At 40.6% G+C, this 273796-nt stretch overlaps 4 protein-coding genes and 1 pseudogene across 10 annotated transcripts; all 5 read left to right on the top strand.

Annotated features, from left to right (window-relative positions):
- Positions 1–11179: 11179 nt before the first annotated feature.
- Positions 11180–20979, top strand: LOC126078824 (HLA class II histocompatibility antigen, DO beta chain). Of its 2 annotated transcripts, none has more exons than XM_049889647.1 (6): positions 11180–11371; positions 14100–14369; positions 14797–15084; positions 15809–15919; positions 16174–16205; positions 16389–20979. In XM_049889647.1, the coding sequence occupies exons 1-6, from the start codon at positions 11281–11283 to the stop codon at positions 16434–16436; spliced, it is 840 nt and encodes a 279-aa protein (XP_049745604.1). In that variant the 5' UTR covers positions 11180–11280; the 3' UTR covers positions 16437–20979. The 2 variants fall into 2 exon arrangements, with proteins under 2 accessions (XP_049745604.1, XP_049745610.1); XM_049889653.1 differs by having other exon boundaries at positions 11181–11371; positions 14797–15078.
- A 33524-nt stretch (positions 20980–54503) lies between these two features.
- Positions 54504–269920, top strand: LOC126078851 (HLA class II histocompatibility antigen, DQ beta 1 chain-like). Of its 6 annotated transcripts, none has more exons than XM_049889680.1 (6): positions 54504–54702; positions 56454–56723; positions 59727–60008; positions 60529–60639; positions 61103–61126; positions 269885–269920. In XM_049889680.1, exons 1-6 carry the CDS (start codon positions 54597–54599, stop codon positions 269896–269898), a joined length of 807 nt encoding a protein of 268 aa, XP_049745637.1. In that variant the 5' UTR covers positions 54504–54596; the 3' UTR covers positions 269899–269920. The 6 variants fall into 6 exon arrangements, with proteins under 6 accessions (XP_049745637.1, XP_049745644.1, XP_049745627.1 ...); XM_049889687.1 differs by lacking the exon at positions 269885–269920 and adding an exon at positions 208012–208045; XM_049889670.1 differs by lacking the exon at positions 269885–269920 and adding an exon at positions 158451–158819.
- On the top strand, positions 87031–102457 carry LOC126078922 (boLa class II histocompatibility antigen, DQB*0101 beta chain-like; annotated as a pseudogene).
- LOC126078840 (HLA class II histocompatibility antigen, DQ beta 1 chain-like) lies at positions 151223–158819 on the top strand. Its single transcript, XM_049889661.1, has 6 exons — positions 151223–151409; positions 153167–153436; positions 156507–156788; positions 157281–157391; positions 157826–157849; positions 158451–158819. Exons 1-6 carry the CDS (start codon positions 151304–151306, stop codon positions 158462–158464), a joined length of 807 nt encoding a protein of 268 aa, XP_049745618.1. The 5' UTR covers positions 151223–151303; the 3' UTR covers positions 158465–158819.
- LOC126078889 (HLA class II histocompatibility antigen, DQ beta 1 chain-like) lies at positions 262703–269959 on the top strand. Its single transcript, XM_049889708.1, has 6 exons — positions 262703–262849; positions 264603–264872; positions 267930–268211; positions 268719–268829; positions 269261–269284; positions 269885–269959. The coding sequence occupies exons 1-6, from the start codon at positions 262756–262758 to the stop codon at positions 269896–269898; spliced, it is 795 nt and encodes a 264-aa protein (XP_049745665.1). The 5' UTR covers positions 262703–262755; the 3' UTR covers positions 269899–269959.
- The last annotated feature ends 3837 nt before the right edge of the window (positions 269960–273796 follow it).

Genomic DNA, 273796 nt, shown 5'->3' with positions numbered 1-273796 from the left:
TTATGTTGCTTATTAGTCCAGTTGTGAGGATTTTTGTTTTCTTTATATGAAGGTGTAACCCATACTGAAGTCTATAGCCTTTGATCTTCATCAGTAAGTGCTTCAAATCCTCTTCACTTTCAGCAAGCAAGGTTGTGTCTTCCGCATATCACAGGCTGTTAGTAAGTCTTCCTCCAATCCTGATGCCATGTTTTTCTTCATATAGTGCAGCTTCTTGGATTATTTGCTCAGCATACAGATTGAATAAATATGGTGAAAAGATACAACCTGATGCACACCTTTCCTGACTTTAAACCATGCAGTATCCCCTTGTTCTGTTCAAACAATTGCCTCTTGATCTATGTACAGTTTCCTCATGAGCACAATTAAGTGTTCTGGAATTCCCATTCTTGGCAATGTTATCCATAGTTTGTTATGATCCACACAGTCGAATGACTTTGCACAGTTTAGGAGGCTGGAAGTTGTAATTCAGGGTGCTGGTTCTAGGCAAAGCATTTCTCTTTGTAGACTCTGGAGGAAGGTCCTTGTCTCTTTTTAGCTTCTGTTCCTTGGTCTCTTGGTGATCATCCTGTGGCCTGGCATCTGTCTTCCCCCATCTCTGCTTCCTTATCTGTGCCTATTCAGCTTGGTTTATATCTCAGAGGTGATTGGCTTAAGACACACCTTACACTGATATGACCTCATTAGCATAATAAAGAAAACCCTATTCCCAAATTGGATTACTTCCACAAATATAGGAGTTAGGAATTACAACACATATTTTTTTGGGACACAATTCAATCCATAGCAGTGACAATTATCTCTCTGTCTCTTTCACACACACACATACACACACTTTCATATAGTGCTTAGAAAATTGACTCAGGAATTCAGAAATATTAGCTATTATATTCTATAAGCAGGTCAGATTTTAGAGTTATGGGTCTTAGACATGTTCGCAACAGAAGTAAGGAAGAGTCGTCCTCTCAAGTTTCTGATCCAGCGTCCAAATCCTTTAACCTTCCCTCTCCATTCTCTTGCCATCTAACAACAACTTGCCTTCCCTCTAAATTCAAATACAAGTCTCCATTTAATCTATATTCTCTAGGCACCCTCTCTATCTCCTCTCCTGATTGTCTTTCCTTTATCTCTGAGAGAAGCTGCAGAAGTTTCATGGTATTGCCTACAGAAGAGGAGGAAAAGGGTCAGGCTTATGCCTCTTCTATCCTCACTTGATTTTTCTGACTCTGGTAATCTGCAAGTCACTTCCTCATTCACTCAGCCTCAAACAGGGTCTTTTCTCCATTTCCAAATGAGATAAAAAAACATGTAAAAGACGAGTGTTGTGTGGGTAGAAAGAAGGGAGGAAGTTAAAACTCAATGGTTTGGGCTCCCTCTGATTGCCACCTTCTTACTCAGCTCAACATGTACCCTTCCTGTCTTAGTTATCTAGTGCTGCTGTAACAGAAATACCACAAGTGGATGGCTTTACCAAACAGAAATTTATTCTCTCACAGTTCAAGAAGCTAGAAGTCCAAACTCAGGGTGCCAACTCTAGGGGAAGACTTTCTGTCTCTGTTGGTTCTGGGGGAAGGTCCTTGTTATCAATCTTCCCCTGGTCTAGGAGCTACTCAGCACAAAGACCCCATATCCAAAGGACACGCTCCACTCCTGGCTTTTCTTTGTTGGTGGTAATGAGGTCCCTCTCTTTTCTACTCACTTCTCTCTTTCATATCTCAGAAGGGATTGACTTAAGGTACAACCTAAGCCTACAGCTTATGTCCTGCTCATTAACATAACTGCCTCTAATCTGCCTCATTAACGTCATTGTTGTTGTTGTTATTAGGTGCCGTCAAGTCGGCTCCGACTCATAGCAACCCTATGTACGACAGAACGAAACACTGCCCGGTCCTGCGCCATCCTCACAATCGTTGGTATGCTTGAGCTCATTGTTGCAGCCACTGTGTCAATCCACCTCTTTGAGGGTCTTTCTCTTTTTCACTGACCCTGTACTCTGCCAAGCATGATGCCCTTCTCCAGGGACTGATCCCTCCTGACAACATGTCCAAAGTATGTAAGATGCAGTGTTGCCATCCTTGCTTCTGAGGAGCATTCTGGTTGTACTTCTTCTAAGACAAATTTGTTCGTTCTTTTGGCAGTCCATGGTATATTCAATATTCTTTGCCAACACCATAATTCAACTCTTCTTCGGTCTTCCTTATTCATTGTCCAGTTTTCACATGCATATAATGTGATTGAAAATACCATGGCTTGGGTCAGGCGCACCTTAGTCTTCAAGGTGACATCTTTACTCTTCAACACTTTGAAGAGGTCCTTTGCAGCAGATTTGCCCAATGCAATGCGTCTTTTGATTTCTTGACTGCTGCTTCCATGGCTGTTGATTGTGGATCCAAGTAAAATGAAATCCTTGACAACTTCAATCTTTTCTCCATTTATCATGATGTTGTTCACTGGTCCAGTTGTGAGGATTTTTGTTTTCTTTATGTTGAGGTGTAATCCATACTGAAGGCTGTGCTCTTTGATCTTCATTAGTAAGTGCTTCAAGTCCTCTTCACTTTCAGCAAGCAAGGTTGTGTCATCTGCATAACACAGGTTGTTAATGAGTCTCCCTCCAATCCTGATGCCCCGTTCTTCTTCATATAGTCCAGCTTCTCAGATTATTTGCTCAGCATACAGATTAAATAGGTATGGTGAAAGAATACAACCCTGATGCACACCTTTCCTGACTTTCAACCAACCAGTATCTCTTTGTTCTGTCCAAACAACTGCCTCTTGATCTATGTAAAGGTTCCTCATGAGCATAATTAAGTGTTCTGGAATTCCCATTCTTCTCAGTGTTATCCATAGTTTGTTATGATCCACACAGTCAAATGCCTTTGCATAGTCAATCAAACACAGGTAAACATCCTTCTGGCATTCTCTGCTTTTAGCCAGGATCCCTCTGACATCAGCAATGATACCAGGGATATTAACATCATAGAGGTTAGGATTTACAACACAAAGAATAATAACATCAGATCACAAAATGGAGGACAACCACATAGCCTAGCCAAGGTGACACACATTTCTGGGGGACATGATTCAATCCATAACGCTGCCCAACATGTATTTCAAGGATATCTACTTCTAGACATACTGTGGTCAGGCTTCTAATTAGTGAATCTTCAAATCTGCTTGTGGGATGTGGAGGGGGAGGGTGAACGTTCTTGCCCCTGTCTTATATTACTTAGGTTAAATTAGGCCAGGCTATAGTAACAAATCCCACACATCTGTCAGTTTGTTGTACTGTGGTGGCTTGTGTGCTGCTGTGATGCTGGAAGCTATGCCACTGGTATTCAATACCAGCAGGGACATCCATGGTGGACAGGTTTCAGTTGAGCTTCCAGACTAAGACAGACTAGGAAGAAGGACCTGGCAGTCTACTTCTGAACAGAATTAGCCATGAAAACCTTATGAATAGCAGCAGAACACTGTCTGATATAATGCTGGAAGGTGAGCTCCTCAGGTTGCAAGGCACTTAAAATATGACTAGGGAAGAGCTGCCTCCTCAAAGTAGAGTCAACCTTAATGTTGTGGATGGAGTCAAGCTTTTGGGACTGTCTTAGGCTGGGATCTTTAGAGAAGCAAAACTAGTACACTATATATCTATATCTACATATATTTATATATAATATAAATACATATATTTATGTAGATATCAAGGAAATGGCTCACATGGTAGTAGAGACTGGAACGTCCAAGTCCGTGGGGTCAGAATAGAGGCTTCTCCTGGTGAACCCAACATTGGCAGATTAGAGAGCAGGGCTCTTGCTCACAGGCTGCAAAGATCGACGAGTCCCAAGATCAGCAGGCACGACCGCAGGTAAGCTGCTAACTCAAGGACCTAGAACCAGAGGTTAGACGAACAGGAGCCAGCTGCAGGATCCAGAGCAAGCAAAAGCCCCCTAGCCTTGCCAGAATGTCCACTTATATTTGTTGCAGGCCACACCCCCAAGGACACTCCCTTTCTACTGATTGTCTACTCACAGCAGATCCCATCATGGAGGTGATCACATTATATCGAATCTCCTCATGGAAGTGATCACATCATATGACTGCCAAACCACTGAGAATCATGGTCCAGCCAAGTTGACATGCAACCTTAACCATCACAGGGGCCTTCATTTGCTGAAGTGGCATGACTTAAAATGAGAAGAAACAGCTACAAACATCCTTTAATAATTGGAGTGTGGGATTACGAAGCATGAATCTAGGAAAATTGGAAATTATCAAAAATGAAATGGAATGCATAAACATCAATATCCTAGGCATTAGTGATCTGAAATGGACTGGTATTGCCCATTTTGAATCAGACAATCATATGGTCTACTATGCTGGGAATGACAAATTGAAGAGGAATGGCATTGCATTCATTGTCAAAAAGATCTATCCTGAAGTACAACTCTGTTAGAGGTAGGATAATATCCATATACCTACAAGGATGACCAACTAACATGACTCTTATTCAAATTTATGCACAAATGCTAAAGCTAAAGATGAAGTAATTGAAGATTTTGCCCAACTTCTGCAGTTTGAAATTGATCAAACATGCAATCAAGATACATTGATAATTACTGGTGATTGGAATGCAAAAGTTGGAAACAAAGAAGGATTGGTAGCTGGAAAACATGGTGTTGGTGATAGAAACAATGCTGGAGATTACATGATAGAATTTTGCAAGACCCACTATATCTTCATTGCAAATACCTTTTTTTGACAACATAAATGGTGATTATACATGTGGACCTTGCCAGATGGAATACACAGAAATCAAATCGACTACATTTGTGGAAAGAGACAAAGGAAAAACTCAATATCATCAGTCAGCACAAGGCCAGGGGCCAACTGTGGAACAGACCATCAATTGCTCATATGCAAGTTCAAGTGGAAACTGAAGAAAATTAGTACAAGTCCACGAGAGCCAAAGTATGACTTTGAGTATATTCTACCTGAATTTAGAGACCTTCTCAAGAATAGATTTGACACACTGAACACTAGTGACCAAAGACGAGATGAGTTGTGGAATGACATCAAGGACATCATTCATGAAGAAAGCAAGAGGTCGTTAAAAAGGCGGGAAAGAAACAAAAGACCAAAACTGGTGTCAGACGAGACTCTGAAAGTTGCTCTTGAATGTAGAGTAGCTAAAGAAAATGGAAAAAATGATGAAGTAAAAGAGCCGAACAGAAGATTTCAAAGGGTGGCCTGAGAAGACAAAGTAAGGTATTATAAAGAAATGTGCAAAGACCTGGAGTTAGAAAACCAAAAGGGAAGAACACGCTCTGCATTTCTGAAGCTGAAAGAACTGAAGAAAAAATTCAAGCCCCAAGTTGCAATATTGAGAGATTCTACAGGGAAAATACTAAATAACTCAGAAGCCTCAAAAGAAGATGGAAGGGATACACAGAGTCACTGTACCAAAAAGAATTGGACAACATTCAACTATTTCAGGAGGTAGTATACGATCAAGAACCAATACTATTTATGGAAGAAGTCCAAGCTGCACTGAAGGCATTGGTGAAAAACAAGGCTCCAGGAATTGATGGTATGCTAATTGAGATGTTTCAACAAACAGATGCAGCACTGGAAGCAATCACTCGTCTATATCAAGAAATTTGGAAGACTGCTACCTGGCCAATCAACAGGAAGAGATTCATATTTGTACCCATTCCAAAGAAAGGTGATCCAACAGAACGTGGAAATTATCAAACAATATCATTAATACCACACACAAGTAAAATTTTACTGAAGATCATTCAAAAGCGGCTGCAGCCGTACATTGACAGGGAACTTCCAGAAGTTCAAGTTGGATTCGGAAGAGGATGTGGAACAAGTGATTTCATTGCTGATGTCAGATGGATCATGGCTGAAAGCAGAGAATACCAGAAATGTGTTTACCTGTGTTTTATTGATTATGTAGAGGCATTTCGACTGTGTGGATCATGACAAATTATAGATAACACTAGGAAGAATGGGAATTCCAGAATAATTGAGCTCATGAGGAGCCTGTACATAGAGCAAGAGGCAGTCGTTCAAACAGAACAAGCGAATACTGCATGGTTTAAAGTTAAGAAAGGTATGAGCCAGGGTTGTATCCTTTCACCATATTTATTCAATCTGTATACTGAGAAAATAATAAAAGAAGCTGCACTATACGAAGAAGAACAGGGCATCAGGACTGAAGGAAGACTCATTAACAACCTGTGTTATACAGATGACACAACCTTGCTTGCTGAAAGTGAAGAGGACTTGAAGCTCTTACTGATGAAGATCAATGACCACAGCCTCAGTATGGATTACATCTCTTCATAAAGAAAACAAAAATCCTCACAACTGGACCAATAAGTGACATCATGATAAAGGGAGAAAAGGCTGAAGTTGTCAGAGATTTCATTTTACTTGGATCCATAATCAATGCCCGTGGAAGCAGCAGTCAAGAAATCAAAAGATGCATTGCATTGGGCAAATCTGCTGCAAAAGACCTCTTTAAAGTGTTAAAAACAAAGATGTCACTTTAAGGACTAAGGCTCACCTGACCCAATCCATGGTGTTTTCAATTGCCTCATATGCATGCAAAAGCTGGACAACTAATAAGGAAGACCAAAGATGAATTGATACCTTTGAATTAAGGTGTTGGTGAAGAATATTGAATATACGAAGAACGAACAAATCTGTCTTGGGAGAAGTACAGCCAGAATGATCCTTAGAAGCAAGGATGGCAAAACTTCGTCTCACATACTTTGAACATGTTATCAGGAGGGACCAGCCCCTGGAGGAGGACATCATGTTTGGTAAAGTACATGGTCAGTGAAAAAGAGGAAGACCCTCAATGAAATGGATTGAAACTGTGCCTGCAACAATTGGCTCAAACATAACAACCATTGTGAGGATGGCCCAGGACAGGGCAGTGTTTTGTTCTGTTGTACACAGAGTCACTATGAGTCAGAACCAACTTGATGGCATCTAACAACAACATAGTAAAAAATAAGCCCTAGTGCTTATTTTTTATTTTTTTTTATTTTCTCCCTTATACACGACTTATTGCAGGTCTGGGTGATTCTCTAGGGCAGTTGCCCTCCACAGTAACCCATTTCATAAGGCTTCTTTCAGATTGTGGTTTCACTGTTTTAACACAAGACCCCCTCGTTGCTTTGGTAGAGGGAGAGGAGAGTCACATACTGGTAGTTAAATGCTTTGACCTGGAACTTTTTGTTTACATTGGTCAGAAAGTCACGTAGCCCCAGGAGATTAGGAAGTGTAGTGCCTAAGAAGTGGAGGATGATGGTGAATACTAGTGATGTCTTCCACACCTCCTCACATTTTTCTTTATCTGTTGTGCCTTCCCATGGAGGAAGAATTATTATTCTGATTGATCAGATTCCAGGCTTCTGAAGGCCATGTTTACTGAGGGTGGAAGTCATAGTGCATTAAAAGGTTACACAATTAGAACATTGTGATAAAAGATTCTATAGAAGAATCCTGATCAAAAGAGGTAAAACACAGAATGGAATTTCAGATTTTCATGGACTCCAGACTTTCTGGAGCCAAGGAAGCTGGATGAACCCCTGACACTTTTGCCCCGAGATAATCTTTAAACCTTAAACCAAAAATATCCCCTGAAATCTTCTTAAAAACCAAACAATAGTTTAGCTTAACTAGTGAAAAATGTCTTCCTTGAGCATTATGCTCTTTTTTTTTTCTTCTGGGTTTTGGTGTTTTATTTATTTATTTATTACTGTGCTTTAGATGAAGGTTTACAGAACAAACTAGCTTCTCATCAAACAGTTAGTACACACATTGTTCTATGACATTGGTTAACAACCCCACATGTCAACACTCTCCCTTCTCGACACTGGGTTCCCTATTACCATCTTTCCTGTTCCCTCCTGCCTTTCAGTTCCTGCCCCAGGGCTGGTGAGCCCCTTTAGTCTTGTTTTATTCCATGGGCCTGTCCAATCTTTGGCTGAATAGTGAACCTCAGGAGTGACCTCATTACTGAGCTGAAACTATGTCGAGGGCCATACGCTCAGGTTTTCTCCAGTCTCTGTCAGGCCATCAAGTTTGGTCTTTTTTTATTGAGTTAGAATTTTGTTCTACATTTTTCTCCAGGTCTGTCCCGGACCCTCTATTGTGATCCCTGTCAGAGCAGTCAGTGGTGGTAGCTAGGCACCATCTTGTCATACTGGACTCAGCGAGCATTATGCTTTTTTAAGAGTTGTCTAAAAATGGGGTCAAATAGACAACAGCAACTCAGAAGATTAGATAGAAACCTTAGGAAGTAGTGAGAGTATATTAATGGGTGAGGAACAACTCAGCAAAGAGCATGAGAATGGTTGCACAGCTGGAAGAATGTAATCAATGTCACAGAATTGTACATGTAGCAACTTGAATTGGTGTATGTTCTGCTGTGTATAGTCTCAACGACAACAATGAAAAAGGTTATACAATTGTATTTCATCTCTCTTTTCTGAATCGGGTTTCTGCCACCAATCTTTTGTCCCTCTTTCTGCCTGGAAGTTCTTAATACCTCAACATTTACAGCTGCCTGGTGGTGAAAGTGGAAACCCTGCTGGCGTAGTAGGTTAAGAGTTCTGCTGCTAACCAAAAGGTCGACAGAACCCACCAGGCAGGATCACCGGTTTGCAAAAAACTTACTGCCCATGTTATTTGCGTAAAAATATGGTATATCGTAAAAACCTCTATTTGCGGTACCAGGGGTTTGACCAGCCAAGAACAGAGTAAGCCTTTGATTTCCAATTTGCTCTTATTGCTTATGTTTAGAGACTTTCTTGGGCCCCACCATATTTGGTAAGGCCTAATTCAAGTATTTTTGGGTTTCCTGGTTAACTACCATCATTTCCCCACCTTACATACCCATCAAAGCATGTGTTCCTTTAGGGAAGTGAAGAATTAAGAAAATATCTATTGTATCCTTCCTATTCAATGAAGTATTGTTGATATGTTTATGTATTGTAGATAATCAGCATTTTAAAAGAGATCCAGATAAACATTTTGTTTAGCAAGCTGTCCACATGTCTTGGGTATTCTGAATTCTAAAATTCTCTGCTTGCTAAGCTTTGCAGGTTCTGCTTAAGAAATGGAGCATTCTGAACCATTTTAGGAAGGTGCACGTAGCCTATAGACATTGCCACACATAAAATGTCATAGCTCTGTGTGATTTGGATTGTGGTGTCTCTAATCATGGTTTGTCAAGATCTGTTTTTCTCCTTTTAGTCTGTCTGCATTATACTTTTCTTTCAATGTTTCGCTCAAATATCAACTTCAACATGAACTCTTTCTAGACTGTCTAAGTAAGACTTTACTCTTCTTGTGTGTCCAAACATTACAAAGTTAATTTCATTTTTTCCTGATAATTCAGTGGGTTGTTTCCCTAACCCACCTAGATTGGGCATTGACCAACCCACCCAGGTTATACATTTCTTGAGGACAAAGAACATGTCTGTTTCATCATTGGATGTGCCGTAGTACTGAGCATGGCTCTATGCTAAATAAATGATAATGAATTGGTGATTGTTGTACATCATGTACAGATTTGGCGTACTTAAATCTGTTAACACAAACCCTTTGTTGCTGAGCTGATTCTGACTCATAGTGACCTGACGTCTCTGAATTATATGTGTGAAAAATGTTGAATTGTGTTTTTGCAACAATAAAACAAACCCACTTATAGACTACTTTGTGAAAAATGAGTCTTGTTCTCCTTAGTTATTAAATATATTTTCTTCCAACTCCTTTTTAACAGAAGACCTTGCCTTGTTGTAAAGTGAGTCCTTTGAAGTTATCCAGCTTGGACTTCCTCATTCCCCTCTTCCCCACCTTAATTTTTCCTGTCACCTTTCCTGTATCTAAAGGTGTTCCTTTTCATTGCCAAGCCTGAGATTCTCTCTTCTTCTTTGGGTTCTATTTCATTCAACATTTTGGGAGAAATGTCTCCTTTCTTCTCTTTTTTATCTCTAATTTTTCCTTTCTACAGATGCCTTTCACTTGACCTAGAAACTTAACATTTTTTTCTATTTTAAATGTATCTTTCCCTTAGTGTTGCTTTTCTCTCAAATGAGAATAACATCTTTTCCCTTATTTTTACTTCCATAATTCTCAAAAGACTGTTTACACCTTTTGCCTTCATTTCCTCATTCCCAATGCAGTTTTTACTCTTTTGAAACATGACATCCACCTTTAACACTTTGTAGTGTAGTGGTTAAGAGCTTGGCTGCTAACCAAAAGGTCAGTGGTTCAAATCCACCAGCCGCTCCTTGGAAACCCTATGGGGCAGCTCTTCCCTGTCCTATAGGGTGGCTATGAGTCTGAATCGACTCGAAGCTCAATGGCAACATTTGTTTTTTTGTTTTATCTCATTGAACACCATCAGTGCTCCACTAATTACAAAACATAATAACACTTTCTTGTATTTTATCCTCTCAAGCATTGTATTTTTTTTTGATAATGCTCTCTCTGTGTTTCTCTCTCTCTTTTTTGTGGCCCTCTCTTGATTTACAAGGAATTATACTCCTGGTTATTCTGTGAAGTCCTGGTGGCCCAGTGGTTAAGAGCTATGGCTGCTAGCCAAAAGGTTGGCAGCTTGAATCCACCAGTCATTCCTTGGAAACCCTACAGGACAGTTCTATTCTGTCCTATAGGGTTGCTATGTGACTCGACAGCAAGAAGTTTTTTGGTTATTCTGTATCTCTTCTATTTCTTCTTTGATAATCCCTTCACTAACACATTTTAAGGCACATGCCTCAGAATATTCTTTTTTATTTACATACTCTCCATTGGCAATGTCATCCACCTGATGGGAAGGGAGATCCTATCGGTCACAACAGGCCAGGGACAGTGCTAAAGAGTATAGAGGGATACATAATAAACAATCTGTCAAGTTATTCTAAGACCCCATATTATGTTATATATATATATATATATATATATATTTTCCTTCTTCCCGCAGTCAATTTTCCATACACCTAAACTACTGTCAGTGATTCTGTGGCAAACAATTCTTGACTGGTATAACATGACTTTATGAAAGCATTCTACCCAGCACCTAATGATGCAAAACTCTTCTTTCTGATTGGTTATCAATCTGAGGAGTTTCCAATCCTGAAGAGACCAGGAAGATATCTATACTCTTCTTAATGCATATTTCTTGACGGAGTTGTGTGGGGACAAGCTCCATTCTGAAGGGGCTGGCCTGATTTTACTGTCTCATTTTTATTCTCCAGAATGGATTCTGGGTGGGTTTCCTGGGTGGTGGTTCTATTAGTGAATCTGATCAGGCTGGATTCCTCTGTGACTGAAGGCAGAGACTTTCCAGGTAAGAACAGAGAAATTTCTTTATTTGGTTCAAGAATTGGCTGGGGGAGAGATGCCTTTCCCTATAACTCTATGCCATGGCCCGACTGGAAGTGGCTTCTGGCTCCAGAGAGCAGAGTTCTTTGACAGAAAAATACTTCTCTCTCCTTTGCCACACACAATGGACTGCTGAGAAAAAGGACTTCCTGTGCCGAAGCCACAGATTCCAGGAGTAGGGAGGCAGGAAGAAGGGAAACATTTTGTCCTGTTTAGAGTCCTTACTGTATCATTCTCAGTCACTGAAAATCGTAAAACCTGGAGCCAGTCTGAGAGTAGCTACCGTTCTTCAGCCAGGAGTTTTCTCTGATGATTGTCACTGTTTCTGTATTTATCCAACTGACATATTCAACTGTGGGCAAAAGAAATTGAAAACAAACATTGTTTCTTCTGGCATTTATCAAACCCCTACTATATGGTCAGAGTCGTACTAAGCAGCTTTGAGAAGTAAGAGAAGTTGACAACATCATCCCTGTCCTCAGACTACCAGGTACATGTTATTTATCGCTGTTCTTTTTTGAGCTGCAGAGACAGGCCACGCAAATATGAAGCAATGTTAGACCACAAAAACACATTATTTATCAGCAGAAAACAGGATGTGATGTGCTGAGAACAGAGCCCACTTTGAATGTCAAAGTCTCAAAAATACAAAAGAGGAACAAACTTAGGGGGAGAGGAACATTTTTCTTAGAGAACAGAAACCACTCTGAGCTTATGACGCCCATTAAACAACACAACTGAAAAAAAAAAAAAAACCAGCACAGATCTTCAATGATGACTAAAAATTCTGGATTTTTTTTTTTTTCTGACTCAGAATGTAAAAGGAAATAGAGAAGAACATAAATGGCGAGGAAATGGAGATTGGAACTTTACCTGGAGATTGGAACTTTACCTGAAATTAGCTACTGAGTCAGAGATGAGTATGGCTGATCCAGGAAGGGTGCCACAGTCCTTATGATCTGCTCAGTAGTTCCTGGAGGGGGCCTCTGAACTTAGAAAGGAAAGTAAATTTACAACTTGAGATCAGTAGCAATTATCCTTCAAGTTTCAAATGCCATTTCTTTGAGGGCTCTTTACTGGCCAACTTGCATTATTAACTCCATTTAAATTTTCTTTTATTGTTGTTCTCAAGTGCACAGGAATTGAGTTAATCTTACCCATTGAGTTCACAGCACATTGTAATCATTGGTCAGTAAAAGGACTCTCTTCCGTTTTTTTTTTTTTTTTAATCTCCGCTCTTATTCCTTCCCCTCCATAGATATCCATTCTGAGTCTGGTATGTCTTTAAGTATGAAGGTGGCCTTTAAAAACATGTAGTATTGTTCTTCTGTTTGTATTTTAAAGTTTTAATAAATGTCATTGTGCATTGGACTATATTCTATATTTCTTTACACTTCACACCATGCTTTTTGAAAGTGATATGGGGATGTTTGTGGCATTGACGGAGCTTGGGAAGCCTGATGCTGTTGGATGTGAACTTAAACTCATCTTTATCAATGGGGAAGCAGGCTCAGGGAGGGGAAGTGTCTTTTCCTAAATAAAACTACTTGCTATAACACTAGAACTTAAATAAATTGAGACCTAATCCAAGACCACTTACCCATTTGTCTCTTAAAATTTTCCAGTTCTTCAAATCTAAGGCAAATTTTACTTATGCTATGGAAATAAGAATCATACTTTTTATTACTTATTAGGACTAGTAAAATAGCGTTGGAGAGTTAAACAACTTTGGGAAACATGAGCAGATTAGAAATGAGGCACAGGGTTTGAAAGTTAATATATAGTTCAAACTAATCAGTATCAATATTAGTAAGGTACTTTCAAAGCAGAAAATCATAATGGACAATGGAATTGAATTTTTGTTTATTCCATTTCAATGACAATGATAGAAAAGTCCTAGAAGGTTTAAGCTAACTTTACATTCCTTACCACCATGTTGTTGTGAATACTAGAATTGTAGGTATGCATGGTGATGGTAATGGTAACAATAATAATAACAAAAGGCATCTTCAAACCATGGATTAATATTAATTTTTTTCAGCATCAACAGAGGTAATGGTTAGCACCAAGGAAACGGATGAGGTCTCTGAGCAAGAGTGTAAAGGAAACAGCCTAAAGTAAAATTCTTGGAGAAAATTCATAGTGAGCGGAAGGTAGAAGGGTAGTTTCACACCTTCATGCACCTATTCTGTGTTTCTTTGCTACTCCCCTCTCCCTCGTCTGCTTTATTCCAGCTGGAACGTGTAGACTGAACCTGCCCAGGGCACTGGTGTTGTTGAATTATTTTATGTGAGGATGGATTATTCTGCCTTGGTAATAAAGGGAGCTAAAACCTTTGCCTTTTGAAAGCTTGGCTGGGAGGAGTCTAGCCCAGTGTCTGACATAGAACAGAGTCAGTAAATATTTGTTGAATAAACAAATGAATGAATGTTTATATCTCTTGGGACTCTCTCTTTGGGTTACATGTCTCCTGTTTGGCTGCTCTGGTAGGATGGGCCTTGGGCTTCTTCCCATCATGGGTGTCTTTTTGGTAAAAGGAATCAGGGTGGGGCATGGGGGAAAAGAGCCTACTTTGAACTATTTACTGAGAGCAAAAGTCCTCTTAAATCCATGTGCTCTGGTATAATTTACCAGGCATGTGTTTCCTAAAGATGGGGGCTGGCTCATGGTTCTTTTTTATTTTGGTTTTCCAGAAGATTTTGTGGTTCAGGCAAAGGCTGACTGTTACTTCACCAATGGGACAGAAAAGGTGCAGTTTGTCGTTCGATTCATCTTTAACTTGGAGGAGTATGCACGTTTTGACAGTGATGTGGGGATGTTTGTGGCATTGACGGAGCTGGGGAAGCCGGATGCTGAGCGATGGAACAACCGGACGGATATACTGGAGAGGAGCAGAGCTTCTGTGGATGCACTCTGCAGATATAACTACAAACTTGGTGCATCCTTCACAGTGGGGAGAAAAGGTGAGGTGGAAGATGGGGTTCGGTGGGGTTCAGGAAATCTCCCCCACGCAAACCTGACCATGGTTCTTCCTTATGGTAGGCAGTTGTCTGCTTCAGGATAAGTGGCCTATGAACAGGGAAGTCTGTGTGTATGTTTTGTTTTCGACAGTGACCCACTCATTATTCTCACAGATCAGGTCACTGTGGTCTTGATCCTAGACCTTTAAGTCTTCAGGGGCTTTAAGGACTAGTGTACTCTCATAGAAGGTGTAACTGTGGAAGTGTCTAATAAGGCTTAAGTCCTTCTTGGGACATTGGCATACACAGTTTCTGAGTCTTGGGGCTGAGGTTTTCCCACTGAGGTCCATGCAAGAGATCAGAGGCAGGGATTAGTCTTTAAGGAAAGCTGGTGGTTTTCTCTCACAATGTCTCATCTCTCTCCTCCTAGTGCAACCAGAGGTGACGGTGTATCCAGAGAGAACCCCATCCCTACAACACCCCAATTTGCTGCTTTGCTCTGTGACAAATTTCTATCCAGGGGACATCAAGGTCAAGTGGTTCCGGAATGGGCAGGAGGAGAGAGCTGGGGTCATGTCCACTGGCCTTATCAGGAATGGAGATTGGACTTTTCAGACTATGGTGATGCTGGAAATAACTCCTGAACTTGGAGATGTCTACACCTGCCTTGTGTACCACCCCAGCCTGCTGAGCCCTGTTTCTGTGGAGTGGAGTGAGAGTCAGCTTCTTGTACTCTCTGGGCCTGACTCAGGATCATACTGAATCTATATGGGGCCTGTGTTACCTCTGCACACTTCTTGGTCACAACATCAATTCTTTTCCCTGATCTGGGGGAGTCACAGAGATCTGGAGTCCTTGGGCTAGAGTGGGAGTAAACATTGCAGATATCTATCCCATACCTTCCAAGTCCTAGTGGTACAGTAGTTGAGAGCTCTGCTGCTCACCAACCAAAAGGTTGGCAGTTCAAGCCGTCAGTTGCTCCATGGGAGAAAGATGTGGCACTCTGCTTCTATAAAATCACAGCCTTGGAAACCCTATGGGGCAGTTCTACTCTGTCCTATAGAGTTGTTATGAGTTGGAATCGACTCGACGGCAATGGATTTTTACTTTCCAAGATTAAAGAGGTCCAAACACCTCATCATTTTCTTCCACCTTGGGAACTCCACGACCACCCATTGTACAACCAGACCTCCTCCCCGGGAACTAGTACCCTCTAATATTTTGGTTTTAGTATTTAGGGGCCATTCTTATAGGTTGTAAGAGGCAGTAACAGATGGGAGGTAACTCCATGTGTGCAAGCCTTGGCCTCAAAGAGCCATTTCTAAATTCATCCCTTCTCTAGGCAGCATTGGACATGACACCCAGTACAGGCTCTGGAATTTCAGGAAGATCCATCAAATACTGGGAGCTTTTTTACTAACTTTAAGACTTGTTTCCTGTAGGAGCTCAGTCTGAATATTCTTGGAGGAAGGTGCTAAGTGGAGTTGGAGCCTTACTATTTGGGATAATCTTCCTTCTGGTGGGGATTGTCATCCACTTCAGGGGTCAGAAAGGTAACAAGCCTCTGAGGAGTACCTGATACTTGCCATGTGTCTTCCCCCAGCCCTGACTTTCCTTAATGTCAAAGATCTGAGTCAGGGAAGACTGATTATACATCTCAGGAATTATTGGGATAGTCTTTTCTGAAGCCAGAAACATTGGAGGGTGTACATGAAGATGGAGTTCTGATATTGCAGACCATCCTCCATCCCTTCAGCATTATGATACTCATTTGGTCCTAATTTGGGCATTCTCTCTTTCTCTCCAGGTTATGTGGAGACCCAGTTGTCTGATGATGAGGTAACGTCTTTCCTTCCTTGCCTGTGGGTGGCAGATCATTCTGCTGGTCCTTTGACAAAGAGGAGACATCATTGGGATAAGGAGATATAGGGTGGCTTTGACTCTATTTGGGTGGTGCTATCTCCTGAGTCCCTGAAATGGAAGGGTGGGTGTCTCATGAGACCTTTACCACTGTCCCTGCAGGTCTCAAGAGGTGTTCTTCCACCACAGCCATACCAAGGTCCTAAGTGAAGCTTCTCTGGGATCCTGATGAAGTACTGAGTGGCCTGGGCCCCTAGACTAGATAAATGACAGTCATGAGATCAGCGTTCTGGGAGTGGCCCTTTTCCATAATCCTTAGGGAAATACTGGACTGATTCTACAAGATTTGTGTTCTGAGATCTTGCATATTCCACCCTTCTGCCCTTCCTCCTGCTACTTGTATGCTTTATTAAGTCTTCATTTCTAAGAAAACTCTCCAGAAATCCTCCTAAGACCTACCTCCTTCCAGTCCCAAACTTTTTACTTCTCTGTGGCCCAGCCCTGGCCCTATAAATTGTTATCCCCAAATCCTTCTCTGTTCCAACTGCAGTCTCCACAGTCTTCAGAAGACAAATGTTCAGCCACTATTTCCTTGTTTCTGTTTTTTTAAAACACTTTTTTAAAATCATAAAATAAAAGAGATACCTGTAAAAACCGGTTGCTGTTGAGTCAATGCCGACTCATAGCGACCCTACAGGACAGAATAGAACTGCCCCATAGAGTTTCCAAGGAGTGGCTGGTGGATTTGAACTGCTGACCTTTTGGTTAGCAGTTGTAGCTTGCCTTAGCTCTTAACCACAATGCCACCAGGGCTCCAAAAGAGATACAGATAACCACATAAAATGTATAATTTAATGAGTTATTTAAAGTAAAATCCCTGTAATCACCGCTCAGGTCAAGAAATAAAAGTTTGCCAGGCATCCCAGAAGTCTCTTAAGTGCCTCGTGTCAATCAAAACCCCTTCTCTCACCCCCAAACTAATCATATCCTGACTTTTATTGTAGCCCTTTTCTTGTTTCTGTATAGTCTATTCACCCACACTTGCATCTGTGGACACTATACCTTAGTTGTGCCAAGTTTTTTTTTTATGTCTTTTATGTTACTTATAATTTCTTTTCCTTATGATTAATCTGTTGAAAAAACCTGAGTTTCCCACAATCTACATCTGGCTGATTGCACATGCATGGTATAATTTAACACGTTTCTGTGTCGGCATTTCTTGCAAATTGGCACCTGGATTCAAGGCTGGATCAGACTTGGGTAGTACTGTCTTTCACTGTGAGGCACATAATTGTCTCTCTTTTATGATGTTATGTTATGTTGCCGAGGTCCATTCATTCACTGGGGATTGCAAAATGGTGATAATTCTATTATTCCTTCCTCATTTATATGCTCCATTATTTCTATAAAGAGATAGGTCTCATCATTTACTGTTGGGCTGTCCAATGGTATGGTAGAAAGGCGGGGTCAATGTTTCACTCTTTTTATTTACCAGTTTTCAAGATAATGAATTTTTTCCCTGCTGTCATTCAAAGGTGACCAATTAAGTTTTCCTCTCTTTTTTGGTATCGTGATGAAATCAAGGATTTAAATATTGATGGGTTTTAATCCATTTCAATTTTTATCCTCGTGGAAGCTCAAATGTTTCATTTTTGGGCAGTGGAAACTTCTTCAAGAGGCTCCTGAGTTCTTTTGACAAGTTTTTAGTTTTCTTGTTATCTGCTATGACAAGATGTTCCGGTTTCATTTTGTACATTTCTTGCCCCAACCTGGAGTCGGCTATTTCTCCAGAAAGCCCTGGTTTATCCTAGCAGGAAATATCATCACAGATCATAATCCAGAGTTAGGAATTGGTCATTGTGTCAGGACTTCTTCGTGGAAACACACACACACATCCACGCACAATTTAAATAAAAAATTAATCTCTTCTATATTATATTGTATTGGCATCTCCTTTCTTCCACACCATGATTTTTAAGGACACAGAGAAAGACACAGAATATCCACACTTACTCATTTGCCTTTTCCGTATTAACATACACAGCAGTCTAAGGGTAATAAAACTCATACTAAACCAAAAACCAAACCAAACCCAGTGCAGCCGAGTCAGTTCCGACTCATGGTGACCCCACGTGTTACACAGTAGAACTGAGCTCCACAGGGTTTTCTTGGCTCTCATTTTTATGGAAGCTGATCACCAAGCTTTTCTTCTGTGGCATCACTGGGCAGGTTCAAACTGCCGAGCTTTCCGTTAGTAACTGACAGCAAATAGTTTGCGCCACTCAAAGACATAATACTCATACCATAACCACCAAAATGATTACCGAAAACAGTTAAAAATTCCTTTTGTTTTTGTTCTCCACATTATTCCTCCATTTTTATAGTTGTGATATACCTAAATTACTGGATCACGTGCCACTGAATACAATACTCACTCCCTTTTTAGTATCGTTTCTGTGAGTAACTGTATATCTAATGCTCACCCATACCTTATGTCAATGTCCCTCTGCTCCAGCGGTTTTCAAGGTGTGGTCTGAGGACCCCTGGGGGTCCCTGGGACACTTTTAGGGGGGTCTATGTGTTTTTTTTTAATGTGGTTAAAATTATTATCATAATACTAAGACTTAATTTGCCCTTTTCATTACGTTGATATTTGCAAAACCCTATGATGGGCAAAACTGTTGGTGCTTTAGCACAAATCAAGGCAGTGACACTAAACTGTACAAGTAGCCCTTGTATTCTTCAGTGCTACCCACTGGCAGTAAAAATAAATAAATAAAAAGGGAAGTTTCATTTAAGAATGTTCTTCCTGAAACAAAAATGATTTAGTTTTGCTAAAGCTCAACTCTCAAGTATACATCTTTCTAATATGCCTTACCTTTAATATGTCTATGACTTATTCATTTTTTGTATCTCCAGAGCTCAACCAGCTATCAATCATAGTATACTTGAAAGAGTATATGTACCTCATATAGAATATGACTCTACTCCTTTGCCCCTGCCTTGTTTGTTACCAGCTCCCACCAATAGAAACAAATCTATCCAGTCCTTGTCCCTTTGCCACATCACATCCTCAGAGCAATAACTCTGGGTGTTGCATAACGAAGATTAAGTTTCTGAACTTCTTCCACCTGAGTAAGGGTTTACTGTTCAGTTCTTGTCCCTGATCCTCCTCTCTCCCTGCTCTGCCCTCAAGTTTTAGTTTTTGTGGCTCTTAGGACATGGAGTCCCCATGTCTTTCATGTTCTGACTTGGGTGATGACCACCAGTGCTGATCATGTCAATCTCACTTGTCTTCCTTGTTCTTTGAATGCTTTGTATTCAATTTGGAGGCACTTTTTAAAAAATTTTTATTTTGCTTTAAGCAAAAGTTTACAAATCAAGTCAGTCTCTCATACAAAAACTTATATACACCTTGCTATATACTCCTAATTGCTCTCCCCCTAATGAGACAGCACACTCCTTCCCTCCACTCTCTGTTTTCGTGTCCATTTGGTCAGCTTCTGACTCCTTCTGCTCTCTCATCTCTCCTCCAGACTGGAGATGCTAAAATAGTCTCACGTGTCTACTTGATCCAAGAAGCTCATTCTTCACCAGTATCATTTTCTATCCCATAGTCCAGTCCAGTCCCTGTCTGAAGAGTTGGCTTTGGGAATGCTTCCTGTCTTGGGCTAACAGAAGGTCTGGGGACCATGACCTCCAGGGTCCTTCCAGTTTCAGTCAGACCATTAAGTCTGGTCTTTTTACGAGAATTTGGGGTCTGCTCTCCTGCTTCCTCAGGGTTTCTCTCTTGTGTTCCATGTCAGGACAGTCATGGGTCGTAGCCGGACACCATATAGTTCTGGTCTCAGGCTGATGTAGTCTCTGGTTTATGTGGTCCTTTCTGTCTCTTGGGCTCATAATTACCTTGTGTTTTTGGTGTTCTTCACTCTCCTTTGCTCCAGGTGGGCTGAGACCCACTGATGCATCTTAGATGGCTGCTTGCTAGCATTTAAGACCCCAGAAGCCACTCTCCAAAGTGGGGTGCAGAGTGTTTTCTTAATAGATTTTATTATGCCAATAGACTTAGATGTCCCCTGAAACCATGGTCCCCAAACCCCCACCTCTGCTATGCTGGCCTTCAAAGTGATCAGTTTATTCTGGAAGCTTCTTTGCTTTTAGTTTAGTCCAGTTGTGCTGACCTCCCCTGTATAGAGTGTTGTCTTTCCCTTCACCTAAAATAATTCTTATCTACTATCTAATTAATGAAGTCCCTCTCCCTCTTTCCCTCCTCCCCCCATAACCATCAAAGAGTTTTTCTTGTCTGTTTTAACTATTTCTCCTGTTCTTATAATAGTGGTCTTATACAATATTTGTCCTTTTGCAACTGACTAATTTCACTCAGCACAATGCCTTCCAGATTCTTCTATGTTATGAAATGTTTCATGGACTCATCATTGTTCTTTATCGATGCATTGTATTCCACTGTGTGAATATACTGTAATTTATCTATCCATTCATCCACATGGAAACCCTGGTGGCGTAGTGGTTAAGCACAGCCAAGAGGTCGGCAGTTCGAATCCGCCAGGCGCTCCTTGGAAACTCTATGGGGCAGTTCTACTCTGTCCTATAGGGTCTCTATGAGTCGGAGTCAACTCAATGGCACTGGGTTTGATTTTTTATTCATTCGCTGATGGGCACCTTGGTTACTTCTACCTTTTTTCTATTATAAACAGTGCTGCAATAAACATGGGTGTGCATATATCTGTTTGTGTAAAGTCTCTTAATTCTCTAGGATATATTCCAAGGAGTGAGATTGCTGGATTGTATGGTAGTTCTATTTCTAGTTTTTACAGGAAGCGCCAAATTGATTTCCAAAGTAGTTGTGCCATTTGATATTCCCACCAGCAGTGCATAAGTGTTCCAATCTCTCCACAACCTCTCCAACATTTATTATTTTGTGGTTTTTTTGATTAATGCCAGCCTTGTTGGAGTGAGATGGAATTGCATTTGGAGGCACGACTTTCAATGCACTGTCAGTAAGACTGGTTCCTGGTCTCCTGGCTGCCACATAGACCGTGTTTCTGCTTTTTAGTGTTTCTTGAGTGTCTGATTCCACTGAGTGCCCAGGGCAGCAAAAATTTCATTCAGGATTTAGTCTGAAGCTGCCTTCCTGACCCTTGCTTCATTGGGGAGCTTCTTCCTTTTAAACATTTTCCCAGGGAAGTATGGTGTCCTCTTCTGGTTCTGGCCCAGGCTTGTAGTGGGGATGAGGGAAGGTCAAGTGGGAAAGAGGCAGCCACAGGTCATCAGTGGGTGGGGCTTGGGGGCAAAAGTCGTCACTCAAAGAAGACCGGATTTTCAAGTCAAAATGGGGGACACCGTCACGATGCTAGATTAACCACCAAACAAAATTCCAGATGGTGAAATTTCAGAAATTTAACAATCTTGTTTTACTTTGTTAGAAGTTCTAAGTCTCTGCTCTGAAGGTGTGATGTGGCATTTTGATCCCCAGATGGCGATCGAGACCGTAACTAAAACTTGTTTTCTCAATTTCCGCTTTGGAGGGAATCCCCGTGGACGCTGGAGATTTTATAAGGGGATTTCCCTACGTTGGCTTCGCGTCTGGTTTCATTCTCACATTACCTCAATCCTTGAAGATCTACAAAGGGCGTGTGTGGCAGGGGTGGGGGGAGAAGGGGGGTATATAGAAATTCAAGGAAGAGCGAAGAGGTTGTGGGAAGCTTACCAAGCCAGCCAGCCACAGACGCCTTCCACCTTTGTGTCTCGTCTCTGCTTGTCTCTTTTCCCCACTCTCTTCCTTAAACCCCTTTCCTTCTTAGGCGTGTGTTCTTAATTACCGCAGTCTCCAGCTGTAGCAACAGAGACCTGGGCCAAAGATAAATTGAATTTAATATTTTATAAAATGCTCTTATGGATACAGAACAAAATCTGGTAATGTAAAACCTGAGATTTAAAACAAACCAGTCCGTCTGGCAAATTGGCTATTCTGTGACCTCAGATCAGCTTCCCATTCACCATGAGATGTCTTCAGATACGTAATTATAATCTAAGGGCTAATCGCAGATTATAATGTAACTCTACTAGTACCGAGCTCTACCACGGCAGGAATTTTGCCTATTTTTATTCATTGATGTATTCCTGGTGCCTAGGATTTTTAGGATAGTGTCTGGTTTAAAGTAGGCACTCAACAGGTATTTGTTGAATGAAAGAATGAAGATCAGGGAACTCGAGGCCAAGATAGTCTGAATAGTTTACCCAGTCACAGGGCCAGTCCTACAACTCAGGTTTGGTGTCCTTTTCACTAATTTTTACCATCCCGACAATATTTTCATTTTGAGTCTTCTAGTTCTAATAACTGAATGAAAAGCTTCATTCCTTCTTTCCTTTTTTTATATTGTAGTGAAAATATGCACAAGAAAACGTATGCCAGTTTAACTATTTCTACCTGTATAATTGAATGACATTTATTACATTCGTCTAGTTGTGCGATCATTCTCGCTTTTTCCAAATTATTCCATTCATCCTCTTTTCAAGCAATTTAACCCGATGCTGTTGAGTTGATTCTAGCTCATAGCGACCCTGTAGGACAAGAGTAGAACTGCCCCATAGGGTTTCCAAGGAGCAGCTGGTAGATTTGGACTGCCATTCTTCTGGTTAGCAGCCAATGATCTTAACCATGGAGCCACCAGGGATCCTAAAGCAATTTAGTCATCAGAGAACTGGAAAGGGGATTTTCTCTGTGTCAGAAGTATCATCTGAATGAGGTACATTACTTCCTTTTTTCCACCTTGACCACATTCATTAGCATCTTCTCTCTTCTTCCCTAGATGAAAAGCTTCATTTAGCATTATTTTCATGTCAAAAAGAACTTCCTTACACCTTGCCTGAATATGGATATAAATATAAATAAAAATGTCTATGTTTACATTTGTCTTTATGTGCATATCTATCTACACACAGATACACACCAAATCACTACCTGCTATTCCCTGAGAGACTTAAAATTCCTGCCCTCTTATACCCTGGAGGATGCTACATAGCAGTGACGTCACCAGGGAGGTGCGGGGTGGGGGGATGCAGACCCCACCGAGTGACACTGTCAGAAGTTGTGACATCAAAATGACTATCTATAAAATTTTTGTGCAGTGTTTCAGCAGAAATTTATTATTTTTTACAAACATATCCCTGTAGTTAGTTATAACAACAAAACATTTTTTGAAAGTCCAGTGTACATGTGTCAATATAACTATAAGGCTAAAACTCTATGCTAATTTACTTTTTGAACCTTCTACTGCAGTCTGGTCAGAGCTCTCATTATTACCCAATTACAATGATGCTTTGAATCACATGGTTTTGTTTGCATGCGCCACAAACATGCGCTGTTGTTTTCCTTGCCGGTGGTGTTTTTATAGCCCCCAATTTTGTCAAATTTTTTGGCTTTTTTGCTCAATATTGTGGTAATTAGTATTTGTGAACCTGTATCAATAACTTTTTTGAGAATGAAGTAGTAAGTAAAGGAAAAGAATGAGTGATATATGGGAATTACAATTTACAAGTAACATCAGTACAAAAAACAGTACTAAAGATTTTGTATGGTCTGGTATGGGAGGAGGTCCATGCGGGAAGGTGACACCATGAGTTATCACACTGAGTGACACCAACCCTAGTGACACCACTGCTGTATAGGATTGTTCATGAGAATTACAACTTGACTGCAGATCAGTTCCTGCAACTTTGCAACTCCAAGTATCTGTTTCCCTTTGCCTGCCACGAGATGCTTTTTAGTAGGTAGTCTGTTTGGGTCTTGAATGGTTATCATATAATGCATCTTTTATTTTTCCTTCTTTTGTAATTTCTCATTGGGGAAAGCTGAAAGTTGTAGGAATATGGTATTTCTGGGTTCTGTAGTATGTAGTTTACCACTCATCTGTCAGTTTGTCATACTATTGTGGCTTGCATGTCGCTATGATGCTGGAAGTTATGCCACTAATATTTCAAATACCAGCAGGGTCACACATGATGCACAGGTTTCAGCGGAGTTTCCAGACTAAGACAAAGTAAGAAGAAAGGCTTGGTGATCAACTTCGGAAGATTAGCCAATGAAAACCAAATGGATAAGGACAGACTATTGCCTGACTGGACTCAAACATGCCAATGATGGTGGGGACCGACAACATAGTATGTACTGTAGCATATTAGGAAGCAGTTCTTAACCATTTTATGGAAGGTCCATGTGGCCTACAGAGGTTGCCACAAATAAAACAGTGTAACTATGTGTACTTTAAAAGGGGAGCTTATAAAGATCACATTTTGTCTCAAAAGAAGGTCTTTCTCAAATGTGATGCAAAGCTATCTCCTATATATATATATATCCCCAGCTCAATTGATTATTAAGCATTAGAAACATTCCGAGGAAAGAGCAAGAGCAATGGCAAAGGCAGTGCAGGCTTTGATTAATCATATACATCCCTGTAACCATATGTATGGCCTCATCATCATCTATATCCACATAGTGGTAAAATATTAGAGTTAGAAACAACTTTAGGAGAGTGCCTGATCTGGAATCTTGACTTCAGGGAATACTTTTGTTCTCTTTATACAGATTAACTAAAACCAAACTAAGCCAAACCTCGTGTCTTCGAGTCAGTTCCGACTCATGGCAACCCCACGGGTTACATAGTAGAACTGTTCCACAGGGTTTTCTTAACTTTAATCTTTCCAGAAGCAGATTGCTACGCCTTTCTTCGTGGCATTGGTTGGTGGATTCAAGCTGCCAATCTTTAGGTTAGTAGAGCTGAGCGCAAACTGTTTGCAGGGATCTATTCAGATAACTAAAAAAACAAAACAAAACAAAAAACAACCTATTTCCGAAGAGTCGATTCCAGCTCGTAGCGACTTTATAGGACGGAGCAGAACTGGCCCATAGAGTTTCTGAGGAGTGCCTGGGATTCAAACTGCTGACTTTTTGGTTAGCAGCCTAGCACTTAACCCTACGCCACCAGGGTTTCCATTCAGTTAACTAGAGAGGTAAAATCAGTAGTTTTCTACTTTATCTTGCCTAAAAATTTCCTGGATTGCTAATTAATGTTACTTGCCAGGTCTCACTCTAACAAATTCTGATTCCGTGGTTTTTGCTGTCTCTGGGTTGGAGCATGCGACTCTTCCTTGGTCTAAATCCTGACCTTCTTGCATCAAAGCATTGAGGACCACCGAGTGCACGTGTGCTCATATGACCAGAGGAGATGAGAAATGAAAGATGCTGGGTCATGGTCAAGTCCTAGCTTAGTGCACTACTTCTTATGTTGAGAAGGTGATGGTAAGAAAGAGAGCTGGTCAGGTACTACAAGGATACCAATCATCAACCGACAAGAGGCAGGTAAGGTAAGTTAGTAAAGCGGGCTGTGTGGCAATGTGGTGACCACAGCCTTGTTTTAAAGGTCAGCCACAGTCCCGTCCGCTTGTTGTCAGAATCTGATTTTTTTTTTGGAAAAAGAAAAATCATAAATTTGTAGGTTTTTATGTGAAATCAGATTTGCTGGTGTGAGTCAACCCTGCAAGCATCAAGTTAAGTCACATTTAAAGTCCAAACGTGGTGCAAGAGGCTCATTTTAAAGCCTCAGGTTCATGATGTCAGATGTAAAAGGGGAAACAGAAAATGTACACTTCACATCTGTGCATTTAACATACAGGCACGGAGGAACTTTGCCCGTGAGAAATCTGACCCAGTCAAATCAATCTTAACCATCACTTACTCATTGAATAATGATGCTGGAATTACACCATTTAGAAATAAAAATAAAATAATCTATTCATTAACAACACCAGTAAACATGAACATAACAAACAAAAAAGAAGCCAGGCAACTAATCAAAATATGCCACCCATAAGACTTCCTTATTAAAAATTCACAAAGTTAGTTGTGAACTTAATATTCAACCAATTTGAAAAACTGAAGCACATAATGTTTTTAGTTTATTATTCTTTTTAGCGTGCAATTGACTTGCGTTTCTATACTATAAAAAAAAATAGCTAAGGATTATTCCTTCAGGGGAATATATTGTTTGAGGCTGGAATTTGGATTAAATCCCTAGGCATCAATTCAGTTTTCTTATTTTGGTGACAGATTGATGAGAAATCCACATACCATGTTATAAACCTGGAATTTTTCCGTGTAGTAATTTTTTTTTTTTTTTTTAATTCTAGCTCTTATATTTTAAGAAGCAATTTGCTTTTGCATTAGATATTTGGCATTTCATGATCGGGTCTGCTTTGTTTCATAGAATCAGTGTTTCTAGCATCTTTAAGGGCTACCACACATCTGTTAGAGGCCCTTGGGTGGCGCAAATGATCTGTGCTCAACTACTAACCCAAAGGCTGGCGGTTTTAACCCACCCGGTGGCACCGTGGAAGAAAGGCTTGGCAATCTACAGAAGTAGAGATTTCAGCCAAGAAAACCCTATGGAGCTGTTCTACTCTGTAACACATAGGGTCCCCAAGAGTTGGAATCGACTCAACGGTGACAAATTTTCACACCTGTTAGCCCTTATTTCAGTGGTATTTCATCATTTTTGCTTAATGTGGGAGCCCTGGTGGTGTAGTGGTTAAAGAGCTTAGCTGGTAACCAAAAGGTTGGTGGTTTGAACCCACCAGCCAGTCCATGGGAGAAAGATGTGTCATTCTGCTTCCATAAAGATTACAGCCTTGGAAACCCTATGTGGCAGTTCTACTCTGTCTGATAGGGTCACTATGTGCTGGAATCGACCTGACTGCAGGGGGTTTTGGGGGGTACTTAATTGCACTGACCATCTGCTGATTATATCATGAAGGTGCTGGACTCAATGAGAGAGCAGCAAATGAATACCTCATGGATTAGTAGGAATACATGAGCTATTTTTACCTGAAACCTGGATACAATCTCAGGTAACACTGTTACCAGGTGAAACCCCCAGGTTCTTGCTTGGCATGACTCGTATGGGCCAATAAACTAGAGACGGAAGTGGGAGAACAGGAAAGGCACCCTTTATTTCATTGTACAAGGAAAAGGAGGCAGTCAGAGCTGCTGCCGCCAAGACTGCTCCCCAAGGGCGAGCAGACAAGTTACCTTCAAGGGGTTTGCAAGTAGGGAGTTCAAACAAGTTACGTCAGCAACATTCTTAATCATACTACACAGGCGCAATGGGGTTTACATACAACCTCCAAGCAAAAAAAAAAAAAAAAAAAAGCAGGATTCAAATGCAAAGCTGGGGAGGGGAGAAAGCCCAGCAAAGGAACCAGGATTTTTAATGCAACACTGTGGGGGAAGAAGCCAAGCAAAGAAAATAGCATTTTTAATGCAACACTGTGGGAGCTCTGTCTCAACACCAGAACGAAAGTACTGGGATGGAAACTATGCTGAGCTCAATATAAGCAACGGGTTAAGACACCTCCCACTTTATTTGAAATGCTTGGTGCCACCTGCCACTCCATGATCTGGCCCAACAGACAAACATTGCTTTGCACCCCACCCTGACCCTAGCAGATTTGGTCTTGAGCAGTTTCTTCTTATTTCTGACAATGTTGAACTTTACCTGAGTTCTGTGATCCTGGAAAACAGGCAAAGTACCCCTACGCTTTGCATTCTGGGAAATGGCGTGCTGTGAAGGATCAAAGATAACCGCTTTGTTTGACTCGATAGCACCATTTGCTACGCATGGAAAACAAAGCCACAGATTAAAAACAGTTGCCGTAGAGTCAATTCCAACTCCTGGTGACCCCATGTGTGTCAGACTACAACTGTGCTCCACAGTGTTTTCAATGGCTGAGTTTTTGGAAGTAGATCACCAGGCCTTTCTTCTGAGGCACCTCTGGTGGACTCTAATGTCTGGTTAGCAAGCTGAGCAGCTGAGCACATTGGCCGTTTACACCACTAGGAATGCCCCCTAGGGTTTTCAAGCCTGTAACCTTTTGTAGGTAGATCACTAGGCCTGTCTTCTGAGGTGCCTCTGAGTAGGTTCAACCGCCAACCTTTCAGCTAGTAGTCGAGCACTTAACCATTTGTGCCACCCAGAGACCCCCTGCTGCACACCCTCATTGCCATCAAGTTGATTCAGATGCACAGTGACCCCACAGGACAGAGTAGAAATGCCCCAAGGGGTTTCCAAGGCTGTAATCTTAATGGAAGCATACTGCCCCAGCTTTTTCCCATGAAACGAGTAGTGGGTTCAAACTGCTGACCTATCGGTTAGCAGCTGGGCACTTTAACCACTGTGCCACCAGGGCTCCTTTTAGTTCTTCCTATATTCATCTGGTAATTGGGGTCCCCTGGAGGGCAAGGGAAAAAGTATAGTCAAGAGCCACCAACTGAGGAAAATTGAGAGGATGTTTCTATAATTTCTTGGTTTTAGAGTGTGGAGGACCTAGTTTAGGGAATGGGAGAATGAAAGCAAGAAGCAGCCTAGAGCAGATTAGAGATATCATTTCAGTAAATGTGGAGGACTGTAATTAGTAAATATCAATGGAAGGCTTCTCTTGCTCCCTGAATTTCCTCTGCCACTACTCTACCCCACCCCAATTCCCACCCGCTGTCTCCCTATGTATTGCAACTAAGCGTAAGTTCACCAACTCTAAGAGCTGGGCTGCCCTAAGGTGTCAGCAAATCCTGCTTCACCCAACCAGGCAGTTCTCAGAGCGTGTCATGGATTGAATTGTGTCCTCCCCAAATATCTGTCAGCTTGGCTAGGTTGTGATTCCCAGTATTGTATGACTGTCTACCATTTTGTCATCTGATGTGATTTCCCTACGTGTTGTAAATCCTATCACTCTTAAGCCAATCTCTTTTGAGATAAAAAAGAGAGACGCGAACAGATAGACACGAGAACCTCATACCACCAAGAAAGCAGTGCAGGGAGCAGAGCATGTCCTTTGGACCTGAGCTTCTTGCACTGAGATGCTCCTACACCAAGGAAAGACTGATGAGAAGGACCTTCCTTGAGAGCCAATAGAGAAAGCCTTCCCCTGGAGCTGACACCCTGAATTTGGACTTCTAACCTACTAGGCCATGAGAGAATAAACTACTGTTTGTTGAAGCCACCCACTTGAGGTATTTCTGTTATAGCAGCACTAGATGACTAAGACAGATGGGTTCATGCAGTTAAGGGCTGTATAGAGATCTGTTTCCACTTGTATTTTTAAACATATATTTAATAAAGCAATTATATTAGTAATTTTTTTCTCTCCAGACTGAAATAGCTTCACACCAGCCCAGTCCCCAGGCATGTGTCATGTGTGTGGGTAGTGGGTAGTGGAGATCAGATGCCGGGGACTGTTCACAGTGTTCTCCAGTGGGTCTCATATCAGCTAAGCAGGTAACCACAGTGGTGGCTTTGATCTTTATCCAATTCTTAGTCTTATAGGTATCATTTATACTCAAATAGACTGAAAGAGAGAAACATATGGAACAGTGTTGGAATACCAGCAGCTTAGAGAACCTAGAGACACAGTACCAGGGCACAAGTACCTGCTGGTGACCCTGGACAAGCTACTCACATTTGCTCGATCTCTGTTTCCTAAACTGTCGAACAGGGAAAATGAGAATACCTACCTCACAGGGCGGTTTTAAAAATTAACTGAGGTATCACATGGGAAGCACTTGGAATAGTAACTAATACATCATAAACATTCAGTAGATGTAAGTTATTATGGTAATAGGGATAATAAATGAGAATTCAGCAGTTTTAGCTCAAAATGTTCTTCATAAAAAAGATATCTCCTATATATATCCTATATGTAGAGATGTACATAATAAGATAGAAAAAAAAAAACAACAAAAACTATTGTTAAAAATAAAACATATTGGTTATACGGTTTTGCTCTTTATCAGGAATAAATACTCTCCCAAACTGAAATCTATTATTTGACAAAAAGAGTACAAATAGCCAAAGCTTCCCCTTTATGATGCCATTAAAAAACATAGTAATTATAAAAATAAACCTATTTATTTTTTAATGTTGTAAAAATATATACGGCACAACTTTTGATAACACGTCCAAAGTATATGAGACAAAGTCTTGCCATCCTCACTTCTAAGGCTCATTCAGGCTGTACTTCTTCCAAGACAGATTAGTTTGTTCTTTTGGCAGTCAATGGTATATTCCATAGTCTTTGCCAAAACCATAATTCAAAGGTATCAATTCCTCTTCAGTCTTCCTTACTCATTGTTCAGCTTTCAGATGCATATGAAGCGACTGAAAATACAATTGCTTGGATCAGGTGGACTTTAGTTCTCAAAGTGACATCTTTACTTTTTAAGACTTTAAAGAGTCTTTTGCAGCAGATTTGCCCAGTGCGATACATCCTTTGATTTCTTGACTGCTGCTTCCATGGGTGTGGATTGTGGATTCAAGTAAAATGAAATCCTTGACAGCTTCAATCTTTTCCCTGTTTATCATGATGTTGCTTATTGGTCCACTTATGAGGATTTTTGTTTTCTCCATACTGAAGGCTGTAGTTTTTGATCTTCATTAGTAAGTGCTTCAAGTTCTCTTTGCTTTCAGCAAACAACACTGTGTCATCTGCAGATGGAAGGTTGTTAATAACGTTTCCTCCAATCCCGTTGTCCCATTTTTCTTCATATAGTCAAGCTCCTCAGATTATTTTGCTCAGCGTACAGATTGAGTAAGTATGGTGAAAGGACACAACTCTGATGCACACCTTTCCTGATTTTAAACCATGCAGTATTCCCTTGTTCTGTTCGAACAACTCTCTTGGTCTAAGTACAGGTTCTTCATGAGCATAATCAAGTGTTCTGGAATTCCCATTCTTTGCAATGTTATCCATAATTTGTTATGATCCACACAGTCGAATGCCTTTCATAGCCAATAAGACACAGGCAAACATCTTTCTGGTATTCTCTGCTTTCAGCCAAGATTCATCTGATATCTGCAATGATATCTCTCGTTTCACTTCTCTTCTGAATCTGGCTTGAATTTCTGGAAGTTCCCTGTTGATGTATTGCTGCAACCACTTTTGAAAGATCTTCAGCAAAATTTTACTTGTGTGTGGTATTAATGATATTGTTTGATGATGTCCGAATTCTGTTGGGTCACTTTTCCTTGGAATGGGCATAAATATAGATTTCTTTGAGTCACTTGGCCAGGTAGTTGTCTTCCAAATTTCTTGGTATAGACGAATGAGCACCCCCAGTGCTGCACCTGTTTGTTGAAACGTATCAGTGGGTGTTCTGTCAGTTCCTGGAGCCTTTGCCTTCAGTGCAAATGCCTTCAGTGCAGCTTGGATTTCTTCCTTCGGTACCATTGGTTCTTGATCATATCCTACCTCCTGAAATGGTTGACCATTGACCAATTCTTTTTGGTACGATGATTCTGTGTATTCCTTCCATTTTCTTTTGATGTTTTTTGTGTCGTTGAATATGTTGCCCATAAAATCCTTCAATATTGCAACTTGAGGCTTGATTTTTTCTTCAGCTCTTTCAGCTCGAGTAATGCAGAGTGTGTTCTTTCCTTTTAGGTTTCTAACCCCAGGTCTTTGCACATTTCACTATAACACTTTATTTTGTCTTTTTGAGCAGCCTTTTGAAACCTTCTGTCCAACTTTTTTGCTTCATCATTTCTTCAATTTGCTTTGGCTACTCTACAATTATTTTTTGTTTTTTAACATCTTCCGGTACCCAATTATTTAACTTTCTATGGACCAGCACTGGCCCCTAATCCACTCCCCCAAAACCTCCTCTGTTCTTAAGGATCTGTCTACAAACCAAACAAAACCTGTTGCCGTCGAGTTGATTCCAACTCATTATGACCCTATAGGACAGAGTAGATCTGCCTCCGAGGGTTTCCAAGGCTGTAAATCTTTACAGAAGCAGACTGTCACATCTTTCTCCTGTGGAGCAGCTGGTAGGTTTAAACCACTGACCTTTTGATTAGTAGCCGAGTGCTTTAACCACTTCACCAGTGTAGTGGTTAACATGCTTGCCTCCTAGGCAGAAGGTCCCGGATTCGAAACAAGGTGGAAACTTTGTTTGCAGACACTCTGTCTATAAGTACCTCAAAAGTCATAGAGAGTCACTGCTTCCTTTTAAAGCATTTTTTTTCTTTTGCTGATCTGTGATGCTTTCCCTGTTATCATAGATTAATGTGTTTTCTGTCCTCCAGCCCTTTTAAAATAAAAGATCATATAAACAAAGTTATTTTCTACTAATGATGCTGCTGTTGTTGTTGTTAGTTGCCTTTGAGTCACTTCCAACTCATGGTGACCCCATGTGTAGTGTGTAAGCGAATTAAGAAAAAAAAAAAAAAAATTGAAGCACTTGGTAAGATCTGAAATGGCCAGTTTGAGGATCGAGTGTGATTCCTTATTTGCTGGCTCTGTTTTCACCCTAGAAGCAGCCATCTTCCATACTGTTTCTAAGAGAGGAACGTCTGGTAATGATATCGTATACACTTTGGCCCCTCCCCGTCACATACCCATATACCTGTCACACTGTTACCAATCTAAGAAATATACATACGCCCTTTTAAGCCAATCGCCTTACACGTAGCTTGTATTACAGGAAGCCCTGCCTTACCAGTTCCACCACAGGAAATCCTGCCTGTGAGTTCCTGCCACAGGAAGTTCCATCTTAAAATGATCAACTACCAATTGAGTAATGTCTTTTGATGATCTAAGTTTGTAAATACCAATCAAGTAATGTGTTTCATATCCATTGTTCCCCTCCTATAAAACCTCACTGCTGAGTTGCCATTTTGGATTAATGGATTCCCCTGCATGGAGTTCGGTCTATTCCCAGATCAAGCTGTCTGTTTTCTTTCAACAGATCTCTCAATTTTACATCAATCAGAGTATGAATGGTTACTCTAGGACAGTGCAGAGTAGAAATGCTCCATAGGGTTTCCACGACTGTGACCTTTTGGAAGCAGACTGCCAGGCCTATCTTCTGTTTAATCCAATTTGTATTAAATTTGTATTAAAAATGGGTATTTTATTTTTATTTCAAGAGGCGTTTTCTAATCCTGACCCCAAATTATTCTGTCAGCATTTTTTTTTCTTCTCTTTTACTCAAAGTTGCCAATCCACTTTTCTTTCTTGTTTCAAGAGCAGACAATAACAAAACCAATAGCTTGTGATTTAATGAAGATGACTCTGGGGTTCTTTAGTTCAAATTTCTAGATGTCTCAGGGCTGCAGGTAGGTGGAGGGCCAAGTCTCCAGAAAGTTACCTTTTTAGTGTTAACTCAGTAACCTTTAAGTACTTCATCACCATGGAAAACTATTCTTTAAGCAAAAGTTATTTAAGTCTCTTTGGATTCTCCATTTCCTGGAAGTGGGCTCCTTTTGCATGAGGGGGGCATTGCTTCAGTTTGCAAATTGTTTATTAAATTGTAGAACAATCAAATATTATGTTATTCTTTTGAATTAATACATGGCTATATATTTTTTTTAACACTTCCGATATGTTTCCAGGTGGGTTTGAACCTTTCAGCTAGTAGTTGAGTGCTTAGCCACTTGTGGCACCCAGAGACTCCTACTAACAATGTTACCTAAGGAAATTCGGGAGATATGCAAGAGGAGTGGCTATGAGTCAGGGGTAGAGACACAGTGGGAAATGATGGGAGGCAAGGGGAAGATGACACAGTAGGCTTTGACCCTATATCAGGACATTCACAGCCAGGGATAGCGATAAAGGGGGAATGGGAAACATTGTAATTGTACCCACTGAGAAATGGAAAAGGTATTGAAAACTGGACTATCACCCTCTGGGATAATCTCTTAGAAGCAAGTTGATTTTCTCTACTTAAGTTGACCAATTTCAGATGCTACTGAACTCTGGAAATTTTGTGCCTCATGGTTCTCTAAGCTTTGTGTGTGTGTGTATTTCTGTGAGCGCTCACAGGGCTATTGTGGAATGCTATAAAGTGAGGTGTTACCAATAGTAATTGTCATGATATTTTCATTAATAATTAAAAAAGTAAATTTTTGTGAACAAGTGAGTTAGAAGAGAGAGTGGAATAAATGGGCAAAAAAATATATAAGCGTAAGAGAAATAAATATAAAATACTGCTGTAGGATACCTGTAGTCACCAAAAGGTTCGAAATGAGCTGCTTGTGACAGCACAATCCTCCATAATCAGCTGTTCAGGTGCTCAATCTAAAAGAACATCAACTCTGACAAGGTATTCTAATCTTTTAATGATTTTTTTCTTTTGGAGTCCCTGGATAGTGCAAACGGTTAATGCACTGGGCTACTAATCAAAGGGTTAGAGGTTCAAGTTCACCCAGAGGTGACTCAGAAGAAAGGCCTGGTGATCTACTACTGAAAAATCAGCCACTGAAAACCCTATAGAACATAGTTCTACTCCAACACACATGGGGATCACCATGAGAAGAAATCAACTTGCTAACAACTGGTACTGGTACTGGTTTTTTTTAAAAATCAAGGCTAGGATAGTAAACACCAATAAAAAACCCAAAACCAAACCCATTGCTGTCAAGTTGACTGTGACTCATAGCGACCCTGTAGGACAGAGTAGAACTGCCCCATAGAGTTTCCAAGGAGTGCCTGGTGGATTCGAACTGCTGACCTTTTGGTTAACAGCCATAGCTCTTAACCACTACACCACCAGGGTTTCCAAACACCAATAAGACTTCATACTTTCAAAGCTTGCACACAGATTGGCCCTGATAGAATGGGAGAAAAATGTGGAAAAGAACCTCAAATTCCTAAAACCAGAATAAACAACACTGCCAACAAAAACAGACTCACTGGACTGTTTGAGACTGGAGGACTCCCTGAGACTATTGCCCTAAGATACTCTTTTAATCTTGAACGGAAACTAGCCCCTGAGATCACCTCTCAGCTAATAACAGATTGGCTCACAAAATAAAGAGTATCACACGTGAGTACTGTTGCTTCTTTAAAAAATCATTCATATGAGACCAAATGGTTGACAATTGCTTTAAAACAAAGATGAGGATGTAAAGGGACAAGGAAACTGTATTAATGGAAACAGATAAACCAGAACAGAAATAGTGAGAATGTTCATGCACTGTGAAGAATGGAACCAATGTCACCGAACAATCTGTGTAGACATTGTTGAATGGGAACCTATTCACCTTCACCAGTAACACAATAAAATATTATTTAAAAAAAAAATAAGCAAACTTGCATATAAAATGTATCAATGTTCTTGGACGAAAGCCACAAAAATGTTAAAGAAGTGTCAGTAAGGACTATCAGGTACTATTTATAGTTAATTCTACAGAAAATGGTACTATAGGTCCAGTTTTTCTATATAAATCAATATTAGCACAACAAATAAATACCTGTGAGACCGAACCAAGGGAGTCAGTCAGAATTTCCAGAATTCCTTCTAAGCAGATGATTTCATAAAACTCTACTTCTTGATCCAAATCAACAAAGGAAGAATTTTTTTTTTTTAAGTTTACTGATTTAATTTTGAATTAACTTAATTTTGTTTAATATTATATTCTGGATGAGTATATAAGAAAAAAACATTGTCTTTACCTCTAACCTCAATTTAATAGGCTCTCCTAATTTTTTTTTTTTTATTTCCTAGTGAAAGCTGGAAATGAAACCTTTTTAAATTGTATCCTGTTCAAAATGACTCCTCAGAATTCAGAAAAACAATCCTATGAAAACTCTAAATTATAGGTTAGATGGCAATAAGCTCTTAAGAAAATTTAAGAGCCAGTGGTGCAATGGTTAAGCTCTCAGCTGCTAACCGAAAGGTTGGCAGGTTGAATCCATCCAGAGGCTCCTTGGGAGGAAGACCTGGTGATCTACACCCGTAAAGATTACAGCCTTTGGGGTAGTTCTACTCTGTCATATGGAGTCGCTATTAGTCGGAGGTGACTTGATGGCACACGACAACAACACTCCATAGAAAATTATGGCACATATTGATACCCATATCTAAAAAAACTACTCGAAATAATAGCAATGGTTAAAATAATCTAAATAGTCTGTACTATATCCCTTTACTTTTCATGACCATGTAGTTTTTAAATTGGTTCAGTGAGAACCAGTCCGTCTTTCTACAAGGATACAGTTAAACAAATCAAAATATGATTGTGTAAAAAAACCTTCTTTAATTCAGTATGACAAACCCTCCATTAAGGGACAAGAAGTCCGTTTCGCATGTAGCAGTGATGATACAGCACTCCCCGGAGAATGGCTTGGTGCCTCTTCCCGGAATATGGAATCAAGTCTTAGAAGTATTAACGATGTCAGTTCTTGTCATGCCAGGAACGTCAGCAAAAGTGGTGATCTTAGAGAAGGAGGTAGATAGCCTAGTAGTAAGTACTGCAGCAAAGCCTGGTGAGGTGCGTTGAAGATTCGTCGTTCTTAATCTCTGTAGCTGAGTAGATAAAACCAATTCACCAGTTGCCATTGGGTTGATTCTAACTCATGTTGACCTCATCAGAGTAGAACCGTGATCCATAGAGGTTTCAATCGTTGAAGTTTTAGAATTTGATTCTCAGGCCTTTCTTCTGAGTCACCTCTGGGTAGACTCGAACCTCTTTTCAGTTAGCAGCTGAGTGTGTTAACCGTTGTACCACCTAGGGACTCCAGCTGAGTAGATAAAGGCAATTAAATATTGTTTGCACATAAAAGTAGATTACAGTCCTAGGAGCTTTAAAAGCATCTACATACATGATAATTCTTAGTCAAATGATGCTAGTTTCATTACTATTAACAAGGAGTTTCTTCCATTTTAATGAGGACCTTTTGCTCCACTTATATGAATAAAACTGGTCCAATAAAATAATATTTGTAAATGATGCTGGTAATGGACAAAACTGTTAAAGTTTATGTGGCAAAATATGCACCAAAGGAGTGAAACTAGATCACAAGGCGGAACCCTGGAAACAAAACTGATATTTTCATCACATTCCACAGGCAAGGATACATATTTATGTAAAAGAAAGATCCAAGGGTCACCCTGTCTAAATCTGATCCCCTAAATGCAGGGAAGAAGGCCTGGTTGCACAGTGGTTAAGAGCTTAGCTACTAACCAGAAAGTCAGAGGTTCCAACTCATCAGCCACTCCACGGGTGAAAGATGTGACAGTCTGCTTCTGCAAAGATTTACAGCCTTGGAAATGCTATGGGGGCAGTTCTACTCTGTCCTACAGGGTCGGTATAATTCAGAATTGACTTGACCGCAACGGGTTTGGTGTTTTTTTAAATACACGAAACTGTGAGCATCTTCTGTAAGTTGTTGTTAGGTGCCGTCGAGTCGGTTCCGACTCACAGCGACCCTATGCACAACAGAACGAAACATTGTCTGGTCCTGCGCCATCCTTACAATCGTTGTTATGCTTGAGCTCATTGTTGCAGCCACCGTGTCAATCCATCTCGTTGAGAGTCTTCCTCTTTTCCGTTGACCCTGTACTCTGCCAAGCATGATGTCCTTCTCCAGGGACTGATCCCTCCTGACAACATGTCCAAAGTATGTAAGACGTAGTCTCGCCATCCTTGCTTCTAAGGAGCATTCTGGTTGTACTTCTTCTAAGACAGACTTGTTCGTTCTTTTGGCAGTCTATGGCATATTCAATATTCTTCGCAAACGCCACAATTTAAAGGTGTCAACTCTTCTTCGGTCTTCATTATTCGTTGTCCAGCTTTCACAGGCATACGATGTGATTGAAAATACCATGGCTTGGGTCAGGTGCACCTTAGTCTTCAGGGTGACATCTTTGCTCTTCAACACTTTAAAGAGGTCCTTTGCCCAATGCAATGCTTCTTTTGATTTCTTGACTGCTGCTTCCATGGCTGTTGATTGTGGAACCAAGTAAAATGAAATCCTTGACAACTTCAATCTTTTCTCCATTTATCATGATGTTGCTCATTGGTCCAGCTGTGAGGATTTTTGTTTTATGTTGAGGTGTAATCCATACTGAAGGCTGTAGTCTTTGATCTTCATTAGTAAGTGCTTCAAGTCCTCTTCACTTTCAGCAAGCAAGGTTGTGTCATCTGGATAACGCAGGTTGTTAATGAGTCTTCCTCCAATCTTGATGCCCCGTTCTTCTTCATATAGTCCAGCTTCTCATATTATTTGTTCAGCATACAGATTAAATAGGTATGGTGAAAGAACACAACCCTGACGCACGCCTTTTCTGACTTTAAACCAATCAGTATCCCCTTGTTCTGTCTGAACAACTGCCTCTTGATCTATGTAAAGGTTCCTCATGAGCACAATTAAGTGTTCTGGAATTCCCATTCTTCACAGTGTTATCCATAGTTTGTTATGATCCACAGAGTCAAATGTCTTTGCATAATCGACAAAACACAGGTAAACATCCTTCTGGTATTCTCTGCTTTCAGCCAGAATTCCTCTGACATCAGCAACGATATCCCTGGTTCCACGTCCTCGTCTGATACTGGCCTGAATTTCTGGCAGTTCCCTGTCGATATACTGCTGCAGCCATTTTTGAATGATCTTCAGCAGAATTTTGCTTGCTTGTGATATTAATGATATTGTTCTATAATTTCCACATTCGGTTGGATCACCTTTCTTGGGAATAGGCATAAATATGGCTCTCTTCCAATCAGTTGGCCAGGAAGCTGTCCTCCATATTTCTTGGCATGGACAAGTGAGCACCTCCAGCGCTGCATCTGTTTGTTGAAACATCTCAATTGATACTCCATCAATTCCTGGAGCCTTGTTTTTCGCCAATGCCTTCAGAGCAGCTTGGACTTCTTCCTTCAGTACCATTGGTTCCTGATCACATGCCGCCTCTTGAAATGGTTGAATATCGACTAATTCTTTTTGGTATAAAGACTCTGTGTATTCCTTCCATCTTCTTTTGATGTTTCCTGCATCATTTAATATTTTCCCCATGGAATCCTTCACTATTGCAACTCGAGGCTTGACTTTTTTTCTTCAGTTCTTTCAGCTTGAAGAATGCCGAGCGTTTCTTCCCTTTTGGTTTTCCATCTCCAGCTCTTTGCACATGTCATTATAATACTTTATTTTGTCTTTTCTAGAGGCCCTTTGAAATGTTTTGTTCAGTTCTTTTACCTCATCAGTTCTTCCTTTTGCTTTAGCTGCTCGACGCTCAAGAGCAAGTTTCCGAGTCTCCTCTGACATCCACCTTGGTCTTTTCTTTCTTTCCTGTCTTTTCAGTGACCTCTTGCTTTCTTCATGGATGATGTCCTTGATATCATTCCACAACTCGTCTGGTCTTCGGTCACTAGTGTTCAATGTGTCAAATCTATTCTTGAGATGGTCTCTAAATTCAGGTGGGATATACTCAAGGTCATATTTTGGCTCTCGTGGACTTGCTCTGATTTTCTTCAGTTTCAGCTTGAACTTGCATATAAGCAATTGATGACCTGTTCCACAGTCAGCCCCTGGCCTTGTTCTGACTGATGATATTGAGCTTTTCTATCTTCTCCTTCCACAGATATAGTCAATTTGATTTCTGTGTGTTCCATCTGGAGAGGTCCATGTGTATAGTCGCCATTTATGCTGGTGAAAGAAGGTATTTGCAGTGAAGAAGTCGCTGGTCTTGCAAAATTCTCATTCCATCTCCAGCATTGTTTCTATCACCAAGGCCATATTTTCCAACTACTGATCCTTCTTCTTTGTTTCCGACTTTCGCATTCCAATCACCAGTAATTATCAATGCATCTTGATTGCATGTTCGATCAATTTCAGACTGCAGCAGCTGATAAAAATCTTCTATTTCTTCATCTTTGGCCCTAGTGGTTGGTGTGTAAATTTGAATAATAGTCTTATTAACTGGTCTTCCTTGTAGGTGTATGTATATTATACCGTCACTGACAGTGTTGTACTTCAGGATAGATCTTGAAACGTTCTTTTTGATGATGAATACAACACCATTCCTCTTCGAGTTGTCATTCCCAGCATAGTAGACTATATGATTGTCCAATTCAAAATGGCCAATACCAGTCCATTTCAGTTCACTAATGCCTAGGATGTCAATGTTTATGCATTCCATTTCATTTTTGACGATTTCCAATTTTCCTAGATTCATACTTTGTACATTCCAGGTTCCGATCATTAATGGATGTTTGCAGCTGTTTCTTCTTATTTTGAGTCGAGCCCCATTAGCGAATGAAGGTCCCGAAAGCTTTACTCCATCCACATCATTAAGATCAACTCTACTTTGAGGAGGCAGCTCTTCCCCACTCATCTTTTGAGTGTCTTCCAACCTGGAGGGCTCATCTTCCAATACTATATCAGATGATGTTCTGCTGCTATTCATAAGGTTTTCACTGGCTAATGCTTTTCAGAAGCATTAGTTTTTGACTCCTTAAAACTGCTTTATCCCTGATTTAGCAACACTTCTCTCTGAAGAGATGTCACATCTTTTGTGAGTATGACAAACGTGAAAAAACTGAAGTTCTACCATCACGGACCAACTCATATCAACTTGGTTACTTGCTAAGCTTGCATTTTAAATACTTGTGCTTTTTTAATTTAGAGATCCAGGACTTCTTCAGCCTTAGGGCCTCAGTCAAGGCTAGCACAATAGGAAAAGTCCCATTTAAGATCCTGTTTCAGAATGAAACCCAAAACGCATTTATTCTAAGCACTGTATTTTAAATTGATTACATCCTTAGAGTTTTTAACTTTTTATTATGGGTAATATCAAACATACAGAGTGCAACTTGTGAGAGTCAGAACTTTACAGGACTGCCTTGTTTTTCTGGGTCTTACAAGTTTTCTGCCTTTGACAGGGAATATTTATTAGGCACAGAAGTAATCATTTTAGTAGAAAATATTTGAGTTTTCCTCTTCTGACAGTTTCCTGCTTTACACAGGCTCTGACATTCTCAGATTTTACTGTATAAAAGAGAACTATAACATAATGAATCTCAATGTACTCATCATCCAGTTTCATTAATTATCAACTCGTGACTAATTTTATTTCACCTATACATCCATCAGTTTTCCCCTTTCTGTATTATTTTGAAGCAATTTTCATATATCATATCATTTCATCTTTAATTATTTTAGTATGTATCTCTAAAAGATAATGACTCATGCAAAATATACCTAAAACATGAACAATAATAATAGTATCAAATATCTAGTCAATGTCCAAATTTTCAATTTTCCCTGAAATGTCACAAATGGTCTTCTTTTTAGAGTTTGTTTGAATCAGGGTCCAAATAACATTCATACATTGCCATTTTTTGCTGTGTCTATTACATTTTTTAAATTTATAGATTCCTCCTTCGTCATTTTCTTTGCAATTTAGTAATTGAAGAAAATATATAATTTGTCATGTGAGTTCCTTATAAACTGGATTTAAGCTGATTGTATCTATGTGGTGTCATTTAACATGTTCCTCTCTCTCCTGGGTTTCCTGTATATTGTTAGAGTCTTGATCATCTTCAGGTGGTGTCATGTACTTCACTCAGAAAGCATATCATGTCTGGTTTAGTATTTGTGATGTTAGTAGACACTGATGATGGACGTTTGCTTCATTAATTAATAAACTATATTGATACTTAGAAGTAGATTTCATGCAGGAACTGCAGGATAAAATACTTGATTTCCCTCTTTATTTACTCCCTTGGCATCTTCCAAAAATTACTAAGGTGTATTTTTAACTGCCATTACGAACTTATGACTTTAAACATATTCCATGTGTTTCAACCCAGTGAGTTATCATCCTAATTGATGCTCAAACTGCATCATCTTTGGCAACAGGGAGCCTTTTCCTTATAGTGTTTAATAGCTTCCTTGCTTTCTCTGCTCATCTGGCATATTTCCTACTACAGACCTGGAACTGGTCTTCTCCCAAAGAATGTTGGTTTGTTTTAGTAGAAAATGGATTTAGAATGGGTGGACCAGGAAATACGTATTTTAAAAATATATCATGAGTTCATACTGATATTCCCAGTTAAACTTAGGATACAATGTTTACACTTAACCTCAGCACCTCATCTTACATTTTTATTTTCTGTTTCCCTCTCTAAAAATCTAAGTTCTTAATGGTACCAGCATGATTTCTCATTTGATTTATTCCACACTACAGACAGAACAGTCTTAGAATAAAAATATTAACATACCAATAACTATATGATTACAAAAAAAGTTTCCAGATTTCTTGCTGTTGTTTTTTGTCCTTAAGCTATGTTGCATTGAAGATATGCAGTCAAATTGTTTTCTTTCTTCTTCTTCTTTTTTTTTATTGTGCTTTAAACCAAACCAAAACCATTGCCATCAAGTTGATTCTGATTCATAGCAACCCTATAGGACAGAGCAGGACTGCCCCATAGAGTTTCCAAGGAGCGCCTGGTGGATTCAAACTGCCAACCGTTTGGTTAGCAGCCAAGCTCTTATCCACTATGCAACCAGGATTTCCTATTGTACTTTAGCTGAAACTTTACAGCTCAATTTCTCACTCAAAAATTTATACACGTATTTTTTTTTGTGATATTGGTTGCAATCTCTACAATGTGACAGCATGCTCCCCCTTTCCACCCTGGGTTCCCTATGTCCATTTGTCCAGTTTCTTTAGACACGTTATCAGGAGGGACTAATCCCTGGAGAAGGACACCATGCTTGGTAGAGGGTCAGTGAAAAACATGAAGACCCACAACAAGATGGATTAATACAGTGGGTCCAACAATGGGCTCAAACATACCAATGTGTGTGAGGATGGCACAGGACTGCGTAGTGTTATGTTCTGTTGTACACGTGGTTGCTATAAGTTGGATTAGGCTAGATGTCACCTAACAAAAACACTGATATAGTCTCATTAACATAACAAAGAAAGCCCTATTCCCACATGGGATTACATAGTTGTGAGGATTTACTACACATATTTTGGGGAGACACATGTCAATCTATAACAAGAAGGATGTGAATTTTAGGGCCCAGAGAAGGGAATATGGCAAGCAGAATTTAAAGATTGCCTCTAAAAATATCACCCCCTGGTGTACACATGCCTTGTAAAATCCCTTCCCTATATTGAGGGTAGAACCTGTAAATACGAAGGAATAATCACTCCTGTGATTGGGTTATGTTACATGGTACATCTGACATTAAGAAAGGGAGATTATCCTGGGTGTGCATGACCTAACTGGGTGAGCCCTTAAAAGGGACTGGACGCTTCCTGAAGAGGAGGATTTGAAGTGAGGGAGATGTTCTGTTGCTGACTTACAAGATGGAAGGGGCTACTGACAAGAACCTGAGAGTGGCTTCCAGGAGCTGTGAGTGACCTCTAGATGACAGCTGCCTGAAAACAGAGACCTAAGTCATACAAGGAAGTGTGTTCTGCCAACAGCCACAAGCTTGGAAGAAGACCACAATTCTCAGTGTGAAATGCAACTCCAGCCGACACCCTAATTTCAGTTTTGTGAGAACATGGGCTGATAACCCAGTTCAGCTGTCCTAGATTTCTGACCTAGAATTCTGTGAAATAATAAGTGGGTGTTGTACTGAGTCACTAAGATTGTACTAATTTGTTATGGCAGCAATAGAAAACACAATATCTTTTGTTCATTTCAGTTTTACATAAACTACATCTTAAATGCCTTTTACATAACAGGAATGCTTAATGATTGACAAGTTTCACGTATTAATTCTTGATTTTTCATGTAACTTGTGGTTACTTATAATAATCTTCAATTTCTTAAAAATTAAAAAAAGTTATAGTCTAACATATCAATGTTTTCCTATGATTTCTTCCTTTGTTTTATTATTTTAAAATAATTTCACTACTTTTTAATAAAATACTCGTTTTTTTAGTTCCTTTATTTTTACACTGAAATCTTTGTAAAAATGGTTCAGTGGTTGGCATCTGACCTCCTCTAACTTCATGACGAGGGAGGAGAATGAAGATCAACAGCCCAAGGTGGATTCCTATGAGGTGCAGGTCAAATGTTCTTCCACCCTCCAAACTGTTCACCAAATCTGACACCAGCGGATCCTCCCATGGCACTCTCTACTTCTTTTCTGGGTTTGATAGTTCGTTGTAATGGCCACACAGAACTCATAGAAAATACTCACAATTATGGGGTTTATTAGGGAAGTAACAGGCTACAATTCAGAATCAGGAATGACTCAGAATACAGTTCTTTGGTCAGAACAGCTTCTCAGCCGTGCCTGCAAGAAGGCCTCTCCTGAGGCCCCTGGTCCCCTGGGTCCCTTGGCCTGGCCTCTGCCCTGTTTGGTCAAGTGTTATAAATTATAAAGCTCTTTAGCTACCCTCAACAAGTGCCCACAGGCACCCTATTCCACTAAGAAGCTTTCTGCCTGAAGGTGCTCAGCTCTCTCCCTCTGTAGGTTGGCAAACCTAGTTTCACTGACAAATGCTCAGAGGAGCTTCACTCCACCAGGAAACCTCCTGTCTGAATGCTCTTAGCTTTCTAGTTCTGTGGGTGCAAATGCCCATTGACTTAAAATTCTCTTTAAGCATCTTTCTTGCTTGAAAATCTCACACTAGAATTTCTTTACTTACCACAAAATTTCCTCACCATCATGTTGGTTTTCCTTCCTTCCACCTTATAGGTGCCCTTATGATAAAGCATATTTCAGAAGGCTTGTCTCCAGACCCCTGACACCACTGAACTCCAATCCCCATCAGCTACTGCCCTTTACTCCAAAGACATGGAGTACTCCAGAAGAGCATAGTGAGCCCTACTGTACCACGGAGAAGTGGAAAATATAACCTGTAACATGAAAGATATATTTCTATCTCCCATCCCAAATTTCCTCAAAAGATTATCAACTCCCTGGAAATATATTAATTAAATTTCTCAATCTCATTAATCTTAACATATATTAGGTTCTATTTCTGTGTAGCCAATTTTATTCCACATTTATTTCTGTGTTTTGTAGCAGTCTGAACATGTTTTAGTTGTTTATAATAATTTGTCAATATCTATTAGAGCAGTGGTTAAGAGCTTGGCTGCTAATCAAATGGCTGGCAGCTGGAATCCACCATGCACTCCTTGGAAACCCTATGCAGCAGTTCTACTCTGTCCTATAGGGTCACTATGAGTCAGAATCAACTTGATGGTGACGGGTAGGTAGGTAGGTGGTATTAGAGCAGTCATCCCTCAGTTTTCTTATTAATAGCTATTTTTCTACATTTACTATTCTTGAAAAGTTAGACATTTTATTAAAAAAGCTATCTTATTGAGTTTTGGATTAAAACATCATCAAATCTATGTATTTTGTTTGGAAAATTGACACAAGTTGTTCAAGAACATGATACATTGCTTTATCAAACTTTTTTCTGTCCTTAAATTCTGTTTTTTTTTTTTTTTTTTCCTAGGGATTACACACTTGGCTGGTAAGGTTTATTGCTTAATATTTTGTGTATTTATTGCTGTTACAAATGAATTTTTTTCTGGAACTGACTTAGTGGCTGAATCTGCCAGCCACAACTGATGCCACTTCACATCTTATCCTCATTGGCTAGACAGGAAAGTATTTAATGAGGCATTGGTTTCACTTAAACACAACTTCTGTAAATCTTTTTTTTTTTTTTTTAAGCCACATCCCATAATTGGTTATGCCTTGATCTAGTGTAACCACTTTCTTCAGCTAAGATAACTCTCCCCTCCTCAGTGAGCCAGGCTCGTGATAAAAAATTCTCTCTGTGGTCACATAGTTATTGTTCTTCTCACCCTGAGTGTCTGAACTGCTAGTTTTTGTATTTACTTCCAACTGACACCTTCCTTTCCAACTTCTTACATGAAGTTTTGATTAGTAAAATAATTTAGGCTAATCTTCTCCAACTTAATAATTTTCCACAAGCATGAAGAATATTAAAAAAAAACAACTCATTGCCGTCGAGTAGATTCTGACTCATAGTGACCCTACGGAAGAGAGTAGAACTGCCCCATAAGTTTTCCAAAGAATTCCTCGTGGATTTGAGCTGCTGGCCTTTTGGTTAGCAGCCATAGTTCTTAACCACTAGCCACCCGGGTTTCAATGAAGAATATATATATAAAATGTTGCCGTCTAGTGGATTCTGACTCATAGTGACCCCATAGGACAGAGTAGAACTGTCCCATAGAGTTTCCAAGGAGTGCCTGGTGGATTTGAACTGCCAACCTTATGGTTAGCAGCCGTAGCACTTAACCACTATACCACCAGGGTTTCCGACATGAAGAATACAGGAGTACTAAATTTTGAAGTAATCTCAGTACAAGAGCACAGCCTGAAAACATTGATAGAAACCCACTGCAACTGGGAAGGGAAACAAGGCTAAGAAAGAAATTTTACCCGGGGGTGGGGAGAGAGAGACAGGAACACATGCAAGGTCCAATGTTACTTCTGGAAGCATCGCAGGAACTCTTGTGTAAGGCCACAGTGCTAAGGCCCAAGTCCGCAAGAGAGAGAGGCAGGAACATATGCGATGCCCAGTGTTATATCTGGAAGGATTGCAGAAACACTTGTCTAAGGCCACAGTGCTGAGACCCAACTCCACAAGACTGAAGCTTAAACAGAACATCAGAGAACGACCCCATCCCACATTCCTTCACTATGTTAACAAGCATTGAGTATAAACAACAGTGGAACAGCGAAGGAGCTGCAAGAGACAGTGTCTCTCTGAGGAGCACCATAAAGGGAAAACAGAAAGCTAAGCTGGAAACAAACACAAGGTATCACCAGAGGAATTTGAGGCCATTGACACACTGAGGGTAGCCACAGCAACAACAAACTTCACAATGACATTCTGATTAAGCTTCAGCCTTGTGGAGTTGGGTCTCAGCACTGTGGCTGTTGGGATTGTAGAAGCTCTCATATCCTGTCTTCAGGTGGTCAGAGCAGTTACTAGGTGTGTGAGCCCGGGAGTCTGTTCACTGTTCTTGAGGGGGTGCAGTTATTCAGGACACAGGTGTCCGGTTCGTCTGTCACTGAGTGTGTGGTGCAGACTCTCACCTATAGTCCTAGGGGGGCAAGGCTGTGTGGGGATGTTCAGAGCAGGCACAAGCCTCTGCTTTCAGTGAGGGGCAATGTGGGGCAAGGCAGGAGCTGTTGGCTGCCCCCGGGTGCCTGGAAGGAGGGCATGTCCCTGTCCACTACCACACGTAGTGTGGGGATAGTCCTTGGGTGCCCAGTGTCATTGGCTGGATGGATTGGGAGGTACTACTAATTCTCAGACCCCTGTCATGGGTGACTAGATGGAGTGGGTGGTACCGCTGGCCCTCAGGCCCCCAGGGTGGGTGGATGAACCCCTTTCTTGGGGGGGGACGATGTTGAATGCCACAAATATGTAGCTCCCCCTTGGCTGCTGTAGGTGAAAATGGGCTTAGAGCGTGTGCCTTGCTGTTATATACTAATGAGGGCGTGCAGTGTTGAATCGACCCACGTGGAACTGGCTGGGGGTGGGGAGAAGGGCACTGCAAGTCCACAGACTCTGTACATCAGTGGCTGGGCAAAGGGGCAGGGCCTCTGGACCTGCAGGAGTTCCCAGTTTAGGGGGCATGGTGTTGAATGCTGTGGGACTGGTGTTGGAGCAGGGTGGAGGATGGGTGAGATGGATGAGGGGAAGGGAATACTTCTCTGCTTTGAAGCTCTGGTTGGGGTAGGGGTTAATTTGCCAGCGTGCTTTTTTTTTTTTTTTTCCTAGGTTGGGAGCTTGCACTTAACTCTTGCAGGTGTGGTGTCACTCCCATTTCGTTCTGGAGGTGTGTGCAGATTTGTAGCTGCTTGGTTGCTTCAGATGTGGTGAGCCTCGGCTTGGGACATTGCTGCTGGAGTGTGCTGTGCAGGCTCAGCTGGGAGGGCGCTCGCGATCCTGCGATCTGTAGTTCTCCCTTTCCGCTGCTTTTGAGTTGTCTCTCCTTCCACCTGCCTCTCAGTCTTATTCTTCAGGTTTGTCTCTGATGATTAGGTTCCTAGATGTCATATATATTCGATTTACTTGTTTTTTTGGGTCTTTGTGGTAAGAGGGACTACAGGAACCCTCTGGCTGTTCTGCCATCTTGGCCCTGCCTCTCCAAATTTATTAATTTACGAATTTTTGTTTAAGGAATAGTTTTCTTCAACTTATTAATTGCTTTTCTAATGAATATTAGCAAATATATCACCATTGTAGGTAGAAAATTCTCAGTTCATATTTATATTGCTTTTGAAAGTTTTTTTTTTCCCCCAGAATTTTTGGCCTTTTTAGGGTTCTATTGCCAATTTTTCTGAAGGATCAATTCACAAAATTTATCAAATTCAACAGAGCACATTTTAAAAAATTTAAAATGTTTGATTTATATTAAGATCATTTTTAAAACAACCTCTGAAATTTTCTACCCAGTGTAGTTGACCAGTTTTTTATTTTGTCTTCATAAATGTATTTGTTATGAAGCTTCAAGGAAACTGGGAGCCGTTTTCTGGCAGAAGGATGGAGTGGCCTCTGTAGTTGCACACAGTACATAGCCCAGAGGCTGGGCTGCTAGTCCCAGAGAACAGGAGACGGAAGATTATGGGAGAGCCAGGAGGCCCCAGAAACTTGGAGGCCTGTGATTCACAGCCCTCTAATACATTTCCAAACCAAATCATCAAATATGAATTGCTATCAACTTTAGGTATAGAAAAGAAATGAATTTAGGGAAAATTAGTAATTTTGGTAAATTTAGCAAATTAGTTGTGGGCAAATTGGTTCTTCAGTGAACTGGATTAAGTTCACCAGATTGACCTGGCTCCTTTTCGAACTGCGTAAAGCAGTTTACACTGCTCCCAAGGTGACTTTATGAATGGAAAAGTATGTCATGGTACTCGCTCCTTCAGTTCCCTCGATTGTGTCTCCTTCTGCAGTGAAGAAAACCCAGGCAACTTTCAACTGTAACATCATCCGCTTGCCAAAGACAAAAATACCTGAATTCTACCCACTAATTATGCAAACCACATGCTCTGGGTGATCCTCTTAGTCTTGCCAGACCCCTCTGTCTGCATTCAGGGGTGCACCTTAGCCTGGTTCATCTGCCTTTATCAACTGAGCCATCACTTCCTCTGAGAAGCATGTCCACCAAGCCCTTCTTTCGCCTCATCATGATCTCTATCTCAATTCCCCGTTTCCTTCATCTCGAGAAATTGTTATTTATAAATTAATACAATCGATAATAATCTACTTCTAATCCTATGTTGCCAACTCTTGCCAAGAGAAAATAGAATAACTGAAGCAATGGTCACCATCATCATTTTATAGCTTTACATGTTCTGTAAACCTTCAAAACTACTCAGTCATGTCTCTGGCCAGTAAGACTTAACATTACCTTTATTGACAGTTACAAATTTTTGTTCCTTTCTTATTTTTCCTCATATTTGTCTCCCCTCCAATGTGTAAACTCCTTGAAGACAGAGACTAGTATTTTCATCTTTGAAACGCAGATCCTTAACCCTGTAGGTATACAAAAATACTGCTAAGTGACAGTACCCACCCTCTGGGATCTGCTGGTCCTTTGGGAAGGACCACATAGATGTGTCAGAGGTTAGCCACAGGGAGCCTCTGACCATGAAGGTGCAGAATGCAGGGCGCTCAGGCATGTGGCACAGGGTAAGGCTTTTATAGTTAGCAGCAGCTGCAAGGAGGAGCAACTTCCTCTACAGCAAATCAATATGCATGAAAAATGAACCCAACTCTCTGCCATTATAGCCTATGTAGCTGACAAAGTTTCATACATTTTCCTTCTCTTTCATAAATTTGTATTGACTCCGTTTGTACTCAAGTTTCCGTATTTGTGAGCCTACAAAGAGGAGGACTATGTTCTAGATCTGAAATGATAGTTACAATCACAGTAGCTCTGTGGAAGTGCGAGTTCAGAGGGAAAATGCAGCGGATTCATGATCAAAAACATTCAATGTGCTTTCCCTTTTCTGTTTCCCTTCGTAGTAATGAGGAAAGTGTGGGGATTGGAATCACAATGATTCCATCATCTGGACAGAGATGGGAAGGAACAAGAGAAGTTTTCTGTCATTGCTAATGATGTTCAAAAAGATGAATTCCCGGCTATTAAATTCAAAACTAATGTGTATGTAGCTCACCGTGGATTACAGAGGCTTTTTACAAATTATCTGCAGTTATGACAGCAGTGCTGTGAGGTGTGTATTCCTCTTTACAGACAAGGTGAAACCAAATCTTCCAGAGCTGAAATGATTTGTCCAAGGGCACTGTGCTACTGATCTGACTTTGTTCAGATTATCTAAATTGTTATTTTAAAGATAAAACCTGGTGCAGAATAACAAGAGCTAATTTACCCATGGCACGGAAAATTTAAGGGCACTGTGCTACTGATCTGACTTTGTTCAGATTATCTAAATTGTTATTTTAAAGATAAAACCTGGTGCAGAATAACAAGAGCTAATTTACCCATGGCATGGAAAATTTAAGAGCTTACATAGGGGAAATTTGTAAATAGATTTAAAAAGATTTAGGGAAATCTAGAGGTAATTGGTCAATTTTTATTGTAGGAAGATAATATTCTAAGGAAAGCATTTCCAATTATATTACAACTGGCATTAAGGAAGCCACAGGACTATTCGGGATATACAATTTTCTTAATTTTTGGCTTGACCATGTAGTACGGTCCTGAATGGCCCTTCTGGTGACAGGGTGATTTCTAAGTTCACGTTTAACCCCACTGACCAAGCACAGATTTCAAGGGATGGTTAGTTTCCAGAAGATTGTGTTCACAACTTTTACCTTTCATCTCTGGGAACAGGGCATATTCCCTGAGGAATGTCTACTACTATCATGTTGGCTACTACTGTAATCCCAATCCATATTAATAATTGTTTCTTCATCCTGTTGTTGTGGATTGAATTGTGTCCCCCTAAAAAGATAAGATATGTTGAAGTCCTAACCTCGGGTATCTGTGAAAATGACTTTGTTTGGGAATACCCATTGCTGTCCAGTCAATTCCGACTCATAGTGACCCTTTAGGACAGAGTAGAACTGCTCCATAGGATTTCCAAGGCTGTAATCTTTATAGACACAGAGTGCCACATCTTTCTCCTGCGGAATGCATGAATGGTTCAAACCGCAGATCTTTTCCATTAGCAGCCAAGTGCTGTCACCAGGATAGAGTCTTTGAAGATGTTATCAGTTAACATGAAGTCATACTGGAGTAGGGTGGGTCCTAATCCTATATGACTAGTATCCTTATAAAAGAGGAGAAGATATACAGAAACAGAGGGCAGGAGGACAGTCACGTGACGATACATCTACAAGTCAGGGAGTGAATGCCTGGTGCTATCAGAAGTAATGCTAGGGAATGAATGACTGGTCAGTAGCATCACTATAGACGTGCAGGGGGTGCAGACTCATCAGGTGACACTGTCAGAGGGGGTTACACCAAAATGACTACCTATAAAATATTTTTGAAATGTTTCAGAAAAAAATTCTTTTTAATACAAATATCCCTGTAGTTAGTTATAACAAAAACAACATTTTTCATAGGCCGGCTTACATGTATCAATATATATATACCTACAAGGCTAAAACTCTATTCTAATTTACTTTTTGAGCCTTCTAATACCATTCAGGCAGAGCTGTCATTATTACCCAATTAAAGTGACGCTTTGAATCACGTAGTTTGGTCTGCATGGGCTATAAGCATGTGCTATTGTTTCCGTTCTTGTCAAGGGTTTCATTTTACTTGGATCCACAATCAACAGCCATGGAAGCACCTGTCAAGAAATCAAAAGATGCATGGCATTGGGTAAATCTGCTGCAAAGGACCTCTTTAAAGTGTTCAAGAGCAAAGATGTCACCTTGAAGACTAATGTGCGCCTGACCCAAGCCATGGTGTTTTCAATCGCATCATATCCATGTGAAAGCTGGACAATGAATAAGAAAGACCAAAGAAGAATTGATGCCTTTGAATTGTGGTGTTGACGAAGAATATTGAATAAACCATGGACTGCCAAAAGAATGAACAAATCTGTCTTAGAAGAAGTACAGCCAGAACGCTCCTTAGAAGCAATGATGGCAAAACTGCATCTTACATACTTTGGACATGTTGTCAGGAGGGATCAGTCCCTAGAGAAGGACATCATGCTTGGCAGAGTACACGGTCAGCAGAAAAGAGGAAGACCTTCAACGATGTGGACTGACACAGTGGCTGCAACAACGAGCTCAAGCACAACAATGATTGTAAGAATGGTGCAGGACCGGGGTCGCTGTGAGTCGGAACCAACTTGACAGCACCTAACAATGACAACATTGTTTCTGTTGCTCCCGGTATGTTTACAGTTGCTGATTTTATCAAATTTTTGGTGTTTTGACTACAATATCATGGTAATTTGTATTTGTCAAGCTATATCAATAACTTTTTTGGAGAATGAAGTAGTAATTAAAAGAAAAAAAAGTCAAAAAATGTTTCCTCTCAGTTACTTTGTTATTCGATACAGAAAGATTTCACAAAATAATTTTGTTTTTAGTATTCATATAACCTAAGAAGTATTACATTTAAGCAATTTACAACTATATTTATCATGTAATATTCTCTGGTTAAAACTGATGATAAACTTACATGTATAACAATTATTGATTATATAACTCTTGCCATTATAGTCAGTAATATATGGGAATTACGATTTATGAGTAACATTAGAGCAAAAATATTCCTAAGGATTCTGAATGGTCTTGTATGAGAGGAGGTCCGTTGCGGGGGGACACCACAAGTCACTGCTCTGGGTGACACCACTGTGCCCGGTGCTATCATAAACTGGAAGAGACAAGGAAGGACAATCCCCTAGACTGGTGGTCCTGCTGACTCCCTGGATTTGAGTTTCTAGTCTTTAGAACTGTGAGCTAATACATTTCTGTTCTTATAAGCTATCCATTAAAAAAACCCGTTGTCGTTGAGTTGACTCCGACTATAAGCTATCCAGTTAGTGGTGTTTTGTTACCGCAGCCTTAAGAAAATAATACACCTGTCTACCTGCATGGGACACACATTGCCTTGTCCTAAACACCTTGCCTTCACAGTGGCCCAGCAGATGATTCAGGTGAGGCGCCCCTTGATTCGCTTTCCCCTCAGGCCAGCCTAGCAGTGGCTGCCCTGAGTAATGTAGCCCTGATGTGGACAGTGTAGAGAACTCTAGAAAACGCTGGGTCAGGTGGAAGCAGCTGGCAGAAACCCAAACTGGAGCTGGGCAGATGAGATTTTAGCCAATCAGAAAAAGGATTCCAAGCTAACACATTTGTTGCTAGTTGAAAAGTCTGTGTGAAGAGGCCTCTGAGGCTGGGAAATCCCCAGGTCTGAGGCAGCCTACACTGCACAGCTCCAGAACAGAGCTGTGTACAAGAGGGCGGGGGTCAGGTAGGGTGGGGTGGGGTGGGGTGGGGTGGGGAGGGGTGGGGTGGGGTGGGGAGGGGTGGGGTGGGGTGGGGAGGGGTGGGGTGGGGAGGAGGGGTGGGTAGGCAGAGGCCTCTGTTTAAGAGATCCTGGGGTGGGGGCTGAAGGTCCTTCTCTGACCATTTTTCCCTGCCTCCAGCCCCATTCTCAGATTGAGTTTGGTGTTCCTCCTTTATGGTTCCATTGCACCAAGGGAGACCCTCCTCATGCTGGGGTTACCTTGATCCTGCATACACCACTGTTGGTGGAAGCCAGGTGACAAGTTTTGCTTGTCCCTGGAGCTGTAGAGCTATGTACCTTGTATGGATTATTGGAGTAAATCAATATCTTCATGTGCCACTAATTAAACTTGTTGCTTCTTCCTGATTTCTTTTTACCTGGTAAACTCCTTATTTGCTGCTTTTAGGTGCTGTCTTCTATTTAAAAAGAACCTAAAATACAGGAAATAGTGTGAGGGTGGGAGGGATGGAGGGGGATTATCGTAAAGCATATAGTGGTGCAGCTGCAGCTGAAATCCATTTCCCTACAAAAGCTACTCTTCCCACCCCAACTTAAGGCTCCTCAGAGTGTCTAAGATAAGAGCAGTGGACATCTCTGTGACAATAATCTTCTCTGCCCTAAAATGTGGTCCCCACATATTTTTCCATACTAAATCCCACATGTAAGAACAAGATGGTTTAAATAAATATCACAGAGATATCTACTCTTGAATTGCTCTTCCATTTTGGTTACTTAAACACCTAAGATATTCAACCTCCAGATCCATATAGGCATTTTCTGTAACTGAGAGAAACTCTTTACCTCACGGTTTCTTTCATCCAGTGCACATTGATGAAGACACAGTGCCAGGCACTGGATTAAGAACCCTCATAGAGAGTGTCTGCCCAGAGACAGATGAGGTACTTCGGATCCAATCCTGATTGGCTCCTTTGCGAGTAACTCTCCAATCCTAACATGCATGGAAACATTCATAGGTCTTTACTCTCTGAGGTGGGTACATCAGATCCCTTAGGTGTGAGCTGTGTTGACTGCCATTACTCATTTTCCCTTGTTGTCAATTATGTGTGAGAAGATGGCTCTGCACACCCCCAGAGACCTTTGGACAGCAGTTGTGATGGTCATGCTGATGCTGAGCACCCCGATGACTGAGGGCAGAGACTCTCCAGGTAAGTGCAGGGCAGCTGCTCTCCAGAGCCACCACTGTGGAGAAAAGGCTCTGAGGGACCTTTGGGCTCGAGTGTGAGGTTAGTGATCTCTATGATTTGAGAACATAGCCTTTTATTACATATTTCTTATTTTGGGAAAGAGGGTTATTCTACATTCTTTTCATTTATTTATTGTGCTTTTGGTGAAAGTTCACAGCTTAAGTTAATTTCTCATACAAAAATTTATACACATACTGTTATTCGACTTTAGTTGCAATCCCTATAATATTCTATATTCTTATTTCTGCTTTTTAATAATGAGCCGAGGGCAGTCCCCATCCCAGGGGATCAAGCATGCAGATATTATAATGGGAAGAAGGAGAAAAAGTGTGTATGTATACCAGTGACAGCACAACGTGGACATGAGGCTATTTTTTGCAGTATGATTTTCTCCAAAGGAGAGACAGCAGGATTTGTCATTTCAGAGTCCCCCAAGATTATGGGTTGGGTAACGAAGGGCAATAATGGTCTGTAGTGTCAGTATTTGAGGAAAAGGAGTCCACATTCCTGACTCACAGTGTAGTGTTCACAGAGGCAAACTCTTGGTATCTGAGTGAAGTCGACTGGGTGACCACAGACAGGGAGTCTTAACTTCAGGTGTCACTGACTTATGGTCAAATAGAGGCTTGAGTGGGAATCAGAGATTGGAGTTGATGGTGGATTGAATTCAGGAGAAAATAGACCATAAAGAAGGGAAGTAATATTTATTGAATAACTACTCATTTCAGACTCAGGATTAGTGTCTCCATATAAATTCTCCCTCAGTCTTCCTCACACCTCTGTGTGTAGGTAGTATGACTCTTTTTACACAATTTTACTTGATGTGGATACTCTATTAAGTAACCTGCCCAAGCTAGTAACTGGCGCAGCTTAGTTGGATTTCAGTTTATTTCCAAAGCTTGTGCCCTTCCCATGAATAAAACGTACCTTTCTGGAAGAGTCTCTGTCCCTTCTGACCACACTGGGAGTGAAGGAACCTTACACTGTGGTTGGGTGGGGGTGGAAGAAACCCAGAGTAAATCAAGGCCCGGGAAAGAAGGCAGTACGACCAGGGATCAGGAGAATGTGCTTGGCAGGACAAGGACAAACTTAATGTTAAATTCTAGACCTTTCTCTCTGTCTGCCTCTTCATTGTCTGGAACTCTCTGGCTTATGTAGATACTTGTTTACCTTTGAGGTTTCCAAGAGTTGTATGGAAAATGGGATTTCATGCGAGAATGTTCTGATGTCTCTAAGTACAGGGACAACAGAAATAAACCTGGCTGCCCTCTTTATTCAGTCGTAGGTTCTGGCAGGGAATCCGGATCCCAGTGCTTGCTTTTGAGAATCTCCCTATTTGAGGGCAGATTCTGGAAGCCACCAAAGTTGGGCGGGTGGGGCTTTGGGGGGGGAGGGGTCGTTGGGGGGGAGGTCGGGGGCGGTAGGGAGGGGGGTGTAGGGTGGGAAGGGGAAGGGGGAGTGGAGAGGGATAGCGGCCCTGAGGACCCGGGGTTCTTGAGGTGCAGGGCTTGATTTGGTTTGGCACCAGGGAAGACACGGTGCCCAAGTCTCCTCCAGGCGGGGACCCGACGTTTCGGGGCCCCGTTTTAGGATCACTCAGTCAAACTGGCCTAGGCCCCAACAATGGCTGGCCTAGCACCGTGGCTGGTGCCTTGGGGCGTCAGTCTGAGGCTGGGCTGAGGCTTGACTGACCCGCCGGTGATTCCCCGCAGAGGATTTCGTGGTCCAGGAGAAGTTCCTGTGCTACTTTACCAACCAGACGGAGCGGGTGCGGCTTGTGGACAGATACATCTATAACCGGGAGGAGATCGTGCGGTTCGACAGCGACGTGGGGGAGCACGTGGCGCTGACGCCGCTGGGGCGGCCGGACGCCGAGTACTGGAACAGCCGGAAGGACATCCTGGAGGAGAGACGGGCCTATGTGGACACGCTGTGCAGACACAACTACCGGATTGAGGAGAGGTTCGCGGTGCAGCGGCGGGGTGAGCGCCTCTCTCCCGTCGCGGGACCCACCCTGGGCCGGGGGTCGAGTCTCCTGCAGCCGCAAGACTGAGGCAGCGAGTGGAGATCCGGCCCAGTGGTGGGGCGGGGGGGTGGGGACCCTCGGACCCAGGTTCCCAGGCCCCTCGGGGGCCAGGAAGGGGAGGCAGGTCCCACGGGGAGGGGGGCGTACTGAGAGGAGGGCGGAGGACCTCAGCAACCCGTGAGCGTTACTTGCAGAGGAGGGCGAGGTCTGCCCATCTGATCCGAGCCTGCCTGGTAGTTCACACGTCGCCCTCGAGTCGATTCGCACTCATAGCGACCCTGTAGGACAGAGTGGAACAGCCCCGTAGGTTTCCAAGGAGAGGCTGATGGATTCACACTGCCGACTTTTTGGTCAGCAGCTGAGCACTTAACCAGTATGCCACCAGGGCTCCGATTTTGCTTTATGTTTTACATTTTAAAATTAACTCTTACTAATGTGGATTTGAATGATTAAAATTTGTGAATATACAGTCTGGGGCAAAAAAAAAAAAAAAGGCTTTGCTAAGAATAAAAATAGCCCTTGAGAGGTGCTGTAAAGCAGATTTTTACTTTCTTTGAAAATCTCCAACGAGTGACATAATTGAAAGAGCTGAAGCTTTGGAGTAAAAAAATCCGAACAATTAAATTATTGAATAAAAATTGTTACAGGTTTTCCTTGGCCTAAGACTCCCTGCTCTCTCCCCAACATCACCATTTACCTGAGGGTTAGAAATTCTGAAAGATAAAAAAAAAAGCACCCCCATTTAATAAGTACCTATTTGTAGATCTTACTAAACACCATCTATATTATGTCGTTTAATTTCACAACTATGTCGTGAGCTGGGATTCATATCGCCACTTAGGGATTGTAATATTGGTACATAACACTCTCTTGCTTTTTTCTGGCCCACATCCTAACGCCACCTAGTACTTATCTTTTTGCTATTTCACTTCTTTTCCATACAAATTATCTTAACATTTTTCTTTTGAACTTGTGTCCTCTATTTTCACTCCCAATCTGTTTAAGGGAAACAGGCAATAGGAGATCATATAGGCAGCCATGATTTCTCACATTACATTCTCATTAGCCCAGGCCAACCTTTGCAAGAGTGACAGAATATTTTCTGATTTCAGAACAACGGAGTGATTCTTGACAACGAGAGGGTAGAATAGGTAGGTGGCTAATAATTAAACTCACTTGAATTAAAAAAAAAATTAGAGAACATACTCTAGCACCAAGTAAATTAACTATACATTAAATATTTACTATATTTTCACATCAGTCCTGGTGGCCCCGTGGTTAAAGCACTCGGCTGCTAACTGAAAGGTCAGTGGTTCAAATCCACCAGCTGCTCCACAGGAGAAAGATGGCAGTCTGTTTTCTTAAAGATTTACAGTCTTTGAATCCTGGCAGTTCTACTCTGTCCCATAGGGTTGCTATGAGTTGGATTTGATGCAACAGCAGTGGTTTTTTTTTTCATACCATGGGACTAAAAGAGGTACAATAAAAATGGTTTGCGAGAGATTAAAGAATAGGGTATGTAAAATAGGCAGGGAAAGGTGTGTCATATTTGATAACGAACAGCAATCTGAGAAGATAAAGGATTCAAGGCATGGACAAGCATAATGTTTAATCGGTGTTATTTGTTTTCAAAGCTCCCCAACTTTTTCTTCAAAACATCTAAACTTTTGAAATAACACATTCGTATGTCTGTCTGTGTCACTAGATCTCAAGTTCTACAATAGCAGAGACCATGGTCTATTGTTACCTTTGAATCCCTAAGGCTCGCCAAATAAATAAATCAATGAACAAATAAAATACAGTGTAGGTGGCATTTCCGATGTGGAGATGAACTTTATGGATTTCATAATATAATTTTTTTGTGGGAGTTCACCACAGAAGGACATTTGAGCTAAGGTTAGACTGAAGGTTGAGAGGGATGCAGTGTTGACTGGCAACACATAAGTTCTTGTTCTTGAATTTTGTTCTTCATACAGGCTGAGAATTACAGAATAGAGCCTGCTTGGGAAGCATTGTTTTGTGGAAGGATGTGGTGGTCAGCATTGTGCTCCTGTTGAGCAGACTAGAAATGTCTATACATCCTTAATTGTCAGTCCATGGTACTATTCATGGGGCCATGGCCAGTGTTGATGGGCTCACACCAGCAGATGAGAGTCTTATTGTTGCTGTTGGGTGCTGTGGAATTGTTTTCAATTTATAGCAACCCCATATGACAGACCAGACCTGCCCCATAGGGTTCTCTTGGCTGTAATGTTTATGGAAGCAGATGGCTAGGTCTTTCTCTAGAGGAGCCGCTGGGTGGGTTCAGCCTTTTAGTTAGCAGCGGAGTACTTCTAGGCTGTTGTATTTTCTCTACTGTGGGGAGCAGTGGGACTAACAGAAAACAGTGTCACAATCCTAGAGTGTGATGATGGCCTTCAGTAAACCCAAAAACCAAACCTGTTGCTGTCAATTCAGTTTCAACTCATGGCGACCCCGTGTGTTACAGAGTAGAACTGCTCCATAGGGTTTTCTTGGGTATAGTCTTCGCAGAAGCAGATCACCAGACCTTTCTTTTGTGGCTGTACTGGGTGGGTTCGAACCATTAACCTTTAGTTTAGCAGCCAATTGCAAACTGCTTGTACCATCCAGGGACCTCAATAGGCATGGAAGCAAAAGAATCCAGGTTAATTATGGTTATTATTTTTAATTATATGGATATTGGCCTGACTATAGAAATTTATAACTCCAAAGTGCTTCAATTTTATCAACATAGTAACTGCCATAGAATGATTATTATTATCTCTTGTGAGTCTGAAAAATAAACTGACTAATGCTTGCTATGGAGCTAATAAGTGGAGGATCTCAGATTCTAATCCAAGACTTGGAATCCAGTGAAAGTCTTATCCCCATGGAGAGACTGGCTGTGTGGTCTCACAGCTCACTCACTGTGCTTTTTTCTGTCTGTTACTTCCCTCAGTGGCGCCTGAAGTGACCATCTCTCCAGCTAGGACAGAGACCATAAACCACCACAACCTGCTGGTCTGCACAGTGACAGATTTCTATCCAGGCCAAGTCAAAGTCCAGTGGTTTCGGAATGACCAGGAGGAGACGGCTGGCGTTGTGTCCACTCCCCTTATTAGGAATGGGGACTGGACCTTCCAGATCCTTGTGATGCTGGAAATGACTCCCCAGCATGGAGATGTCTACACCTGCCATGTAGAGCACCCCAGCCTCCAGAGCCCCATTGTGGTGGAGTGGCGTAAGAGGCAGTTTGTTTTCTTTCACTGTGGGACCCATAAGGTATCCTCTCTGGCCCATCCCATCCCCTCCCTTATCCCTGATGGCATTACTGAGCTGGGAATCACAGGAGATTAGAGCATCTCTTACCCCCAGCAAGGGCATCCAGAGAATCCTGATCTCTCTGTCTTTCCAGGTACACACTGTGGTCCTAGATCCCAGCCCTGATAATGCTGGGGGATTGACTCTTAATGGTGGTTATTGGAATCTTAGGATCTAAGGTTATGGATGTGTCCCTGCGGAGCCGAGATTTGCTTCCCTCCTTTTCTGTTACCTCCCCCCGCGCCCCCCCTCCCCCCACTGTGTCAAGGATCCATGGAGACTGGTCCTTCCTTTCCCTAAGTGTGGTCACAATGGAAAACTAGGCTCTCGTGGCACCTCCATCTCCTGTACCATTGTCTTTTTTTTTTTTTTTTTACTTTCCAAATGGGACATTATGGGATGTGAGGACAAACATTGACACTCAGGCTTCTGTTTCCCAGGGGCACAGTCTGAATCTGCCCAGAGCAAGATGCTGAGTGGTGTCGGAGGCTTTGTGCTGGGGCTGGCCTTCCTCGGGCTGGGCCTTATCATCCATCACAGGAACCAGAAGGGTAAGGAGCTCTTGGGGGGAATCAGGAAGATGCGCTGTGCCTGAGGCCCTTTGTTCAGGGAGGCCTCTGTCTTAGGTGTAACTCTTTTTGTTGACCCTGAAAGGAAAGAAGCTGGGCTGGGTGGTGGAGGGAGACGGAGAGCCCAAGTGGAGGCATTGGAATCTGAGTTTACTGGTTGAAAGTTAGCTTTAACACAAAGCTGACTGGTGGAGTTTAACCCAGGAATTCCTTCCAGTTCATCATTGTCTCACTGGCTCCTGATTAAAAGCTTCCTTCATTAAAAGGGCCAGAGCCTCAGCTTCCTTCTAGCGACAGCTTTATTCACTTTAAGGATTTTAGCTTAATGCAGTTAATACCTTGTGGTAAACGGGTGGGGGAGAGAATGTTACTCCCAGTATCATTTGGGGTGAGTGAGAGAATCCTTTTTTTTGTAACAAGACCTTTCTCTGTAACTTTTTTATAGGACCTCGTGGGCCTCCACCAACAGGTAACAAGTTTGCTGTGACCCAGTGAGGGGCAGGAGAGCACGTATAAGAGGGAAGGGCATGAGAAGGGTGTGTCTGGACTCAGTGGTCTGGGTTCATGGTTTCCTGCTACAGGGATCACGAGTTAGGATAGAAGTTTACCGAGTTTATATAGGAAGCTTCAGATGTTGGTCCTTAACTTTGGTGACTTCTTGTTAACGAAACTTGGAAGCAGAGCTCTATCTCGGGTGATAAACACAAGGGTGGTGCCCAATCCGTGCTGCATACTGATGGCTCCTGCCCTGTAGGCATTCCCCAGTGGCCTAAAGAGGCTACCGGTGAGTTTGCTAAAAAGATTGAAAAAATTCATATTCCCCAGAAGGGTAAGAGCTGCCCCGCAACCCCAACCTCCAACACATCTCATTTTGTGTTCACAGTTAAAGTTAAATCAGTTAAAGGTTTCCAGGTTACATAGATATTGGGGCAGGTATTGATGATACACCCTGGTGCTGCAGGGACGCTGAAGGGGGGCAGAGGGTGTGTGTCCCTTAGGGAACCGTGTTCTCATCACTCTCCCTCTCTTCTCTGCAGGGCTCCTGCACTGACTCCTGAGGATGTTTTGACTAGGATTGCTTCTTGTTGTGCTGTAATGCCTGCCTTGTCTCGCTCAGAATCCCAGCTGCCTGTGTCTGCTTGGTCCCCCTATGAGATCTGAATCCTGCAGTGGTTCTGACACAGCTGCCAGCTCACCTCCTGTGACCCCTGCCCCAGGGACCTGGCTGTGACTCTGGTTCCTGCACTGACCCATAAGCTTCTGCCATGTGTGCTGCCAGCTGCGTCTACACAGACCCCATGGAGTTTTCTGTTTCTATTCCTCCCACAGACTGCTTAAGAGATACACAGTGAACCCATTTAACTGACTATAGAGCTTCTTTCAAAATTAAACATGTTTATGACTTATCTGTACTCTGAGCTTCCTTAACTGGGCAGAGGCAGAAAACTACTCCAGGATGAGGGGAAGAAATTGTGAGATGACTGACACCATTGCCGTCAAGTTGATTCTGACTCATAGTGACCCTATAGGACACAGTAGACCTGCCCCCATAGGGTTTCTAAGGAGTGGCTGGTGGATTCGAACGGCTGACCTTTTGGATAGCAGCCAACCTCTTAACTGCTGTACCACCAGGGCTCCATGAGGTGACCTAGCCAATCTCAAAACCTGTGGCCAGAAAGAGGAGCTCCTCCTTGAAAGGAGGCTAGAAGCATCATGAGTTCACGTAAGGGTAGGCGGAGGACATAGAAAGTAAATTCAATTGTTCCTTTGTCCATGGTTCTTTAGAATCAATGTTCAGTGCAGTGACTTTAGGGTATCCTGGACTTTCTTCCGGTTTGGTAAGAATTGTGCAGGTAAGCATGGTGAAGTTGTTTAGAGGAAGAGAGAGTGACTTCTGGTGTCACAGAGAACCAGACCAATGTTTCACATATATTCCTGGTAATCACATGGATCAAGGCCTATTTTTATTTTTGAGAAAGTATAACCAGCAATAAGAATGTAATTCTTTTTATTTTTTTTTAATTGTATTTTAGGTGAAGGTTTAGGGAACAAACTTGCTTCTCATCAAACACTACACACATTGTTCTATAACATTGGTTAACAACCCCATGACATGTCAACGCTTTCCCTTCTCAACCGTGCGTCCCCTATTACCAGCTTTCCTGTTCCCTCCTGTCTTCTAGTCCCTGCCCCAGGGCTGGTGCGCCCCTTTTTGCTTTGTTCCATAGGCCTGTTCAATCTTTGGCTAAAAGGTGAACCTCAGGAGTGATCTCATTACTGAGCTGAAAGGGTGTCCGGGGACCATACTCTCAGGGTTTTTGCCATCTCTGTCAGGTCCGCAAGACTGGTGTTTGTCTTTGAGTTAGCATTTTGTTCTAGGTTTTTCTCCAGCTCTGTCTGGGACCCTGTGTTGTGATCCCTAAGAATATAATTCAGTAGAAACTCAACTGAAATTTATTTTGTTCATGTAACAAGAAAGTCTGTGGATCAGGTTGATTTCAGAAATGACTAGATTCAGCTATTCAGTGCAGCCTTCATCTCTTTTCTTTCTGCTGTATCTATGCACCTTTCTCTGTTTCTCTGTCTCTTTGTTCCTGTATATTTCTCTCTGTGTCTCTCTGGGTCTTTTTATGTGTCTCTCTCTATTTTTGTTTTTCTCTCTGTGTGTCTACTCCTTTCTCACTATTTCCTGCATCACTTTATGTTTCTGCATCTCTGTTTCTCACCACCTTACATCTTATCTCTGTTTCTGTGTGCGTGTCTGTCTCTGCTGTGTGTCTCCAGAGTGTCTACTAGGGTTTGCACAATTTTAAGGAAGATTCTGATTGGTTAAGTGTGGGTCTCATACACACCTCGGAAACATCACCCAGTACATGGGATGCAGGCAGCTGGCCTTATGTCCCCAGCCCATATCAGCAATGGGGACAGAACTTTCCAGATTGTCATGATGCTGGAAAAGACATCTTAGGGCGTAGATATCTATTACCGCCACATGGAACACCCCAGTCTCCAAAGCTTTCCACAGTGGAGTGGCATAAGGTGCAAATTTTTTTCCTTTCACTGTGGGCCCACGAGAGAGGCAGAGCTCCTTTAGGTTCTGGCGTCCCTCATTACGAGTGCTGACTCATGCTCAACCTATCCCTTGTTTCCTCCAGCATCATCTGATGGTGTAGGAATCCTCAGGGGACAGAGCTCCTCTTGTCTGTGGACATATTTACCCTTTGATTTCTTTCCTTTTAGTTTTATTGTGCTTTAAGTGAATGTTTACAACTCAAGTTAATTTCTCAATAAAAAATTGGTATGTACATTGTTTTGTGATACTGGTTGCAATCCCCACAATGTGACAGTGTGATCCCCCTTTCCACCTGGTATTCTCTATGTTCATTCATCCAGTTCCTGTCCCTTCCTGCCTTCTTGTCTTGCTTTTGGACAGGAGTTGACCATTTGGGCTAGTATATTTGATTGAAATAAGAAGCACTCTTCTCACATGTGTTATTGTTTGTTTTATAGGCCTGTCTAGTCTTTGACAGTGCACTTTGGGAAAGGTTTCAGTTCTGGGTTAGCAGAGTGTCTGTGGGCCATAGTCTCGGGGGTTCCTCCAGGCTTTGTCAACAAGTAATCTAGATTTTTTGTGTGTGAATTTGAGTTCTGTTCTACATTTTTCTCCCATTCTGTGTGGAACTCTCTGTTGCGATCCCTGTCAGAGTGGTGGTTGGTGATATCCAGGCACCATGTAGTTCTTCTGGCCTTAGGCTAGTGGAGAATGTGGTGCTTGTGGTCCTTTAGTCCTTTGGGCTAATAGATACTATGTGTCTCTGGTTTTCTTAGCTCCTGATGTGATGGGACCAAAAGATGTATGTTAGATGGCTGCTCAAAAGCTTTTAAGACCCCGGGCACTACTTGCCCATTTTTTAACTGGATTATTTGCTTTTTGTTGTAGAGATGTTGGGTTTTCTTATAGATTTTAGAGATTAGACCTTTGTCGGATTTGTCATAGCCAAAATTTTTTTTCCTAGCCTGTAGGTTCTCTTTTTACTCCTTTACTGAAATCTTTTGATGAGCATAAGTGTTTAATTTTTAGAAGATTCCAGTTATCTATCTTATCTTCTGGAGTTTGTGTGTTGTTAGTTATGGTTTGTATCCTGTTTACGCCATGTAGTAGGGCCTCTAGCATCGATCCTATTTTTTCTCCCGTTTTCTTCATAGTTTTTCATATTATGTTTAATTTTTGATCCATTTAGAATTAGTTTTTGTGTATCGTGTGAGGTATGGGTCCTGTTTCATTTTTCTGCAGATGGACATCCATTTTTGTCAGCACCATTTGTTAAAAAGATTCTTTTCCCTATTCGATGGGCTTTGGACCTTTGCCGAAGATCAAGTGACTATAGGTGGATGGATTTACATCTAGGTTCTCAATTCTGTTCCATTGATCAATGTATCTGTTGTTGTACCAGTACCTGGCTGTGCCAGTTACCCTAGCTGTGTAGTAGGTTCTGAGGTCAGGTAGTGTGAGTCCTCCTACTTTATTCCTCAGTAATGCTTTACTTATCCGGGGCTTCTTGCCTTTCAGGGAAAGTCAATGATTAGTTTTTCCATCTCTTTAAAGAATGCTGTTGGTATTTGGATTGCGATTGTATTGTGTTTGTAGATTGCTTTGGGTAGAGTTGACATTTTCACAATGTTGAGTCTACCTATCCATGAGCATGGTATGTTTTTCCGTTTACGTAGATCTCTTTTGGTTTCTTGCAGTAGTGTTTTGTAGTTTTCTTTGTATAGGTCTTTTACATTCCTGGTTAGATTTATTCCTAAGTATTGTATTTTTTTAGAGGCCATTATAAATGGTGGTGCTTTCCTGATTTCCTTTCTGTAGTTCTCTTTATTGATGCATAAAAATCCAACTGATTTTTGTGTTTATCTTATATCCTGTTACTCTGCTAAATCTATTAGTTCCAGTAGTTTTCTTGTGGAGTCCTTTGGGTTCTCTATGTATAGTATCACATCATCTGCAAATAATTATAGTTTTACTTCTTCCTTTCCATGTCTCCTGTGAATCCAGTTTGAATTTCTGACAGTTCCCTGTCAATGTACTGTGCAATCATTTTTGAATGATCTTTAGCAAACTTTTACTTGCTTGAGATATTAATGATATTGTTCAATAATTTTCCATTTTCTTGGGTCACCTTAGTTTGGAATGCATCAAATATGGATCTCTTCCTGTTAGATGACCCAGTTGCTGTCTTCCAAATTTTTGGCATAGATGAGTGAGTGCTTCCAGAGTTGAATCCATTTGCTGAAACATTGCAATTGGTATTCTGTCCATTCCTGGAGTCTCGTTTTTCACCAATGCCCTCAGTGTCTTGGACGTCTTACTTCAGTACCATTGGGTGGCACAGAGGCTAAGAACTTGGCTGTTAACCAAAAGATTGGCAGTTTGAATCCACCAGCCACTCCTTGGAAACCCAATGGGGCAGTTCTGCTCTGCCCTATAGGGTCACTATGAGTTAGAACCTACTGGAATGCAACGGGTTTTTGTTTTTTTTTGCTGCCATTGGAATTTCATCATATGCTACCTCCTGAAATGTTTGAATGCTGACCAATCCTTTTCAGTACAGTGAGTCCGGGTATTCCTTCCATGTTCTTCTGATGCTTACTGCCTCATTGAATATTTTGCCTACAGAATTCTGCAGTATTGCAACTCGAGGATTGAAAATTTTCTTCAATTCTTTCCACTTCAGAAATGTGAAGCCTGTTTTTTGCTTTTGGTTTTCTAACTTCAGGTCTTTCCACATTTCATCATAATACTTTGCTTTGTCTTCTTGAGCCTCCCTTTGAAATCTTCCATCCAACTCTTTCACGTGATCGTTTCTTCTGTTCAGTTTAGCTACTCTGCGTTCAAGAGCAAGTTTCAGAGTCTGTTCTGACATCCAGTTTGGTCTTTCTTTCCTGTCTTTTTAATGAATTTTTTTGCTTTCTTCATGTATGATGTCCTTGATATCATCCCACAAATTGTCTGGTCTTCAGTCATTAGTGTTCCATGTGTCAAATCTATGTTTGAGATGGTCTCCAAAAATCAAGTGGGATATACTCAAGGTTGTACTTTGTCTCTCGTGGTTTTTTTTTAATTTTATTCAGCTTCAATTTGAACTTTCATATAAGCAACTGATGGCCTGTTCTACAGTCGGTCCCTGGCCTTGGTCTGACTGATGATATAGAGCTTCTTTATCTTCTTTTTATACAGATTTAGTGGATTTGATTCCTGTGTTTTCAATCTGGTGTGACCCGAGTGTATAGTTGCTGCTTATGTTGTTGAAAAAAGATATTTGCAATGAATAAGTCATTTGTCTGAGGAAATTCTATCATGTGATCTCCAACCTTTACATTCCAATCACCAGTAATTATTAATGCATTTTGATTACATACTTGATCAGTACATAGACCAAGAGACAGTTGTTTGAATAGAACAAGAGGATTCTGAGTGGTTTAAAATCAGAAAAGGTGTGCATCAGGGTTATAAACTTTCACCATAGTTATTCATTCTGTATGCTGAGCAAATAATCTGAGAAGTCTGGTTATATGAAGAAGAACTCAATATCAGGATTGGAGGAAGACTTATTAACAACTTGCAATATGCAGATGACAAAATCTTGCTTGCCGAAAATGAACAGGGCTTGAAGCACTTACTGATGAAGATCAAAGGCTACAGCCTTCAGTATGGATTATATTTCAGCATAACAACAACAACAACAAATCCTCACAACTGGACCAATGGGCAACATCAAGGTAAATGCAGAAAAGTTTGAAATTGTCAAGGATTTATTTTTCTTCTCTCTACAATCAAAACCCATGGAAATAAAAAAAACATGGAAATAGCAGCCAAGAAATCAGAGACATATTGCATTTGACGAACCTGCTGCAAAAGACCTCTTTAAAATGTTTAAAAGCAAAGATGTCACTTTAAGGGCTCAGGAGCGACTGACATAGCCATGGTGTTTTCAATTACCTCATATGCATGCAATAGCTGAACAATGAATGAAGAAGACAGAAGAATTCATGCCTTTGAATTATACTGTTGGCAAAGTATACTGAATATACCATGGACTGCCTGAATCTGTCTTGGAAGAAGTTCAGACAGAATGCTCTGTGGAAGCAAGGGTGGCAAGACTTTGTCTCATGTACTTTGTATGTGTTATGAGGAGGGACCAGTCCCTGGAGAAGGACATCATGCTTGGTAAGGTAGAGGGTCAGCTAAAAGAAGACCCTCAATGAGATGGACTTACACAGTGGCAGCAACAATGAACTCAAACATGGCAATGATTGGAGGATGGTGCAGGTCTGGGCAGTGTTTTGTTTTATTGTACATAATGTCACCATGGGTCGGTTCCCATTGGGCACCTAAAAGCAACAACGATGATTAACATGTTAAAGTCTCAAGTGGGGAAGACAGCCTGCAGGTAAATCAGGTAAGATTGATAGGTATTTTCAACAGAGAGAGAAACTATAGGAAAAATCAAATGGAAATGCTAGAAATAAAAATACATTAACAGAAATGAAGAATGCTTTTGATACAGTCGAGGAAATAATCAATGAATTTCAAATTGGTCAATAAAAATTTCCCAGAGTGAAACACAAGAACAAAAAAGAGTTAAAAAAAAAAAAAAAAGGAAAGAAAGAAAATGAAGGTGATGTGAAACTTTTTAAGGCAAACATATGTTAATCCATTTGATACGGTTTGATATGCTATCCTATATTTTTCCGTCTCTTTTTTCTCTTTGTGTTTCACTTTGGATAATTTCTATTTGGTACCATCTTGAATTAAACACTTTTAAATAACCTTCTTATTTTGAAATAATTATAGATTCACAGGAAGTTGTAAAGAGAACAGAGAGCTCGTATATACTCCTCCCTCATTTGGCCCCTCAGGTCTTCTTAGTTAACTATAGTACAATATCAAAACAATGTGTGTGTATGGTCCTATGTGATTTTGTCATATGTGTATATTTGTGTAACCACTACTGCAATCAATATACAGAACTATTCCATCACCATAGATCTCGCTCTTGTGCTACCCCTTTAGAGTCACACCCACTCCCCTCTCCCACCATTCCTAAACCATAGCAGCAACTCATTTTCATTCCGTTTATATAATTTTTATCATTTGAGAATGCTACATAAATGAAATTATATAGTCTATGAGCTTTTGAGGTTGGCTTCATCACTCAACATAATGCCTATGAGTTCTATCCAGTGTGTTGTGTGCATCCTTAAGTCATTCATTTTTCATTGCTAAGTTGTATTCCGTGGGATGGTTGTACTGTCTGTTTAACCATTTGTCTGTTGTAGGACATAACAGTTGTTTCCAGTTTTTGCCTATTAAAAATAAAGCGTCTATGAACAATCAGGTACAGGCTTTCGAGTAGACCTAAGTTTTCATTTCTTAGGGGTTGATGGCTAAAAAGCGTGACTGTTGATTCAGGTAGTAATTTAGTTTTTAAGGAACTGTCAAATTGCTTTATGGGGTAGATGTAACGTTTCACATTGCCACCAGGAATGTGTGAGAAGTCCAATTTCTTTGCATTCTTGTCAATATTTGGTATTGTCACTATTTTATTATTTTTACTAGTCATTTGTGCAATACGTGGTTTGTAAATATTTTCCCCTAGTCTGCAACATGTTTTTTCCAGCCTGTTAACATGGTCTTTTTCAAAGGAAAAGTTTTTAACTTTAATGAAGCCTAATTCATTGATTTCTATTTTATGAATTGTGCTTTTCATGTAACATTTAAGAAATGCTCTCCAAACTCTAGATCCTGAAGATTTTTTCTATGTTTTCATCAAAAAGCTTTAAAATTTTATATTTTCTCTTTACATTTATAATCCGTTTTGACTTAGTTTCTGTATAAGGAATTAGATTTAGATCAAGTTTCATTTTTTTTGCCTATCCAAGGAAACCCTGGTGACCTAGTAGTTAAGTGCTACAGCTGCTAACCAAAAGATTGGCAGTTCCAATCGACCAGGTGCTCCTTGGAAACTCTATGGGGCAGTTCTACTCTGTCCTGTAGGGTAGCTATGAATCAGAATCAACTTGTTGGCAACGGGATTGTTTTTATGGATATCCAATTGCTCCACAACCATTTGTAGAAAACACTATCCTTTCTATCAAATTGTTTTTGCTCCTTTGTCAAGAATCAGTTGGCCATTCTTGTGTGAATCTATTTGCAGGTTTCCTTTTCTGTTTTATTGATATATATTTTAATCCCTCTTCCAATGTCACCTGACCGTGATTAATATACAGTTTCTCTTTGTATGCACAGGTTTTGCATTTGTGGATTCTACCAACCACGGATTGAGAATATTAAAAAAAAAAAAATTTCCAAAAAGCAGAACTTGAATTTGCCGCTCACGGAGCACTGGATGAATTCACAAGAATAAAGTGAAGTGCAGGCATCCCCTGCTGTAGCCTCTTGCCATTTTACAGACCCTCAATCTCTCCCCAGTGCTGTTGTTTGAGCATTGTTCACCTTGCGTCCCGTTTGTTTGCTACTTGTGTTGTTTATACCCTTTTTTTCTGTGAAGAAATGACTCCTAAAAAGCAATGAAGTGGCCAGAGCAATCCCCCCAAGGCTAAGCATGAGGAGGTTAAGGACAGTGAGCAGAAAAATTTCAGGTTAGTAGGATGGCTGGCTAGCTGGGAAAGCACTCCAACCTCCTGAACTTCAAGATCATGGGCAAGTCAGCATAGCTGATGCCCAGGCTGCATCAGTGTGCCCAGAAGAGCTCCAGAAACTCATAGAAGAGAAAGGTTACTGTCATGGATTGTATCATATCCCCCCAAAATATGCGTATCAATTTGGCTAGGCCATGATTCCCAGTACTGTGTTAGTGTCCACCATTTTGTCATCTGATGTGATTTTCCTATGGGTTATAAATTCTATCTCTACCATAATGGAAACCCTGGTCGTGTAGAGGTTAAGAGCTATGGCTGCTAACCATAAGGTTGGCAGTTTGGATCCACCAGGAGGTCCTTGGAAACCATTTGGGGCAGTTCTACTCTGTCCTATAGTGTTGCTGAGAGTGGGAATGGACTCGATGGCAGTGAGTTGTTTTTTTTTTTAATGACGTTAATGAGATAGGATTAGTGGCAATTATGTTAATGAGGCAGGACTGAATCTTAAAGATTAGATTGTGTTTTAAGCCAATTTTTTTTTTGAGATATAAAAAAAAAGAAGCAGGCAGAGAGATATGGGTACCCCGTATCACCAAGAATGCAATGCAGGAAACAGAGCTTGTTCTTTGGACCAGAGGTTTCTGCACTGAGAAGCTCTTTGACCAGTGGAATTGATGACAAGGACCTTCCTGCAGAGCTGACACAGAGAGAAAGCCACCCCTGGCCCTGATGACCTGAATTCTGACTTCTAGACTACTAGACTGTGAGAGAATAAAATTCTGTTTGTTGAAGCCATCCACTTGTGATATTTCTGTTATTAGTAGCAGTAGATAACTAAGACAGCTGCCTTCCAGAGCAAGTCTTCAATTGTGATGAAGTGACTATCGTTGCAGCATTTATGATGTATCAAGACTTATTAGTCATCTATATATATGATTTGGAATCCTGATTGCACAGTGTTAAGGGCTCGGCTGTTAACCAAAAGTTCGGCAGTTTGTATCCACCAGCTGCTCCTTGGAAACTCAATGGGACAGTTCTACTCTGTGGTATAGGGTCTCTAGGAGCTGAAGTCTGCTCGCTGGCAATGGGTTTGGTTTGGTTTAGAGATGATTTGTAGTATCCGGGAGGGTGTATGTAGGTTATATGCAACACTTCATACACAAATTGTTGCATGACATTGGTTGTTGTCCCTGCAATGTGTCAGCACTCTCCCCATTTGCACCCTGGCTTACCTTTTCCATCCCTCTGGTTTCCCTGCCCTTTTTTGCCTTCTCATCTTTGCTTTTGGGCAGATATTGCTCGTCCAGTCTTCTATAGCTGATTGTTCTAAGAGCACATTCCTCACTGGAGTTGTTTATTTTATAGGCCAATCTGTTATTTGGCTGAACGGTGACTTCCGGGAGCAGCTTCAGTTTCCGGCTAAAAGAGTGTTTTAGGGTGGTAGTCTCGGGGGTTCCTTCAGTCTCTACCATCCCAGTAAGTCTGTTCTTTTTTACGACTTTGAGATTTCTTCTATCTTTTTCTCCTATTCTAATCAAGAGATTGTGGTTCATGTGGGCCATTAGTCTTTTGGACTAATTGCTTCCTTGAGTCTTTGGTTTCCTTCACTTTCCTTTGCTTCAGACGAGAAGAGACCAATAGTTGTATCTTAGATGACTATTCACTAGCTTTTAAGACCCCACACACTACTCACCACATTAGCATGTAGAACACTATCTTTATGAACTATGTTATGACAATTGACCTAGATGTATGGTCCTTAGTCTTGAAGCCCAGTAACTCAGTCCCACGAGGTTTTTGGATCTGTCTAAGAAGTTTCCAAAACTCTGCCCCCATATGCTCTATTATATGTACGAACATATATGCAGCACATGTATGTATACAAATGCCCACAACTGTACCTATATATGCACACGAATGCCCTCCTGTATGCCCTCCTACATCTATATAGCATATATATCTACCTATGTAACCACTCACAAATTTTTGATTGTTATTACCGTTGTTGCAGAATTGTATATAGTGTAGTAGTTACCGTGCTTGTCCTTTGCGTATTCCCTTATTTTTTAATGTCAGGAGAGATTGCAGTGATATCATCACCTGTCTAATTCCTGATATAGGTAGTTTTTGCCTTCTCTTTTTGCTTTTGTCAGTTTTGCTAGAGGTTTGCCAATTTAATTGATTTTTTTAAAGAGCCAGCTTTTGCTTTACTGATTTTCTCTGTTGTTTTTCTGTTACCGATTTTATTGATTTCTGCTCATATCTTTTTTATTTCTTTCATTTTACTTACTTTGGTTATTTTATTCTTTTGTTTTTTCTTGAGGAGGGACCTTAGATTATTGAATTGAGACTTTTCCTTTTGTTTAATGTAATCATTTAGTGGTATAAACTTCCCTTTCAGCACTTCTGAAATTTTGATGTAATGTATTTTCTTTTTCATTCAGTTCAATATATATTTTTGTTTTCCTTGAGACTTCCCTTTTGACCGATGGAATATAATGTGCCATTTAGTTTCTGAGTGTTTCGAGAGTTTCCAGTTATTTTTCTGTTGTTGATTTCTAGTTTGAATCCATTGTCATTGGAGAACCAAGCTAAAAAAACACAAACCTGCCAGTTGCCATTGAGTCAATTCCAACTCCTTGTGACCCTATAGGACAGAGTTGAACTGCCCTACAGAGTTTTCAAGTAGTGCCTGGTGAATTTGAACTGCCAACCTTTTGGTTAACAGCCATAGCTCTTAAACACTACGCCACCAGGGTTTCCATCCTTTTAAATGTGTTGAGGGTTGTTTTATGGCCCAGAATATGCTCTTTGTTAATGTATGATATATGGACACTTGAGAAGACTTGTGTGTTCTGCTGCTCTTGGGTGGAGTGTTTCATATCTTGATTAGATCCTGTTAGTTGATGGCATTGTTGAATTCTTCTGTATTTTGGTGGTTGTCAGTCTAGCTGTTGTATTTATTATTCAGGCAGGGGTGTTGAAATCTCCACCTTGATTCGTGGATTTGTCTATTTCTTCTTTCAGTTTTATCAGTTTTGTTTTATATATTTTACACTTCTGTTGCTCGGGACATACACATTTAGGATTGTTGGTCTTCTTGGTGGATTTACCCTTTTATCATTATATAATATCCTTCTTTGTCCCTAGTAATTTTCTTTAATTTGATGTCCAGTGTATCTGATATTAATATAGACACACCTGTTTTCTTTTCATCACATTTTGCATGATATATCTTTTTCCATTCTTTTACTTTTAAGCTACCTATCACCATATTTGAAGTGATGGTTGTAAGGGGAAAATGTAACTAGTCCAATATCTTTTTCATGTCAGATGATTAGTTCAAGTTAGTCACAGTAATCTCATCTTCTATGTTATGAACTAGTTCAGGGCTGGGTAGATCTTATACAATTCTGGTCAATAATATATGTTGAGATTCTAGCTCAAACTTTCTCAGAAAGAAAAATCTCATTATACACTGTTAGGTATGAATAAGAGGCCATTTTATCACAGATGGTGATGGTAGCCATTTTGTATCAATCAGGATCCCAGCAGGAAACACATTTCCACTTAGATAATTCAAATGGAAGATAATTTAATTATAGGACTGAGGTGTGGAGGTCCCTGGGTAGCACAAATGGTTTGTGCTCAGCTGGTAACCAGAATGTTGGCAGCTTGAATCCACCTAGCAGCACGGTGGAAGGAAAGTTCTGAAGATCTGCTTCCATAAAGACTATAGCCAAGAAAGCCCTATGGTGCAATTTTATGCTGCAACAAATGAAGTTGCCATGATTCAGAATTGACTTAATGACACAAGACAAGAACAACAGAGGTGTGAGAAGGGTTAAGGTGTAAGCAGGTGACAGATAAGGAATTTTGAGGTTCCTATTAAAGACTAGAAAGAGTGGGGAATCATTATCACTTCTAGGCCTAAAAGGGCAAGGAAAGCTGGCAGGAGCTATAGTGTGGAGGGCCCAGCCACTGCCAGAAAAATTGTGAACCATAGCGGGGAAGGATTAGGACTATACAGCATGACTGTGCTCTCCTCCAATCCTCCAATCTCCTGCTGGTACCTCCAACTGGCTGTACCCAACCAGAAGCCAACTGGAAAGATTAACCTAGTGTTAGAGTTTTAGCCTGGCTTTTGTTGAACAAACAAGGTTGATAAGGATAGAGGATGGACCTGGCCAGGCAAACTGAGAATAACCAGCACTCCTTATGAGCAAGTGGGGAACCAACTTTAGGATTATGCCAGTACTTCGGATTGAAGAGCAGAGAGTTAGAAATGAATCTGTGATGGCATGTATGCAGACTGAAACAATCAACTTTAAAGAGTATCCTCTTTCTGTACTTTCTATTTTGAAACATAATGGGCATCCTTAATGTATGAATCATTCCTAATTGATGATTTTGTTATGTGGAGTCAAGACATACTATCTATCTTTAGAATACCATGTCTATTGCTTATGCATAGTTCTGTAACAGGTAACACATAACTGTGTAACATATTCCCTTCTCCTTGAATCTCTTCCCTCTACCATCTTGATCAACCACAAATGCAAATTTGTTGCATGAAGCAGATCTTCTGCTGAAGTTCTCAGGCTTAGATGGAAGGTTCACATATCACAATGAAATGTAAAATGTTGAAATTGCACATTAGATTTTTTTTTTTTTTTGGTCTTAAATCATCTTAGGTTTTTCATGAATTACTCCACTACTTGGAGCACACTGCCTTCTTTCAATTTGTCATTTCTCTCTCCCCTTCTTTTCCTGCATACATTTCACCTTTCATCATTAGATTGAAAAATAAATCCAATATTATTAACCAGAGAATCCATATCATACTCCTTATGGGACAGAGATAGACACATAGGGTCTTCATGGGCAAAATTCACTCTTACTAGAAGGTAATTTTGATCGTAATTGATATTTTTGTTAACCAAAACCATATATTATATGCAAGGTTGTCTTACATAGTACATACTGTAAGGATTATTTCTAAACCTTACAATAACTATGCATAAAAGATGTTATGTTACCTGCTTTGTAACAGGGAAAGTGTGACTCAGAGATGTTTATTTGCCCTAAAAACTTAGTTGATGAAGCATATATTCAAACATAACTATGTTATACCAAAGCATTTTGGTGTATGTCGTAAGGTATCTCTTTTTCTTTAAATGTTTTAGTTGCTTATTTTCTCTGAAGAGAGCGTAATCCACGGAAAGGATATGTTGTAGACAAGAATTCCCAATTTTTTTTTTTTTTTTTGCCAATGCTCAATGGCTCAGAGCAACACTCTAGTTTCTTTATACATGATGAATATTGAATGAAAGAGAGAATATTGCAACTTTAACAGACTGTCTCAAGCCGGATAGCATTACTCCCATGTGTGGGACTCCTGTCCAGAATTATAAAATCTTAGCCTGGCTTCATAGTCTTCTTCAAGTAAAATTATCAGGGGAGCTAAGTAATGATGAATATTGTATAACACCCAGCTCAGTAGAGAATTGGGGACAATTTCTGGGTCTAGGGTCCCTAACAATATTATACACTTCCCCATTTGAGGGTATAAGATTCTTCTCTCACAAAATATTGCTGATGTTGCCGTTGTACATAAACCATGACCTAGGATCTGAGTTTAAGCAGAGCTGGAATATCTTTTATATAGCCAATTATTAGAGGGTCTCTTCACTGTCTGAGCATACACAGTAGAAGTGGACACTGAAAAGATCCCACAGAGAGATGTTTAAGTTTTTTTCTCTGGCGACAAAGGAATATGCTGACCATAGATAGCTAGAAGCTGGGGGAAGCGTTGTCTCTGGCATATCCCAGGTATCCTCAGGGAAGCGGAGATGGGAGAAAAAACCAGAGATAAGCAGGAAAGAATGACATATATAGGTGAACTGTAAGTGGTTAAATCACTAGTAACTCTACTGATGTGGGGGAATGGATGAAGAGACTGACAGGACAAAGGAACATGAAGGAATTGGTCAGGAAAAAGCTCATTCATACGCAAGTCTATAACAGAAAATCTCAGTTTCAGCCTCATTCCTTTTCTGAGGATGTTTCCTTGCAGCAGGAGGAACTATGAAAATGATGAGTTCTATCTAGGCTCCTATTCCAGGGTCAGAAACCCTGGTGGCGTAGTGGTTAAGAGCTAAGGCTGCTAACCCAAGGGTTAGCAGTTTGAATCCACCAGGCACTCCTTGGAAACCCTATGGGGCAGTTCTACTCTGTCCTATAGGTTGGATCATCCATTTTCCCTCAAACTTTTCCAATTTGTGTCACTGAACACAAATTGACATTGTGTCACCTGCTTTCCTATTTCCTTTCCAAAACTTTTTTCATAGTCATGGCCCATTCACCTGCCAAAATCCTTTAAGTCCTTACTTGATTTCTACTATGGAGTTTCTCCCATAACCCCTTGTCTGAGGAGGCACTGTTCAAGCACAGCCCCTGTGTGATGAGGAAGGATACCCCATTATCCTCTTGTTATTCTCTGAAGACAGGTGTCTCTCTCTCTGAAAATAGGTTGGTACCATGCATTCTTAGAAAAGAGAAATGTTGTGATAAGAGAGACATAAGATCTAGTGGGGAGTTGCAATGCAGAAAGGCACCATCGATCAGAAGATTGGGAGTTTGGGGTGTGTGTAGAGTTGGAACATTCAGCTGCAAGGTCCACACTGGTCTTTAGGTGAGCAGTGTTTCTTGGCACTCCATAGGGGTCCTGTTCATCTCAGGTTGCTCCTAACAAGTCTTTTTTTTCCAGTTTCATAAAGAACTAATCTGACTCAGAATTACAGGGCAACCAGTCTAAAGAGTGTGCCATAGTGTTATGTAGTCAGCTGCTGCACAAAGATAGTAGACATGGAAACAGGAGATGACAAGCAAGACAAAGGAGGGTGGATCTGACAATGTGCAAGTACACTAATTGAAAATCAGATGAAAAAATGGAACCAATGCTTGAAAGATCCTGGGTACAACATCCCAACTCCTTTTCTCTTCGTCTTAGTTTTGCTGGATATCTGGGGTTTTCCCTGGAGAATGTGATATTTGAGAATTCTCTTCTGGAAACAGTAAGTGGATAAAAATGACTTTTAGGTAATGATTCCTGCTCAATCTCAAGGATTGAGTCTCAGGGACTGACCCATTAATTTGCCAATCCACTGAATGGCTGATTCACAGTGATTGGCCCAAGCATCAGTGTGCTGAATTATCTCCTGACAGATATAGTAAATTTACTAGTTTACCAATTTTTGTTTAAGGAATAGTATTCTTGACCTTGTTTTTTGTTTTTCTAATGAATATTAACAAAAATATCATTTCAGGTAGAAAATTTTCAGTTCATATTTATATTGGAAAGCTTTTTTTCCCCCAGAAATTTTAGTATTTTTAGTTTTTTTTTGTCAATTTCTTTGAAGGACAATTCACAAAATTTATAAAATTCAAGAGAACATATTTATGAAAAAACTTTAAATGTGTATTTGGGTTTTCATTAAAATCATTTTTAGAGAAATCTCTGAAATTTTTGTGACGTATAGTTGACCATCTTTTATCTTCTTAAATGCATTTGTTACAAAGCTTCATGGAAACTGGAGCCATTTTCTGGCAGAAGGATGGAGTGGCATCTGTACAAGCACATACTACCTAGCAGACCCAGGGCTGCTGCTCCCAGAGACCATGAGAAAGAGGGCCATGGGAAAGCGAGGAAGCCCCAGAAACTTGGCGGCCTATAATTCACAGCCCTCTAATATATTTCTAAACCAAATCATCAAGTATGAACTGCTATAAACTTTAGATATAGAAAAGTAAAAGCACAAATTTGGGTAAAGTGGTAATTTTGGTAAATTTAGCAAATTGATCATTGGCAAATTGGTCCTTGAAGACAGAGACTAATATTTTCATCTTTGAAACTCAGGACCTTAACGCTGCAGGTATGCAAAATTATTGTTAAGTGACAAGTAGCCATCCTCTGTGATCTGCTCTTCCTTTGGGAAGGAACCACATAGATGTGTCAGAGCTTAGACACAGAGCCCCTTTCATGAAAGTGCAGAATGCAGGGTGGTCAGGCATGTGGCACAAGGCAGGGCTTATACAGTTAGCAGTAGCTGCAGGGAGGAACAACTTCCTCTACAGCAAATTAATATGAATGAAAAATGACCACAAACTCTCTGCCATTATAACCTATGTAGCTCACAAAGTTTCATTCATTTTTCTTCTCTTTTGTAAATTTGTATTAAGACTGTTTTGCACTCCATAAAGGGCCACATAAATCAGAGACTACAATCAGCCTGAGACCAGAAGAACTAGATGGTGCCTGGCTACAACCGATGACTGCCCTGACTGGGAACACAACAGAGAGTCCCTGATGGAGCAGGAGAGCAGTGGGATGCAGACCTCAAATTCTCATAAAAAGACCAGACTTAATGGTCTGACTGAGACTAGAAGGACCCTGGAGGTCATGGTCCCCAGACCTTCCGTTTGCCCAAGACAAGAACCATTCCCAAAGACAACTCTTCAGACAGGGATTGGCCTGAAATATAAGATAGAAAATGATACAGGTGAGGAGTGAGCTTCTTGGCTCAAGTAGACACGTGAGACTATATGGGCAGCTCCTGCCTGGAGGGGAGATGAGAAGTCAGAAGGAGACAGAAGCTTGCTGAATGGTAATGGAAATAAAGGGTGGAGAGAAGGAGTGTGCTGTCTCATTAGGGGGAGAGCAACTAGGAGTATACAGGGAGGTGCATATAAATTTTTATATGAGAGACTGACTTGATTTGTAAACTTTCAGTTAAAGCACAATAAAATTTTTTTAAAAAAGGGGAGGAAAAAAAGACTGCTTTGCACTTCAGTTTCCGTATTTGTGAGACTACAAAGAGAAGGACTATGTTCTGAGATCTGAAATGATAGTTACAATCACAGTAGCTCTGTGGAGGTGGGAGTTCAGAGAGTAATGCAGTAGATTCATGATCAAAAGTATTTAATGTACTTTCCCTTTTCTCTTTCCCTCAGTAATGATGAGGTAAGAGTGAGGATTGAAACAACAATGATTCCATCATCTGAATAGAGATGGGAAGGAACAAGAAGAGTTTTCTGTCTTTGTAAATGATGTTCAGAAGGATGAATTCACAGCTATTATTTTAAAAACTAATGTGTATGTTGCTCACCATAGATTGCACAGGCTTTTTACGAATTATATCTGCAGTTATGACAGCAGTGCTGTGAGGTGTGTATTCTTCTTTAAAGACAAAGTGAAACCAAGTCTTCCAGAGCTGAAATGATTTATCCAAGGTCACTCTGCTACTGAATTGAATTTCTTCAGATTACCTAAATTGTTATTTTAGAGATAAAACTTGGTACAGAATAACAAGAGCTGATTTACTTATGGCATGGAAAATTCAAGTGCTCACAGGGGAAATTTGTAAATAGATTTAAAGAGATTTAGGGAAAACTAGAGGTAATTGCTCAAATTTTATCACAGGAAGATAATAGTCTAAGGAAAGCATTTCTAATTATAATACCACTGGCATTAGGGAAGCCACAGAACTATTTGGGATATATAATTTTCTTAATTTTTGGCTTGACCATGTAATAGGGTCCTGTATGGCCCTTCTGGTGATAGGATGATTCCTATGTTCACATTTAACCTCAGTGACCAAGCACAGATTTCAAGGGATGGTGACTAAGGTGATGGTATCTCCCTGAGTTTCCAGAAGACTGTCCACAATTTTTACCTTTCACCTGTGGGAACCCCACCTGTCATGGATTGAATTGTGTCCCTGCAAAATATCTGTCAATTTGGCTAGGTCATTATTCCCTTGTATGATTGCATGATTGCCTACCATTTTATCTTCTGATGTGATTCCCCTATATCCTATAAATCCTATCACTATGATGTCTACTATTATAATGTCTACTACTACTGCAGTCCCAATCCATATTAATAATTGTTTCTTTATCCTGTTGTTACGGGTTGAATTGTGTCTCCCTAAAAAGATATGTTGAAGTCCTACCCTGGGTATCTGTGAAAATGACTTTGTTTGGAAATACCCATTGCTGTCGAGTGAATTCCCTCTCATAATGACCGTTTAGAACAGAGTAAAACTGCTCCATAGGATTTCCAAGGTTTTAATCTATATAGACACAGAGTGCCATATCTTTCTCCTGCAGAGTGGCTGAATGGTTCAAACTGCCAACCTTTTGGTTAGCAGCCAAGTGCTGCCACCAGGATAGAGTCTTATAAGATGTCATCAGTTAACATGAAGTCATATTGGAGTAGGGTGGGTCCTAATGCTACATGACTAGTATCCTCACAAAAGAGGAGAAGATACACAGAAACAGAGGGCGGGAAGACGGTCATGTGACGATGCATCTACAAGTCAGGGAATGAATGACTGGTGCTATCAGAAGTAATGCTAGGGAATGAATGGTGTCATTATAGGTGTGCAGGGGGCGCAGACAGAATCAGGTGGCACTGTCAGAGGGGGTGACACCAAAATGACTGACTATAAAATTTTTGTATAATGTTTCAGCAAAAATTTATATTTTTAATAAAAATATCCCTGTAGTTAGTTATAACAACAATATTTTTCATAACCCCAGTTTACATGTATCGCTATATATACCTACATGGCTAAAACTCCATTCTAATTTACTTTTACATCCTTCTAATACCCTCCAGGCCAAGCTGTCATTATTGCCCAATTACAATGATGCTTTAAATCACATAGTTTGGTCTGCATGCCCCAGAAACATGTGCTATTGTTTTCGTTGCTGCCAGTGTGCTTATGGTTCCTGATTTTGTCAGATTTTCTGGTGCTTTAGCTACAATATCATGGTAATTATATTTGTGAAACTGTATCAATAACTTTTTTGAGAATGAAGTACTAATTAAAGGAAAAGAAAAAAAAAGTTTCTGCTCAGTTACGTATGTTGTTATTCAATACAGAAAGACTTTACAAAATAATTTTGTTGTTAGTATATATATAATCTAAGAAATATTACATTTAAGCAATTTACAACTATATTTATCACATAATATTCCAAGATTATAACTGATAATAAACAGACATGTATTAATTTTATAACTCTTGCCATTATATTCAGTAATATACAGGAATTACAATTTATATTACATTACATTACAACTTATATTAATATAAAAAACATTACTAAGGATTATGTATGGTCTTGTGTGGGAGGAGGTCCATAGCGGGGGTGACCCCACCTGTCATGGATTGAATTGTGTCTCCCCAAAATATCTGTCACCTTGGCTGGGTCATGATTTCCTTGTATGATTGCCTACCATTTTATCTTCAGATGTGATTTCCCTATATGCTGTAAATCCTATCACTATGAAGTAATAAGATGGATTAGCAGCTATTATACTGATGAGGTCTACGAGACTAGATAGTGTCTTAAGCCAATCTGTTTTGAGATGTAAAAGAGAGAATCAAGCAATGAGACATGGGACCTCATACCACCAAGAAAGCAGTGCTGGGAGCAAAGCGTGTCCTTTGGACCCAAGGTTCCTGCGGTGAGATGTTCCCAGACCAAGGGATGACTGTTGACAAGGACCTTCCTCCACAGTCAACAGAGAGGAAAGACTTCCCCTGGTGCTGCTTCTCTGAATTCAGACTTGTAGCCTACTGGACTGTGAGAGAATAAACTTCTCTTTGTTAAAATCATCTACTTGTGGTATTTCTATTATAGCAGCACTAGATAACCAACAGATCACCCTAGTGATGCCACTGTGCCTGGTGATATCAGAAGCTGTAAGAGACAAGGAAGGATCATCCCCTAGAGATAGTGACACTGCTGACTCCCTGGATTTGGGCTTCTAGTCTCTAGAACTGTGAGCCAATAAATTTCTGTTCTTACAGGCTATCCAGTTTGTGGTATTTGTCACCATAGCATTAAGAAACCAATATACCTAACCACCTCCATGGGACACACACTACCCTCATACTAAATACCCTGCCTCCACAGTGGCCCAGCAGGTGATTCAGGTGAGGCACCCCTGAATCAGGATATCTGAGTCAATTTCCCCTCAGTCCAGTCTAGCAGTAGCTGCCCTGAGTAATGTAGTGGTGATGTAGATGGTGTAGAGAACTCTAGAAAATTCTGGGTCAGGTGGGAAGCAGCTGGCAGAAACCCAAACCGAAGCTGGTCAGGTGAGGTTTTAGCCAATTAGAAAAAGGGTTCCAAGCTGACAAATTTATTGCCATTTGAAAAGTCTGTGAGAAGCTTGTGAGACTGGGAAATCCCCAGGTCTGAGGCAACCTACACAGCACAGTTCCAGAACAGAACTGAGGAAGCTTTTCTCTTTAGCACAGGAGGGAGGAGATGGGCAAAGGCCTCTGTTTACCCTAAGAGACCCTAGGGGCTTGGAGGGCAGCTTCAAGGTCCTTCTCTGACCATGTTTCCCTGTCTCCAGCTCCATTCTCAGTCTGAGTTTGATGTTCCTCTTTTATGCTTCCATTGCACCAAGGGAGACTCTCCTCCTGATGGGGCTACCTTGGTCCTGAGTACAGAAGTGTTGGTGGAAGGCTGGTGACAAGTTTTCCTTGTTGCTGGAGCTGTAGAGTTATGCACCTAGTATGGATTATTGGAATAAATTAATATCTTCATGTGCCACTAATGAAAATTTGTTGTTGCTTCTTCCTGATTTCTTTTTACCTGGTAAACTTCTTATCCTCTGCTTTTTGATCCTGAGTTTTATTTTAAAAGAACCTAAAATACAGGAAATAGAGAAAGTGAGGTGGGAGAGAGGGATGGAGGGGCATGATCATAAAGCATATAGTAGTGCAATTGCAGCTCAAATCCATTTCTCTGCAAGAATTCCTCTTCCCACCACCACTTAAGGACACTCAGAGTGTCTAAGATAAGAGCAGTGGATATCTCTGTGACTATAAACTTCTCTACCCTAAAATATGGTCCCTACCTGTTCTTTCTTACTGAAAATCCCACATGTACAGGCAGGGCCAAGATGGCAGAGCAGTCAAACACTTCCAGTGGTCCCCGTTAGAACAAAGACCAAAAAAAAGAAAAGAAAAGAAAAAACAAGTGAATTGATTATATATATGACAAGCTAAGAGCCCTGAACATCAAAAGTAAAGGTAAGTCATCGGACTGAGCGGAAGGAGGAGGGAGAGACAGTTTAGAAGCAGCGAAGAGTTGCCAGACCTGACTTGAATCAAGGACTCTTCTAGATGAAGAGATATTCCTGGAATTACCAGAGGTGGAAGACAAAAGATTAATATATAAAACTCTTCAGGAGATCAGGGAAAATGCAGAGCAAGTCAAGAAGCACACAGATAAAGCAGTGGAGGAAATTAAAAAGGTTATTCAAGAACATGATGACAAATTTAATAGGCTGCAAAAATCCATAGAGAGACAGCAAACAGAAATTCAGAAGATTAACGATAAAATTTCAGAATTAGATGACTCAACAGAATGTCAGAGGAGTAGAATTGAGGATATGGAAATCAGAATTAGTGAGACTGAAGATAAAACACTTTACACCAGTTTATTCAAAGCAATATCAGATAAAAGAATTAAAAAAAAATGAAGAAACTCTAAGAATTATGTGGGACTCTGTCAAGAGTAATAACCTATGAGTGACTGCAGTACCAGAACAGGGCGGGAGAACAGAAAATACAGAGAGAATTTTTGAAGATTTGTTGGCAGAAAACTTCCCTGATATCGTGAAAGACAAGAAGATATATATCCAAGACGCTCATGGAACCCCACACAAGGTATATCCCAAAAGAAATTCACCAAGACATATTATGATCAAACTTTCCAAAACCAAAGAGAAAGAGAGAATTTTAAAAGCGGCTAGGGATAAACAAAAGGTCACCTACAAAGGAGAGTCAATAAGAGTAAGCTCGGACTAGTCAGTAGAAATCATGCAAGCAAGAAGACAGTGGGATTACATATATAAAGCCTTGAAGGAAAATAAATTCCAACCAAGAATCGTATATCCATCAAAACTGTCTCTCACATGGGATGGTGAAATTAGGGCATTTCCAGATAAACAGAAGTTTAGGGAAGACCCTAAAGAATCCACAAGAAAACTACTCAAACTAGAATCTCAGCAGGTTATTTGGATACAAGATAAACATACAAAATCAGTTGGATTCCTATATGCCAACAAAGGGAACATCGAAGAGGACATTACCAAATCAATACCATTTACAATAGCCTCCAACAAGATAAAATACTTAGGAATAAATCTAACCAGAGATGTAAAAGACCTAAACAAAGACAACTATAAGACACTACTGCAGGAAACCAAAAGAGACCTACATAAGTGGAAGGATACTCCTTGCTCACGGATAAGAAGACTCAGCATTGTGAAAATGTCTATTCTACCCAAAGCGACCTATAGATATAATGCAATCCTGATCCAAATTCCAAACACATTTTTTAATGAGATGGAGAAAGAAATCACCAACTTCATATGAAGGGGAAGAGGCCCTGCATAAGTAAAGCATTACTGAAAAAGAAGAAGAAAGTAAGAGGCCTCACATTCCCTGATTTTGGATATTATACTGCCACAGTAGCCAAAATAGCCTGGTACTGGTATAACAACACATCCATGGACCAATGGAACAGAAATGAGAATCCAGACATAAATCCATCCACATATGAGCAGCTGATATTTGACAAAGGCCCAAAGTCTGTTAAATGGAGAAAAGACAGCCTGTTTAACAAATGGTGCTGGCATAACTGGATATCCAACAGCAAAAAAATGAAACAAGATCCATACTTCACACCATGTACCAAAACTAACCCAAAATGGATCAAAGACCTGAATATAAAATCTGAAACAATGAAGACTATGAAGGAAAAATAGGGACAACGCTAAGAGCTCTAATACATGGCATAAACAGTATACAAATATTACCAACAACGCACAAACACCAGAAGAGAAACCAGATGACAGGAAGCTTCTAAAAATCAAATGTTTATGCTCACTGGTGGTGGGAATGTAAGATCGTACAACCACTTGGAAATCGATTTGGCTCTTCCTTAAAAATCTAGGAATAGAAATTCCATAGGATCCGGCAATCGCACTCCTAGCGATATATCCTAGAGAAACAAGAGCCTTCACACGAATGGATATATGCACACCCATGTTCATTGCAGCACTCTTTCCAATAGCAAAAAGATGGAAGCAATCAAGGTGCCCATCAAAGGATGAATAGATAAATTGTGGTATATTCACGTAATGGAATACTATGCAACAATTAAGAACAATGATGAATCTGTGAAACACCTCTTAACATGGAGGAATCTGGAAGGCATTATGCTTAGTGAAATTAGTTGCAAAAGGACAAATATTGTATGAGATCACTATTATAAGAACTCAAGAAAAAGTTCAAACACAGAAGAAAATATTCTTTGATGGTTATGAGGTGAGGAGGGAGAGGGGTATTCATTAATTAGATAGTAGACAAGAACTATTTTAGGTGAAGGGAAAGACAACACACAATACAGGGGAGGTCAGCACAAATGGACTAAACTGAAAGTTAAGAAGTTTCCTGAATACAACCAAATGCTTTGAAGGCCAGAGTAGCAGGGCCAGGGGGCTTGGGACTGTGGTCTCAGGGAACATCTAGGCCAATTGGCATAACGAAATGTATTAAGAAAACGTTCTGCATCCCGCTTTGGTGAGTGGCATCTGCAGTCTTAAACGCTAGCAAGCAGCCATACAAGATTCATCAATTGGCCTCAACCCACCTGGAGCCAAGGAGAATGAAGAACACCAGAGATGCAAGGTAAATATAAGCCCAAGAGACAGAAATAGCCACATAAACCAGAGACTCCATCAGCCTGAGATGGGAAGAACTAGATGGTGCCTGGCTACCACCGATGACTGCCCTGGCAAGGAACACAACAGAGAGTCACTGACAGAGCAGGAGAACTGTGGGATGCAGACCTCAAACTCCTGTAAAAAGACCAGACTTAATGGTCTGATTGAGACTGAAGGGACCCCAGAGGTCACGGCCCCCGGAAGCTCTGTTAGCTGAACACTTGAACCATTCCCGATGCCAACTCTTCAGACAGGGATTGGACTGGGCTATAAGACAGAAAGTGATACTGGTAAGCAGTGAGCTTCTTGGCTCAAGTAGACACATGAACTATGTGGGCAGCTCCTCTCTGGAGGTGAGATGAGAAGCCAGAGGGGGACAATAGCTGGTTGAATGGACACGGGAAATACAAGGTGGAGAGGAGTATGCTGTCACATTATAGGGACAGCAAGCACAGTCATGTAACAATGTGTGTATAAATCTTTGCATGAGAAACTGACTTGAATTGTAAACTTTCACTTAAAGCACAACAAAAAAAGAAAAAAAATTCCACACGTAATAACAACATGTTTTCATAAATATCACAGAGATGTCTACTCTTGAATCACTCTTCTATTCCGGTTACTTAAACCCCTAAGATATTCAATCTTCAGATCCTTATAGGCATTTTCTATAAATGAGAGAAACTCTTTACCTCAATTGTTTGTTCATCCAGTGGAATTTGATGAAGAGATAGTGCCAGGCATTGGATTGAGCACCTTCATAAAAAGTGTCTGCCCAGAGACAGATGACTTTTACCTCGGCTCCAGTGCTGATTGGTTGGTTTCCTTGTGACTCTCTAATCCTAATATGTAGGGAAGCATTCATAGGTTTTTACTCTCTGAGGTGGGTACAGGAGATCCCTCAGGTGTGAGCGGTGTTGACTGCCATTACTCATTTCCCCTTGCTCTCAATTATGTGTGAGAAGATGGCTCTGCAGATCCCCAGAGGCTTTTGGACAGCAGTTGTGATGGTCATGCTGATGCTGCTGAGCATCCAGAAGGCTGAGAGCAGAGACTCTCCAAGTAAGTGCAGGGCAGCTGCTCTCCAGAGCCACCACTGTGGGGAACAGGCTCTGAGGGACCCTTGGACTGGAGTGCGTGGTTAGTGATCTCTAGGATCTGAGAACACAGTCTTTTATTACATATTCCTTATTTTTGGGAAGGAGGGCTATTCTACATTCTTATTTCCACTTTCTAATAATGAGGTGAGGATAGTCCTCATCCCAAGGGTTTAAGAGACTGGACAAAGTGGGCATGAGGTTATTTTTCACAGTATGATTTTCTCCAAAGAAGAGACAGCAGGATTTGTCATTTCAGAGTCCCCCAAGATTATGGCCTGTGTAATAAACAGCAATAATGGTCTTTAGTGTTTAGTAAGTCTTATCTTCAGGTTTCACTGACTTATGGTCAAATAGAGACTTGAGTGGCAATCAAAGATTGGAGTTGATGGTGGATTGAATTTGGAGAAAAGAGACCATAAAGAAGGGAAGGAATATATATTGAGTAACCACTCATTTCAGACTCAGGATCAGTGTCTCCGTATAATTCTCCCTCAATCTTCCTCACACTTCTATGTGTAGGTATCATGACTGTTTCTACACAATTATGCTTGATATGACTACCCAATGAAGTAACCTGCCCAAGCTAGTAATTGGCACAGTTTAATTGGCCTGTAGTTTATCTATTTCAAAAGCTTGTGCTCTTTCCTTGAATAAAATATACGTTTCTAGAAGAGAGGTCTCTGTCCCTTTTGACCACAGGAGAGTGGAGCAAACTTGCGCTGTGTGTGGTTGCGTGGGGGTGGAAGAAACCCAGAATAAACCAAGGCCTGGGAAAGAAGGCCTATGACCAGGAATCACAAGGATGTGCTTGGCAGGAGAAGGACAAGCTTAATGTTAAATTCTAGACCTTTCTCTTGGTCTTCCTTGTCGTTTTCTTGAACTTTTTGGGTGATGTGGATAATTGTTTGCCTTTGAGGTTTCCAGTTGTATGGAAACGGGATTTCATGCAAGAATATTCTTTTAAAGGACAATGTAAATAAACCTGGCTGCCTTCTTTACTCAGTAGTAGGTTTAGACAGGGAACCAGGATCCCAGGGCTTGCTCTTAGGGCCAGGGCTTTAATCTCTTCCCTCCCTATTTGAATTCAGATTCCAGAAGTCCTCAGAGTTGGGCAAGTGGGGCTGTGTGTGTGGGGAGCGGGGCTGTGGAGAGCGGCTTTGAGGACCCCGGGTTGGGTGGTGGGGCACAGGGCTCTACTAGGTTTGGGACCAGGGGGGAGGCGGCTCCCAAGGCTCCTCTAGATGGGAACCCGAGGTCGCAGGGCCCCGTTTTAGTTTATTCAAACTGGCCTGGGTCTTGCCAACGCCTGGCCTGGCACCCTGATTGGTGCATTGGGGCGTCGCACTGAGACCGGGCTGAGGCTTGACTGACAGGCCTGTGATTCCCCCCCAGAGGATTTCGTGGTCCAGGACAAGTTCCTGTGCTACTTCACCAATGGGACGGAGCAGGTGTGGCTTGTGGAGAGATCCATCTACAACCGGGAGGAGATCCTGCGCTTTGACAGCGACTTGGGGAAGTTCCTGGCGCTGACACCACTGGGGTTGCAGGCCTCCGAGTACTGGAACAGCCAGAAGGACATCCTGGAGGGGAAGCGGGCCTATGTGGACACGCTGTGCAGAACCAACTACCAGGGTGATGAGAGCTTCACGGTGCAGCGGCGGCGTGAGCACGGGATGCCCGCCGTGTAGGGGTCCACCCTGGGCTGTGGGTCGAGTCTCCAGGAGCAGCCTGGAGCCACCAAGTGGCGCGAGGGAGGCGTGGTTTGGACCTGTGCGTTTGGGGGGGGGGGCTTTGACCCAGGTCCCCAGACAACAGAGGGGACAGGAAGGCGGGCGGGTCCTGGGGGGAGGGGGGACCGAGAGGAGAGGAGGGAGGAGGACCTCAGCAACACTTGAGCATTACCTGTAGAGGAGGGCCATGTCTGTCCATCAGAACCCAACCCGCCTGGTAGTTTTAGTCCTGTTATTTTTTCCCCACTAATTCTGTAAAATCTCTTCTCGTGCCCTTACATGTGTATTCCTCCTAGGTTCCTTTGCCTAAGTGGTTTTCTTTGCTGGGAATGCCCTGCCTTCTACCCTGTCTCTGGTGCTACTGTTGAACTATCTCAGCAAGGCTTGTTCTCAGAGGTAGCACCTCAGTGAAGCTTAACAAGCTCAGCTCTGCGAAGTTAGGGCTGCCCTGCAACTTTCCATGACACTTCATGGTATATAATATTTTGACTCCCCCCGCGCTTAAAAAATTTTTATTTTATTTACTTTAGGTGAAAGTTTTCAGAGCAAGTTAGTTTCTCATTAAAGAATTAATAGACAAATTGTTTCATGACATTGGTTGCCAACCCCACCGGTGTATCAGCACTCCTCCACCCTGGCTTCCTTGTTTCTGTTCCTCCAGTTTTCCTGGCCTTCATGCCTTCTTGTCTTTGCTTATTTAGTCTTGGCTTCATAATTGAACTATGAATCACATTCCTCAAGTGTGTTATTCTTTGTTCTATGGACTGGTATATTGGCTGAAGGGAGAACCTCAGGAGTGACTTCAGTACTGAGTTAGAAGGTGAACGGGGACTATACTCCTGGAGTTTCTCCAGTCTCTGTCAGACCAGCAAGTCTGGTCTTTTTGTTTGTGCATTTTAAGTTTGCTACACATGTTTCTCCTGGTCTGTCAGGGATTCTCTATTGTGATCCCTGTTAGAGTAGTTGGTGGTGGTAGCCGGGTACCATCTAGCTGCTCTGGCCTAGTCTGGCAGAGGTTGTGGTAGTTGTGGTCCATTATTCCTTTCCACTCATCTTTTCCTTGTGTCTTTGGCTTTCTTCATTCTCCTTTGCTCCAGCCAGGATGGGACCAATCCATGTATCTTTAACAGCTGCCCCCAGGCTGTTAAGACCCCAGAAGTTACTCACCACAGTCAGATGTAGAACATTTTCATTATAAACTATGTGTATTTTAACTCTTTGGTTTCAACTCATTATTCATTTGAATTCTGTTTTCTATTCATTTGAATTCTGTTTTCTATCACTAGTCTTGGAGCTCTTTGAGGGGAAGAACTGTTGGAGGACTGCCTTAATTTAGAGTTGGATGCCTAGTATCTGACCCATTGTCTGGCACATAGCATGAGGTCAATAAATGTTTGTTAAAGAATAAATAAATGAATAAATGCCCAGCCACCTAGGTCCAAGAGAAAACAGAGGCTAAATAAAGCCTTCCATACTGACTTTGTTAATTATTCTTTACTACTTTGCTTAATGTTTTACATTTTTAAAATAGACTCTTATTGATGTGGATCTGAATAATTTAGAATTTGTGAATGTACAGTTTGGGCACAAACTTCTTTGCTAAGAATAAAATAGCACTTGAGAGGTGTTGGAAGGCAGGTTTTTACTCTTAGAAAAGCTCCAACAAGTGGTGTACTAGAAAGAGGTGGAGCCTTGGAGTAAATAAATTCAAACCATTAAATTATTGAATAAAAGTTGTTACAGCTTTCCCTTGGCCTAGGCCTCCCTTCTCCTCCTGACACCACCATCTACTTCAGGGGCAGAAATTTTGCAAGTTAAGCATACCCATTTAATAAGTACCTATTTCTAGACAATTAACTTACTAAACACCATGTGTATTATGTCATGTAATTTCATAACTCCGTTGTGGGCTGGGATTAGGACCACCACTTGGTAATATTGGTACATAACATTCTCTTGCCTATTTCTGGCCCACGATATAATGCCACCTAGCACTTATATTTCAGTTCTTTTCCATTAAAATTATCTTAACATTTTTCTTTTAAACTTGAGTCCTCTATTTTTTACTCCCAGTCTGTTTAAGGCAAGTAGACAATAGGAATTCACACAGTCGGCTATGATTTCTCACATTACATTCTCATTAGCCCAGGACAACCTCTGTAAGAGCCTCAGAATATTTTCTGATTTCAGAACATGGAATTAATTCTTAATAGCAAGGGGATAGGATAGGGTACCGAAAACCAAACTAATAATAAAACTCACTTGAATTTTAAAAGAAAATTAGAAAAATAAAGAAAATTAGACAACATATTATATCACCAAGTAAATAAAACATTCATTAAGTATTTACTATAGTTTCACACCAAAAGTAGCCCTCGTGGTGCAGGTTAAAGCGCTCAGCTGCTAACTGAAAGGTCAGTGGTTCAAACCCACTAGGTGTGGAATCCAAAGTATCTAGGTTTACTAAGGTTATTATTTTTAATTACATGAATATTGTCCTGTGTACTATAGTAATTTAGAATTCCGAAGTGCTTCAATTTTGTCAACATTTTAACTCCTGTAGAATGATTATTCTTATCTTTTGCAAAAATAAACTGACTAATGTGTGTGAACAAGCCAATAAGTGAAGGACCTCAGATTCTAATCCAAGACTTAGAATTCAGGAATCTTTCTCCTTTGGTACCAACGACAGTCTCATTTCCATGGGGAGACTGGCTGTGTGGTCTCACAGCTCACTCACTGTGCTTTTTTTTTTTGGCTTTAACAAAGAGAAATTTATTCTCTCACAGTTTAGTAAGTTGCAAGTCCAAATTCAGGGTGTCACCTCCAGGAGAAGGCTTTCTGTGTCGGCTCTGGAGGAAGATTTCTTGTCATCAATCTTACCCTGGTCGAGGAGCTTCTCAGACGCTGGGACCCTAGGTCCAAGGGTTATGCTTTGCTACCAGTGCTGCTTTCTTGGTGGTATGAGGTCCCCATCTCTCTGCTTGGTTCCATTTCCTTTGTATCACTGGAGAGATAAAAGGTGGTGCAGGCCACACCCCAGGGAAACTGCCTTTACATTGGATCAGGGAGGTGACCTGGGTAAGGGTGGTGTTACAGTCCCACTCTAATCCTTTTTGTTTTTAATCTTTATTTTTTTTTTTAGAGTTTTTATTGTGCTTTAAGTGAAAGTTTACAAATCTAGTCAGTCTCTCACACAGAAACACCTTGCTACACACTCACAATTACTCTCCCCCTAATGAGACTGCTGGCTCTCTCCCTCCACTCTCTCTTTTCGTGTCCATTTCACCAGCTTCTAACCCCCTCCACCCTCTCATCTCCCCTCCAGTCAGGAGATGCCAGCATAGTCTCAAGCGTCCACCTAATCCAAGAAGCTCACTCCTCACCAGCATCCCTCTCCAACCCAATGTGCAGTCCAATCCATGTCTGAAGAGTTGGCTTCGGGAGTGGTTCCTGTCCTGGGCCAACAGAAGGTCTGGGGGCCATGACCACCAGGTTCCTTCCAGTCTCAGTCAGACCATTAAGTCTGGTCTTATGAGAATTTGGGGTCGGCATTCCACTGCTCTCCTGCTCCCTCAGGGGTTCTCTGTTGTGTTCCCTGTCAGGGCAGTCATCGGTTGTAGCCGGGCACCATCTAGCTCTTCTGATCTCTGAATGATGTAGTCGCTGGTTCATGTGGCCCTTTCTATCTCCTGGGCTCATAATCACCTTGTGTCCTTGGTATTCTTCATTCTCCTTTGATCCAGGTAGGTTGAGCCCAATTGATGCATCTTAGATGGCTGCTTGCTAGCGTTTAAGACCCCAGACACCACTCTTCAAAGTGGGATGCACAATGTTTTGTTAATAGATTTTATTATGCCAATTGACTTAGATGTCCCCTGAAACCATGGTCCCCAGACCCCTGCCCCTGCTACGCTGGCCTTTGAAGCATTCAGTTTATTCAGGAAACTTCTTTGCTTTTGGTTTAGTCCGATTGTGCTGACCTCCTCTGTATTGTGTGCTGTCTTTCCCTTCACCTAAAGTAGTTCCTATCTACTATCTAATTAGTGAATAGCCCTCTCCTGCCGTCCCTCCCTCCCCTCTCTCGTAACCACAACGAATGTTTTCTTCTCAGTTTAAACTATTTCTCAAGTTCTTATAATAGTAGTCTTATACAATATTTGTCATTTTGCAACTGACTAATTTCACTCAGCATAATGCCTTCCAGATTCCCCCATGTTATGAAATGTTTCAAAGATTCCTCACTGTTCTTTTTTGATGCATAGTATTCCATTGTGTGAATATACCATGCATAATTTATTTATCCATTCATCCGTTGATGGGCACCCTGGTTGCTTCCATGTTTTTGCTATTGTAAACAGTGCTGCGATAAACATGGGTGTGCATGTATCTGTTCGTGTAAAGGCTCTTATTTCTCTAGGATACATTCCAAGGAGTGGGATTACTGGATCATATGGTAGTTCTATTTTTAACTTTTTAAGGAAGCGCCAAATTGATTTCCAAAGTGGTTGTACCATTTGACATCCCCAACAGCAGTGTAGAAGTGTTCCAGTCTCTCCAGATCCTCTCCAACATTTATTATTTTGTGTTTTTTGGATTAATGCCAGCCTTGTTGGAGTGAGATGAAATCTCATTGTAGTTTTGATCTGCATTTTTCTAATGGCTAATGATCGTGAACATTCCCTCATATATCTGTTAGCTACCTGAATGTCTTCTTCAGCAAAGTGTCTATTTATATATTTTGCCCATTTTTTAATTGGGTTATTTGTCTTTTTGCAATTGAGTTTTTGCAGTATCATGTAGATTTTAGAGATCAGGCGCTGATCAGAAATGTCATAGCTAAAAACTTTTTCCCAGCCTGTAGGTAGTCTTTTTACTCGTTTGGTGAGGTCTTTGGATGAGCAGAAGTGTTTGATTTTTAGGAGCTCCCAGTTATCTAGTTTTTCTTCTACTTTCTTTATAATGTTTTGTATACCGTTTATGCCATGTATTAGGACTCCTAACATTGTCCCTATTTTTTCTTCCGTGATCTTTATCGTTTTAGATTTTATATTTAGGTCTTTGATCCATTTTGAGTTAGTTTTTGTGCGTGGAGTGAGGAATGGGTCTTGTTTCATTTTTTTGTAGATGGATATCCAGTTATGCTAACACCATTTGTTAAAAAGACTGTCTTTTCCCCTTTTAACTGTTTTGGGGCCTTTATCAAATATCAACTGCTCATATGTGAATGGATTTATGTCTGGATTCTCAATTCTGTTCCATTGATCCATGTATCTTTGTTTTACCAGTACCAGGCTCTTTTGACTACTGTGGCGGTATAATAGGTTCTAAAATCAGGTAAAGTAAGGCCTCCCACTTTGTTCTTCTTTTTCAGTAATGCCTTATTTATTTGGGGCCTCTTTCCGTTCCATGTGAAATTGGTGATTTGTTTCTCCATCTCATTAAAGAATGTCCTTGGGATTGGATCGGAATTGGGTTAAATGTATGGATCGCTTTTGGTAGAATAGACATTTTTATAATGTTAATTCTTCCTATCCATGATCAAGGTATGTTCTTCCACTTATGTAAACCTCTTTTGGTTTCTTGCAGAAGTGTACTGTAGTTTTCTTTGTATAAGTCTTTTACATCTCTGGTAAGATTTATTCCTAAGTGTTTTATCTTCTTGGGGGCTACTGCAAATGACATTGATTTGGTGGTTTCCTCTTGGATGTTGTTTTTGTTGGTGTAGAGAAATCCACCTGATTGTTATATGTTTATCTTGTATCCCGATACTCTGCTGAAATCTTGTATTAGTTTTAGTAGTTTTCTGGAGGATTCCTTAGGGTTTTCTGTGTATAAGATCATGTCATCTGCAAATAGAGATACATTTACTTCTTCCTTGCCAATCTGGATGCCCTTTATTTCTTTATCTAGCCTAATTGCTCTGGCTAGGACTTCCAGCACAATGTTGAATAAGAGTGGTGATAAAGGGCATCCTTGTCTGGTTCCCGATCTCAACGGGAATGCTTTCAGGCTCTCTCCATTTAGGGTGATGTTGACTGTTGGCTTTGTATAAATGCCCTTTATTATGTCGAGGAATTTTCCTTCTATTCCTATTTTGCTGAGAGTTTTTATCATGAATGAGTGTTGAACTTTGTCAAATGCCTTTTCCTCATCAATTGATAAAATCATGTGATTCTTGTCTTTTGTTTTATTTATGTGGTGGATTACATTAATTGTTTTTCTAATGTTGGACCATCCCTGCATACCTGGTATGAATCCCACTTGGTCATGGTGAATTATTTTTTTATGTTGTTGAATTCTATTGGGTAGAATTTTGTTAAGAAATTGCATCTACGTTCATGAGGGATATAGGTCTATAATTTTCTTTTCTCGGGGTGTCTTTACCTGGTTTTAGCATCAGGGATATGGTGGCCTCATAGGACGAGTTTGGTAGTATTCCATCCTTTTCTATGCTCTGAAATACCTTTAGTAGTAGTGATGTTAAGTCTTCTCTGAAAGTGTGGTAGAACTCTGCAATGAAGCCATTTGGACCAGGGCTTTTTATTGTTGGGAGTTTTTGGATTACCTTCTCAATCTCTTCTTTTGTTATGGGTCTATTTAGTTCTTCTACCTCTGTTTGTGATAGTTTAGGTAGGTAGTGTGTTTCTAGGAATTCATCCATTTCTTCTAGGTTTTCAAATTTGTTTGAGTATAGTTTTTCATAGTAACCTGATATGATTTTTTTAATTTCAGTTGGGTCTGTTGTAATATCGCCCATCTCATTTCTTACTCGGGTTATTTGCTCCTTCTCCTGTTTTTCTTTTGTCAGTTTGGCCAATGGTTTATCAATTTTGTTGATTTTTTTCAAAAAACCAGCTTTTGGTCTTGTTAATTCTTTCAATTGTTTTTCTGTTCTCTATTTCATTTAGTTCAGCTCTAATTTTTATTGTTTGTTTTCTTCAGGTGCCTGTGGGTTTCTTTTGTTGCTCTCTTTCTATTTGTTCAAGTTGTAGGGATAGTTCTTTGATTTTGGTCCTTTCTTCTTTTTGGATGTGTGCATTTATTGATATAAATTGGCCTCTGAGCACCGCTTTTGCTGTGTCCCAAAGGTTCTGATAGGATGTGTTTTCGTTCTCATTGGATTCTCTGAATTTCTTTATTCCATCCTTAATGTCTTCTATAATCCAGTCATTTTTGAGCAGGGTATTGATCAGTTTCCAAGTGTTTGATTTCTTTTTCCTGCTTTTCCTGTTATTGGTTTCCACTTTTATGGCCTTGTAGTCAGAGAAGATGCTTTGTAATATTTCAGTGTTTTGGATTCTGCTAAGGCTTGCTCTATGACCTAATATGTGGTCTCTTCTAGAGAATGTTCCACGTGCACCAGAAAAGAAAGTATAGTTCGTTGCTATTGGGTGGAGCGTTCTGTATATGTCTATGAGGTCAAGGTGGTTGATTGTGGCATTTAGATCTTCCGTGTCTTTATTCAGCTTCTTTCTAGATGTCCTGTCCTTCACCGAAAGTGGTGTGTTGAAGTCTCCTACTATTATTGTGGAGCTGTCTATCTCACTTCTCAATGCTGATAGCGTTCGTTTTATGTATCTTGCAGCCCTGTCATTGGGTGCATAAATATTTACTATGGTTATATCTTCTTGGTGTATTGTCCCTTTAATCATTATATATTGTCCTTCCTTATCCTCTCTGATGGATTTAACTTTAAAGTCTATTTTGCCAGAAATTAATATTGCCACTTCTGCTCTTTTTTGATTGTTGTTTGTTTGATATATTTTTTTCCATCCTTGGAGTTTTAGTTTGTTTGTGTCTCTAAGTCTAAGGTGTGTTTCTTGTAGGCAGCATATAGACGGATCTTGTTTTTTAATCCATTCTGCCACTCTCTGTCTCTTTATTGCTGCATTTAGTCCATTTACATTCAGGGTAATTATGGATAGGTATGAATTTAGTGCTATCATTTTGATGTCTTTTTTTGTGTGTTGACAGCTTCTTTTTCCCACTTGATTTTATGTGCTGGGTAGATTTTCTTTACATATTGTCCTTTCCTCATATTTGTTGTTGTTGATTTTGTTTCTGCTGAGTCTGTATTCTTCCCTTGTATTTTATTTTGATGAGTAGGATAGTTCATCTCCTTTGTGGTTACCTTATTATTTACCCCTATTTTTCTAAATTTATAACTAACTTTTATTTCTTTGTATCACCGTATCATCCTCTCCATATGGAAGGTGTGTGATTACATTTCTTAGTCCCTCTTTATTATTTTAATGTTGTCTTCTTTTATATAATAACATCACCATTACCCTGTGTTTGGCTTTTTTTTTTTTTCAGTCTTGCTTTTTTTTTTTTTTGGGGGGGGATTTCCCTGTGTGATTTGACTTCTGGTTGCTCTGCCCAGTGTTCTAGTCTTGGGTCGATACTTGATATTACTGATTTTCTAACCAAAGAACTCCCTTTAGTATTTCTTGTAGCTTTGGTTTGGTTTTTACAAATTCCCTAAACTTGTGTTTATCTGGAAATGTCTTAATTTCACCTTCATATTTAAGAGACAGTTTTGATGGATATATGATTCTTGGCAGGCAATTTTTTTCCTTCAATTTTTTAAATAGGTCATCCCATTGCCTTCTTGCTGCATGGTTTCTGCCGAGTAGTCTGATCTTATTCTTATTGGCTCTCCTTTGTAGGTGAGTTTTCTTTTATCCCTTGCTGCTCTTATATTGTCTCTTTATCTTTGGTTTTGGCAAGTTTGATTATAATATGTCTTTGTGACTTTCTTTTAAGATCTACCTTATGTGGAGTTCAATGAGCATCTTGGTTAGATATCTTCTCGTCTTTCACAATATCAGGGAAGTTTTCTGCCAACAAATCTTCAACAATTCTCTCTGTATCTTCTGTTATCCCTCCCTGTTCTGGTACTCCAATCACTTGTAGGTTATTTCTCTTGATAGAGTCACACATGATTCTTAAGATTTCTTCATTTTTTTTAATTCTTTTATCTGGTTTTTCTTCAAATATATTAGTGCCAAGTGATTTATCTTCAAGTTCAGAATTTCTAGCTTCTACTTGCTGAATTCTGCTCCTCTGACTTTCTATTGAGTTGTCTAATTCTGAATTTCATTGTTAATCTTCTGAATTTCTGATTGCTGTCCGTCTATGGATTTTTCCAGCTTATTAAACTTTTCATTATGTTCCTGAATAATCTTTCTGATTTCTTCAGCCTCTTTATCTGTGTGTTCCTTGCCTTGTTCTGCGTATTGCCTCATTTCCTTCCTGATGTCTTGAAGGGTTCTGTATATTAAACTTTTGTATTCTGGCTCTGATAATTCCAGGAATGCCCTGTCATCTAGAAGATCCCTGGATTCTTTGTTTTGAGAGCCTGTTGAGGTGATCATGGTCTGTTTCTTTATGTGACTTGATATTGACTGTTGTCTCTGAGCCATCTATAAGTTATTGCATTAGATTATGCTTGCTTACTGTGTCATAGCTGCTTGCTTTGTTTTGTTTTGGTATTCCCCTATGGGTTGCTTGAGTGAGCTAGCTTGATTATTTTCGTCTTTGGAGCTCTGGTGTCCTGTCCCCAGCTGGCTAGAGCTGTTATCAGGTATATCAGTCTAGGAATCCATTCAGTTTTCTTGTATGATTTCAGGTCAGGTTTCCAGGTAGCTGATATCAAGTGTGTGGTACAGGCTCTGTCCTACAGTCTTAGAGGGGCAGGGGTGATTGGCGTATATACCTGTATCTGATTGCAGCAGGGTGTCATGCTCTGAACAAGGCAGGGGGCTGAGAATTGACCTCCAAGTGTCTCTGAGGAAAATGCATTTCTGTTCCCTAGAGCATGCTGGTGGGTGGGATCTGCAGCGGGATGATGGACACCCAAAGTTTTTGTTGTAAGGACTGGGAGGTACCAGTTATCCCTGAACTTCTGTCACGGGTGGCTGGGCGACCCAAATGGAGCCACCAGTCCTTAGGTCCCTGTTGTGGGAAGGTAAGGACCTTGTTTAGTAGGCAAAGCAATGTCAAACGTCAAACACCCACCTCCCCACTGCACCGCTGAAGTGGTTGAAGTTTGCCAGCAAGGGCCTATTCTCCCGAAATAGGCCCACACAGGTCCACGCAGAAGGGAAAGGTTTTCAAGGTCCACGGACAGTTTATGTCTGGACAGGAGCCGCTTCTGTCCTGAGCTCCCCCAGTTAATAAAAAAATGGAGCTAGCAAATTATCTTTTCCCCCCAGTTGCAAATTTTTCCTTCCCCAAGGCTGGGAGAACGGCTCCAGGTGCTCACCAGGGTCTATCTCAGACCCAGGGATTCAGCCGCTGAAGCCGGCTTGGGGGTGGGGGAGGGGTGTGGTAAAATATACGCAAGAACTTAGCTTTTGCTGAGAGCACCCCTCTCTTCAGGTTCTGGATGTGTGAGTGGGCTGTGTGGACGGCTGCTTCTCCCTGGAGAAACTGTGGCCAAACGCTAGGACCAGCCTACTGTCGCCACTGCCACCACTGCTCCGTGAATGGTGCCTGAGAGTTCCCTGTGGTTCAGGTCAGGTAACTCCTCTCCACTTCCAAATGGTCTCTTTCTCCCCTTGCCCCTCAGTTTGTTTTCTAAGGTTGCCTTTGAAGTGCAGGGCTCCCAGCTTGTCACAAATATACTTGTTTCACTTGTTTTTTTGGGTCTTTGTTGTAAAGAGGGCTCCCCAGAAACGTCTGTCTATTCCGCCATCTTGGCTCCACCTCCTCCCACTCTAATCCTTTTAGCATAAAATTATAATCACAAAATGGAAGACAATCACACAATGCTGGAAATTATGGCCCAGCCAAACTGATACACACATATTTAATCCATGAGATTCCACCCTTTGGCCCCCAGAAAATCACATCCTTGCAACATGGAAAACATATTCATCCCATCATATCAAAGCAAAAGTCTTAACTCCAAGTCCAAAATCCAAATATTCCTCTACATCTGTGAAATCTAGAATACAAGTTATTCGCTTCCAATGGTGCAATGGCAGAACAGGCACAAGCTAGACTTTTCCATTACAAATGGAAGAAATCCTCTGTTCTCTGAGACCATTTACATAACAGGCCTGCCCTCCTGTCCCTATTGGTATTGGCTACACTCTTGAGATTCTGAGTGGAGGCCCTTAGGCCCTGGGCTTCAGCTCCACCTTCCAGGCCCACTGGGACAGGAGCTCTGCTCTCTTGGTTTTAGGTGCACCATTCTCCTAGTCCATCTGAGTGGCAACTCTACCCTTAGAAACACCAGTGGACATGGCTCCACCCTTTGAAACTCCTGAGGTCATGGCCATACCTTTTGAGATGGAGGCAGCTTGGCTTGTTGTGTTGTCATTTCAGGTTCTGCTTCCTGGTTTCTTGGTCTCTCAGGTCCTCGAGCCTCATGCCCACATCCGCCCTGCTGGTGCAAGTGTTCCAAAGCTCAGTAGCCCACCGATAAGTGCCTGAAGGCACCCCACTCCTCCAGGATGTCCCCTGTTCACAGGCACTCAGCTCTCTTGCTCTGTGCGTTGGCCACTGCGCCGTCTTGCGCTGGTCTCCAGGTTCTGCTGCTGCCAATTCTCTGCTGCTGACTCTTCTCTGCCTCTGCTGGTTCTCTGCTGTGCTAGTGCTCTGCCAGTGTGGCTCCTCTATCCATTCACAGTTTCAGAACCCTTCCACGTTTTAGGTCTCTGTTAGAGTAGCATCCCATTCTCTCAGTACCAAATTCTGTCTTAGTCATCTAGTGCTGCTGTAACAGAAATACCACAAGTGGATGGCTTTAACAAAGTGAAATTTATTGTCACAGTCTAGTAGTTTATAAGTCCAAATTCAGGGTGTCAGCTCCAGGGGAAGGCTTTCTCTGTTGGCTCTGGAGGAAGATTCCTTGTCATCAATCTTCCCCTGGTCAAGGAGCTTCTCAGGCGCAGGGACCTCAGGTCCAAAGGACGCACTCTGCTCCCGATGTAGCTTTCTTGGTGGTATGAGTTCTCCTTCACTGTGCTTTTTTTGTCTGTTACTTTCCTCAGTGGAACCTCGTGTAACCATCTCTCCAGCCAGGACAGAGACTCTAAACCACCACAACCTGCTGATCTGCTCAGTGACAGATTTCTATCCAGGCCATGTCAAAGTCCGGTGGTTTCGGAATGACCAGGAGGAGATGGCTGGCATTGTGTCCACTCCCCTTATTAGGAATGGGGACTGGACCTTCCAGATTCTTGTGATGCTGTAAGTGACTCTCCAGCATGGAGATGTCTACATCTGCCAAGTAGAACACCCCAGCCTCCAGAGCCCCATCGTGGTGGAGTGGCATAAGAGGAAGTTTGTTTCCTTTCACTGTGTGACCACAAGACATCCCCTCTGGCCTATCCCACCCCCTTCCCTTATCCCTGCTGGCACTACAGTGCTGTGAATCATAGGAGATTAGAGTATGTCTTACCCCATGGCAAGGGCATCCAGAGAATCCTGATCTCACTGCCTTTCTAGGTACATACTGTGGTCCTGGATTCCAGCCCTGATACTGCTGGGGAATTGACTATTAAGGGTGGTTATCGGGATCTTAGGATCTAAGATTATGGATGTGTCCCTGAGGAGCCGAGATTTGCTTTCCTCCTTCCCCCTCACCTGCCCACTGTGCCAAGGATCTATGGGCTGGTCCTTCCCTCCCCTAGGTGCAGTCACAGTGGAGACCTTGGCTTCCCTGGCACCTTCATCTCCTGTACCATTGTCTTTTTCTTTTTTTAACTTCCGAAATGGGACACTATGGAAGTGAGGATAAGCGTTGATACACAGGGTTCTGTTTCCCAGGAACACAGTCTGAATCTGCCCAGAGTAAGATACTGACTGGTATTGGAGGCTTTGTGCTGGGGCTGACCTTCCTTGGGCTGGGCCTTACCATCCATCATAGGAACCAGAAAGGTGAGGAACTCTGGGGGAAACTGGGGAAGATGGGCTGTGCCTGTGACTCTCTGTTCAGGGAGGCCCCTGCCTTAGGTGTAACTCTTGTTATTGACCCTGAAAGGAAAGCCTCTGGGCTCGTGGTGGAAGGAGTGGAGAACTCAGGGGAGACAATGGATTCTGAGTTTACTGGTTGAAATGTAGCTCTACCTCTGAGCTGACTGTTGTGGTTTATCCCAGGACTTCCTTCCAGTTGTCATTGTCTCACTGGCTCCTCTCTGAAAACTTCCTCTATTAAGATAGTCAGAGGCTCAGCTTCCTTCTAGTGGCAGCTTCATTCACTTTAGGGGATTTAGCTTAAGGTAATTAAGGCCTCATGGCAAATGGGTGGGGGACAGACTGTTACTCCCAAATTAGGTTGTGTATCTCATAGGATTTGGGGTGTGTGAGAGAATTTTTGTTTTTTGGTAACAAGATCTTTTTCTGCAACTCTTTTTTGTAGGACCTTGTGGGCCTCCCCAACAGGTAACAAGTCTGCTGTGATCCAGTGGGGGTCAGGGGAGCAGATGTAAGAGGGAAGGGCATGAGGGGGGTGTGCCTGGGCTCAGTGGTCTGTGTTCATGGTTCCCTGCTACAGGGATCAAGAGTTAGGATAGTAGTTTACCGGTTTCTGTAGGAACCTCCAGATGTTGTTCCTTAGAACTAGATCATAATTTCAGTGACATTTTTTATGAAACTTGGAGCCAGAGTCCTATCTTGGGTGTTAAACACCAGGGTGATGCCCAATTTGTGCCGCATATTGATGACTCCTGCCCTGTAGGCATTTCCTAGTGACTGAAAGAGGCTACTGGTGGTGAACAGAAGATGAATGATTACCCAATTTGCTAAAAAGATGGAAACAATTATTTCCTATCCCTTCATATTCCCCAGAAGGGTAACAGCTGCTCCCAGCCTCTGCCTCCAGCACATCTCCTTAACCTGATATCCTGTGTTCACTTTAACTGATATCCCCTTTACGCAGATATTGGGGGGAGGTATTGATGATGTATCCTGGACCTAAGCTCTCTCTACTTGATGGTGCAGGGGCACTGAGGGGAGGGCAGATGGCATGTGTTCCTCAGGGAGCCGTGTTCTCATCACTCTGCCTCTCTCCTCTGCAGGGCTCCTGCACTGACTCCTGAGGATGTTTTGACTGATATTGCTTCTTATTATTCTGTAATGTCCTTGACCAGAATCCCCAGGCTCCCGTGTCAGCCTGGTCCTCCTGTGAGAACTGAGTCCTGCAGTGGTTCTGACACAGCTGCCGAGTCACCTCGTGTGACCCCTGCCCAGGAATCTGGTTGTGACTCTGGCTCCTGCACTGACCCAAGAGCCTCTGTTGTATATGCTGCCAGCTGCATCTCCACAGAGCCTATGGACTTTTCTGTTTCTGTTGCCCCAACAGACTGCTCAGGAGATGCACAGTAAACCCATTTAAGGGTTTTTTTTTTCATAGTTAAGCCTGGTTATGAGTTATCTGTACCCTGAATCTCCTTAACTTGGGTGAGGCAAAAATTACTGCAGAATGAAGGCATCATATTGTGAGGTGACTTAGCCAACCTCAAACCTGTGGCTTGAAGGAGGGACTACTCCTTGAGAGGAAGCTAGAAGCATCATGAGTCCGTATAATGGTGGGTAGAGGACATAAAAAATCAATTAAATTGTTCCATCCCCTGTGGTTCTTTAGGATCAAAGTTCAGTGCAATGGCTTTAGGATATCCTAGCCTTCCCTCCAGTTTGGTAAGTGTCATGGATTTAACTGTGTCTCCCCAAAATAAATATGTGTCAGCTGGGTCCATCCATGATTCTCAGTATTGTGTGGTTGTCCCCCATTTTGTGATTGATGTAATTTTCCTATGTATTGTAAATCCTAATCTCTGCTGGTGGTTAATGAGTGTTAGGGTGGTATGGAACACTGTCATGGGTTGAATTATGTCCCCCCAAAAATGTGTGTAATCAACTTGGTTAGGCCATGTGTGGATGTCTTCCATTTTGTGATTGTAATTTTATGTTGAGAGGATTAGGGTGGAATTGTAACACCACCCTTACTCAGGTCACCTCCCTGAACAAAGGTAAAGGGAGTTTCCCTGGAGTGTGGCCTGCACCACTAAAAAGAAAGGGAAGCCAGCAGAGAGCTGGGGACCTCATACCACCACAAAAGAAGCACCGGGAGTGGAGCACTTCTTTTAGACCTAGGGTTCCTGGGCAGAGAAGTTCCTAGTCCAGGTGAAGATTGACGAGAAAGGCCTTCCTCCAGAGCTGACAGAGAGAGAAAGCCTTCCCTTGGAGCTGACACCCTGAATTTGGATTTTTAGCCTACTTTACTTTGAGAAAATAAACTTCACTTTGTTAAAGCCATCCACTTGTGGTAGTTCTGATATAGCAGCACTAGATGACTAACACAAACACCCTTGCTCAGGTCACATTCCTGATCCAATGTAAAAGGAGTTTCCCTGGGGTGTGGCCTGCACCACTTTTTATCTCACAAGAAATGAAAAAGAAGTGAGTGGGCTGGGCAGGAGTTTCATACCACCAAGAGAGCAGCACCAGGAGCAGAGCGCGTCCTTTGGACTGGAGGTTCCTGCATGGAAAATCTCCCAGCCCAGGGGAAGAGTGATGACAAGGACCTTCCTCCAGAGTCAACAGGCAGAGAACCCTTCCCCTGGAGATGATGTGCTGCATTTGGACTTGTAGCCTACTAGACTGTGAGAGAATAAATTTCTCTTTTTTTCAAGCCATCCACGTGTGGTATTTCTGTTATAGCAGCACTAGATGACTAAGACAGTATTGTGCAAGAACGCATGCTGGAATTATTTGGAGGAAGATAGAGTAACTTCTGGTGTCAGAAAAGCAGAGCGATGTCTCACATATATCCCGGGAAATCACATGGATCAAGGCCTATTTTTATTTTTGAGAAAGTATAACCAGCAATAAGAATGTAATTCTTGATTCCAAATGGTAGAAACCCAACTCAAACTTATTTTATTCATGTAACAGGAAATTCTAGGGATCAGGTGGATTTCTGAAATGACTAGGTTCAGTCTTCATCTCTTTTCTTTCTGCTATATCCGTATCTGTGCACCTTTCTCTCTTTCTCCATCCCTTTGTTCCTGTGTGTTTCTCTCTGTGTCTCTCTGGATCTTTGTAAATTTGCCTCTCTCTATTTTTGGTTTTCTCTCTGTGTCTACTCCTTTCTCACTATTTTCTGCATCTCTTTATCTGTTTCTTTCTTCATCTCTGTGTGTTTTCTGTGTCATTGTTTCTCATCACCCTTATATCTTACCTCTGTTTCTGCGTGTGTGTCTGTCTCTGCTGTGTGTCTCCAGAGTGTCTACCAGGGGTTGCACAATTTTAAGGAAGATTCTGATTGGTTAAATATGGGTCACATACAGACCTCTCAGAAACATCACCCAGTACATAGGATGCAGATAGCTGGCCTTATGTTCTCAGCCTATATTAGTAATGGGGCAGGACTACTTTCCAGATTGTCATGATGCTGGAGAAGACTCCCTAGCGTGGAGATATTTACTGCGCTGTGTGGAACACCCCAGACTTTGAGTGCTCTCACAGTGGAGTGGCATAAGTTGCAATTTGTTTCCCTTCACTGTGGGCCCACAAGAGAGGGGCAGAACTCCCTCAGGTTCCAGTGTCCCTCATTAGGAGTGTTGACTCACACTCAACCTATCTCTTATTTCCTGTACCATTACCTGATGGTGTAAGGATCCTCAGGGGACAGAGCTCCTCTTGTCTGTGGACATATTGACTGTTGATTCCTTTTTTGTTTTGTTTTAATTTTATTGTGCTTTTGGCGAAAGTTTGCAGCTCGTTACTTTCTCATTCAAAAATTTATGCACACATTGTTTTGTGACATTGGTTGCAGTCCCCACAATATGACAGCATGATCCCCCTTTCCACCTCTGATTCTCTTTGTCCATTCGTCCAGTTCTTGTCCCTTTCTGCCTTCTTGTCTTTTTTTTTGGATGGGAGTTGACCATTTGGTCTCGTGTATTTGATTGAGATAAGAAGAATCTCCTCATGTGTGTTGTTGTTTGTTTTATAGGTCAGTCTAATCTTTATCTGATAGGGGGCTTCGAGAAAGGTTTCAGTTCTGGATTAGCAGAGTGTCTACGGGCCATAGTCTTGGGAGTTCCTCCAGTTTCCTCAGACCAGTAAGTCTAGTTGGTTTTTGTGAATTTGAATTCTCTTCTACATTTTTTTCCCATTCTGTCTGGGACACTCTGTTGTCTAGATGGTGGTAGCCAGGCACGATCTAGTTCTTTGGCTGGTGCAGAACCTGGTTCTTGTGGTCCTTTAGTCATTTGGGCTAATTTTTTCTTTGTGTCTCTGTTTTTCATCATACTCCTTTGCTCTAAATGTGATGGAACCAAAAGATGGCTGCTCGGAAGCTTCTGAGACCCCGACACTACTCACCAAAGTGGGATGTAGAACATTTTCTTTATGAACTATGCTATGCCAACTGACCTAGATGTCCCCTGTCACTATGGTCCCCAACAGCCAGCCCCAGGTACTCAGTCCCTAACTACACTGGAATGTTTCTAGGAAATGTCTATGCTTTTGCTTTGGTCCACTTGTGCTGACTTCCCCTATATTGTGTGTTGTCCTTTCCTTCACTGAAGTTAACATTTGTCTACTATCTAGTTAGTAATTCCCCCTACTTCTCCCTTCCTACCCTTGTAATCATCAAAGAATGCTTTTTATGTGTTTGCGTGACCTGTTGATTTCTGAGGACATTCTGTTCCCAGGGGTTAGGTAGGTCGTACTATATACCATGGCTCCTTTGACATAGACCCAGCCTAGACCCAGATAGCAGGACCATGCAATCAGCCTCCCTTTAAGTCTCAGTTTGACAGAAATGTTGAAATGTATCAAGTATGTAATCACCCATATAGCTTTGTTTCTTAGAAATATTTGATACAATGATGGTGATATTTTATGTATTTCTACTGACACCTCATGCCATGGATTAGCATCTCTTTACTACTGGAATTAGGGTCATTACGACTCGATGGCACTGGGATCCTGGGGTTGTAGTGCCTTTAAATCTGGCCAGACTTGAGAACCAATTCAGAAAACTCATTCCTAAGATTTTATTCTTCCAGAACCACTTGGGTACCGTATGTCTTAATCTACGTTCTCCGGAGGAACAAAACTAATGAAGTGGTTTTATATATATATATGGATTTACTTCAAGGAAATGGCTCACACAATTGTGGGGGATGCAAATCCCAAATCTGGGGGTCAAGTTACAGGCTGCTGGCTTCATCAAGGTCCCAAGCACCTAAGGCAAGTAGCAAGAAGAGTGCAGGGTGAAAAAAGAGTGAGCTTTGCCTAAATATTTGTTTATATTACGGATGTAGACCACAGTCCAAAGGAAAATCCTCTTCCAAGTGATTGGCTGCCCAGATCAGATCACAAAATGAGAGGTGATCGCATAGTGTCTGCCAGTCCACTGAGAATTATAGCCTAGCCAAGATGACACGTAACAATCCCACTCTGAGCAGAGGTGACAGAATACTCCTTCTAAAAGTACATTTAACAATATGGACATATCTGTGTCTTGTATAAAAAGACATCTATAAGAAAAGGTGTGCTCCAGGGCACAACATCAGGGCTATGACTTTACTCAGTGATTCTCTCAATCTAGTTTCTCTTATAATCATAAGATGGCTGCAGCAGCTCCAGGTGTTAAATCCTCACCCAAAGCAATCTAGAAACAAGGATGCTGTTTATGAGGGAGAAAATCTTCCCCCAGATACATCAAGTAGTCCTCTTTCAGTCATTGGCCAGAATAATATAGCTTGCCTATTCTAAAACCCTTTACTGTTAAAGAAATATAATTAAAAATTGGGTTAGGTAAGTAAGGTTTATCCTATGGGATAAAGCCATCCTCTCCTGAAGGATATGGCTAAGTGGAGCCAACCTCAATGATGTGGTTGAAGTCAAGCTTTTGGAATCTTCATCTGCTGATGTGGCAGGACTCAAAATGAAAAGAAACAGCTGCAAACATCCATTAATAATTGGAACATGGAATGTATGAAGTATGAATCTAGGAAAATTGGAAGTCGTAAAAAATGAGATGGAACACAGAAACATCAGCAGCCTAGGCATTAGTCAGCTGAAATGAACTGGTATTGACCATATTGAATCAGACAATCACAGGGCCTAGGACGCCAGGAATGACACATTGAAGAGGAATGACGTCGTGTTCCTCAACAAAAAGAACATTTCAACATCTCTCCTGAAGCACAACAGTGTCAGTGATAGGATAATATCCATATGCCTACAAATTAGACCAGTTAATACAACTATCATTCAAACTTACGTACCAACCACTACGGACAAAGATGAAGAAACTGAATATTTTTATCTACTTCTGCAGTCTGAAAGTGACGAACATGCAATCAAGAAAAAAAAAAAAATCAAGATGCACTAGTAATTACTGGTGATTGGAATGTGAAAGTTGGAAACAAAGAAAAAGGAGTTGTATCTGGGTAATAGGGCCTTGGTGATGAAAACAATTCTGGAGATCACATAATAAAATTTTGCAAGGCTCACTACTTCTTCATTGCAAATACCTTTTTTCAACAACATAAAGTGAGAGTATACATGCGGACCTTGCTGGATGGAACACACAGGAAGCAAATCAACTACTTCCCTGGAAAGAGAGGATGGAAAGGCTCAATATCATCAGTCAGAATGAGGCCTGTAACCGACCATCAATTGCTCATATGCAAGTTGAAGTTGAAGAAAATTAGAACAAGTTCAAGAGAGCCAAAGTATGATGTTGATTATATCCCACCTGAATATACAGACCGTCTCAAGAATATATTTGAGGCATTGAACACTAATGACCAAAGGCCAGAAGAGACGTGGAGTGACATCAAGGACATCATACCTAAAGAAAGCAAGAGGTCATTAGAGGGACAGAAAAGAAAGAAAAGACCAAAGTGATGTCAGAAGAGACTCTGAAAGTTGTTCTTGACTGTCAATAGCTAGAGCAAAAGGGAGAAATGATGAAGAGAAAGAGCTGAACAGAAGATTTCAAAGGGCGGCTTGAGAAGACAAAGTATAATGAAATGTGCAAAAACCTGGAGATAGAAAACCAAAAGGGAAGAACATGCTCAGCGTTTCTCATGCTGAAAGAAAATAAGAAAAAGAGCTTGAGTTGCAATATTGAAGGATTCTATGGGGAAAATATTAGAAGACACAGAAGCATCAAAAGAAGATGGAGGGAACACACAGAGTCGACATTCAACGATTTCAGGAGTTAACATATGATCAAGAACCAATGGTACTGAAGGAAGAAGTCCAAGCTACGCTGCAGGCATTGGCAAAAACAAGGTTTCAGGAATTGACAGAATACCAAATGAGATGTTTCAAAAAATGGAAACAGTGCTGGGAGCACTCACTCGTCTATGCCAAGAAAATTGGAAGACAGATAACTGGCCAACAGACTGTAAGAGACCCATATTTGTATCCATTCTAAAGAAAGGTGGTCCAACAGAACGCACAAATTATCAAACAGTATCATTAATATAAAAAAAAAAGAATTTTTTTTTTTTTTATCAAACACAAGTAAAATTTTGCTGAATATCATTCAAAAGTGATTACAGTAATACAGCGACAAGGAACTGCCAGAAATTCCAGCCAGATTCAGTAGAGGACGTGGAAACAGGAATATCTTTGCTGATGCCCAGTGGATCCTGGTTGAAAGCAGAGAATACTAGAAAGATGTGTACCTGTATTTTATTGACTATGCAAAGGCATTCAACTGTGTGGATCATAACAAATTATGGATAACATCGTGAAGAATGGGAATTCCAGAACACTTAATTGTGCTCATGAGGAACCTGTACATAGACCAAGAGGCAGTCGTTTAAACAGGACGAGGGGATACCTCATGGTTTGAAATCAGGAAAGGTGTGCCTCAGGGTTGTATCCGTTCACTATACTTATTCAATCTGTATGCTGAGCAAATAATCCGAGAAGCTGGACTATATGAAGAAGAACGTGGCAAGAGTACTGGAGAAAGCCTCATTAACAGCATGCAATATGTAGATGACACAACCTTGCTGAGAGCAAGGAGGACTTGAAGCACTTACTGATGAAGATGAAAAACTACAGCCTTCAGTATGGATTACACCTCAACGTAAAGAAAACAAAATTCCTGACAACTGGACTGATAAGCAAGTTCATGATAAATGGAGAATATACTGAGGGTACAAGAATTTCATTTTACTTGGATCCACAATCAACACCCATGGAAGCAGCAGTCAAGAAATCAAATGACACATTGCATTGGGCAAACTGCTGCAAAAGACCTCTTTAATTTGTTAAAAAGTAAAGGTGTTAGTTTAAGGACTAAGGTGCACCTGACCCAAACCTCGGTGTTTTCAATTGCCTCATATGCATGTGAAAGGTGAACAATGAATAAGGAAGACTGAAGGACTGATGCCTTTGAATTATGGTGTTGGTGAAGAATATTGAATATACCGTGGACTGCCAGAGGAACACACAAATCTGTCTGGGAACAAGTACAGCCAGAATGCTTATTAGAAGCAAAGACCGCCAGACTTTGTCTTACGTACTTTGGACATGTTATCAGGAGGAATCGTCTCTTGTGAAGGATATCATGCTTGGTAAAGTAGAGGGTAAGCTAAAAAGAGGAAAACCCTTAATGAGATGGATTGACAAAGTGGCTGCAACAGTGGACTCAAGTATAACAATTACTGTATGGATGGTGCACCACCAGGCAGTGTTTTGTTCTGTCATACATATGGTCATTATGGTCAGATGGATCCCACTCGACCACATCTAACAATAACAACAAATGATGGGATTAGTCAGTTTTGCTCTCCCTCTAGGCTTAAAACGAACTATCCCAGAAGCAGGAGGAGAGGAAATCACCACCACCAAGGAAAAGGAGGCAGGAGTGGAGCATATCCTTTGGATCCAGAATCCCTGTGCTGAGAAGCTCCTGAAACCAGGAGACAGAGAAAGAGAGAGAGAGAGAGCTGTTACACTGAAGACAGCAAGAAGCAGTGGTGGGAGAGGCAGCAGAACCAGGAGACCAGCAGGAGATGGTGTAGTGGTTTTCTAATCCACAAAGCTAGAGCTGAGTGCCTTTGGGCAAAGGCTTACCGGTGTACTGGGGTGCCTCTGGGGACTTATCTGCAGAGTGAATAGAGTTTTGTAACACTTGCTCAGCAGTGCAATGGCCAGGCTGAGGGGCAGAGAGGTTAAGGGGTCAGAGAGAGGCTTGTCTCTGTATACCGCTGAGAAGGTGCTATTCTTACCAAAGAACTGTATCCTGAGTGTTCCTGAACCTGAATTGTATATAACTTGTTACTTCCTTACTAAACTGCATTACTCTCAGTATGGTCTGTGAGTTTTATGTAGTTATTGCAAGCAATTATCAAACTCAGCAGAGGAAATGCCTGGTGTCAGAATTGGTAAAGATGGCAGAGAGAGGAGGCATGTCTGACCTGTGTCTCGAAAGAATTGGTCTTGAGTGTTGATCTAGATTCTCCTTCCCTCTTGTGAAGTTAGAGGAAGTCAGAGGATGCCTCCCCTATGCCATTTTACAGTGCCCTACTCAGAAAACATCCCTGAGCCCAAAAGGTCAACATTTAATCCAGAGTAAAGATGAGAAGATAAGGAGACAGGAGATCTAGAGTGCTGGAGATGGAACAACCAAAACACAATTAACGAGCATGGTGGCACAATGTGAAAAATGAAACTAACGTCATTGAACAATTTGTGTGGAAATTGTCAGAGGAACTTAACATGCTGTGCAAACATTCACCAAAAACACAACAAAATATTATTAAAAAATAATATTATATCAGCTATTCATTTTAATTCTCTTATACCTTGTACAATTTAGCTTTCTTATGAGACTGCACACTTACATTTGATTCCCTTTTACACATCTAGTGTTTTTTTTCTGTAATAAGTTGTGTTTGTTGGGACTTAGAATATTTACACAGTGTCTGTCACCGAGTATGCATCTCCCCAAGTCAGAGCGCATCTGCTTCTACAGAACCCTGTCTTGTTAGGTTTCCTCTAAGGCAAAACCGTCCATGTTAGTTGAGGGCCAAGCCTACTTCCAAGGTTATTCAGGCTGATGCAACCTCCATGAGTAAAGCATTCAGAAGTCATGCTTGAGCTATACTTTAGAAATTATCCATCAAGGGAACCCTGCCTTAGTTTACAGATATTCTGGGTCTGAAATCATCTTTCTGAGTTTATTTCTATGCATGGAAAGCTTCTTTTGCTTTCGGCACTTGGAATTTTCTTACTTAGCTTGTGTAGCTTACTGTCAGGGAGCATGATTAGGTTTTGTCAGTTTCTAGTATATTCTGTCTGCCAGGTGACATTAAAACTGTTTTGAGTGAGCAGTGTAATAATCTCCCAGAATATTTGTATAGTCCACCTTGTTGAACTGTTGTGCCAGAAGGACAAGTAGTATTTCCCCTGCTAACCATGTCCTGAGCCTTGTTAAGCTAGAGAAATGCAGGAATAATTCAGCAGAAAATTGACAATACTTAACCTAATATCATTAATTAAATGTCTATTGAACAGATTCTGATATAGGAATATATTCAATATTTACTGTATAAAGATTTCTATAAGCCTCACAAGTATGGTAGGTACATTTTTTAAAATAGGATATTAAAAATGAAATGTATGTAAGATTTTATTTTAGAAAAGAAAAATGAAAGTCATTTTCTCTTTTTATTTCGCTGAGTATATTAATATTTTAAAATCATCTTTTCTTTTAAGCAAAATTTTACATAGAAATGGTTTAAACATTCAAATATTTCTATAAGGTTTGGTATGAAAACCAGCAGACCGACTCTCCTCCCCATTATCTCTTTCCAGACACAGAATCTATTAGAGTATCCCGTTTCACAGGCGAAACCGGAGGCTAAGAGAGGTTAATTAACACACCCAGGTTCCTGTGTGTAGGAGGTGATGGAGCTGTGACAAGAACTCAAATCTCTTTGACCCCAGAGCCTGAGCTCTGATTCACATTGCTTCTAAATTACAGGGTCTGGTGCAAAGTTTCCCTGAATATCCTGAGGCCCCTGTAGATGCAAAATCTCTAAAATGGAAAATGTTTTCATTCTCCTTAAATTGTTCCTCTATCTGTGCCGCTCTCCTTGGTGAGGGATCACTACCCACCTGGTCTCCCATGCATCTTCTACCTGCTCCTTCTCTCCTCTCCCCAGATCCAACTGATGAAAATATATCATGCTGCGTGTGCTCCCTCATGTCTCCCTGACCCTCTGCATCCCACCCCCTCCCAACCCCTGAAATTTCTGCTTTAGTTCTGGGCCCATCTCATCTGGCCTGGGGTATTTCTATCTAAAAGCTGCCTGACTGCTTTCGCTGGCTCCCACCAAATTAGTCTTTCTAAAATCTGAAACTGCCCATGATACTTCCCTTATTATCAACCTGCACGATGGTTATCTCCTCCTCTATGTTGCTGTTAACTGCAATGGCCGAGTCAGTTCCAACACATAGCGACCCTGTGTGCAATAGAATGAGACACCGTCTTGTGCTATCCTCGCGATTGTTGTTATGCTTGAGCCCATTGCTGCACCCACTGGGTCGTTCCATGTTGTTGAGGGTCTTCCTCTTTTCCGCTGACCCTGTACTTTGCCAAGCATGACGCCCTTCTCCAGGGACTGTCTCTCCTGATAACATGTCCAAAATATGGGAGACGTAGTCTCGTCATTCTTGCTTCTAAGGAGCATTCTGGTTGTACTTTCTTCAAGACAGATTTGTTCATTTTTCTGGCAGTCCATGGTATATTCAGTATTCTTTGCCAACACCATAATTCAAAGGCATGAATTCTTCTTCAGTCTTCCTTATCCATTGTCCAGCTTTCTCATGCATAGGAGGCTATTGAAAATAACATGGCTTTATTCAGGTGCTCCTTAGTCCTCAAAGCGACATCTTTGCTTTTTAACTCTTTAAAGAGGTCTTTTCCAGCAAATTTGCCCAATGAAATGGGTTTTTTGTTTTCTTGACTTCTGCTTCCATAGTAAAATGAAATCCTTGACAATGTCAACCTTTTCTTCATTTATCATGATGCTGCTTATGGGTCCAGTTGTGAGGACTTTTGTTTTCTTTATGTTGAGGTGTAACCTATACTGAAGATCAGTAAGTGCTTTAAGTCCTCTTCACTTTCAGGAAGCAAGGCTGTGTCATCTGCACACTGCAGGTTGTTAATAAGTCTTCCTCCAATCCTGAAACCCTGTTCTTGTTCATATAGTCCACCTTCTCAGGTTATTGGCTCAGCATACAGATTGAGTAAGTATGGTGAAAGGATACAGCCCCGACGCACACCTTTCTTGACTTTAAACCACACAGCATCCCCTTGTTCTATTTGAACGACTGCCTCTTGGTCTATGTGCAGGTTCTGCATGAGGACAATTGTTATGGAATTCCCATTCTTTGAAATGTTTCCCATAATTTGTTATGATACACACAGTCGAATGCCTTTGCATAGTCCACAAACACAAGTAAACATCTTTCTGGTATTCTCTGCTGTTAGCCAAGATATATCAGACATTAGCAATGTTATTGCTTGTTACAGTTCCTCTTCTAAATCCGGTGTGAAATTCTGGCAGTTCCCTGTTGATATACTACTGCAGAGGCTTTTGAATGATCATTAGCAAAATTTTACTTGTATGTGATATTAATGACATTGATAATTTCTGCATTCTGTTAGACCACCTTTCCTTGGACTGTGCACAAATGTGAATCTCTTCCAGCCGGCTGCCCAGGTAGCTACCTTCCATATTTCTGGGCATAGACGAGTGAGTACTGCAGTGCTGCGAGTTTGTTGAAACATGTTAATTTGGTATTCTGTCAGTTTCTGAAGCCTTGTTTTTCACCAATGCCTTCAGTGCAGCTTGAAGTTCTGCCTTCAGTACATCGGTTCTTGATCATGAAAAGGAAGAACTTGATCCTGAAAAGGCTGAACGTAGACCAATTCTTCTTGGTACAGTGACCCTGTGTATTCCTTCCATCTTCTTTTGATGCTTCCTGTGTCGTTTAATTTTTTTCCATAGAGAATCCTTCAATATTTCAACTCAAGGCCTGATTGTTTTCTTCAGTTTTTCTTTTCTTCAGCTTGAGAAATTCCCCCCTCTCTAGCATCCTCACTAAACAGGAAATGAGTTGAAAGAAGACTGGGTTTTCAAGTCAGAATGGGGGACACTGTCAAGATGCTAGATTAACTATCAAAATTCCAGATGGAAAAAGCTAAGAAACTTAACAATCTTAAAGGAGTCCAGCTTTGTAAAGAGGCATTCTAAATTATTGCTCTCAGGAGGTGATGTGACACATTGACCTCTAGCTGGCAATCGAGACAAATTAAAATTGGTGTTTTTTCCATCACCTTTTTGGAGGTAATCCCAGTGGAGACCTGATGTCTTCTAAGGGGCTTTCCCCATGTAGTCTTTGCTTCTCCTTTTTTTCTTACATCATCTGAAAGGGGAGGTGGGGTTATACGGAAATTCAAGGAAAAGAAGAGAGGCAGTGGCAACATTTTAGACCAGCCACAGAAGCCTTCCTCCTGTTCCACTTGTCTCTGCTTGTCTCCTTCTCCTCTCTCTTCCTTAGACCTCTTCCCCTTTCAGGCTCCGTTCTTAATTTCCAAGGTTGACACCCTTATTGCTGCAGTCTCCAACTGTGGCAACAGAGAGACCCGAGCCAAAGATAAATTTAATATTCTATAAATTTCTCTTATGGATACAAAATAAAACTTAATTAAATTACAATTTAAGCTTTAAGAGAAGTAAGTTCATTTGGTAATTTGGCTATTCTGTGGCTTCAGGGCGCTGGCTAGCTTACCAATTGCCATGGATGTCCTTAGGCACCTAATCCAAGTGTCTAAGTACTAGAAGAGACAACAGATATTATTTAATTCAATCTCTATATTTTGTAGATTATAATATTATCCTACTAGCCTTAAACTCCTGGAGGGCAGGAATTTTGCCTGTTTTTTATTACTGATGTATTCCCAGTGCCTAGAACTGTACCTGGTCTAAAGTAGGCACTCGATAAATATTTGTTGAATGAAAGAATGGATTAGAAAAATTGAGGTCAAGATAGTCTAAATAATTTACTAGCTGGCAGGGTCAGTCCTAGAATTTGGAGTTTTTGACTCTAAGTTTGGGGGTCTTTTCACTACTTTGTATCATCCCAAGAATATTTTCATTTTGAGTTTTTTAGCCATAATTATTGAATGAAAGGCTTTCATTCCCTCTTAAAAAAAAAAAAAACAAAAAACTTCATTGTGTGTTGTTATACAGAGCAGAACATACACCAATTAAACCATTTCTACAAGGACAATTCAGTGACATTGATTACAGTCTTCTAGTTGTGCATCCATTCTCACCCTGCTTTTCTGAGTTGTTCCTTCCCTTTAACATAAACTCTCTGCCCCTTAAGGCTTCTATCTAATCTTTCAAGTTGCTGTTGTCACTTTGATCCCATATAGATAGTTCTTAAAAGAGCATAATGTTCAAGGCAGATGGTTTTTACTACTTAAGCTGGACTATTGTTTGGTTTTAAGAAGACTTCAGCAGATATTTTTGGTTTAAGGTTTAAAGACTATCTCAAGGCAATAGTTTCAGGGGTTCATCCAGCCTCCATGGCTCCACAATGTTTGGAGTCCATGAGAATTTGAAATGTTATTCTACGTTTTCTCCCTTTTGATCAGGATTCTTCTATAGCATCTTTCATCAAAATGTTTCGTAAAGGTAGCCGGGCACCATCCAGTTCTTCTGGTCTCATGGCAAAGGAGGCAGTTTTTCATGAAGGCAATTAGCTGCGCATCCCAAATTCTCCTCCTTTTCCTGACTCTCCTTGTTCCTCTCTTGCTCCAGTTGAATAGAAACCAATTGTTGAGCCTTGAATGGTCGCTTGCAAGCTTTCAAGACCCCAGGCACTATAAAACAAACTAGGAGGTAGAATAGAAGCACTAAACATGTTATTAGGTCAGTGAACTCAGATGTCCCATGAAACTTTGACCCTAAACTTCCAAACCAAGAAACTGCATCCCATGAGATTTTTGGTTGTACATAAACACATCGGCTGTTACAGATTTTTGTTGTTGTTGTTGTGAATATACACCACCCAACTTTTTCCTTTTAAACTTTTTATAGGTGTTTAACTTACTGACAGCAATTGCAACCCTACTTTTATTTAATTTGAATTTTCTATCGCCATTAGCCCTCCCCCTTTTCACCCTTCCTCCCACCCCTGGCTACCACTAATAATCTTTGGTCCCTATACATCTGCCTTTTCTTGTCTTTTTATAGAAGTGAAGTTATATGGTATTTTCCTTTGTGATCCACTTATTTTACTCAATATAATGACTTCAAGATTCATCCATATTGTAGCATGTATCAAGACTTTGTTTCTCCTACTGGCTGAGTAATATTCCATTGTATGAATGTACCTCATATTGTTTATCCATTCACCTGATGATGGGCATTTAGGTTGTTTCCAGTTTTTGGGCTATTGTGAATAGTGCTGCAACATAAATTGGTGTACAAATCTCTGTTTGAATCTCTGCTTTCAAGTTTTGTGGGTATATACCTAGGAATGGTATTGCTGCTTCGGATGGTAGTTCTGTTTTTAGTTTTTCTGAGGAACTGCCACATGGCTTTCCACAACAGCTGTACCATTTTGCATTACCACCAAGAATGAATAAGGGTTCCAATTTCCCCACATCCTCACCAACATTTGTTATTTTCTTTCTTTTAAAAAAAAAATTTAGCCATCCTAGTGGGAGTGGAAGAAAACCTGGTGGCATAGTGTTTAAGAGCTAGGGCTGGTAACCAAAAGGCCAGCAGATTGAATCCACCAGCCGCTCCTTGGGAACCCTATGGAGCAGTTGTACTCTGTCCTAAAGGGTCACTATGAGTAAGAATCTATTCAGTGGAAATGGGTTTGGTTTTTGGTTAGTGGGAGTGGAATGGTATCTTCTTGTAATTTTGATTTACATCTCTCTCATGGCTAATGATATTGAGCATCTTTTCATGTGTCTGGAGACCATTTGAATGTCCTCTTTATTGAAATGTCTATTTAAATCCTTTGCCCATTTTCTGATTGGGTTATTTGTCTTTTTGTTGTTAAGTTGTCAAAGTTTTATATATACGTTGGTTATATATTCTTATTGGATATATGGTTTCCAAAGATAGTCTCCCAGTCAGTTGCTTGTCTTTTCACATTTTTGGTAAAGTCTTTTGATGAACAAATTTTTCAATTTTTATGAGGTCCCATTTATTTATTTTGTCTTTTACTGTTTGTGCTTTTATTATTATATTAGATAACCCATTGTTAAAGGTTAGACTTGACAGCATTGACCCTACACGTTCTTCTAAGAATTTTATGGTTTTACATTGCCCAATTAAGTCCTTAATTCATTTTGAATTTGTTTTTGTGTATGGTGTGAGGCATGGATCCTGTTTCATTTTTCTGCATGTGGAAATCCAGTTTTCCCAGCAACCATTTATTGAAGAGACTCTTCTTACCCCATCAAATTGACTTTGCACCCTTGTCAAAAATCAGTTGACCATAGATGTGTGGGTTTATTTCTGGACTATCAATTCTATTCCATTGGCGTATGTGTTTATTATTATACTAGTCCCAACCTGTTTTGATTTCTGTAGCTGTGTACTATGTTTTAAAATCAGAAAGTGTGAGCCCTCCTACTTGTTCTTCTTTTTCAACATTGCTTTAGCAATTCAGGACCTTTTGCCACTTTGTATAAAGTTGAGGATAGGTGTTTCTACTTCTGTAAAGAAGGTTGATTTTGATCAGCATTGTGTTCAATGTATAGCTCACTTTGGGTGGTATTGGCATCTTAATAAGATTAAATCTTCCAGTTTGTGAACATGGAACATCTTTCCATTTATTTACATCTTCTTTTTTCAGTCTTCATTCCCTCTTAAAACAAACAAACAAAAAAAAACTGGAAAGGAGATTTTCTTTTTGTTAGAAGTATTACCTAAATGATGTATATTATTTCTTTTCTTCCACCTTGACCACAATCAGTAGGATCTGCTCCTTTCTTTCCTGTTTTCTTCCCCAGATGAAGTATTTTTTAACATTTACATCTTATCTGAATATTAATATATATGTATGTGTATATATGTGTATGTTCACAATCACTATACGTTTAAATTCCTGCTTGTATTAACTCTGGAACATCATGCCCGGAATTCTTCATGTGAGTTATAACTTGATAGCAAAATCAATTCCTGCAACTCTGCAAGTCAGAATATTTGACCTTGTGTGTTTCTTAAATTAGGGTCTCATGTTTGTAGCCACCATGTTTGTTTTCTGACCATGATGTTTTACTAATTTGCTCTGATTCTTTTAAGTAGTTGTCACTCAGGTCTCGCATCATAACTCACTGCGATGCAACGAGACGAGTTGGCCAAAAGTCATCCAAGTACTCACTTTGGATTTCCTGGACAATGAGGTATCCAGTCCTAGGGAACCCCTTCTCCCAGTTTAAGATGCTGAACCAAGACCAGGGTTCAACTTCCGATCATACATACCGGTGGCCCCCTCTTTCCTAGCCAGAGGGGTTATAATTTCCCATGAGTCCAAGGGTCCATGATGCTGGCAGCAGGCACTCACAGGCAAGCCTTATAAATATTTTTGACCGAAATGCTCTCTTCTTGGCACCAGAGTAGTCTGCATATCCCCCCATTGACAAAGCCATTTTCTCACACTAAAACTAACCCATTGCCATTGAGCTGATTCTGACTCATAGAGACCCTATAGGATTGCTCCATTGTGTTTCCAAGGAGTGGCCTGTGAATTCAAATTACCTGCCTTTTGGTTAGGAGCCAAGTTTCTCACACTAGTCCTATACAAAGGGAGAGGAAGAAGGGGGTGAGTTCCCAGCACTAGAATGTACATGTAGAATGTGTGTCCAGCAGCAGGTCCAGGCTCTGACTCATTTTTCTCTGGGAGGATGGGGCGTCTGTGCTTTTTCTTCTGTGGCTGACCTGTGTTTTCTCTTCTGTGGTTGAGATGTTTTGGTATTTGTTCCTGATAGCAGTAATCACCATTTTTTTTCAATAATCATTTTCACTGTCTCTAGAGGAAGACTCTCCTATTCTATGAGCACCATTTCCATGCTAGGTTCTACAAAGTGATTTTGGCCGTGATGGATAGCAAATCTCAAGTGCCATTTTTGTGTGGTGTGCTGACAGTGAAGCACAGAGGCTAAAGTACATGAATTAAGCTTTCTTTCTTTCTTTCCTTCCTTTCTTCCTTCTTTCCTTCCTCTCTCCCTCCCTCATTTCCTCCCTTCTTCCCTCCTTCCTTTCCATTTCATCTATCTATCTATTTGTCTGTCTGTCTGTCTGTCTAATCTGGCAAGGACCAGGACACCATAGTGGCTAAAAGCACAGCCTCTGTAGCCAGAATGTCTGAGTTTAAATTCCAGCCCTGCCACATAATGGTTGTGCAAAAAAAAAACCCAAAGCTGTGGAGTCAACTCCGACTCATAGCAACTCTACAGGACAGAGTAGAACTGCCCCAAAGGGTTTCCAAGGAGCAGCTGGTGGATTCAAACTACTGACCTTTTTGTTAGCAGCCAAGCTCTTAACCACTATGCCACGAGGTCTTAGGTTGTGTAAACACCCAAAAACCAAAAAAACCCACTGCCGTTGAGTCCATTCCCACTCATAGCGACCCTATAGGACAGAGTAGAACTGCCCAATAGAGTTTCCAAGGAGCACCTGGCGGATTCCAACTGCCGACCTCTTGGTTAGCAGCCGTAGCACTTAACCACTATGCCTCCAGGGTTTCCCGTGTAAATACAGACATGTTATGTTTGATATTTCTATGTTGTGTATAGGGTCACTATGAGATGGCACCCAACAACAACAAAAATAACAATACACGTTGTTTAATATGATATGTATACATATAACCAAAAACTCACTGCCGTGAAGTTGATTCAGACTCAGAGTGACCTCATAGGGTTTCCGAGGCTGTAAAACTCTAGGGAAGCAGACTGCTACATCTTTCTCCTGAAGAGTCGCTGGTGGTTTTGAATCACTGACGTTTCAATTTGCAGTCAGTCACTTTAACCTCTGCACTGCTAGGGCTCCTTATATATACATGCATATATATTTTATATAGACATATGAAGGTATATTATATTAATGAATAAAATAAGCTTGGGAATATTAGAGAAGACTGAAAAAAAACAAAAGTTCTTACGTGTGCAATGAGGTGGATTGACACAGTGGCTGCAACAATGAGCTCAAGCATAGTAATGATTGTAAGGATGGCGCAGGACGGGGCAGTGTTTCGTTCTTTTGTGCATAGGGTTGCTCTGAGTCAGAACTGACTCGATGGCACCTAACAACAACAACAACAATGATGACAGTGACTTATTAATTAAAAAAAATTCAATAAAGAAATGATAAAAAATGAAAATTCTGCAGTTGAGAAGTGCAATAACTGGGATGAAAAATTCACTCTAGTGAATTAACAGTAGATTTGAGCTGGAAGAGGAAAGAATCAGGAAACATAAAGATAGATTGATAGAAATTATCCCATCTGAAGAACAGAAAGAGAAAAGAATAACAAAAAATAAGCAATGCATCATATATACAGAATATATTACATATAATATATCATATAGTATAATTTTTTAATTACATAGTTTATATATTGTGTATTTTATATATAATGTTTTTTTAACAGATTTAAAGACAAGTTCGTAAAGCAATAACTATTAAATTGTATTGTTGGACACAAACACACACACGCATATATATATATATATATATACACATACATACATACATATATATGTGACAATTATAATACCAGAGAGTGGGGAATGAGGCAGGAATGGAGGCAGTATTAGATGGTATGTTGAATACACAAGAAGAAATGAAAAGTACCAGAAACAGTAAAGATTTATTTTAATATAAAAGACTTTATTAATCTATTTTCTCCCTTAACTTCTTTATTAGATGTATGATCATGTAGCAATACTTATGACACTATATTACTGGGTTTATAACATGTATAGGTAGTATCTATGACAATAATCAAATAATCAGGCAGGGCTTAGAGTTGTATTGGTGTAAAAATTTTAGTATTTTAACAGAATTAGGTTACTACCAATATGAAGCTGATTGTGATATGTTAAGATGCACCTTGCAATCTCTAAAGTGATAACTAAGAAAATAACTTAAACATATAGTTAAAAAAATCAACAAAGCAATTAAAATGCCACAATAAGAAAAACTATCAGAAAAGGTCGTAAAGGAGGAAGAGAAGAGCAAAAAGATAGGAAGACTGTAAAAAATGGGTAGTATTGTGGTAATTTCAAATCCAGCCATATTTAATTACACAAATGTAAATAGATTAAATACTTTAATCAAAAGGAGAATATTATCAGAATGATTATAATGCATGAGCCAACTATATGGTATCTAAAAGAAACACACTTCAGATTTAATGCTACAAATAGTTTGAAAGTAAAAAAGAAAAAAAAATAGGAAGAATATGTCATAAAACAGTAGCCATAAGAAAGGTTGAGTGGCTATTTAAGACAAAACTAGACTTTAAATGAAAACGTCTGCCTCGCATCTATCCAGAACCAATTCTTTATGAATTGTGCACCTAAATGTAAGTGGTAAAGAGGTAAAGCTCTCATAAAAAAACAGAGAAAAACACCTCTTTGAGTTTTAGGTAAATGAAAATTTATGAAATAGTATACAAAAATGTTTACCATAAAGGAAAAAAATGGTAAACTGACACATAAAAATTAAGAACTTCTGTTAATCAAAGGAATCCATTAAGATAACAAAAAATCCAAACAGAGAGTAAGACAAGATATTTCCAATGCGTATTTCCAACAGAAGGAGTCATTTCTAGAATGTACAAAGAACTTCTATAAATCACTTCTATTAGCCAATACCAAAGAGGTAGGCAACATAATAGAAAATGGATAAACAACTTTAACATTCACTGTACAAAACAGAATATCCAAGTGGTCAATAAACATAAAGAGGTACTCAACCACATTAATCATTATAAATTATAAATATGGTATTTAAACTCACAATGTGATATCTCCATGTACTCACCAGAATTGCTATAAAGGAAGAGATAAAAGAGAATATCAAGTTTTGGCAAGTACTGAAGCAATTAGAATTTTCGCATATTGCTGGTAGGAGTGTAAATTGCTACAAACATTTAAAATATTTTCTTTGGCAGAATCTACAAAAGGTGAAGGTTAGGCATAGGCTACGACATAGAAATTCTACTAGTGTACATACCCAAAGGAAGTATGTTCATATGCCTGCCAAAAGGCATATAAAAATGTTTATAATGGATAAATACAAACTGGAAACTCTAAAAATTACATCAAGAGTTTTTGCTAGGAAGCGGGGCCAAGATGGCAGAGTAGTCGGTTCCAGTGATACCTCTTACAACAAAGACCCCCCAAAAAACAACAGAAACAATTATATACATGACAAACTAGGAGCCCTGAACATCAAACACAAAGATAGGAAAGCAGACTGAGTGGCAGGGGGAGGGAGGGATGGTTCAGAAGCAATAAGGAGTTGCCAGACATGTTTCAGCAGGAACCAGCGCCCCTCAGGCACAATGCCCTGGAATGACTGTGGTGTGGCTGGAGGTAGTGTTCGGGACACAGTTTCCCCAGGGAGAGACAGTGAGCCACACAGTCTACACACATCTTCGGAACCAGAGAATAACAGCGCTGTCAGCAAAATCTAAGTACTTGCATGAAATTTACCACACCTCCAGCTCCCCAGCCAGCTTCAGTGGCTGTCAATTTCCTTGGGTCTGAGATAGGTCCTACTGCACATCCTGAGCAATTCTCCCAGCTTGGGAAGGAATAAATTAACAATTGGTGGAAAGGATAATCTGCCAGCTCCACTAAGCTGGAGAGCTAAGGACAGGAGCGGCTTCTGTCCAGGCACAAATTGTCCGTGGACTTTGAATGCCTTTCACCCCTGCATTTCAGGAGATCAGGCCCTTGTTACTGCAACAGTGTATGTGTTTGAGATCTGACTTCAACTGTCTCAGCTGTGCTGGGAAGAGGTGAGTTTTTTTGATGTTTCACACCAATTTGTCTATTAAACAGGGTCCTCACCTATCCACATCAGGGCCTACGGACTGGTGGCTTCACTCACATCACCTAGCCACCTGCAAGGGGTCCAAGGATAAGTGGTGCCTCCCAGTCCTTACAACCAAAAGCACTGGGTGCCCATGGTCTGGCTGCAGAACCCATCCACCTGTGTACTTTAGGGGACAGGGAAGCGCTTTCCTCACGGACACCCAGGGGACAGTTGTCAGCCCCCTGCCTTGTTCAAAGCGTGACCCCCTGCTACAGCCAGATAACCTGTGCCTACACCAATCACCCCTGCCTCTCTATGACTGTAGGACAGAGCCTGTACCACACCCTTGATGACCAACTACCTGGACACCTGAGCTGAATCCGTACAAGAAAAGTGAATAGAATCCTAGGCTCAGAGTCATCTGGTGACAAGACATTAGAGCTTCAAAGGCAAAAATAATCAAGCTAGCTCACTCAAGTAGCCTGTCCAGGCATATCAAAGACAAAAGCAAAACAAAAGCAAGAAGCTAAGATACAGTAACCAAACATAAAATAAATTAATGCAATAACTTATAGATGGCTCAGAGACAACCGTCAATATCAAATCTCATAAAGAAGCAGACCATGATTTCTTCAAAAAGTTCTGAAAACAAAGAATAAAGGAACCTTCCTGATGAAGATATCTTCCTAGAACTATCAGATGTAGAATACAAAAGATTAATATATAGAACTCTTCAAGGGATCAGGAAGGAGATCAGGTAAAATGCAGAATAAGCCAAGGAACACACAGATAAAGCAGTTGAAGAAGTTAAAAAGGTTACTCAAGAACATAATGAAAAAATTAATAGGCTGCAAGAATTCATAGAGGGATAGCAATCAGCAATTCAGAAGATTAACAATAAAATTACAGAATTAGACAACTCAGTAGAAAGTCAGAGGAGCAGATTTGAGGAAATGGAAGAGAAAATTAGTGAGTTTGAAGATAAAACACTTGGAACCAATTTACTCAAAGAAAAATCAGGTAAAAGAATTAAAAAAAAATGAAGAAACTCTAAGAATCATGTGGCACTCTACCAAGAGAAATAACCTACAAGTGATTGGAGTACCAGAACAGGGAGGGATAACACAAAATATGGAGAGTATTGTTGAAGATTTGTTGGCAGAAAATTTCCCTGGTATCGTGAAAGATGAGAAGATATCTATCCAAGATGCTCATCGAACCCCACATAAGGGGGATCTCTAAAGAAAGTCACCAAATTGTAATCAATTTTCCAAAACCAAAAACAGAGGATTTTAAGAGCAGCCAGGGATAAATCAAAAGTCACCTACAAAGGAGAGTCAATAAGAATAAGCTTGGGCTACTTGGCAGAAACCATGTAGGCAAGAAGGCAATGGGATGACTTATATAAAGCACTGAAGGAAAAAAAAATTGCCAGCCAAGGATCGTATATCCAGCAAAACTCTTTCTCCAATATGAAGGTGAAATTAGGAAATTTCTAGACAGACAGAAGTTCAGGGAATTTGTAAAAATGAAACCAAAATTACAAAAACAAAAAACAAAAAAAAACTGAAGAGAGCTCTCTAGTTAAGAAAACCAATAATATCAGATATCAACCTAAGGTAACCACAAAGGAGACTAACAATCCTGCACATCAAAGTTAAATGCAAGGAAAACATAATGTCTCAACAAAAACAAAAACAATGAATAAGAGGAAAAGACAATTTATAAAGATAGACTACTCAGCACAAAAATTTAGTGGAAAAAAAGAAACTGTCAACAACACACAAAAAAAGACATCAAAAGGATAGCACTAAACTCTTACCTATCCATAATTACACTGAATGTAAATGGACTAAATGCACCAATAAAGAGACTCAGAGTGGGAGAATGGATAAAAAAACATGATCCATCTATATGCTGCCTACAAGACACACACCTTAGACTTAAAGACACAACAAACTAAAACTCAAAGAATGGAAAAAGATATATTAAGCAAACAACAATCGAAAAAGAGCAGGAGTGGCATTATTAATTTCTGAGAAAATAGACCTTAAAGTTAAATCCACCCAAAGGATAAGGAAGGACACTATATAATTATTACAGGAACAAAATACCAGGAGGATACAACCATACTAAATATTTATGCACCCAATGACAGGGCTTCAAGATACACAAAACACCAACATTGAAAAGTGAGATAGATAGCTCCACAGTAACAGTAGGAGACTTCAACACACCACTTTTGCTGAAGGACAGAACACCCAGAAAGAATCTCAATAAAGACATGGAAGATCTGAATGCCGCAATCGACCAACTCGACCTTAAAGACAAATATACAACACCCCACCCAACAGTAGGCAAGTATACTTTCTTTTGCAATGCACATGGAACATTCTCTAGAATAGACAACATATTAAGTCATAAAGCAAGCCTTAAGAGAATCCAAAACATAGATATATTACAAAACATATTCTCTGACCATAAAGCCATAAAGTAGAAATCAATAACAGAAAAAGCAGGGAAAAGAAATCAAACACTTGGAAACTGAACAACACTCTGCTCAAAATGACTGGGTTATAGAAGACATTAAGTATGGAATAAAGAAATTCGTAGAATCCAATGAGAATGAAAACGCTTCCTATTCAGAGCCTTTGGGACACAGCGAAAGCAGTGCTCAGAGGTCAGTTCATATCAATAAATGCACACATACAAAAAGAAGAAAGGACCAAAATCAAAGAAGTCTCCCTACAACTGGAGTAAATAGAAAAGGAGCCACAAAAGAAACCCTGAGACAGCAGAAGAAAATAAATAATAAAAACGAGAGCAGAATTAAATGAAATAGAGAAAACAACAGAAAGAGCTAACAAGCCAAAAGCGGTTTCTTTGAAAAAATTAACAAAATTGATAAATCATGGGTCAAACTGACAAAAGAAAATCAGGAGAGGAAGCAAGTAACCTGAATAAGAAATGACATGGGCAATACAACAACAGGCCCAACTGAAATTAAAAGGATCATATCAGATTACTACAAAGTAGAATTGTACTCTAACAAATTTGAATATGTAGAAGTAATGTAGGAATTTCTAGAAACACACTACCTACCTAAACTAACACAAACAGATGCAGAACAGCTTAATGAACCCATGACAAAAGAAGAGATTGAAAAGGTAAGTAAAACACTGCCAGCAAAAAAAAAAAAAAAAAAAGCCCTGGCCCTGCCAGCTTCACTGGAGAATTCTACCAAACTTCCAGAGGAGAATTAACACCACTATTACTAAGGTATTTCAGAGCATAGAAAATGGTGGAATACTCCCATACTCATTCTGTACCAAAACTAGGCAAAGACACCACAAAAAAAGAAAATTACAGACCTACATCCCTCATGAACTTAGATGCAAAAATCCTCAACAAAATTCTAGCCAATAGAATTCAACAACATATCAAAAAATAATTCACCACGACCAAGTGGGATTCATACCAGGTATGCAGGGATGGTTCAACAATAGAAAAACAATCAATGTAATCCATCACGTAAATAAAAAAGACAAGGTAAACATGCTATTATCAATTAACGCAGAGAAGGCATTAGACATGGTTCAACACCCATTCATGATAAAAACTCTCAGCAAAATATGCATAGAAGGAAAATTCTTCAACAAAATAAAGGGCATTTATACAAAGCCAACAGCCAACGTCATCCTAAATGTAGAGAGTCTGAAAGCATTTCCCTTGAGACCGAGAACCAGACAAGGATGCCCTTTATCACCAACTCTTATTCAATGCTGGTCTGGAGGTCCTAGCCAGGGCAACTAGGCTAGATAAAGAAATAAAGGGCATCCAAATTGGTAAGGGAGAAGTAAAAGTATCTCTCTTTGCAGATGACATGATCTTATACACAAAAACCCTAAAGGATCCTCAAGAAAACTCTGAAAGTAATAGAAGAGTATCGGGATACAAGATAAACATACAAAAATCAGCTGGATTCCTCTACACCTACAAAGAGAACGTAGAAGAGGAAATCACCAAATCAATACTATTTACAGTAGCCCCCAAGAAGATAAAAGACTTAGGAATAAATCTAACCAGAGATGTAAAAGACCTATACAAAGAAAACTGCAAGGCTCTGCTGAAGAAACCAAAAGGACCTACATAAGTGGAAAAACATACCTTGCTCATGGATAGGAAGACTCAACGTTGTTAAAATGTCTATTCTACTAGAAGTGATCTAGAGATACAATGCAATTCCGATCCAAATTCCAATGACTTTTTTTAATGAGATGGAGAAACAAATCACCAGCTTCATGTGGAAGGGAAAGAGGCCTTGGATAAGTAAAGCATTACTGAAAAAGAAGGACAAAGTGGGAGACCTCACACTACCTGATTTTAGAACATATTATACAGCCACAGTAGTCAAAACGGCCCGGTACTGGTAAACAACAGGCACATAGACAAATGGAACAGAATTGAGAATCCCAGCAAATCCATCCACATATGAGCAGCTGATTTTGACAAAGGCCCAAAGTCAGTTAAATGGGGAAAGGGGAGTCTCTTTAACAAATGGTGCTGGCATAACTGGATATCCATCTGCCAAAAAATGAAAGAAGACCCATACCTCACGCCATGCACAAAAACTAACTGAAAATGGATCAAAGATCTAAATATAAAATCTAAAAATGATAAAGGTCATGGAAGAAAAAATAGGGACAATGCTATGAGCCCTAACACATGGCATAAACAGTACACGAAACATTACTTGCAATGTACAAACACCAGAAGAGAGACTAGATAACTGGGAGCTCCTAAAAATCAAACACCTATGCTCCTCCAAAGACTTCATCAAAAGAGTAAAAAGATTACCTACAGATTGAGAGAAAGTTTTTAGCTGTGACATTTCTGTTTAGTGTCTGATCTCTGAAATCTACATGATACTGCAAAAACTCAACAACAAAAAGATGAATAACCCAATTAAAAAATGGGCAAAGGATATGAGCAGTCACTTCACCAAAGAAGACATTCAGGCAGCTACCATATATATGAGGAAATGCTCAGAATCATTATCCATCAGAGAAATGCAAATCAAAACTGCAATGAGATACCATCTCACTTCAACAAGGCTGGGCGTTAATCCAAAAATCACAAAATAATAAGTGTTAGAGAGGTTGTGGATAGACTGGAACACTTATACACTGCTGGTGGGAACGTAAAAATGGTACCACCACTTTGGAAATCGTTTTGGCACGTCCTTAAATAGCTAGAAATAGAACTACCATAAGATTCAGCAGTCTCACTCCTTGGAATATATCCTAGGGAAATAAGAGCCTTTACACGAACAGACATATGCACACCCTTGTTCATTGCAGCACTGCTTACAACAGCAAAAAGATGGAAGCCACCAAGGCGCCCATCAATGGATGAATGGTTAAATAAATTATGGTATATTCACATAATGGAATACTATTCAATGATTAAGAACAAAGATGAATCTGTGAAACATCTGATAACATGGAGGAATCTGTAAGGCATTTATGCTGAGTGAAATTGTTGTTGCTGTTATTAGGTGCTTTTGAGTCGGCTCCAACTCATACTGATCCTATGCACCACAGTATGAAACACTTCCCAGTCCTACGCCATCCTTACAATCTTACATAGCTTTACTTCTGTTCCATGTTCTCTTCTGAATCCAGTCTGAATTTCTGGCAGTTCCCAGCCATGTATTGCTGCAATAGTTTTTGAATGATCTTCAGCAAAATTTTACTTGAGTGAGATATTAATGATATTGTTCAATGACTTCACATTCTCTTGGATCACTTTTGTTTGGAATGGGCCATTTATAAATCTCTACCATTTGATTGGCCAAGTAGCTCTTTTCTAAATTTCTTGGCGTAGATGAGTGAGTGCTTCCAGAGTTGCATCCATTTGTTGAAAAATCTTGACTAGTATTCCATTAATTCCTGGAGCCTAGTTTTTCACCAATGGCTTCAGTGCAGCTTGGAAATCTTCCTTCAGTACCATTGGATGGCACAGTGGTTAAGTGCTTGGCTGCTAACCAAAAGATCAACAGTTCGAATTTACCAGCCGCTCCTTGGAAACTGTATAGAAGAGTTCTACTCTGCCCTATAGGGTCACTATGAGTTAGAGCTGACTCGATGGCAACCAGTTTTTAGTTTTTATGGTACCATTGGTTCTTGATCATATGCTACCTCCTAAAATGGTTGAACTCTGACCAATTCTTTTCAGTACAGCAACTCTGCCCATTTCTTTAACGTTCTTTTGATATTTCCTGCCTCATTGACTATTTTTTCCATAGAATCCTTCAATACTGCAACTCGAGGATTGAAAATTTTCTCCAGTTCTTTCTGCTTGAGAAATGCCAAGAGTGTTTTCCCCTTTTGGTTTTCTAACTCCAGGTCTTTGCACATTTCATTATAACACTTTACTTTGTCTTCTTGAGCTGCCTTTTGAAATCTTCTGCTCAGCTCTCTTATGTGATCATTCCTTTGGTTCATTTTCCCTACTCTACATTCAAGAGCAAGTTTTGGAGTTTCTTCTTCCATCCATTTTGGTCTTTCCTTCCTGTCTTTAATAATCTTTTGCTTTCTTCATGTATGGTGTCCTTGATGTCATCCCACAAATTGTCTGGTCTTCCGTCATTAGTGTTCCATGTGTTAAATCTATTTTTGAGATGATCTCTAAAATTCAGGTGGGATATACTCAAGATCATCCTTTGTCTCTCGTGGATTTGTTTTAATTTTCTTCAGCTTTAACTTGAACTTGAATATGAGCAATTGATGGTCTGTTCCCCAGTTGGCTTCTGGCCTTGTTGTGACTGATGATATAGAGCGTCTCCATCTTCTTTTTCCACAGATGTAGTCGATTTGATTCCTGTGTATTTCGTCTGGTGTGGTCCAAGTGTATAGTTGCTATTTATGTTGTTGAAAAAAGATGTTTGCAATGAATAAGTCATTGGTCTTGCAAAATTCTATCATGTGCTCTCCAACATCATTTCTTTTACCAAGGCCATAGTTTCCAACTACTGATCCTTCTTCTCTTTACTTCCAACTTTGCATGCCCATCACCAGGAATTATTAATGCATTTTGCTTGCATGTTTGATCAATTTTAGACTTCAGAAGTTGGTAAAAATCTAGTACGTAGTCATTTGAACAGAACAAGGGAATTTTGTGTGGTTTAAAATCAGAAAAGGTGTGCATCAGGGTTGTATCATTTCACCACGATTATTCATTCTGTATGCTGAGCAAATAATCTGAGAAGCCTGATTATATGAAGAAGAACTCAGCATCAGGATTGGAGGAAGACTCATTAACAACCTGCAACATGCTAATGACACAACCTTGCTTGCTGAAAGTGAAGAGGACTCGAAGCACTTACTGATGAAGAATAACGAGTACAGCCTTCAGTATGGATTATACACCAAGTTAAAGAAAACAAACATCCTTGCAACTAGACCAATGAACAACATCAAGATAAATGGAGAAAAGTTTGAAATTGTCAAGGATTTATTTTACTTGTATCTACAATCAAAACCCATGGAAAGTAGCATCTGAGAAATCAAAGGTGTATAGCACTTGAGAAACCTGCTGCAAAAGACCTCTTTAAAATATTTAAAAGCAAGATGTCCCTTTGAGGACTAAGGAGCACCTGACATAGCCATGCTGTTTTCAATCCCCTCATATGCATGCAAAAGCTGGAAATGAATAAAGAAGACAGAAGAATTCATGCCCTTGAATTATGCTGTTGGCAAAGTATATCGAAAATACCATGGATTCTCTGAAGGACAAATAAATCTGTCTTGGAGGAAGTACAGACAGAATGGTCTTTAGAAGCAAGGATGGTAAGACTTTGTCTCCCATACTTGGGATATGCTATGATGAAAAGAACATCATGCTTGGTAAAGTAGAGGGTGAGCTGAAAGAAGATCCTCAATGAACAGGATTGACACAGTGGCAGCAACAATGAATTCAAACATAGCGATGGTTTTGAGGATGGTATGGGACTGGGCAATGTTTCCTTCTATTGTCCTTAGTGTCTCTATGAGTTGGTTCTGACTTAGGGGCATATAACAACAACAACAATGATTAAGATGTTAAAGTCTCAGATGGGAAAGAGAGACTGCAGGTAAGATCAGGTAAGATTGATAGGTATTATCAGCAGAGAAAGAGGCACTATAGGGAAGAATCAAATGGAAATGCTAGAAATAAAATACATTAACAGAAATTAAGAATGCTTTTGACAAGCTATTCAGCCACCTTGATGAGGCCAAGGAAATAATCAATGAATTTCAAATAGGTCAATAAAAATTTCTCAGAGTGAAACACAAGGATAAAGAAGAGTTAAAAAAAAAAATTGAAAATGAAGGTGATGTAAAACTTCTGAAGGCAAACATATGTTAATCCACTTGATATATTACCACAGCTCTTGGATGCTAGTCTAGGTTTTTCCCACTCTTTTTTCTCTTTATGTTTCACTTAGGATCATTTCTATTTGGTATTATATAGAGTTAAAAATTTTTCAATAATCTCATTTTGAAATAATTACAGAGTCACAGGAAGTTGTAAAGATAGGACAGTGAGCTCCTATATTCTCTTCCCTCATTTGCCCCCATCAGTTCTTCTTAGTTAATTACAGTACAATATCAAAACTACCCCCCACGTGTCTGTCAGTTTGTCAGCTTGTGCATTGCTGTGATGCTGGAAGCTATGCCACCAGTATTCAGATACCAGCAGGGTCACCCACGGAGGGCAGGTTTCAGCTGAGCTTCCAGACTAAGACAGACTAGGAAGAAGGACCCGGCAGTCTACTTCTGAAAAGCATTAGCCAGTGAAAACCTTATGAATAGCAGCTGAACATTGTCTGTTACAGTGCTGGAAGATGAGCCCCCCAGGTTGGAAGGCACCCAAAAGACGACTGGGGAATAGCTGCCCCCCCCCCCCCGCAAAGTACAGTTGACCTTAATGACGTGAATGGAGAAAAGCTTTCGGGACCTTCATTTGCTGATGTGGCATAACTCAAAATGAGAAGAAACAGCTGCAAACAGCCATTAATAATCAGAACCTGAAATGTAGGAAGTATGAATCTAAGAAAATTGGAAATGGTCAAAAATGAAATGGAGGAAGGTGCGGCCAAGATGGCTGACTAGGTAGAAGCTACCTCGGATCCCTCTTGCAATAAGGACTCAGAAAAACAAGTGAATCGATTACATACATGACAATCTACGAACCCTGACCATCAAACACAAATCTAAAGAGCTGACCTGAGTGACAGAGACATAGAACGAACAACCATGGGGAAGCAAAGACTGCTTTAGGAGTCTGGAGCCAGCATCCCAGTCAGGAAACCTTGTTCCTGGGCTTTGGATTGGGTGCAGGGAAGCTGAGCACGGCATCCTGAGATGGCGCAAACATGGGACGCAGCCCTAGCCCAAGAAGTGACCTCAGGGGAAGCCCAGCCAGTGCATGCAGGCAGCACAGTGTCGTGGCTGACAGGAGGAGAAGTCACAGGGAGACAGCGACTGGTTTTGGAGCCTGGAGTGTGGTGTCCCAGCTGGGGAACCTTGGTGCTGGGCTTTGGACTGGGAGCGGAGGAACTGACCACGGCTTCTGAGACAGCACAAGCACGGGACATGGGCCTGACCCACGGGGGCAATCTCGACCCAGCCAACGCACACAGGCTACACACTCCTCGGGAATCTCAGATAAAACAGTCATCACCAAACAAGATAAGTAACTTTGTCTATATTCCGGGGTGCTACTCTCTCCTATTTATCTGATCCCTCCCCTCCTCTTCCCAGGCGGCTTCATTAACATTGGAATTTCCTGAGCCAGACAGTGAAGTGTGCTGTGGTTTTTCGTTTTTTTAGTCTTTTCCTAACCCATTCTCCTGGCCTGAGAGAAGCAGCTACAAAAAACCCAGGGACCAAAAATCCTTCCCTAATTGGACTAAAAATACAGAACCAGCTCCAGCCAAGCATATGTGATCCACAGTCTTGGGCTTTCATCCCTACAGGGAACAGGGTGGCTATTATAATGCAAAGGCAATTCTGATAGGGATCTGGCTGTAATCGTTTTAGCGCATTACTGGAAAGACAAGTTTCCCCAGCCTGATACCTGTGTATATTCAACAGAGCCCTCACTGACCCACAACAGGGAACTGAGGGCTGAAGCTCCCCCCAGACCATCTAGCCTCCTGCTTTAGGGGTCTAAGGAGGATGACACCTACCAATCTGTAGAGGTACTTGCACTGGGGGCCCAAGGTACAGCTGCAGAGTCCATCCACCAAAGTGTCTTAGGAATAGAGACACACCTACCTCACTGGCACTTGGGAGAAGCCTGTCAGCATCTGCCCCCCCTGGAGTGTGAACCCCTGCTGCTACTAGAATCTGGTGCTCACAACTATCACCACTACTTCTCTAGGTGGATAGGTGACAGTCTGCACCACACACTTGATCACCCAAAATCAGATTCTACTCAAGAATAGTGATTGGACTCTTAGGCTTATATATCTGGTAATAGCCCAAACCAGCTGGTAATAGGACACAAGTGATTTAAGGGCTACAACAATCAAGACAGAGCAATCTAGTAGCCCATCTACATAGACTGAAAGAAAACAAAACAAGATAAAACTCAGCGAGCAAATATAAAATAAATCACTACGATATCTTAGAGATGGCTCAGAGACAGCAGTCGATATCAAACCACATAAAGAGGCAGACCATGATTGCTTCTACGACTCCCCAAACTAAAGAATCAAAATCTTTCCCAAATGAAGATACAATCCTGGAATTGCCAGATGCAGAATATAAAAAAACTAATTTACAGAATGCTTCAAGACATCAGGGATGACCTCAGAAATGAAATAAGGCAATCTACAGAAAAAGCCAAGGAACACACTGATAAAACAGTTGAAGAAATCAAAAAGATTATTCAAGAACATAGTGGAAAAATTGATAAGCTGCAAGAATCCATAGAGAGACAGCATTCAGAAATCCAAATGTTTAACAGTAAAATTACAGAATTAGACAACTCAATAGGAAGTCAGAGGAGCAGACTCGAGCAATTGGAACGCAGAGTGGGGGATCTGGAGGACCAGGGAATTGACACCAATATAGCTGAAAAAAATCAGATAAAAGAATTAAAAAAAATGAACAAACCCTAAGAATCATGTGGGACTCTATCAAGAACAACTTGCATGTAAATGGAGCCCCAGAACAGGGAGGGATAACAGAAAATACAGAGAGAATAGTTGAAGATCTGTTGGCAGAAAACTTCCCTGACATCATGAAAAATGAAAGGATATCTATCCAAGATGCTCATTGAACCCCATAAAAGATTGATCAAAAAGAAAATCACCAAGACATATTATCATCAAACTTGCCAAAACTAAAGATAAAGAGAAAATTTTAAAAGCAGCCAGGGAGAAAAGAAAGGTCTCCTACAATGGAGAATCAATAAGTTCAGACTACTCAGCAGAAACCATGCAGTCAAGAAGGCAATGGGATGACATATACAGAGCACTGAAGGAGAAAAACTGCCAGCCAAGGATCATATATCCAGCAAAACTCTCTCTCAAATATGAAGGTGAAATTAAAACATTTACAGATAAACACAAGCTTAGAGAATTTGCAAAAACCAATCCAAAGCTACAAGAAATACTAAAGGAAATTGTTTGGTCAGAAAATCAATAATATCAGATACCAGCACAACACAAGGTCACAGAACAGAACATCCTGATATCAACTCAAATAGGGAAATCACAAAAACAAATTAAGATTAATTTCGAAAAGAAAAAAACGCTCAAAACAGGGAATCATTGAAGTCAATATGTAAAAGATAACAAGAATCAAAAAGAGGGACTAAATACAGGAGACATAGAACTGCCATATGGAGAGGGAAACAAGGCAACATAGGACAATACAAGTTAGGTTTTTACTGAGAAAAATAGGGGTAAATATTAAGGTAACCACAAAGAGGTATAACAACTCCATAACTCAAAATAAAAACCAAGAAAAACAACAACTCAGCAAACATAAAGTCAACTACCATGAAAATGAGGAACACACAATTTACAAAGAGAAACATCTCAGCACAAAAAAGTAAGTGGAAAAATGAAATTGTCAACAACACACATAAAAAGGCATCAAAATGACAGCACTAAACACATACTTATTTATAATTACGCTGAACGTAAACGGACTAAATGCACGAATAAAGAGACAGAGAGTCTCAGACTGGATAAAGAAACACGATCCGTCTATATGCTGCCTACAGGAGACACACCTTAGACTTAGAAACACAAACAAACTAAAACTCAAAGGATGGGAAAAAAATATATCAAGCAAACAACAAGCAAAAAAGAGCAGGAGTAGCAATATTAATTTCTGACAAAATAGACTTTAAACATAAATCCACCACAAAGGATAAAGAAGAACACTACACAAGGATAAAAGGGACAATTGACCAGGAAGATATAACCATATTAAATATTTATGCATCCAATGACAGGACTGCAAGATACATAAAACAAATTTTAACAGAACTGAAAAGTGAGATAGACATCTCCACAATTATAGTAGGAAACTTCAACACACCACTTTCGGAGAAGGACAGGACTTCCAGTAAGAAGCTTAATAGAGACACGGAAGACCTAATTGCTACAATCAACCAACTTGACCTCATAGACTTTTACAGAACACTCCACCCAACAGCTGCAAAGTATACTTTTTTCTCTAGCGCACATGGAACATTCTCTAGAATAGATCACATATTAGGTCATAAAACAAACCTTTGCAGAATCCAAAACATCAAAATATTACAAAGTATCTTCTCAGACCACAAGGCCATAAAAGTGGAAATCAATAACAGAAAAATTAGAGAAAAGAAATCAAATACTTGGAAACTGAAAAATACCCTGCTGAAAAAAGACTGGGTTATAGCTGAAAAAAGACTGGGTTATAGAAGACATTAAGGAGGGAATAAAGAAATTCATAGAATGCAATGAGAATGAAAGCACTTCCTTTCAAAACCTCTGGGACACAGCAAAAGCACTGCTCAGAGATCAATTTATATCGATAAATACACACACACATAAAGAAGAAAGAGCCCAAATGAGAGAACTGTCCCTACAACTTGAACAAATAGAAAGCGAGCAACAAAAGAATCCATCAGACATCAGAAGAAAACAAATAATAAAAATTAGAGCTGAAATAAATGAATTAGAGAACAGAAAAACAATTGAAAGAATTAACAAAGCCAAAAGCTGGTTCTTTGAAAAAATTAACAAAATTGATAAACCATTGGCCAGACTGACTAAAAAAATACAGGAAAGGAAACAAATAACCCGAATAAGAAAGGAGATGGGCCACATCACAACAGACTCAACTGAAATTAAAAGAATCATATCAGATTATTATGAAAATTGTACTCTAACAAACTTGCAAACCTAGAAGAAATGGATGAATTCCTAGAAAAACACTACCTACCTAAACTAACACAATCAGAAGTAGAACAACTAAATAGACCCATAACAAAAAAAGAGATTGAAACGGTAATCAAAAAACTCCCAACAAAAAAAAGCGCTGGCCCGGACGGCTTCACTGCAGAGTTCTACCAAACTTTCAGAGAAGAGTTAACACCACTACTACTAAAGGTATTTCAAAGCATAGAGAATGACGGAATACTACCTAACTCATTCTATGAAGCCACCATATCCCTGATACCAAAACCAGGTAAAAAAAAAAAAAAGGTAAAGACACCACAAAAAAAGAAAATTACAGGCCTAAATCCCTCATGAACATAGACGCAAAAATCCTCAACAAAATTCTAGCCAATAGAATTCAACAACTGATATGTCTTCCAGGTGACATCTTTGCTCTTCAACACTTTGAAGAGGTCCTACACAGCAGATGTAACCAATGCGATGCATCTTTTGATTTCTTGACTGCTGCTTCCATGGCTGTTGATTGTGGATCCAAGTAAAATGAAATCCTTGACAACTTCAATCTTTTCTCCCTTTATCATGATGCTGCTCATTGGTCCAGTTGTGAGGATTTTTGTTTTCTTTATGTGGAGGTGCAATCCATACTGAAGGCTGTGGTCTTTGATCTTCATTAGTAAGTGCTTCAAGCCCTCTTCACTTTCAGTAAGCAAGGTTGTGTCATCTGCATAATGCAGGTTGTTAATGAGTCTTCCTCCAATCCTGATACCTCGTTCTTCTTCATATACTCCAGCTTCTTGGATTATTTGCTCAACATACAGATTGAATAGATATTTTGAAAGAATACAACCCTGACGCACAAGACCACGTGGGATTTATACCAGGTATGCAAGGCTGGTTTAACATTAGAAAAACCATTAATGTAATCCACTATATAAATAAAACAAAAGACAAAAACCACATGATCTTATCAATTGATGCAGAAAAGGCATTTGTCAAAGTCCAACACCCATTTATGATAAAAACTCTCAGCAAAATAGGAATAGAAGGAAAATTCCTCAACATAATAAAGGACATCTATACAAAGCCAACAGCTGACATCACCCTAAATGGAGAGAGCCTGAAAGCATTTCCCTTGAGAACGGGAACCAGACAAGGATGCCCATTATCACCGCTCTTATTCAACATTGTGCTAGAGGTCCTAGCCAGAGCAATTAGGCTAGACAAAGAAATAAAGGGCATCCGGATTGACAAGGAGGAAGTAAAATAATCTCTATTTGCAGATGACATGATCTTATACACAGAAAACCCTTAGGAATCCTCCAGAAAACTACTGAAACTAATAGAAGAGTTTGGCAGAGTCTCAGGTTATAAGATAAACATACAAAAATCACTTGGATTCCTCTACATCAACAAAAAGAACATCGAAGAGGAAATCACCCAATCAATACCATTCACAGTAGACCCCAAGAAGATAAAATACTTAGGAATAAATCTTACCAAACATGTAGAAGACCTATACAAAGAAAACTACAAAGTACTAGTGCAAGAAACTAAAAAGGACCTACATAAGTGGAAAAACATACCTTGCTCATGGATAGGAAGACTTAACATAGTAAAAACGTCTATTCTACCAAAAGCCATCTATACATACAATGCACTTCCGATCCAAATTCCAATGACATTTTTTAATGTGATGAAGAAATAAATCACCAACTTCATATGGAAGGGAAAGAAGCCCCGGATAAGCAAAGCATTACTGAAAAAGAAGAAGAAAGTGGGAGGCCTCACTCTACCTGATTTTAGAACATATTATACAGCCACAGTAGTCAAAACAGCCTGGAACTGGTACAACAACAGGCACGTAGACCAATGGGACAGAATTGAGAACCCAGATATAAATCCATCCACATATGAGCAGCTGATATTTGACAAAGGCCCAGTGTCAGTTAAATGGGGAAAAGATAGTCTTTTTAACAAATCGTGCTGGCATAACTGGATATCCATTTGCAGAAAAATGAAACAGGACCCATACCTCACACCATGCACAAAAACTAACTCCAAGTGGATCAAAGACCTAAACATAAAGACTAAAACGATAAAGATCACGGAAGAAAAAATAGGGACAATGTTAGGAGCCCTAATACAAGGCATAAGCAGAATACAAAACATTACCAAAAATGATGAAGAGAAACCAGATAACTGGGAGCTCCTAAAAATCAAACACCTATGCTCATCTAAAGACTTCACCAAAAGAGTAAAAAGACCACCTACAGACTGGGAAAGAATTTTCAGCTATGACATCTCCAACCAGCGCCTGATCTCTAAAATCTATATGATTCTGTCAAAACTCAACCACAAAAAGACAAACAACCCAATCAAAAATTCGGCAAGGGATATGAACACGCACTTCACTAAAGAAGATATTCAGGCAGCTAACAGATACATGAGAAAATGCTCTCGATCATTAGCCATTAGAGAAATGCAAATTAAAACTACAATGAGGTTCCATCTCACTCCAACAAGGCTGGCATTAATCCAAAAAACACAAAATAATAAATGTTGGAGAGCCTGCGGAGAGATTGGAACTCTTATACACTGCTGGTGGGAATGCAAAATGGTACAACCACTTCGGAAATCTATCTGGCGTTTTCTTAAAAAGTTAGAAATAGAACTACCATACAATCCAGAAATCCCACTCCTCGGAATATACCCTAGAGAAATAAGAGCCTTCACAGAAACAGATATATGCACACCCATGTTTATTGCAGCTCTGTTTACAATAGCAAAAAGCTGGAAGCAACCAAGGTGTCCATCAATGGATGAATGGTTAAATAAATTATGGTATATTCACACAATGGAATACTATGCATTGAAAAAGAACAGTGACGAATCTGTGAAACATTTCATAACATGGAGGAACCTGGAAGTCATTATGCTGAGTGAAATCAGTCAGAGACAAAAGGACAAATATTGTATAAGACCACTATTATAAGATCTTGAGAAATAGTATAAACTGAGAAGAACACATACTTTTGTGGTTATGAGTGGGGGAGGGAGGGAGGGTGGGAGAGGGTTATTTACTGATTAGTTAGTAGATAAGAACTACTTTAGGTGCAGGGAAGGACAATACTCAATACACGGAAGGTCAGCTCAACTGGACTGGACCAAAAGCAAAGAAGTTTCTGGGATAAACTGAATGCTTCAAAGGTCAGCGGAGCAAGGGCGGGGGTTTGGGGACTATGGCTTAAGGGGACTTCAAAGTCAATTGCCAAAATAATTCTATTATGAAAACATTCTGCATCCCACTTTGAAATGTGGCATCTGGGGTCTTAAATGCTAACAAGCAGCTGTCTAAGATGCATCAATTGGTCTCAACCCACCTAGATCAAAGAAGAATGAAGAACACCAAGGTCACACGATAAGTATGAGCCCAAGAGACAGAAAGGGCCCCATGAACCAGAGACTTACATCATCCTGAGACCAAAAGAACTAGATGGTGCCCGGCCACAACCGATGACTGTGCTGACAGGGAGCACAACAGAGAACCCCTGAGGGAGCAGGAGAATAGTGGGATGCAGAGCTCAAATTCTCATAAAAAGACCAGACTTAATGGTCTGACTGAGACTAGAGGAATCCCGGTGGTCATGGTCCCCAAAGCTTCTGTTGGCCCAGGACAGGAACCTTTCCCCAAGACAACTCATCAGACATGGAAGGGACTAGACAATGGATTGGTGAGAGATGCTGACGAAGAGTGAGCTACTTGTATCAGGTGGACACTTGAGACTGTGTTGGTATCTCCTGTTTCGGGGGGAGATAGGAGGGTAGAGAGGGTTAGAAACTGGCAAAACCTTCACAAAAGGAGAGTCTGGAAGGAGGGAGCAGGCTGACTCATTAGTGGGAGAGTAAGTGGGAATATGGAGGAAGGTGTATATAACCTTATATGTGACTGACTTGATTTGTAAACTTTCACTTAAAGCACAATAAAAATCATTTTAAAAAATGAAATGGAACGCATAAACATGTATATCCTAGGCATTAGTGAGGTGAAATGGACTGGTAAAGGCCATTTTGAATCAGAGAATCATATAATCTACTATGCTAGGAATGACAACTTGAAGAGGAATGGTGTTGCATTCATCATCAAAAAGAACATTTCGAGATCTATCCTGAAGTACAACGCTGTCAGTGATAGGATAATATCCATACACCTACAAGAAAGACCAGTCAATACAACTATTATTCAAATTACTGACCAACCACTAGGGCCAAAGATGAAGAAATAGAAGATTTTTATCAGCTGCTGCAGTCTGAAATTGATCAAACATCCAGTCAGGATGCATTGATAATTCCTGGAGATTGGAATGCGAAAATTGGAAACGAAGAAGAAGGATCAGTAGTTGGAAAATATGGCCTTGGTGATAGAAACAATGGCAGAGATTGATAGAATTTTGCAAGACCAATGACTTCTTCATTGCAAGTACCTTCTTTCACCAATATAAACGGTGACTATACACAAGGACCTCACCAGATGGAACACACAGAAATCAAATTGACTACATATGTGGAAAGAGACTACAGAAAAGCTCAATATCATCAGTCAGAACAAGGCCAGGGGCCGACTGTGGAACAGACCATCAATTGCTCATATGCAAGTTCAAGCTGAAACTGAACAAAATCAGAGCAAGTCCATGAGAGTCAAAACATGACCTTGAGTATATCCCACCTGAATTCAGAGACCATGTGAAAATAGATTTGAGGCATTGAACACTAGTGATCGAAGATCAGAGGAGTTGTTGAATGGCAACAAAGACATCATCCATGAAGAAAGGAAGAGGTCACTGAAAAGACGGGAAGAAAGAAAAGACCAAGATGGATGTCAGAGGAGACTCAAACTTGCTCTTGAGCATCGAGCAGCTAAAGCAAAAGGAAGAATTGATGAAGTAAAAGAACTGAACAGAAGATTTCAAAGGGCGTCTCGAGAAGACAAAGTAAAGTATTATAATGGCATGTGCAAAGAGCTGGAGATGGAAAACCGAAAGGGAAGAAACGCTCGGCATTTCTTAAGCTGAAAGAACTGAAGAAAAATTTCAAGCCACGAGTTGCACCGGTGAAGGATTCTATGGGGAAAATATTAAACGACGCAGAAAGCATCAAAAGAAGAAGGAGGGAACACACAGAGTCATTATACTAAAAAGAATTAGTTGATGTTTATCTATTTCAAGAGGTGGCATATGATCAGGAACCGATGGCACTGAAGGAAGAAGTCAAAGGTGCTCTGAAGGCTCCAGGAATTGATGGAATATCAATTGAGATGTTTCAACAAACAGATGCAGTGCTGGAGGTGTTCACTCATCTATGGCAAGAAATATGGAAGAGAGCTTCCTGGCCAACTGACTGGAAGAGATCCATATTTATGCCTATTCCCAAGAAAGGTGATCCAACCGAATGTGGAAATTATAGAACAATATCATTAATAGCGCACGCAAGTAAAATTCTGCTGAAAATCATTCAAAAATGGCTGTAGCAGTATATCGACAGGAAACTGCCAGAAATTCAGGCTGGTTTCAGAAGAGGATGTGGAACCAGGGATATCATTGCTGATGTCAGATGGATCCTGGGTGAAAGCAGAGAATACCAGAAGGATGTTTACTTGTGTTTTATTGACTATGCAAAGGCATTCGACTGTGTGGATTGTAACAAAATTATGGAGAACACTGGGAACAATGGGAATTCCAGAACACTTAATTGTGCTCATGAGGAACCTTTACATAGATCAAGAGACAGAACAAGGGGATACTGTTTAGTTTAAAGTCAGGAAACGTGTGCATCAGGGTTGTATTCTTTCACTATACCTATTCAATCTGTATGCTGAGCAAATAATCTGAGAAGCTGGACTATATGAAGAAGAAAGGGGCATCAGGATTGGAGGAAGACTCATCAACAACCTGCATTATGCAGATGCCACAATCTTGCTTGCTGCAAGTGAAGAGGACTTGAAGCACTAACTAAGGAAGATCAAAGACCACAGCCTTCAGTATGGTTTGCAGCTCAACATAGAGAAAACAAAAATCCTCACAACTGAACCAATGAGCAACATCTGTTTATCACAGAGAAAAGGTTGAAGTTGTCAAGGATTTCATTTTACTTGGATCCACAATCACCAGCCACGGAAGCAGCAGTCAAAAAATCAAAAGACACATTGCATTGGGTTAATCTGCTGGAAAGGGCCTCTTTCAAATGCTGAAGAGCAAAGATGTCACCTTGAAGACTAAGGTGTGCCTGACCCAAGCCATGGTATTTTCAATCACATCATATGCATGTGAAAGCTGGACAATGAATAAGGAAGACCGAAGAAGAGTTAATGCCTTTGAATTGTGGTGTTGGCGAAGAATATTGAGTATACCATGTACTTCCAAAGGAACGATCAAATCTGTCTTAGAAGTATAGCCAGAATGCTCCTTAGACGCAAGCAAGGATGGTGAGACTGCGTCTTGCATACTTTGGACGTGTCAGGAGGGACCAGTCCCTGGAGAAGGACATCATGCTTGCAGAGTACAGGGTCAGCGGAAAAGAGAAAGACCCTCAATGAGGTGGATCGACTCAGTGGCTGCAACAAAGAGCTCAAGCATAACAACGATTGTGAGGATGGCGTGGGACTGGGCAATGTTTCATTCTGTTGTGCATAGGGTCGCTGTGAGTCGGAACTGACTGGACAGCACCCAACAACAACAACATCAAAACTGTGTGTGTGTTTGGTCCTATGCGATTTTATCATATATGTACGTTTGTGTAACCACCACTGCAATCAAGATACAGAACTATTCCGTCACCACAGATATCACCCTTGTGCTACCCCTTTAGATTCACACCCACTACCCTCTTCCTCACCATTCCTAAACCCTGGCAACAACTAATTTTCACTCCACTTATATAATATTTGTCATTTTGAGAATGCTGCTTAAAGGTGATCATACAGTCTGTGAGCTCTTGATATTGGCTTTATCACTCAACATAATGCCTTTGAGTTCTATCCAAAGAGTTGCTTGCATCCTTAAGTCATTCATTTTTCATTGCTAAGTTGTATTCCATGGGATGGATGTACCAAGCTTGTTTAACCAATTGTCTATTGTAGGGCATATTAGTTGTTTTCACTTTTTGCCTATTGAAATAAAGCTATGAACAATCAGGTACGGACTTTTGTGTACACTAAGTTTTCATTGCTCAGGGATTGATGGCTAGAAGTGTGACTGTTGGGTCAGGTAGTAAGTTAGTTTTTTAAGAAAGTGTCAAATTATTTTCCAGAGTGGGTATAACATTTCACATTTCTACCAGCAATGCATGAGAAGTCCAATTTCTTTGCATTTTTGTCAATATTTCATATTGCCACTATTTTATTATTTTTACTAGTCCTTTGTGGAATACCTGCTTTGTAAATATTTTCCCCTAGTCTGCAACATGCTTTTTCCATCCTGTTAACACGGTCTTTTTCAGAGGAAAAGTCTTTAATCTTAATGAAGTCTAATTCATTGATTTTTATTTTATGAATTGTGCTTTTCACATCATATTTAAGGAGTGTTCACCAAACCCTAGATCCTGAAGATTATTTTCTGTTTCCATCTAAAAGTTTTATAATTTTATGTTTTACCTTTAAATTTTTAATCCATTTTGACTTAGTTTTTGTATAAGGAATTAGGTTTAGATCAAGGTTCCTTTTTTTTTTGGCCTGTGCATATCCAATTGCTACATAACCATTTGTAGAAAACATTGTCCTTTCTATTTAATTGTTTTTGCTCCTTTGTCAAAAATCAGTTGGCCATTCTGTGTGAATCTATTTTCAGGTTTCCTTTTCTGTTTTATTGATATATATTTTAATCCCTCTGCCAATATCACCTGATCTTGATTAATATACAGTTGCCCTCTGTACTTGTGGGTTCATTCGTGGATTTAACAAACCACAGATTGAAAACATTCAAAAAAGAAAATTCCAAAACACAAAACTTGAATTTTCTGTGCGCTGAGCACTAGCTAAATCCATACGAATAAAGTGATGTCCAGGCATCCCCTGCTGTAGCCTCTTGCCATCTTACAGGCCCTCAGTCTCTCTCCAGTGCTGTTGTTTGAGCATTGTTCACCTTGCATTCCGTTTGCTTGCTACTTGTGTGTACCCTTTATTTCAGTGGGAAAATGGCTCCTAAAAAGCAATGAAGTGGTCAAAACAATGCCTCCAAGCATAGCGTGAGAGGGGTTGAGGACAGTGAGGGGAAAGAGTTTCAGGTTAGTAAAGGATGGCTGACTAGCTCTGGAAGGCAAGAGCTCTAGCCTCGAGAACTTCAAGATCATGGGCAAGTGAGCACAGGTGGATGCCCAGGTTGCATCGTTGTGCACAGAAGAGCTCCAGAAACTCAAAGAAGAGAAAGGCTACTGTCATTAATTCAATCGTGTTCCCCCAAAATATGCGTATCAATTTGGCTAGGCCGTGATTCCCAGTATTGTGTGATTGCCATTTTGTAATCTGATGTGATTTTCCTATTTGTTGTAAACCCTATCTCTATGTTAATGAGATGGGATTAATGGCACTTGTGTTAATGATGCAGGACTCAATCTACAAGATTAGACTGTGTTTTAAGCCAACCTCTTTTGAGATATAAAAGAGAAAAGTGAGCAGAGAGACATGGGGACCTCATATCACCAAAAAAACAATGCCAGGAACAGAGCATGTTCTTTGGACCTGAGGTTCCTGCACTAAGCTCTTTGATCACAGAAAGACTGATGACAAGGATCTTCCTTCAGAGCTGACAGAGAGAGAAAGCCTCCCCTGGAGCTGACGCCCTGAATTTGGACTTCTAGCCTCCTAGACTGTGAGACAATAAACTTCTGTTTGTTAAAGCTATTCACTTGTGGTATTTCTGTTATAGCAGCACTACATAACCTTCCAGAGCAAGTCTTCAATTGTGATGAAACAACTGTTTACATGGCATTTGCATTGTATTAGGTATTATTAGTCATCTATATAGATGTTTTGGAGCCCTGGTTGTGCAGTGGTTATGAGCTTGGCCGCTAAACAAAACATCTGCAGTTTGAATCTACAAGCTGCTCTTTGGAAACTCTATGGGGCCGTTCTACTCTGTTGCATAGGGCCTCTATGATTTGAAGTGGACTCATCGGCAAAGGGTTTGGTTTCGTTTAGAGGTGATTTATAGTATCCAGAAGCCTGTGTGTAGGTTACATGCAAATACTATGCCATTTTGTATAAGGGACTTGAGCCTCCATGCCTTTTGGTATCTGCGTGGGTCCTGGAACCAATAATGAGAGAGGGCTGTACCTAGATAATAAATCTTGAAATCAGGTAGATTGTTTCCTCTCCCTTTTTTCTTTTTCAAGATTGTTTTAGCTATTTTAGTTCCTTTGCCTTTTGCTATAAATTCGAAAATAATCTTGCGTATATCTACAATTTTTTTTCTGGGATTTTGGTAAAAAAAAATATGGTAGGAATTGTGTTAAAACTGCATATACCAATTTTGGTAGAATTGACATTTTTACTATGTTGAGTCCTCCAATTCATGGACATGGTATGTCTCTCCCTTTTTTTTTTTAGATCTTCTTTGATTTCTTTAGGAGACTTAGTGGCACAATGGTTAAGAGTTGGGCTGCTAGCCAGAAGGTTGGCAATTTGAATCCACTAGCCACTCCTTGAAAACCCGATGAGGCAGTTCTACTCTGTCCTATAGGGTTGCTATGAGTTGGAATCTACTCTACGGCAGTGGGTCTGGTTTGGTTTTAGTTTTTTATTTCTTTTCATCAGTGCTTTCAGTATTTTGTAGTTTTCAGCATACAAATCCTATGCTTGTTTTGCTATACTTACGTCAAAGTATTTACTTTTGGGGGAAGTACCAATTATTAAATCTTATTGTATTTTAAATTCTGGTTTCCATGTGTTCATTGCTAGTGTGTAGAAGTACAATTGATTTTTGGAAGTTAATCTTCTATTCTGAAACCTTGCTTAACTTGCCTACTGGTTCTTGGATTTTTTTTTTTTTAATTTCCAGTAAATTTGTTGGGAATTTCTTTATAGACAATTACAAATGTGAGTGGTTTTATTTCTCCTTTTTCATCACCTGTATGTATCATTTCCTTTTCCTGCATTGTTTCACTGGCTACAACTTTTAGTTGTTAAATCTGATGTTACCTACAGGATTTTTGTAGTTTATCAGGTTGAGGAAATTTCCCTCTATGCTTTTATGCATCATTGATATAATGGTGTCATTTTTCTTTTTTGCTTATTAATATGTTGGATTACATTGATTAATTTTTGTATATTTAACCAACCTGGAAAAAATTCTACTTAGTCATGATTATAATTTTTTTAATATATTGCTAAATTCTGTTTTCTAGTATTTTTTTAAAGGTTTTTGCATCTATATTCATGAGGGATATTAGTCTGCAATTTTATTTTGTACCGTCATTGTCTGGTTTTTGTATCAGATAACACAGGCTTCATAAAACCATTTGAAAAGTGTTTCCTCCTCTTGTATTTTTGTGGAGATTGTGTAGAATTGGTGTTAATTTTTATATAAACATTTGGTAGAACTCTTCAGTAAAGACACCTGGCCCTGGAGATTTCTTTTTGGAGAGTTTTTAATTACAAATTCAATTTCATAATAATTAACTTCTTCTTGTTGCTGTTGTGTGCTGATGAGTTGATTCTGATGGATAGTGAAGCTATAGGACAGAGTAGAACTGTCCCATAGGGTGCCCTAGGCTGTAATATTCATGAAAGCATTTCATCAGGTCTTTTCTCCTGCAGAGCCGCTCTTAGGTTCAAATCTCCGACCTCTGGGTTAGCAGCCGAGTGCTTAACCGTTGGGTCTCCAGGGCTCCTTCTATAATAATAATAGGTTCATTCAAATTATCTATTTTATACTGGGAGAGTTGTGGTAGTTTATATATTTTGAGCAATCTGTTTCATCTAAGTTATCAAATTTATGTGTATAGAGTTGTTCGCTATATTCTCTTATTTATTTTACTTTTTATTGAGGTACAGGTGAAAATTTACACAGCAAATAAGTTTCCCACTCAACACTTCATACACAAATTGTTCCCTGACATTGGTTGTTGTCCCTGCAATGTATCAGCACTCTCCCCATTTCTACTCTGGCTTTCCATTTCCATCCCTCCAGTTTTCCTGTCTTTCTTTACCTTCTCATCTTTGCTTCTGGGCAAATATTGCCTGTTCGGTCTAGTATAGTGGAGTGTTCTAAGGAGCAGATTCCTCGAGGGTGTTAATGTTTATATTATAGGCCAATCTATTATTTGGCTGAATGGTGACCTCCGGGAGTGGCTTTGCTTCCAGGCTAAAAGGGTAATACACAGAATAGTCTTGGGGGTTCCTTCAGTCTCTACCACTCCAGGAAGCCTGGCCTTTCTTAAGAATTCGATATTTTTTTCTGCCTTTTTCTCCCATCCTAATGGGGACTTTCTACTGTGTGCCCGATCAGAGCAATCAGTAGTAGTAGCTGGCCACCACCTAGTTCTTCTTGCCTCAGTCTAGAGGAGGTTGTGGTTCACATGGGCCATTAGTGTTTTGGACTAGTTGCTTCTTTGAGTCTTTAGTTTCCTTCACTGTCCTTTGCTTCAGACAGGAGAGACCAACAGTTGTATCTTAGATGACTATACCCAAGCTTTTAAGACCCCTCACACTACTTACCACATTAGCATGTAGAACACTATCTTTATGAACTATATCTTACACCAATCGATCTAAATGTCCTCCAAGACTATGGTCTTTAGCCTTGAAGCCCAGTAACTCAGTCCCATGAGATGTTTGGATATGTCTAAGAAGTTTACATAACTGTGCCCCTCTGTGCTCTATTGTATTTATGAACATATATAGCAGCACATATAAATAAGTATACACAAATGCCCACAGCTATTTTATACCTATATATGCACGTGCATATCCTCCAATGCACCCTCCCACAGCTATACGGCATGCCTATCTACCTCTGTGACCACTCACAAATTTTTGGTTGTTAATGCCATTGTTGCAGAATTGTATATGGTATGGTAACTGCTGCAGTTGCCCTTTACATATTCCCTTATTTTTTGATATGAGGAGGAATTGCAGTGATATCATCACCTGTTTCATTCCTGATATAGGTAATTTTTGTCTTCTGTTTGCCTTTGTCAGTCTTGCTAGAGGTTCATCAATTTAATTGATCTTTTCAAAGAAACAGCTTTTGCTTTACTGATTTTCTCTCTCTCTTTTTTTTTTCTGTTACCAGTTTTATTGATTTCTGCTCATATCTTTTTTCTTTCTTTCATTTTACTTATGTCTCTGCATGGGACACACATTGCCTGGTCCTGAACACCTTGCCTTCACAGGGGCCCAGCAGGTGATTCAGGTGAGACGCCCCTGAATCAGGATGTTTGTCCGAGTCGCTTCCTCTCAGGCCAGCCTAGCAGTGGCTGCCCTGAGTAATGTAGCCCTGATGTGGACAGTGTAGAGAACTCTAGAGAATGCTGGGTCAGGTGGAAGCAGCTGGTAGAAACCCAAACTAGAGCTGGGCAGATGAGATTTTAGCCAATTAGAAAAAGGATTCCTAGCTGACACATTTGTTGGTAGTTGAAAAGTCTGTGTGAAGAGGCCTCTGAGGCTGGGTAATCCCCAGGTCTGAGGCAGCCTACACTGCACAGCTCCAGAACAGAGCTGTGTACAAGAGGGCAGGGGTGGGGTAGGGTGGGGTGGGGTGGGGTGGGGAGGAGGGGTGGGTAGGCAGAGGCCTCTGTTAAGGAGATCCTGGGGTGGGGGCTGAAGGTCCTTCTCTGATCATTTTTCCCTGCCTCCAGCCCCATTCTCAGATTGAGTTTGGTGTTCCTCCTTTATGGTTCCATTGCACCAAGGGAGACCCTCCTCATGCTGGGGTTACCTTGATCCTGCATACACCACTGTTGGTGGAAGCCAGGTGACAAGTTTTGCTTGTCCTTGGAGCTGTAGAGCTATGTAAAAAAAAAAAAAAAAGTACCTAGTATGGATTATTAGAATAAATCAATATCTTCATGTGCCACTAATTAAACTTGTTGCTTCTTCCTGATTCCTTTTTACCTGGTAAACTCCTTATTCTCTGCTTTTAGATCCTGTCTTCTATTTAAAAAGAACCTAAAATACAGGAAATAGCACGAGGGAGGGAGGAAGGGAGGGATGGAGGGGGACTATCATAAAGCACATAGTGGTGCAACTGCAGCTGATTCCATTTCCCTGCAAGAGCTGCTCTTCCCACCACAACTTAAGGCCGCTCAGAGTGTCTAAGATAAGAGCAGTGGATATCTCTATGACAATAATCTTCTCTGCCCTAAAATGTGGTCCCCACTTATTTTTCCATACTAAATCCCACATATAAGAAAAAGATGGTTTAAATAAATATCACAGAGATATCTACTCTTGAATTGCTCTTCCATTTTGGTTACTTAAACGCCTAAGATATTCAACCTCCAGATCCATATAGGCATTTTCTGTAACTGAGAGAAACTCTTTACCTCACGGTTTCTTTCATCCAGTGCACATTGATGAAGACACAGTGCCAGGCACTGGTTTGAGAACCATGGTGGAGAGTGTCTGCCCAGAGACAGATGAGGTACTTCGGATCCAGTCCTGATTGGCTCCTTTGCTAGTGACTCTCCAATCCTAACATGCATGGAAACATTCATAGGTCTTTACTCTCTGAGGTGGGTACCATCAGATCCCTTAGGTGTGAGCTGTGTTGACTGCCATTACTCATTTTCCCTTGTTCTCAGTTATGTGTGAGAAGATGGCTCTGCACACCCCCAGAGGCCTTTGGACAGCAGCTGCGATGGTCATGCTGATGCTGAGCACCCCAATGACTGAGGGCAGAGACTCTCCAGGTAAGTGCAGGGCAGCTGCTCTCCAGGGCCACCACTGTGGAGAACAGGCTCTGAGGGACCTTTGGGATCGAGTGTGAAGTTAGTGATCTCTATGATTTGAGAACATAGCCTTTTATTATGTATTTCTTATTTTTGGGAAAGAGGGTTATTCTACATTCTTTTTATTTATTTATTGTGCTTTTGGTGAAAGTTCACAGCTTAAGTTAATTTCTCACACAAAAATTTATACACATATTGTTATTCGACTTTAGTTGCAATCCCTATAATATTCTATATTCTTATTTCCACGTTTTAATAATGACCTGAGGACATTCCCCATCCCAGGGGATCAAGCCTGGAGATATTATAATGGGAAGAAGGAGACAAAGTGTGTACGTATACCAGTGACAGCACAATGTGGACATGAGGCTATTTTTTTGCAGTATGATTTCTCCAAAGAAGAGACAGCAGGATTTGTCATTTCAGAGTTCCCCAAGATTATGGGTTGGGTAATGAAGGGCAATAATGGTCTGTAGTGTCAGTATTTGAGGAAAAGGAGTCCACATTCCTGACTAGCAGTGTAGTGTTCATGGAGGCAAACTCTTGGTATCTGAGTGAAGTCGACTGGGTTACCACAGACAGGGAGTCATCTTCAGGTTTCACTGTCTTATGGTCAAATAGAGACTTGAGTGGGAATCAGAGATTGGAGTTGATGGTGGATTGAATTTAGACAAAAATAGACCATAAAGAAGGGAAGTAATAGTTATTGAATAACCACTCATTTCAGACTCAGGATTAGCATCTGCATATAAATTCTCCCTCAGTCTTCCTCACACCTCTGTGTGTAGGTAGTATGACTCTTTGTTACACAATTATACTTGATGTGGATACACTATTAAGTAACCTGCCCAAGCTAGTAACTGGCACAGCTTAATTGGATTTCAGTTTATTTCCAAAGCTTGTGCTCTTCCCATGAATAAAATGTACCTTTCTGGAAGAGAGTCTCTGTCCCTTCTGACCACACTGGGAGTGAAGGAACCTTACACTGTGGTTGGGTGGGGGTGGAAGAAACCCAGAGTAAACCAAGGCCTGGGAAAGAAGGCAGTATGACCAGGGATCAGAAGAATGTGCTTGGCAGGACAAGGACAAGCTTAATGTTAAATTCTAGACCTTTCTCTTTGTCTGCCTCTTCATTGTCTAGAACTCTCTGGCTTATGTGGATACTTGTTTACCTTTGAGGTTTCCTAGAGTTGTACGGAAAATGGGATTTCATGCGAGAATGTTCTGATTCCTCTAAGTACAGAGACAATAGAAATAAACCTGTCTGCCCTTTTTATTCAGTTATAGGTTCAGGTAGGGAATCCGGATCCCAGTGCTTGCTCTTAGGGAATCTCCCTATTTGAAGGCAGATTCTGGAAGTCTTCAAAGTTGGGCGGGTGGGACGTGGGGGGGGTTAGGTTGGGGAGCGGGGGAGGGGAACGGGGGGGAGGGAGCGGGGAAGCGGGGGGGTGGGAAGGAGAAGGGGGAGTGGAGCGGGATAACAGCCCTGAGGACCCGGGGTTCTGGAGGTGCAGGGCTTGATTGGGTTTGGTACCAGGTAGGAGGCGGTGCCCAAGTCTCTTCCAGGCGGGGACCCGAGGTTGCGGGGGCCCCGTTTTAGGTTCACGCAAACTGGCCAAGGCCCCGACAATGGCTGCCCTGGCACCATGGCTGGTGCCTTGGGGCGTCAGTCCGAGGCTGGGCTGAGGCTTGACTGACCCGCCGGTGATTCCCCGCAGAGGATTTCGTGGTCCAGTTTAAGGGCCTCTGCTACTTCACCAACGGGACGGAGCGGGTGCGGCTTGTGGTCAGATACATCTATAACCGGGAGGAGATCGTGCGCTTCGACAGCGACGTGGGGGAGCACGTGGCGCTGACGCCGCTGGGGCGGCCGGCCGCCGAGTACTGGAACAGCCAGAAGGACGTCCTGGAGCGGAAACGGGCCGAGGCGGACATAGTGTGCAGACACAACTACCGGAATGATGAGAGCTTCACGGTGCAGCGGCGGGGTGAGCGCCTCTCTGCCCTCGCGGGACCCACCCTGGGCCGGGGGTCGAGTCTCCTGGAGCCGCAAGACTGAGGGAGCGAGTGGAGATCCGGCCCGGTGGGGGGGCGGGGGGGGGGAACCCTCGGACCCAGGTTCCCAGGCCCCTCGGGGGACAGGAAGGCGGGCAGGTCCCACGGGGAGGGGGGCTTACTGAGAGGAGGGTGGAGGACCTCAGCAACCCGTGAGCATTACCTGCAGAGGAGGGCGAGGTCTGTCCATCTGATCCCAGCCTGCCTGGTAGTTCACACGTCGCCCTCGAGTCGCTTCGCACTCATAGCGACCCTGTAGGACAGAGTGGAACAGCCCCGTAGGTTTCCAAGGAGAGGCTGGTGGATTCACACTGCCGACTTTTTGGTCAGCAGCTGAGCACTTAACCGCGGTGCCACCAGGGCTCCGATTTTGCTTTATGTTTTACATTTTAAAACAAACTCTTACTGATGTGGATTTGAATAATTAAAATTAGTGAATATACAGTCTAGGGCAAAAAAGGCTTTGCTTAATAAAAATAGCCCTTGAGAGGTGTTATAAAACAGATTTTTACTTTCTTTGAAAATCTCCAATGGATGGCATAATTGAACGAACTGAAGCTTTGGAGTAAAAAAATCTAAACAATTAAATTATTGCATAAAAATTATTACAGATTTTCCTTGGCCTGAGACTCCCTGCTCTCCCCCCAACATCACCATTTACCTGAAAGTTAGAAATTCTGAAAGATAAGCACCCCCATTTAATAAGTAACTCTTTGTAGATCTTACTAAACACCATCTATATTATGTCATTTATTTTCACAACTGCCTTGTGAGCTGGGATTAGTATCACCACTTAGGGATGGTAATATTGGTACATAACACTCTCTTGCTTTTTTCTGGCCCACATCCTAACGCCACCTAGTACTTATCTTTTTGCTATTTCACTTCTTTTCCATACAAATTATCTTAACATTTTTCTTTTGAACTTGTGTCCTCTATTTTCACTCCCAATCTGTTTAAGGGGAACAGGCAATAGGAGTCCATATAGGCAGCCATGATTTCTCACATTACATTCTCATTAACCCAGGCCAACCTTTGCAAGAGTGACAGAATATTTTCTGATTTCAGAACAACGAAGTGATTCTTGACAACGAGAGGGTAGAATAGGTAGGTGGCTAATAATTAAACTCACTTGAATTAAAAAAAAAAATTAGAGAGCATACTCTAGCACCAAGTAAATTAACTATACATTAAATATTTACTATATTTTCACATCAATAAGGAGTCCTGGTGGCCCCGTGGTTAAAGCGCTCGGCTGCTAACTGAAAGGTCAGCGGTTCAAATCCACCAGCTGCTCCGCAGGAGAAAGGTGGCAGTCTGTTTTCTTAAAGATTTACAGTCTTTGAATTCTGGCAGTTCTACTCTGTCCTATAGGGTTGCTATGAGTTGGATTTGATGCAACAGCAGTGGGTTTTTTTTTCATACCATGGGACTAAAAGAGGTACAATAAAAATGGTTTGCGAGAGATTAAAGAATAGGGTATGTAAAATAGGCAGGGAAAGGTGTGTCATATTTGATAACGAACAGCAATCTGAGAAGATAAAGGATTCAAGGCATGGACAAGCATAATGTTTTATCAGTGTTATTTGTTTTCAAAGCTCCCCAACTTTTTCTTCAAAACATCTAAACTTTTGAAATAACACATTCGTATGTCTGTCTGTGTCACTAGATCTCAAGTTCTGCAAAAGCAGAGACCATGGTCTATCGTTACCTTTGAATCCCTAAGGCTCGTCAAATAAATAAATCAATGAACAAATAAAATACAGTGTAGGTGGCATTTCCGATGTGGAGATGAACTTTATGGATTTCATAATATAATTTTTTTGTGGGAGTTCACAATATATTTCATAATATAATTTTTTTGTGGGAGTTCACCATAGAAGGACATTTGAGCTAAGGTTAAATTGAAAGTTGAGAGGGATGCAGTGTTGACTGGCAACACATATGTTCTTGTTCCCGAATTTTTTTCTTACTACAGGCTGAGAATTACAGAATAGAGCCTGCTTGAGAAGCATTGCTTTGTGGAAGGATGTGGTGGTCAGCGTTGTGCTCCTGTTGAGCCGACTAGAAATGTGGATACATCCTTAATTGTCAGTCCATGGTACTATTCATGGGGCCATGGCCAGTGTTGATGGTCTCACACCAGCAGATGAGAGTCTTACTGTTGCTGTTGGCTGCTGTGGAATTGTTTTCAATTTATAGCAACCCTGTATGACAGACCAGACCTGCCCCACAGGGTTCTCTTGGCTGTAATGTTTATGGAAGCAGATGGCTAGGTCTTTCTCCAGTGGAGCCGCTGGGTGGGTTCAGCCTTTTAGTTAGCAGCGGAGTACTTCTAGGCTGTTGCATTTTCTCTACTGTGGGGAGCAGTGGGACTAACAGAAAACAGTGTCACAATCCTAGAGTGATTTACCAGAAACAACCCTGATGATGGCCTTCAATAAACCCAAAAACTAAACCTGTTGCTGTCAAATCAGTTTCAACTCATGGCGACCCTGTGTGTTACGGAGTAGAACTGCTCCATAGGGGCTTCTTGGGTATCGTCTTTACAGAAGCAGATCAGCAGACCTTTCTTTTGTGGCTGTACTGGGTGGGTTCGACCCACTAACCTTTAGTTTAGCAGCCGATTGCAAACTGCTTGTACCACCCGGGGACCTCAATAGGCATGGAAGCAAGAGTCCAGGTTAATTATGGTTATTATTTTTAATTGTATGGATATTAGCCTGTGTACTATAGAAACTTATAATTCTAAAGTGCTTCAATTTTATCAACATAGTAACTGCCATAGAATGATTATTATTATCTCTTCTGACTCTGAAAAATAAACTGACTAATGCTTGCTATGGAGCTAATAAGTGGAGGACCTCAGATTCTAATCCAAGACTTGGAATACAGGAATCTTTCTCCTCTGGTTCCAGTGAAAGTCTTATCCCCATGGAGAGACTGGCTGTGTGGTCTCACAGCTCACTCACTGTGCTTTTTTCTGTCTGTTACTTCCCTCAGTGGCGCCTGAAGTGACCATCTCTCCAGCCAGGACAGAGACCATAAACCACCACAACCTGCTGGTCTGCACAGTGACAGATTTCTATCCAGGCCAAGTCAAAGTCCGGTGGTTTCGGAATGACCAGGAGGAGACGGCTGGCGTTGTGTCCACTCCCCTTATTAGGAATGGGGACTGGACCTTCCAGATCCTTGTGATGCTGGAAATGACTCCGCAGCGTGAAGATGTCTACACCTGCCACGTAGAGCACCCCAGCCTGCAGAGCCCCATTGTGGTGGAGTGGCGTAAGAGGCAGTTTGTTTCCTTTCACTGTGGGACCCGTGAGATATCCCCTCTGGCCCATCCCATCCCCTCCCTTATCCCTGATGGCACTACTGAGCTGGGAATCACAGGAGATTAGAGCATCTCTTACCCCCAGCAAGGGCATCCAGAGAATCGTGATATCACTGCCTTTCCAGGTACATACTGTGGTCCTAGATCCCGGCCCTGATAATGCTGGGGGATTGACTCTTTATGGTGGTTGTTGGGATCTTAGGATCTAAGGTTATGGATGTGTCCCTGAGGAGCCAAGATTTGCTTCCCTCCTTTTCTGTTACCCCCACTGTGTCAAGGATCCATGGAGACTGGGTCCTTCCCTTTCCTAAGTGTGGTCACAATGGAAAACTAGGCTCTTTTGGCACCTCCATCTCCTGTACCGTTGTCTTTTTTTTTACTTCCCAAATGGGTCACTATGGGATGTGAGGGCAAACATTGACACTCAGGCTTCTGCTTCCCAGGGGCACAGTCTGAATCTGCCCAGAGCAAGATGCTGAGTGGTGTCGGAGGCTTTGTGCTAGGGCTGGTCTTCCTGGGGCTGGGCCTTATCATCCATCACAGGAGCCAGAAGGGTAAGGAGCTCTGAGGGGGAATCAGGAAGATGGGCTGTGCCTGAGGCCCTTTGTTCAGGGAGGCCTCTGCCTTAGGTGTAACTCTTGTTGTTGACCCTGAAAGGAAAGAAGCTGGGCTGGGTGGTGGAGGGAGATGGAGAAGCCAAGTTAGCTTTAACACAAAGCTGACTGGTGGAGTTTAACCCAGGAATTCCTTCCAGTTCATCATTGTCTCACTGGCTCCTGCTAAAATCTTCCTTCATTAAAAGGAGGGCCAGAGCTTCAGGTTCCTTCTAGCGACAGCTTTGTTCACTTTAAGGATTTTAGCTTAATGTAGTTAATACCTTGTGGTAAATGGGTGGGGGAGAGAATATTACTCCCCAATATCATTTGGGGTGAGTGAGAGAATCTTTTTTTTTTGTAACAAGACCTTTCTCTGTAACTTTCTTTTATAGGACCTCGTGGGCCTCCACCAACAGGTAACAAGTCTGCTGTGACCCAGTGTGGGGCGGGGAGCAGGTATAAGAGGGAAGGGCATGAGGAGAGCATGCCTGGGCTCAGTGGTCTGGGTTCATGGTTCCCTGCTACAGGGATCCAGAGTTAGAAGTTTACCCAGTTTCTATAAGAAGCTCCTGATGTTGGTCCTTAGAACCAGGTCAAAACTTTGGTGACTTGTTTTTTTAATGATACTTGGATCCAGAGCCCTGTCTTGGGTGCTAAACACTGGGGTGATGCCCAATCTGCGCTGCATATTGATGGCTCCTGCCCTGTAGGCATTTCCCAGTGGCTGAAAGAGGCTACTGGTGGTGAACAGAAAATGTGTTATTATCCAGTTTCCTAACAGATTGAAACAATTCATATTCTTCAGAGGTGTAAGAGCTGCCCCCCACCCCCACCTCCAGCACATCTCCTTCTGTGTTCACAGTTAAAGTTAAATCAGTTAAAGGTTTCCCGGTTACATAGATATTGGGGCAGGTGTTGATGATACGCCCTGGTGCTGCAGGGACGCTGAAGGGGGGTCAGAGGGCGTGTGTCCTTTAGGGAACCGTGTTCTCATCACTCTCCCTCTCTCCTCTGCAGGGCTCCTGCACTGACTCCTGAGGATGTTTTGACTAGGATTGCTTCTTGTTGTCCTGTAATGCCTGCCTTGCCTTGCTCAGAATCCCAGCTGCCTGTGTCTGCTTGGTCCGCCTGTGAGATCTGAATCCTGCAGTGGTTCTGGCACAGCTGCCAGGTCACCTCCTGTGACCCCTGCCCCAGAGACCTGGCTGTTACTCTGGTTCCTGCACTGACGCAGGAGCTTCTGCCGTGTGTGCTGCCAGCTGTGTCTACACAGACCCCATGGAGTTTTCTGTTTCTATTCCCCCCAGAGACTGCTCAAGAGATACACAGTGAACCCATTTAACTGACCATAGAGCTTTTTTCAAAATTAAACATGTTTATGACTTATCTGTACTCTGAGCTTCCTTAACTGGGCAGAGGCAGAAAACTACTCCAGGATGAAAGGAACAAATTGTGAGATGACTGACACCATTGCCGTCAGGTTGATTCTGACTCATAGTGACCCTATAGGACACAGTAGACCTGCCCCCATAGGGTTTCTAAGGAGTGGCTGGTTGATTCGAACTGCTGACCTTTTGGATAGCAGCCAACCTCTTAACTGCTATACCACCAGGGCTCCATGAGGTGACCTAGCCAATCTCAAAACCTGTGGCCAGAAAGAGGAGCTCCTCCTTGAAAGGAGGCTAGAAGCATCATGAGTTCATGTAAGGGTAGGCGGAGGACATAGAAAGTAAACTGAATTGTTCCATCGTCCATGGTTCTTTAGAATCAATGTTCAGTGCAGTGACTTTAGGGTATCCTGGACTTTGTTCCAGTTTGGTAAGAATTGTGCAGGTAAGCATGGTGAAGTTGTTTAGAGGAAGATAGAGTGACTTCTGGTGTCACAGAGAACCAGACCGATGTTTCACATATATTGCTGGTAATGACATGGATCAAGGCCTATTTTTATTTTTGAGAAAGTATAACCAGCAATAAGAATGTAATTCTTTTTATTTTTTTTTAATTGTATTTTAGGTGAAGGTTTAGGGAACAAACTTGCTTCTCATCAAACACTACACACATTGTTCTATAACATTGGTTAACAACCCCATGACATGTCAACACTTTCCCTTCTCAACCGTGCGTCCCCTATTACCAGCTTTCCTGTTCCCTCCTGCCTTCTAGTCCCTGCCCCAGGGCTGGTGTGCCCCTTTTTGCTTTGTTCCATAGTCTTGTTCAATCTTTGGATAAAAGGTGAACCTCAGGAGTGATCTCATTACTGAGCTGAAAGGGTGTCCGGGGGACATACTCTTAGGGTTTTTGCAGTCTCTGTCAGGTCCGCAAGACTGGTGTTTGTCTTTGAGTTAGCATTTTGTTCTAGGTTTTTCTCCAGCTCTGTCTGGGACCCTGTGTTGTGATCCCTAAGAATTTAATTCTTGATTCCAAATGGTAGAAACTCAACTGAAATTTATTTTGTTCATGTAACAAGAAAGTCTAGGGATCAGGTTGATTTCAGAAATGACTAGATTCGGCTATTCAGTGCAGCCTTCATCTCTTTTCTTTCCACTGTATCTGTGCACCTTTCTCTGTTTCTCCGTCTCTTTGTTCCTGTATATTTCTCTCTGTGTCTCTCTGGGTCTTTTTATGTGTCTCTCTCTATTTTTGTTTTTCTCTCTGTGTGTCTACTCCTTTCTCACTATTTCCTGCATCACTTTATCTCTATGTTTCTTTCTGCATCTCTGTTTCTCACCACCTTACATCTTATCTCTGTCTCTGTGTGCATGTCTGTCACTGCTGGGTGTCTCCAGAGTGTCTACCAGGGTTTGCACAATTTTAAGGAAGATTCTGATTGGTTAAGTGTGGGTCTCATACACACCTCGGAAACATCACCCAGTACATGGGATGCAGACAGCTGGCCTTATGTCCCCAGCCCTTATCAGTAATTGGGACAGAACTTTCCAGATTGTCATGATGCTGGAAAAGACATCTTAGGGCGTAGATATCTATTACCGCCACGTGGGACACCCCAGTCTCCGAAGCTTTCCACGGTGGAGTGGCATAAGGTACAATTTTTTTTCCTTTCACTGTGGGCCCACGAGAGAGGCAGAGCTCCCTTAGGTTCTGGCGTCCCTCATTACGAGTGCTGACTCATGCTCAATCCCTTGTTTCCTCCAGCATCATCTGATGGTGTAGGAATCCTCGGGACAGAGCTCCTCTAGTCTGTGGAAATATTTACCCTTTGATTTCTTTCCTTTTAGTTTTATTGTGCTTAGGTGAATGTTTACAACTCAAGTTAATTTCTCAATAAAAAATTTGTATGCACATTGTTTTGTGATATTGGTTGCAATCCCCACAATGTGACAGTGTGATCCCCTGTTCCACCTGGTGTTCTCTGTGTTCATTCATCCAGTTCCTGTCCCTTCCTGCCTTCTTGTCTTGCTTTTGGACAGGAATTGGCCATTTGGGTTCATATATTTGATTGAAATAAGAAGCACTCTTCTCACATGTGTTATTGTTTGTTTTATAGGCCTGTCTAGTCTTTGACAGTGCACTTTGGGAAAGGTTTCAGTTCTGGGTTAGCAGAGTGTCTGTGGGCCATAGTCTCGGGGGTTCCTCCAGGCTTTGTCAACAAGTAATCTAGTTTTTTTTTTTTGTGTGTGTGAATTTGAATTCTGTTTTACATTTTTCTCCCGTTCTGTGTGGAACTCTCTGTTGTGATTCCTGTTAGAGTGGTGGTTGGTGATATCCAGGCACCATCTAGTTCTTCTGGCCTTACGCTGGTGGAGAATGTGGTGCTTGTGGTCCTTTAGTCCTTTGGGCTAATAGATTCTATGTGTCTCTGGTTTTCTTAATTTTTTTTGCTCCTGATGTGATGGGACCAAAAGATGTATCTTAGATGGCTGCTCATAAGCTTTTAAGACCCCGGACACTACTTGCCCATTTTTTAACTGGATTATTTGTTTTTTGTTGTAGAGATGTTGGGTTTTCTTATAGATTTTAGAGATTAGACCTTTGTCAGATTTGTCATAGCCAAATTTTTTTTCCTAGCCTGTAGGTTCTCTTTTTACTCCTTTACTGAAATCTTTCAATGAACATAAGTGTTTAATTTTTAGAAGATTCCAGTTATCTGTCTTATCTTCTGGAGTTTGTGTGTTGTTAGTTATGGTTTGTGTCCTGTTTATGCCATGTAGTAGGGCCTCTAGCATCGATCCTATTTTTTCTCCCATTTTCTTCATAGTTTTTCCTATTATGTTTAATTTTTGATCCATTTAGAATTAGTTTTTGTGTATCGTGTGAGGTATGGGTCCTGTTTCATTTTTCTGCAGATGGACATCCATTTTTGTCAGCACCGTTTGTTAAAAAGATTCTTTTCCCTATTCGATGGGCTTTGGACCTTTGCCGAAGATCAAGTGACTGTAGGTGAATGGATTTACATCTAGGTTCTCAATTCTGTTCCATTGATCAATGTATCTGTTGTTGTACCAGTACCTGGCTGTGCCAATTTCCCTAGCTGTGTAGTACGTTCTGAGGTCAGGTAGCGTGAGTCCTCCTACTTAATTCCTCAGTAATGCTTTACTTAGCCGGGACTTCTTCCCTTTCACGGAAAGTCAATGATTAGTTTTTCCATCTCTTTAAAGAATGCTGTTGGTATTTGGATTGCAATTGTATTGTGTTTGTAGATTGCTTTGGGTAGAGTTGACATTTTCACAATGTTGAGTCTACCTATCCATGAGCATGGTATGTTTTTCTATTTATGTAGATCTCTTTTGGTTTCTTGCAGTAGTGTTTTGTAGTTTTCTTTGTATAGGTCTTTTACATTCCTGGTTAGATTTATTCCTAAGTATTGTATTTTTTTAGAGGCCATTATAAATGGTGGTGCTTTCCTGATTTCCTTTCTGTAGTTCTCTTTATTGATGCATAAAAATCCAACTGACTTTTGTATGTTTATCTTGTATCCTGTTACTCTGCTAAATCTATTAGTTCCAGTAGTTTTCTTGTGGAGTCCTTTGGGTTCTCTATGTATAGTATCATATCATCTGCAAATAATCATAGTTTTACTTCTTCCTTTCCATGTCTCTTGTGAATCCAGTTTGAATTTCTGACAGTTCCCTGTCAATGTACCGTGCAATCGTTTTTGAATGATCTTTAGCAAACTTTTACTTGCTTGAGATATTAATGATATTGTTCAATAATTTTCCATTTTCTTGGGTCACCTTAGTTTGGAATGTGTCAAATATGGATCTCTTCCAGTTAGATGGCCTGGTTGCTGTCTTCCAAGTTTTTAACATAGATGAGTGAGTGCTTCCAGAGTTGCATCCATTTGCTGAAACATCACAATTGGTATTCTGTGCATTCCTGGAGTCTTGTTTTTCACCAATGCCCTCAGTGTCTTGGACGTCTTACTTCAGTACCATTGGGTGGCACAGAGGCTGAAAGATTGGCTGTTAACCAAAAGATTGGCAGTTCGAATCCACCAGCCACTTCTTGGAAACCCAATGGGGCAGTTCTGCTCTGCCCTATAGGGTCACTATGAGTTAGAACCTACTGGAATGCAACGGGTTTTTGTTTTTTTGTTGCCATCGGAATTTCATCATATGCTACCTCCTGAAATGTCTGAATGCTGACCAATCCTTTTCAGTACAGTGAGTCCAGGTATTCCTACCATGTTCTTCTGATGTTTACTGCCTCATTGACTATTTTGCCTACAGAATTCTTCAGTATTGCAACTCGAGGATTGAAAATTTTCTTCAATTCTTTCCACTTCAGAAATGTGAAGCCTGTTTTTTGCTTTTGGTTTTCTAACTTCAAGTCTTTCCACATTTCATCATAATACTTTACTTTGTCTTCTTGAGCCTCCCTTTGAAATCTTCCATCCAACTCTTTCACGTGATTGTTTTTTCTGTTCAGTTTAGCTACTCTGCGTTCAAGAGCAAGTTTCAGAGTCTGTTCTGACATCCAGTTTGGTTTTTCTTTCCTGTCTTTTTAATGAATTTTTTTGCTTTCTTCATGTATGATGTCCTTGATATCATCCCACAAATTGTCTGGTCTTCAGTCATTAGTGTTCCATGTGTCAAATCTACGCTTGAGATGGTCTCCAAAAATCAAGTGGGATATACTCAAGGTTGTACTTTGTCTCTCGTGGTTTTGTTTTAATTTTATTCAGCTTCAATTTGAACTTTCATATAAGCAACTGATGGCCTGTTTTACAGTCGGTCCCTGGCCTTGGTCTGACTGATGATATAAAGCTTCTTTATCTTCTTTTTATACAGACGTAGTGGATTTGATTCCTGTGTTTTCAATCTGGTGTGACCCGAGTGTATAGTTGCTGCTTATGTTGTTGAAAAAAGATATTTGCAATGAATAAGTCATTTGTCTCATGAAATTCTATCATGTGATCTCCAACTTTTGCATTCCAATCACCAGTAATTATTAATGCATTTTGATCACATAGTTGATCAGTACATAGACCAAGAGACAGTTGTTTGAACAGAACAAGGGGATTCTGAGTGGTTTAAAATCAGAAAAGGTATGCATCAGGGTTATAAACTTTCACCATACTTATTCATTCTGTATGCTGAGCAAATAATCTGAGAAGTCTGGTTATATGAAGAAGAACTCAATATCAGGATTGGAGGAAGACTTATTAACAACTTGCAATATGCAGATGACAAAATCTTGCTTGCCAAAGATGAACAGAGCTTGAAGCACTTACTGATGAAGATCAAAGGCTACAGCCTTCAGTATGGATTATATTTCAGCATAACAAAACAAAAATCCTCACAACTGGACCAATGGGCAACATCAAGATAAATGCAGAAAAGTTTGAAATTGTCAAGGATTTATTTTTCTTCTCTCTACAATCAAAACCCATGGAAATAAAAAAATAGCAGCCAAGAAGTCAGAGACGTATTGCATTTGACGAACCTGCTGCAAAAGACCTCTTTAAAATGTTTAAAAGCAAAGATGTCACTTTGAGGACTCAGGAGCTACTGACACAGCCATGGTGTTTTCAGTCACCTCATTTGCATGCAATAGCTGAACAATGAATGAAGAAGACAGAAGAATTCATGCCTTTGAATTATGTTGTTGGCAAAGTATACTGAATATACCATGGACTGCCTGAATCTGTCTTGGAAGAAGTTCAGACAGAATGCTCCGTAGAAGCAAGGGTGGCAAGACTTTGTCTCATGTACTTTGTATGTGTTATGAGGAGGGACCAGTCCTTGGAGAAGGACATCATGCTTGGTAAGGTAGAGGGTCAGCTAAAAGAAGACCCTCAATGAGATGCACTGACACAGTGGCAGCAGCAATGAACTCAAACATGGCAATGATTGGAGGATGGTGCAGGTCTGGGCAGTGTTTCCTTTTATTGTACATAATGTCACCATGGGTTGGTTCCCACTGGGCACCTAAAAACAACGATGATTAACATGTTAAAGGCTCAACTGGGGAAGACAGACTGCAGGTAAGATCAGGTAAGATTGATAGGTATTTTCAACAGAGAGAGAAACTATAGGAAAAATCAAATGGAAATGCTAGAAACAAAAATACATTAACAGAAATGAAGAATGCTTTTGATACAGTCAAAGAAATAATCAATGAATTTCAAATTGGTCAATAAAAATTTCCCAGAGTGAAACACAATACTAAAAAAGAGTTTAAAAAAAAAAAAAGGAAAGAAAGAAAATGAAGGTGATGTAAAACTTTTTAAGGCAAACATATGGTAATCCGTTTATATGGTACCATAGCTCTTGGATGTTATTCTATATTTTTCCGTCTCGTTTTTCTCTTTGTGTTTCACTTTGGATAATTTTTATTTGGTACCATCTTCATTTAAAAACTTTTAAATAACCTTCTTATTTTGAAATAATTATAGATTCACAGGAAGTTGTAAAGAGAACAGAGAGCTCGTATATACTCCTCCCTCATTTGGCCCCTCAGGTCTTCTTAGTTAACTATAGTACAATATCAAAACAACATGTGTGTATGGTCCTATGTGATTTTATCATATGTGTATATTTATGTAACCGCTACTGCAATCAAGATACAGAACTATTCCATCACCACAGATACCGCTCTTGTGCTACCCCTTTAGAGTCACACCCACTCTCCTCTCCCACCATTCCTAAACCATGGCAGCAACTCATTTTCGTTCCGTTTATATAATTTTTATCATTTTGAGAATGCTACATAAATGAAATCATATAGTCTATGAGCTTTTGAGGTTGGCTTCATCACTCAACATAATGCCTTTGAGTTCTATCCAGTGTGTTGCGTGCATCCTTAAGTCATTCATTTTTCATTGCTAAGTTGTATTCCATGGGACGGTTGTACTGTCTGTTTAACCATTTGTCTGTTGTAGAGCATAATAGTTGTTTCCAGTTTTTGCCTATTAAAAATAAAGCTTCTGTGAACAATCAGGTACAGACTTTTGGGTAGACCTAAGTTTTCATTTCTCAGGAGCTGATGGCTAAAAAGTGTGACTATTGAGTCAGGTAGTAATTTAGTTTCTTAAGGAACTGTCAAATACTTTATGGAGTAGATGTAACATTTCACATTGCCACCAGGAATGTGTGAGAGGTCCAGTTTCTTTGCATTCTTGTCAATATTTGGTATTGTCACTATTTTATTATTTTTACTAGTCGTTTGTGGAATAAGTGGTTTGTAAATATTTTCCCCTAGTCTGCAACGTGTTTTTTCCAGCCTGTTAACATGGTCTTTTTTAAAGGAAAAGTTTTTAACTTTAATTAAGCCTAATTCATTGATTTTTATTTTATAAACTGTGCTTTTCACGTCACATTTAAGAAATGCTCTCCAAACTCTAGATCCTGAAGATTTTTTCTATGTTTTCGTCAAAAAGTTTTAAAATTTTTATTTTTTCTTTACATTTATAATCAGTTTTGACTTAGTTTCTTTATAAGGAATTAGATTTAGATCGTTTCATTTTTTTTTTTTTTTTTGCCTATCCAAGGAAACCCTGGTGACGTAGTAGTTAAGTGCTACAGCTGCTAACCAAAAGATTGGCAGTTCAAATCGACCAGGTGCTCCTTGGAAACTCTATGGGACAGTTCTACTCTGTCCTGTAGGGTAGCTAAGAGTCAGAATCAACTTGGCGGCAACGGGATTGTTTTTATGGATATCCAATTGCTCCACAACTATTCGTAGAAAACACTATCCTTTCTATCAAAATGTTTTTGCTCCTTTGTCAAGAATCAGTTGGCCATTCTTGTGTGAATCTATTTGCAGATTTCCTTTTCTGTTTTATTGATGTATATTTTAATCCCTCTGCCAATGCCACCTGATCGTGATTAATATACAGTTTCCCTTTGTATGCACAGGTTTTGCATTTGTGGATTCAACCAACCACGGATTGAAAATATTAAAAAAAAAAAAAGTTCCAAAAAGCAGAACTTGAATTTGCCGCGCACGGAGCACTGGGTGAATTCACAAGAATAAAGTGATGTGCCGGCATCCCCTACTGTACCCTCTTGCCATTTTACAGACCCTCAATCTCTCTCCAGTGCTGTTGTTTGAGCATTGTTCACCTTGTGTCCCGTTTGTTTGCTACTTGTGTTGTTTATACCCTTTTTTTCTGTGAAAAAATGGCTCCTAAAAAGCAATGAAGTGGCCAGAGCAATCCCCCCAAGGCTAAGCGTGAGGAGGTTAAGGACAGTGAGAGGAAAAATTTCAGGTTAGTAGGATGGCTGGCTAGCTGGGAAAACGCTCCAACCTCCTGAACTTCAAGATCATGGGCAACTCAGCATAGCTGATGCCCAGGCTGCATCAGTGTGCCCAGAAGAGCTCCAGAAACTCATAAAAGAGAAAGGCTACTGTCATGGACTGTATCATATCCCCCCAAAATATGCGTATCAGTTTGGCTAGGCCATGATTCCCAGTATTGTGTTAGTGTCCACCATTTTGTCATCTGATGTGATTTTCCTATGGGTTATAAATTCTATCTCTACGATAATGGAAACCCTGGTGGTGCAGTGGTTAAGAGCTATGGCTGCTAACCAAAAGGTTGGCAGTTTGAATCCACCAGGAGCTCCTTGGAAACCATTTGGGGCAGTTCTACTCTGTCCTATAGTGTTGCTGAGAGTGGGAATGGACTTGATGGCAGTGAGTTTTTTTTCTAATGATGTTAATGAGATAGGATTAATCGCAATTATGTTAATGAGGCAGAACTGAATCTTAAAGATTAGATTGTGTTTTAAGCCAATTTTTTTTGAGATATAAAAAAGAGAAGCAGGCAGAGAGATATGGGTACCCCGTATCACCGAGAATGCAACGCAGGGAACAGAGCTTGTTCTTTGGACCCGAGGTTCCTGCACTGAGAAGATCTTTGACCAGTGGAATTGATGACAAGGTCCTTCCTCCAGAGCTGACACAGAGAGAAAGCCTCCCTTGGCCCTGATGCCCTGAATTCGGACTTCTAGCCTCCTAGACCGTGAGAGAATAAAATTGTGTTTGTTGAAGCCATCCACCTGTGATATTTCTGTTATAATAGCAGTAGATAACTAAGACAGCTGCCTTCCAGAGCAAGTCTTCAACTGTGATGAAGCGACTATCGTTGCAGCATTTATGATGTATCAAGACTTATTAGTCATCTCTGTACATGATTTGGAATCCTGATTGCGCAGTGGTTAAGGGCTCGGCTGTTAACCAAAAGTTCAGCAGTTTGTATCCACCAGCTGCTCCTTGGAAACTCAATGGGGCAGTTCTACTCTGTGGTATAGGGTCTCTAGGAGCTGAAGTCCGCTCGCTGGCAATGGGTTTGGTTTGGTTTAGAGATGATTTGTAGTATCCGGGAGGGTGTATGTAGGTTATATGCACACTTCATACACAAATTGTTGCATGACATTGGTTGTTGTCCCTGCAATGTGTCAGCACTCTCCTCATTTGCACCCTGGCTTACCGTTTCCATCCCTCCGGTTTCCCTCCTCTTTTTTGCCTTCTCATCTTTGCTTTTGGGCAGGTATTGCTCATTCAGTCTTCTATAGCTGATTGTTCTAAGAGCACATTCCTCACTGGGGTTGTTTATTTTATAGGCCAATCTATTATTTGGCTGAACGGTGACTTCCGGGAGTGGCTTCAGTTTCCGGCTAAAAGAGTGTTTTAGGGTGGTAGTCTTGGGGGTTCCTTCAGTCTCTACCATTCCAGTAACTCTGTTCTTTTTTACAACTTTGAGATTTCTTCTATCTTTTTCTCCTATTCTAATCAGGAGATTGTGGTTCATGTGGGCCATTAGTCTTTTGGACTAATTGCTTCCTTGAGTCTTTGGTTTCCTTCACTTTCCTTTGCTTCAGACGAGAAGAGACCAATAGTTGTATCTTAGATGACTATTCACTAGCTTTTAAGACCCCACACACTACTCACCACATTAACATGTAGAACACTATCTTTATGAACTATGTTATGACAATTGACTTAGATGTATGGTCCTTAGTCTTGAAGCCCAGTAACTCAGTCCCATGAGGTTTTTGGATCTGTCTAAGAAGTTTCCAAAACTCTGCCCCCTATGTGCTCTATTATATATATGAACATATATGCAGCACATATATGTATACAAATGCCCACAAGTATACCTATATATGCACACGAATGCCCTCCTGTATGCGCTCCTACATCTATATAGCATATATATCTACCTATGTAGCCACTCACAAATTTTTGATTGTTATTACTGTTGTTGCAGAATTGTATATAGTGTAGTAGTTACCGTGCTTGTCCTTTGCGTATTCCCTTATTTTTTAATGTCAGGAGAGATTGTAGTGATATCATCACCTGTCTAATTCCTGATACAGGTAGTTTTTGCCTTCTCTTTTTGCTTTTGTCAGTTTTGCTAGAGGTTTGTCAATTTAATTGATCTTTTTGAAGAACCAGCCTTTGCTTTACTGATTTTCTCTGTTGCTTTTCTGTTACCGATTTTATTGATTTCTGCTCATATCTTTTTTATTTCTTTCATTTTACTTACTTTGGTTATTTTATTCTTTTGTTTTTTCTTCAGGAGGGACCTTAGATTATTGAATTGAGACGTTTCCTTTGTTTAATGTAAGCATTTAATGCTATAAACTTCCCTTTCAGCACTTTTGAAATTTTGATGTAATGTATTTTCTTTTTCATTCAGTTCAATGTACATTTTTGTTTTCCTTGAGACTTCCCTTTTGACCGATGGAATATAAAGAAATGTGCCATTTAGTTTCTGAGTGTTTAGAGAGTTTCCAGTTATTTTTCTGTTGTTGATTTCTAGTTTGAATCCATTGTCATTGGAGAACCAAGCAAAAAAAAACAAAAAAAAACACAAATCTGCCTGTTGCCATTGAGTCAATTCCGACTCCTTGCGACCCTTTGGGACAGAGTTGAACTGCCCTACAGAGTTTCCAAGTAGTGCCTGGTGAATTTGAACTGCCAACCTTTTGGTTAGCAGCCATAGCTCTTAACCGCTACGCCACCAGGGTTTCCATTCTTTTAAATGTGTTGAGAGTTGTTTTATGGCCCAGAATATGCTCTTTCTTAATATATGATATATGGACACTTGAGAAGACTTGTGTGTACTGCTGCTCTTGGGTGGAGTGTTTCATATCTTGATTAGATCCTGTTAGTTGATGGCATTGTTGAATTCTTCTGTATTTTGGTGGTTGTCAGTCTAGCTGTTGTATTTATTATTCAGGCAGGGGTGTTGAAATCTCCACCTTGATTCGTGGATTTGTCTATTTCTTCTTTCGGTTTTATCAGTTTTGTTTTACATATTTTACACTTCTGTTGCTCGGGACATACACATTTAGGATTGTTGGTCTTCTTGGTGGCTTTACCCTTTTATCATTATGTAATATCCTTCTCTGTCCCTAGTAATTTTCTTTAATTTGATGTCCAGTGTATCTGATATTACTATAGACACACCTGTTTTCTTTGGATCACATTTTGCATGATATATCATTTTCCATTCTTTTACTTTTAAGCTACCTATCACCATATTTGAAGTGATGGTTGAAGGGGAAAATGTAACTAGTCCTATATCTTTTTCATGTCAGATGATCAGTTCAAGTTAGTCACAGTAATCTCATCTTCTATGTTATGAACTAGTTCAGGGCTGGGTAGATCTTATACAATTCTGGTCAATAATATATGTTGAGATTCTAGCTCAAACTTTCTCAGAAAGAAAATCTCATTATACACTGTTAGGTATGAATAAGAGGCCATTTTACCACAGATGGTGATGGTAACCATTTTGTATCAATCAGGATCCCAGCAGGAAACACATTTCCACTTAGATAATTCAAATGGAAGATAATTTAATTATAGGACTGAGGTGTGGCGGCCCCTGGGTAGCACAAATGGTTTGTGCTCAGCTGGTAACCAGAATGTTGGCAGCTTGAATCCACCTAGCAGCACGGTGGAAGGAAAGTTCTGAAGATCTGCTTCCATAAAGACTATAGCCAAGAAAGCCCTATGGTGCAATTTTATGCTGCAACAAATGAAGTTGCCATGATTCAGAATTGACTTAATGACACAAGACAAGAACAACAGAGGTGTGAGAAGGGTTAAGGTGTAAGCCGGTGGCAGTTAAGGAATTTTGAGGTTCTTAAAGACTAGAAAGAGTGGGGAATCATTATCATTTCTAGGCCTAAAAGGGCAAGGAAAGCTGGCAGGAGCTATAGTATGGAGGGCCCAGCCACTGCCAGAAAAATTGTGAACCATAGCAGGGAAGGATTAGGAATATACGGCATGACTGTGCTCTCCTCCAATCCTCCAATCTCCTGCTGGTACCTCCAGCTGGCTGTACCCAACCAGAAGCCAACTGGAAAGATTAACCTAGTGTTAGAGTTTTAGCTTGGCCTTTGTTGAACAAAACAAGGTTGATAAGGATAGAGGATGGACCTGGCCAGGCAAACTGAGAATAACCAGCACTCCTTATAAGCAAAGGGGGAACCAACTTTAGGATTATGCCAGTACTTCGGATTGAAGAGCAGAGAGTTAGAAATGAATCTGTGATGGCATGTATGGAGACTGAAACAATCAACTTTAAAAAGTATCCTCTTTCTGTACTTTCTATTTTGAAACATAATGGGCATCCTTAATGTATGAATCATTCCTAATTGATGATTTTGTTATGTGGAGTCAAGACATACTATCTATCTTTAGAATACCATGTCTATTGCTTGTGCATAATTCTGTAACACATAACTGTGTAACATATTCCCTTCTCCTTGAATCTCTTCCCTCTACCATCTTGATCAACCACAAATGCAAATTTGTTGCCTGAAGCAGATCTTCTGCTGAAGTTCTCAGGCTTAGATGGAAGGTTCACATATCACAATGAAATGTAAAATGTTGAAATTGCACATTAGATTTTTTTTTTTTGGTCTTAAATCATCTTAGGTTTTTCATGAATTACTCCACTACTTGGAGCACACTGCCTTCTTTCAATTTGTCATTTCTCTCTCCCCTTCTTTTCCTGCATACATTTCACCTTTCATCATTAGATTGAAAAATAAATCCAATATTATTAACCAGAGAATCCATATCATACTCCTCATGGGACAGAGATAGACACATAGGGTCTTCATGGGCAAAATTCACTCTTACTAGAAGGTAATTTTGATCGTAATTGATATTTTTGTTAACCAAAACCATATATTATATGCAAGGTTGTCTTACATAGTACATACTGTAAGGATTATTTCTAAACCTTACAATAACTATGCATAAAAGATGTTATGTTACCTGCTTTGTAACAAGGAAAGTGTAACTCAGAAATGTTTATTTGCCCTGAAAACTTAGTTGATGAAGCATATATTCAAACATCACTATGTTATACCAAAGCATTTTGGTGTATGTCGTAAGGCATCTCTTTTTCTTTAAATATTTCAGTTGCTTGTTTTCTCTGAAGAGAGCGTAATCCACGGAAAGGATATGTTGTAGACAAGAATTGCCAGCTTTTTTTTTTTTTTTTTTTTGCCAATGCTCAATGGCTCAGAGCAACACTCTAGTTTCCTTATACATGATGAATATTGAATGAGAGAGGGAATATTGCAACTTTAACAGACTGTCTTAAGCCAGATAGCATCACTCCCATGTGTGGGACTCCTATCCAGAATTATAAAATCTTAGCCTGACTTCATAGTCTTCTTCAGGTAAAATTATCAGGGCAGCTAAGTAATGATGAATATTGTATAACATCCAGCTCAGTAGAGAATTTGGGACAATTTCTGGGTCTAGGGTCCCTAACAATATTATACACTTCCCCATTTGAGGATATAAGATTCTTCTCTCACAAAATATTGCTGATGTTGCCGTTGTACATAAACCATGACCTAGGATCTGAGTTTAAGCAGAGTTGGAATATCTTTTATATAGCCAATTATTAGAGGGTCTCTTCACTGTCTGAGCATACACAGAAGAAGTAGACACTGAAAAGATCCCACAGAGAGATGTTTAAGCTTTTTTCTCTGGAGACAAAGGAATATGCCGACCACAGATAGCTAGAAGCTGGGGGAAGCGTCGTCTCTGGCATGTCGCAGGTATCCTCAGAGAAGCAGACATGGGGGAAAAAAACAGAGATAAGCAGGAAAGAATGACATGTAGAAGTGAACTGTAAGTGGTTAAATCACTAGTAGCTCTACTAACGTGGGGGAATGGATGAAGATACTGACAGGACAAAGGAACATGAAGGAATTGGTCAGGAAAAAAGCTCATTCATACAGCAAGTCTATAGTAGAAAATCTCAGTTTCGGTCTGATTCCTCTTCTGAGGATGTTTCCTTGCAGCAGGAGGAACTATGAAAATGATGAGTTCTGTCTAGGCTCCTATTCCAGGAACAGAAACCCTGGTGGCGTAGTGGTTAAGAGCTAAGGCTGCTAACTCAAATGTTAGCAGTTCAAAAACACCAGGCACTCCTTGGAAACTCTATGGGGCAGTTCTACTCTGTCCTATAGGTTGGATCATCCATTTTCCCTCAAACTTTTCCAATTTGTGTCACTGAACACAAATTGACATTGTGTAACCTGCTTTCCTATATCCTTTCCAAAACTTTTTTCATAGTCGTGGCCCATTCACCCGCCAAAATCCTTTAAGTCCTTACTTGACTTCTACTATGGAGTTTCTCCCATAACCCCTTGTCTGAGGAGGCACTGCTCAAGCACAGCCCCTGTGTGATGAGGAAGGATACCCCATAATCCCCTTGTCATTCTCTGAAGACAGGTGTCTCTCTCTCTGAAAATAGGTTGGCATCATGCATTCTTAGAAAAGAGAAGTGTTGTGATAAGAGAGACATAAGATCTAGTGGGGAGTTGCAATGCAGAAAGGCACCATCGATCAGAAGATTGGGAGTTCGGGGTATGTGTGGAGTTGGAACATTCAGCTGCAAGGTCCACATTGGTTTTTGAGTGAGCAGTGTTTCTTGGCACTCCAAAGGGGTCCTGTTCATCTCAGGCTGCTCCTAACAAGTCTTTTTTCCCAGTTTCATAAAGAACTAATCTGACTCAGAATTATAGGGCAACCAGTCTAAAGAGTGTGCCATAGTGCTTATGTAGTCAGCTGCTGCACAAAGATGGTAGACGTGGAAACAGGAGTGGACAAGCAAGACAAAGGAGGGTGGATCTGACAATGTGCACATACACTAATTGAAAATCAGATGAAAAAATGGAACCAATGCTTGAAAGATCCAGGGTACAACTTCCCAACTCCTTTTCTCTTCATCTTAGGTTTGTTGGGTATCTGGGGTTTTCCCTGGAAAATGTGATATTTGAGAATTCTGCTCTGGAAACAGTAAGTGGATGAAAATGGCTTGTAGGTAATGTTTCCCGCTCACTCTCAAGGGTTGAGTCTCAAGGACTGACCCGTTAATTTGACAATCCACTGAATGGCTGATTCACAGTGATTGGCCCAAGCATCAGTGTGCTGAATTATCTTCCGACAGATATAGTAAATTTACTAGTTTACCAATTTTTGTTTAAGAAATAGTTTTCTTGAACTTATTTTTTGTTTTTCTAATGATATTAACAAAAATATCGTTTCAGGTAGAAAATTTTCAGTTCATTTTTATATTGGAAAGCTTTTTTTTTTCCCAGAAATTTTAGTATTTTTAGTTTTTTTGTCAGTTTCTTTGAAGGACAATTCACAAAATTTATCAAATTCAAGAGAATGTATTTTTTAAAAAAATGTAAATGTGCATTTTGGCTTTTATTAAAACCATTTTTAGAAAAATCTCTGAAATTTTTGTGACGTATAGTTGACCATTTTTTATTTTCTTAAATGCATTTGTTACAAAGCTTCATGGAAACTGGAGCTGTTTTCTGGCAGAAGGATGGAGTGGCATCTGTACAAGCACATAGTACATAGCAGAGCCAGGGCCGCTGCTCCCAGAAACCATGAGAAAGAGGGCTATGGGACAACAAGGAAGCCTCAGAAACTTGGTGGCCTATAATTCACAGCCCTCTAATATATTTCTAAACCAAATCATCAAGTATGAATTGCTATAAACTTTAGGTATAGAAAAGTAAAAGCGTGAATTTGGGTAAAGTAGCAATTTTGGTAAATTTAGCAAATTGATCATTGGCAAATTGGTTCTTCAGTGAACTGGATTGGGTTCGTCAAATCAACCTGGATCCTTTTTGGATCCCATAAAGAAGTGGGTCTTTACAGAACCTCTTAAAATTCCCTTTACACTGCTTCCAAGGTGACTTCGTGAATGGAAAGCATATCATGGTACTCTGTCCTTCAATTCCCTCTATTGTTTCTCCTTCTGTCATGAAGAAAACCCAGGCAATTTTCAAATGCACCATCATCCACTTGCCAAAGACAAAGATACCTGAATCCTATCCTCTAATCGTGCAAACCACATGCCCTGGGTGATCCTCTTAGTCTTGCCAGACCTCCCTGTCTGCATTCAGGTGTGCACCTTAGCCTGCTTCATCCGCCTTTATCAACCGAGCCATCACTTCCTCTGAGAAGCACTTCCTCTGAGAACCAAGCCTGTCTATCTCCTCATTATGATCTCTATCACCAATTCTGTTTTCTTCATCTAGAGAAACTATTATTTATAAATTAATACAATCAATAATAATCTACTTCTAATCCTATGTTGCCAACTCTTGCCAAGAGAAAATAAAATAACTGAAGCAATGGTCACCACTATCATTTTATAGCTTTAAGTGTTCTGGAAACCTTCAAAACTGCTCAGTCATGTCTCTAATCAGCAATATTTGACACTACCTTTATTGATGGTTACAAATTTTTGTTCCTTTCTTATTTTTCCTCACATCTCTCTCCCCTCCATTGTGTAAACTCCTTGAAGACAGAGACTAATATTTTCATCTTTGAAACTCAGAACCTTAACACTGCAGGTATGCAAAATTATTGTTAAGTGACAAGTAGCCATCCTCTGTGATCTGCTGTTCCTTTGGGAAGGAACCACATAGATGTGTCAGAGCTTAGACACAGAGCCCCTTTCATGAAAGTGCAGAATGCAGGGTGGTCAAGCGTGTAGCATAAGGCAGGGCTTCATACAGTTACCAGAAGCTGCAGGGATGAACAACTTCCTCTACAGCAAATTAATATGAATGAAAAATGACGACAAACTCTCTGCCATTAACCTATGTAGCTCACAAAGTTTCATTCATTTTTCTTCTCTTTTGTAAATTTGTGTTAAGACTGTTTTGTACTCCATAAAGGGCCACATAAATCAGAGACTACATCAGCCTGAGACCAGAAGAACTAGATGGTGCCCAGCTACAACCGATGACTGCCCTGACTGGGGACACAACAGAGAGTCCCTGATGGAGCAGGAGAGCAGTGGGATGCAGACCTCAAATTCTCATAAAAAAACCAGACTTAATGGTCTGACTGAGACTAGAAGGACCCTGGAGGCCATGGTCCCCAGACCTTCTGTTTGCCCAAAACAAGAACCATTCCCAAAGACAACTCTTCAGACAGGGATTGGCCTGAAATATAAGATAGAAAATGATACAGGTGAGGAGTGAGCTTCTTGGCTCAAGTAAACACATGAGACTATATGGGCAGCTCCTGTCTGGAGGGGAGATGAGAAGTCAGAAGGAGACAGAAGCTTGCTGAAAAGTAATGGAAATAAAGGGTGGAGAGAAGCAGTGTGCTGTCTCATTAGGGGGAGAGCAACTAGGAATATATAGGAAGGTGTATATAAATTTTTGTATGAGAGACTGACTTGATTTGTAAACTTTCAGTTAAAGCACAATAAGTTTTTTTTTTAAAGGGGAGGAAAAAAAGACTGCTTTGCACTTCAGTTTCCATATTTGTGAGACTACAAAGAGGAGGACTATGTTCTAAGATCTGAAATGATAGTTACAATCAAAGTAGTTCTGTGGAGGTGGGAGTTCAGAGAGTAAATGCAGTAGATTCATGATCAAAAGTATTTAATGTGCTTTCCCTTTTCTCTTTCCCTCCATAATGATGAGGTAAGAGTAAGGATTGAAACGACAGTGATTCCATCATCTGAATAGAGATGGGAAGGAACAAGAAGCGTTTTCTGTCTTTGTTAATGATGTTCAGAAGGATGAATTCACAGCTATAATTTTTAAAACTAATGTGTATGTTGCTCACCATGGATTGCATAGGCTTTTTACAAATTATATCTGCAGTTATGACAGCAGTGCTGTGAGGTGTGTACTCTTCTTTAGAGACAAAGTGAAACCAAGTCTTCCAGAGCTGAAATGATTTATCCAAGGTCACTCTGCTGCTGATTTGAATTTCTTCAGATTATCTAAATTGTTATTTTAGAGATAAAACTTGGTACAGAATAACAAGAGCTAATTTACCTACGGCATGAAAAATTCAAGTGCTCATAGGGGAAATTTGTAAAGAGATTTAGGGAAATCTAGAGGTAATTGCTCAAATTTTAACATAGGAAGATAATAAATAGTCTAAGGAAAGCATTTCTAATTATAATACAACTGGCATTGGGGAAGCCACAGAACTATTCAGGATATAGAATTTTCTTAATTTTTGGCTTGACCATGTAATAGGACCCTGAATGCGCCTTCTGGTGATAGGATGATTCCTATGTTCACATTTAACCCCACTGACCAAGCAGAGATTTCAAGGGATGGTGACTAAGATGTTGGTATCTCCCTGAGTTTCCAAAAGACTGTCCACAATTTTTACCTTTCACCTGTGGGAATCCCACCTCTCATGGATTGAATTGTGCCCCTGCAAAATATCTGTCAATTTGGCTAGGTCATTATTCCCTTGTATGATTGCACGATTGCCTACCATTTTATCTTCTGATGTGATTTCCCTATATCCTGTAAATCCTATCACTATGATGTCTACTACTGCTGCAATCCCAATCCATATTAATAATTGTTTCTTTATCCTGTTGTTATGGATTGAATTGTGTCCCCCTAAAAAGATATGTTGAAGTCCTACCCTGGCTATCTGTGAAAATGACTTTGTTTGGAAATACCCATTACTGTCGAGTCGATTCCCCCTCATAATAACACTTTAGGACAGAGTAAAACTGCTCCATAGGATTTCCAGGTTTTAATCTATATAGACACAGAGTGCCACATCTTTCTCCTGCAGAGTGGCTGAATGGTTCAAACTGCCAGCCTTTTGGTTAGCAGCCAAGTGCTGCCACCAGGATAGAGTCTTACAAGATGTCAGCAGTTAACATGAAGTCATACTGGAGTAGGGTGGGTCCTAATGCTATATGACTAGTATCCTTAGAAAAGAGAAGATACACAGAAACAGAGGGCGGGAAGACAGTCATGTGACGATGCATCTACAAGTCAGGGAATGAATGACTGGTGCTATCAGAAGTGATGCTAGGGAATAAATGCTAGGGAATGAATGGTGTCACTATAGGTGTGCAGGGGGTGCAGACAGAATCAGGTGATGCTGTCAGAAGAGGTGACACCAAAATGACTGACTATAAGATTTTTGTACAGTGTTTCAGCACAAATTTATATTTTTAATAAAAATATCCATGTAGTTAGCTATAACAACAATATTTTTCATAACCCCAGTTTACATGTATCAATATATATATCTACAAGGCTAAAACTCCATTCTAATTTACTTTTAGAGCCTTCTAATACCCTCCAGGCCAAGCTGTCATTATTGCCCAATTACAATGATGCTTTAAATCACATAGTTTGGTCTGCATGCCCTAGAAGCATGTGGTATTGTTTTTGTTGCGCCATTATGCTTACGGTCCCTGATTTTGTCAGATTTTCTGGTGTTTTAGCTAGGATATCATGGTAATTATATTTGTGAACCTGTATCAATAATTTTTTTAAGAATGAAGTACTAATTAAAGGAAAAGAAGAAAGTTTCTGCACAGTTACTTATGTTGTTATTTAATACAGAAAGATTTTAGAAAATAATTTTGTTGTTAGTATTCATATAATCTAAGAAATATTACATTTAAGCAATTTACAACTATATTTATCACATAATATTCCAAGATTATAACCGATAATAAACTGACATGTATAAAACCAAACCAAACCCAGTGCTGTCGAGTCAATTCCGACTCATAGCGACGCTATAGGACAGAGTAGAACTGCCCCATAGAGTTTCCAAGGAGCACCTGGCAGATTCTAACTGCTGACTCTTTGGTTAGCAGCCGTAGCACTTAACGACTATGCCACCAGGGTGTAACAATTATGAATTGTACAACTCTTGCCATTATATTCAGTAATATACAGGAATTACAATTTACAAGTAACATTAGTACAAAAAACATTACTAAGGATTCTGTATGGTCTTGTGTGGGAGGAGGTCCATGGGGGGGGTTGACCCCACCTGTCATGGATTGAATTTTGACCCCCCAAAATATCAGTCACTTTGGCTGGGTCATGATTTCCTTGTATGATTGCCTACCATTTTATCTTCTGATGTGATTTTCCTATATGCTGTAAATCCTATCACTATGATGTAATAAGATGGACTAGCAGCAATTATACTGATGAGGTCTACAAGACTAGGTAGTGTCTTAAGCCAATCTCTTTTGAGATGTAAAAGAGATAATTGAGCAAAGAGATATGGGACCTCATACCACCAAGAAAGCAGTGCTGGGAGCAGAGCATGTCCTTTGGACCTGAGGTTCCTGTGCTGAGATGTTCCCAGACCAAGGGATGACTGTTGACAAGGACCTTCCTCCAGAGTCAACAGAGAAGAAGGACTTCCCCTGGAGCTGCTTCTCTGAATTCAGACTTGTAGCCTACCGGACTGAGAGAATAAACTTCTCTTTGTTAAAACCATCCACTTGTGGTATTTCTGTTATAGCAGCACTAGATAACCAAGACATCACCCTAGTGATGCCACTGTGCCTGGTGCTATCAGAAGCTGTAAGAGACAAGGAAGGATCAACCCCTAGAGACGGTGACCCTGCTGACTCCCTGGATTTGGGCTTCTAGTCTCTAGTACTGCGAGCCAATAAATTTCTCTTCTTATAGGCTATCCAGTTTGTGGTATTTGTCACCATAGCATAAAGAAACCAATACACCTATCTACCTCCATGGGACACACACTACCCTCATACTAAATACCCTGCCTCCACAGTGGCCTAGCAGATGATTCAGGTGAAGCACCCCTGAATCAGGATGTCTGAGTTGATTTCCCCTCAGTGCAGTCTAGCAGTGGCTGCCCTGAGTAATGTAGTTGGGATGTACATGGTGAAGAGAACTCTAGAAAATTCTGGGTCAGGTGGGAAGCAGCTGGCAGAAACGCAAACCAGAGCTGGTCAGGTAGGGTTTTAGCCAATCAGAAAAAGGGTTCCAAGCTGACAAGTTTATTGCCATTTGAAAAGTCTGTGAGAAGAAGCCTGTGAGACTGGGAAATCCCCAGGTCTGAGGCAACCTACACAGCACAGCTCCAGAACAGAACCGTGGAAGCTTTTCTCTTTAGCACAGGAGGGAGGAGATGGGCAAAGGCCTCTGTTTACTCTAAGAGACCCTAGGAGCTTTGAGGACAGCTTCAAGGTACTTCTCTGACCATTTTTCCCTGTCTCCAGCTCCATTCTCAGTCTGAGTTTGATGTTCCTCTTTTATGCTTCCATTGCACCAAGGGAGACTCTCCTCCTGGTGGGGCTACCTTGGTTCTGAGTATAGAACTGTTGGTGGAAGACAGGTGACAAATTTTCCTTGTCTCTGGATCTGTAGAGCTATCCACCTAGTATGGATTATTGGAATAAATCAATATCTTCATGTGCCACTAATGAAAACTTGTTGCTTCTTCCTGATTTCTTTTTACCTGGTAAACTTCTTATCCTCTGCTTTTTGATCCTGTGTTTTATTTTAAAAGAACTTAAAATACAGGAAATAGAGAAAGTGAGGTGGGAGAGAGGGATGGAGGGGGATGACCATAAAGGTTATAGTAGTGCAATTGCAGCTCAGATTCATTTCCCTGCAAAAATTCCTCTTCCCACCACCACTTAAGGCCAGAGTCTCTAAGATAAGAGCAGTGGATATCTCTGTGACCATAAGCTTCTCTACCCTAAAATATGGTCCCCACTTCTTCTTCCTTACTGAAAATCCCACATACAGAGGCAGGGCCAAGATGGAAGAGTAGTCAAATGCTCCTGGTGGTCCCTTTTAGAACAAAGACAAAACAAAACAAATGAATTGATTATATATGTGACAAGCTAAGAGCCCTGAACGTCAAAGGCAAACGGAAGTCATCAGACTGAGTGGAAGGAGGAGGGAGAGACAGTTTAGAAGTAGCAAAGAGTTGCCAGACCTGACTTGAATCAAGGACTCTTCTAGATGAAGAGATATTCCTGGAATTACCAGAGGTAGAAGACAAAAGGTTACTATACAGAACTCTTCAGGAGATCAGGGAAAATGCAGAGCAAGCCAAGAAGCACACAGATAAAGCAGTGGAGGAAATTAAGAAGGTTATTCAAGAACATGGTGATAACATTAATAGGCTGTAAAAATCCATAGAGAGACAGCAAACAGAAATTCAGAAGATTAACAATAAAATTTCAGAATTAGATGACTCGAAAGAATGTCAGAGGAGTAGAACTGAGGATATGGAAGTCAGAATTAGTGAGACTGAAGATAAAACACTTTACACCAATTTATTCAAAGCAATATCAGATAAAAAAATTAAAAAAAATGAAGAAACCGTAAGAATTATGTGGAACTCTGCCAAGAGTAATAACCTATGAGTGATTGGAGTAACAGAACAGGGCGGGAGAACAGAAAATACAGAGAGAATTTTTGAAGATTTGTTGGCAGAAAACTTCCCTGATATCGTGAAAGACAAGTAAATATATATCCAAGATGCTCACGGAACCCCACACAAGGTAGATCCCAAAAGAAAGCCACCAAGGCATACTATGATCAAACTTTCCAAAACCAAAGAGAAAGAGAATTTTAAAAGCGGCTAGGGATAAACAAAAGGTCACCTAAAAGGAGAGTCAATAAGAGTAAGCTCGGACTAGTCAGTAGAAATCATGCAAGCAAGAAGGCAATGGGATTACATATGTAAAGCCTTGAAGGAAAATAAATTCCAGCCAAGAATCATATATCCATCAAAACTGTCTCTCATACAGGTTGGTGAAATTAGGACATTTCCAGACAAACAGAAGTTTAGGGAAGACCCTAAAGAATCCACAAGAAAACTACTGAAACTAGTATCTCAGCAGGTTATTTGGATACAAGATAAACATACAAAATCAGTTGGATTTCTGTGTACCAACAAAGGGAACATCAAAGAGGAAATTAGCAAATCAATACCATTTACAATAGCCCCCAAGAAGATAAAATTCTTAGGAATAAATCTAACCAGAGATGTAAAAGACCTAAACAAAGAAAACTATAAGACACTACTGCAGGAAATCAAAAGAGACCTACATAAGTGGAAAAATACACCTTGCTCATGGATAAGAAGACTCAGCATTGTGAAAATGTCTATTCTACCCAAAGCGACCTATAGATATAATGCAATCCTGATCCAAATTCCAAACACATTTTTTAATGAGTGGAGAAACAAATCACCAACTTCATATGATGAGGAAGAGGCCCTGCATAAGTAAAGCATTACTGAAAAAGAAGAACAAAGTGAGAGGCCTCACATTCCCTGATTTTGGATATTGTACTGCCACAGTAGTCAAAATAGCCTGGTACTGGTACAATAGCACATCCATGGACCAATGGAACAGAAATGAGAATCCAGACATAAATCCATCCACGTATGAGCAGCTGATATTTGACAAAGGCCCAAAGTCTGTTAAATGGAGAAAAGACAGTCTCTTTAACAAATGGTGCTGGCATAACTGGATATCCATCAGCAAAAAATGAAACAAGATCCATACTTCACACCATGCACCAAAACTAACCCAAAATGGATCAAAGACCTGAATATAAAATCTGAAACAATGAATATTATGAAGGAAAAAATAGGGACAATGCTAAGAGCTCTAATACATGCCATAAACAGTATACAAACATTACTAACAATGCACAAACACCAGCAGAGAAACCAGATGACAGGAAGCTCCTAAAAATCAAATGTTTACACTCACTGGTGGTGGGAATGTAAGATCGTACAACCACTTTGGATATCGATTTGGCTCTTCCTTAAAAATCTAGGAATAGAAATTCCATAGGATCCAGCAATCCCACTCCTTGGGATATATCCTAGAGAAACAAGAGCCTTCACACGAATGGATATATGCACACCCATGTTCATTGCAGCACTCTTTACAATAGCAAAAAGATGGAAGCAACCAAGGTGCCCATCAAAGGATGAATAGATAAATTGTGGTATATTCACATAATGGAATACTATGCAACAATTAAGAACAATGATGAATCTGTGAAACACCTCTTAACATGGAGGAATCTGGAAGGCATTATGCTTGCTGAAATTAGTCAGTTGCAAAAGGACAAATATTGTATGAGATCACTATTATAAGAACTCAAGAAAAAGTTTAAACACAGAAGAAAATATTCTTTGATGGTTACGAGGGTGAGGAGGGAGAGGGGTATTCATTAATTAGATAGTAGACAAGAACTATTTTATGTGAAGGGAAAGACAACACGCAATACAGGGGAGGTCAGCACAAATGGACTAAACCGAAAGTTAAGTTTCCTGAATACAACCAAATGCTTTGAAGGCCAGAGTAGCAGGGCCAGGGGTCTTGGGACTGTGGTCTCAGGGAACATCTAGGCCAATTGGCATAATGAAATGTATTAAGAAAACGTTCTGCATCCTGCTTTGGTGAGTGGCATCTGCAGTCTTAAACGCTAGCAAGCGGCCATACAAGATGTATCAATTGGCCTCAACCCACCTGGAGCCAAGGAGAATGAAGAACACCAGAGATGCAAGGTAAATATAAGCCCAAGAGACAAAAACAGCCACATAAACCAGAGACTCCATCAGCCTGAGACGGGAAGAACTAGATGGTGCCTGGCTACCACCGATGACTGCCCTGGCAAGGAACACAACAGAGAGTCACTGACGGAGCAGGAGACCTGTGGGATGCAGACCTCAAACTCCTGTAAAAAAACCAGACTTAATGGTCTGATTGAGACTGAAGGGACCCCAGAGGTCACGGCCCCCGGAAGCTCTGTTAGCTGAAGACTGGAACCATTCCCGATGCCAACTCTTCAGACAGGGATTGGACTGGACTATAAGACAGAAAGTGATACTGGTGAGAAGTGAGCTTCTTGGCTCAAGTAGACATATGAACTATGTGGGCAGCTCCTCTCTGGAGGTGAGATGAGAAGCCAGAGGGGGATAACAGCTGGCTGAATGGACACGGGAAATACAATGTGGAGAGGAGTATGCTGTCACATTATAGGGACAGCAAGCACAGTCATGTAACAATGTGTGTATAAATATTTGCATGAGAAACTGACTTGAATTGTAAACTTTCACTTAAAGCACAACAAAAAAAGAAAAAAAATTCCACATGTAATAATAAGATGTTTTAATAAATATCACAGAGATGTCTACTCTTGAATCACTCTTCTATTCCAGTTACTTAAACCCCTAAGATATTCAATCTTCAGATCCTTATAGGCATTTTCTATAAATGAGAGAATCTCTTTACCTCAATTGTTTGTTCATCCAGTGCAATTTGATGAAGAGATAGTGCCCGGCATTGGATTGAGCACCTTCATAAAAAGTGTCTGGAAGATGGCGGACTAGGTGGACGCTACCTCAGATCCCTCTTGCAACAAAAACTCGGAAAAACAAGTGAATCGATCACATACATAACAATCTACGAACTCTGAACAACAAGCACAGACTTAGAGACAGAAAACGAACAAATACGGGCAGACAGGGACCGTTTTCAGAACTAGGAGCCAGCGTACCAGGCAGGTGACCTTCGGAGCCCGATCTGGGGCAGAGCCCAGGGGGGCAGACGGCACAGACAAGGGGCCCAGCCCTACCCCCCCGAAACCATCCTGGGAGAGAGTCTAGCTGGTTGGCGCGGGCGGCGTAGCGGCCCAGACGGAGGGAGAAGCACCCTGGAGGCAGTGACAGATTTTGGAGCGGGGAGAGCAGCGTCCCAGCCGGGGAGCCGTCCCGCCGAGAGTTTGGTGGGAAGCAGGGGGTGGGGCGCGAGCGGGGGGGGGGTCAGCTATATTTCCCTAAAGTGACCCCAGGCGGGGCCCACACGTTCGCGCTTGTGGCTCGGCGCACTGGAGGGAGAAGTCCCTGGGAGGAAGTGACTGGTCTTGGAGCGGGGAGAGCAGCGTTCCAGCCGGGGAGCCGTCCCGCTGGGATTTTGGCGAAAGCCGGCTGGGCGTGAGCGTGGGGTCCAATTTTATTCTCCTGAATAGACCCTGGGGGGGGCCCACCTGTTTGTGCAGGTGACGCCTACCCAGTTCGCGCGAGCGATGCTGCGCGCTGGAGGGAGAAGTCCCTGGGAGGAAGTGTCTGGTCTCGGAGCGGGGAGAGTAGCATCCCAACCGGGGAGCTGTCCCGCCCCAATTGTGGCGGACGGGGGCGGAGTGTGAATGCGGGGATCAGCTCTATATTTTGTGGTGCTACACTCCTAGCTCTCTGATCCCTCCCCCACCCTCCCCAGGCGACTCCATTAACATCTGAATACCCGGAGCCAGAGGGAGAGTTCAGATAGGGATCTGACTGCATTTTTTTTAGTTGATTACCTGGAAAATCTAGTTTCCCAGTGATGGCTCAGAGACAGCAGTCCATATCAAACCACATAAAGAAACAGACCATGACAGCTTCTCCAACCCCCCAAACGAAAGAATCAAAATCTTTCCCAAATGAAGATACAATCCTGGAATTATCAGATACAGAATATAAAAAACTAATTTACAGAATGCTTAAAGATATCACAAATGAAATTAGGATAAATGCAGAAAAAGCCAAGGAACACACTGATAAAACCGTTGAAGAACTCAAAAAGATTATTCAAGATCATAGTGGAAAAATTAATAAGTTGCAAGAATCCATAGAGAGACAACATGTAGAAATCCAAAAGATTAACAATAAAATTACAGAATTAGATAATGCAATAGAAAGTCAGAGGAGCAGACTCGAGCAATTAGAATGTAGACTGGGACTTCTGGAGGACCAGGGAATCAACACCAACATAGCTGAAAAAAAATCAGATAAAAGAATTAAAAAAAATGAAGAAACCCTAAGAATCATGTGGGACTCTATCAAGAAGGATAACTTGTGAGTGATTGGAGTCCCAGAACAGGGAGGGGGGACAGAAAACACAGAGAAAATAGTTGAAGAACTCCTGACAGAAAACTTCCCTGACATCACAAAAGACGAAAGGATATCTATCCAAGATGCTCATCGAACCCCATTTAAGATTGATCCAAAAAGAAAAACACCAAGACATATTATCATCAAACTTGCCCAAACCAAAGACAAACAGAAAATTTTAAAAGCAGCCAGGGAGAAAAGAAAGGTTTCCTTCAAGGGAGAATCAATAAGAATAAGTTCAGACTACTCAGCAGAAACCATGCAGGCAAGAAGGGAATGGGACGATGTATACAGAGCACTGAAGAAGAAAAACTGCCAACCAAGGATCATATATCCAGCAAAACTCTCTCTGAAATATGAAGGAGAAATTAAGGTATTTACAGATAAACACAAATTTAGAGAATTTGCAAAAACTAAACCAAGACTGCAAGAAATGCTAAAGGAGATTGTTTGGCCTGATGACCAATAATATCAGGTACCAGCACAATACAAGGTCACAAAACAGAACGTCCTGATATCAACGCAACTCAAATAGGGAAATCACAAAAACAAACAAATTAAGATTAATTCTAAAAAATAAATAAATAAACAAAATAATACACATAACAGGAAATCATGGAAATCAATAGATAAATGATCACAATAATCAAAAAGAGGGACTAAATATAGGAGGCATTGAACTGCCAGATGGAGAGTGATACAAGGCGATATAGAAGGATACAAGTTAGGTTTTTACTTAGAAAAATAGGGGTAAGTAATAAGGTAACCACAAAAAGGAATATCAATTCCATAACTCAAGAAAAAAGCCAAGAAAAACGTAACGACTCAACAAACACAAAGTTAAACATTATGAAAATGAGGATCTCACAACGTACTAAGAAAAAAGTCTCAGCACAAAAAAGCATGTGGAAAAATGAAATGGCCAACAACACACATGAAAAGGCATCAAAATGACAGCACTAAAAACTTATTTATCTATAATTACGCTGAATGTAAATGGACTAAATGTACCAACAAAGACACAGAGAGTCACGGACTGGATAAAGAAACACGATCCATCTATATGCTGCCTACAAGAGACACACCTTAGACTTAGAGATACAAACAAACTAAAACTCAAAGGATGGAAAAAAATATATCAAGCAAACAATCAGCAAAAAAGAAGAGGAGTAGCAATATTAATTTCTGACAAAATAGACTTTAGACTTAAATCCGCCACAAAGGGTAAAGAAGGACACTATATAATGATAAAAGGGACAATTGATCAGGAAGACATAACCATATTAAATATTTACACACCCAATGACAGGGCTGCAAGATACATAAATCAAATTTTAACAGAATTGAAAAGTGAGATACACACCTCCACATTTATAGTAGGAGACTTCAACACGCCACTTTCGGAGAAGGACAGGACATCCAGTAAGAAGCTCAATAGAGACACGGAAGACCTACTTACAACAATCAACCAACTTGACCTCATTGACTTATACAGAACTCTCCACCCAACTGCTGCAAAATATACTTTTTTTTCTAGTGCACATGGAACATTCTCTAGAATAGACCACATGTTAGGCCATAAAACAAATCTTTGCAGAATCCAAAACATCGAAATATTACAAAGCATCTTCTCAGACCACAAGGCAATGAAGCTAGAAATCAATAACAGAAAAACTAGGGAAAAGAAATCAAATACTTGGAAACTGAACAATACCCTAGTGAAAAAAGACTGGGTTATAGAAGACATCAAGGAGGGAATAAGGAAATTCTTAGAAAGCAACGAGAATGAAAATACTTCCTTTCAAAACCTCTGGGACACAGCAAAAGCAGTGCTCAGAGGCCAATTTGTATCGATAAATGCACACATACAAAAAGAAGAAAGAGCCAAAATCAGAGAACTGTCCCGACAATTTGAACAAATAGGAAGTGAGCAACAAAAGAACCCATCAGGCACCAGAAGAAAACAAATAATAAAAATTAGAGCTGAACTAAATGCATTAGAGAACAGAAAAACAATTGAAAGAATTAACAAAGCCAAAAGCTGGTTCTCTGAAAAAATTAACAAAATTGATAAACCATTGGCTAGACTGACTAAAGAAAAACAGAAAAGGAAACAAATAACCCGAATAAGAAACGAGAAGGACCACATCACAACAGAACCAAATGAAATTAAAAGAATCATTTCAGATTACTATGTAAAATTGTACTCTAACAAATTTGAAAACCTAGAAGAAATGGCTAAATTCTTGGAACAATACTACCTACCTAAACTAACACATTCAGAAGTAGAACAACTAAATAGACCCATAACAAAAAAAGAGATTGAAACGGTAATCAAAAAATTTCCAACAAAAAAAAGTCCTGGCCCGGACGGCTTCACTGCAGAGTTCTACCAAACCTTCAGAGAAGACTTAACACCATTACTATTGAAGGTATTTCAAAGCATAGAAAATGACGGAATACTACCCAACTCATTCTATGAAGCTACCATCTCCCTGATACCAAAACCAGGTAAAGACATTACAAAAAAAGAAAATTTTAGACCTATATCCCTCATGAACATTGATGCAAAAATCCTCAACAAAATTCTAGCCAATAGAATCCAACAACACATCAAAAAAATAATTCACCCTGATCAAGTGGGATTTATACCAGGTATGCAAGGCTGGTTTAATATCAGAAAAACCAATAATGTAATCCATCACATAAATAAAACAAAAGATAAAAACCACATGATCTTATCAATAGATGCAGAAAAGGCATTTGACAAAGTTCAACACCCATTTATGATAAAAACTCTTACCAAAATAGGAACTGAAGGAAAATTCCTCAACATAATAAAGGGCATCTATGCAAAGCCAACAGCCAATATCACTCTAAATGGAGAGAACCTGAAAGCATTTCCCTTGAGAATGGGAACCAGACAAGGATGCCCTTTATCACCGCTCTTATTCAACATCGTGCTGGAAGTCCTAGCCAGGGCAACTAGGCTAGACAAAGAAATAAAGGGTATCCACATTGGTAAGGAGGAAGTAAAGCTATCACTATTTGCAGCTGACATGATCGTATACATGGAAAACCCTAAGGAATCCTCCAGAAAACTACTGAAACTAATAGAAGAGTTTGGAAGAGTCTCAGGTTATAAAATAAACATACAAAAATCACTTGGATTCCTCTACATCAACAAAAAGAACACCGAAGAAGAAATAACCAAATCAATACCATTCACAGTAGCCCCCAAGAAGATAAAATACTTAGGAATAAATCTTACCAAGGATGTAAAAGACCTATACAAAGAAAACTATAAAACTCTGCTACAAGAAATTCAAAAGGACATACTTAAGTGGAAAAACATACCCTGCTCATGGATAGGAAGACTTAACATAGTAAAAATGTCTATTCTACCAAAAGCCATCTATACATATAACGCACTTCCGATCCAAATACCAATGTCATATTTTAAGGGGATAGAGAAACAAATCACTAATTTCATATGGAAGAGAAAGAACCCCCGGATAAGCAAAGCATTACTGAAAAAGAAGAAGAAAGTGGGAGGCCTCACTCTACCTGATTTCAGAACCTATTATACAGCTACAGTGGTCAAAACAGCCTGGTACTGGTACAACAACAGGCACATAGACCAATGGAACAGAATTGAGAACCCGGATATAAATCCATCCACATATGAGCAGCTGATATTTGACAAAGGACCAGTGTCAGTCAATTGGGGAAATGATAGTCTTTTTAACAAATGGTGCTGGCATAACTGGATATCCATTTGCAAAAGAATGAAACAGGACCCATACCTCACACCATGCACAAAAACTAACTCCAAGTGGATCAAAGACCTAAACATAAAGACTAAAACGATAAAGATCATGGAAGAAAAAATAGGATCAACCCTAGGAGCCCTAATACAGGGCATAAACAGAATACAAAACATTACCAAAAATGATGAAGAGAAACCAGATAACTGGGAGCTCCTAAAAATCAAACACCTATGATCATCTAAAGACTTCACCAAAAGAGTAAAAAGACCACCTACAGACTGGGAAAGAATATTCAGCTATGACATCTCAGACCAGCGCCTGATCTCTAAAATCTACATGATTCTGTCAAAACTCAACCACAAAAAGACAAACAACCCAATCAAGAAGTGGGCAAAGGATATGAACACACATTTCACTAAAGAAGATATTCAGGCAGCCAACAGATACATGAGAAAATGCTCTCGATCATTAGCCATTAGAGAAATGCAAATTAAAACTACGATGAGATTCCATCTCACACCAACTAGACTGGCATTAATCCAAAAAACACAAAATAATAAATGTTGGAGAGGCTGCGGAGAGATTGGAACTCTCATACACTGCTGGTGGGAATGTAAAATGGTACAACCACTTTGGAAATCCATCTGGCGTTATCTTAAACATTTAGAAATAGAACTACCATACAACCCAGAAATCCCACTCCTCGGGATATACCCTAGAGATACAAGAGCCTTCACACAAACAGATATATGCACACCCATGTTTATTGCAGCTCTGTTTACAATAGCAAAAAGATGGAAGCAACCAAGATGTCCATCAACGGATGAATGGGTAAATAAATTGTGGTATATTCACACAATGGAATACTACGCATCAATAAAGAACAGTGAGGAATCTCTGAAACATTTCATAACATGGAGCAATGTGGAAGGCATTATGCTGAGCAAAATGAGTCAGTTGCAAAAGGACAAATATTGTATAAGACCACTATTATAAGATCTTGAGAAATAGAAAAAACGGAGAAGAACACATACTTTTGTGGTTACAAAGGGGGGAGGGAAGGAGGGAGGGAGAGGGCTTTTTATTGTTCAATCAGTAGATAAGAACTGCTTTGGGTGAAGGGAAAGACAACACTCAATACAAGGAAGGTCAGCCTAATTGGACTGGACTAAAAGCAAAGAGGTTTCCGGGATAAAATGAAAGCTTCAAAGGTCAGTGGAGCAGGGGCTGGGGTCTGGGGAACTTGGGTTGAGGGGACTTCTAAGTTAATGGGCAAAATAATTCTATTATGAAAACATTTTGCATCCCACTTTGAATTGTGGCGCCTGGGGTCCTAAATGCCAACAAGCGGCCATCTAAGATACATCAATTGGTCTCAACCCACCTGGAGCAAAGGCAAAGGAAGAACACCAAGGTCACACGACAACTAAGAACCCAAGAGACAGAAAGGGCCACATGAACCAGAGACCTACATCATCCTGAGACCAGAAGAACTGGTTGGTGCCCGGCCACAATCGATGTCTGCCCTGTCAGGGAGCACAACAGACAACTCCTGAGGGAGCAAGAGACCAATGGGATACAGACCCCAAATTCTCATAAAAAGACCATACCTAATGGTATGACTGCGACTAGAGGAATCCCAGAGACAATGCTCCCCAGAACTTCTGATGGCACAGGACAGGAACCATCCCCGAAGACAAATCATCAGCCATGAAAAGGACTGGTCAGTGCGGGGGGAGAGAGGTGCTGATGAAGAGTGAGCTAATTAAATCAGGTGGACACTGGAGAGTGTGCTGGCAACTCCTGACTGGAGGGGGGATGGGAAGATAGAGAGAGAGGGAAGATGGCAAAATTGGCACGAAACGAGAGACTGAAAGGGCTGACTCAATAGGGGGAGAAGGGAGTAAGATGTATGTAAACCTACATGTGAGAGACTGATTGGAATGGTAAATGTTCACTTGAAGCTTAATAAAAATTAATTAAAAAAAATTAAGCGAAATATGAAAATCCATTGAGCTGCACACTTACACTATGTGCGGTGTTTTATACATATACTTCATTAAAATTTTAAAAATAAGCAAAAAAAAAAAAAAAAAAAAAAGTGTCTGCCCAGAGACAGATGACTTTTACTTCGGCTCCAGTGCTGATTGGTTGGTTTCCATGTGACTCTCTAATTCTAACATGCAGGGAAGCATTCATAGGTTTTCACTCTCTGAGGTGGGTACACCAGAGCCCTCAGGTGTGAGCGGTGTTGACTGCCATTACTCATTTCCCCTTGCTCTCAATTATGTGTGAGAAGATGGCTCTGCAGATCCCCAGAGGCTTTTGAACAGCAGTTGTGATGGTCATGCTGATACTGCTGAGCATCCAGAAGGCTGGGAGCAGAGACTCTCCAAGTAAGTGCAGGGCAGCTGCTCTCCAGAGCCAGCACTGTGCGGAACAGGCTCTGAGGGACCCTTGGACTGGAGTGCGTGCTTAGTGATCTCTAGGATCTGAGAACACAGTCTTTTATTACATATTCCTTATTTTTGGGAAGGAGGGCTATTCTACATTCTTATTTCCACTTTCTAATAATGAGGTGAGGATAGTCCCCATCCCAACGGTTTAAGAGACTGGACAAAGTGGGCATGAGGTTATTTTTCACAGTATGATTTTCTCCAAAGAAGAGACAGCAGGATTTGTCATTTCAGAGTCTCCCAAGATTATGGCCTGTGTAATAAACAGCAATAATGGTCTTCAGTGTTAGTAAGTCTTATCTTCAGGTTTCACTGCCTTATGGTCAAATAGAGACTTGAGTGGGAATCAAAGATTGGAGTTGATGGTGGATTGAATTTAGGAGAAAAGAGACTATAAAGAAGGGAAGGAATATATATTGAGTAACCACTCATTTCAGACTCAGGATTAGTGTCTCCGTATAATTCTCCCTCAATCTTCCTCACACTTCTATGTGTAGGTATCATGACTGTTTCTACACAATTATGCTTGATATGACTACCCAATGAAGTAACCTGCCCAAGCTAGTAATTGGCACAGTTTAATTGGCCTGTAGTTTATCTATTTCAAAAGCTTGTGCTCTTTCCTTGAATAAAATATACGTTTCTAGAAGAGAGGTCTCTGTCCCTTTTGACCACAGGAGAGTGGAGTGAACTTGTGCTGTGTGTGGTTGCGTGGGGGTGGAAGAAACCCAGAATAAAGCAAGGCCTGGGAAAGAAGGCACTATGACCAGGAATCACAAGGATGTGCTTGGCAGGAGAAGGACAAGCTTAATGTTAAATTCTAGACCTTTCTCTTGGTCTTCCTTGTCGTTTTCTTGAACTTTTTGGGTGATGTGGATAATTGTTTGCCTTTGAGGTTTCCAGTTGTATGGAAACGGGATTTCATGCAAGAATATTCTTATCCCTCTAAGTAGAAAAAAAAAGGACAATGTAAATAAACCTGGCTGCCCTCTTTACTCAGTAGTAGGTTTAGACAGGGAACCAGGATCCCAGGGCTTGCTCTTAGGGCCAGGGCTTTAATCTCTTCCCTCCCTATCTGAAGGCAGATTCCAGAAGTCCTCAGAGTTGGGCAAGTGGGGCTGTGTGTGTGGGGGGCGGGGCTGTGGAGAGCGGCTCTGAGGACCCCGGGTTGGGGGGTGGGGCACAGGGCTTTACTAGGTTTGGGACCAGGGGGGAGGCGGCTCCCAAGGCTCCTCGAGACGGGAACCCGAGGTCGCAGGGCCCCGTTTTAGTTTATTCAAACTGGCCTGGGTCTTGCCAACGCCTGGCCTGGCACCCTGATTGGTGCATTGGGGCGTCGCACTGAGACCGGGCTGAGGCTTGACTGACAGGCCTGTGATTCCCCCCCAGAGGATTTCGTGGTCCAGGACAAGTTCCTGTGCTACTTCACCAATGGGACGGAGCAGGTGTGGCTTGTGGAGAGATCCATCTACAACCGGGAGGAGATCCTGCGCTTTGACAGCGACTTGGGGAAGTTCCTGGCGCTGACACCACTGGGGCTTCAGGCCTCGGAGTACTGGAACAGCCAGAAGGACATGCTGGAGGAGAAACGGGCCTATGTGGACACGCTGTGCAGAACCAACTACCAGGGTGATGAGAGCTTCACGGTGCAGCGGCGGGGTGAGCACTGGATGCCCGCCGTGTAGGGGTCCACCCTGGGCTGTGGGTCGAGTCTCCAGGAGCCGCCTGGAGCCACCAAGTGGCGCGAGGGAGGCGTGGTTCGGACCTGTGCGTTTCGGGGCGGGGGGGGGCTTTGACCCAGGTCCCCAGACTACAGAGGGAACAGGAAGGTGGGCGGGTCCTGGGGGGGAGGGGGGACCGAGAGGAGAGGAGGGAGGAGGACCTCAGCAACACTTGAGCATTACCTGTAGAAGAAGGCCATGTCTGTCCATCTGAACCCAACCCGCCTGGTAGTTTTAGTCCTGTTATTTTTTCCCACTAATTCTGTAAAATCTCTTCTCGTGCCCTTACAAGTGTATTCCTCCTAGGTTCCTTTGCCTAAGTGGTTTTCTTTGCTGGGAATGCCCTCCCTTCTACCCTGTCTCTGGTGCTCCTGTTGAGCTATCTCAGCAAGGCTTGTTCTCAGAGCTAGCACCTCAGTGAAGCTTAACAAGCTCAGCTCTGCGAAGTTAGGGCTGCCCTGCAACTTTCCATGACACTTCATGGTATATAATAGTTTGACTCCCCCCCACTTAAAAAAATTTTATTTTATTTCCTTTAGGTGAAAGTTTTCAGAGCAAGTTAGTTTCTCATTAAAGAATTAATACACAAATTGTTTTGTGACATTGGTTGCCAACCCCACCGATGTATCAGCACTCCTCTTCTCCACCCTGGCTTCCTTGTTTCTGTTCCTCCAGTTTTCCTGGCCTTCATGCCTTCTTGTCTTTGCTTATTTAGTCTGGGCTTCATAATTGAACGATGAATCACATTCCTCAACTGTGTTATTCTTTGTTCAATGGACTGGCGTATTCTTTGGCTGAAGGGAGAACCTCGGGAGTGACTTCAGTACTGAGTTAGAAGGTGAACGGAGACTATACTCCTGGAGTTTCTCCAGTCTCTGTCAGACCAGCAAGTCTGGTCTTTTTTTTTTTTTCATGCATTTTAATTTTGTTCCATGTGTTTCTCCTGCTCTGTCAGAGTTTCTCTATTGTGATCCCCATTAAAGTAGTTGGTGGTGGTAGCGGGGCACCATCTAGCTGTTCTAGCCTAGTCTGGCAGAGGTTGTGGTAGTTGTGGTTCATTATTCCTTTCCACTCATCTTTTCCTTGTGTCTTTGGCTTTCTTCATTCTCCTTTGCTCCAGCCAGGATGGGACCAATCTGTGTTAGCTCCCAGGCTGTTAAGACCCCAGAAGTTACTCACCACAGTCAGATGTAGAACATTTTCATTATAAACTATGTGTATTTTAACTCTTTTGTTTCAACTCATTATTCATTTGAATTCTGCTTTCGTAAGTGGCTATCACTAGTCTTGGAGCTCTCTGAGGGGAAGAACTGTTGGAGGACTGCCTTAATTTAGAATTGGATGCCTAGTATCTGACCCATTGTCTGGCACATAGCATGAGCTCAATAAATGTTTATTAAAGAATAAATAAATGAATAAATGCCCACCCACCTAGGTCCAAGAGACAACAGAGGCTAAATAAAGCCTTCCATACTGACTTTGTTAATTATTCTTTACCGCTTTGCTTAATGTTTTACATTTCTAAAATAGATTCTTACTGATGTGGATCTGAATAATTTAGAATTTGTGAATGTACAGTTTGGGGAAAAACTTCTTTGCTAAGAATAAAAATAGCACTTGAGAGGTGTTGGAAGGCAGGTTTTTACTCTTAGAAAAGCTCCAACAAGTGGTGTAATAGAAAGAGGTGGAGCCTTGGAGTAAATAAATTCAAACCATTAAATTACTGAATAAAAGTTGTTACAGCTTTCCCTTGGCCTAGGCCTCCCTTCTCCTCCTGACACCACCATCTACTTCAGGGGCAGAAATTTTGCAAGTTAAGCATACCCATTTAATAAGTACCTATTTCTAGACAATTAACTTACTAAACACCATGTGTATTATGTCATTTAATGTCATAACTCCGTTGTGGGCTGGGATTAGGACCACCACTTGGTAATATTGGTACATAACATTCTCTTGCCTATTTCTGGCCCACAATAATGCCACCTAGCACTTACATTTTTGCTATTTCAGTTCTTTTCCATTGAAATTATCTTAACATTTTTCTTTTAAGCTTGTGTCCTCTATTTTTTACTCCCAGTCTGTTTAAGGCAAGTAGACAATAGGAATTCGTACAGTCGGCTATGATTTCTCACATTACATTCTCATTAGCCCAGGACATCCTCTGCAAGAGCCTCAGAATATTTTCTGATTTCAAAACATGGAATTAATTCTTAATAGCAAGGGAATAGGATAGGGTACCGAAAACCAAACTAATAATAAAACTCACTTGAATTTTAAAAGAAAATTAGACAACATATTACATCACCAAGTAAATAAAACATTCATTAAGTATTTACTATAGCTTCACACCAAAAATAGTCCTCGTGGTGCAGGTTAAAGCGCTCAGCTGCTAACTGAAAGGCCAGTGGTTCAAATCCACCAGGTGTGGAATCCAAAGTGTCCAGGTTTACTAAGGTTATTATTTTTAATTATATGAATATTGACCTGTGTACTATAGTAATTTAGAATTCCAAAGTGCTTCAATTTTGTCAACATTTTAACTCCCGTAGAACCATTATTCTTATCTTTTGAAACTCAAAAATAGACTGACTAATGTGTGTGAACAAGCCAATAAGTAAAGGACCTCAGATTCTAATCCAAGACTTGGAATTCAGGAGTCTTTCTCCTTTGGTACCAACAACAGTCTTATTTCCATGGGGAGACTGTCTGTGTGGTCTCACAGCTCACTCACTGTGCTTTTTTTTTTTTTTTGGCTTTAACAAAGAGAAATTTATTCTCTCACAGTTTAGTAGGTTGGAAGTCCAAATTCAGGGTATCACCTCCAGGAGAAGGCTTTCTGTGTCGGCTCTGGAGGAAGATTCCTTGTCATCAATCTTCCCCTGGTTCCCCAGCTTCTCAGGCGCTGGGACCCTAGGTCCAAGGGTTGTGCTCTGCTCCCAGTGCTGCTTTCTTGGTGGTATGAGGTCCCCATCTCTCTGCTTGGTTCCATTTTCTTTGTATCACTGGAGAGATAAAAGGTGGTGCAGGCCACACCCCAGGGAAACTGCCTTTACATTGGATCAGAGAGGTGACCTGGGTAAGCGTGGTGTTATAGTCCCACTCTAATCCTTATTTTTTTTTTTAGAATTTTTATTGTGCTTTAAGTGAAAGTTTATAAATCAAGTCAGTCTCTCACACAAAACTTATATACACCTTGCTACACGCTCGCAATTACTCTCTCCGTAATGAGGCAGCCCACTCCTTCCCTCTACTCTCTCTTTTTGTGTCCATTTCACCGGCTTCTAACCCCCTCACCCTCTTATCTCCCCTCCAGGCAGGAGATGCCAACATAGTCTCAAGTGCCCACCTGATCCAAGAAGCTCACTCCTCACCAGCATCCCTCTCCAACCCATTGTCCAGTCCAATCCATGTCTGAAGAGTTGGCTTTGGGAATGGTTCCTGTCCTGGGCCAACAGAAGGTCTGGGGGCCATGACCACCAGCGTCCTTCTAGTCTCAGTCAGACCATTAAGTCTGGTCTTATGAGAATTTGGGGTCTGCATCCCACTGCTCTCTTGCTCCCTCAGGGTTTCTCTGTTGTGTTCCTGTCAGGGCAGTCATTGGTTGTAGCTGGGCACCATCTAGTTCTTCTGGTCTCAGGATGATGTAGTCGCTGGTTTATGTGGCCCTTTCTGTCTCTTGAGCTCATAATTGCCTTGTGTCCTTGGTGTTCTTCATTCTCCTTTGATTCAGGTGGGTTGAGACCAATTGATGCATCTTAGATGGCTGCTTGCTAGCATTTAAGACCCCTGACGCCACTCCTCAAAGTGGGATGCAGAATGTTTTCTTAATAAATTTTATTATGTGAATTGATTTAGATGTCCCCTGAAACCATGGTCCCCAGACCCCTGCCCCTGCTAAGCATTCAGTTTATTCAGGAAACTTCTTTGCTTTTGGTTTAGTCCAGTTGTGCCAACCTCCCCTGTATTGTGTGCTGTCTTTCTCTTCACCTAAAGTAGTTCCTATCTACTATCTAATTAGTGAATGTCCTTCTCCCACCCTCCCTCTCTCTGCCCTTTCGTAACCACAAAAGAATGTTTTCTTCTCAGTTTAAACTATTTCTCCATTTCTTATAATAGTGGCCTTATACAATATTTGTCCTTCTGCTACTGCCTAATTTCTCTCAGCATAATGCCTTCCACATTCCTCCATGTTATGAAAATTTTCACAGATTCCTCACTGTTCTTTATCGATGCGTAGTATTCCATTGTATGAATATACCATAATTTATTTATCCATTCATCCATTGATGGGCACCTTGGTTGCTTCCATGTTTTTGCTATTGTAAACAGTGCTGCAATAAACATGGGTGTGCATATGTCTGTTCGTGTAAAGGCTCTTATTTCTCCAGGATGTATTCCAAGGAGTGGGATTGCTGGATCCTATGGTGGTTCTATTTCTAGCTTTTTAAGGAAGTGCCAAATCGATTTCCAAAGTGGTTGTACCATTTTACATTCCCACCAGCAGCGTATAAGTGTTCTAGTCTGTCCACGGCCTCTCCAACATTTATTATTTTGTGCTTTTTGGATTAATGCCAGCCTTGTTGGAGTGAGATGAAATCTCATTGTAGTTTTGATCTGCATTTCTCTAATGGCTAATGACTGTGAACATTTCCTTATATATCTGTTAGCTACCTGAATGTCTTCTTTAGTGAAGTGTTTATTCATATCTTCTGCCCATTTTTTCATTGGGTTATTTGTCTTTTTGCTGTTGAGTTTTTGCAGTATCATGTAGATTTTAGAGATCAGGTGCTGATCAGAAGTGTGAAAGCTAAAAACTTTTTCCCAGTCTGTAGGTAGTCTTTTCACTCTTTTGGTGAAGTCTTTGGATGAGCATAGGTGTTTGATTTTTAGGAGCTCCCAGTAATCTAGTTTTTCTTCTACATTCTTTATAATGTTTTGTATACTGTTTAGGCCATGTATTAGGGCTCCTAACGTCTCTATTTTTCCTTCCATGATCTTTATCGTTTTAGATTTTATATTCAGGTCTTTGATCCATTTTGAGTTAGGTTTTGTTCATGGAGTAAGGCATGGGAATTATTTCATTTTTTTGCAGATGGATATCCAGTTATGCCAACACCATTTGTTAAAAAGACTGTCTTTTCCCCTTTTAACTGTTTTGGGGCCTTTGTCAAATATCAACTGCTCATATGTGGATGGATTTATGTCTGGATTCTCCATTCTGTTCCATTGGTCCATGTATCTGTTGTTTGCCAGTACCAGGCTGTTTTGACTACTGTGGCGGTATAAAAAAAAAAAATAATAGGTTCTAAAATCAGGTAAAGTAAGGCCTCCCACTTTGTTCTTTTTCAGTAATGCCTTATTTATCTGGGGCCTCTTTCCCTTCCATATGAAATTGGTGATTTGTTTCTCCATCTCATTAAAGAATGTTGTTGGGATTTTGATCAGAATTGCATTAAATGTATAGTTCGCTTTTGGTAGAATAGACATTTTTATAATGTTAAGTCTTCCTATCCACGAGCAAGGTATATTCTTCCACTTATGTAAGTCTCTCTTGGTTTCTTGCAGAAGTGTACTGTAGTTTTCTTTGTATAAGTCTTTTACATCTCTGGTAAGATTTACTCCTAAGTATTTTATCTTCTTGGGGGTTACTGTAAATGGCATTGATTTGGTGATTTCCTCTTGGATGTTGTTTTTATTGGCGTAGAGGAATCCAACTGATTTTTGTATGTTTATCTTTTATCCCGATACTCTGCTGAACTCTTCTATTAGTTTCAGTAGTTTTCTGGAGGATTCCTTAGGGTTTTCTGTGTATAAGATCATGTCATCTGCAAATAGAGATACATTTACTTCTTCCTTGCCAATCTGGATGCCCTTTATTTCTTTATCTAGCCCAATTGCTCTGGCTAGGACTTCCAGCACAATGTTGAGTAAGAGTGGTGATAAAGGGCATCCTTGTCTGGTTCCCGATCTCAATGGGAATGCTTTTAGGCTCTCTCCATTTAGGGTGATGTTGTCTGTTGGCTTTGTATAAATGCCCTTTATTACGTTGAGGAATTTTCCTTCTATTCCTATTTTGCTGAGAGTTTTTATCATGAATGAGTGTTGAACTTTGTCAAATGCCCTTTCCGCATCAATTGATAAAATCATGTGATTCTTGTCTTTTGTTTTATTTATGTTGTGGATTACATTAATTGTTTTTCTAATGTTGAACCATCCCTGCATACCTGGTATGAATCCCACTTGGTCATGGTGAATTATTTTTTTATGTTGTTGAATTCTGTTGCCTAGAATTTTGTTAAGAAATTGCATCTACATTCATGAGGGATATAGGTCTATAATTTTCTTTTCTCGTGGTGTCTTTACCTGGTTTTGGCATCAGGGACATGGTGGCCTCATAGAATGAGTTTGGTGGTATTCTGTACTTTTCTATGCTCTGAAATACCTTTAGTAGTAGTGGTGTTAACTCTTCTCTAAAAGTTTGGTAGAACTCTGCAGTGAAGCCATCTGGACGAGGGCTTTTTATTGTTGGGAGTTTTTTGATTACCTTTTCAATCTCTTCTTTTGTTATGGGTCTATTTAGTTCTTCTACCTCTGTTTGTGTTAGTTTAGGTAGGTAGTGTGTTTCTAGGAATTCATCCATTTCTTCTAGGTTTTCAAATTTGTTTGAGTATAGTTTTTAATAGTAATCTGATATGATTCTTTTAATTTCAGTCGGATCTGTTGTAATATTGCCCATCTCATTTCTTGTTCGGGTCATTTGCTTCCTCTCCTGTTTTTCTTTTGTCAGTTTGGCCAGTGGTTTATCAACTTTGTTGATTTTTTCAAAAAACCAGCTTTTGGTCTTGTTAATTCTTTCTACTGTTTTTCTGTTTTCTATTTCATTTAGTTCAGCTCTAATTTTTATGATTTGTTTTCTTCAGGTGCCTGTGGGTTTCTTTTGTTGCTCTCTTTCTATTTGTTCAAGTTGTAGGGGTAGTTCTTTGATTTTGGTCCTTTCTTCTTTTTGGATGTGTGCATTTATTGAGATAAATTGGCCTCTGAGCACCGCTTTTGCTGTGTCCCAAAGGTTCTGATAGGAAGTGTTTTCGTTCTCATTGGATTCTCTGAATTTCTTTATTCCATCCTTAATGTCTTCTATAATCCAGTCTTTTTTAAGCAGGGCATTGTTCACCAAGTGCTTGATTTCTTTTCCCTTCTTTTCCTGTTTTTGATTTCTACTTTTATAGCCTTATGGTCAGAGAAGATGCTTTGTAATATTTCAATGTTTTGGATTCTGCTAAGGCTTGCTCTATGACCCAATATGTGGTCTATTTTAGAGAATGTTCCATGTGCACTAGAAAAGAAAGTGTACTTGGTTGATGTTGGGTGGAGCGTTCTGTATATGTCTATGAGGTCAAGGTGATTGAATGTGGCCTTTAGATCTTCCGTGTCTTTATTCAGCTTCTTTTAAAACTTTTTTTTTTTTTTTTTCTGCATGTCCTGTCCTTCACCAAAAGTGCTGTGTTAAAGTCTCCTACTATTATCGTGGAGCTGTCTGTCTCACTTCTCAATGCTGATAGTGTTTGTTTTATGTATCTTGCAGCCCTGTCATTGGGTGCGTAAATATTTAATATGGTTATATCTTCTTGGTGTATTGTCCCTTTAATCATTATATATTGTCCTTCCTTATCCTTTCTGATGGATTTAACTTTAAAGTCTATTTTGCCAGAAATTAATATTGCCACTCCAGTTCTTTTTTGATTTTTGTTTGCTTGATATATTTTTTTCCATCCTTGGAGCTTTAGTTTGTTTGTGTCTATAAGTCTAAGGTGTGTCTCTTGTTGGCAACATATAGATGGATCTTGTTTTTGAATCCATTCTGCCACTCTCTGTCTCTTTATTGGTGCATTTAGTCCATTTCCATTCAGGGTAATTATGGATAGGTATGAATTTAGTGCTATCATTTTGATGTCTTTTTTTGTGTGTTGACAGCTTTTTTTTTCCACTTGATTTTATGTGCTGGGCAGATTTTCTTTACATATTGTCCTTTCCTGATATTTGTTGTTGTTGATTTTGTTTCTGCTGAGTCTGTATTCTTCCCTTGTATTTTATTTTGATGATATCTTCTTTGTGGTTACCTTATTATTTACCCCTATTTTTCTGAATATTTAACTATTATTTCTTTGTATCACTGTATCTTCCTCTCCATATGGATGATTACATTTCTTAGTCCCTCTTTATTATTCTAGTGTTGTCTTCTTTTATATAATAATATCGCCTTACCCTGTGTTGGGCTTTTTTTTTTTTTTTTTTAATCTTGCCTTTTTTTTTTGGATTTCCCTGTGTGATTTGACTTCTGGTTGCTCTGCCCAGTGTTCTAGCCTTGGGTCGATACCTGATATTATTGATTTTCTAACCAAAGAACTCCCTTTAGTATTTCTTGTAGTTTTGCTTTGGTTTTTATGAATTCCCTCAACTTGTGCTTATCTGGAAATGTCTTAATTTCACCTTCATATTTAAGAGACAGTTTTGATGGATATATGATTCTTGGCAGGCAATTTTTTTCCTTCAATTTTTTGAATATGTCATCCCATTGCCTTCTTGCCTGCGTGGTTTCTGCCGAGTAGTCCGAGCTTATTCTTATTGGCTCTCCTTTGTAGGTGAGTTTTCTTTTATCCCTCGCTGCTCTTATAATTGTCTCTTTATCTTTGGTTTTGGCGAGTTTGATTATAATATGTCTTGGTGACTTTTCTTTTAAGATCTACCTTATGTGGAGTTGGGTGAGCATCTTGGATAGATATCTTCTCATTTTTCACGATATCAGGGAAGTTTTCTTCCAACAAATCCTCAACAATTTTGTCTGTATTTTCTGTTATCCCTCCCTGTTCTGGTACTCCAGTCACTCGTAGGTTATTTGTCTTGATAGAGTGCCACATGATTCTTAATGTTTCTTCATTTTTTTAAATTCTTTTATCTGATTTTTCTTCAAATATATTAGTGCCTAGTGATTTATCTTCAAATTCAGAAATTCTGGCTTCTACTTGCTCAATTCTATTCCTCTGACTTTCTATTGAGTTATCTAATTCTGTAATTTTATTGTTAATCTTCTGAATTTCTGATTGCTGTCTATGGATTTTCCCAGCTTATTAAACTTTTCATTATGTTCCTGAATAATCTTTCTGATTTCTTCAGCTGCTTTATTTGTGTGTTCCTTGGCTTGTTCTGCGTATTGTCTCATTTCCTTCCTGATGTCCTGAAGGGTTCTGTATATTAAACTTTTTATTCTGGCTCTGGTAATTCCAGGAATGCACTTTCATCTAGAAGATCCCTGGATTCTTTGTTTTGAGAGCCTGTTGAGGTGATCATGGTCAGTTTCTTTATGTGACTTGATATTGACTGTTGTCTCCGAGCCATCTATAAGTTATTTTATTAGTTTATGCTTGCTTACTGTGTCAGAGCTGCTTGCTTTGTTTTGTTTTGGTATACCCCTATGGGTTGCTTGAGTGAGCTAGCTTGATTATTTTCTCCTTTGGAGCTCTGATGTCCTGTCCCCAGCTGGCTAGAGCTGTTATCAGGTCTATCAGTCTAGGAGTCCATTCAGTTTTCTTGTATGATTTCAGCTCAGGTTTCCAGGCAGCTGATATCAAGTGTGTGGTATGGGCTCTGTCCTACCGTCTTAGAGGGGCAGGGGTGATTGGCGTATATACCGGTATGTGATTGCAGCAGGGGGTCATGCTCCAAACAAAGCAGGGGGCTGAGAACCGACCTCCATGTGTCTCTGAGGAAAATGCGTCTCCGTTCCCTAGGGCGTGCTGGTGGGCAAGCTCTGCAGAGGGACCATGGACACCCAAAGTTTTGTTGTAAGGACTGGGAGGTACCAGTTATCCCTGGACTCCTGTCACGGGTGGCTGGGCAACCCAAATGGAGCCACCAGTCCTTAGGTCCCTGTTGTGGGTAGGTAAGGACCTTGTTTAGTAGGCAAAGCAATGTCAAACGTCAAACACCCACCTCCCCACCACACCACTGAAGTGGTTGAAGTTTGCCAGCAAGGGCGTATTCTCCCAAAATAGGCCCACACAGGTCCATGCAGAAGGGAAAGGTGCTCAAGGTCCACAGACGGTTTATGCCTGGATAGGAGCTGCTTCTGTCCTGAGCTCCCCCAGTTAATGGAGCTAGCACCCCCCCAGTTGCAAATTTTTCCTTCCCCAAGGCTGGGAGAACGGCTCCAGGTGCTCACCAGGGTCTATCTCAGGCCTAGGGATTCAGCCGCTGAAGCCGGCTTGGGGGTGGGGGAGGGGCGTGGTAAAATATACGCAAGAACTTAACTCTTGCTGAGAGCGCCCTTCTCCTCAGGTTCCGGAGGTGTGAGTGGACTGTGTGGCTGGCTGCTTCTCCCTGGGGGAACTGCGGCCGAACGCTAGGACCAGCCCACTGCCGCCACTGCCACCACTGCTTCGGGAATGGTGCCTGAGAGTTCCCCACGATTCAGGTCTGGTAACTTCTCTCCGCTTCCAAATGGTCTCTTTCTCCCCCTGCCCCTCAGGTTGTTTTCTAAGGTTGCCTTTGAAGCTCAGGGCTCCCAGCTTGTCATAAATATACCTGTTTCACTTGTTTTTTTGGGTCTTTGTTGTAAAGAGGGCTTGCCGGAAACGTCTGCCTATTCCGCCATCTTGGCTCCACCTCCTCCCACTCTAATCCTTTTAACATAAAATTATAATCACAAAATGGAAGACAATCACACAATGCTGGAAATTATGGCCCAGCCAAACTGATACACACATATTTAATCCATGAGGTTCCACCCTTTGGCCCCCAGAAAATCACATCCTTGCAACATGGAAAACATATTCATCCCATCATATCAAAGCAAAAGTCTTAACTCCAAGTCCAAAATCCAAATATTCCTCTACATCTGTGAAATCTAGAATACAAGTTATTTGCTTCCAAAGGTGCAATGGCAGAACAGGCACAAGCTAGACTTTTCCGTTACAAATGGAAGAAATCCTCTGTTCTCTGAGACCATTTACACAACAGGCCTGCCCTTCTGTCCCTATTGGTATTGGCTACACTCTCGAGATTCTGAGTGGAGGCCCCTAGGCCCTGGGCTTCAGCTCCACCTTCCAGGCCCACTGGGACAGGAGCTCTGCTCTCTCGGTTTTAGGTGCACCATTCTCCTAGTCCATCTGAGTGGCAACTCTACCTTTAGAAACACCAGTGGACATGGCTCCACCTTTGAAACTCCTGAGGTCGTGGCCATACCTTTTGAGATGGAGGCAGCTTGGCTTGTTGTGTTGTCACTTCAGGTTCTGCTTCCTGGTTTCTTGGTCTCTCGGGTCCTCGAGCCTCATGCCCACATCCGCCCTGCTGGTGCAAGTGTTCCAAACCTCAGTAGCCCACCGATAAGTGCCTGGAGGCACCCCACTCCTCCAGGATGTCCCCTGTTCACAGGCACTCAGCTCTCTTGCTCTGTGCGTTGGCCGCTGCGCTGTCTTGCGCTGGTCTCCAGGTTCTGCTGCTGCCAATTCTGTGCTGCTGACTCTTCTCTGCCTCTGCCGGTTCTCTGCTGTGCTAGTCCTCTGCCGCTGTGGCTCCTCTATCCATTCAGTTTCAGAACCCTTCCACATTTTAGGTATCTGTTAGAGTAGCATCCCATTCTCTCGGTACCAAATTCTGTCTTAGTCATCTAGTGCTGCTTTAACAGAAGTACCACAAGTGGATGGCTTTAACAAAGTGAAATTTATTGTCACAGTCTAGTAGTTTATAAGTCCAAATTCAGGGTGTCAGCTCCAGGGGAAAGCTTTCTCTGTTGGCTCTGGAGGAAGATTCCTTGTCATCAATCTTCCCCTGGTCAAGGAGCTTCTCAGGCGCAGGGACCTCAGGTCCAAAGGACGCACTCTGCTCCTGATGTTGCTTTCTTGGTGGTGTGAGGTCCCCCTTACTGTGCTTTTTTTGTCTGTTACTTTCCTCAGTGGAGCCTCATGTGACCATCTCTCTAGCCAGGACAGAGACTCTAAACCACCACAACCTGCTGATCTGCTCAGTGACAGATTTCTATCCAGGCCATGTCAAAGTCCTGTGGTTTCGGAATGACCAGGAGGAGACGGCTGGCATTATGCCCACTCCCCTTATTAGGAATGGTGACTGGACCTTCCAGATTCTTGTAATGCTGGAAGTGACTCTCCAGCATGGAGATGTCTACATCTGCCAAGTAGAACACCCCAGCCTCCAGAGCCCCATCATGGTGGAGTGGCATAAGAGGAAGTTTGTTTCCTTTCACTGTGTGACCCATAGACGTCCCCTCTGACCTATCCCACCCCCTCCCTTATCCCTGATGGCACTACAACGCTGTGAATCGTAGGAGATTAGAGTATCTCCTACCCCATGGCAGGGGCATCCAGAGAATCCTGATCTCACTGCTTTTCTAGGTACACACTGTGGTCCTGGATCCCAGCCCTCATACTGCTGGGGGATTGACTATTAAGGGTGGTTATTGGGATCTTAGGATCTAAGGTTATGGATGTGCCCCTGAGGAGCCGAGATTTGCTTTCCTCCTTCCCCCTCACCCGCCCACTGTGCCAAGGATCTATGGGCTGGTCCTTCCCTCCCCTAGGTGCCGTCACAGTGGAGACCTTGGCTTCCCTGGCACCTTCATCTCCTGTACCATTGTCTTTTTTTTTTAACTTCCCAAACTGGACACTATGGAAGTGGGAAGAAGAGTTGATACACAGGATTCTGTTCCCCAGGGACACAGTCTGAATCTGCCCAGAGTAAGATACTGACTGGTATTGGAGGCTTTGTGCTGGGGCTGACCTTCCTTGGGCTGGGCCTTACCATCCATCATAGGAACCAGAAAGGTAAGGAACTCTGGGGGGAACTGGGGAAGATGGGCTGTGCCTGGGACCCTCTGTTCAGGCAGGCCCCTGCCTTAGGTGTAACTCTTGTTATTGACCCTGAAAGGAAAGCATCTGGGCTGGTGGTGGAAGGAGTGGAGAACTCAGGGGAGACAATGGATTCTGAGTTTATTGGTTGAAATGTAGCTCTACGTCTGAGCTGACTATTGGGGTTTATCCCAGGACTTTCTTCCAGTTCATCATTGTCTCGCTGGCTCCTCTCTGAAAACTTCCTCTGTTAAGATAGTCAGAGGCTCATCTTCCTTCTAGTGGCAGCTTCATTCACTTTAGGGGATTTAGCTTAAGGTAGTTAAGGCCTCAAGGCAAATGGGTGGGGGACAGAATGTTACTCCCAATTAGGTTGTGTATCTCATAGGATTTGGGGTGTGTGAGAGAATTTTTGTTTTTTGGTAACAAGATCTTTTTCTGTAACTCTTTTTTGTAGGACCTTGTGGGCCTCCCCCAACAGGTAACAAGTCTGCTGTGACCCAGTGGGAGTCAGGGGAGCCGATGTAAGAGGGAAGGACATGAGGCGGGTGTGCCTGGGCTCAGTGGTCTGTGTTCATGGTTCCCTGCTACAGGGATCAAGAGTTAGGATAGTAGTTTACCAGTTTCTGTAGGAACCTCCAGATGTTGTTCTTTAGAACCAGATCATAATTTCGGTGGCATTTTTTATGAAACTTGGAGCCAGAGTCATATCTTGGGTGTTAAACACCAAGGTGATGCCCAATTTGTGCCACATATTGATGGCTCCTGCCCTGTAGGCATTTCCTAGTGACTGAAAGAGGCTACTGGTGGTGAACAGAAGGTGAGTTATTATCCAATTTGCTAAAAAGATGGAAACAATTATTTCCTATCCCTTCATATCCCCAGAAGGGTAACAGCTGCCCCCAACCTCTGCCTCTAGCACATCTCCTTAACCTGACATCCTGTGTTCACTTTAACTGATATCCCCTTTACGCAGATATTGGGGGGAGGTATTAATGATGTATCCTGGACCTAAGCTATCTCTACTTGGTGGTGCAGGGGTGCTGAGGGGAGGGCAGATGGCATGTGTTCCTCAGGGAGCTGTGTTCTCATCACTCTGCCTCTCTCCTCTGCAGGGCTCCTGCACTGACTCCTGAGGATGTTTTGACTGAGGTTGCTTCTTATTATTCTGTAATGTCCTTGACCAGAATCCCCAGGCTCCTGTGTCAGCCTGGTCCTCCTGTGAGAACTGAGTCCTGCAGTGCTTCTGACACAGCTGCCGGGTCACCTCGTGTGACCCCTGCCCAGGAATCTGGTTGTGACTCTGGCTCCTGCACTGACCCAAGAGCCTCTGTTGTGTATGCTGCCAGCTGCATCTCCACAGAGCCTATGGACTTTTCTGTTTCTGTTGCCCCAACAGACTGCTCAGGAGATGCACAGTAAACCCATTTAAGAGTTTTTTTTTCATAGTTAAGCCTGGTTATGAGTTATCTGTACCCTGAATCTCCTTAACTTGGGTGAGGCAAAAATTACTGCAGAATGAAGGCATCATATTGTGAGGTGACTTAGCCAACCTCAAACCTGTGGCTTGAAGGAGGGACTACTCCTTGAGAGGAAGCTAGAAGCATCATGAGTCCGTATAATGGTGGGTAGAGGACATAAAAAATCAATTAAATTGTTCCATCCCCTATGGTTCTTTAGGATCAAAGTTCAGTGCAATGGCTTTAGGATATCCTAGCCTCCCCTCCAGTTTGGTAAGTGTCATGGATTTAACTGTGTCTCCCCAAAATAAATATGTGTCAACTGTGTCCATCCATGATTCTCAGTATTGTGTGGTTGTCCCCCATTTTGTGATTGATGTAATTTTCCTATGTATTGTAAATCCTAATCTCTGCTGGTGGTTAATGAGTGTTAGGGTGATATGGAACACTGTCATGGGTTGAATTATGTCCCCCCAAAAATGTGTGTGATCAACTTGGTTAGGCCATGTGTGGATGTCTTCCATTTTGTGATTGTAATTTTATGTTGAGAGGATTAGGGTGGAATTGTAACACCACCCTTACTCAGGTCACCTCCCTGAACAAAGGTAAAGGGAGTTTCCCTGGAGTGTGGCCTGCACCACTAAAAGGAAAGGGAAGCCAGCAGAGAGCTGGGGACCTCATACCATCACGAAAGAAGCACCGGGAGTGGAGCACTTCTTTTAGACCTAGGGTTCCTGGGCAGAGAAGTTCCTAGTCCAGGTGAAGATTGACGAGAAAGGCCTTCCTCCAGAGCTGACAGAGAGAGAAAGCCTTCCCTTGGAGCTGACACCCTGAATTTGGATTTTTAACCTACTTTACTTTGAGAAAATAAACTTCACTTTGTTAAAGCCATCCACTTGTGGTAGTTCTGATATAGCAGCACTAGATGACTAACACAAACATCCTTGCTCAGGTCACATTCCTGATCCAATATAAAAGGAGTTTCCCTGGGATGTGGCCTGCACCACTTTTTATCTCACAAGACATGAAAAAGAAGTGAGTTCGGTGGGCAGGGGGGTTCATACCACCAAGAGAGCAGCACCAGGAGCAGAGCGTGTCCTTTGGACTAGAGGTTCCTGCATGGAAATGCTCCCAGCCCAGGGGAAGATTGATGACAAGGACCTTCCTCCAGAGTCAGCAGGCAGAGAACCCTTCCCCTGGAGATGACGCGCTGAATTTGGACTTGTAGCCTACCAGACTGTGAGAGAATAAATTTCTGTTTTTTTCAAGCCATCCACATGTGGTATTTCTGTTACAGCGGCACTAGATGACTAAGACAGTATTGTACAACGCATGGTGGAATTATTTGGAGGAAGATAGAGTGACTTCTGGTGTCAGAAAAGCAGAGCGATGTCTCACATATATTCTGGGAAATCACATGGATCAAGGCCTATTTTTATTTTTGAGAAAGTATAACCAGCAATAAGAATGTAATTCTTGATTCCAAATGGTAGAAACCCAACTCAAACTTATTTTGTTCATGTAACAGGAAATTCTAGGGATCAGGTGGATTTCAGAAATGACTAGATCCAGCTATTATTCAGTGCAGTCTTCATCTCTTTTCTTTCTGCTATATCTGTATCTGTGCACCTTTCTCTCTTTCTCCATCCCTTTGTTCCTGTGCGTTTGTGTCTCTCTGGATCTTTGTATATCTGCCTCTCTCTATTTTTGGTTTTCTCTCTCTGTGTCTACTCCTTTCTCACTATTTTCTGCATCTCTTTATCTGTTTCTTTCTGCATCTCTGTGTGTTTTCTGTGTCAATGTTTCTCATCACCTTATATCTTACCTCTGTTTCTGCGTGTGTGTCTGTCTCTGCTGTGTGTCTCCAGAGTGTCTACCAGGGGTTCCACAATTTTAAGGAAGATTCTGATTGGTTAAATATGGGTCACATACAGACCTTTCAGAAACATCACCCAGTACATAGGATGCAGATAGCTGGCCTTATGTCCTCAGCCTATATTAGTAATGGAGCAGGACTACTTTCCAGATTGTCATAGTGCTGGAAAAGACTCTGTAGCGTGGAGATATTTACTGCACTGTGTGGAACATCCCAGACTTTGAAGTGCTCTCACAGTGGAGTGGCATAAGTTGCAATTTGTTTGCCTTCACTGTGGGCCCACAAGAGAGGGGCAGAACTCACTCAGGTTCCGGTGTCCCTCATTAGGAGTGTTGACTCACACTCAACCTATCTCTTATTTCCTGTACCATTACCTGATGGTGTAGGGATCCTCAGGAGACAGAGCTCCTCTTGTCTGTGGACATATTGACTGTTGATTCCTTTTTTGTTTTGTTTTATTTTAATTTTATTGTGCTTTAGGCGAAAGTTTGCAGCTCGTTACTTTCTCATTCAAAAATTTATGCACACATTGTTTTGTGACATTGGTTGCAGTCCCCACAATATGACAGCATGATCCCCCTTTGCACCTCTGATTCTCTGTGTCCATTCGTCCAGTTCTTGTCCCTTCCTGCCTTCTTGTCTTTTTTTTTGGATGGGAGTTGACCATTTGGTCTCGTGTATTTGATTGAGATAAGAAGAATCTCCTCATGTGTGTTGTTGTTTGTTTTATAGGTCAGTCTAATCTTTATCTGATAGGGGGCTTCGAGAAAGGTTTCAGTTCTGGATTAGCAGAGTGTCTATGGGCCATAGTCTTGGGGTTTCCTCCGGTTTCCTCAGACCAGTAAGTCTAGTCGGTTTTTGTGAATTTGAATTCTGTTCTACATTTTTTTCCCATTCTGTCTGGGACAGTCTGTTGTCTAGATGGTGGTATCCAGGCACCATCTAGTTCTTAGGCTGGTGCAGAACCTGGTTCTTGTGGTCCTTTAGTCATTTGGGCTAATTTGTCTTTGTGTCTCTGTTTTTCATCATACTCCTTTGCTCTAAATGTGATGGAACCAAAAGATGGCTGCTCGGAAGCTTCTGAGACCCCGACACTACTCACCAAAGTGGGATGTAGAACATTTTCTTTATGAACTATGCTATGCCAACTGACCTAGATGTCCCCTGTCACTATGGTCCCCAACAGCCAGCCCCAGGTACTCAGTCCCTAACTACACTGGAATGTTTCTAGGAAATGTCTATGCTTTTGCTTTGGTCCAGTTGTGCTGACTTCCCCTATATTGTGTGTTGTCCTTTCCTTCACTGAAGTTAACATTTGTCTACTATCTAGTTAGTAATTCCCCCTACTTCTCCCTTCCTACCCTTATAATCATCAAAGAATGCTTTTTATGTGTGTGTGTGTGACCTGTTGATTTCTGAGGACATACTGTTCCCAGGGGTTAGGTAGGTCGTACTATGTACCATGGCTCCTTTGACATAGACCCAGCCCAGACCCAGATAGCAGGACCATCCAGTCAGCCTCCCTTTAAGTCTCAGTTTGACAGAAATGTTGAAATGTATCAAGTATGTAATTACCCATATAGCTTTGTTTCTTACAAATATTTGATACAATGATGGTGATATTTTATGTATTTCTACTGACACCTCACGCCACGGATTAGCATCTCTTTACTACTGGAATTAGGGTCATTATGACTCGATGGCAGTGGGGTCCTGGGGTTGTAGTGCCTTTAAATCTGGCCATACTTGAGAACCAATTCAGAAAACTCATTCTTAAGATTTTATTCTTCCAGAACCACTTGGGTACCATATGTCTTATTCTACGTTCTCTGGAGGAACAAAACTAATGAAGTGGTTTTATATATACGTATGGATTTACTTCAAGGAAATGGCTCACACAATTGTGGGGGATGCAAGTCCCAAATCTGTGGGTCAAGTTACATGCTGCTGGCTTCGTCAAGGTCCCAAGCACCTAAGGCAAGCAGCAAGAAGAGTGCAGGGTGAAAAAAGAGTGAGCTTTGCCTAAATATTTGTTTATATTATGGATGCAGACCACAGTCCAGTGGAAAATCCTCTTCCAAGTGATTGGCTGCCCAGATCAGATCACAAAATGAGAGGTGATTGCATAGTGTCTGCCAGTCTACTGAGAATTATAGCCTAGCCAAGGTGACACGTAACAATCCCACTCTGAGCGGAGGTGACGGAATACTCCTTCTAAAAGTGCATTTAACAATATGGACATATCTGTGTCTTGTATAAAAAGACATCTACAAGAAAAGATGTGCTCCAGGGCAAAACATCAGGGCTATGACTTTACTCAGTGATTCTCTCAATCTAGTTTCTCTTATAATCATAAGATGGCTGCAGCAGCTCCAGGCATTAAATCCTCACCCAAAGCAATCTAGAAGCAAGGATGCTGTTTATGAGGGAGAAAATCTTCCCCAAAATACATCAAGTAGTCCTCTTTCACTCATTGTCCAGAATAATATAGCTTGCCTATTCTGAAACCCTTTACTGTTAAAGAAAGATAATTAAAAATTGGGTTAGGTAAGTAAGGTTTATCCTATGGGATAAAGCCATCCTCTCCTGAAGGATATGGCTAAGTGGAGGATGGGAATACCTTAACAAAATCTAAGTTCTCACTGAGATGATTAATACAAACAATGAGAAGTGTCTTCCTCAGAGGGAATGCTGCGCAGCCCAAGAATGTAATGGTATAAGTTACATTTGGAAAGTTGTCTTCCATTTGTCCCCTGTACAACTGAATACAAAACCTCCAGGCATTCCTGAGGTCCAAACCAATGTATACCTCGACTTTCCAGTGTAGTCCAGAGTTGGAAAATGGGAAGTTTTTTCATTCTAACCATAATTTTTCTACTATTGGTTTGGTTAAAAAAAAAAAAATTCAGTGTAATTAATACATGACTATTTTCTCCTAGTTCAAGATTTTTGTACATAAGGTCAAATTTCCCTTTTCCACCCTCAGTGATGTAGGTCTTTATTTAACTCTACAGTAATAAAATTTTTTTTTTTTTTTCAGTTTGGAGTAAAAATCCCAGGCATCTTTATGCTTATGTAAATACATGTAGATAATATAATCTATGGATTGTGTGAGTTAAACACTTATGATAGCATGTTGATATCACTTTGTAAGTTCCTTTTGTCAGTGAACAATATGATTTGGAGACACTTCCATGATGCTACATATGAAATTATAAATTATTATTATTTTACAGCTGCATAGTATTCCAGTTTTGAATGCCTATTTTTTTTTAGTCATTCATTATGATTGGATCCATCTTAAGTGATTCTTCTTTCAGTTACTACTGTACTTAAATTGTACTCTTTTGTGTTTCCTTCTCCTAATTATGGCCAAAATATCTTCATGTTCTTCTTTTTTATTCTTTCATTTGCCACATTGAAGTTATATGGAGCCTTATGTTGTCAAGGCTGATAATATTGATATTCATCTGCAGTAATAATTTTCTTTTGGGCTTTTCCCACAGCTTAGTTGTTAAAATTGAAAAAAAAAAAAAGAGTTGTTTATAACTTTGTAAATATCATTTATGTAGCCAAGCTTCCTAGGCTTGACATGGAGCTGTCATACGAGGATCCCCCTTCAGTGATATCTTGGGTTTATTTAATTCAGTGTTGTTGGATCCCTTGTCTTCTTTTTTCCAGGTTAATAATGCCCTTTTACTAAATTATGTCCTTAAGCAGCTGCCAATAAAACTATGTGTGCTAGATAAACTTTACATCTTTTCATGTGTGACAGTGTTTTATTCTGTCTTCATACCTCAGGGTGATTTTGAACCACCATTTCTCTCCCTTACTATAAAAAAATACTATACACCTTTAAAATTCATCTGAACACACATTTCTTTAAACCTCCTTTAACATCCACCACCACCACGTGTCTGTCAGTTTGCCATATTGTGGTAGCTTGCATTGTTGCTGTGATGCTGGAAGCTTTGTCACTGGTATTTCAAAAAGCAGTTGCATGGTGGACAGGATTCAGCAGAGCTTTCAGTCTAAGACAGAGTAGGAAGAAGGACCTGACAGTTTACTTCCAAAAAAATTTGGGCAGCAAAAACGTTATGAAAATCAATGGAACATGATCTGATATAGTGAGGAAAGATGAGCCCCCCAGGTTGGAAGGTACTCAAAAGATGACTGGGGAAGAGCTGCCTCCTCAAAGTAGAGCCAACCTCAATGATGTGGTTGAAGTCAAGCTTTTGGAATCTTCATCTGCTGATGTGGCAGGACTCGAAAAGAAACAGCTGCAAACATCCATTAATAATTGGAACATGGAATGTATGAAGTATGAACCTAGGAAAATTGGAAGTCGTAAAAAATGAGATGGAACACAGAAACATCAGCAGCCTAGGCATTAGTGAGCTGAAAAGAACTGGTATTGACCATATTGAATCAGACAATCACAGGGCCTAGGATGCCAGGAATGACACATTGAAGAGGAATGACGTCGTGTTCCTCAACAAAAAGAACATTTCAACATCTCTCCTGAAGCACAACAGTGTCAGTGATAGGATAATATCCATATGCCTACAAATTAGACCAGTTAATACAACTATCATTCAAACTTACGTACCAACCACTACGGACAAAGATGAAGAAACTGAATATTTTTATCTACTTCTGCAGTCTGAAAGTGACGAACATGCAATCAAGAAAAAAAAAAAAAATCAAGATGCACTAGTAATTACTGGTGATTGGAATGTGAAAGTTGGAAACAAAGAAAAAGGAGTTGTATCTGGGTAATAGGGCCTTGGTGATGAAAACAATTCTGGAGATCACATAATAAAATTTTGCAAGGCTCACTGCTTCTTCATTGCAAATACCTTTTTTCAACAACATAAAGTGAGAGTATACATGCGGACCTTGCTGGATGGAACACACAGGAAGCAAATCAACTACTTCCCTGGAAAGAGAGGATGGAAAGGCTCAATATCATCAGTCAGAATGAGGCCTGTAACCGACCATCAATTGCTCATATGCAAGTTGAAGTTGAAGAAAATTAGAACAAGTTCAAGAGAGCCAAAGTATGATGTTGATTATATCCCACCTGAATATACAGACCGTCTCAAGAATATATTTGAGGCATTGAACACTAATGACCAAAGGCCAGAAGAGACGTGGAGTGACATCAAGGACATCATACCTAAAGAAAGCAAGAGGTCATTAGAGGGACAGAAAAGAAAGAAAAGACCAAAGTGATGTCAGAAGAGACTCTGAAAGTTGTTCTTGACTGTCAATAGCTAGAGCAAAAGGGAGAAATGATGAAGAGAAAGAGCTGAACAGAAGATTTCAAAGGGCGGCTTGAGAAGACAAAGTATAATGAAATGTGCAAAAACCTGGAGATAGAAAACCAAAAGGGAAGAACATGCTCAGCGTTTCTCATGCTGAAAGAAAATAAGAAAAAGAGCTTGAGTTGCAATATTGAAGGATTCTATGGGGAAAATATTAGACGACACAGAAGCATCAAAAGAAGATGGAGGGAATACACAGAGTCGACATTCAACGATTTCAGGAGTTAACATATGATCAAGAACCAATGGTACTGAAGGAAGAAGTCCAAGCTACGCTGCAGGCATTGGCAAAAATAAGGTTTCAGGAATTGACAGAATACCAAATGAGATGTTTCAAAAAATGGAAACAGTGCTGGGAGCACTCACTCGTCTATGCCAAGAAAATTGGAAGACAGATAACTGGCCAACAGACTGTAAGAGACCCATATTTGTATCCATTCTAAAGAAAGGTGGTCCAACAGAATGCACAAATTATCAAACAGTATCATTAATATAAAAAAAAAAGAATTTTTTTTTTATCAAACACAAGTAAAATTTTGCTGAATATCATTCGAAAGTGATTACAGTAATACAGCGACAAGGAACTGCCAGAAATTCCAGCCAGATTCAGTAGAGGACGTGGAAACAGGAATATCTTTGCTGATGCCCAGTGGATCCTGGTCGAAAGCAGAGAATACTAGAAAGATGTGTACCTGTATTTTATTGACTATGCAAAGGCATTCAACTGTGTGGATCATAACAAATTATGGATAACATCGTGAAGAATGGGAATTCCAGAACACTTAATTGTGCTCATGAGGAACCTGTACATAGACCAAGAGGCAGTCGTTTAAACAGGACGAGGGGATACCTCATGGTTTGTATCCGTTCACTATACTTATTCAATCTGTATGCTGAGCAAATAATCCGAGAAGCTGGACTATATGAAGAAGAACGTGGCAAGAGTACTGGAGAAAGCCTCATTAACAGCATGCAATATGTAGATGACACAACCTTGCTGAGAGCAAGGAGGACTTGAAGCACTTACTGATGAAGATGAAAAACTACAGCCTTCAGTATGGATTACACCTCAACGTAAAGAAAACAAAATTCCTGACAACTGGACTGATAAGCAAGTTCATGATAAATGGAGAATATACTGAGGGTACAAGAATTTCATTTTACTTGGATCCACAATCAACACCCATGGAAGCAGCAGTCAAGAAATCAAATGACACATTGCATTGGGCAAACTGCTGCAAAAGACCTCTTTAATTTGTTAAAAAGTAAAGGTGTTAGTTTAAGGACTAAGGTGCACCTGACCCAAACCTCGGTGTTTTCAATTGCCTCATATGCATGTGAAAGGTGAACAATGAATAAGGAAGACTGAAGGACTGATGCCTTTGAATTATGGTGTTGGTGAAGAATATTGAATATACCGTGGACTGCCAGAGGAACACACAAATCTGTCTGGGAACAAGTACAGCCAGAATGCTTATTAGAAGCAAAGACCGCCAGACTTTGTCTTACATACTTTGGACATGTTATCAGGAGGAATCGTCTCTTGTGAAGGATATCATGCTTGGTAAAGTAGAGGGTAAGCTAAAAAGAGGAAGACCCTTAATGAGATGGATTGACAAAGTGGCTGCAACAGTGGACTCAAGTATAACAATTACTGTATGGATGGTGCACCACCAGGCAGTGTTTTGTTCTGTCATACATATGGTCATTATGGTCAGATGGATCCCACTCGACCACATCTAACAATAACAACAAATGATGGGATTAGTCAGTTTTGCTCTCCCTCTAGGCTTAAAACGAACTATCCCAGAAGCAGGAGGAGAGGAAATCACCACCACCAAGGAAAAGGAGGCAGGAGTGGAGCATATCCTTTGGATCCAGAATCCCTGTGCTGAGAAGCTCCTGAAACCAGGAGACAGAGAAAGAGAGAGAGAGAGAGCTGTTACACTGAAGACAGCAAGAAGCAGTGGTGGGAGAGGCAGCAGAACCAGGAGACCAGCAGGAGATGGTGTAGTGTTTTTCTAATCCACAAAGCTAGAGCTGAGTGCCTTTGGGCAAAGGCTTACCGGTGTACTGGGGTGCCTCTGGGGACTTATCTGCAGAGTGAATAGAGTTTTGTAACACTTGCTCAGCAGTGCAGTGGCCAGGCTGAGGGGCAGAGAGGTTAAGGGGTCAGAGAGAGGCTTGTCTCTGTATACCGCTGAGAAGATGCTATTCTTACCAAAGAACTGTATCCTGAGTGTTCCTGAACCTGAATTGTATATAACTTGTTACTTCCTTACTAAACTGCATTACTCTCAGTATGGTCTGTGAGTTTTATGTAGTTATTGCAAGCAATTATCAAACTCAGCAGAGGAAATGCCTGGTGTCAGAACTGGTAAAGATGGCAGAGAGAGGAGGCATGTCTGACCTGTGTCTCGAAAGAATTGGTCTTGAGTGTTGATCTAGATTCTCCTTCCCTCTTGTGAAGTTAGAGGAAGTCAGAGGATGCCTCCCCTATGCCATTTTACAGTGCCCTACTCAGAAAACATCCCTGAGCCCAAAAGGTCAACATTTAATCCAGAGTAAAGATGAGAAGATAAGGAGACAGGAGATCTAGAGTGCTGGAAATGGAACAACCAAAACACAATTAACGAGCATGGTGGCACAATGTGAAAAATGAAACTAACGTCATTGAACAATTTGTGTGGAAATTGTCAGAGGAACTTAACATGCTGTGTAAACATTCACCAAAAACACTACAAAATATTATTAAAAAATAATATTATATCAGCTATTCATTTTAATTCTCTTATACCTTGTACAATTTAGCTTTCTTATGAGACTGCACACTTACATTTGATTCCCTTTTACACATCTAGTGTTTTTTTTCTGTAATAAGTTGTGTTTGTTGGGACTTAGAATATTTACACAGTGTCTGTCACCGAGTATGCATCTCCCCAAGTCAGAGCGCATCTGCTTCTACAGAACCCTGTCTTGTTAGGTTTCCTCTAAGGCAAAACCGTCCATGTTAGTTGAGGGCCAAGCCTACTTCCAAGGTTATTCAGGCTGATGCAACCTCCATGAGTAAAGCATTCAGAAGTCATGCTTGAGCTATACTTTAGAAATTATCCATCAAGGGAACCCTGCCTTAGTTTACAGATATTCTGGGTCTGAAATCATCTTTCTGAGTTTATTTCTATGCATGGAAAGCTTCTTTTGCTTTCGGCACTTGGAATTTTCTTACTTAGCTTGTGTAGCTTACTGTCAGGGAGCATGATTAGGTTTTGTCAGTTTCTAGTATATTCTGTCTGCCAGGTGACATTAAAACTGTTTTGAGTGAGCAGTGTAATAATCTCCCAGAATATTTGTATAGTCCACCTTGTTGAACTGTTGTGCCAGAAGGACAAGTAGTATTTCCCCTGCTAACCATGTCCTGAGCCTTGTTAAGCTAGAGAAATGCAGGAATAATTCAGCAGAAAATTGACAATACTTAACCTAATATCATTAATTAAATGTCTATTGAACAGATTCTGATATAGGAATATATTCAATATTTACTGTATAAAGATTTCTATAAGCCTCACAAGTATGGTAGGTACATTTTTTAAAATAGGATATTAAAAATGAAATGTATGTAAGATTTTATTTTAGAAAAGAAAAATGAAAGTCATTTTCTCTTTTTATTTCGTTGAGTATATTAATATTTTAAAATCATTTTTTCTTTTAAGCAAAATTTTACATAGAAATGGTTTAAACATTCAAATATTTCTATAAGGTTTGGTATGAAAACCAGCAGACCGACTCTCCTCCCCATTATCTCTTTCCAGACACAGAATCTATTAGAGTATCCCGTTTCACAGGCGAAACCGGAGGCTAAGAGAGGTTAATTAACACACCCAGGTTCCTGTGTGTAGGAGGTGATGGAGCTGTGACAAGAACTCAAATCTCTTTGACCCCAGAGCCTGAGCTCTGATTCACATTGCTTCTAAATTACAGGGTCTGGTGCAAAGTTTCCCTGAATATCCTGAGGCCCCTGTAGATGCAAAATCTCTAAAATGGAAAATGTTTTCATTCTCCTTAAATTGTTCCTCTATCTGTGCCGCTCTCCTTGGTGAGGGATCACTACCCACCTGGTCTCCCATGCATCTTCTACCTGCTCCTTCTCTCCTCTCCCCAGATCCAACTGATGAAAATATATCATGCTGCGTGTGCTCCCTCATGTCTCCCTGACCCTCTGCATCCCACCCCCTCCCAACCCCTGAAATTTCTGCTTTAGTTCTGGGCCCATCTCATCTGGCCTGGGGTATTTCTATCTAAAAGCTGCCTGACTGCTTTCGCTGGCTCCCACCAAATTAGTCTTTCTAAAATCTGAAACTGCCCATGATACTTCCCTTATTATCAACCTGCACGATGGTTATCTCCTCCTCTATGTTGCTGTTAACTGCAATGGCCGAGTCAGTTCCAACACATAGCGACCCTGTGTGCAATAGAATGAGACACCGTCTTGTGCTATCCTCGCGATTGTTGTTATGCTTGAGCCCATTGCTGCACCCACTGGGTCGTTCCATGTTGTTGAGGGTCTTCCTCTTTTCCGCTGACCCTGTACTTTGCCAAGCATGACGCCCTTCTCCAGGGACTGTCTCTCCTGATAACATGTCCAAAATATGGGAGACGTAGTCTCGTCATTCTTGCTTCTAAGGAGCATTCTGGTTGTACTTTCTTCAAGACAGATTTGTTCATTTTTCTGGCAGTCCATGGTATATTCAGTATTCTTTGCCAACACCATAATTCAAAGGCATGAATTCTTCTTCAGTCTTCCTTATCCATTGTCCAGCTTTCTCATGCATAGGAGGCTATTGAAAATAACATGGCTTTATTCAGGTGCTCCTTAGTCCTCAAAGCGACATCTTTGCTTTTTAACTCTTTAAAGAGGTCTTTTCCAGCAAATTTGCCCAATGAAATGGGTTTTTTGTTTTCTTGACTTCTGCTTCCATAGTAAAATGAAATCCTTGACAATGTCAACCTTTTCTTCATTTATCATGATGCTGCTTATGGGTCCAGTTGTGAGGACTTTTGTTTTCTTTATGTTGAGGTGTAACCTATACTGAAGATCAGTAAGTGCTTTAAGTCCTCTTCACTTTCAGGAAGCAAGGCTGTGTCATCTGCACACTGCAGGTTGTTAATGAGTCTTCCTCCAATCCTGAAACCCTGTTCTTGTTCATATAGTCCACCTTCTCAGGTTATTGGCTCAGCATACAGATTGAGTAAGTATGGTGAAAGGATACAGCCCCGACGCACACCTTTCTTGACTTTAAACCACACAGCATCCCCTTGTTCTATTTGAACGACTGCCTCTTGGTCTATGTGTAGGTTCTGCATGAGGACAATTGTTACGGAATTCCCATTCTTTGAAATGTTTCCCATAATTTGTTATGATACATACAGTCGAATGCCTTTGCATAGTCCACAAACACAAGTAAACATCTTTCTGGTGTTCTCTGCTGTTAGCCAAGATATATCAGACATTAGCAATGTTATTGCTTGTTACAGTTCCTCTTCTAAATCCGGTGTGAAATTCTGGCAGTTCCCTGTTGATGTACTACTGCAGAGGCTTTTGAATGATCATTAGCAAAATTTTACTTGTATGTGATATTAATGACATTGATAATTTCTGCATTCTGTTAGACCACCTTTCCTTGGACTGTGCACAAATGTGAATCTCTTCCAGCCGGCTGCCCAGGTAGCTATCTTCCATATTTCTGGGCATAGACGAGTGAGTACTGCAGTGCTGCGAGTTTGTTGAAACATGTCAATTTGGTATTCTGTCAGTTTCTGAAGCCTTGTTTTTCACCAATGCCTTCAGTGCAGCTTGAAGTTCTGCCTTCAGTACATCGGTTCTTGATCATGAAAAGGAAGAACTTGATCTTGAAAAGGCTGAACGTAGACCAATTCTTCTTGGTACAGTGACCCTGTGTATTCCTTTCATCTTCTTTTGATGTTTCCTGTGTCGTTTAATTTTTTCCCATAGAGAATCCTTCAATATTTCAACTCAAGGCCTGATTGTTTTCTTCAGTTTTTCTTTTCTTCAGCTTGAGAAATTCCCCCCTCTCTAGCATCCTCACTAAACAGGAAATGAGTTGAAAGAAGACTGGGTTTTCAAGTCAGAATGGGGGACACTGTCAAGATGCTAGATTAACTATCAAAATTCCAGATGGAAAAAGCTAAGAAACTTAACAATCTTAAAGGAGTCCGGCTTTGTAAAGAGGCATTCTAAATTATTGCTCTCAGGAGGTGATGTGACACATTGACCTCTAGCTGGCAATCGAGACAAATTAAAATTGGTGTTTTTTCCATCACCTTTTTGGAGGTAATCCCAGTGGAGACCTGATGTCTTCTAAGGGGCTTTCCCCATGTAGTCTTTGCTTCTCCTTTTTTTCTTACATCATCTGAAAGGGGAGGTGGGGTTATACGGAAATTCAAGGAAAAGAAGAGAGGCAGTGGCAACATTTTAGACCAGCCACAGAAGCCTTCCTCCTGTTCCACTTGTCTCTGCTTGTCTCCTTCTCCTCTCTCTTCCTTAGACCTCTTCCCCTTTCAGGCTCCGTTCTTAATTTCCAAGGTTGACACCCTTATTGCTGCAGTCTCCAACTGTGGCAACAGAGAGACCCGAGCCAAAGATAAATTTAATATTCTATAAATTTCTCTTATGGATACAAAATAAAACTTAATTAAATTACAATTTAAGCTTTAAGAGAAGTAAGTTCATTTGGTAATTTGGCTATTCTGTGGCTTCAGGGCGCTGGCTAGCTTACCAATTGCCATGGATGTCCTTAGGCACCTAATCCAAGTGTCTAAGTACTAGAAGAGACAACAGATATTATTTAATTCAATCTCTATATTTTGTAGATTATAATATTATCCTACTAGCCTTAAACTTCAGGAGGGCAGGAATTTTGCCTGTTTTTTATTACTGATGTATTCCCAGTGCCTAGAACAGTACCTGGTCTAAAGTAGGCACTCGATAAATATTTGTTGAATGAAAGAATGGATTAGAAAAATTGAGGTCAAGATAGTCTAAATAATTTACTAGCTGGCAGGGTCAGTCCTAGAATTTGGAGTTTTTGACTCTAAGTTTGGGGGTCTTTTCACTACTTTGTATCATCCCAAGAATATTTTCATTTTGAGTTTTTTAGCCATAATTATTGAATGAAAGGCTTTCATTCCCTCTTAAAAAAAAAAAAACAAAAAACTTCATTGTGTGTTGTTATACAGAGCAGAACATACACCAATTAAACCATTTCTACAAGGACAATTCAGTGACCTTGATTACAGTCTTCTAGTTGTGCATCCATTCTCACCCTGCTTTTCTGAGTTGTTCCTTCCCTTTAACATAAACTCTCTGCCCCTTAAGGCTTCTATCTAATTTTTCAAGTTGCTGTTGTCACTTTGATCCCATATAGATAGTTTTTAAAAGAGCATAATGTTCAAGGCAGATGGTTTTTACTACTTAAGCTGGACTATTGTTTAGTTTTAAGAAGACTTCAGCAGATATTTTTGGTTTAAGGTTTAAAGACTATCTCAAGGCAATAGTTTCAGGGGTTCATCCAGCCTCCATGGCTCCACAATGTTTGGAGTCCATGAGAATTTGAAATGTTATTCTACATTTTCTCCCTTTTGATCAGGATTCTTCTATAGCATCTTTGATCAAAATGTTTCGTAAAGGTAGCCGGGCACCATCCAGTTCTTCTGGTCTCATGGCAAAGGAGGCAGTTTTTCATGAAGGCAATTAGCTGCGCATCCCAAATTCTCCTCCTTTTCCTGACTCTCCTTGTTCCTCTCTTGCTCCAGTTGAATAGAAACCAATTGTTGAGCCTTGAATGGTCGCTTGCAAGCTTTCAAGACCCCAGGCACTATAAAACAAACTAGGAGGTAGAATAGAAGCACCAAACATGTTATTAGGTCAGTGAACTCAGATGTCCCATGAAACTTTGACCCTAAACTTCCAAACCAAGAAACTGCATCCCATGAGATTTTTGGTTGTACATAAACACATCGGCTGTTACAGATTTTTGTTGTTGTTGTTGTGAATATACACCACCCAACTTTTTCCTTTTAAACTTTTTATAGGTGTTTAACTTACTGACAGCAATTGCAACCCTACTTTTATTTAATTTGAATTTTCTATCGCCATTAGCCCTCCCCCTTTTCACCCTTCCTCCCACCCCTGGCTACCACTAATAATCTTTGGTCCCTATACATCTGCCTTTTCTTGTCTTTTTATAGAAGTGAAGTTATACAGTATTTTCCTTTGTGATCCACTTATTTTACTCAATATAATGACTTCAAGATTCATCCATATTGTAGCATGTATCAAGACTTTGTTTCTCCTACTGGCTGAGTAATATTCCATTGTATGAATGTACCTCATATTGTTTATCCATTCACCTGATGATGGGCTTTTAGGTTGTTTCCAGTTTTTTGGCTATTGTGAATAGTGCTGCAACATAAATTGGTGTACAAATCTCTGTTTGAAGCTCTGCTTTCAAGTTTTGTGGGTATATACCTAGGAATGGTATTGCTGCTTCGGATGGTAGTTCTGTTTTTAGTTTTTTTGAGGAACTGCCACATGGCTTTCCACAACAGCTGTACCATTTTGCATTACCACCAAGAATGAATAAGGGTTCCAATTTCCCCACATCCTCACCAACATTTGTTATTTTCTTTCTTTTTTTAAAAAATTTTAGCCATCCTAGTGGGAGTGGAAGAAAACCTGGTGGCATAGTGTTTAAGAGCTAGGGCTGGTAACCAAAAGGCCAGCAGATTGAATCCACCAGCCGCTCCTTGGGAACCCTATGGAGCAGTTGTACTCTGTCCTAAAGGGTCACTATGAGTAAGAATCTATTCAGTGGAAATGGGTTTGGTTTTTGGTTAGTGGGAGTGGAATGGTATCTTCTTGTAATTTTGATTTACATCTCTCTCATGGCTAATGATATTGAGCATCTTTTCATGTGTCTGGAGACCATTTGAATGTCCTCTTTATTGAAATGTCTATTTAAATCCTTTGCCCATTTTCTGATTGGGTTATTTGTCTTTTTGTTGTTAAGTTGTCAAAGTTTTATATATACGTTGGTTATATATTCTTATTGGATATATGGTTTCCAAAGATAGTCTCCCAGTCAGTTGCTTGTCTTTTCACATTTTTGGTAAAGTCTTTTGATGAACAAATTTTTCAATTTTTATGAGGTCCCATTTATTTATTTTGTCTTTTACTGTTTGTGCTTTTATTATTATATTAGATAACCCATTGTTAAAGGTTAGACTTGACAGCATTGACCCTACACGTTCTTCTAAGAATTTTATGGTTTTACATTGCACAATTAAGTCCTTAATTCATTTTGAATTTGTTTTTGTGTATGGTGTGAGGCATGGATCCTGTTTCATTTTTCTGCATGTGGAAATCCAGTTTTCCCAGCAACCATTTATTGAAGAGACTCTTCTTACCCCATCAAATTGACTTTGCACCCTTGTCAAAAATCAGTTGACCATAGATGTGTGGGTTTATTTCTGGACTATCAATTCTATTCCATTGGCGTATGTGTTTATTATTATACTAGTTCCAACCTGTTTTGATTTCTGTAGCTGTGTACTATGTTTTAAAATCAGAAAGTGTGAGCCCTCCTACTTGTTCTTCTTTTTCAACATTGCTTTAGCAATTCAGGACCTTTTGCCACTTTGTATAAAGTTGAGGATAGGTGTTTCTACTTCTGTAAAGAAGGTTGATTTTGATCAGCATTGTGTTCAATGTATAGCTCACTTTGGGTGGTATTGGCATCTTAATAAGATTAAATCTTCCAGTTTGTGAACATGGAACATCTTTCCATTTATTTACATCTTCTTTTTTCAGTCTTCATTCCCTCTTAAAACAAACAAACAAAAAAAAACTGGAAAGGAGATTTTCTTTTTGTTAGAAGTATTACCTAAATGATGTATATTATTTCTTTTCTTCCACCTTGACCACAATCAGTAGGATCTGCTCCTTTCTTTCCTGTTTTCTTCCCCAGATGAAGTATTTTTTAACATTTACATCTTATCTGAATATTAATATATATGTATGTGTATATATGTGTATGTTCACAATCACTATACGTTTAAATTCCTGCTTGTATTAACTCTGGAACATCATGCCCGGAATTCTTCATGTGAGTTATAACTTGATAGCAAAATCAATTCCTGCAACTCTGCAAGTCAGAATATTTGACCTTGTGTGTTTCTTAAATTAGGGTCTCATGTTTGTAGCCACCATGTTTGTTTTCTGACCATGATGTTTTACTAATTTGCTCTGATTCTTTTAAGTAGTTGTCACTCAGGTCTCGCATCATAACTCACTGCCATGCAACGAGACGAGTTGGCCAAAAGTCATCCAAGTACTCACTTTGGATTTCCTGGACAATGAGGTATCCAGTCCTAGGGAACCCCTTCTCCCAGTTTAAGATGCTGAACCAAGACCAGGGTTCAACTTCCGATCATACATACCGGTGGCCCCCTCTTTCCTAGCCAGAGGGGTTATAATTTCCCATGAGTCCAAGGGTCCATGATGCTGGCAGCAGGCACCCACAGGCAAGCCTTATAAATATTTTTGACCGAAATGCTCTCTTCTTGGCACCAGAGTAGTCTGCATATCCCCCCATTGACAAAGCCATTTTCTCACACTAAAACTAACCCATTGCCATTGAGCTGATTCTGACTCATAGAGACCCTATAGGATTGCTCCATTGTGTTTCCAAGGAGTGGCCTGTGAATTCAAATTACCTGCCTTTTGGTTAGGAGCCAAGTTTCTCACACTAGTCCTATACAAAGGGAGAGGAAGAAGGGGGTGAGTTCCCAGCACTAGAATGTACATGTAGAATGTGTGTCCAGCAGCAGGTCCAGGCTCTGACTCATTTTTCTCTGGGAGGATGGGGCGTCTGTGCTTTTTCTTCTGTGGCTGACCTGTGTTTTCTCTTCTGTGGTTGAGATGTTTTGGTATTTGTTCCTGATAGCAGTAATCACCATTTTTTTTCAATAATCATTTTCACTGTCTCTAGAGGAAGACTCTCCTATTCTATGAGCACCATTTCCATGCTAGGTTCTACAAAGTGATTTTGGCCGTGATGGATAGCAAATCTCAAGTGCCATTTTTGTGTGGTGTGCTGACAGTGAAGCACAGAGGCTAAAGTACATGAATTAAGCTTTCTTTCTTTCTTTCCTTCCTTTCTTCCTTCTTTCCTTCCTCTCTCCCTCCCTCATTTCCTCCCTTCTTCCCTCCTTCCTTTCCATTTCATCTATCTATCTATTTGTCTGTCTGTCTGTCTGTCTAATCTGGCAAGGACCAGGACACCATAGTGGCTAAAAGCACAGCCTCTGTAGCCAGAATGTCTGAGTTTAAATTCCAGCCCTGCCACATAATGGTTGTGCAAAAAAAAAACCCAAAGCTGTGGAGTCAACTCCGACTCATAGCAACTCTACAGGACAGAGTAGAACTGCCCCAAAGGGTTTCCAAGGAGCAGCTGGTGGATTCAAACTACTGACCTTTTTGTTAGCAGCCAAGCTCTTAACCACTATGCCACGAGGTCTTAGGTTGTGTAAACACCCAAAAACCAAAAAAACCCACTGCCGTTGAGTCCATTCCCACTCATAGCGACCCTATAGGACAGAGTAGAACTGCCCAATAGAGTTTCCAAGGAGCACCTGGCGGATTCCAACTGCCGACCTCTTGGTTAGCAGCCGTAGCACTTAACCACTATGCCTCCAGGGTTTCCCGTGTAAATACAGACATGTTATGTTTGATATTTCTATGTTGTGTATAGGGTCACTATGAGATGGCACCCAACAACAACAAAAATAACAATACACGTTGTTTAATATGATATGTATACATATAACCAAAAACTCACTGCCGTGAAGTTGATTCAGACTCAGAGTGACCTCATAGGGTTTCCGAGGCTGTAAAACTCTAGGGAAGCAGACTGCTACATCTTTCTCCTGAAGAGTCGCTGGTGGTTTTGAATCACTGACGTTTCAATTTGCAGTCAGTCACTTTAACCTCTGCACTGCTAGGGCTCCTTATATATACATGCATATATATTTTATATAGACATATGAAGGTATATTATATTAATGAATAAAATAAGCTTGGGAATATTAGAGAAGACTGAAAAAAAACAAAAGTTCTTACGTGTGCAATGAGGTGGATTGACACAGTGGCTGCAACAATGAGCTCAAGCATAGTAATGATTGTAAGGATGGCGCAGGACGGGGCAGTGTTTCGTTCTTTTGTGCATAGGGTTGCTCTGAGTCAGAACTGACTCGATGGCACCTAACAACAACAACAACAATGATGACAGTGACTTATTAATTAAAAAAAATTCAATAAAGAAATGATAAAAAATGAAAATTCTGCAGTTGAGAAGTGCAATAACTGGGATGAAAAATTCACTCTAGTGAATTAACAGTAGATTTGAGCTGGAAGAGGAAAGAATCAGGAAACATAAAGATAGATTGATAGAAATTATCCCATCTGAAGAACAGAAAGAGAAAAGAATAACAAAAAATAAGCAATGCATCATATATACAGAATATATTACATATAATATATCATATAGTATAATTTTTTAATTACATAGTTTATATATTGTGTATTTTATATATAATGTTTTTTTAACAGATTTAAAGACAAGTTCGTAAAGCAATAACTATTAAATTGTATTGTTGGACACAAACACACACACGCATATATATATATATATATATACACATACATACATACATATATATGTGACAATTATAATACCAGAGAGTGGGGAATGAGGCAGGAATGGAGGCAGTATTAGATGGTATGTTGAATACACAAGAAGAAATGAAAAGTACCAGAAACAGTAAAGATTTATTTTAATATAAAAGACTTTATTAATCTATTTTCTCCCTTAACTTCTTTATTAGATGTATGATCATGTAGCAATACTTATGACACTATATTACTGGGTTTATAACATGTATAGGTAGTATCTATGACAATAATCAAATAATCAGGCAGGGCTTAGAGTTGTATTGGTGTAAAAATTTTAGTATTTTAACAGAATTAGGTTACTACCAATATGAAGCTGATTGTGATATGTTAAGATGCACCTTGCAATCTCTAAAGTGATAACTAAGAAAATAACTTAAACATATAGTTAAAAAAATCAACAAAGCAATTAAAATGCCACAATAAGAAAAACTATCAGAAAAGGTCGTAAAGGAGGAAGAGAAGAGCAAAAAGATAGGAAGACTGTAAAAAATGGGTAGTATTGTGGTAATTTCAAATCCAGCCATATTTAATTACACAAATGTAAATAGATTAAATACTTTAATCAAAAGGAGAATATTATCAGAATGATTATAATGCATGAGCCAACTATATGGTATCTAAAAGAAACACACTTCAGATTTAATGCTACAAATAGTTTGAAAGTAAAAAAGAAAAAAAAATAGGAAGAATATGTCATAAAACAGTAGCCATAAGAAAGGTTGAGTGGCTATTTAAGACAAAACTAGACTTTAAATGAAAACGTCTGCCTCGCATCTATCCAGAACCAATTCTTTATGAATTGTGCACCTAAATGTAAGTGGTAAAGAGGTAAAGCTCTCATAAAAAAACAGAGAAAAACACCTCTTTGAGTTTTAGGTAAATGAAAATTTATGAAATAGTATACAAAAATGTTTACCATAAAGGAAAAAAATGGTAAACTGACACATAAAAATTAAGAACTTCTGTTAATCAAAGGAATCCATTAAGATAACAAAAAATCCAAACAGAGAGTAAGACAAGATATTTCCAATGCGTATTTCCAACAGAAGGAGTCATTTCTAGAATGTACAAAGAACTTCTATAAATCACTTCTATTAGCCAATACCAAAGAGGTAGGCAACATAATAGAAAATGGATAAACAACTTTAACATTCACTGTACAAAACAGAATATCCAAGTGGTCAATAAACATAAAGAGGTACTCAACCACATTAATCATTATAAATTATAAATATGGTATTTAAACTCACAATGTGATATCTCCATGTACTCACCAGAATTGCTATAAAGGAAGAGATAAAAGAGAATATCAAGTTTTGGCAAGTACTGAAGCAATTAGAATTTTCGCATATTGCTGGTAGGAGTGTAAATTGCTACAAACATTTAAAATATTTTCTTTGGCAGAATCTACAAAAGGTGAAGGTTAGGCATAGGCTACGACATAGAAATTCTACTAGTGTACATACCCAAAGGAAGTATGTTCATATGCCTGCCAAAAGGCATATAAAAATGTTTATAATGGATAAATACAAACTGGAAACTCTAAAAATTACATCAAGAGTTTTTGCTAGGAAGCGGGGCCAAGATGGCAGAGTAGTCGGTTCCAGTGATACCTCTTACAACAAAGACCCCCCAAAAAACAACAGAAACAATTATATACATGACAAACTAGGAGCCCTGAACATCAAACACAAAGATAGGAAAGCAGACTGAGTGGCAGGGGGAGGGAGGGATGGTTCAGAAGCAATAAGGAGTTGCCAGACATGTTTCAGCAGGAACCAGCGCCCCTCAGGCACAATGCCCTGGAATGACTGTGGTGTGGCTGGAGGTAGTGTTCGGGACACAGTTTCCCCAGGGAGAGACAGTGAGCCACACAGTCTACACACATCTTCGGAACCAGAGAATAACAGCGCTGTCAGCAAAATCTAAGTACTTGCATGAAATTTACCACACCTCCAGCTCCCCAGCCAGCTTCAGTGGCTGTCAATTTCCTTGGGTCTGAGATAGGTCCTACTGCACATCCTGAGCAATTCTCCCAGCTTGGGAAGGAATAAATTAACAATTGGTGGAAAGGATAATCTGCCAGCTCCACTAAGCTGGAGAGCTAAGGACAGGAGCGGCTTCTGTCCAGGCACAAATTGTCCGTGGACTTTGAATGCCTTTCACCCCTGCATTTCAGGAGATCAGGCCCTTGTTACTGCAACAGTGTATGTGTTTGAGATCTGACTTCAACTGTCTCAGCTGTGCTGGGAAGAGGTGAGTTTTTTTGATGTTTCACACCAATTTGTCTATTAAACAGGGTCCTCACCTATCCACATCAGGGCCTACGGACTGGTGGCTTCACTCACATCACCTAGCCACCTGCAAGGGGTCCAAGGATAAGTGGTGCCTCCCAGTCCTTACAACCAAAAGCACTGGGTGCCCATGGTCTGGCTGCAGAACCCATCCACCTGTGTACTTTAGGGGACAGGGAAGCGCTTTCCTCACGGACACCCAGGGGACAGTTGTCAGCCCCCTGCCTTGTTCAAAGCGTGACCCCCTGCTACAGCCAGATAACCTGTGCCTACACCAATCACCCCTGCCTCTCTATGACTGTAGGACAGAGCCTGTACCACACCCTTGATGACCAACTACCTGGACACCTGAGCTGAATCCGTACAAGAAAAGTGAATAGAATCCTAGGCTCAGAGTCATCTGGTGACAAGACATTAGAGCTTCAAAGGCAAAAATAATCAAGCTAGCTCACTCAAGTAGCCTGTCCAGGCATATCAAAGACAAAAGCAAAACAAAAGCAAGAAGCTAAGATACAGTAACCAAACATAAAATAAATTAATGCAATAACTTATAGATGGCTCAGAGACAACCGTCAATATCAAATCTCATAAAGAAGCAGACCATGATTTCTTCAAAAAGTTCTGAAAACAAAGAATAAAGGAACCTTCCTGATGAAGATATCTTCCTAGAACTATCAGATGTAGAATACAAAAGATTAATATATAGAACTCTTCAAGGGATCAGGAAGGAGATCAGGTAAAATGCAGAATAAGCCAAGGAACACACAGATAAAGCAGTTGAAGAAGTTAAAAAGGTTACTCAAGAACATAATGAAAAAATTAATAGGCTGCAAGAATTCATAGAGGGATAGCAATCAGCAATTCAGAAGATTAACAATAAAATTACAGAATTAGACAACTCAGTAGAAAGTCAGAGGAGCAGATTTGAGGAAATGGAAGAGAAAATTAGTGAGTTTGAAGATAAAACACTTGGAACCAATTTACTCAAAGAAAAATCAGGTAAAAGAATTAAAAAAAAATGAAGAAACTCTAAGAATCATGTGGCACTCTACCAAGAGAAATAACCTACAAGTGATTGGAGTACCAGAACAGGGAGGGATAACACAAAATATGGAGAGTATTGTTGAAGATTTGTTGGCAGAAAATTTCCCTGGTATCGTGAAAGATGAGAAGATATCTATCCAAGATGCTCATCGAACCCCACATAAGGGGGATCTCTAAAGAAAGTCACCAAATTGTAATCAATTTTCCAAAACCAAAAACAGAGGATTTTAAGAGCAGCCAGGGATAAATCAAAAGTCACCTACAAAGGAGAGTCAATAAGAATAAGCTTGGGCTACTTGGCAGAAACCATGTAGGCAAGAAGGCAATGGGATGACTTATATAAAGCACTGAAGGAAAAAAAAATTGCCAGCCAAGGATCGTATATCCAGCAAAACTCTTTCTCCAATATGAAGGTGAAATTAGGAAATTTCTAGACAGACAGAAGTTCAGGGAATTTGTAAAAATGAAACCAAAATTACAAAAACAAAAAACAAAAAAAAACTGAAGAGAGCTCTCTAGTTAAGAAAACCAATAATATCAGATATCAACCTAAGGTAACCACAAAGGAGACTAACAATCCTGCACATCAAAGTTAAATGCAAGGAAAACATAATGTCTCAACAAAAACAAAAACAATGAATAAGAGGAAAAGACAATTTATAAAGATAGACTACTCAGCACAAAAATTTAGTGGAAAAAAAGAAACTGTCAACAACACACAAAAAAAGACATCAAAAGGATAGCACTAAACTCTTACCTATCCATAATTACACTGAATGTAAATGGACTAAATGCACCAATAAAGAGACTCAGAGTGGGAGAATGGATAAAAAAACATGATCCATCTATATGCTGCCTACAAGACACACACCTTAGACTTAAAGACACAACAAACTAAAACTCAAAGAATGGAAAAAGATATATTAAGCAAACAACAATCGAAAAAGAGCAGGAGTGGCATTATTAATTTCTGAGAAAATAGACCTTAAAGTTAAATCCACCCAAAGGATAAGGAAGGACACTATATAATTATTACAGGAACAAAATACCAGGAGGATACAACCATACTAAATATTTATGCACCCAATGACAGGGCTTCAAGATACACAAAACACCAACATTGAAAAGTGAGATAGATAGCTCCACAGTAACAGTAGGAGACTTCAACACACCACTTTTGCTGAAGGACAGAACACCCAGACAGAATCTCAATAAAGACATGGAAGATCTGAATGCCGCAATCGACCAACTTGACCTTATAGACAAATATACAACACTCCACCCAACAGTAGGCAAGTACAATTTCTTTTGCAATGCACATGGAACATTCTCTAGAATAGACAATATATTAAGTCATAAAGCAAGCCTTAAGAGAATCCAAAACATCGATATATTACAAAACATATTCTCTGACCATAAAGCCATAAAGTAGAAATCAATAACAGAAAAAGCAGGGAAAAGAAATCAAACACTTGGAAACTGAACAACACCCTGGTCAAAATGACTGGGTTATAGAAGACATTAAGTATGGAATAAAGAAATTCGTAGAATCCAATGAGAATGAAAACGCTTCCTATTCAGAGCCTTTGGGACACAGCGAAAGCAGTGCTCAGAGGTCAGTTCATATCAATAAATGCACACATACAAAAAGAAGAAAGGACCAAAATCAAAGAAGTCTCCCTACAACTGGAGTAAATAGAAAGGGAGCCACAAAAGAAACCCTGAGGCAGCAGAAGAAAGTAAATAATAAAAACGAGAGCAGAATTAAATGAAATAGAGAAAACAACAGAAAGAGCTAACAAGCCAAAAGCGGTTTCTTTGAAAAAATTAACAAAATTGATAAATCATGGGTCAAAATGACAAAAGAAAATCGGAGAGGAAGCAAGTAACCTGAATAAGAAATGACATGGGCAATACAACAGCAGGCCCAACTGAAATTAAAAGGATCATATCAGATTACTACGAAGTAGAATTGTACTCTAACAAATTTGAATATGTAGAAGTAATGTAGGAATTTCTAGAAACACACTACCTACCTAAACTAACACAAACAGATGCAGAACAGCTTAATGAACCCATGACAAAAGAAGAGATTGAAAAGGTAAGTAAAACACTGCCAGCAAAAAAAAAAAAAAAAAAAAAAAGCCCTGGCCCTGCCGGCTTCACTGGAGAGTTCTACCAAACTTCCAGAGGAGAATTAACACCACTATTACTAAGGTATTTCAGAGCATAGAAAATGGTGGAATACTCCCATACTCATTCTGTACCAAAACTAGGCAAAGACACCACAAAAAAAAAGAAAATTACAGACCTACATCCCTCATGAACTTAGATGCAAAAATCCTCAACAAAATTCTAGCCAATATAATTCAACAACATATCAAAAAATAATTCACCACGACCAAGTGGGATTCATACCAGGTATGCAGGGATGGTTCAACAATAGAAAAACAATCAATGTAATCCATCACGTAAATAAAAAAGACAAGATAAACGTGCTATTATCAATTAACGTAGAGAAGGCATTAGACATGGTTCAACACCCATTCATGATAAAAACTCTCAGCAAAATATGCATAGAAGGAAAATTCTTCAACAAAATAAAGGGCATTTATACAAAGCCAACAGCCAACGTCATCCTAAATGTAGAGAGTCTGAAAGCATTTCCCTTGAGACCGAGAACCAGACAAGGATGCCCTTTATCACCAACTCTTATTCAATGCTGGTCTGGAGGTCCTAGCCAGGGCAACTAGGCTAGATAAAGAAATAAAGGGCATCCAAATTGGTAAGGGAGAAGTAAAAGTATCTCTCTTTGCAGATGACAAGATCTTATACACAGAAACCCTAAAGGATCCTCAAGAAAACTCTGAAAGTAATAGAAGAGTATCGGGATACAAGATAAACATACAAAAATCAGTTGGATTCCTCTACACCTACAAAGAGAATGTGGAAGAGGAAATCACCAAATCAATACTATTTACAGTAGCCTCCAAGAAGATAAAAGACTTAGGAATAAATCTAACCAGAGATGTAAAAGACCTATACAAAGAAAACTGCAAGGCTCTACTGAAGAAACCAAAAGGACCTACATAAGTGGAAAAACATACCTTGCTCATGGATAGGAAGACTCAACGTTGTTAAAATGTCTATTCTACTAGAAGTGATCTAGAGATACAATGCAATTCCGATCCAAATTCCAATGACTTTTTTTTAATGAGATGGAGAAACAAATCACCAGCTTCATGTGGAAGGGAAAGAGGCCTTGGATAAGTAAAGCATTACTGAAAAAGAAGGACAAAGTGGGAGACCTCACACTACCTGATTTTAGAACATATTATACAGCCACAGTAGTCAAAACGGCCCGGTACTGGTAAACAACAGGCACATAGACAAATGGAACAGAATTGAGAATCCCAGCAAATCCATCCACATATGAGCAGCTGATTTTGACAAAGGCCCAAAGTCAGTTAAATGGGGAAAGGGGAGTCTCTTTAACAAATGGTGCTGGCATAACTGGATATCCATCTGCCAAAAAATGAAAGAAGACCCATACCTCACGCCATGCACAAAAACTAACTGAAAATGGATCAAAGATCTAAATATAAAATCTAAAAATGATAAAGGTCATGGAAGAAAAAATAGGGACAATGCTATGAGCCCTAACACATGGCATAAACAGTACACGAAACATTACTTGCAATGTACAAACACCAGAAGAGAGACTAGATAACTGGGAGCTCCTAAAAATCAAACACCTATGCTCCTCCAAAGACTTCATCAAAAGAGTAAAAAGATTACCTACAGATTGAGAGAAAGTTTTTAGCTGTGACATTTCTGTTTAGTGTCTGATCTCTGAAATCTACATGATACTGCAAAAACTCAACAACAAAAAGATGAATAACCCAATTAAAAAATGGGCAAAGGATATGAGCAGTCACTTCACCAAAGAAGACATTCAGGCAGCTACCATATATATGAGGAAATGCTCAGAATCATTATCCATCAGAGAAATGCAAATCAAAACTGCAATGAGATACCATCTCACTTCAACAAGGCTGGGCGTTAATCCAAAAATCACAAAATAATAAGTGTTAGAGAGGTTGTGGATAGACTGGAACACTTATACACTGCTGGTGGGAACGTAAAAATGGTACCACCACTTTGGAAATCGTTTTGGCACGTCCTTAAATAGCTAGAAATAGAACTACCATAAGATTCAGCAGTCTCACTCCTTGGAATATATCCTAGGGAAATAAGAGCCTTTACACGAACAGACATATGCACACCCTTGTTCATTGCAGCACTGCTTACAACAGCAAAAAGATGGAAGCCACCAAGGCGCCCATCAATGGATGAATGGTTAAATAAATTATGGTATATTCACATAATGGAATACTATTCAATGATTAAGAACAAAGATGAATCTGTGAAACATCTGATAACATGGAGGAATCTGTAAGGCATTTATGCTGAGTGAAATTGTTGTTGCTGTTATTAGGTGCTTTTGAGTCGGCTCCAACTCATACTGATCCTATGCACCACAGTATGAAACACTTCCCAGTCCTACGCCATCCTTACAATCTTACATAGCTTTACTTCTGTTCCATGTTCTCTTCTGAATCCAGTCTGAATTTCTGGCAGTTCCCAGCCATGTATTGCTGCAATAGTTTTTGAATGATCTTCAGCAAAATTTTACTTGAGTGAGATATTAATGATATTGTTCAATGACTTCACATTCTCTTGGATCACTTTTGTTTGGAATGGGCCATTTATAAATCTCTACCATTTGATTGGCCAAGTAGCTCTTTTCTAAATTTCTTGGCGTAGATGAGTGAGTGCTTCCAGAGTTGCATCCATTTGTTGAAAAATCTTGACTAGTATTCCATTAATTCCTGGAGCCTAGTTTTTCACCAATGGCTTCAGTGCAGCTTGGAAATCTTCCTTCAGTACCATTGGATGGCACAGTGGTTAAGTGCTTGGCTGCTAACCAAAAGATCAACAGTTCGAATTTACCAGCCGCTCCTTGGAAACTGTATAGAAGAGTTCTACTCTGCCCTATAGGGTCACTATGAGTTAGAGCTGACTCGATGGCAACCAGTTTTTAGTTTTTATGGTACCATTGGTTCTTGATCATATGCTACCTCCTAAAATGGTTGAACTCTGACCAATTCTTTTCAGTACAGCAACTCTGCCCATTTCTTTCATGTTCTTTTGATATTTCCTGCCTCATTGACTATTTTTTCCATAGAATCCTTCAATACTGCAACTCGAGGATTGAAAATTTTCTCCAGTTCTTTCTGCTTGAGAAATGCCAAGAGTGTTTTCCCCTTTTGGTTTTCTAACTCCAGGTCTTTGCACATTTCATTATAACACTTTACTTTGTCTTCTTGAGCTGCCTTTTGAAATCTTCTGCTCAGCTCTCTTATGTGATCATTCCTTTGGTTCATTTTCCCTACTCTACATTCAAGAGCAAGTTTTGGAGTTTCTTCTTCCATCCATTTTGGTCTTTCCTTCCTGTCTTTAATAATCTTTTGCTTTCTTCATGTATGGTGTCCTTGATGTCATCCCACAAATTGTCTGGTCTTCCGTCATTAGTGTTCCATGTGTTAAATCTATTTTTGAGATGATCTCTAAAATTCAGGTGGGATATACTCAAGATCATCCTTTGTCTCTCGTGGATTTGTTTTAATTTTCTTCAGCTTTAACTTGAACTTGAATATGAGCAATTGATGGTCTGTTCCCCAGTTGGCTTCTGGCCTTGTTGTGACTGATGATATAGAGCGTCTCCATCTTCTTTTTCCACAGATGTAGTCGATTTGATTCCTGTGTATTTCGTCTGGTGTGGTCCAAGTGTATAGTTGCTATTTATGTTGTTGAAAAAAGATGTTTGCAATGAATAAGTCATTGGTCTTGCAAAATTCTATCATGTGCTCTCCAACATCATTTCTTTTACCAAGGCCATAGTTTCCAACTACTGATCCTTCTTCTCTTTACTTCCAACTTTGCATGCCCATCACCAGGAATTATTAATGCATTTTGCTTGCATGTTTGATCAATTTTAGACTTCAGAAGTTGGTAAAAATCTAGTACGTAGTCATTTGAACAGAACAAGGGAATTTTGTGTGGTTTAAAATCAGAAAAGGTGTGCATCAGGGTTGTATCATTTCACCACGATTATTCATTCTGTATGCTGAGCAAATAATCTGAGAAGCCTGATTATATGAAGAAGAACTCAGCATCAGGATTGGAGGAAGACTCATTAACAACCTGCAACATGCTAATGACACAACCTTGCTTGCTGAAAGTGAAGAGGACTCGAAGCACTTACTGATGAAGAATAACGAGTACAGCCTTCAGTATGGATTATACACCAAGTTAAAGAAAACAAACATCCTTGCAACTAGACCAATGAACAACATCAAGATAAATGGAGAAAAGTTTGAAATTGTCAAGGATTTATTTTACTTGTATCTACAATCAAAACCCATGGAAAGTAGCATCTGAGAAATCAAAGGTGTATAGCACTTGAGAAACCTGCTGCAAAAGACCTCTTTAAAATATTTAAAAGCAAGATGTCCCTTTGAGGACTAAGGAGCACCTGACATAGCCATGCTGTTTTCAATCCCCTCATATGCATGCAAAAGCTGGAAATGAATAAAGAAGACAGAAGAATTCATGCCCTTGAATTATGCTGTTGGCAAAGTATATCGAAAATACCATGGATTCTCTGAAGGACAAATAAATCTGTCTTGGAGGAAGTACAGACAGAATGGTCTTTAGAAGCAAGGATGGTAAGACTTTGTCTCCCATACTTGGGATATGCTATGATGAAAAGAACATCATGCTTGGTAAAGTAGAGGGTGAGCTGAAAGAAGATCCTCAATGAACAGGATTGACACAGTGGCAGCAACAATGAATTCAAACATAGCGATGGTTTTGAGGATGGTATGGGACTGGGCAATGTTTCCTTCTATTGTCCTTAGTGTCTCTATGAGTTGGTTCTGACTTAGGGGCATATAACAACAACAACAATGATTAAGATGTTAAAGTCTCAGATGGGAAAGAGAGACTGCAGGTAAGATCAGGTAAGATTGATAGGTATTATCAGCAGAGAAAGAGGCACTATAGGGAAGAATCAAATGGAAATGCTAGAAATAAAATACATTAACAGAAATTAAGAATGCTTTTGACAAGCTATTCAGCCACCTTGATGAGGCCAAGGAAATAATCAATGAATTTCAAATAGGTCAATAAAAATTTCTCAGAGTGAAACACAAGGATAAAGAAGAGTTAAAAAAAAAAATTGAAAATGAAGGTGCTGTAAAACTTCTGAAGGCAAACATATGTTAATCCACTTGATATGTTACCACAGCTCTCGGATGCTAGTCTAGGTTTTTCCCACTCTTTTTTCTCTTTATGTTTCACTTTGGATCATTTCTATTTGGTATTATATAGAGTTAAAAAATTTTCAATAATCTCATTTTGAAATAATTACAGAGTCACAGAAAGTTGTAAAGATAGGACAGTGAGCTCCTATATTCTCTTCCCTCATTTGCCCCCATCCGTTCTTCTTAGTTAATTACAGTACAATATCAAAACTACCCCCCACGTGTCTGTCAGTTTGTCAGCTTGTGCATTGCTGTGATGCTGGAAGCTATGCCACCGGTATTCAGATACCAGCAGGGTCACCCATGGAGGACAGGTTTCAGCTGAGCTTCCAGACTAAGACAGACTAGGAAGAAGGACCCAGCAGTCTACTTCTGAAAAGCATTAGCCAGTGAAAACCTAATGAACAGCAGCTGAACATTGTCTGATACAGTGCTGGAAGATGAGCCCCCCAGGTTGGAAGGCACCCAAAAGACGACTGGGGAATAGCGGCCCCCCTCAAAGTACAGTTGACCTTAATGACGTGAATGGAGAAAAGCTTTCGGGACCTTCATTTGCTGATGTGGCATGACTCAAAATGAGAAGAAACAGCTGCAAACAGCCATTAATAATCAGAACCTGAAATGTAGGAAGTATGAATCTAAGAAAATTGGAAATGGTCAAAAATGAAATGGAGGAAGGTGCGGCCAAGATGGCTGACTAGGTAGAAGCTACCTCGGATCCCTCTTGCAATAAAGACTCAGAAAAACAAGTGAATCGATGACATACATGACAATCTACAAACCCTGACCATCGAACACAGATCTAAAGAGTTGACCTGAGTGACAGAGACTGAGAACGAACAACCATAGGGAAGCAAAGACTGCTTTAGGAGCCTGGAGCCAGCATCCCAGTCAGGAAACCTTGGCGCTGGGCTTTGGATTGGGTGCAGGGAAGCTGAGCACGGCATCCTGAGATGGCGCAAACACGGGACGCAGCCCTAGCCCAAGAAGTGACCTCGGAGGAAGCCCAGCCAGTGCATGCAGGCAGCACAGTGTCGTGGCTGACAGGAGGAGAAGTCACAGGGAGGCAGCGACTGCTTTTGGAGCCTGGAGTGTGGCGTCCCAGCTGCGGAAACTTGGTGCTGGGCTTTGGACTGTGAGCGGAGGAACTGACCACGGCTTCTGAGACAGCACAAGCACGGGACACGGGCCTGACCCACGGGGGCAATCTCGACCCAGCCAACGCACACAGGCTACACACTCCTCGGGAATCTCAGATAAAACAGTCATCACCAAACAAGATAAGTAACTTTGTCTATATTCTGGGGTGCTACTCTCTCCTATTTATCTGATCCCTCCCCTCCCCTTCCCAGGCGGCTTCATTAACATTGGAATTTCCTGAGCCAGAGAGTGAAGTGCTCTGCGGTTTTTCTCTTTTTTTTTTGGTCTTTTCCTAACCCATTCTCCTGGCCTGAGAGAAGCAGCTACAAAAAACCCAGGGACCAAAAATCCTTCCCTAATTGGACTAAAAATACAGAACCAGCTCCAGCCAAGCATATGTGATCCACAGTCTTGGGCTTTCATCCCTACAGGGAACAGGGTGGCTATTATAATGCAAAGGCAATTCTGATAGGGATCTGGCTGTAATCGTTTTAGCGCATTACTGGAAAGACAAGTTTCCCCAGCCTGATATCTGTGCATATTCAACAGAGCCCTCACTGACCCACAACAGGGAACTGAGGGCTGAAGCTCCCCCCAGACCATCTAGCCTCCTGCTTTAGGGGTCTAAGGAGGATGACACCTACCAATCTGTAGAGGTACTTGCACTGGGGGCCCAAGGTACAGCTGCAGAGCCCATCCACCAAAGTGTCTTAGGAATAGAGACACACCTACCTCACTGGCACTTGGGAGAAGCCTGTCAGCATCCTGCCCCCCCTGGAGTGTGAACCCCTGCTGCTACTAGAATCTGGTGCTCACAACTATCACCACTACTTCTCTAGGTGGATAGGTGACAGTCTGCACCACACACCTGATGACCCAAAATCAGATTCTACTCAAGAATAGTGATTGGACTCTTAGGCTTATATATCTGGTAATAGCCCAAACCAGCTGGTAATAGGACATAAGTGATTCAAGGGCTACAACAATCAAGACAGAGCAATCTAGTAGCCCATCTACATAGACTGAAAGAAAACAAAACAAGATAAGACTCAGTGAGCAAATATAAAATAAATCACTACGATATCTTCGAGATGGCCCAGAGACAGCAGTCGATATCAAACCACATAAAGAAGCAGACCATGATTGCTTATACGACTCCCCAAACTAAAGAATCAAAATCTTTCCCAAATGAAGATACAATCCTGGAATTGCCAGATGCAGAATATAAAAAACTAATTTACAGAATGCTTCAAGACATCAGGGATGACCTCAGAAATGAAATAAGGCAATCTACAGAAAAAGCCAAGGAACACACTGATAAAGCAGTTGAAGAAATCAAAAAGATTATTCAAGAACATAGTGGAAAAATTAATAAGTTGCAAGAATCCATAGAGAGACCGCATTCAGAAATCCAAACGAGTAACAGTAGAATTACAGAATTAAACAACTCAATAGGAAGTCAGAGGAGCAGACTCGAGCAATTGGAATGTAGAGTGGGGGATCTGGAGGACAAGGGAATTGACACCAATATAGCTGAAAAAAATCAGATAAAAGAATTAAAAAAAATGAACAAACCCTAAGAATCATGTGGGACTCTATCAAGAAGAACAACTTGCGTGTAAATGCAGCCCCAGAACAGGGAGGGATAACAGAAAATACAGACAGAATAGTTGAAGATCTGTTGGCAGAAAACTTCCCTGACATCATGAAAGATGAAAGGATATCTATCCAAGATGCTCATCGAACCCCATAAAAGATTGATCCAAAAAGAAAATCACCAAGACATATTATCATCAAACTTGCCAAAACTAAAGCTAAAGAGAAAATTTTAAAAGCAGCCAGGGATAAAAGAAAGGTCTCCTACAAAGGAGAATCAATAAGAATAAGTTCAGACTACTCAGCAGAAACCATGCAGTCAAGAAGGCAATGGGATGACATATACAGAGCACTGAAGGACAAAAACTGCCAGCCAAGGATCATATATCCAGCAAAACTCTCTCTCAAATATGAAGGTGAAATTAAAACATTTACAGATAAACACGAGCTTAGAGAATTTGCAAAAACCAAACCAAAGCTACAAGAAATACTAAAGGAAATTGTTTGGTCAGAAAATCAATAATATCAGATACCAGCACAACACAAGGTCACAGAACAGAACATCCTGATATCAACTCAAATAGAGAAATCACAAAAACAAATTAACATTAATTTCGAAAAGAAAAAAACGCTCAAAACAGGGAATCATTGAAGTCAATATGTAAAAGACCACAATAATCAAAAAGAGGGACTAAATACAGGAGACATAGAACTGCCATATGGGGATTGAAATAAGGCAACATAGGACAATATAAGTTAGGTTTTTACTGAGAAAAATAGGGGTAAATATAAGGTAACCACAAAGAGGTATAACAACTCCATAACGCAAAATAAAAACCAAGAAAAACAACGACTCAGCAAACATAAAGTCAACTACTATGAAAATGAGGAACACACAATTTACAAAGAGAAACACCTCAGCACAAAAAAGTAAGTGGAAAAATGAAATTGTCAACAACACACATAAAAAGGCATCAAAATGACAGCACTAAACACATACTTATCTGTAATTACGCTGAACGTAAATGGACTAAATGCACGAAAAAAGAGACAGAGAGTCTCAGACTGGATAAGGAAACACGATCTGTCTATACGCTGCCTACAATAGACACACCTTAGACTTAGAGACACAAACAAACTAAAACTCAAAGGATGGGAAAAAAATATATCAAGCAAACAACAAGCAAAAAAGAGCAGGAGTAGCAATATTAATTTCTGACAAAATAGACTTTAAACTTAAATCCACCACAAAGGATAAAGAAGGACACTACATAATGATAAAAGGGACAATTGACCAGGAAGATATAACCATATTAAATATTTATGCACCCAGTGACAGGGCTGCAAGATACATAAAACAAATATTAACAGAACTGAAAAGTGAGATAGACACCTCCACAATTATAGTAGGAGACTTCAACACACCACTTTCCGAGAAGGATAGGACTTCCAGTAAGAAGCTTAATAAAGTCATGGAAGACCTAATTGCTACAATCAACCAACTTGACCTCATAGACTTTTACAGAACACTCCACCCAACAGCTGCAAAGTATACTTTTTTTTCTAGAGCACAAGGAACATTCTCTAGAATAGATCACATATTAGGTCATAAAACAAACCTTTGCAGAATCCAAAACATCAAAATATTACAAAGTATCTTCTCAGACCACAAGACCATAAAAGTGGAAATCAATAACAGAAAAATTAGGGAAAAGAAATCAAATACTTGGAAACTGAACAATACCCTGCTGAAAAAAGACTGGGTTATAGAAGACGTTAAGGAGTGAATAAAGAAATTCATAGAATGCAATGAGAATGAAAGCACTTCCTTTCAAAACCTCTGGGAGACAGCAAAAGCACTGCTCAGAGATCAATTTATATCGATAAATGCACACACACATAAAGAAGAAAGAGGCCAAATCAGAGAACTGTCCCTACAACTTGAACAAATAGAAAGTGAGCAACAGAAGAATCCATCAGGCACCAGAAGAAAACAAATAATAAAAATTAGAGCTGAAATAAATGAATTAGAGAACAGAAAAACAATTGAAACAATTAACAAAGCCAAAAGCTGGTTCTTTGAAAAAATTAACAAAATTGATAAACCATTGGCCAGACCGACTAAAAAAATACAGGAAAGGAAACAAATAACCCGAATAAGAAAGGAGATGGGCCACATCACAACAGACCCAACTGAAATTGAAAGAATCATATCAGATTATTATGAAAATTGTACTCTAACAAATTTGCAAACCTAGAAGAAATGGATGAATTCCTAGAAAAACACTACCTACCTAAACTAACACAATCAGAAGTAGAACAACTAAATAGACCCACAACAAAAAAAAGAGATTGAAAAGGTAATCAAAAAACTCCCAACAAAAAAAAGCGCTGGCCCAGACGGCTTCACTGCAGAGTTCTACCAAACTTTCAGAGTTAACACCACTACTACCAAAGGTATTTCAAAGCATAGAAAATGACGGAATACTACCTAACTCATTCTTTGAAGCCACCATATCCCTGATACCAAAACCAGGTAAAAAAAAAAAAGGTAAGGACACCACAAAAAAAGAAAATTACAGGCCTATATCCCTCATGAACATAGATGCAAAAATCCTCAACAAAATTCTAGCCAATAGAATTCAACAACTGATATGTCTTCCAGGTGACATCTTTGCTCTTAAACACTTTGAAGAGGTCCTACACAGCAGATGTACCCAATGCGATGCATCTTTTGATTTCTTGACTGCTGCTTCCATGGCTGTTGATTGTGTATACAAGTAAAATGAAATCCTTGACAGCTTCAATCTTTTCTCCCTTTATCATGATGCTGCTCATTGGTCCAGTTGTGAGGATTTTTGTTTTCTTTATGTGGAGGTGCAATCCATACTGAAGGCTGTGGTCTTTGATATTCATTAGTAAGTGCTTCAAGCCCTCTTCACTTTCAGTAAGCAAGGTTGTGTCATCTGCATAACACAGGTTGTTAATGAGTCTTCTTCCAATCCTGATACCTCGTTCTTCTTCATATACTCCAGCTTCTTGGATTATTTGCTCAACATACAGATTGAATAGATATTTTGAAAGAATACAACCCTGACGCACAAGACCACGTGGGATTTATACCAGGTATGCAAGGCTGGTTTAACATTAGAAAAACCATTAATGTAATCTACCATATAAATAAAACAAAAGACAAAAACCACATGATCTTATCAATTGATGCAGAAAAGGCATTTGTCAAAGTCCAACACCCATTTATGATAAAAACTCTCAGCAAAATAGGAATAGAAGGAAAATTCCTCAACATAATAAAGGACATCTATACAAAGCCAACAGCCGACATCACCCTAAATGGAGAGAGCCTGAAAGCATTTCCCTTGAGAACGGGAACCAGACAAGGATGCGCATTATCACTGCTCTTATTCAACATTGTGCTAGAGGTCCTAGCCAGAGCAATTAGGCTAGACAAAGAAATAAAGGGCATCCGGATTGGCAAGGAGGAAGTAAAATAATCTCTATTTGCAGATGACATGATCTTATACACAGAAAACCCTTAGGAATCCTCCAGAAAACTACTGAAACTAATAGAAGAGTTTGGCAGAGTCTCAGGTTATAAGATAAACATACAAAAATCACTTGGATTCCTCTACATCAACAAAAAGAACATCGAAGAGGAAATCACCAAATCAATACCATTCACAGTAGCCCCCAAGAAGATAAAATACTTAGGAATAAATCTTACCAAACATGTGGAAGACCTATACAAAGAAAACTACAAAGTACTAGTGCAAGAAACTAAAAAGGACCTACATAAGTGGAAAAACATACCTTGCTCACGGATAGGAAGACTTAACATAGTAAAAATGTCTATTCTACCAAAAGCCATCTATACATACAATGCACTTCCGATCCAAATTCCAATGATATTTTTTAATGTGATGGAGGAATAAATCACCAACTTCATATGGAAGGGAAAGAAGCCCGGATAAGCAAAGCATTACTGAAAAAGAAGAAGAAAGTGGGAGGCCTCACTCTACCTGATTTCAGAAGCTATTATACAGCCACAGTAGTCAAAACAGCCTGGTACTGGTACAACAACAGGCACATAGACCAGTGGAACAGAATTGAGAACCCAGATATAAATCCATCCACATAGAGCAGCTGATATTTGACAAAGGCCCAGTGTCAGTTAATTGGGGAAAAGATAGTCTTTTTAACAAATGGTGCTGGCATAACTGGATATACATTTGCAGAAAAATGAAACAGGACCCTTACCTCACGCACAAAAACTAACTCCAAGTAGATCAAAGACCTAAACATAAAGACTAAAACGATAAAGATCATGGAACAAAAAATAGGGACAACGTTAGGAGCCCTAATACAAGGCATAAGCAGAATACAAAACATTACCAAAAATGACAAAGAGAAACCAGATAACTGGGAGCTCCTAAAAATCAAACACCTATGCTCATCTGAAGACTTCACCAACAGAGTAAAAAGACCACCTACAGACTGGGAAAGAATTTTCAGCTATGACACCTCCGACCAGCGCCTGATCTTTAAAATCTATATGATTCTGTTAAAACTCAACCACAAAAAGACAAACAACCCAATCAAAAACTCGGCAAAAGGTATGAACACGCACTTCACTAAAGAAGATATTCAGGCAGCTAACAGATATATGAGAAAATGCTCTCGATCATTAGCCATTAGAGAAATGCAAATTGAAACTACAATGAGATTCCATCTCACTCCATCAAGGCTGGCATTAATCCAAAAAACACAAAATAATAAAAGTTGGAGAGACTGCGGAGAGATTGGAACTCTTATACACTGCTGGTAGGAATGCAAAATGGTACAACCACTTTGGAAATCTATCTGGTGTTTTCTTAAAAAGTTAGAAATAGAACTACCATACAATCCAGAAATCTCACTCCTCGGAATATACCTTAGAGAAATAAGAGCCTTTAACCAACAGATATATGCACACCCATGTTTATTGCAGCTCTGTTTACAATAGCAAAAAGCTGGAAGCAACCAAGGTGTCCATCAACGGATGAATGGTTAAACAATTTATGGTATATTCACACAATGGAATACTATGCATTGAAAAAGAACAGTGACGAATCTGTGAAACATTTCATAACATGGATGAACCTGGAAGGCATTATGCTGAGTGAAATCAGTCAGAGGCAAAAGGACAAATATTGTAAAAGACCACTATTATAAGATCCTGAGAAATAGTATAAACTGAGAAGAACACATACTTTTGTGGTTATGAGTGGGGGAGGGAGGGAGGGTGGGAGAGGGTTATTTACTGGTTAGTTAGTAGATAAGAACTACTTTAGGTGCAGGGAAGGACAATACTCAATACCCGGAAGGTCAGCTCAACTGGACTGGACCAAAAGCAAAGAAGTTTCTGGGATAAACTAAATGCTTCAAAGGTCAGCGGAGCAAGGGCGGGGGTTTGGGGACTATGGCTTAAGGGGACTTCTAAGTCAATTGGCAAAATAATTCTATTATGAAAACATTCTGCATCCCACTTTGAAATGTGGCATCTGGGGTCTTAAATGCTAACAAGCAGCCATCTAAGATGCATCAATTGGTCTCAACCCACCTAGATCAAAGAAGAATGAAGAACACCAAGGTCACACGATAACTATGAGCCCAAGAGACAGAAAGGGGCCCATGAACCAGAGACTTACATCATCCTGAGACCAGAAGAACTAGATGGTGCCTGGCCACAACCAATGACTGCCCTGACAGGGAGCACAACAGAGAACCCCTGAGGGAGCAGGAGATCATTGGGATGCACACCCCAAATTCTCATAAAAAGACCAGACTTAATGGACTGACTGAGACTAGAGGAATCCCGGTGGTCATGGTCCCCAAAGCTTCTGTTGGCCCAGGACAGGATCCTTTCCCCAAGACAACTCATCAGACATGGAAGGGACTAGACAATGGGTTGGAGAAAGATGCTGACGAAGAGTGAGCTACTTGTATCAGGTGGACACTTGAGACTGTGTTGGTATCTCCTGTCTGGGGGGGAGATAGGAGGGTATAGAGGGTTAGAAACTGGCAAAACCGTCACAAAAGGAGAGACTGGAAGGAGGGAGCACGCAGACTCATTAGTGGGAGAGTAAGTGGGAATATGGAGGAAGGTGTATATAAGCTTATATGTGACTGACTTGATTTGTAAACTTTAAATTAAAGCACAATAAAAATTATTTTAAAAAATGAAATGGAACACATAAACATGTATATCCTAGGCATTAGTGAGGTGAAATGGACTGGTATTGGCCATTTTGAATCAGAGAATCATATAGTCTACTATGCTAGGAATGACAACTTGAAGAGGAATGGTGTTGCATTCATCATCAAAAAGAACATTTTGAGATCTATCCTGAAGTACAACACTGTCAGTGATAGGATAATATCCATACACCTACAAGAAAGACCAGTCAATACGACTATTATTCAAATTTACACACCAACCACTAGGGCCAAAGATGAAGAAATAGAAGATTTTTATCAGCTGCTGCAGTCTCAAATTGATCGAACATGCAGTCAGGATGCATTCATAATTCCTGGCGATTGGAATGCGAAAATTGGAAACGAAGAAGAAGGATCAGTAGTTGGAAAATATGGCCTTGGTGATAGAAACAACGTCAGAGATTGATAGAATTTTGCAAGACCAATGACTTCTTCATTGCAAATACCTTTTTTCACCAACATAAACGGCGACTATTCACAAGGACCTCGCCAGATGGAACACACAGAAATCAAATTGACTACATATGTGGAAAGAGAATACAGAAAAGCTCAATATCATCAGTCAGAACAAGGCCAGGGGCCGACTGTGGAACAGACCATCAATTGCTCATATGCAAGTTCAAGCTGAAACTGAAGAAAATCAGAGCAAGTCCATGAGAGTCAAAACATGTCCTTGAGTATATCCCACCTGAATTCAGAGACCATGTGAAAATAGATTTGAGGCATTGAACACTAGTGATCGAAGATCAGAGGAGTTGTTGAATGGCAACAAAGACATCATCCATGAAGAAAGGAAGAGGTCACTGAAAAGACAGGTGGAAAGAAAAGACCAAGATGGATGTCAGAGGAGACTCAAACTTGCTCTTGAGCATCGAGCAGCTAAAGCAAAAGGAAGAAATGATGAAGTAAAAGAACTGAACAGAAGATTTCAAAGGGCCTCTTGAGAAGACAAAGTAAAGTATTATAATAACATGTGCAAAGAGCTGGAGATGGAAAACCAAAAGGGAAGAAACGCTCAGCATTTCTTAAGCTGAAAGAACTGAAGAAAAAAAATCAAGCCACGAGTTGCACCGGTGAAGGATTCTATGGGGAAAATATTAAACGATGCAGAAAGCATCAAAAGAAGAAGGAGGGAACACACAGAGTCATTATACTAAAAAGAATGAGTTGATGTTCATCTATTTCAAGAGGTGGCATATGATCAGGAACCGATGGCACTGAAGGAAGAAGTCAAAGCTACTCTGAAGGTTCCAGGAATTGATGGAATATCAATTGAGATGTTTCAACAAGCAGATGCAGTGCTGGAGGTGTTCACTCATCTATGGCAAGAAATATGGAAGAGAGCTTCCTGGCCAACTGACTGGAAGAGATCCATATTTATGCCTATTCCCAAGAAAGGTGATCCAACCGAATGTGGAAATTATAGAACAGTATCATTAATATCGCATGCAAGTAAAATTCTGCTGAAGATCATTCAAAAATGGCTGTAGCAGTATATCGACAGGAAACTGCCAGAAATTCAGGCCGGTTTCAGAAGAGGACGTGGAACCAGGGATATCATTGCTGATGTGAGATGGATCCTGGCTGAAAGCAGAGAATACCAGAAGGATGTTTACCTGTGTTTTATGGACTACGCAAAGGCATTCGACTGTGTGGATCGTAACAAATTATGGAGAACATTGGGAACAATGGGAATTCCAGAACACTTAACTGTGCTCATGAGGAACCTTTACATAGATCAAGAGACAGAACCAGGGGATACTGATTGGTTTAAAGTCAGGAAAGGTGTGCATCAGGGTTGTATTCTTCCGCCATACCTATTCAATCTGTATGCTGAGCAAATAACCTGAGAAGCTGGACTATATGAAGAAGAATGGGGCATCAGGATTGGAGGAAGATTCATCAACAACCTGCGTTATGCAGATGCCACAATCTTGCTTGCTGAAAGTGAAGAGGACTTGAAGCACTAACTAATGAAGATCAAAGACCACAGCCTTCAGTATGGTTTGCAGCTCAACATAGAGAAAACAAAAATCCTCACAACTGAACCAATGAGCAACATCTGTTTATCACAGAGAAAAGGTTGAAGTTGTCAAGGATTTCGTTTTACTTGGATCCACAATCACCAGCCATGGAAGCAGCAGTCAAAAAATCAAAAGATACATTGCATTGGGTTAATTTGCTGGAAAGGGCCTCTTTCAAATGCTGAAGAGCAAAGATGTCACCTTGAAGACTAAGGTGTGCCTGACCCAAGCCATGGTATTTTCAATCACATCATAGGCATGTGAAAGCTGGACAATGAATAAGGAAGACCGAAGAAGAGTTGATGCCTTTGAATTGTGGTGTTGGCGAAGAATATTGAGTATACCATGGACTTCCAAAGGAACGATCAAATCTGTCTTAGAAGTATAGCCAGAATGCTCCTTAGATGCAAGCAAGGATGGTGAGACTGCGTCTTGCATACTTTGGACATGTCAGGAGGGACCAGTCCCTGGAGAAGGACATCACGCTTGCAGAGTACAGGGTCAGCGGAAAAGAGAAAGACGCTCAATGAGGTGGATCGCCTCAGTGGCTGCAACAAAGAGCTCAAGCATAACAACGATTGTGAGGATGGCGTGGGATCGGGCAATGTTTCATTCTGTTGTGCATAGGGTCGCTGTGAGTCGGAACTGACTGGACAGCACCCAACAACAACAACAACAACAACATCAAAACTGTGTGTGTGTTTGGTCCTATGCGATTTTATCATATATGTACGTTTGTGTAACCACCACTGCAATCAAGATACAGAACTATTCCGTCACCACAGATATCACCCTTGTGCTACCCCTTTAGATTCACACCCACTACCCTCTTCCTCACCATTCCTAAACCCTGGCAACAACTAATTTTCACTCCACTTATATAATATTTGTCATTTTGACAATGCCGCTTAAAGGTGATCCTACAGTCTGTGAGCTCTTGATACTGGCTTTATCACTCAACATAACGCCTTTGAGTTCTATCCAAAGTGTTGCTTGCATCCTTAAGTCATTCATTTTTCATTGCTAAGTTGTATTCCATGGGATGGATGTACCAAGCTTGTTTAACCAATTGTCTATTGTAGGGCATATTAGTTGTTTTCACTTTTTGCCTATTGAAATAAAGCTATGAACAATCCGGTACGGACTTTTGTGTACACTAAGTTTTCATTGCTCGGGGATTGATGGCTACAAGTGTGACTGTTGGGTCAGGTAGTAAGTTAGTTTTTTAAGAAAGTGTCAAATTATTTTCCAGAGTGGATATAACATGTCACATTTCTCCCAGCAATGTATGAAAAGTCCAATTTCTTTGCATTCTTGTCAATATTTCATATTGCCACTATTTTATTATTTTTACTAGTCCTTTGTGCAATACCTGCTTTGTAAATATTTTCCCCTAGTCTGGAACATGCTTTTTCCATCCTGTTAACATGGTCTTTTTCAGAGGAAAAGTCTTTAATTTTAGTGAAGTCTAATTCATTGATTTTTATTTTATGAATTGTGCTTTTCACACCATATTTAAGGAGTGTCCACCAAACCCTAGATCCTAGAGATTATTTTCTGTTTCCATCTAAAAGTTCTATAATTTTATGTTTTACCTTTAAATTTATAAACCATTTTGACTTAGTTTTTGTATAAGGAATTAGGTTTAGATCAAGGTTCCTTTTTTTTTTTTTGGCCTGTCCATATCCAATTGCTCCATAACCATTTGTAGAAAACATTGTCCTTCCTATTTAATTGCTTTTGCTCCTTTGTCAAAAATCAGTTGGCCATTCTGTGTGAATCTATTTTCAGGTTTCCTTTTCTGTTTTATTGGTATATATTTTAATCCCTCTGCCAACATCACCTGATCTTGATTAATATACAGTTGCCCTCTGTACTTGTGGGTTCATTCGTGGATTTAACAAACCACAGATTGAAAATATTCGAAAAAGAAAATTCCAAAACACAAACCTTGAATTTTCTGTGCGCTGAGCACTAGCTAAATCCATACGAATAAAGTGATGTGCAGGCATCCCCTGCTGTAGCCTCTTGCCATCTTACAGGCCCTCAGTCTCTCTCCAGTGCTGTTGTTTGAGCATTGTTCACCTTGCATTCCTTTTGCTTGCTGCTTGTGTGCACCCTTTATTTCAGTGGGAAAATGGCTCCTAAAAAGCAATGAAGTGGTCAAAACAATGCCTCCAAGCATAGTGTGAGAGGGGTTGAGGACAGTGAGGGGAAAGAGTTTCAGGTTAGTAAAGGATGGCTGACTAGCTCTGGAAGGCAAGAGCTCCAGCCTGGAGAACTTCAAGATCATGGGCAAGTGAGCATAGGTGGATGCCCAGGCTGCACTGTTGTGCCCAGAAGAGCTCCAGAAACTCAAAGAAGAGAAAGGCTACTGTCATTAATTCAATTGTGTCCCCCCAAAATATGCATATCAATTTGGCTAGGCCGTGATTCCCAGTATTGTGTGATTGTCCGTCATTTTGTAATCTGATGTGATTTTCCTATGTGTTGTAAACCCTATCTCTATGATGTTAATGAGATGGGATTAATGGCAGTTGTGTTAATTATGCAGGACTCAATCTACAAGATTAGATTGTGTTCTAAGCCAATCTCTTTTGAGATACAAAAGAGAGAAGTGAGCAGAGAGACATGGGGACCTCATATCACCAAAAAAACAATGCCAGGAACAGAGTATGTTCTTTGGACCCGAGGTTCCTGCACTAAGCTCTTTGATCGCAGGAAGACTGATGACAAGGATCTTCGTTCAGAGCTGACAGAGAGAGAAAGCCTCCCCTGGAGCTGATGCCCTGAATTTGGACTTCTAGGTTACAAGACTGTGAGACAATAAACTTCTGTTCATTAAAGCTATTCGCTTGTGGTATTTCTGTTATAGCAGCACTACATAACCTTCCAGAGCAAGTCTTCAATAGTGATGAAACAACTGTTTACATGGCATTTGCATTGTATTAGGTATTATTAGTCATCTATACAGTTGTTTTGGAGCCCTGGTTGTGCAGTGGTTATGAGCTTGGCTGCTAAACAAAACATCTGCAGTTTGAATCCACAAGCTGCTCCTTGGAAACTCTATGGGGCAGTTCTACTCTGTTGCATCGGGCCTCTATGATTTGAAGTCGACTCATCGGCAAAGGATTTGGTTTCGTTTAGAGATGATTTATAGTATCCAGAAGCCTGTGTGTAGATTATATACAAATACTACGCCATTTTATATAAGGGACTTGAGCCTCCATGCCTTTTGGTATCTGCGTGGGTCCTGGAGCCAATAATGAGAGAGGGCTGTACCTAGATAATAAATCTTGAAATCAGGTAGATTGTTTCCTCTCACTTTTTTCTTTTTCAAGATTGTTTTAGCTATTTTAGTTCCTTTGCCTTTTGCTATAAATTTGAAAATAATCTTGTGTATATCTACAATTTTTTTCTGGGATTTTGGTAGGAATTGTGTTAAAACTGCATATACCAATTTTGGGAGAATTGACATTTTTACTTTGTTGAGTCTTCCAATTCAAGGACATGGTATGTCTCTCCCTTTATTAAGATCTTCTTTGATTTCTTTAGGAGACTTGGTGGCACAATGGTTAAGAGCTGGGCTGCTAGCCAAAAGGTTGGCAATTTGAATCCACTAGCCACTCCTTGAAAACCCGATGAGGCAGTTCTACTCTGTCCTATAGGTTTGCTATGAGTTGGAATCTACTCTACGGCAGTGGGTCTGGTTTGGTTTTAGTTTTTTCTTTCTTTCATCAGTGCTTTCAGTATTTTGTAGTTTTCAGCATACAAATCCTATGCTTGTTTTGTTATACTTAAGTCAAAGTATTTACTTTTGGGGGAAGTACCAATTATAAATGTTATTGTATTTTTAAATTCTGGTTTCCATGTGTTCGTTGCTGGTGTGTAGAAGTACAATTGATTTTTGGAAGTTAATCTTCTATTCTGAAACCTTGCTTAACTCACCTACTGGTTCTCGGATTTTTTTTTTTTTTTTTTAATTTCCAGTAAATTTGTTGGAAATTTCTTTACAGACAATTACAAATGTGAGTGGTTTTATTTCTCCTTTTTCATCACCTATTTATATGTATCATTTCCTTTTCCTGCGTTGTTTCACTGGCTACAACTTTTAGTACCATTGAAAAGCTGTGGTAAAGTGGACTATTCGACATCTTAGGGCAAAAGCATTCAACCTTTCATAATTAAATCTGATGTTACCTACAGGATTTTTGTAGTTAACCTTTATCAAGTTGAGGAAATTTCCCTCTATGCTTTTTTGCATCATTGATATAATGGTGTCATTTTTCTTTTTTGCTTGTTAATATGTTGGATTAAATTGATTAATTTTTCTTTATTTAGCCAACCTGGAAAAAATTCTACTTAGGCATGATCATAATTTTTTTAATATATTGCTGAATTCTGTTTTCTAGTTTTTTTTAAAGGTTTTTGCATCTATATTCATGAGGGATATTAGTCTGCAGTTTTGTTTTGTACCGTCATTGTCTGGTTTTTGTATCAGATAACACAGGCTTCATAAAACCATTTGAAAAGTGTTCCCTCCTCTTGTATTTTTGTGGAGATTGTGTAGAATTGGTGTTAATTTTTATATAAACATTTGGTAGAACTCTTCAGTAAAGACACCTGGCCGTGGAGATTTCTTTTTGGAGAGTTTTTAATTACAAATTCAATTTCATAATAATTAACTTCTTCTTGTTGCTGTTGTGTGCTGATGAGTTGATTCTGATGGATAGTGGAGCTATAGGACAGAGTAGAACTGTCCCATAGGGTGCCCTAGGCTGTAATATTCATGAAAGCATTTCATCAGGTCTTTTCTCCTGCAGAGCCGCTCTTAGGTTCAAATCTCCGACCTCTGGGTTAGCAGCCGAGTGCTTAACCATTGGGTCTCCAGGGCTCCTTCTATAATAATAGTAGGTCCGTTCAAATTATCTGTTTTATACTGGGAGAGTTGTGGTAGTTTATACATTTTGAGCAATCTGTTTGTTTCATCTAAATTATCAAATTTATGTGTATAGAGTTGTTAGCTGTATTCTCTTATTTATTTTACTTTTTATTGAGGTACGGGTGAAAATTTACACAGCAAATAAGTTTCCCACTCAACACTTCATACACAGATTTTTCCCTGACATTGGTTGTTGTCCCTGCAATGTATCAGCACTCTCCCCATTTCTACTCTGGCTTTCCATTTCCATCCCTTCAGTTTTCCTGTCTTTCTTTGCCTTCTCATCTTTGCTCCTGGGCAAATATTGCCTGTTCGGTCTAGTATAGTAGATTGTTCTCAGGAGCAGATTCCTCGAGGGTGTTAATGTTTATGTTATAGGCCAATCTATTATTTGGCTGAATGGTGACCTCCGAGAGTGGCTTCACTTCCAGGCTAAAAAGGTAATATACGGAATAGTCTTGGGGGTTCCTTCAGTCTCTACCATTCCAGTAAGCCTGGTCCTTCTTAAGAATTTGGGATTTTTTTCTGCCTTTTTCTCCCATCCTAATGGGGACTTTGTACTGTTTGCCTGATCAGAGCAATCAGTAGTAGTAGCTGGCCACCACCTAGTTCTTGTCTCAGTCTAGAGGAGGTTGTGGTTCATGTGGGCCATTAGTGTTTTGGACTAGTTGCTTCTTTGAGTCTTTAGTTTCCTTCACTGTCCTTTGCTTCAGACAGGAGAGACCAATAGTTGTATCTTAGATGACTATACCCAAGCTTTTAAGACCCCTCACACTACTTACCACATTAGCATGTAGAACACTATCTTTATGAACTATATATTATGCCAATCGATCTAAATGTCCTCCAAGACTATGGTCTTTAGCCTTGAAGCCCAGTAACTCAGTGCCATGAGATGTTTGGATATGTCTAAGAAGTTTACATAACTGTGCCCCTCTGTGCTCTGTTGTATGTATGAACATATATAGCAGCACATATAAATAAGTATATACAAATGCCCACAGCTATACCTATATATGCACGTGCATACCCTCCAATGCACCCTCCCACATCTATATAGCATACCTATCTACCTCTGTGACCACTCAGAAATTTTTGGTTGTTATTGCCATTGTTGCAGAATTGTATATGGTATGGTAACTGCTGCAGTTGCCCTTTACATATTCCCTTATTTTTTGATGTGAGGAGGAATTGCAGTGATATCATCACCTGTTTCATTCCTGATATAGGTAATTTTTGTCTTCTGTTTGCCTTTGTCAGCCTTGCTAGAGGTTCATCAATTTAATTGATCTTTTCAAAGAACCAGCTTTTGCTTTACTGATTTTCTCTGTTACCAATTTTATTGATTTCTGCTCATCTATTTTTTCTTTCTTTCATTTTAATTATGTTATTCTTTTGTTTTTTCTTGAGGAAGGACCTTAGATTATCGATTCGAGAGACTTTTCCTTTTGTTTAGTGTAAGCATTTAGTGCTATAAATTTCCCTTTCAGCACTTCTTTAGCTCTCTTCCACAAATTTTGATGTGATGTACTTTCCTTTTCATTCAGCTGAATGTATATTTTTCCTTCCCTTGAGACTTTCCTTTCCACTGAAGGATTACAAAGAAATGTGTCATTTAGTTCCTGAGTGTTTAGAGAGTTTCCTGTTATTTTTGTGTTGTTGATTTCTAGTTTGACTCCGTTGTGATTGAAGAACCAAACCAAAAAAAACCAAACCTGTTGCTGCCGAGTTGATTCCAACTCACAGGGACCTTTTAGGACAGAGGAGAGCTGCCCCATAGAGTTTCCAAGGAGTGCCTGATGGATTTCAATTGCCGAACTTTTGGTTAGCAGCTGTAGCTCTTAACCACTATGCCACCAGGGTTTCCATTTTTTTTAAATGTGTTGAGATTTGTTTTATGGCCCAGAATATGGTCTATCTGAATAAATGTTTGTGAGCACTTGAAAAGACTGTGTGTACTGCTGCTCTTGGGTGGGATGTTCCGTGTCTTGATGAGATTCTTTTAGTCGATGGCATTGTTGAGTTCTTCTGTATTTTGCTGGTTTCCAGTCTAGTTGTTGTATTAAGTATTCAGACAGAGGTGTTGAAATCTCCACCTTGAATTGTGGATTTATCTTCTTCTGCTTTCAGTTTTATCAGTTCTGTTTTACAGATTTGACACTTCTGTTGCTTGTGGCATATACTTTTAAGACTTTTATGTCTTCTTGGGGGATTAGCCCTTTTATCACTATGTAATGTCCCTCTCTTTCTCTGGTAATTTTCTTTAATGTGATGTCTTGTGTATCTGATATTGATGTAGATACACCTGCTTTCTTTTGATTACATTTTGCACGATGTATCTTTTTCCATCCTTTTACTTTTAACCTACCTATATATCATTATATTTGAAGTGATGGTTGACAGGGAAAATGTAAAGTGTCCAATATCCTTTCCATGTCATATGATCAGTTTATGTTAGTCATGGTAATCTCATCTTCTATGTTATGAACTAGTTCAGGGTTGGGTAGGCCTTATACAATTCTGGACAATAATGTATGTTGAGATTCTTGCTCAGGCTTTCTCAGAAAGAAAAATATTATACACTGTTAGACATGAATAAGAGAGCATCTTATCACAGATCCTGATGAGCGCCATCTTGCATCAATCAAGGTCCAAACAGGAAACATATTTCCACTCAGATAATTGAAAATGTGGATCATTTAATTATAGGACCGAGACGTGAAGGTCCCTGGGTGGCACAAATGGTTTGTGCTCAGCTGGTGACTGGAAGGTTGGCAGTTTGAACCCACCTAGCGACACTGTGGAAAGAAAGGCCTGAAGATCTGCTTCCTTAGAGACTACAGTCAAGAAAACCCTAAGAAGAAATTTTATGCTGTAACAAATGAGGTTGCCATGATTCAGAATTGACTCAATGACCCAAGACAGCAACAACAGAGGTGTGAGAAGGGTTAAGGTGTAAGTAGGTGACAGTTAAGTGATTTTGAGGCTCCTATAGATTTTTTTAAAAAAAAAATAGATTAGAAAGAGTGGGAAACCATTATCAGTTCTAGGCCTAAAAGGGCAAGGAAAGCTGGCAGGATTTATAGTGTAGAGGGCCCAGCCACTGCCAGAAAATTGAGTGCCATAGCAATGGTCACCACTATTATTTTTATAGCTTTAAGTGTTCTCTAAACCTTCAGAACTACTCTAATCAGCAATACTTGACATTACCTTTATTGACGGTTACGATTTTTTTTCCAATCTTATTTTTCTTTTTATCTGTCTCCCCTCCAATGTGTAAGCTCCTCGAAGGCAGAGACTAATACTTCATCTTTGAAACCTAGGTCCTTAACTCTGTAGGTATACAAAAATATTGCTAAGTGACAGTACCCACCCTCTGGGATCTGCTGGTCCTTTGGGAAGGACCACATAGATGTGTCAGAGGTTAGACACAGGGAGCCTCTGACCATGAAGGTGCAGAATGCAGGGTGTTCAGGCATGTGGCACAGGGTAAGGCTTTTATAGGTAGCAGCAGCTGCAAGGAGGAGCAACTTCTTCTACAGCAAATCAATATGCATGAAAAATGACCTTGACTCTCTGCCATTATAGCCTATGTAGCTCATAAAGTTTCATTCATTTTTCTCCTCTTTTGAAAATTTGTATTAAGACTCTGCTTTGCACTCAAGTTTTCATATTTGTGAGCCTACAAAGAGGAGGACTATGTTCTGAGATCTGAAATGTTAGTTACAATCACAGTGGCTCTGTGGAAGTGGGAGTTCAGAGGTTAAATGCAGTGGATTCATGATCAAAAACATTCAACGTACTTTCCCTTTTCTCTTTCCCTTCATAGTGATGAGGAAAGTGTGGGGATTGGAATCACAATGATTCCATCATCTGGACAGAGATGGGAAGGAACAAGAGAAGTTTTCTGTCATTGTTAATGATGTTCAAAAAGATGAATTCCCAGCTATTAAATTCAAAACTAATGTGTATGTAGCTCACCATGGATTACAGAGGCTTTTTACAAATTATCTGCAGGTATGAAAAAAAATTTTTTTTTTTTTTTATGACAGCAGTTCTGTGAGGCACGTATTCCTGTTTACAGACAAGGTGAAACCAAGTCTTCCAGGGCTGAAATGATTTATCCAAGGTCACTGTGCTACTGATCTGACTTTCTTCAGATTATCTAAATTGTTATTTTGAAGACAAAACTTGGTGTAGAATAACAAGAGCTAATTTACCTATGGCATGGAAAACTGAAGAAATTTGTAAATAGATTTAAAAAGATTTAGGGAAATCTAGAGGTAATCGGTCAATTTTTATTGTAGGAAGATAATATTCTAAGGAAAGCATTTATATTACAACTGGCATTAAGGAAGCCACAGAACTATTCCGGATATACAATTTTCTTAATTTTTGTCTTGACCATGTAATATGGTCCCAAATGGCCCTTCTGGTGACAGGGTGATTTCTAAGTTCACGTTTAGCCCCACTGACCAAGCACAGATTTCAAGGGATGGTGAGTTTCCAGAAGATTGTGTTCACAACTTTTACCTTTCACCTTGTGGGAACAGGGCATGTTCCCTGAGGAATGTGGGAACAGGGCATGTCCCCTGAGGAATGTCTACTACTATCACGTCTGCTACTACTGTAACCCCAATCCATATTAATAATTGTTTCTTTATCCTGTTGTTATGGATTGCATTGTTTCCCCCTAAAAAGATATGTTGAAGTCCTGACCTCTGGTGGGTATCTGTGAAAATGACTTTGTTTGGAAATACCGTTGCCATCCATTCAATTCCTACTCGTAGCGACCCTTTACGACACAGTAGAACTTCTCCACGGGGTTTCCAAAGCTGTAATCTTTACAAACACAGAGTGCCACATCTTTCTCCTGCAGAGTGCATGGATGGTTCAAACTGCAAATCTTTTGGTTAGCAGCCAAGTGCTGTCACCAGGATAGAGTCTTTGAAGATGTCATCAGTTAACATGAAGTCATGCTGGAGTAGGGTGGGTCCTAATGTTATATGACTCATATCTTTATAAAAGAGAAGAAGATACACAGAAACAGAGGGAAGGAAGACAGTCATGTGACGATGCATCTACAAGCCAGTGAATGAATACCTGGCGCTATCAGAGGTAATGCTAGAGAATGAAAGCCTGGTCTGTGGTGCCACTAGAGATGCAGGGGGTACAGACTGCATCAGGTGACACTGTCAGAGGGGGTGACACCAAAATGACTGTCTTTACAATTTTTGTGCAGTGTTTCAGCATAAATTTTTTTTAAGTAAAAATATCCCTGTGGTTAGTTATAGCAACATTTTTCATAAGCCCAAGTCACATGTATCAATACATACACCTATAAGACTAAATCTCTAGTCTAATTTACTTTTTGAGCCTTCTAATATCCTTCAGGCAGAGCGGTCATTTTTACCCAATGACAATGATGCTTTGAATCACGTGGTTTGGACTACATGCACTATAAGCATGTGCTATTGTTTCCGTTGCTGCTGGTATGTATACAGTTGCGGAATTTGTCAAATTTTCTGCTGTTTTAGCTACAATATCATGGTAATTTGTATTTGTCAAGCTATATCAATAACTTTTCTTGAAAATTAAGTAATAATTAAAGGAAAAGAAGAAAAAAAGTCAAAAACTGTTTCCTCTCAGTTACTTTGTTGTTATTAATGCAGAAAGATTTTACAAAATAATTTTTTGTTAGTATTTGTATAATCGAAGAAATATTACATTTAAGTACTTTACAACTATATCTGTCACTTAATATTCTCTGGTTAAAACTGATAATAAACCTACATCTATAACAATTATTGATTATGTAGCTCTTGCCATTATAGTCGGTATTATACGGAAATTACGATTTATGAGTAACATTAGTACAAAAATATTCCTAAGGATTCTGCATGGTCTTGTATGAGAGGAGACTCACAGTGGGGGGACGCCATGAGTTACTGCACTGGGTGACGCCACCCTAGTGACACCACTGTGCCTGGGGCTATCATAAGCTGGAAGAGACAAGGGAGGACCATTCCCCCAGAACAAGAGGTCCTGCTGACTCCCTGGATTTGGGCTTCTAGTCTCCAGAGCTGTGAGCCAATAAATTTCTGTTCTTATAAGCTATCCGTTGACAAAAAACCAGTTGTCATCGAGTTGATTCCGAATATAAGCTACCAAGTTAGTGGTTTTTTGTTACCGCTGCCTTAAGAAACTAATACACCTGTCTACTTGCATGGGACACTCACTGCACTCATCCTAAATACCCTGCCTCTACAGTGGCCCAGCAGGTGATTCAGGTCAGCAGCCCTGAATCAGGCTGTTTGCGCTTTCCTCTCAGGCCAGCCTAGCAGTGGCTGCCCTGAGTAATGTAGCCATGATGTGCACAGTGTAGAGAACTCTAGAGAATGCTGGGTCAGGTGGAAGCAGCTGGCAGAAACCCAAGCAAGAGCTGGTCAGATGAGTTTTTAGCCAATCAGAAAAAGAATTCCAAGCTGACACATTTGTTGCTAGCTGAAAAGTCTGTGTGAAGAGGCCTGTGAGACTGGGAAATCCCCACCTCTGAGGCAGCCGACACTGCCCAGCTCCAGAACAGAACTGAGTGAACTTTCCTCCTTAGTACCCGGGGTGGGGTGGGGAGAGGGTGGCGGATGGGGTGGGAGGGGATTTGCAGAGGCCTCTGTTTAAGAGATCTTCGGATGGGGGCTGAGGGCTTTGAGGGCACCTTCAAAGTCCTCCTCTGACCATTTTTCCGTTTCCAGCCCCATTGTCAGTCTGAGTTTGGTGTTCCTCCTTTATGGTTCCATTGCACCAAGGGAGACCCTCCTCATGCTAGGGTTACCTTGATCCTGAGTACAGCACTGTTGGAGGAAGCCAGGTGACAAGTTTTGCTTGTCCCTGAAGCTGCAGAGCTATGTACTTAGTATGGAATATTGGAATAAGTCAATATCTTCATGTGCCACCAATGAAAACTTGTTGCTTCTTCCTGATTTCTTTTTACCTGGTAAACTCCTTATTCTCTATTTTAGATCCTGTCTTCTATTTAAAAAGAACCTAAAATACAGGAAATAGACAGTATTAGGGAGGGAAGGCTGGAGGAGGACTATCGTAATGCGCGTAGTGGTGCAACTGCAGCTGAAATCCATTTCCCTACAAGAGCTCCTCTTCCCACCCCAACTTAAGGCCCTTCAGAGTGTCTAAGATAAAAGCAGTGGACTTCTCTGTGACAATAATCTTCTCTGCCCTAAAATGTGGTCCCCACTTATTTTTCCATACTAAATCCCACATATAAGAACAAGATGGTTTAAATAAATATCACAGAGATATCTACTCTTGAATTTGCTCTTCTATTTTGCTTACTTAAACACCTAAGATATTCAACTTCCAGATACATATAGGCATTTTCTGTAACTGAGAGAAACTCTTTATGTCAAGGGTTCTTTCATCCAGGGCACATTGATGAAGACAGTGCCAGGCACTGGAGAAAGAACTGTCATAGAGAGTGTCTGCCCAGAGACAGATGAGGTACTTTGGCCCCAGTGCTGATTGGCTCCTTTGCTAGTGACTCTCCAATTCTAACATGCTGAAAACATTCATAGGTCTTTACTCTCTGAGGTGTGTACATCAGATCCCTTAGGTGTGAGCTGTGTTGACTGCCATTACTCATTTTCCTTCGTTGTCAATTCTGTGTGAGAAGATGGCTCTGCACACCCCCAGAGACCTTTGGACAGCAGTTGTGATGGTCATGCTGATGCTGAGCACCCCGATGACTGAGGGCAGAGACTCTCCAGGTAAGTGCAGGGCAGCTGCTCTCCAGAGCCACCACTGTGGAGAAAAGACTGAGGGACCTTTGGGCTCGAGTGTGAGGCTAGTGATCTCTATGATTTGAGAACATAGCCTTTTATTATGTATTTCTTATTTTTGGGAAAGAGGGTTATTCTACATTCTTTTTATTTATTTATTGTGCTTTTGGTAAAGTTTATGGCTCCAGTTAATTTCTCATACAAAAATTTATACATGTATTGTTATGTGACCCTAGTTGCAATCCCTATAATATTCTACATTCTTATTTCCGCTTTCTAATAATCAACTGAGGGCAGTCCCCATCCCAGGGAATCAAGCCTGGAGATGTTACAATGGGAAGTAGGAGACAAAGTGTGTATGTATACCCAGTCACAGGACAAAGTGGGCATGAGGCTATTTTTCATAGCATGATTTTTTCCAAAGAAGAGACAGCAGGATTTGTCATTTCAGAGTCCCCCAAGATTATGGGTTGGGTAATAAATGACAATAATGGTCTCTAGTCAGTATTTGAGGAAAAGGATGCAACATTCCTGACTCTGACTGTAGTGTTCATGGAGGCAAACTCTTGGTATCTAAGTGAAGTCTACTGGGTGACCACAGACAGGGTGTCTTAACTTCAGGTGTCACTGACTTATGGTCAAATAAAGACTGGAGTGGGAATCAGAGATTGGAGTTGATGGTGGATTGAATTTAGGAGAAAATAGACCATAAAAAAGGGAAGTAATATTTATTGAATAATTACTCATTTCAGACTCAGTATTAGTATCTGCATATAAATTCTCCCTCAGTCTTCCTAACACCTTTGTGTGTAGGTAGTATGACTTTTTTTACACAATTATACCTGATGTGGATACTCTATTAAGTAACCTGCCCAAGCTAGTAACTGGCGCAGCTTAATTGGATTTCAGTTTATTTCCAAAGCTTGTGCTCTTCCCATGAATAAAATGTACCTTTCTGGAAGAGAGGTCTCTGTCCCTTCTGACCACACTGGGAGTGAAGGAACCTTACACTGTAGTTGGGTGGGGGTGGAAGAAACCCAGAGTAAATCAAGGCCTGGGAAAAAAGGCAGTATGACCAGGGATCAGGAGAATGTGCTTGACAGGACAAGGAGAAACTTAATGTTAAATTCTAGACCTTTCTCTTGGTCTGCCTCTTCATTGTCTGGAACTCTCTGGCTTATGTGGATACTTGTTTACCTTTGAGGTTTCCAAGAGTTGTATGGAAAACGGGATTTCATGCGAGAATGAAAAAAAAAAAGTACAGGGACAATAGAAATAAACCAGGCTGCCCTCTTTATTCAGTCGTAGGTTCAGGCAGGGAATCTGGATCCTAGTGCTTGCTCTTAGAGAATCTCCCTATTTGAACGCAGATTCTGGAAGCCCTCAAAGTTGGGCGTGTGGGACGGTGCGGGGTGGGGGACAGGTGGAGCGGGAGGGGAGGCGGGGGGCGGGGGGAGCGTGGGGGTGTAGGGTGGGAAGGGGAAGGGGGAGTGGGGAGGGATAGCGCCCCTGAGGACCCGGGGTTCCTGAGGTGCAGGGCTTGATTTGGTTTGGCACCAGGGAGGAGACGGTGCCCAAGTCTCCTCCAGGCGGGGACCCAAGGTTGCGGGGGCCCCGTTTTAGGTTCACGCAAACTGGCCAAGGCCCCGACAATGGCTGCCCTGGCACCATGGCTGGTGCGTTGGGGCGTCAGTTTGAGGCTGGGCTGAGGCTTGACTGACCCGCCGGTGATTCCCCGCAGAGGATTTCGTGGTCCAGGGTAAGGGCCTCTGCTACTTCACCAACGGGACGGAGCGGGTGCGGTTTGTGCACAGATACATCTATAACCGGGAGGAGATCGTGCGCTTCGACAGCGACGTGGGGGAGCACGTGGCGCTGACGCCGCTGGGGCGGCCGGCCGCCGAGTACTGGAACAGCCAGAAGGACGTCCTGGAGGAGAGACGGGCCTATGTGGACACGCTGTGCAGACACAACTACCGGATTGAGAAGAGGTTCGCGGTGCAGCGGCGGGGTGAGCGCCTCTCTGCCCTCGCGGGACCCACCCTGGGCCGGGGGTCGAGTCTCCTGGAGCCGCAAGACTGAGGGAGCGAGTGGAGATCCGGCCCAGTTGGGGGGGGGGCTGGGGGGGGCCTCGGACCCAGGTCCCTAGACACCAGAGGGGACAGGAAGGCGGGCGTGTCCCGCAGCGGGGGGAGGGAAGAGAGGGACTGAGAGGAGAGGAGGGCGGAGGACTTCAGCAACCCGTGAGCATTACCTGCAGAGGAGGGCGAGGTCTGTCCACCTGATCCCAGCCTGCCTGGTAGTTCTACACGTTGCCCTCGAGTCGATTCGCACTCATAGCGACCCTATAGGACAGAGTGGAACTACCCCGTAGGTTTCCAAGGAGAGGCTGGTGGTTTCATTTGGTTAGCAGCTGAGCACTTAACCACTGTGGCACCAGGGCTCCGATTTTGCTTTATGTTTTACGTTTTAAAATAAACTCTTACTGATGTGGATTTGAATAATTACAATTTGTGAATACAGAGTCTGGGGCAAAAAAAAAAAAAAAAAAAAGGCTTTGCTAAGAATAAAAATAGCCCTTGAGAGGTGCTGTAAAAGATTTTTACTTTCTTAGAAAGTCTCCAATGAGTGACATAATTGAAAGAGCTGAAGCTTTGGAGTAAATAAATCCAAACAATTAAATTATTGAATAAAAATTGTTACAGGTTTTCCTTGGCCTAAGACTCCTTGCTCTCCCCCCAACATCACCATTTACCTGAGGGTTAGAAATTCTGAAAGCACCCCCCGCCCATTTAATAAGTACCTATTTGTAGATCTTACTAAACACCATTTATATTATGTCATTTAATTTCACAACTACCTTGTGAGCTGGGATTAGTATCACCACTTAGGTAATATTACCAATATTGGTACATAACACTCTCTTGCTTTTTTCTGGCCCACATCCTAATGCCACCTAGTACTTATCTTTTTGTTATTTCAGTTCTTTTCCATACAAATTATCTTAACATTTTTCTTTTGAACTTGTGTCCTCTATTTTTACTCACAATCTGTTTAAGGGGAACAGGCAATAGGAGTCCATATAGGCAGCCATGATTTCTCACATTACATTCTCATTAGCCCAGGCCAACCTTTGCCAACAGTGACAATATTTTCTGATTTCAGAACAAGGAAGTAATTCTTGACAGCAAGAGGATAGAATAGGATAGGTGGCTAATAATTAAACACTTGGATTTAAAAAAAAATTAGAGAACATACTCTAGCACCAAGTAAATTAACTACACATTAAATATTTACTATATTTTCACATCAATAAGGAGTCCTGGTGGCCCAGTGTTTAAACCACTTGGCTGCTAACTGAAAGGTCAGCGGTTCAAATCCACCAGCTGCTCCCCAGGAGAAAGGTGGCAGTCTGTTTTCTTAAAGATTCACACCTGTGAATCCTGGCAGTTCTACTCCATCCTATCTGGTTGCTATGAGTTGGATTTGACGCAACAGCAGTGGTTTTTTTTTTTTTTTCATACCAAGGGACTAAAGGAGGTACAATAAAAATGGCCTGTGAGAGATTAAAAGATAGGACATGTAAAATAGGCAGGGAAAGGTGTGTCATATTTGATAATTAACAGCAACCTGCAAAGATAAAGGATTCAAGGCATGGACAAGTATAATGTTTTATCGGTATTATTTGTTTTCAAAGCTCCCCAACTTTTTCTTCAAAACATCTAAACTTTTGAAATAACACATTCATATGTCTGTCTGTGTCACTAGATCTCAAGTTTTGCAAACGCAGGGACCATGGTCTGTTGTTACCTTTGAATCCCTAAGGCTTGTCAAATAAATAAATCAATGAATGAATAAAACACAGTGTAGGTGGCATTTCTGATGTTGATATGGAAGTTTAAGGATTTCATAATATAATTTTTTTGTGGGGAGTTCACCATAGAAGGGCATTTGAACCAAGGTTAGACTGAAGGTTGAGAGGAATGCAGTGTTGACTGGCAACATGTAAATTCTTGTTCCCTAATTTTGTTCTTACTACAGGCTGAGAATTACAGAATAGAGCCTGCTTGAGAAGCATTGCTTTGTGGAAGGATGTGGTGGTCAGTGCTGTGCTCCTGTTGAGCAGACTAGAAATGTCTATACATTCTTAATTGTCAGTCCATGGTACTATTCATGGGGCCGTGGCCAGTGTTGTTGGTCTCACACCAGCAGATGAGAGTCTTACTGTGGCTGTTGGGTGCTGTGGAATTGTTTTCAATTTATAGCAACCCCATATGACAGACCAGACCTGCCCCACAGGGTTCTCTTGGCTGTAATGTTTATGGAAGCAGATGGCTAGGTCTTTCTCCAGTGGAGCCGCTGGGTGGGTTCAACCTTTTAGTTAGCAGCGGAGTACTTCTAGGCTGTTGTATTTTCTCTACTGTGGGGAGCAGTGGGACTAACAGAAAACAGTGTCACAATCCTAGAGTGACTTACCAGAAACAACCCTGATGATGGCCTTCAATAAACCCCAAAACCAAACCTGTTTCTGTCAAATCAATTTCAACTCATGGCGACCCTGTGTGTTACAGAGTAGAACTGCTCCATAGGGTTTTCTTGGGTATAGTCTTTACAGAAGCAGATCACCAGACCTTTCTTTTGTGGCCGTACTTAGTGGGTTCGAACCACTAACCTTTAGTTTAGCAGCCGATTGCAAACTGCTTGTACCATCCAGGGACCTCAATAGGCATGGAAGCAAAAGAGTCCAGGTTAATTGTGGTTATTATTTTTAATTGTATGGATATTGGCCTGTGTACTATAGAAATTTATAATTCCAAAGTGCTTCAATTTTATCAACATAGTAACTGCCATAGAACGATTATTGTTATCTCTTGTGAGTCTGAAAAATAAACTGACTAATGCTTGCTATGGAGCTAATAAGTGGAGGACCTCAGATTCTAATCCAAGACTTGGAATCCAGGAATCTTTCTCCTCTGGTACCAGTGAAAGTCTTATCCCCATGGAGAGACTGGCTGTGTGGTCTCACAGCTCACTCACTGTGCTTTTTTCTGTCTGTTACTTCCCTCAGTGGCGCCTGAAGTGACCATCTCTCCAGCCAGGACAGAGACCGTAAACCACCACAACCTGCTGTTCTGCACAGTGACAGATTTCTATCCAGGCCAAGTCAACGTCCGGTGGTTTTGGAATGACCAGGAGGAGACGGCTGGCGTTGTGTCCACTCCCCTTATTAGGAATGGGGACTGGACCTTCCAGATCCTTGTGATGCTAGAAATGACTCCCCAGCATGGAGATGTCTACACCTGCCACGTAGAGCACCCCAGCCTCCAGAGCCCCATTGTGGTGGAGTGGCGTAAGAGGCAGTTTGTTTCCTTTCACTGTGGGACCCATAAGATATCCTCTCTGGCCCATCCCATCCCCTCCCTTATCCCTGATGGCACTACTGAGCTGGGAATCAAAGGAGATTAGAGCATCTCTTACCCCAGGACAAGGGCATCCAGAGAATCCTGATATCACTGCCTTTCCAGGTACATACTGTGGTCCTAGATCCGGGCCCTGATAATGCTGGGAGATTGACTCTTTATGGTGGTTGTTGGGATCTTAGGATCTAAGGTTATGGATGTGTCCCTGAGGAGCCAGGATTTGCTTCCCTCCTTTTCCGTTACCGCCCCCCCCCCCCACCCACTGTGTCAAGGATCCATGGAGACTGGTCCTTCCCTTTCCTAAGTGTGGTCACAATGGAAAACTAGGCTCTCTTGGCACCTCCATCTCCCCTACCATTGTCTTTTTTTTTTACTTCCCAAATGGGTCACTATGGGATGTGAGGACAAACATTGACACTCAGGCTTCTGGTTCCCAGGGGCACAGTCTGAATCTGCCCAGAGCAAGATGCTGAGTGGTGTCGGAGGCTTTGTGCTGGGGCTGGCCTTCCTCGGGCTGGGCCTTATCATCCATCACAGGAGCCAGAAGGGTAAGGAGCTCTGAGGGGGAATCAGGAAGATGGGCTGTGCCTGAGGCCCTTTGTTCAGAGAGGCCTCTGCCTTAGGTGTAACTCTTGTTGACCCTGAAAGGAAAGAAGCTGGGCTGGGTGGTGGAGGGAGATGGAGAAGCCAAGTTAGCTTTAACACAAAGCTGACTGGTGGAGTTTAACCCAGGAATTCCTTCCAGTTCATCATTGTCTCACTGGCTCCTGCTAAAATCTTCCTTCATTAAAAGGGCCAGAGCCTCAGCTTCCTTCTAGCGATAGCTTTGTTCACTTTAAGGCTTTTAGCTTAATGCAGTTAATACCTTGTGGTAAATGGGTGGGGGAGAGAATATTACTCCCCAATATCATTTGGGGTGAGTGAGAGAATGAATCTTTTTTTTTGTAACAAGACCTTTCTCTGTAACTTTCTTTTATAGGACCTCATGGGCCTCCACCAACAGGTAACAAGTCTGCTGTGACCCAGTGGGGGGCAGGGGAGCAGGTATAAGAGGGAAGGGCATGAGGAGAGCATGCCTGGGCTCAGTGGTCTGGGTTCATGGTTCCCTGCTACAGGGATCCAGAGTTAGAAGCTTACCAGTTTCTATAAGAAGCTCCTGAAGTTGGTCCTTAGAACCAGGTCAAAACTTTGGTGACTTGTTTTTTTAATAAAACTTGGATCCAGAGGCCAATCTTGGGTGTTAAACACTGGGGTGATGCCCAATCTGTGCTGCATATTGATGGCTCCTGCCCTGTAGGCATTTCCCAGTGGCTGAAAGAGGCTACTGGTGGTGAACAGAAGGTGTGTTATTATCCAGTTCGCTAAACAGACTGAAACAATTCATATTCTTCAGAGGTGTAAGAGCTGCCCCCACCTCCACCTCCAACAAATCTCATTCTGTGTTCACAGTTAAAGTTAAATCAGTTAAAGGTTTCCCGGTTACATAGATATTGGGGCAGGTATTGATGATACACCCTGGTGCTGCAGGGACGCTGAAGGAGGGCAGAGGGCGTGTGTCCCTTAGGGAACCGTGTTCTCATCACTCTCCCTCTCTCCTCTGCAGGGCTCCTGCACTGACTCCTGAGGATGTTTTGACTAGAATTGCTTCTCGTTATACTGTAATGCCTGCCTTGTCTCGCTCAGAATCGCTGCTGCCCGTGTCTGCTTGGTCCACCTGTGAGATCTGAGTCCTGCAGTGGTTCTCACACAGCTGCCAGGTCACCTTGTGTGACTCCTGCCCCAGGATCTATCTGGCTGTGACTCTGGTTCCTGCACTGACCCAGGAGCTTCTGCCGTGTGTGCTGCCAGCTGCGTCTACACAGACCCCATGGAGTTTTCTGTTTCTATTTCCCCCACAGACTGCTCAAGAGACACACAGTGAACCCATTTAACTGACTATAGAGCTTTTTTCAAAATTAAACATGTTTATGACTTATCTGTACTCTGAGCTTCCTTAACTGGGCAGAGGCAGAAAACTACTCCAGGATGAAAGGAACAAATTGTGAGATGACTGACACCATTGCCGTCAAGTTGATTCTGACTCAGTGACCCTATAGGACACAGTAGACCTGCCCCCATAGGGTTTCTAAGGAGTGGCTGGTGGATTCGAACTGCTGACCTTTTGGATAGCAGCCAACCTCTTAACTGCTATACCACCAGGGCTCCATGAGGTGACCTAGCCAATCTCAAAACCTGTGGCCAGAAAGAGGAGCTCCTCCTTGAAAGGAGGCTAGAAGCATCATGAGTTCATGTAAGGGTAGGCGGAGGACATAGAAAGTAAATTCAGTTGTTCCATCGTCCATGGTTCTTTAGAATCAACGTTCAGTGCAGTGACTTTAGGGTATCCTGGACTTTCTTCCAGTTTGGTAAGAATTGTGCAGGTAAGCATGGTGAAGTTGTTTAGAGGAAGATAGAGTGAGTTCTGCTGTCACAGAGAACCAGACCAATGTTTCACATATATTCCTGGTAATCACATGGATCAAGGCCTATTTTTATTTTTCAGAAAATATAACCAGCAATAAGAATGTAATTCTTTTTATTTTTTTTTAATTGTACTTTAGGTGAAGGTTTAGGGAACAAACTTGTTTCTCATCAAACACTACACACATTGTTCTATAACACTGGTTAACAACCCCATGACATGTCAACACTTTTCCTTCTCAACCGTGCGTCCCCTGTTACCGGCTTTCCTGTTTTCTCCTGCCTTCTAGTCCCTGCCCTAGGGCTGGTGCGCCCCTTTTTGCTTTGTTCCATAGGCCTGTTCCATCTTTGGCTAAAAGGTGAACCTCAGGAGTGATCTCATTACTGAGCTGAAAGGGTGTCTGAGGGCCATACTCTCAGGGTTTTTCCAGTCTCTGTGAGGTCCGCAAGATTGGTCTTTGTCTTTGAATTAGCATTTTGTTCTAGGTTTTTCTCCAGCTGTGTCTGGGACCCTGTGTTGTGATCCCTAAGAATATAATTCTTGATTCCAAATGGTAGAAACTCAACTGAAATTTATTTTGTTCATGTAACAAGAAAGTCTAGGGATCAGGTTGATTTCAGAAATGACTAGATTCGGCTGTTCAGTGCAGCCTTCATCTCTTTCCGCTATATCTGTATCTGTGCACCTTTCTCTCTTTCTCCGTCTCTTTGTTCCTGTATATTTCTCTCTGTGTCTCTCTGGGTCTTTTTATGTGTCTCTCTCTATTTTTGTTTTTCTCTCTGTGTGTCTACTCCTCACTATTTCCTGCATCACTTTATGTTTCTGCATCTCTGTTTCTCACCACCTTACATCTTATCTCTGTTTCTGTGTGCGTGTCTGTCTCTGCAGTGTGTCTCCAGAGTGTCTACCAGGGTTTGCACAATTTGAAGGAAGATTCTGATTGGCTAAGTGTGGGTCTCATACACATCTCGGAAACATTACCCAGTACATGGGATGCAGACAGCTGACCTTATGTCCCCAGCCCATATCAGCAATGGGGACAGAACTTTCCAGATTGTCATGATGCTGGAAAAGACATCTTAGGGCGTAGATATCTATTACCACCACGTAGAACACCCCAGTCTCCGAAATTTTCCACGGTGGAGTGGCATAAGGTGCAAATTTTTTTCCTTTCACTGTGGGCCCACGAGAGAGGCAGAGCTCCCTTAGGTTCTGGCGTCCCTCATTACGAGTGCTGACTCATGCTCAACCTAGCCCTTGTTTCCTCCAGCAGCATCTGATGGTGTAGGAATCCTCAGGGGACAGAGCTTCTCTTGTCTGTGGACATATTTACCCTTTGATTTCTTTCCTTTTAGTTTTATTGTGCTTTAAGTGAATGTTTACAACTGAAGTTAATTTCTCAGTAAAAAACTTGTATGTACATTGTTTTGTGATATTGGTTGCAGTCCCCACAATGTGACAGTGTGACCCCCCTTTCCACCTGGTGTTCTCTGTGTTTATTCATCCAGTTCCTGTCCCTTCCTGCCTTCTCGTCTTGCTTTTGGACAGGAGTTGACTATTTGGGCTAGTATATTTGATAGAAATAAGAAGCACTCTTCTCACGTGTGCTATTGTTTGTTTTATAGGCCTGTCTAGTCTTTGACAGTGCACTTTGGGAAAGGTTTCAGTTCTGGGTTAGCAGAGTGTCTGTGGGCCATAGTCTCGGGGGTACCTCCAGGCTTTGTCAACAAGTAATCTAGTTTTTTTGTGTGTGAATTTGAATTCTGTTCTACATTTTTCTCCCGTTCTGTGTGGAACTCTCTGTTGCGATCCCTGTCATAGTGGTGGTTGGTGATATCCAGGCACCATGTAGTTCTTCTGGCCTTAGGCTGGTGGAGAATGTGGTGCTTGTGGTCCTTTGAGCTAATAGATTCTATGTGTCTCTGGTTTTCTTAGCTCCTGATGTGATGGGACCAAAAGATGTATGTTAGATGGCTGCTCAAAAGCTCTTAAGACCCCGGACACTACTTGCCCATTTTTTAACTGGATTATTTGTTTTTTGTTGTAGAGATGTTGGGTTTTCTTATAGATTTTAGAGATTAGAACTTTGTCGGATTTGTCATAGCCAAAATTTTTTTCCTAGCCTGCAGGTTCTCTTTTTACTCCTTTACTGAAATCTTTTGATGAGCATAAGTGTTTAATTTTTGGAAATTCCAGTTATCTATCTTATCTTCTGGAGTTTGAGTGTTGTTAGTTATGGTTTGTATCCTGTTTATGCCATGTAGTAGGGCCTCTAGCATCGATCGTATTTTTTCTCTCATTTTCTTCATAGTTTTTCATATTATGTTTAATTTTTGATCCATTTAGAATTAGTTTTTGTGTATTGTGTGAGGTATGGGTCCTGTTTCACTTTTCTGCAGATGGACATCCATTTTTGTCAGCACCATTTGTTAAAAAGATTCTTTTCCCTATTCGATGGGCTTTGGACCTTTGCCGAAGATCAAGTGACTGTAGGTGGATGGATTTACATCTAGGTTCTCAATTCTGTTCCATCGATCAATGTATGTTGTTGTACCAGTACCTGGCTTGCCAGTTACCCTAGCTGTGTAGTAGGTTCTGAGGTCAAGTAGCGTGAGTCCTCCTACTTAATTCCTCAGTAATGCTTTACTTATCTGGGGCTTCTTCCCTTTCACGGAAAGTCAATGATTAGTTTTTCCATCTCTTTAAAGAATGCTGTTGGTATTTGGATTGCGATTGCATTGTGTTTGTAGATTGCTTTGGGTAGAGTTGACATTTTCACAATGTTGAGTCTACCTATCCTTGAGCATGGTATGTTTTTCCATTTATGTAGATCTGTTTTGGTTTCTTGCAGTAGCGTTTTGTAGTTTTCTTTGTATAGGTCTTTTACATTCCTGGTTAGATTTATTCCTAAGTATTGTATTTTTTTAGAGGCCATTATAAATGGTGGTGCTTTCCTGATTTCCTTTCTGTAGTTCTCTTTATTGATGCATAAAAATCCAACTGATTTTTGTATGTTTACCTTGTATCCTGTTACTCTGCTAAATCTATGAGTTC

The sequence above is a fragment of the Elephas maximus genome, chromosome 1 (assembly GCF_024166365.1).
Source record: "Elephas maximus indicus isolate mEleMax1 chromosome 1, mEleMax1 primary haplotype, whole genome shotgun sequence".
Lineage (NCBI taxonomy): Eukaryota > Metazoa > Chordata > Mammalia > Proboscidea > Elephantidae > Elephas > Elephas maximus.
This window is presented reverse-complemented; position numbering and strand designations above follow the sequence as displayed.

Excerpts from the sequence above, each read along its gene's own strand:
- LOC126078824 (XM_049889647.1), top strand. The coding sequence starts at position 11,281 with ATGGATTCTGGGTGGGTTTCCTGGGTGGTGGTTCTATTAGTGAATCTG. Across the intron at positions 11,372-14,099 it reads TGAAGGCAGAGACTTTCCAG|AAGATTTTGTGGTTCAGGCA; the intron begins GTAAGAACAGAG and ends TTGGTTTTCCAG. Across the intron at positions 15,085-15,808 it reads TTCTGTGGAGTGGAGTGAGA|GAGCTCAGTCTGAATATTCT; the intron begins GTCAGCTTCTTG and ends TGTTTCCTGTAG.
- LOC126078851 (XM_049889680.1), top strand. The coding sequence starts at position 54,597 with ATGTGTGAGAAGATGGCTCTGCACACCCCCAGAGACCTTTGGACAGCA. Across the intron at positions 54,703-56,453 it reads TGAGGGCAGAGACTCTCCAG|AGGATTTCGTGGTCCAGGAG; the intron begins GTAAGTGCAGGG and ends GATTCCCCGCAG. Across the intron at positions 56,724-59,726 it reads GTTCGCGGTGCAGCGGCGGG|TGGCGCCTGAAGTGACCATC; the intron begins GTGAGCGCCTCT and ends TACTTCCCTCAG.
- LOC126078840 (XM_049889661.1), top strand. The coding sequence starts at position 151,304 with ATGTGTGAGAAGATGGCTCTGCACACCCCCAGAGGCCTTTGGACAGCA. Across the intron at positions 151,410-153,166 it reads TGAGGGCAGAGACTCTCCAG|AGGATTTCGTGGTCCAGTTT; the intron begins GTAAGTGCAGGG and ends GATTCCCCGCAG. Across the intron at positions 153,437-156,506 it reads CTTCACGGTGCAGCGGCGGG|TGGCGCCTGAAGTGACCATC; the intron begins GTGAGCGCCTCT and ends TACTTCCCTCAG.
- LOC126078889 (XM_049889708.1), top strand. The coding sequence starts at position 262,756 with ATGGCTCTGCACACCCCCAGAGACCTTTGGACAGCAGTTGTGATGGTC. Across the intron at positions 268,212-268,718 it reads CCCCATTGTGGTGGAGTGGC|GGGCACAGTCTGAATCTGCC; the intron begins GTAAGAGGCAGT and ends TCTGGTTCCCAG. Across the intron at positions 268,830-269,260 it reads CCATCACAGGAGCCAGAAGG|GACCTCATGGGCCTCCACCA; the intron begins GTAAGGAGCTCT and ends TTTCTTTTATAG.